General features: G+C 48.8%; 3 protein-coding genes, 1 non-coding gene and 3 pseudogenes across 8 annotated transcripts; 3 read left to right on the forward strand and 4 right to left on the reverse strand.

The window, feature by feature from the left end:
- Positions 1-20,982: 20,982 nt before the first annotated feature.
- On the reverse strand, positions 20,983-25,571 carry LOC129480138 (histone H2A.Z-like; annotated as a pseudogene).
- Positions 25,572-46,904: 21,333 nt separating this feature from the next.
- Positions 46,905-51,084, reverse strand: LOC129480976 (uncharacterized). Its single transcript, XM_055275640.1, has 2 exons — positions 50,481-51,084; positions 46,905-47,141 (listed from the first exon to the last, which is right to left on the reverse strand). The coding sequence occupies exon 1, from the start codon at positions 50,846-50,848 to the stop codon at positions 50,495-50,497; it is 354 nt and encodes a 117-aa protein (XP_055131615.1). The 5' UTR covers positions 50,849-51,084; the 3' UTR covers positions 46,905-47,141; positions 50,481-50,494.
- On the forward strand, positions 49,991-187,447 carry DLG5 (discs large MAGUK scaffold protein 5). Of its 5 annotated transcripts, none has more exons than XM_055275587.2 (32): positions 49,991-50,541; positions 106,369-106,437; positions 118,705-118,867; positions 121,233-121,376; positions 122,067-122,250; positions 131,899-132,158; positions 133,412-133,724; positions 139,896-140,080; positions 141,778-141,903; positions 144,954-145,086; positions 145,476-145,603; positions 146,296-146,471; positions 146,838-146,941; positions 151,516-151,608; positions 153,914-154,933; positions 156,005-156,128; positions 156,558-156,702; positions 158,134-158,246; positions 158,926-159,015; positions 159,322-159,472; positions 164,833-164,995; positions 165,153-165,286; positions 165,975-166,115; positions 167,484-167,667; positions 168,959-169,107; positions 169,975-170,145; positions 171,029-171,225; positions 180,663-180,806; positions 181,070-181,197; positions 182,301-182,410; positions 183,142-183,251; positions 185,683-187,447. In XM_055275587.2, the coding sequence occupies exons 1-32, from the start codon at positions 50,238-50,240 to the stop codon at positions 185,784-185,786; spliced, it is 5,760 nt and encodes a 1,919-aa protein (XP_055131562.1). In that variant the 5' UTR covers positions 49,991-50,237; the 3' UTR covers positions 185,787-187,447. The 5 variants fall into 5 exon arrangements, with proteins under 5 accessions (XP_055131562.1, XP_055131563.1, XP_055131567.1 ...); XM_055275588.2 differs by having other exon boundaries at positions 50,159-50,541; positions 121,245-121,376; XM_055275590.2 differs by lacking the exon at positions 49,991-50,541 and adding an exon at positions 101,796-101,909.
- Positions 183,864-184,825, reverse strand: LOC129480973 (small ribosomal subunit protein uS5-like). Its single transcript, XM_055275638.2, has one exon. The coding sequence runs from the start codon at positions 184,808-184,810 to the stop codon at positions 183,929-183,931; it is 882 nt and encodes a 293-aa protein (XP_055131613.1). The 5' UTR covers positions 184,811-184,825; the 3' UTR covers positions 183,864-183,928.
- Positions 187,448-195,320: 7,873 nt separating the features above from the next.
- On the forward strand, positions 195,321-198,590 carry LOC129480972 (inosine-5'-monophosphate dehydrogenase 1-like; annotated as a pseudogene).
- A 2,532-nt stretch (positions 198,591-201,122) lies between these two features.
- LOC129481361 (U6 spliceosomal RNA) lies at positions 201,123-201,227 on the forward strand. Its single transcript, XR_008657371.1, has one exon. It is a non-coding gene; the product is annotated as a U6 spliceosomal RNA (small nuclear RNA).
- Positions 201,228-206,245: 5,018 nt separating this feature from the next.
- LOC129480975 (histone H2B type 1-K-like) lies at positions 206,246-206,905 on the reverse strand (annotated as a pseudogene).
- Positions 206,906-223,291: the final 16,386 nt, after the last annotated feature.

Here is a 223,291-nt window from a genome sequence, read left to right on the forward strand (position 1 = left end):
GGCCGAGGCGAGTGGATCACCTGAGGTCAGGAGTTGGAGACCAGCCTGGCCAACATGGTGAAACCCCGTCTCTACTAAAAATAGAAAAATTAGCTGGGTGTGGTGGCACACGCCTGTAATCCCAGCTACTGGGGAGACTGAGGTAGGAGAATCGCTTGAACCAGGGAGGCGGAGGTTGCAGTGAGCCGAGATCACACCATTGCATTCCAGCCTGGGAGACAGAGCGAGACTCCATCTCAAAAAAAAAAAAAAAAAAAAAAAAAAAGGATGTTAATACATCTGAAAGGAATTCCACAGAAGCAGGTGAAGCAAAGAGGCTCAGATTCAATGTGCAGAAGTGTGTCCAGCACACTCTGGGGTGAAAGCTGCAGATCAAAGGATTGTGCTCCTGTGGGCACATCAGGCCCCACCAGGGTAGAGAAAGGTCCCTCTGTGGCTGCAGCCGTCTGGTTCCAACCCCTCCCGCAGGGCCTCATGACGCTAATTTGGCCTCCTTACCTTAGGCTTGGATTCTGGGGAGTGTGCCCTGAGCGAGGACACAAGCCTGCAGTCACTGGGAAAGGTTACCACCATCCTTTCCCCACCCTATTGGCAGTGTTAGCATGTGAACATTTGAATCCATTAATATTTGCTACACTTCTGCTCTGTGCCAGGCAGCACACTAGGCCCTCGGGGAAGGTCCCTGCATGAATGGAGCTTACCATCTGGTCAGGGTCATCTTGTTAAGAGCCTGAGTTCTACAATCAGAGTGTCAGGATTTAAATCTCAACTCCTCCTTTCTTTTATTTATTTATTTAATTTTAAATAGCGACGGGTCTTGCTTTATGTTCCCAGCCCAGCTGGTCTCGAACACCTCACCTCAAACAATCCTTTCAAAGTGCTGGGATTACAGGCATGAGCCACCGTGCCCAGTCCCAATTCCCCCTTTCCATCTGGTGAATATGAACAAATTACTTAACCTCTCCTTGCCTCACTTTACTCATTTATAAGATAGGAATTCTGTTTAGTAGTGTTTGACTCATTGGGTCATTGTAAGTTTTAAACGTGATTACACATAAAAAGGTCTTAGTACAGTGCCTGGCACATAATACACATTAATTGTTTGCAATTATTAATACAGTGACATTTTTTACTGAAAAACATTGTCTGTGAATTCACAACTAAAAACCAATCCTCTGGCTCTTTTTATTTGACCCCAAGTGGAGCTTGGTGGACTTGGGATCCAGCCTCCCTAGACATAACTACCCAGCTGTCTGCTCAATCAGTAGGTTGTGGGAAGTATTTTACATGGGGGAGGAGAAGGGTTAGGGACGGGGATGGATGTTGGCCACTGCATGGTTGAGGGCTTGAACACTTTAATGCAGGCCATAAAGTAAGTATGATCTCATTTTAGAGTCACAGGTAGTAAGACCAGAATAATTCAGACAGGCAGGTTTTTTGTAGAGGTACGGATGTTGATAACAGCTATGTATTTAGATTATATAAGAAGGTATCCCATAAGGGGGAACTTAACATTTTTCTCTCTCTTTAAAAGAATATATTAGGGCCGGGTGCAGTGGCTCACGCCTTTAATCCCAACACTTTGGGAGGCTGAGGCTGGTGGATCATTTGAGGTCAGGAGTTTAAGACCAGCCTGGCCAACATGGTGAAACCCCATCTCTACTAAAAATACAAAAATTAGCTGGATAGTAGTGGTGCACACCTGTAATCCCAGCTACTCAGGAGGCTGAGGCAGGAGAATCACTTGATCCCGGGAGGCAGAGGTTGTGATGAGCCAAGATCACACCACTGTACTTCAGTCTGGGTGACAGAGTGAGACCCTGTTAAAAAAAAAAACAAAAAAAAAAGAATGGAAAAGAAACTGGGTATGACAAGGACAGAGGTAGGAAGTGACTCTATGTTTTTTGTTTGTTTGTTTTCCCAGACAGGTTCATGCTCTGTCGCCCAGGCTGGGGTAGAGTGGCGTGATGATCTCGGGTCACTGCAACCTCTTCACCTCCCAGGCTCAAGCAGTCCTTCCCATCTCAGCCTCCAGAGCAAGTAGGACTACAGGCACATTGCCCAGCTAATTTTCCTTTCTTTCTTTTTTTTTTTTTTTTTTTTGTAGAGATGGGGTTTCACCATGTTGCCCAGGCTTCACTCTGTTCTGTTGTACCTTTTTAATTTTGTACCTTCTGAAGGTCTTGCCAATTTTTTTTTTTAAATCAATACCTAGCAGCCTGGGCAACATGGCAAAACCCTATCTCTATAAAAATTACAAAAAAATTAGCTGGGCGTCATGGCTCACATCTGTGGTCCCAGCTACTCAGGAGGCTGAGGTGGGAGGATCAGTTGAGTCCAGGAGGTGGAGGCTGCAGTGAGCCAAGATCACACCACTGCGTTCCAGCCTGGGCAACAGAGCGAGACCCTGTCTCAAAAAAATAAATCAACAGCTGATGGTAAAGAAATCCAGTCATCTTGGAGCAGACCCTGTCCCAGAAAGTACTTGAGTGTTCTGAAGGTAGTTGAGTGGTCCCTTCCAGTGATAGCGACGTAAAGCTAGTAGGCACCAGTCACCAGTTAGGACAAGGTGACCAAAAAATGCAAGTCAACAAGCCTGAAATACATAGGATTTTCTTTTCTGACATGAAAAGTCCACAGTAGGCATTCCAAGACTGATATGACAGTTCACCAAGTTGTCAGGGAGGGACCCAGGCCCCTCCCAGCCTTCCACTACACCACCCCTCCACCATTCCTCATGGTTCAACCTGGCTGCTGAGGTTCCAGGCATTCTAGCCAGGAGAAGGGGAAAGAGACATAGCACTTCCCTTTAAGGAAAGTTCCCAAAAGTTACTTGACACTTCTGTTTACATCCCATGAGCCAGAACTTACATAGCCAAACCCAGCTCCAGAGAGGCTGGAAAATGTTTGGACTCTGGGTGGCCATGTGCCTAGCTAAAAATAGACGCCTCTGTTAGCAAAGAAAGGGGGAGGGCCACAGGAAGTGGAGAATGATCGTATCTCTGCCTCTGATGGGCAGGACCTTTCTTTTTTTTCTTTTTTGGCTTGGCAAAGGTCAGACTATCCCCCTAATCCCTCAGAAAAAAGGGACTGAGACCCTGATCCCTTCATTCTCCCTTTTCCTTTCCCCTTCTTGCAAATTTCGTGCTTGAGTTACAGTGGGGTTTTTTTTGGGTTTTTTTTTTTTAAATATATAAACTGACATTTAAATTAGATCACATTCCCTTTACAGGCTGTTTAAAATGTTTCAGGGCTGATGGAAAATGTGACTGTCAAACATTCATTCAACAAATAACACTTTTTTGACCACTACTATATCCTGGCCCCAATACCAGGTCCTGGGTTTAGAGTGATGAACAATACTGCTATGGCTCTTTTCCTTGTGGAATTAATCTAGTCACAGCACTGTCCAGCAGTACTGTAGTATATAGTAATATAGATGACAGTAATTATGTAAGTCATATGTAATTTGTTTGCTTTTTTTTTTTTTGAGATGGAGTCTTACTCTGTTGCCCAGACTGGAGTGCAATGGCGCAATCTCGGCTCACTGCAACCTCCACCTCCCGGGTTCAAGCAATTTTCCTGTCTCACCCAAGTAGCTGGCAGTACAGGCACACACCACTATGCCCAGCTAATTTTTTTATATTTTTAGTAAAGATGGTGTTTCACCATATTGGTCAGGCTGGTCTTGAACACCTGACCTCACGTGATCCACTCATTTCGGCCTCCCAAAGTGCTGGGATTACAGGTGTGAGCCACCATTCCCGGCCCATATGTAATTTTAAATCTAGTATTGGCCAGGTATGGTAGCTCATGTCTGTAATCCCAACACTTTGGGAGGCTGAGGCAGGAGTACTGCTTGAATCCAGGAGTTTGAGACCATCCTGAGCAACATGTCAAAACCCTGTCTTTACAAAGAATAAAAGACATTATCCAGGCATGGTGGCGCGCACTTGTAATCCCAGCTACTTGGGAGGCTGAGGTGGGAGGATCACCTGAACCTGGGGAGAAGAAATGAGAAATTAATTTTAACAATACATTTTATTTAACCCAACGTACCCAAAATGTCATTTCAGCATGTAATCAATATAAAAATGACTGAGATATTTTCCATTCTTATTTTCATACTAAGTTTTCTAATTCCAGTGTCTATTTTACACTTAGCACATAGCGAATTTCACATGCTCAGTAGCCACATAGCCCAAGGGTTGGCCATTCAGCTCCTCCATTTACTCTCCAAGAACTTTCCAGTAAATGCTTCCTGGGGCTTACGTTAACCAGAAATGATTTTCTATTTCCTGCTAGCCTGGCCCCAAACCTGAGACCTGTATGAAGGTGGATAGTCCACGCTCAGAAAAGAGAAGCAGGATGGTAGTCATGGAAGTTGGAATCTGCCAAGGAGTATGGAACAACTCACCAGCCAAATGAACTCGTCGTAAAAATAAGGATCTAATTTTTTTAAAAAAGAAAAGGCCAAGTGCAGTGGCTCACACCCCTAATCCCAACATCCCAGCACTTTGGGAGGCCGAGGCGGGTGGATCACTTGAAGTCAGGAGTTCGAGATCAGCCTGGCCAACATGGTAAAACCCCATCTCTACTAAAGATACAAAAATTAGCCAGGCGTGGTGGCGTGTGCCTGTAGTCCCAGCTACTCGGGAGACTGAAGCACGAGAATCACTTGAACCTGCGAGGCAGAGGCTGCAGTGAGCCAAAATAGCGCCATTGCACTCCAGCCTGGGTGACTGAACAAGACCCTGTCTCAGGGGAAAAAAAAAAAAAAAGAAAAAGGGAAGGGAAAGAAGGTGAAGAGAACCCAGTGTAGACAGACCCGAGTCTCATCACCTTCTCAGGAAGCTTTTTGGGTTGCCCAGGCCTTAAGTAGGCCTGTGCTTCCAAACTTCATTTCTGGGAGGAGTGCCAGTGGACTGGGGAAGTCGGAGGCTAGAAGAAGCATGTTCTTGCACCTTGCAGTCTGTTCCACCAACGAGGAACGGGCCTGACCCAAGTGGCCTGCAGTAAAGCTCTGAGTAAGGGAGCATGGTATAATCACCTGACACTGGTGTTACAGGTAAATCACGATCTCTCCCCACAGACAACATGATCTTCCTCATGTACAAGATAAGCTCCTTATTCAGTAAGACAGCACTCAGGGAAGTATGAATTTGCAGACCTGGTGATAAATCCACTGGTCTGGCAGAAATGGACCTGGACTGGGATAGCCATGACTCCAGTTCTAGCCACCTTTCTGCCTGCCATTAGCAGCATTGCCTTCAGCAGGCTGCCTCCCGTCTGCGTCTGTTTCCCAGTCTGTATAATGGAAATTTTTTTTTTTTTTTTGAGACAGAGCCTGGCTCTGTCCCCCAGGCTGGAGTGCAGTGGCACCATCTCGGCTCACTGCAAGCTCCGCCTCCCAGGTTCACAGCATTCTCCTGCCTCAGCCTCCCGAGTAGCTGGGACTACAGGTGCCCGCCACCACGCCCTGCTAATTTTCTTGTATTTTTAGTAGAGACAAGGTTTCACTATGTTGGCCAGGATGGTCTCGAACTCCTGACCTCGTGATCCGCCCACCTCGGCCTCCCGAAGTGCTAGGATTACAGGCTTGAGCCACCGCGCCTGGCCTGTGTAATGGAAATTAAACTCAGCCATGTATGTCTGCTTCCAAGCATCCATGAGGTATCTAGAAGCTGGAAAGCTTTGTACATCGCTTAGGCAGAACACGCAGAGGGAGCTGGTCACTGCTGATGGAGTCTCAAATCCTGGCTAGCTCCTTCCATACCTCACCCTCCTACCTTTCAGGAATTGTCCTGAGACCTGAAGCTGAGCCCCGAGAGGGTGTCTGGGACCCCTACACCCGGCCCTGGTGTCAGTGTGTGCCACAGCTTACCCTGCTGTTCTCTAGGCCCCTTCCCTAATACTGAAACTACTGTCTAACCTGGGTGTTTTTTTTTTTCTTTTTTGGGGGGGTGGGAAGAAGGAGGACAGTTTTGCTCTTGCCCAGGCTGGAGTACAATGGCATGATCTCAGCTCACTGCAACCTCTGCCTCCTGGGTTCAAATGATCCTCCTGCCTCAGCCTCCCAAATAGCTGAGATTACAGGCACGCACCACCATGCCCAGCTAATTTTTGTATTTTTATTAGAAATAGGGTTTCACCATGTTGGCCAGGCTGGTCTCGAACTCCTGACCTCAGGTGATCCACCCATCTTGGCATCCCAAAGTATTGGAATTACAGGCATGAGCCACTGCGCCCAGCCATGGATGTTTTGTTTTGCTAATTGTCTGCCTTTCCCCGGTCGAATGTAAGCTCCATGAGGACAGGGGTTTTGTTTTTTAATTCACTGCTGTATCCCCAATGCTTAGCACACAGTGCCTGGCACATCGTAGCCACTTTAAACACATCGGTCAAATAAATGAATATATGAAGGAGTGGATTCCATCTTAAATTCCCTTTAGAATTTGACGTCAAGGAGGAGTGAGGGCCTTGGAGCCCAGCAGGCCTGAAGTGGAATCCCTGCTTGGTTACTGCATAGCTCCAAGTTACCCCCATCCTGATCAGGGTTAAGATGTCCTCCTGGCTGCAGGGTCTCCCTGTTTAAGGACTGCACAAGCGTAACTGCCTCTTGTCCTCCCACCACTTCACAAAAGGCTCAATTCCAATTTTGCCCAAAGAGGGCCCCTCACAGGGCCAGACCAAGGGCATCGGGCTCTGACCACCATCTCCCACCTCCCCACATTTGCTGCCTTCAGGCCTGGGCCCCAACCCTGGCCCCAAACACAAGAGCCAGAGCCAAACGCGTCTAGCATGTACCACCACGGGTGATTTATTTAAGGGTCTCCAAATAATCGCTTAAGTGTCACCATGGCAACCTGAAGAGTTGCCATGGAGATTGGAGCAGGAAACGTCCCCATGGAGACCCCTGGGAGACGCTGTAGGAAATCATTACCAGGTGGAGGGAGCTTGGGAAGGGGGAGCTGGACAAATAAGGGAGCCCCACGGTTTGTGTGCTGCCACAAGAAGGGGGGTTGAAGGGGCAAAGTGGGAAGGACCAGCTTAGAAAAGCAGGCAAGTTAATGATCTCCAACTCTAGGGTCCCATGTGATAAATAACTTCCATTATATCCATAGAAGAGATCTGACAGAAAAGCGTCTGGTGGTAATGGTGGCCCCCAGGACGGGGTTGGAGGAAAGAGGTTTCTTTTTCACTTTATACTCCTTTGTACTATTTGACTTTCTTTTATCATAGGCACGTAAATAGTAATTATTCCAAAATTAAATAAGTTATTTACTTACTATGTTAAATATTTTATATTTAAAACAACCCCATAGGGTAGGTAACATCTCCATTATATGGATGAGGAAACTGCTGTTCAGAAAGGTTCAGAAAGTGGCCCACAAGGCCGGGAGTGGCAGCTCATGCCTGTAATCCCAGCACTTTGGAAGGCCAAGGCGGGAGGACCACTGGAGCCCAAGAGTTCAAGATAAGCCTGAGCAACAGAGTGAGACCCTGTCTCTACAAAAATATTTAAAAATTAGCTGGAGGTGGTGCACACCTATCATCCCGACTACTCGGGAAGCTGAGCTGGGATGATTGCTTGAGCCCAGGAGGTCAAGGCTGCAGTGAACCATAATCTCAACACTGCACTTCAGCCTGGGTGACAGAGTATGACCCTGTCTCGAAAGAAGAAAGGAAAGAAAGGGAAGAAAAGGAAGGAAGGAAGGGAGGGAGGGAGAGAGGGAGGCAGGGGAAGGGAAAGAGGGAGAGAGGGAGGGAGAGAGGGAGGGAGGGAGGGAGGGAGGGAGGGAGAGAGGGAGGGAGGGCAGTCATGGCGACAGTCTAGAATCAAACCCAGAGCTCCTTGTCCCCTATGCAAGCCTGGATTCTCTGGTCTCAACCCAGTTCTGCCACTAACATGCCAGGCACCTTTAGGTAACCCACATCCCTCTGGGCCTCAGTTTCCTCACCTGTCAGATAGTTTAGCAGTTTGGACTGGATGAAGATGAAGGTCTCTCTAGCTTGACATCCTGAGTTCACGAAGGGTTCCCCTCACCACCATGGAGAATCACAGCTGTGGGTGGGGGGGTGGGGAGTAGGGAGTGTGGTGACAGGGAGGAAAGGGGCGTGACAGCAAACTTCACGGACCTTGAGCAACCTCTAGATTCTCCCTTTGCAGAGAGTATAAGAGAAGCAGGGAAGGTGAGCTACCAGGAAAGTGCGCATCAAAACCACAATGGAGCCAGGCGAGGTGGCTCCCGCCTGTTATCCCATCACTTTGGGAGGCTGAGGCAGGGGGATCACTTGACCCCAGGAGTTTGAGGTTACAGTGAGCTAAGATTGTGCCACTGCGACAGATGGAGACCCTCTTTAAAAAAATTTTTTTTTTTTTTTTGAGACAGATTCTCACACTGTCACCAGGCTGGAGTGCAGTGGCGCGATCTCAGCTCTTCGCAACCTCTGCCTCCCAGGTTCAAGGGATTCTCCTGCCTCAGCCTCCCGAGTAGCTGGGACTACAGGCGTGCACCACCACGCCCAGCTAATTTTTGTATTTTTAGTGAAGTTGGGTTTTCATCATGTTGGCCAGGATGGTCTCGATCTCTTGACCTCGTGATCCACCTGCCTCGGCCTCCCAAAGTGCTGGGATTAGAGCTGTGAGCCACCAAGCCTGGCCTAAAATTTTTTTTAAAACACTTTTTTCAAATAAAAAAATTAGCTGGGTGTAGTGGTGTGCACCTGTAGTCTCAGCTACTTGGGAAGCTGAAGTGGGAGAATAACTTGAAGCGGAGAGAGGTAGAGATTGCAGTAAGCCAAGACTGCACTCCAGTCTGGGTGACAGAGTAAGACCCTGTCTCAAAAAATAAAAAATAAAAATTTCAGTCTGGACAACATGGTGAAACCCTGTCTCTATTAAAATAACAAAAATTAGCCAGGCGTGGTGGTGCACACCTGTAGTTCCAACTACTTGGGAGGCTGAGGTAGGAGGATCAGTGCCTGGGAGGTCAAGGCTGCAGTGAGCCGAGATCGTGCCACTGCACTCCAACCTGGGCAACAGAGAGCCTGTCTCAAAAAACAGAATAGAAAAAAAAAATTTTTTTTGAAAAACACATGGCTGATGCCGGGCTCGGTGGCTCACACTTGTAATCCCAGTGAGTCAAGATTGCATCATTGCACTCCATCCTGGATGACAAGAGTGAAATTCCGTCTCAAAAACAAAACAAAAAAAACACCCACACACAATGAGATACCTCCTCACGGCCACTGGGATAGCTGGAATAAAAAGATGAACAATTACAAGTATTTGCAAGGATGTGGAGAAATCAGAACCCTCCTACACTGCTGGTAGGAATGTCAAATGGGGCAGCCACTTTGAGACACAGTTTGGCAGTTCCTCAAAATATTAAACATATGGACAACACATGACCCGGCCATTCCTCTCTTAGCTAGTAGACACCCAAGACAAATGAAAATACACCTCCACATGAAAGCTGGCACGAAAATGTCCATAGCAGCATTATCTGTAGTACCCAAAAGCGGAATCTCCCCAAAAGTCTATCAGATGATGAATGGATAAACAAAATGTGATCTGTCCATACAATGAAATATTATTCAATCATAGAAAGGAATGAAGTTCTGATACATGCTACAACATGGATGAACCCTGAAAACATACTATGTGAACGAAGCCAGTCACAGAAGACCATGCAGGATCACATAGTAAATGATTCCATTTATATGGAATGTCCAGAATAGGGAAATTGAAAGCAACAGAGAGTAGATTATTGGTTGCCTGGGGTTGGGGGAGAGGAGAAATGGGGGTGAGAGAACAGCTAAGGCAGTGCTCTCCAACCTTTTTGGCACCAGGGACTGGTTTCATGAAAGACAATTTTTCCACAGACTGCTGGAGGATGGGAGATAGTTTCGGGATGATTCAAGTGCATAACATTTTATTGTGCACTTCATTTATATTATTATTACATTGTAATATATAATGAAATAATTATACAACTCACCATAATGTAGAATCAGTGGGAGCCCTCAGCTTGTTTTCCTGCAACTAGACGGTCCCATCTAGGGGGTGTGGGAGACAGGGATACCCTAAGTGTGTTGCTTATGCCCAGTCTACTCCATAATCTCGTTTTGGTTCACTGCGGAAAACCCTGCTTCACAAGGATAGGATGTTGGAAACGGAAGCAGGCTTTTCAGTGCTTTTCTGGAAATCTCAGGACATTCTGCCTTGACTTTAATCCAGAACGTACAGAGACTTGAAGGTGTCTCAAACATACTTTCAAGGCAGCTGTGAAACTGAAGTACATCGATTCACTTGCCACCATAAAGCCTGCCACCAGATTCAGCTTAATTTTCCCTTGCCACTCACTGATGGGGATTTGATATGGGTCTGCAAGCAATTGATTTATGATGGTCTCTGTGCAGGCAAACTTCTCTGCTAACGTTCATCTGTATTTGCAGCCACTCCCCAGGGCAAGCATCACCACCTCAGCTTCACCTCAGATCATCAGGCATTAGATTTTCATAAGGGGCACAACCTAGATCCCTCGCATGTACAGTTCACAATAGCGTTCACGGTTCTATGAGACTTGAATGCCACTGCTGATCTGACAGGAGGTGGAGCTCAGGTGGTTATACGAGCAATGGGGAGTGACTGTAAACACAGATGAAGCTTCACTCACTTGCCCACTGCTCACCTTCTGCTGTGCGGCCAGGTTCCTAACAGGCTGGGCTGTAGACCATTACTCCTAACCAGTCTGTGGCCCAGGGGTTGGGGACCCCTGAGCTAAGGAGTTTCTTTTTAGGGCGATTAAAATGTTCTAAAATTGACTGTGGTGATAGATATACAATTATGCAAATATGCTAAAAGCTAGTGAATTGTACAATTTAAATGGGTGAATCGTATAATATGTGAATTATGTCTCAATAAAGATGTTTAAAAATGAGAGAGGGATGGCACTGACCCAGGGCCACATAACCACTGAGTAGCCACCCCAAGTGCCCTGCCCCTGCCTATCCTTTTACTTTTCTGCTCTTGTTAAGGGGGACCAGAAGACTCTCCGTGGGGCAGCCTTGAAGATTGATTCTAAAATGAATGGGGGCTGGGCGCAGTGGCTCCCAGCACTTTGGGAGGCTGAGGCGGGCGGTTCACGGGTCAGGAGCTCAAGATCAGTCTGGCCAATATGGTTGAAACCGCGTCTCTACTAAAAATACACAAAAATTAGCCAGGTATGGTGGCACACACCTGTAGTCCCAGCTACTCAGGAGACTGAGGCACTTGAACCCGGGAGGCAGCAGTCGCAGTGAGTCGAGATTGCACCGCTGCACTCACTCCAGCCTGGGTGACAGAGCAAGACTCCATCTCAAAAAATAAAAATAAATAAATAAATAAAAATATAAAATAAAATAAAATGAATGGGTAGTCAGGCATGGTGGTGGGCACATGTAGTCATAGCTACTCGAGCGGCTGGGGTGGGAGCATTGGTGAAGCCCAGAAGCTCAAGGCCACAGAGAGCCATGATCACACCACAGCACTTTAGTCTGGGCAACAGAGTGAGACCCTGTCTCTCAAAAAAAAATTAAAAATAAAAATGAACTGGTGCCAGGTGGTAGGGGCCCTCCCCACGATTCCTTTCTGCCAGAGCAGCGTTCTTTAACAGACTGGGCTGCCTCATGATTTCACTTAGGGAAAGGGGTGCCCTGCCAGAGGAAAAGAAATGCAAAGGTTTGAAAGCCACTGACAGAGAAAGGGTTAAAAAATGATGGCAAAGGGATTCAGAACCTAGGCTTTGTCTTTGTATTAAGCATGTCTTTATTCCGATGCTTTGACATCTTGGGGCTTTGCTGACCCTAGAGAAACTGCCCCTCCCATGGCTAGAGATGGTAAGGGACTCACTTGTGAGCATGCCTTTTGTATACAAACCAAGCAATCCAGAGTCCATTTTCCAACTATTCCCTTTACAGGGCCCTTCCAGGGTTCTCACACTCCAGGCCGCTATTCCCCAGCCCTTACACCCCACGGACAAGCCCGCTGAAATTATTCACAGTAGCCAATTCTAGGCCTGCTTCCTACCCTGCCTCGACCTTTCCTTCCCTCAGAAACACAGCAAATGCTCCTGCCTACATTTTCCCCTCCCTGACTCTGCCTTCTGACCACCCTGGGGCCTCCACTCCTGGCCCTGCCTGGTATGACCTGCCCTCCCCACTTGGGAACTGTGAGTAACAACTATTCTTTCAATAGCAATCAGATCTTGATCTCTTGGCCTCACCATATGTGAATATAAATAAGATCTACATTTGAAAGCCAGCTACATGCTCCCTAGGCTTCAAACTTGCAAACTCTAGGCCCAGAGCAGCAGCTCATGCCTGTAATCCTGGCAGTTTGGGAGGCCCAGGTGGGAGGAGAACTTGAGCCTAGGAGTTTGAGACCAGCCTGGGCAACCCAAGGAGACCCCATCTCTACAAAAAAAAATTTTTTTAATTAACAGGGTGTAAGGCCAGGCACGATGGCTTACACCTGTAATCCCAGCTACTCAGGAGGCTGAGGCAGGAGAATTGCTTGAATCTGAGAAACAGGGGCTGCAGTGAGCCAAGATCATACCACTACACTCCAGCCTGGACAACAGAGTGAGACTCTGCCTCAAAAAAAAAGAAAAAAAAATTAACAGGATGTGGTGGTGCATGCCTATGGTCCCAGCTACTTAGAAGGCTGAGGTGGGAGGATGTCTTGAGTCTGGAAAGCCGAGGCTGCAGCGAGTCACGATGGTGCCACTGTACTCCAGCCTGAGCAATAGGCAAGACCCTGTCTCAAAAAAAAAAAAAAAAAAGATTAAAAAAAAATTTGCAAACCCCTCACCTCTGTGCTTCGCTTTTCTCACCAGTAAGGCTGGGTTGCCAGCCATGCCTGCCTCAGGGCTGTCATGTATAATAGTGTAGGCTGTACCTTGTGCAAGGGAGCCATGCCAAGGACCTGAGTGGGGTCTCCAATGGGCTCCCTGCTCTGCTCTCCAAGCTGGAGTTTTGCCAGGGAGAATGTGCGTCTTTTCCTCATTTGTAAAGAGGCCCAAATGGGACAGAAGTGGCCTTGCCCACCTCATGAGGCTGCAGTCAGAACAAAAGCAGTAGAGTCCTGGTGCAGCACTTGGCACTCCAGAAATGGTGTCATCAGGGTCTCCATAGGGAGCAGGGGGCACCTTGAGATACTGCAACAGCTCCTAGGAAGGCTTCCCTTCTCTTTTGTCTGGGGTAGTGGGTGGCTGTATGTATATTTCAAGTCAATTTTATTAAAGGATCAAAAGAAGGTGACCCGAGCTGGTACCCAGGCTACAAATGAATAGATAGTTGCACACCCATGTCCATAGCCACATTATTCACAATAGCCAAAAAGCAGAAGCAGCGCAAGTGTCCATCAAAACAAAATGTGGCCTATACATATAGTGGAATATGATTCAGCCCTGAAAAGGAAGGAAATTCTGACACATGCTACAGCATGGATGGGCCTTGAAGACATTATGCTAAATGAAATAAGCCAGTCACAAAAGGACACCTACTGTGTGATTCCACTTATATGACATACCTAGGGCAGTCGTATTTGTAAAAACAAAATAGAATGGTGGTTGCTATAGGTAGGGGGTGGGGGAAACGGGGAGTTATTGTTTAAAGGTGCTGAGTTTCAGTTTCATAAGATGAAAACAGTAAAACAGTTCTGGAGATTGGTTGTACAACAATGTGAATGTACTTAATTTCACTGAAATATACACTTAAAAACAGTGAAGATAGTACATTTTATGTTACATATATTTTACCACACTTTTTTGTAAAGGCATAGCCAAGTCATACTTCCCAGAAAAACCATGCATATGGGAGTAATTACTGTCCCTGCTCTTGTCCTATAGAAAAACGGTTCAGAGACCGAGCACAGTGGCTCACTCCTGTAATCCAGGAGGCTGGGAGGCTGAGGCTGGTGGATCACTTGAGGTCAGGAGTTCAAGACCAGCCTGGCCAACATGGTGAAACCCTGTCTCTACTAAAAATACAAAAATTAGCAGGTGTGGTGGCGGGTGCCTGTAATCCCAGCTACTGAGGCAGGAAAATCACTTGAACCCAGGAGGCGGAAGTTGCAGTCAGTTGAGATTGTGCCACTACACTCCAGCCTCGGCAACACAGAGAGACTCCATCTGCAAAAAAGAAAAATGGCTCAGACAACAGTAAGCCGTCTTTAAAGTGTTTCTCAAATAGTAAGTTTCCATCACTCTGCTGGACTTCCTTGGGACTGGCCCAGGCTGTGCACTCTTTCTGTCGCCTTGTGGGACACTTGCTCCTGTGCCAACACCAGCTATTATCACTTCATTATATGCACACGTATATATCTATGCATGGGCATTTATCAATTTGACAAAAGAAAATGTTATCTATTTTATTTTCTTTATTTATTAATTTATTTTGAGAGAAGGCCTTGCTCTGTCACCCAGGCTGGAGTGCAGTGATGCAATCTCAGCTCACCACCATCCTCCACCTCCGGGGCTCAAGCCATTCTCCTACCTCAGCCTCCTAAGTAGCTGGGACTACAGGCATGTGCCACCATGCCTGGCTAATTTTTGAATTTTTAGTAGAGACGGGTTTTGCCATGTTGCCCAGGCTGGTGTTGAATTCTTGGGCTCAAGTGATCTGCCCGCCTCAACCTCCCAAACTGCTGGGATTACAGACATGAGCCACCATGTCTGGCCCTATCTATTTTAATTTTTACTTCTTTGTTTACTCCTGAGGTTCAAATTTTCTTGGCTATTTTTCTTTTTTCATGAGTTGCCTGTCCTTAAGGCTAAGAGAGCAACCAGGAGAAAAAGTGTGTTCACTTAGCGTTCTCAGTCCCACAGGTGTGTCAGACCTCATTGCCCTGTTTTTAATAACTTGCATTGTTTTGGGCACCAAGTGTATTAATCAGAGTTCCTGGTAACAAGAAATAGAAACCAAATCTGGTTAATGAAGTGGAAAAGCTTTGTTTTGTCATGTTTTTGGAAACATATCAGGCAGCTCACAGAATCATCAGGAAGGCTGGAAACCCAGGATGAGAAAACGAGCAAAAACCAAGGGTTACTGGCAGCAGAGTCCAGCTGGATCCCACCCAAGGCATGGTCTGGTTAGGACACTGGGTTCCATGCCAAGGGACCCGATGCTGCCTCTGCCCCCACTGCCCAAATAACATTCTCCCATTTTCCTTAGCAGGAGCATCCAGTGAGCCACACTGACCACCACAGAGCAAGAACGGGGACAGTGAATATTTATCATTCCTGTCCTGGGGAACAAGAAGCAAGGAGAGGCCTTCACACAGTGGAGGAAGGGGGATTTAGATGCTGGGCTGTCCAAAAGATGCTGACCGCCAAGTTTATGAACTACTTAACAGGGTACAAAGCATCTTCCTGTCCATAAATAGAGCTATCAGTGGCCACCACGTGTTGGATGTTGCTACTTAGAAGGCACTCAGCTGAGCATATGATATGCTACATCATTAGCTCTTCTAATGATCCTCCAAGATTGGTATCACTCTCTCTGTTTTGTAAATAAGAAAACCAAGCCCAGAGTGATTCCATCACTTTCCCCAGGCACACAGTAAATGTCAGAGCCAAAATGCAAACCCTGCTCCATCTGACTCTAAAATCACACCCTGGCCGGGTGTAGTGGCTCACGCCTGTAATCCCAGCACTTTGGGAGGCCGAGGCAGGTGATCACAAGGTCAGGAGTTCAAGACCAGCCTGCCCAATATGGTGAAACCCCGTCTCTACTAAAAATACAAAAATTAGCCGGGCGTGGTGGCGGTCGCTTGTAATCCCAGCTACTTGGGAGGCCGAGGCAGGAGAATCGCTTGAACTTGGGAAGTGGAGGTTGCAGTGAGCCGAGATCGCGCCACTGCACTCTAGCCTGGGTGACAGAGCAAAACTTGGTCTCAAAAAATAAATAAATAAAAATCACACCCCACAGGGCCTCCCAGGTGGTTGGTTTGACAATCACAACATCCCACCACCACTCACCCCCCAGGAGTGGCCAGAGGCTACCTAATGAGTGAGTGGCAGAATACAGCCCCGCTAGATTCATTCGCTTTGGATTATCTTCAAGACACCAGGAGAGCTCCAAATACAAGGGCTCTCCTGATTGCCATAAGGAAGAGACTTTGGTGATGTGTTTTCTGCATGTTCCCTGTTTTAGCCAGCATGTCAAGAAAATGTGAAAAATGTGTATTTAAAAATATATTTTAGGCCAGGCGAGGTGGCTCATGCCTGTAATCCCAGCACTTTGGGTACTTCATTTGAGGTCAGGAGTTTGAAACCAGCCTGGTCAACATGGTGAAACCCTGTCTCTACTAAAAAAATACAAAAATTAGCTGGGCGTGGTGGCGTGCACCTGCAGTCCTAGCTACTGGGGAGGCTGAGGCAGGAGGATAGCTTGAACCTGGGAGGTGGAGGTTTCAGTGAGTCAAGATTGCACCACTGCATTCCAGCGTGATCGACAGAGCAAAACTCCCTTTCAAAAAAAAAAAGGTATTTTAAGGCCTCTGGTTCTAGGTCTGATGGAGGTGTCTGATGGAGTAGTGGGTATCATATTTATCTTTCCCTGGCCTCTGCTGTGAATGAATATAAAGCCCGGACAAAATATAGTAAACAACTCTTTGCAGATATGCAACATCAACAGTACAGGGCTATGGTCACTAAGAGAGTTTACCCCCACTTTCACGCTGAAGACATTTTCTTGACTATGGGAAACAGTGTCCAAGGAGAGACTAGCAGTGTTACCAGCTGGGGAAAACAGATGAGAGTGCAAGGCTGCTGAGGCAACAGGGATTTCGGAGCGAGGAAGGAGACACAGAGCAGAAACCCAAAAATTCTGCATAAAAATCCTTCTTGAGGACACAAGGAAGCTTTTTGAGGGATAAAAATATTCTATATTTTGATTGTGGTGATGGTTACACATGTGTTTACATTCATCAAAAGCCATTAAACTGTGCTCTTGAGTGAGTTGTATTGTAAGTATATCAATATGTTAATTGCATTTTGTATTTATTTATTTTGAAACAGGATTTCGCTCTGTCACCCAGGCTGGAGCACAGTGGAGCGATCACAGCTCACTGCAGACTTGTCCCCTGGGGCTCAAGGGATCCTCCCACCTCAGCCTTCTGAGAAGCTGGGACTACAGGTGCAAACCACCATGGCCAGCTAATTTTTTAATTTTTGTGGAGATGGGTTCTCCCAGTGTTGCCCAGACTGGTCTCAAATTCCTGGGCTCAAGTGATCCTCCTGCCTCAACCTCCCAAAGTGCTGGGATTACAGGTGTGAGCCACCACACCTGGTCGGTTTTTATTTTTGAAGAATGCCTTGTCAAGCCCACCCATCATCACCAACACTCTGAATGAACATTAAAAAAAAATTGCCCTAGACCATTTCCTAGTAATTTTACTAAGGCAGCGATAGTTACAATAGGCTAAAACACGATGAGATTGGCATTGCTCATCTTAAATCCCAACGTACTGTATTTTAAATCAATAAAGTTATTGAATTTTATTTTGTTTATTGAGTTGGGGTCTCCCTCTATTGCCCAGGCCGGAAAATAGCGGTGCGATCACATCTCACTGCAACCTTGACCTCCCAGACTCATGCAATCCTCCCACCTCCGCATCCTGGGTAGCTGGGACTACAGGTATGCATCACCAAGCCCCACTAATTTGTTAATTTTTTAATAGAAATGCAGTCTCACTATGTTGCCCAGGCTGGTCTCAAACTCCTGGGCTCAAATGATCCTCCATCCTCAGCCTCCCAAAGTGCTGGGATTACAAACATGAGCTTCCACACCTAGCCAAAGTTGATTATTTTATTTTTTTGAGTCAGAATCTCACTCTGTCGCCCAGGCTGGAGTGCAGTGGCATACTATCGGCTCACTGCAACCTCTGCCTCCTGGGTTCAAGTGATTCTCCTGCCTCAGCCTCCCAAGTAACTGGGATTACAGGCGCAGACCAATACGCCTGGCTAATTTTTGTATTTTTGTAGAGAGAGGGTTTTCACCATGTTGGTCAGGCTGGTCTCGAACTCCTGGCCTCAATTGATCCACCTGCTTCAGTCTTCCAAAGTGCTGAGATTACAGGCATGAGCCACCGCACCCAGCCGGAAGTTGATTATTTTAAAATTCTCCTTCTTGAGGCTTCGCTGACTCCTAAACTCCCATACACAGGGCAAGACTGGCAGATGGAGTAGAGAATAGCCTCTGCAGCTAAACACTGAGTTGAAGTTTCAGAGGCTTTTCAGGGCTAGGAGAGTTGGAGTTTGGCCCCAGCCAGAGTAGAGAGACTTGGCGAAGACCTGAGGTTTTCACTTGAGATCCTAGAAAGATCATACACACGTGAGTGGGCCATGAGTTAGCAATGGGAATGGAGACAACTGTGCCCTCTTGGAAGCTGGAAAACAAATGAATGAGTGGCAACTAATTTAGCAGATCCAAGAGAGTTGAGTCCTAAACTGAATAAGAGAAGAAGCTAAAAGCAACAAGATTTATTCTGTGGAATTTCCAAAAGGCTCAGGAATTGGCACCAGAATTAGAAGTGAAGGTGGGGCTTAAGAACAAGAGAACTGTTTGAAAATTCAAGAAATTATATACCCCAAATGCCCTCCCCATATCCTGCCATCCAGAAAATTGGTGGGAGACTAAAGTTTATTCCCAGGAGATGGCTGGGCATGGTGGCTCACACCTGTAATCCCAGCACTTTGGGAGTCTGAGGCGGGCGAATCACTTGAGAACAGGAGTTCGAGACCAGCCTGGCTAACATGGAGAAACTCTATCTCTACAAAAAATACTAAAATGAGTCCGGCACGGTGGCATGTGCCTGTAGTCCCAGCTACTCAGGAAGCTGAAGCACAAGAATCTCTTGAACCCGGGAGGCGGAAGTTGCAGTCAGCCGAGATCATTCCACTGTACTCCAGCCTGGGTGATAGAGCGAGATTCCATCTCTAAATAAATAAATAAATAAATAAATAAAGTTTATTCCTGGAAGAAAGTAAACTGCATGGTCTCTAGAGGATGCTGGACTCAGCTAGTAAGAGGGATCTGTACTTCAAGCAGGGGATTAAGCAAACATTTATAGCTGTAGTGTGAAACCCCAGCCTTCTTCATTCACTGAGCTCCCAGGGCTTCGTAACTCCAGGCGATCAGTGGAAGAGTGTATTTTGGAGAATCTGACTAGCTAAAAAAAAAAAAAAAAAGACCTAAAGATACTGATAACAATGAATGGCTCAGCCAGATCACCCTGCAATGAAGTTCATAGTCAAAAAGTTCTCCCCATGTGCTCAGACTTTTCAATCAGCTTTTTAGTGCCCCTACTCAGATAACCAACAGTCATCAGATGTCTGACCAAAGTCTCTAACATGAAAGGCAGAGATGAAAATAAATGGAAAAACCTACTTGGAGAAAACTATTTTACGCAGGGAAAAGAGAACTTTTAAAAATATGGCAAAAACCCTATCATTATTATTTCTTAGCGAGATCTTAAAAATATGCATCAGGCTGGGCACGGTGGCTCACGCCTGTGATCTCAGCAATTTGGAAGGCCGAGGTGGGTGGATCATTTGAGGTCAGGAGTTCGAGACTAGCCTGGCCAACATGGTGAAACCCTGCCTCTACTAAAAATACAAAAATTAGCTGGGCATGGTGGCGGGCACCTGTAGTCCCAGCTACATGGGAGGCCAAGGCAGGAGAAGCTCTTGAACCTGGGAGGCGAAGGTTGCAATGAGCAGAGATCGCACCACTGCACTCCAGCCTGGGCAACAGAGCGAGACTCCGTCTCAAACAAACAAACAAACAAACACAAACATGCATTTCTGAAACAAGAACACAATACTGTCAAAGACAGACATAATACTTATATGGATATTCTTCCCTCTTTCTGAGACAGAGTCTTGCTATGTTGCCCAGACTGGAGTGCAGTGGTTATTCATAGGCATAATCCCACTACTGATCAACTGATCAGCATGGGAGTTTTGACCTGCTCTGTTTCTTTTTTTTTTTTTTTAGTTTGGGATATGACCTGTATTGAGCTTATGCACCAGAGTGGAAATAATGCCTGTACAAAACCAAATGTTTGTTACTATAACTTCTGCATCACTGTTAAAATCCAGTTTTTTTTGTTTTGTTTTGTTTTTTTTGAGACGGAGTCTTGCTCTGTCACCCAGGCTGGAGTGCAGTGGCGCGATCTCGGCTCGCTGCAAGCTCCGCCTCCCGAGTTCACACCATTCTCCTGCCTCAGCCTCTCCGAGTAGCTGGGACTACAGGCGCCTGCAAACACGCCCGGCTAATTTTTTTGTATTTTTAGTAGAGACCAGGTTTCACCGTGGTCTCGATCTCCTGACCTCATGATCCGCCCGCCTGGGCCTCCCAAAGTGCTGGGATTACAAGCGTGAGCCACCGCGCCCGGCCAAAAATCCAGTTTTTAAAAAACTCAGTCAAAACCCACTACTTTGGAATCAATAGCTTTTTTGAAGCCATAGTAACACATAAATATGGTTAAGACTAGAATGCAGAAATTGGTTGGTTGGAAAGGTAATTAAACTTCCAACTTGCTTAGATACAATTACAAAAAGACAAAATTGTATCTAAGCAATTTTGTATCACCTCTGGGGGCGGTGGCTTACGCCTGTAATCCCAGCATTTTGGGAGGCCAAGGCAGGCAGATCACCTGAGGTCAGGAGTTCGAGGCCAGCCTGGCCAACATGATGAAACCCATCTCCACAAAAAATACAAAAGTTAGCCGGGCATGGTGGTGGGCGCCTGTAAACCCAGATACTTAGGAGGCTGAGCCATGAGAATCGCTTCAACCCAGGAGATGGTTGCAGTGAGCCAAGATCACGCCATTGCACTCCAGCCTGGGCAACAAGAGCAAAACTCCGTCTAAAAAAAAAAGATGAAATTGTGTTTTTCACAGAGATACAGCCCACTGGAATCACCACGCTGGACAGCTGGTAGAGTACTTAGAGTCTCGAGATAATAAGGAATCCAGGCAGCCTTTAGACAGCCTGCTGTTGTCCTTTCTTCCCCATCAGAGATCTGTGAGTGTGTGGAATGACACCACCACCAGCAATTGTAGCCTTGATGACAGAATCCAATTCTTCATCTCCACAAACAGCAAGTTGCAAGTGACGAAGGGTAATATGCTTTACCTTGAAGTCTTTTGATGCCTTTGCTGCCAGAGCAGGTAGCTCTATGGTGAGTTACTCCGGGATGGCTATGCTATGCACTGCGGCAGTTGCACCCACATGCCCGTGACTGGTCGTCCTAGATCTCAGGTGTCGATGAATATGTCCCACTGGGAACTGCAGGCCGGCTCTCTGCGAGTGGGAAACCGCCTTTGTCGTTTTTTCCAGAGTCCTTCCCAGCCTTATTGCCAGTCGTTTTGAATTCTGCTGAAGCTCAAACAAGCAAGACAGAGAAAGGGCTAATCAAACACCCAGCAAGATCCCACCACCTATTTCTTCAATGCAATGCAATTTAAACTGCCAACCTGCTCCTTTTCTGATCTGGGCCAGTTCACCCCTCCTTAGGCAACCTGGTGGTCATCGCTCCCGGGAGGTCATCATATCGATGCCGAACTTAGTACCCAATCGGCATAGCATGCTACAGCCCAGAACTCCTGGGCTCAAGTGATCTTCCTGCCCCAGCGTCCCCAGGAACTGGCACTGCAGGTGCGAACCACTATGCCCAGCAAGAACATAATTTATATAGACATTCCATATGCAAATATATAAACCTGAGACAAAAACACAATACTGTTGGGGTTTTGGTTGTTTTTGTTTGTTTTTGAGACAGCGTCTCACTCTGTCACCTAGACTGGAGTACAGTGGTGCGAATATGGCTTACTGCAGCCTTGACCTCCTGGAATCAAGCAACCCTCCTGCTTCAGCCTCCCATGTAGCTGGGGCTACAGGCACATGCCATCACACTCAGCTAATTTTTTTATTTTTTTTATAGAGACGGGGTCTCACTTTGCTGCCCAGGCTGGTTTTGAACTCCTGATCTCAGTCCTCCACCTCAGCCTCCCAAAGTGCTGGAATTACAGGTATAAGCCACCATGCCTGGCCACTATTGTTTTTTTTGTTTAGGGGAACATTCAAAGGACAAAAAGGAGCTCTTTAAACTTAAAAGTATAATGTGAGAAATCAAAAACTCAGTAGAAGGATTGGAATATAAAATTGAGGAAATCTTACAAAAGTATAGTCACAGAAAATAGGAGAGAATAGATAAGAAAATTAGAGGCCTAATACAGGAATTCCACTTTCTGAATAATAGGAATTCCATTAAAAAAATAAACAAGAAAACAACAGAGAAAAAGGAGTGGAGGAAATGATCAAAGAAACACCCAGGCTGGGCACAGTGGCTCACATCTGTAATTCCAGCAGTTTGGGAGGCCGAGGTGGGTGGATCACAAGGTCAGGAGTTTGAGACCAGCCTGGCCAACATAGTGAAACCTCGTCTGTACTAAAAATACAAAAAATTAGCCAGGTGTGGTGACAGGCACCTGTAATCCCAGCTCCTCAGGAGGCTGAGGCAGGAGAATCAGTTGAACCTGGGAGGTGGAGGTTGCAGTAAGCCAAGATCGCACCACTGCACTCCAGCCTGGGCGACAGAGCAAGACTCCATCTCAATAAAATAAAATAAAATACCCAAAGGAAATTTTCAAAAACGGAGACATACATTTCCAGTTTAAAAGGGCCCAAGATGTTCTTGGTCCAATGGATGAAAAGAGACCAACATCAAGACAAATCATTATAATTCAGAACACCGAAGACAAAGAGAAGATCCCGCAAGTTTCCAAAGGGAAAGGGGAGCAGGTCAGGAATTAGAGTGGCTTGAATGTCTCAATAGATGCACTGGAAGTTAGAAGACGAGCAAGCAATGCTTTCAAACTTCCAAAGGAAAATCATCTCCAATGTAATTCTTTTTTTTTTGAGACAAAGTCTCACTCTGTTGCCCAGGCTGGAGTGTAGTGGCACGATCTCAGCTCACTGCAACCTCCATCTTCTGACTTCAAGCAAGTCTCCTGCCTCAGTCTCCCATGTAGCTGGGATTATAGGCATGAGCCACCAGACCTGGCTAATTTTTTGTATTTTTAGTAGAGACAGGGTTTCACCAAGTCTTAAACTCCTGACCTCAAGTGATCCACCCACCTTCTGCTCCCAAAGTTCTGGGATTATAGGTGTGAGCCATGGAACCCAGCCATTCAACTTAAAATTTTATACCTAACCAAACTATCTTTTTTTTTTTTTTTTTTTTGAGACGGAGTCTCGCTCTTTCACCCAGGCTGGAGTGCAGTGGTGCGATCTCAGCTCACTGCAGGCTCCGCCCCCCCAGGGTTCACGCCATTCTCCTGCCTCAGCCTCCCGCGTAGCTGGGACTACAGGTGCCCGCCACCTCGCCCGGCTAATTTTTTTTTGTATTTTTAGTAGAGACGGGGTTTCACCATGTTAGCCAGGATGGTCTCGATCTCCTGACCTCGTGATCCGCCCGCCTCGGCCTCCCAAAGTGCTGGGATTACAGGCATGAGCCACCGCACCCGGCCAAGACAAACTATCTTTTTTTTTTTTTTTTTTTGAGATGGAGTCTTGCTCTGTCACCCAGGCTGGAGTGCAGTGGCGCAGTCTTGGCTCACTGCAAGCTCTGCCCACCTGGTTCACGCCATTCTCCTGCCTCAGCCTCCCGAGTAGCTGGGACTACAGAACCAAACTATCAATCAAGGTTGAAGACAGAAAAAGACATTTGAGTCATTTAAGGTTCAGAAAAAAATGTTTATATACCAGGAGGCTCCTGGATGATAAGGTAGTAAACCAAGAAAAAGACAAGGGGAAACAGGAATCTGACATGTGATAGATAAAAAGAATCCCCCAGGATGTTGGTAAAAAGAGACTGCAAGATGACAACAATGCAACAGTCCTATAGGACAACCAGCCTAGACCAGATAAGGTCAGAAATGTCTAAGAGAGATTTCTTCTTTTCTTTTTTTTGAGATGGAGTTTTGCTCTTGTCATCCAGGCTGGAGTATAATGTTGCGATCCCGGCTCACTGCAACCTCTGCCTCCCGGGTTCAAGCAATTCTCCTGCCTCAGCCTCCCGAGTAGCTGGGATTACAGGCACCTGCCACCACGCCCAGATGATTTTTTGTATTTTTAGTAGAGATGGGGTTTTACCATGCTGGCCAGGCTGGTCTCAAACTCCTGACCTCAGGCGATCTGCCCATGTTGTCCTCCCAAAGTGCTGGTATTACAGGCACGAGCCACCATGCCCAGCCATGTCTAAGAGAGATTTCTTCAAGAAAATAAAATTGATATAGAATATCAGCTGAAAGTATTAAGGGAAGATTATAACAACTGAAAGAGCTTGGCATTAAACACATAGGAAACTAAGTAAACGAAGGGGGGGTGGAGATAATTATTAGCTCTGGGGAAAATAAAAAATTGTGCATAGTCCATCACGTGGTAATAGTGTTTACATGGTGGTATTAATGTAAACACTGGCTATTGCTCTAACCAAATTATTGTATGACTATAGTGGAAAGATGGAGGCCAGGAAGGGCTCATGAGTTGTTCGAGTATGGAAGACAATAAATAGTGCCTAAAACTGAAAAATCATGATGTAGTAATAAAATAATATTATTGAGGGAAATGGAGACAAATGTCAAAAGAATGAGCTATAAAAATTGAAGATGGCCAGGCATGCTGGCTCACACCTGTAATCCCAGCACTTTGGGAGGACGAGGTGGATGGATCACTTGAGGTCAGGAGTTCAAGACTAGCCTGGCCAACATGGAGAAACTCCATCTCTACTAAAAATACAAAAATTAGCCAGGTATGGTGGCATACGCCTGTAGTCCCAGCTACTCGGGAGGCCGAGGCAGGAGGAGAATCTCTCGAATCCGGGAGGTGGAGTTGCAGTGAGCCGAGATCACGTCATTGCACTCCAGCCTGGGCAACAGAGCGACACTCTGTCTCCAAAAAAAAAAAAAAAAATTGAAGGTGATTATCTCTGCTAAGGGGAAGGGAGAGGGCTCTTTTTCATGAGTCTTGCACCATCCTTTGACTTTTTAAACTATATAAATGAATAACTTAAATAAAAATTAAAACTTTGACCCAATTTCTATCTCCAAACATACAAGCTGAGGCAAGCAAACACACAAAGCAATGTACAGACAAAGCATCCGAAACCTGAAAAGGAAAGTTAAGTTGTACACAGGGAAGGAGAGCATATATGTAGGTAAGAGGAACAGCAGGACTTCCGGAAATAGGCCGAAGATATTAATGATACGTCCTTAGACTCATCCAGGAAACCATCATATTTAACATGACCTGGAACTTGACCTTCCAGGATGCAGTCTGTTCTCCCAGGGATGGGAGGTGGGAGCTTCCCTAGGGAAAGTAATGTGGGATGGAAGTTTCTAAAAGCCAAAGCAGCCATCACTCTCTCCTCACTTCCTGTTCCTCTTCATCCATTCTCTGCTCCATCCTCCACCAGCCCCTCAGGACTCAAGCTTAGAGATACTGACCTGTGCTCATGTTTGCGAAGATCAAACTGACTGAGGGGTTTAGGACGCATTTAAGAGCCAGCAGACAAATCTATCTTTACTTTTACCCCTGCATCCTCTCTCCCCAGCCATGTTTGTGGTATCTGGGCAGACAGCTCAGCCAACCCACCTGCACAGCTTCCCCAGACATTCCACACCCAGACAGTGGTGCCAGGAGTAAAGCGGCAGAGAAAGGGAAGGTATTAGGGGAGAATTAAGGTGAGGAAGTGACTCAGCCCTGCATAAGCCTTCAGGCATCCGGAGGAGTTCTCAGGAGGCAGTGGCGGCTGGGCCGCATTTCAAGCTGGCCTGTGAGTGAGGCTGAAATGTGACTCGCTCTGCCCCGCCAGGCACTGAGTGTGGTGGGGGGAAGGCTGGCTAGGGCTGTCTGTGCTCCTGTCCCCAGCCCAGACTCCCAGAACATCCCTGGTGGGCTGGTTGGGTTTGGGATCACTGGATTTTGCATGGCAATGGGTTTCTTTCTTCTGGGTTTGTTTGCCTTGCATAGGGTGGAACCAGGTAGAGAGGTGACTACTGCAGGAGCGGCCTCTCCCTTGAAAGAAGCTGCTCACCTCGAGGACAGAGGGCAGTGGGCTTTGGGGGCCTGGCAGGGGAAAGCAAGCATGTAGGGGGGACCACTGCTTCGTAGAGAACATGCTGCCTTTCAGTCAGACAATTCAAATTCAGGTTCTTGACCTTGGACAAGATACCAGCCTCTCAGAGATTGTTTATTCATGGAACAAACCCTGGAAAACAAAATTACCTCGACTGTTCGTCAAATACGTTCACTCTGTAACCACCTCTAATATGCCAGGGTCTGGGTTCAGTTTAGAAATAATTTTTAAAAGTAAGCCATCTCACTCCATTAAGATGGCTACTATCTGGCTGGGCGCGGTGGCTCATGCCTGTAATCCCAGCAATTTGGGAGGCCAAGGGGGGAGGATTGCTTGAGCTCAGGAGTTCAAGACCAGCGTGGGCAACATGGCTAAACCCCGCCTCTACAAAAAAATATTTAAAATTAGGCAGGCGTGGTGCCATGCACCTGTAGTCCCAGCTACTTGGGGGCACTGAGGCAGGAGGGTTGCTTGAATCGGGAGGTAGAGGCTGTAGTGAGCCGAGATTGTGCCACTGCATTCCAGCCTGCGGGACAAAATGAGGCCCTGTCTCAAAAAAAAAAAAAAAAAAAAAAAAGAGATGGTTACAATGAAAAATTTAAAAATATATTTAAAAATAGGCTGGGCACAGTGGCTCGCACCTGTAATCTCAGCACTTTGGGAGACCAAACTGGGAGGGTCATTTGAGGCCAGGAGTTGGAGACCAGCCTGGACAACATAGCCAGAACCTGTCTCTACATAAAATTTAAAAATTAGCCAGGCATGGTCACACATGCCTATAGTCCCAGCTACTGGGGAGGCTGAGATAGTAAGATCCTTGAGCCCAGGAGTTCAATCCTGTAGTAAGCTATGATCATGCCACTGCACTGCACTCCAGCCTGGGCAACAGAGCAAGACTCTGTCTCTGTAAGTAAATAAATACATATTTTAAACATAAATAAAAACCGGAAAATAACCAGCCTTAGCAAGGATATGGAGAAACTGAAATTTTTTTTTTTTTTTTGAGACAGAGTCTCGCTTTGTCACCCAGGCTGGAGTGCAGTGGCGTGATCTCGGCTCACTGCAAGCTCTGCCTCCCGGGTTCATGCCATTCTCCTGCCTCAGCCGCCCTAGTAGCTGGGACTACAGGTGCCCACCACCACGCCCAGCTAGTTTTTTTGTATTTTTAGTAGAGACGGGGTTTCACTGTGTTAGCCAGGATGGTCTCGATCTCCTGACCTCGTGATCTGCCCGCCTCAGCCTCCCAAAGTGTTGGGATTACAGGCGTGAGCCACTGCGCCCGGCCGAGAAACTGAAATTTTTGTGCACTCTGGGTGGAAATGTACAATCACGCATCTGCTGTGGAAAACAGTATGGCAGTCCCTCAGAAAATTAAGCATAGACCAGGCATGGTGGCTCACACCTATAGTCTCAGCACTTTGGGAGGCCAAAGCAAGAGGATCACTTGAGGTAAGGAGTTCAAGACCAGCTTGGGCAACACAGAGAGGTCCCCATCTCTACAAAAAAAAATTTAATTAGCTGGGGATTGTGGTGTGCACCTGTGGTGCCAGCTACTTGAGAAACTAAGGCAGGAGGATCACTTGAGCCAGGTTGAGGCTGCAGTGAGCTGTGATCACACCACTGCACTCCAGCCTGGATAACAGAGCGAGACCCTGTCTCCAAAAAAAAAAAAAAAAAAAAATTCAGCATAAGCTGAATGTGGTGGCTCATGCCTGTAATCTCAGCGCTTTGGGAGGCAGAGGTAGAAGCATACCTTGAGCCCAGGAGTTCAAGGTTGCAGTGAACTATGATCACATTACTGCACTCCAGCCTGGATGACAGAATGAGACCTTGTCTCATAAATAAATAAAACATAAAATTACTATATGATCCAGGCCGGGCACAGTGGCTCACACCTGTAATCCCAGCACTTTGGGAGGCCGAGGCTGGTGGATCACCTGAGTTCAGGAGTTCAAGACCAGCCTGGCCAACATGGTGAAACCCCGTCTCTACTAAAAATACAAAAATTAGCGCCGGGCACGGTGGCTCACGCCTATAATCCCAGCACTTTGGGAGGCCGAGGCGGGTGGATCACGAGGTCAGGAGATCGAGACCATCCTGGCTAACACGGTGAAACCCCGTCTCTACTAAAAATACAAAAAATTAGCCGGGCAAGGTGGCAGGCGCCTGTAGTCCCAGCTACGCGGGAGGCTGAGGCAGGAGAATGGCGTGAACCCCAGGGGGTGGAGCCTGCAGTGAGCCGAGATCGCACCACTGCACTCCAGCCTGAGTGAAAGAGCGAGACTCCTTCTCAAAAAAAAAAAAAAATTAGCCAAGTATAGTAGTGAGTGCCTGTAGTCCCAGCTACTCAGGAGGCTGATGCAGGTGAATTGCTTGAACCCAGGAGGAGGAGGTTGCAGTGAACCGAGATGGCACCACTTCTCTCCACCCTGGGCAACAGAGTAAGACTCCATCTCAAAAAAAAAAAAAAAGTTGCCATATGATCCAGCAGAATATTTGCCTAAAATAACTAATTATACTCACCATATGGGCACCACAGTTTCCTAGATGAACAGAGAGTATATCTAGTAATATTTAAAAACACGGCATTGACAGGCAAGGTGGCTCACGCCTGTAATCCTAGCACTTTGGGAGGCTGAGGTGGGCGGATCACCTGAGGTCAGGAGTTTGAGACCAGCCTGGCCAACCTGGTGAAACCCTGTCTCTACCAAAAATACAAAATTATCTGGGCATGGTGACACATGCCTGTAATTCCAGCTACTTGGGAGGCTGAAGCAGGAGAATTGCTTGAACTGGGAAGCAGAGGTTGCAATGAGCGGAGAACGCGCCATTACACTCCAGCCTGGGCAACAAGAGCAAAACTCTGTCTCAAAAAATAAAATAACATAAAATAAAATAAATAAAGACGTGGCATTGCTAAATACCTATTTTACTCTCCATTTCGACTTGTGAGATATGTATCTGTAAGTGTGTGTGGTGAGGGCATTAGGCAGACCTACCCAGAAGTGCTTTCCTGAGCAAGGATATCCATAGCAGAGATTGTTCATTGTCCTGCAAATCCATTCTCCCTTCTTCCTTAATCATGAAACTCCCAGCTTTTAGCTGGGCACACAGCCAGCAAGAACAAGGACTACATTTCCCAGTATCACTTGCAGATCTTTCTTTCTGTGAGATTAAGCTCTGGCCACTGGAATATATGCAGTGCCTGTGTGACTTTCTGAAAGTGCATTCAAAGGAAAGGGACAAAAATTTCTTTTTGTCTTTCCTACTTCTTGTTGGGTAGGATATAGATGTGATGGCTGGAGCTCAAGCAGCTCAAGCCATTTGCAGAGACAGTGGAACAAGAGCAAAGGAAGCTACCTCGTGGAGCACTGTCAATCTGGATAGCTGAATTCAGATCTTCATTTATGTGGGAGGGAAATGTATTTCTGTTTTGTTTAATCTGCTGTTATTTGGGGATTTCTGTTACTCACAGAAAAAAATAATTTTTTATTTTGGGGTTTTGTTTTGTTTGTTTTTGTTTTTTTGAGACAGAGTCTTGCTCTGTCGCCCAGGCTGAAGTGCAGTGGCGTGACCTTGGCTTACTGCAATCTTTGCCTCCTAGGTCAAGTGATTCTCCTGCCTCAGTCTCCCTAGTAGCTGGGATTACAGGCGCCCGCCACCACGCCTGGCTAATTTTTGTATTTTTGTAGAGACAGGATTTTGCAATGTTGGTCAGGCTTGTCTCAAACTCTTGACCTTAGGTGATCTGCCCACCTCAGCCTCCTAAAGTGCAGGATTACAGGCATAAGCCACCGCACCCAGCCAGAATAAAATAATTTTAACTGTCTATCACAGTAGCCAATAAACCTTGGGCTTACTCCCATCGGTGGTCTCTATACACCATTTTTCTTCTCCTCTTTTTTTTTTTTTGAGATAGGGACTCAGTCTCTTGCCCAGGCTGGCATACAGGGGTATGATCATAGCTCACTACAGCCTCTAATTCCTGGACTCAGGTGATCCTCCTTCCTTAGCCTCCCTCCCAGAGTGCTAGTGTGTGAGCCACCATACCTGACCTTTTTTTTTTTTTTTTTTTTTTTTTTGAGATGGAGTCTCGCTCTGTCTCCCAGGCTGGAGTGCAGTGGCGCAATCTCGGCTTACTGCAAGCTCTGCCTCCCGGGTTCACGCCATTCTCCTGCCTCAGCCTCTCCAAGTAGCTGGGACTACAGGCGCCCACCACCACACCCGGCTAATTTTTTGTATTTTTAGTAGAGACGGGGTTTCATCGTGGTCTCGATCTCCTGACCTCGTGATCCACCCGCCTCGGCCTCCCAAAGTGCTGGGATTACAAGCATGAGCCACTGCGCCTGGCCTTTTTTTTTTTTTTTTTCGATATGGAGTCTCACTCTGTCACCCAGGCTGGAGTGCAGTGGCGCAATCTCAGCTCACTGTAAGCTCCGCCTTGTGGGTTCACGCCATTCTCCTGCTTCAGCCTCCCAAGTAACTGGGACTACAGGCGCACACCACCACACTCAGCTAATTTTTCTGTAGTTTTAGTAGAGACAGGGTTTCATCATGTTAGCCAGGATGGTCTCGATCTCCTGACCTTATGATCCGCCCACCTTGGGCTCCCAAAGTGCTGGGATTACAGGCGTGAGCTACCGCACTCGGCCACACCTAACCATTTTTATCCTCCCCTTTCCCCAAACTCTTACCCTGATGAAACTAAGAGAGTTCAATTGGTATTACCTGTTAGGAGAGACTACCCTAGTGCTACTGAGTAAGGTGAACTGCAAACGAGACAGTCTAGAAGCAGATGCATTTCAGAAAACAGGCATTAGCTGGGAAAGTTGAAAATCACATACTCCATGACCCAGCACTTCCTCTTAAATATATTAAATAGATGTGTGCATTAGGAGTCACATACAGCAGCATTGTTTGTAATTGCCAAAGACTTGACACAATCCAAATGACCATCAACAGGAGAATGGCTAAGTAAATTGTGGTATGTTGATACAATAGAAACGGCCATGCAGCAGTGAGAATGTATAACTACCGCCACAAGCATCGACACAGGCAAAAGTCCAAAAAATATGCACAAGGACAGCAAGCCACAGAAGAAAATGTGTGGTCATAAATTCAAAACAAGGCAACGTCTTGCCTTGTGACATAGACATTCACAGTCAAACAATAAAGAAAAGTAAGAAAATGGCCAGAGGCGGCCAGGCGCGGTGGCTCACGCTTGTAATCCCAGCACTTTGGGAGGCCGGGGCGGGCGGATCACGAGGTCAGGAGATTGAGACCACAGTGAAACCCCGTCTCTACTAAAATACAAAAAATTAGCCGGGCGTGTTGGCTGGCGCCTGTAGTCCCAGCTACTCGGAGAGGCTGAGGCAGGAGAATGGCGTGAACCCGGGAGGCGGAGCTTGCAGTGAGCCGAGATTGCGCCACTGCACTCCGAGATTGCGCCACTGCACTCCAACCTGGGCGACAGAGAGAGACTCCGTCTCAAAAAAAAAAAAAAGAAAATGGCCAGAGGCAGTGGTAACGCCTGTAATCCCAACACTTTGGGAGGCCAAGGCAGGCAGATCGCTTGAGGTCAGGAGTTCGAGACCAGAGGCAGTCTGGCCAACATGGTGAAACTCCATCTCTACAAAAAATACAAAAATTAGCTGGGCGTGGTGGCAGGTGCCTGTAATCCCAGCTACTCGGGAGGCCGAGGCAGGAGGATCGTTTGAACCCGGGAGGCGTAGGTTGCAGTGAGCCGAGATTGCACCACTGCACTCCAGCCTGGGCAACAGAGCGAGACTCTATCTCAAAAAAAAAAAAAAAAAAATTAAGAAAAGTAAGAAAATGAGCCAGGCACAGTGGCTCACGCCTGTAATCCCAGCACTTTGGGAGGCCGAGGTGGGCGGATCACCTGAGGTCGGGAGTTTAAGACCAGCCTGACCAACATGGAGAAACCCCATCTCTACTAAAAATACAAAATTAGCCAAGCGTGGTGGCACATGCCTGTAATCCCAGCTACTTGGGAGGTTGAGGCAGGAGAATCCCTTGAACCGGGGAGGCAGAGGTTGTGGTGAGCCAAGATCGTGCCATTGCAGTCCAGCCTGGGCGACAGAGCGAGAGACTGTCTCAAAAAAAAAAAGAAAAGTAAGAAAATGATTCCCCTCAGAATCAGATTAGAAGTTACATGAGGGCAAGAGGCGGGGAATGATGATGTCATGGAGGGGGCCAGGAAAGGCTTCTGAGGTTCTGGCAAGTTTCTATTTCTTATCCTGGGGGCCAGCACATGGGGGTGACTATATGGGTGTTTGCTTTGGAACTGTTCTTCAAGCTATACACATACATTTTCTGCTCTCTTGTGCCTGTAAGAGAGATGGAGGGAGGAAGAGTGAAGACACTGTTTTGACAGTGGACGGGGAAAGAATGAATGCCTTTTTACCTCTTCTTTCCCTGTCAGCATTCATGACTCATTCCACCACTATTTAACACTTACTCCATTCTGCTTGAATTACTGTTAGCTGTTAACACGTCTGTCTCCCTCTGTCATTAATTTATTCATTCAGCTGACAATTACTAAAAGTCCCCAAGGTGTCTGCAGGAGAAAGGGGCGACTGAAGAGAGTTAACCAATAAAAGGAAACAAACCTGGCCTCTTTCCTCCAGCAGCTCAGTCTTAGGGTGGGGGACGGGAGAGACAGATTTCTCTGGAGCTCTGTGGCAATTTGGCCCTGTGCCCTCAGGGCCTGGGCTCTAACAGAGGTGGAAGTGTGGGATCCACCTGAGAACCGGGACTCCTTTCCTGCAGCCCTGTATCCTTCACTACCTGGCGCAACCATGGAGACAGCTGCTGTGTGTTAGGGCCTGGGTAAGTCAGTGTGAGTCTCTGCAAGCTTCAAATGCAAGTTTAAATTGAAAGCCTCGTTGACTATCCCCGGGAAGGGATTTCAGAGAGTCCTGGTTCACTGTCCTTATAAAATTCACCTAGGATGCTAGTTAAAAATTCACGTTTTGCCGGGAGCAGTGGCTCACGCCTGTAATCCCAGCACTTTGGGAGGCCAAGGTGGGTGGATCACCTGACATCAGGAGTTCAAGACCAGCCTGGCCAACGTGGTGAAACCCTGTCTCTACTAAAAACACAAAAATTACGGCCGGGCACAGTGGCTCATGCCTGTAATCCCAGCACTTTGGGAGGCCGAGGCAAGCAGATCACGAGGTCAGGAGTTCCAGACCAGCCTGGCAAACATGGCGAAACCACATCTCTATTAAAAATATAAAAATTAGCCAGTGTGGTGGCATGCACCTGTAATCCCAGCTACTCAGGAGGCCAAGGCAGGAGAATTGCTTAAACCTGGGAGATGGAGGTTGCAGTGAGCCAAATTTGCACCACTGTACTCCAGCCTGGGCAACATAGGAAGACTCCATCTCAAAAAAAATAAAAATAAATTTAAAAAATACAAAAATTAGCTGGGAATGGTGGCAGCCGCCTGTAATCCCAGATACTCAGGAGGCTGAGGCAGGAGAATTGCTTGAACCTGGGGTGGGGTGGGGCGGAGGCTGCAGTGAGCCGAGATCAAGCCATTGCACTCCAGCCTGGGTGACAAGAGTGAAACTCTGTCTCAAAAAAAAAAAAATTAGGTTTGGCCTGGTGTAGTGGCTCACACCTGTAATCCCAGCATTTTGGGAGGCCGAGGCAAGAGGATCACTTGAGCCCAGGGGTTTGAGGCCAGCCTGGACAACAAAGCAAGATCCCGCCTCTACAAACATTTTTAAAAAATTAGCCCCATGTGGTGGTGCGTGCCTGTCGTCCTAGCTACTCAGGAAGGTAAAGTGGGAGGATTCCTTGAGCCCAGGCATTTGAGGCTGCAGTGAGCTATTACTGCACCACTGCACTCCAGCCTGAGTGACAGAGCAAGACCTTGTCTCAAAAAAAAAAAAAAGTTTCTCAGGCTCTTGTCCTAGGTCGAAGCCCGGGAATCTGGATGTAAAACTAGCTCTTCCAGTGTTATGTGTGTTGTCTGGTGATATGTGCGTCCTGCTCTTTTCCGAGTGTAAACTATATTTCACCATCTGGGAAGCCCTGAAGTGACTGGGTTGGGGGTTAGCAGAGTGGCCTCCTCATTCCCAGGAAAGTGCTAGGTCTGAGGTGGAGAAGGCCTTATTCCTATCTCTCAGTATCTCTCTTGGGGGTCAGTGAATGTTTGTGGAAGCCCAATGAACTAAGAATAAATGAGAAAGAACCCAACATTTATCTGAAATATAAATGAATCCTGCTCCCAACTCTGGAACATACAAAATACTGTTCTATTAGTATTTGATTTTTTTGATATTGTTTAGAGAGAGGACCTGGCTGTGTCACCTAGGCTGGAGTGCAGTGGCACAATCACAGCACACTGCAGCCTCGAACTCTTGGGCTCAAGTGATCCTTGCACCTCAGCCTCTCTGTAGGATTACAGGTGTGTGCCGCCATGCCTCGCTAATTTTATTTTATTTTATTTTTTTGTAGAGATGGGGTCTCACTATGTTACCCAGCCTTGTCTCCAACTCCTGGCTTCAAGTGATCCTCCTGCCTCGGCCTCCCAAAGTGCTGGGATTATAAACATGAGCCACTACGCTTGACCATGTCCTATTCATACTTGTGTTCATTTGAAAACATTCTGAAGTGGTACCATAAGGTGTTTGAGAGCTCATCTCTGGATGTGAATCCCTGTTCTTTGACTTGCTATTTGTGTGACTTTGGGCACATCATATGATGGCTCTGTGACTCAGTTTCCCCATTTGTTAAATGGACATGCTAATAATGGTACATATATGTATCAGAGGGCTGTTCCGAGGACTGAGTTTATATATGAAACGTAGTTAATATCGTATATGGCACACTACTACTAGAATGGTAAATACTGTGATTTGTGATCCCCTTTGCTTTTGTCTTGCAGTGAGAAGGTGGAGCCAGGCTTGGGTGGAGACAAACCCAGGAAGGGAGAAGGGACTTTTCTAGAGCCAGCCAGCCTTCCTGAATAAAAGAGGCTCAGAAAACCTGGGTGGGGCTCATGCTCCCTGAAACCAAGGAAGAAAAACCTCCCTATGGAGGGCAGAGCTCCGTATGCAGGCCACAACTGGCCTTTCCTGGTTGGGAAGCTTCTGTGGCACCTGGTAACTCACTCCTGTGTGCATTTTTCCTCCTTTAGCCTCCGCAGTTTCACCATACATTGAAGCCAGACCCCGCAGAGTTGCTGAAAAGGCTCCTGTGCTTGCTTTCCTGGGCAGTCAGGAGGGAGGAAATCAGAGAGCAAGACTGGGTCATTAAAAACCTCTGGAGGAGAGGACCTCGGGTAAGTCAGCATTTTCCTGCTTGGATTCAGGGTCCTCCCCTGAAAAAATGAAGGAACTGGACATGTAGATGTGCCCAGTTATGCTCAGAACAAAAGGGAGGTGGGTTATGTGGCAGCTGAACTGAGATCAGAGGTGACCCAGGGAGTGGGGATGTATCGGGGACTCCCCTGCAATTCAAGGCATTTTCCTCCCAAAAGATTTATGTCCAAAATTATGGTCCCATTTCACAGATAAGAAAATCAAGTCATAAAACAATTAGGCAACTAGGAGGTATGGAAATAAACGAAGCCCACTCAAATGAAAATGAGCAAAGGTTATTTATTCAAAGCTTGCTATAGCAAGGGAGTCAGCTACCATCACTTGCCTTTGTCAGAGGACTCAAAGGTGGGCAGGGGAGTGGGGAAGCTTTGTGGTGGGAAAAGGGGAGGCTTTGGGTGTGCCCTGATTGGAGGCTGTTGACATCGGGAAGCTGTAGGTGGGCTTACTAGAAGCAGGACATCCTATGTGACTGGTTAGGGGAGCACATCTGGCTTCCTCCAGTTGGTCCTAAATTGCACACTGGGGCAAAAATTAGGATGTTGTTGGTCAAGTTCTGGCCATTTTGGGCTGACTGCTGCAGAGGTTGTTTGGCTTCCTGGACTTGGTTGCCAGTGGTGGGTCGGCTTTCTGAATTGGTTGCTACAGGTTGTGGGTTGGAGTTCTATTTTTAAATACAGTCTGGCCATTGCCCATTTGTACGTTCAGTCTCAGAGGTCTTCATGGCCCTGCACCCAAGCAGCTATCTCTGCTGTGGCCTGCTGCTCTGCAACACCTCGTATGACCGTGTTTGCTTAAACGAGGCTTCCCATGGAGGAGCTTTTCCTCCAAGGAACTCCTCCAGTAAAGCTGCATAGAGCTGGATGGCTCCCAGCTGGAAACTGAAGGCCAGTGTTCCATCTGGCAGCTGTTTCTCCAGCTGCTGCTTCTACACAAAGGAGGTTTGCATAAAGGGGGTCAGCCTTGCCCACACCTGTGGGGAGTTGTTTTAAGGTGGTTGATGTCATCACTTTCCAGCTTCATGATCCTGAGCAGGCTGACTTGCCTCTCTGAGCCTCAGTGTGGAATGGTGGTACTGCTATGGCTACATGGAGAAAAGGAAGAGCAATAGAGAAGGTGTGGGTGAAAGGGACTCTGAATGCCGTGGAAGAGTTGGTGCCCAAGTGGGTTTCTGTTTTACCCACACCAGTATTCCCAAGCTACACCCATCTCTTCTAGCCAGCTGTTTCTGGCTTCGGGGCATTCTCATCACCTCCAAGAGTCTGATTGGGCCCATGGGCCCCCTTTGCATCTGGTTTCCACATGTCTGCACCCACCGGCAGGGCAGGCAGGGCCACTGTTGATTTCTGGCTTATTCCCCCAAGAGCTGGCTTTCCTTCCTTGGAAGGCAGGGGCAGTTGTTTGTTTGTTTGTTTTGTTTTGTTTTGTTTTGTTTTGAGACGGAGTTTCGCTCTTGTTGCCCAGGCTGGAGTGCAGTGGCACAATCTCAGCTCACTGCAACCTCCACCTCCCGGGTTCAAGTGATTCTCCTGTCTCAGCCTCCCGAGTAGCTGGGATTACAGGCATGCACTACCACGCCTGGCTAATTTTGTATTTTTAGTAGAGACGGGGTTTCACCATGTTGGTCAGGCTGGTCTGGAACTCCTGACCTCAGGTGATCTGCCCGCCTTCCAAAGTGCTGGGATTACAGGCGTGAGCCACTGCGCCCGGCCTGGTAGGGGCACTTTTGATGCATGTGCAAAAGCTCTTCTGGGACTTCTCAGCCACTCCTGAGATTTTCTTCCCCTGCAAGATGGGAACTACACACAACTAGAAAGGCTGGGAGGGGTAGCAATGCACAGCTTCAGATCCCTCATCTGTATGATGGAGCTGCTTATGATGCTTACTGCCTATGGATGTGGTGAAGAGTAACTGGGGCCTGTGGGCAAAGCACTCAGTACAGTGCCTGGAACAAACTTGGTGCTCAGGAAATGGGGACTGCTTCAATATGCTTTGTGGCTGGGGTTGTATTCACCCTAGAGATACTGGTCCTCTCAGACCTGAGTCCCTGGTCTAGACTGAAAATGGAAGTGTTCTTATGGAGAGTTCCTGAGGACAATTACAAATACGCAAAACAAGTAATCTCCTCTGCCTCCCTAATTCCTTCTTTCAACAAGTAGGTGAGGTTTTTGTTTGTTTGTTTTTATTTTTTGAGACAGGGTCTTGCTCTGTCACCTGGGCTGGAGTGCAGTGGCACAATCATAGCTCACTGCAGCCTCGACCTCCTGGGCTCAAGTGATTCTCCTATCTCAGACTCCCAAGTAGCTGGGACCACGCCTGGCAAAATTTCATTTTACTTTTTGTAGAGACAGGGTCTCCCTATGTTGCCCAGGCTGGTCTCAAACTCCTGGGATCAAGTGATCATCGCTCCTTGGCCCCCCAAAGTGTTGCAATTACAGGCATGAGCCACCACGCCCTGCCTCAACAAATAGTTTTGAGCCCCTATTGTGGATCAAGCTAGATACTGGGGATATAGAGGTGAACTGAACAGGTGTTCTGTGGAGCTTACAGTCTAGTAGAAAGCAGTCAGCAAACACAGAGTCACATAAAAGTAGTATAAAATGTGGCCAGGCATGGTGGCTCATGCCTGTAATCCCAGCACTTCGGGAGGCTGAGGCGGGCAGATCACCTGAGGTCAGGAGTTTGAGACCAGCCTGGCCAACATGGTGAAACCCCATCTCTACTAAAAAAAAAAATACAAAAAATTAGCTGGGTGCTCCTGTAATCCCAGCTACTCGGGAGGCTGAGGCAGGAGAATCGCCTGAACCCAGGAGGCAGAGGTTGCAGTGAGCCAAGATCGTGCCACTGCACTCCAGCCTGGGCAACAAGAGCAAAACTCAGTCTCAAAAAAAGAAAAAAGGTATAAAATGTGATGAATGCCAGGAAGGAAAATGACTGCTCATAGAATCCAATTTTGGTCATTTGTGGGGTAGGTGGGAACAAGGTGGGGATATGCAGAAATAACCTTTAAACTGAGACCTAAAGGACAGAAAGATGCAAGCTCCCCTTGGCATACTTTCCCTTGCCTTGGTTTTTTCAATTCTCAGGTATTTCTGAAGCATCTACTCCAGGCCTTCCTCTGTCACAGGCACTGTGAGGGATGTGAGAAAAATAACAGCACAAGGTCCCTGTCCCTAGTATGTCTGGGAGGCAAAGACATCCCAGGCCAAACTTATGAATGATGCAAGGCAATAGATAACAGCAAAAGAGGAAGAGGCAATTCAAAGCATAGCACATCAGGACTTCTGGGAGGGAAAGGCAAGGTCAGCAGGAGTTTCCTGGCCCTAGAGAATGAGAGGAGTTTGGACAGGCAAAGAGGAAGCAGAAGTGGGCCCTGGGGGAGAAGGGGCACATTGTATTGGTGGAGGACAGAGAGGGTCAGTCACTGGAATATTGGGCCAAGCAAGAGGAGATGAGTTAGAAGACAGCAAGCTTTGGATGCCGTGCAGGCAATGGGGAGCTAGTGAAGATTCTTGAGGAATTGAGGGAGTGGTATGTTGTTCTGAAGAGGTGACTCCCACAATGCATGAGGCATTGTGCATTGGAAGACTAGGCTGACCAGGAGATAATCTGCTTGGCCCACTGGGGTTCACCGAGAAGGCTGTTCAGGCCTCAGGTTAAACTGTCAATCTTTTGGGAGAAGTAACCAGGATGATGTTATCACAGAGTGTCAGATCCTTTCCAGCTGTGACTTCAAACTGGTTCCTCTAAAAGAGACACATTGTAGGAGTGTTTTAACAGGAAGGAGGGATGACGGCTGAGGAGCTAGGGCATAGGCCTCACAGGGTTGCTGCAAAGAATTGAGGTGACAAACTTGAATTCCCACTCCAGTTTTGACAATAATTGACGTGTGGTTTTGGGCAAGCAACTTCTTCGTTCTCTATTTGCAAAGTGAGGTTAGGTAGCCCTAGGGCTTAGCCAAGAACTTGGCACACAGTAAGCACTTAATAAATAGTATTTTTATTTATTTCATCGTTAATAATTCATTAGTCCTTTCTAAGGATTAATCTGAGGTTCTCAAATGCTTTGAATCTCTCATCTCAGAATCTTGCCTTGTCCTTGGTATCTGGGCAAGATTCATGACTAGGTCTGGGCCTCTCTCAGATTGCTTGTTTTGTTTTGTTTTGAGACAGAGTCTCGCTCTTTCGCCAGGCTAGAGTGCTGTGGCGTGATCTCGGCTCACTGCAACCTCCAACTCCCTGGTTCAAGGGATTCTCCTGCCTCTGCCTCCCGAGTAGCTGGGATTACAGGCATGCGCCACCGCGCCCAGCTAATTTTTGTATTTTTGGTAGAGATGGGGTTTCACTATATTGGCCGAGATGGTCTCGATCTCCTGACCTCGTGATCCGCCTGCTTCGGCCTCCCAAAGTGCTGGGATTACAGGTATGAGCCACCATGCTCAGCCAGATTCCCTGTTTTAAAATCCTGTGATATTTGCCTCTGGGCCATTTCTGAACTAAGAACAAAAGCAGTCTGGAAGAAAAATGTCTTCATGATTTGAGAAGCTACCAAGAGCCAAGTTGAAGGTAATTTTTAACAAACAGGCATAGTTCATTTCATAGATATAGCATTCCTAAAAAGGTGTGTGCAATATGGCATTTTCCTAAATAGAATTCCATTTTCAGCATCCTGGAGGAGTTCATTCTTTTAAGAAACTGCAAGGAATCCTTTTAAATGTTGCATCTCAGATGTTGGGCCACATGCAATTTCCCATGTGGGACAGGAAACCTGTCCTAGAGAGAACTGCTCCTCTGCTCACACACATCCATGTGTTCAGACTCACACTTGTGCAGTTTGCACTCACAGACACCCACAGGCACCTGGAAATGGTTCCTCTCCTGCTCACAGTGCCCTCACACTCGTCAATGTGAGTGCATGGATACTCGTGTGCACACGCATGCACTAACATGCACAGACACATGTACACATGCTCTTATTGGCAGCCTTGTGTACTTCCAAGGAGCTGCACACACAGGGCAGAGCGCCAGGATCTGTTTCTCCAGGGAACAGCTGTAGCTTATCCATTAGAACATAAAATCCAAGGCCAGAGTGGGGCCTCTGCTCACTTAGCCTGCAGAGAAAGCCTTGTATCCAGTATCTTTATTTGAAAATGTTCCCTCCAATCACTAGTGGAATAATGGATTCTGCCATAGATAACTTCTCCAAAAGCAAAGGCTGGTGGAAGGGTAGGTTTCCATTCTTCCTATCACAGGGTGTTTTTGAGTGCCTAGGGCAGTGTCCCAGGCAGTATCTAGGCAGGTAAGTACAGAGGGTACAATAGTGAACAAGTCGATGTCCTTTCTGCTCCCACAGAGCTCATAGCTCATTGGGGATTGTTGGTCTTCTAATGCCATAACAAAATCCCGCCAACTTAGAGCCTTAGAACAGCACCCATTTAAGGCTGGGCACGGTGGCTCATGCCTGTAATCGCAGCACTTTGGGAGGCCGAGGCGGGCGGATCACGAGGTCAGGAGATCGAGACCATCCTGGCTAACATGGTGAAACCCCATCTCTACTAAAAATACAAAAAGTTAGCCAGGCGTGGTGGTGGGCGCCTGTAATCCCAGCTATTCAGGAGGCTGAGGCAGGAGAATGGCATGAACCCGGGAGGTGGAGCTTGCCGTGAGCCAAGATCGCGCCACTGCACTCCAGCCTAGGTGACAGAGCAAGGCTCTGTCTCAAAAAAAAAAAAAAAAAAAAAAAAAAAAAAAAAAACAGAATAGCACCCATTTAGTATTTCACAGCTCTGTAGATCACAGGTCCAAGTCAGCTTGGCAGGTTTCTCTGCTCAGGCTTTTATAAGGCTGATATAAAGGTGGTAGCCGCTGGGATCTTCTCCGGGCCTTTGGGAAGAATCCACTTCCAAGGTCATTCAGTTGTTGCCAGAATCCAGTTCCTTGTGATTGTAAGAGTGAGGTTCCTGGCTCCTTGCTGGCTGTCAGCTGGGGACCACTCTTAGCTCCTTGCATGTGGGCCCCTCCATCTCAGAGCCAACAGAGACTGGTCTATCACGCTTGGAATCTCTCTGACTTCCTTTTCTACTGCCTCCAGGTGGAGGAAATTCTCTGCTTTTAAGAGCTCACATGATCAGATTAGATTGTGCCTGCCTGGATACTCAAGGATACTCTCCCTATTTTATTTTATGTATTTATTTTTTCCTTTTTTTCCTCTCTCTTCTCTTTTTTTTTTTTTTGAGATGGAGTTTCACTCTTGTTGCCCAGGCTGGAGAGCAATGGCGTGATCTTGGCGCATTGCAACCTCTGCCTCCTAGGTTCAAGCGATTCTCCTGCCTCAGCCTCCCAAGTAGCTGGGATTACAGGCATGCACCACCATACTCGGATAATTTTGTATTTTTAGTAGAGACGGGGGTTTCTCCATGTTGGCCACGCTGGTCTCAAACTCCTGACCTCCGGTGATCCACCCACCTCGGCCTCCCAAAATGCTGGGATTACAAGTGTGAGCCACCGTGCCCAGCCTACTCGCCCTTTTTTTATTTGATTTCTATTTTTATTTTTTTGGAGACAGAGTCTCACTCTGTCACCCAGGCTGGAGTGCAGTGGTGCAATCTCAGCTCACTGCAACCTCTACCTCCCGGGTTCAAGCAATTCTCCTGCCTCAGCCTCCCAAGTAGCTGGGATTACAGGCACGTGCCACCACGCCCAGCTAATTTTTGTATTTTTAGTAGAGATGGGGTTTCACCATGTTGGCCAGGGTGGTCTTGAACTCCTGACCTCAGGTGATCCACCTGCTTCAGCCTCCCAAAGTGCTGGGATTACAGATGTGAGCCACTGTGCCCGACCTACTCTCCCTATCTTAAAGTCCAGAACTTTAATCACATCTGTGAAGTCCCTGTAGCCATATAACAAACATCTTCACAGCTTCCAGGGACTGGAGCATGGTTGTCTTTTAGGAGCTTGGAAGGGGAGATATTCTGTTTATCACAGGAATATAGAAAAGAAACGTAATTTTTTTTTTTTTAAGACAGAGTCTTACTCTGTCACCTGGGCTGGAGTGCAGTGGCACGATCTCTTCTCACTGCAACCTCTGCCTCTCAGGTTCAAGCGATTCTCCTGCCTCAGCCTCCTGAGTAGCTGGGATTACGCTGATAAGCCGGGCGCAGTGGCTCACACCTGTAACCCTAGCACTTTGGGAGGCTGAGGTGGGCGGATCACCTGACGTCAGGAGTTTGAGACTAGCCTGGCCAACATGGTGAAAACCCATCTGTACTAAAAATACAAAAATTAGCCGAGCGTGGTGGTGGGCATCTGTAATCTCAGGTACTTGGAAGGCTGAGGCAGGAGCCAGGAGAATCGCTTGAACCCAGGAGGCGGAGGTTGCAGTGAGCTGAGATCGCGCCATTGCACTCCAGCCTGGGGAACAAGAGCGAGACTCTATCTCAAAAAAAAAAAAAAAAAAAAACCCCGAACAAAAACAAACAAAAAAATACACACTGATAAACCTTAATAAAGGGAGTAAAAAGTTGCAATGAGAGCATGTAGCAGAGACACCAAACCCTTTCCAAGGAGGTTGGTAAGGCATGCATGGCTTCCTAAAGGTTAACATCTAAGCTGAAATGTGAAGAATGGGCTCAGAGTCAAAGAGTTAATACTCCCAGACAGCACTGTGCTTGCAGAAAGCTTGAGGGGGCTGTGCCCTCAGGGCTATATTTGCCTTGGTGCCATCAGTTTAGGTCTGAATTTCTGAGCAGGGGCATCTCTTTTCTTTTTTATTACCCAAAGAAAATATTTTAGAGGCAGAGTCTCACTATGTTACCCCATTTGGCCTCGAACTTGGGTTCAAGTAATCCTCCTCCTCAGTCACTTGAGCAGCTGGGAAGAGCAGTGGGGCCTGGTAGGCCAAGTTTATCAGCAGGACAAAGCAGGACAGGGTGGAGCTCCTGGTGCTTAGCGCCCCAGCAGTGGCCACTCTGCAGTGGGCAGAGTTCATGGTCCCTGCATTAAGTTCCCAACCTGCCACCCATTTCCTGTGGCACCAGGGAGAATTTGTGACCTTCTCTCATTTTGCTTCTGATGCTTCTCCTGTTTTATTTTTTATAGACACTGGTCTCACTATGTTGCTCAGGCTGGTCTCAAACTTCTGGGCTCAAGCAATCCTGCCTCGGCTTTCCAAAGTGCTGGGATTATAGGTGTGAGCCACGGCGCCCAGCCACTTCTCCTTTTTGAGGTGCTTTCCTTCCCCATCTTCCCATTTTTAGTTGATATTATTTTGAAGTAGGGCCTCAATGCAAAACTCTTTAGTTTGTTCATTCATTCATATGTTCACCTATTAATTAAAAATACTATCTATTGAGCACCTACCACATGTCTGGTACAGTGCTGTGGAGATACAGCAGATAACAAGGTACTGGGGGCCCCTGCCTCGCTGTCTGAAGACAAGCTAAATGGAAATCTTTCAGCTAGAGTCCACAACCATTCATTCAGGAAACTAAAAACATCTGTTCAAAACCTGTTGCTACATGCTGTGGAGTCTTTCCTCTCAGAGGGAAGCCAAAAGAACAGTGGTACTTACCACGGATTGAGCGCTAGCTACTTTGATACTGTTATTGACATCCCCATTTCACACAGGAGGAAAGCGAGGCAGATGGAGGTTTACCCAACATTGCTCAGCTCATAAGTTGCCAAGCCAGCATTTCAATCAGGCATTCTGACCTACAGGAGTTGCCTGCTCTAACATTAGGGAGTTTATATGCCTGCCAGACACCAGGCATTGTGGAGGGCTTTGTATAAGTCCTATCATTTAATTCTCCTAATAACCCTACCAAAGGGTGATACTTATTGCCACTTTAGAGATGCAGAAATTGAGGCTCCGGGAAGTACAGTACCTAGCCCCAGGACACATAGCCAGTGAGTGTCAGAGCTGGGCACTGAGCTCATTTCTGTCCAGCTCCTCTGCAGAAGGGAGGGACAGAAGAGGATTGAAGAGTCAACCTTAGAGAGAAAGGAGCCAGGGAGGAGGGAGAGGAAGGTGGGAGAACAAGATGTCCCCAGTGGATGAAACCCAGCAGAGTTGACAGTAGAGGAGGTGTGAAGGATAAGGCCTGGAGGTGGCATCAGGATGGGAGACAACAGTTTTCTATGGGGAGTTGTGCTGAGAAGCCTGATTATAGGTGGGGCATGGTGGCTCATGTCTGTAATCCCAGCACTTTGGGAGACCAAGGCAGGAGGATAGCTTGAGGCCAGGAGTTTGAGCCTAGCCTGGGCAACATAACGAGACTCTGTCTCTACAAAAATAAAAATAACAGAATACCTAGGTGTGATGATGGTATCTGCAGTCTCAGCTACTTGGGAGGCTGAGGTGGGAGGATCACTTGAGGAGTTGGAGGCTGTAGTGAGGTATGATGGTGCCACTGCACTTCAGTCTGGTAGACAGAGTAAGAATCTATCTCTAAAAATAAATAAATAGGGCGGGGCACAGTGGCTCACGCCTGTAATCCAACACTTTGGGAGGCCCAAGAGGTGGATCTCTTGAGGCTACGAGTTCAAGACCAGTTTGGCCAACATGGTGAAACCACATCTCTACTAAAAATACAAAAATTAAGGCCGGGCATGGGGGCTCATGCCTGTAATCCCAGCACTTTGGGAGGCCAAGGAGGGCAGATCACCTGAGGTCGGGAGTTCAAGACCAGCCTGACCAACATGGAGAAACCCCATCTCTACTAAAATTACAAAATTAGCCGGGTGTGGTGGCACATGCCTGTAATCCCAGCCACTCAGGAGGCTGTAGCAGGAGAATCGTTTGAACCTGGAAGGTGGAGGTTGCGGTGAGTCGAGATCATGCCATTGCACTCCAGCCTGGGCAACAAGAGTGAAACTCTGTCTCAAAAAAAAAAAAAAAAAAAAAAAATTAGCAAGGTGTGGTCATACACACCTGTAATCCCAGCTACTCAGGAGGCTGAGGCAGGAGAATCACTTGAGCATGGGAGGCAGAGGTTGCAGTGAGCCCACTGCATTCCAGCCTGGGCAACAGAGCAAGACTCTGTCTCCAATAAATAAATAAAATAAATAAACAGGGTGGGCGCGGTGGCTCATGCCTGTAATCCCAGCACTTTGGGAGGCCGAGGATGGCAGATCACCTGAGGTCGGGAGTTCGAGACCAGCCTGACCAACATGGAGAAACCCCGTCTCTAGTAAAATTACAAAATTAGCCGGGTGTGGTGGCACATGCCTGTAATCCCAACTACTCAGGAGGCTGAAGCAGGAGAATCGCTTGAACCTGGAAGGTGGAGGTTGCCGTGAGCTGAGATCACACCATTGCACTCCAGCCTGGGCAACAAGAGTGAAACTCCATCTCAAAAAAAAAAAAAAAAATTAGCCAGGTGTGGTCGTATGCACCTGTAATCCCAGCTACTCAGGAGGCTGAGGCAGGAGAATCACTTGAGCACGGGAGGCAGAGGTTGCAGTCAGCCCACTGCATTCCAGCCTGGGCAATAGAGCAAGACTCTGTCTCCAATAAATAAATAAAATAAATAAATAGGCTGGGCATGGTGGCTCACGCCTGTAATCCCAGCACTTTGGGAGGCCAAGGTGGGTGGATCACCTGAGGTCAGGAGTTCGAGACCAGCCTGGCCAACATGGCGAAACCCCATCTCTACTAAAAATACAAAAATTATCCGGGCTTCGTGGCATGCACTTGTAGTCCCAGCTACTCGGGAGGCTGAGGCAGGAGAATCGCTTGAACCCTGGAAGTGGAGGTTGCAGTGAGCCAAAATCACGCCACTGCACTCCAGCCTGGGCAAGAGTGAGACTCTGTCTCCAGAAAAACAAATAAAATAAATTTAAAAAAGCGAACAAACACAAGAATTTTTTTTTTTTTTTTAAAAAAAGCTGATTGTAAAGCACCAACCAAGCAGTGAGCAGTCTATGAGATGTGGAGGTCCCAAAGTCAAGCAATGATTGTTTCCAAAGGAAACGTGAAAGGAAAGGGAGGACCCTTGAGAATGGGGAGACTCAAGCCTGTTTTTGACAAATGAGAAGGGACCCAAACCAAAGCAGAAGCAGACTGTGTGTGAGTGCGGGTGTTGGGGGGAGGAGAGGGATACACAGATTATATCCAGAGCATGGAAGGGTTCTCCTCAAGATGAGGAGCTCTCTTTTTCTAAGACCAGAATAAAGTAGGAAAGGTGGGTAAATCTACAGAGATGTCCTTAGGCAGTAGAAGAGTGAAGTGATTGGGTGATTTGTAAAATAGGGACCCAGTCTTTGTCCTTCTCACCTCCTCACTGTGCTGAGGCGAGTTTGAGTTTCTTAGGACTGCCATAACCAATGACCACAAACTGGGTGGCTTAAAACAAGAACCACTGACTCCACTGCAGTTGTTTTATTGGCTCACACTTCTCAAGGTCAGAAGTCTGAAATCCAGGTGTTGGAGGGTTGGTTTCTTCTGGAGGCTCTCAGGGAGAATCTGTGCCGGCGTCCCCCCTAGCTTCCGGTGGTGGCCGGCCATTCTTCACATTCCTCAGCTTGCAGCCGCATCACTTCAGTCTCTGATCCATCTTCACATGGCATTTTCTCTGTGTCTCTGCATCCAAATTTCCCTATTCTAATAAGAACACCAGTTATTGGATGAGGACCTGCCCTAATCCAGTATGACCTCATTTGAACTTGATTACAACATCTGCAAAGACCCTATTTCTAAATAAGTCACATTCACAAGTACTGGGAGTTAGGACTAGAACATATCTTTTGGGGGAACACAATTCAACCCACTACAAGGGTGTGCCCCAGAAGGTATAAAATGCTGCAGAAGTACAAGGTCACACCAAGGTCATTGCTAAAGGAATCCTAAAATTGGTCTGGGTGGTGACTCATATCTGTAATTCTAGAAATTTGGGGGACTGAGGCGGGAGGATAATTTGAGCCCAGGAGTTCACAACCTGCCTGGGCAATGTGGCAAGACCCTGTGTCTACAAAATATTAAAAAAATTAGCCAGGTGTGGTGGCAAGCACCTATGGTCCCAGCTACTCGGGAGGCTGAGGCAGGATAGTTGCTTGAGCCCAAGAAATTGAGGCTGCAGTGAGCTGTGTTTGCCCCATTGCAATCCAGCCTGGGCGACAGAGTGAGACTCTGTCCCAGAAAATAAGTTTGTTTGTTTGTTTTTGAGACAGAGTCTTGCTCTGTCACCCAGGCTGGAGTGCAGTGGTGCAATCTCAGCTCACTGCAACCTTCACCTCCTGGGTTCAAGAAATTCTCATGCCTCAGCCTCCCGAACAGCTGGGATTGCAGTCATGCACCATCATGCCTGGCTAAATTTTTGTATTTTTGTTAGAGACGGGGTTTTACCATGTTGGCCAGGCTGGTCTCCAACTCCTGAGCTCAGGCAATCCGCCTACCTCAGCCTCCCAAAGTGCTGGGATTACAGGCATGAGCCACTTCGCCTGGCCAAAAAATATGCTTCTAACCATAAGCCAAATTAGTCTCCAACTTTTCCTCTTTTCCGCTTCCTCCACTTTCATCTTCCTTCCTCCACTTAGCTTTCTAGTTAATCCAGCTAAGAACACAGATGCCAGATGAAAGGTGCCTGAAAGGTGACTGCCTTGCTGATGATTTAAGCTCTGGGGTTGCCCTAAGGGAAGTGGCGGCCAGAAAGAAGAACTATATCTCAGGAGCAGGAGTGGGAGGGAAGAGCCAGGGAGCCTGTCTGGAACCCTGATACTGTTGCAATGGCCAGCCTTCCACTCCCCTAAAACCTTGCTTAGCCATAGAGGGTCAGACTACCAGAGCAGGCAGGTATCTTTAAATAGTTCAGTTCTGCCATATTGGGGTCCATCTGGAGGCCTTAAAGAACTTGGTAACTCTATGGACCCCATCCCAGAAAAATATATAAATGTTCACAAAAAAGTTGAGATCATGTCGAAAGCTTCATTGACATCCTTGAGCTTATTCATGAAGCCAAGGCTAAGAACCCCTGATCTAATACATTCTCCCTCCACCATTTCTCCTGAGGACAAAACAGATCAGCAAGGGTTATTGCTTTGTTCCACCTTGTGCAGCTGCTTAGAGGGGAGTCCAAGTCCAAAGTGCAAATTCTGATACTCCTGTTCTTTCTACCATATAGTGAGTTCATTTCCATAAATAAAAACTTCTCCCCTTGAAGAAGCAGACTAAGAAGACATTGCTTTTTGAGGGAAGAGAGAAGGCATGTGGCTGGGACTGGCAGTGTGGGTAGACAAAGTGACTCCCACCCCCAGCGAGATCCACTCATTCCAACGCAGATATTTGAAATGGACCTTGGTTGCCACCCTACAGAGGAGCACTGCAGGGTCACTGAGCGCAGTAAGGGTTCCAGCTTTGAAGGACCTTGTCCTGCAGTCAGGGAGGTAAGCAGTATGTGTCCACAAACGGCTGTCGTAGAAGAGAAGACATTCTTGGGCTTCAAGCGGGACTGCAGATTCTTTCCAGGTCATCAAAGGAAGCAAGGTAGTCCGCTGATTTGTCTCCCTCAGAGACATTTAGGGGGAGAGCGCTTCACTTGCCAGAGAGACCAAGGACTGCACCGCAGACGCCCATCTTTCTCTTCCTCATCCTACGACACACCCTTCCTCCTGCCAACATCCCAACTCCTTTACACTCTGGGGACCAGCTCTTCTCAAATGCTGGCGCGGGAAACAGCCTATATACCGCAGTTGAGGCGATTTTACTGGGAAATTCTCTACTTAGGAGCTCCTTGGAGAGGGAAAGCCTCACGGATTCGGCGGAGGTCTTAATCTGGAGATATCCAAATTTAGGGGAAACCCTCTCCACCACTTGTCTCCAGGCTTTATTTTGGAGTTCTCAGATTAGGACCCACTGGACTGGGGGCAAGATTTGTATGAGGGGGTCTCCAGCAGCTTGTGGGCTGGCCGCGTGCCAGGCCTGACTCCGTGTCCACCACCCCCGGCAGCGCCTGGGCCTCGGGGGACCGGTAACCAGCAGGCGCCGCGTCCCCGCCTAGCGGGCGGGCCGGGGGCGGGGACCCCTCCCCTCCCCTCTGCCCGTCCCCTCCTCCGCTGCTGCCGCCTCCCGGAGGGACGGCCTGGGGAGGGGAGAGAGGAGGGACGGGCCGGCGGCGGCGGGGCTGTGGCCACGGCGGAGCGGGTGGCGGCCGCGGGGCCCCGGTGAGCCGGGCCGGGGTGCACGGGGACCGAGGCGGCCTCCGAGCCGGGCCAGAGCCGTCGGGGGCCCGGGGAACACGGCCCAGGAGACTTTCTCCCGGGAGTTGTAGTCTCGCTCTGGGGGCGGCGCGCGGCCCGGCTTTCGGGGCGAGTTTTCTCGCGGGGCGGGCGGCGCGCGCGGAGGCTGAGGGGGAGGGGGAGCATGCCCGGCTGGAGCCCGGCCTCGGGGCGCGCCCCGGCCGCCGTCCCCACCTCCGCCTCCTCCTTCTCCTCCTCCGTCTCCTCCTCCTCCTTTTCCAGTCCCGCCGCCGCGGCAGCCAACATGGCTGCGCTCCGGAGCCCGGGAGGCGGCCGCTGCTGAGCGCCGCCTGCCGCCCCGGGCCCCTAGCCCGCCCAGGCCCCGGCCCCAGCCCCGGCCCATGGCTACCGCCGCCTCGCGGCTCCCGGCGCGCTAGAGCTGCTGCCGAGGCGCTCGCCTGCCCGCCCGCCGGCCTCGGGGGGACCGGGAGGCGTCCAGCGGGGCGGGGCGGCGCGGCCCGCCACCATGGAGCCCCAGCGCCGGGAGCTGCTCGCCCAGTGTCAGCAGAGCCTGGCCCAGGCCATGACGGAGGTGGAAGCCGTGCTCGGGCTGCTGGAGGCCGCGGGAGCGCTCAGTCCCGGCGAGCGGCGGCAGCTGGACGAGGAGGCGGGAGGCGCCAAGGCGGAGCTGCTGCTCAAGCTGCTCCTGGCCAAGGAGCGGGACCACTTCCAGGACCTGCGGGCGGCGCTGGAGAAGACGCAGCCTCACCTGCTGCCCATTCTCTACCTGAACGGCGTCGTCGGGCCGCCGCAGCCCGCAGAAGGCGCGGGTGAGTGGCAGACCCTCGGCCCCCGCCTCTGGGACGCGCTCTCCGCCTCTCTCTCCTGCTGGCCGAGGGGGACCTCGCCGGGGCCGCCGCTCCACCTGGCGATGGCCTCGGTTGACTCGCTTCTCTGGCCCAGTTGGGGAGGCGGCGGTGCGCGGACCCCGAAGTCCCGCCGCCTCCTCCAGTCCCGCCGTGCGCTGTGAACAATGCCCCCCCGCTGAAGGCCTTCACTCTCAGGTGCCTCGGCGGCAGGGTCCCCGGCGGCCACCAGGTCCAGTAGCGGGTAGGGGGTACCTCGGAGGATGCCCATCAGTCCCTTTTCTGAGGCTCCTCACCATCCGCTAGTCGTTTGGGACCCTCTGCTAGCCTTTAACCAAGGGTACCGCCTAAAAGAATGGGACCTGGGCCAGGACCCCTACTCTTAAATTTTGGTCCCTGCCCTCCTGTGCCGGGGCCACCGCTGCCTTTTCATTTTCTGGCTGTCCCAGCTCCCTTTCCTCTGTTCAGAGCCCAGTCTCGCCCAGACTTGTGGCTGATTGTGCACAGTGCCTGCCTGGGTTTCTTTGGAAACTGTGGGCCCGGAAAAGTTGGGGAAGTTGCATTGCCCATGGGAAAATCCTAGTAGTGGCTGCTGGGGCTAAGTTCTCTCCCTGAGAGCACCGAGCTGCTTAAGGAGGAAGGCTGGTGACTGGTTCCCTTGAGGGTGCCTTTTGGAACCCTGTGTCTTTGGTCTTGGGGATGACTGATTTGTAAGTGTGTGTCTGGGTGCAAGAACGGATACTGGCGGGAGTTTGTGACAAGTGGTAGGCTTGTCCTGGCCTGGCCTCGGAGTGTGGAAGCCAACCTTTTAGACAAGGCAGGTGGAGGAAGAAGACATGGCACTGAGGGAGGAGGAGAACTAGCATTTATTGGGCATCTACTATTGTGGCAGGCGCTCTGCTTTATCACGTTCAATTGTCGTTGCCACTGTGTGAGCTTTCTGTTATTCTTTGCCAGAGAGAAAACTCTGGCTTGGAGTGGTTAAAATGCTCAGAAAGTATTGAGCCCAGGAATTTTGAATTATAACCTATTTTTGGATTTAACTTGTTCAGAGCCAGGAAACAAAGTGCCATCTTTCTAGGTCTTGTCCTTGTTTTAACAGTGAATCGATAGGTATAGTAAAAATAAATAAAGATATATGTATGAAAGAAAAACAAGTGAACCGAGAGGGCTGAGGAACTGCCCTTAGCAACTTGATGGTCAAAGGCTGATGGAACCCATTTATTTGGCTGTTAAAAGCCCCACTTATTAAGGGAATGATTTTATAAGGCATTCCTGGTAACAGCTCTCTTATATTGGCCATCTTAACCTCACTTTTTATAGCTGCAGGAAACTGACAGAGAGACTAAACTGCTGGCCACACAGCAGGTCATTTCATTGGTGGCCCTCCTGTCTCCACTTTGAGCTTCTGACTTGCATCTCTGTCCCTCAAACCTGCGTTCCTTCCCCCCAGTTGTGGTCATGTCAGAGTTGCTGGGCAAACCTAGTCCTTTCCTGGGATAGTGCTTTGGGAGATGCTAGGAAGGGACTGTCAGATGTGGCCATGAGGATAAGGACAGAGGGGATCTCAACAAAGTAATTTTTTTCTTTTTAATTGTATCTATGTATCTATCTAATCTATCTCTCAATGAAGAAGTTAAGATCTGTTTCCGAAAGTCTTTCCTAAAACACAGAACTTAGTACAGACTAGAAGTCTGCGTTGGGAAGCATGTGAATCAACGCTCACCTTAATCTCTGAAAATTGATTGATGGATCAATTGCCATTAATTAGGTCTCACCCTTTCCGTGCCTGGTGGAGAATGTGGGGCCTCATGGGGCTGAAGTTCTAGGAGCTAGTTTTGACCTCTAAGGAAGGCAGAGATTAGGGTTTGGATTTTATCCCCTAGGGCATTGATTTCAGACTCCAGTTTTACCACAATGCAGAGTTCTGTGACTTTGGAGAGGATCATGAAATCCTTAGAAAAATACTTTTCAAGGAGAAGTTAAGTTCATTTTATTTAATGCATTAGAAAAAAGTTGGCTGGGTATGGTGGCTCATGCCTGTAATCCCAGCACTTTGGGAGGCCGAGGCAGGCAGATCACTTAAGGCCAGGAGTTTGAGACCAGCCTGGCCAACATGGTGAAACCCCGTCTCTACTAAAAATACAAAAATCAGCTGGGCATGGTTGTGGGCACCTGTAGTCCCAGCTACTTGGGAAGCTGAGGCAGGAGAATCACTTGAATCTGGGAGGTGGAGGTTGCAGTGAGCTGACATGGTGCCACTGCATTCCAGCCTGGGTGACAGATCAAGACTCCTTCTCAAAAAAAAGAAAAAAGTTAGGACAGTATTTGGTATGGCAAGATGCCACCTGAAGCCCCTGGGGGAGAGGATGACACGGTGTGTCAGCAAACTGGTGTGTTGGGGGCTTTTTTTTTTTTTTTGAGACAGGGTCTCACTGTGTCACCCAGGCTGGAGTGCAGTGGCACAATCTCGGCTTACTGCAGCCTCCGCCTCCCGGTTTCAAGCCATTCTCCTGCCTCAGCCCCCCAAGTAGCTGGGACCACAGGCACATGCCACCACACCAGCTAATTTTTGTATATTTTGTAGCAATGGGTTTCTCCATGTTGTCCAGGATGGTCTCGAACTCCTGAGCTCAAGCGATCTGCTTGTCTCAGCCTCCCAAAAGTGTTGGGATTACAGGCGTGAGCCACTGCCCCAGTGGTGGGGAGGCTCCTTTGTGAAGGGTGAATTGCTGTGTTGTAGGTCTCCAGTTTTTTGCTTTTTTTTCTTTTAGCCAGAAAGTGTTCCTTATGGTCAAAGCTCAGTGCATAAGAGAGCAGCTCTGGCTGAAGGAATGGAAGTCTTCTTCCTTGAGGAGCTATAGTCAGGAAAACCCAGCACTTGGTCCTGCCTCCTTCCACTCCTGAGTGATTTCCACTCCGTGCTCTGGGTGTGAATTGGCCTCAGTTTGAGGCCATTGTGGAGCCTGAGAGAGGAACTAGCTGGCTCCCTGGGATCCTTAGCGTCAAGGGGTGGCTGCTTTGGCACCGTCTCTCTGTTGGAGGTGATGCCATCACCCACCTAGGAGCTTCCTTGATGGATTCCACACCCTGTGTGGGCTCCTGATCCAGAATGCCCATCCCCCACTGGCACTTGGGTGCTGAGGGATCTGCATCGGCAGCAGCCTACCACGTGGGGCCTGGAACTGGAAGGAAACTGGGGAGGACATGGGCCTGGGTGTTGGTGGGCCGGTGAGCAAACCCAACCCATCGGGGCAACTCTTGCTGAGTTAGATCCCCAGATATTTAAACCCACCACGCTCAGGCCTGGGGGTGTGGAGTGGCTAGGAGACACACAGTGTTGTGGTTTTTTTGTTGGAGGTGTGGCTCTTATTCCAGTATTGACAGGGCATTGTCATTCAGGATTTTGTGTCCTATCTTCATGTCTCATTAACTCTGTGGCAGCCCCAGGGAGATAAGTGGTGTCTTATGATCTTCCTGTCATTGGGTTCCAGGGCCCTGTCTTAAGGAAGAAGCTGCAGGGCAGAAAGGTGCCCGAGTCAAGGCCAAGCCCAGTGCCCCTGATTCCTTGTCTAGGGGTGGTTTTTCCTGTTCCTGGTTAGGCCTTCCCACTACAATTTCAGGACATTTCCAGTCACTGGGGGACTCTGAAATTATGTAGCTTTCTCTTGTCCCAGATTTGATACATGGATCTGTAGGGAACAAGAGAACACCTTTCGCCCCAGCTGGTGGTAGGTAGACGACAGAATTGTTTACTTCTGAGTGGCTCAGTTGGGTCTCTTGTTTTTCCCAGTAACTGAGTCTAGCTTGGTCACTTGGAGCCCCATGCAGTCCTTTGTTTTTTCCCTTTGATTCAGGGAAACACCTGGGTTTTTTCCCTTGAGGATTCTCAACTCCCTGCCCCTGGGGTGAGTCTCAGTATCTTCATCTGTAAGATGGGGCTAATGGTGCTGCACTGCCTGCCTCTGTCACCGCGAGCATTGAAGTGCCTGGCTCAGGTGGGAGTGGGGTATAGACAGGGGCTGGGGTGCACAGGATGTAATTCTAGTCCGTAGCTTGGGGCCTTGTTGGGGGAGTGGGACACTCATGAGAGTGACATTATGAGACAGATCAACTGATACAGATGCACAAACAGGCTTTTTCTTTTATAAAACAACTCGGTATGCTACGTACTTTCCCCAGATACTCTCATTCACCTCTAGTGGCTCTCATTACCATCTAAATATGGGACTCCTCAAGTCATTCCCACCAGGCCTCTCTTGGGAGGCAGAAATGGCAGAACTTGGTGAGTGCCCGCTGGACCTTTCGAGTGCTCAGTGCCTAATGTTTCCTTCTCATTCCCACTCCCCACACCTCCCGTGCCTCCTCTTTACTTTACTAGTGAACTGGCTGACTTGCTTCATCAAACTTAAGAGAATGGAGCCAGCAGCATCTGCTGGAGAAGCTGAGGAGAGCTTCGTGAATGTGCTGGGACTTGGTGTTGAAGCGAAGCTCTGAATGCATGGAGGGATGGAGGGAGGACTTGTGGGCCGTAGATGCTGGGCCACAGAGGCTGAGCCGTAGAGAGGAGCCATGTGTTTACCCAGTCTGAGCAGAGCAGGGGATTGGCCTTGGCTCTGGGTGGAAGGGAACTGGGGATGCAGAGGTAATCTGGAGGACCTTGATAGCTAGGCTGAGTGGGGGGTTTGAATTTAGGCATTGTACACTGTCAGAAGTTAGAGCTGGAAGTTTGTTTTTATTTCCCCAAGGGAATAACCCTGCCAGGCTTTTCCACTGGGAGTAGTGCAGTTGGGTGCCGATTGTCAGGTGTGGGTTATTTATTATTCAGTGGAGGTTGCCTGGGCCTTTTGTTCTCTCTCTACTTCCTTCGGGTACCAGCCACCTTTTCTTTATCCCCTCTGCCCTGGAGGGTCAGCAGGGCAAGGGACATAAGTTAAAAGCTCCAGCTGTTGTAGTTTTTCTTTTGGTTCTTTTGTTTATTTACTTATTTTTTAGAGACAGTGGAGTGCAGTGGTGCAATCATAGCTCACTGCAGCCTCAAACTCCTTGGCTCAAGCCATCCTCCTGCCTCAGCCTCCTTAGTAGCTGAGATTATAGGCACATGCCCCCCTGTGTGGCTAATTTAGGTTGTTTTAATTGTGTTATTTGAGAGGAAGTGGCAGAGGCTTTTGAAATTAATGGTTGAGAAGAAGTTTCTAAGTGAAGGGCAGATTTTATCTGTGTATCATTTCAGGGTACCTTTGTTGCAAAATGACAGAAACTTAGATCATCTTAGGTAGAAAAAGAGAAATGTATTGACTTAGAATATTCCACAACCTTTGGATGGATGGTGGAAACTGGCCTTTGGGACGTTTGACCTCTTGGATCGATGCTGTGGGCTTTTCCCATGGGTCTGAACATGACCTCAGGCCCCTCTGTTCATGTTCACAGCCCCTGACCAGGGAAGAAAGGGAGCTCTATCCAATCAGCCCAGGCAGACAAACCTCATGGTAGGATTCTGATTGGTCTGGCCAGTGTTATGTGTCCACATGAGGCCCGGTCACTGTGGCCAGGGCTAGAGGACTAAGACTGGCTCAGCTTTGGCACTGTGCCCAGCAGTGGAACCACAGGGTAAGGTGATGGGCAACTGTGATTGGCAGCCCGTTCCAACGCTATGTGGGTTTTTAGAGTGAGGCAGAGCAGTTGTCTAAAGGAAGACAAGCAGCAGTGATGTCACGCAGGTAAAAGAGCAGATGAATGTACACTCCGATCATTGCCACCTTTGTGTGATAATACAGTTAGCACAGGCGGTCATTGCTGGAGTGGGATGGTGGGTCTAGGTAGTAATGATCAGACCTTACAAGGTTTTAGACCTTGGGCAAGGTTTTTAACCCATCCGAGCTTATCTCCTCTACAAAGTAATTAAAACACTAACTACTTCACTGTGCTATTTGACAATCCACGGTAGGAAAAATGGAAGAGCATTTTGTTACCCTGAGCAATATAGCACAACAGTGGCAGTAGTAGACAGCAACTAGCCTTAGAGCCAGAAAACTGGGAATCTTCTCCTGTTTCTGAGGGTTCTGTGGGAGCTCCTTGTATACTATGCCAAGCAAGTGTCAGAGCTGTCCTCCCTGAGCCGAATTTGCTGTTATAGTCCTCATGCCCAGAATAGAGCCTAGTACAAGATAGGTGTTCAATAACTTTTCGTTGAACGAATTAATAGTCAGCTGTGTGTACAGTGAATGATGTATCCTTGTCCAGATCCTCTTCAGATACACATGCAGATTCCTAAGTGGTGACCTCATGGTGGCAGAGGCTGTGGGAGAGGAGGAAGGCTTGAGCAAGCCCCAGAGGTACACACGGATATCACCACCCATGGTATGTCTGTGATGGAAGCAGGTGGTGTGACATTGATGTCTGAAGTCCCCAAGGTTGCCCATAAGGTACTGGTGGTGTGGAGCTGGCTGCCAGGAGCCATGTGGAGCACCCACACTGTCTGTTGTAAGAGTAGAGAGTCATTCCCTTTCTACACATAGAATTTGAATGTCAACTTGATGTCCTCAAAAGAATACTGAGGAACTTTTCTTTAAAAAAAAAAAAAAAAAAAAAAAAAAAAGCCCTGAACTAGAGATCTGCTCTTAACTGCAAAATCTTGACCTTGGCAGAGCCTTTTAGCTTCCTGGTGCTTGTTTTTTGTTTTTGTTTTTTTTTCCCAGTTCAACAGTCAAAACAGAAGAGGTTGAGCATTGACGGGGGACTTGCTCATTCCTGTGGGGTTTTGAGCACTTCCCAGGTGGCATTTGGTCCAAGGAGGTTGGGTGATTGGGTTGGACTTGATTTTTGGGCCCCGTCCAGCTCTACATCAGGATTGCTGTTAATCTGATTTAATGTTAGTGTTGAGTGGTTTTTGATACTCTGGCTTTCCATTTCCTGAAAAAGTAAGCAGAGTAGGATAAATATTTTGTCTGTTTTTTTTTTTTTTTTTTTTTTTGAGATGGAGCCTTGCTCTGTCGCCCAGGCTGGAGTGCAGTGGCGCAATCTCAGCTCAGTGCAACCTCTGCCTCCCAGGTTCAAGTGATTCTCTTGTCTCAGCCTCCCGAGTAGCTGGGATTACAGGTGTGCGCCACCACCCCCAGCTGATTTTTATATTTTTAGTACAGACGGGATTTTGCCATCTTGGCCAGGCTGGTCTCGAATTCCTGATCTCAGGTGATCCACCTGCCTCAGCCTCCCAGAGTGCTGGGATTACAGGCATGAGCCACTGCTCCCGGCTGTTGTCTCAGTTTTTTTTTGTCCCACCTCATTCCAACCACCTGTATGTTCTGCCCCATGCGAGGGGGCTCTACAGTCGTTTCCTGAAACCCTGGCAAGATGTGAGCCACAGAGGTAGCAAACGTAGAGAAAGAGGGCTGAGCTGCATGTTGGCCTGGTCAGTAGGGATGCTATTTGTGTTCACCAGGGAAGAATTTTAAATGGGATTGCGCTAGGGGGAAATTGGATTGCGCTGGGGGGAAATTGGATTTTTTTTCGCCTTTTACCTGGGATAGACTGCATACCTCTGAACTGTGTATCTCTATTGATCGTTTTGAGACTGTGTTCCACAAAAGTGCTACAGAAACATTTTAAACCAAACAGAGATGTTTGGAGTGTCCCATGTTGGCAGTCTATCCCTCTAATTCCTAGTTGACTATTCACCTTGACGTTCATTTCACACTAAGGCTCATAACCCATTTGCTTTGAGGATTTAAAGAAAATTGTGATAATAATTTACATAACATGAAATTTACCATTTGAACCTTTTTTTTTTTTTTTTGATACGGAGTCTCACTCTGTTGCCCAGGCTGGAGTGCAGTGGCGCGATCTCGGCTCACTGCAACCTCAGCCTCCCGAGTTGCAGCAATTCTTCTGCCTCAGCCTCCCGAGTAGCTGGGACTGCAGGCATGCGCCACCACGCCTGGCTGATTTTTTTGTATTTTTAATAGAGACAAGGTTTCCCCATGTTGGCCAGGCTGGTCTTGAACTCCTGACCTCAAATGATCCACCTGCCTTGGCCTCTCAAAGTGCTGGGATTACAGGCGTGAGCCACCACACCTGGCCTTGAACCATTTTTTATTGTGGAAAAATATATATAACATTTACTATTTTAATAACTTTTGAAGTGTACAAGTTCAGTAGCGTTTTTTTTTTTTTTTTTTTTTGAGACGGAGTTTTGCTCTTGTTGCCCAGGCTGGAGTGCAATGGCGTGATCTCGGCTCACACCACAACCTCCGCCTCCTGGGTTCTCCTGCCTCAGTCACCTGGGTAGCTGGGATTACAGGCGTCCGCCACCACGCCTGGCTGATTTTTGTATTTTTAGTAGAGACAGGGTTTCACCACGTTGGCCAGGCTGGTCTCGAATTCCCTACCTCAGGTGATCCACCCGCCTCGGCCTCCCAGAGTGCTGGGATTACAGGCGTGAGCCACCGTGCTTGGCCCGCATTAAGTATTTTTACACTGTTGTGCAACACCATCCATCTCTAGAAGTTTTTCATCTTGCAAAATCGAAAGTCTGTACCTATTGAATAATAACTCTACATGGCCCCCTAGACCTTGACAGTCACCATTATATGAATACTTCCTGTCTGTCTGTTTCTTTCTTGCTTGCTTGTTTTCTTGCTGTCTTTCTCTCTCTCTTTCTTCTTCTTCTTCTTTTTTTTTTTTTTTGGAGATGGGGTCTCACTCTGTTGCTCAGGCTGGAATGCATGGAGTGCAGTGGTACAGTCATGGCTTACTGCAGCCTCGACCTCCCATGCTCAATCGATCCTCCCACCTCAGCCTCCTGAGTAGCAGGGACTATAGTATAGGCACCTGCCACCACACCCAGCTCCTTTTTGTATTTTTTTTTTTTTTTTAGATAGAGTCTCGCTCTGTTGCCCAGGTTGCAGTGCAGTGGCGTGATCTCGGCTCACTGCAAGCTCCGCCTCCCGGGTTCACGCCATTCTCCCACCCCAGCCTCCTGAATAGCTGGGACTACAGGCACCTGCCACCATGCCTGACTAATTTTTTGTTTTTGTATTTTTTTTTTTTTTTTTTTTTTTAAGAGACGGGGCTTTGCCATGTTGCCCAGGCTGGTCTTGAACTCCTGGATTCAAGCCATCTGGCCGCCTTGGCGTCTCAATTTGTCTGTTTCTAAGAATTTGATTACTTTAGATATCTTTTATAAGTGAAGTCAATACAGATTTGTCTTTTTGTGACTGGCTTACTTCTCTAAGCATAAAGTCATCAAGGTTCATCCATATTTTAGTATGTGTCAAAATTCCTTTTTTAGGTCAAATAATATTCCTATATATATATATTCTATATTTTATTTGTTTCTTTACCTGTTGATGGACACACTTGGGTTGTTTTCACCTTTTGGCCATTGTGAATAATGCTGCTATGACACCATGGGTGTACAAATATCTCTTCGAGTCCCTGCTTTCTCTTCTTTTGGGTTTATACCCAGAAGTGAACTTGCTGGGTCATATGGTAATTCTGTGTTCAATTTTTTGAGAAGGTACCATACTGTTTACTCTGAGTTTTAATTAAGGAAATCCATACTCTTCACAGCACCCTGACATGGGGGTGGATAGCATTTTCTTTCGTTTTTTCTTCTAAAAATTGTTTTTGCCCAGGCGTGGTGGCTCATGCCTGTAATCCCAGCACTTTGGGAGGCTGAGGTGGGTGGATCACCTGAGGCCAGGAGTTCGAGACTAGCCTGGCCAACATGATGAAACCCCTTCTCTACTAAAAATACAAAAAATTAGCTGGGCCTGGTGGTGTGTGCCTGTAATCCCAGCTACTTGGGAGACTGAGGCAGGAGAATTGCTTGAACCCATGAGGCAGAGGCTGCAGTTAGCTGAGATTGTGCCATTGCACTCCAGCCTGGGCAACAAGAGCGAAACTCTGTCTCACACAAAAAAAAAAAAAAAAAAAAAAATTTTTTTTTCTTTCTTCAGATATGGTTTGGAAAGTCTTAGGACAGTTCAGTAGTTATCTGTGACTCTTTTCTTTTTTGAGACAGGGTCTTGCTCTGTTGTTTGGGCTGAGTGCAGTGGCATGATTATGGCTTACTGCAGCCTCAATCTCCTGGGCTCAAGCAATCCTCCTGCCTCAGCCTCCTGAGTAGTTGGTATTACAGGCATGTGCCACCATGCCCAGCTAATTTTTTTTTTATTTTTAGTAGAGACAAGCTCTCACAATATTGCCCATGCTGGTCTCGAACTCCTGGCCTCAAACAATCCATTATTGAATGAGCCACCACACCTGTCCTACATGTGACTCTTTGGAGGCCAGACGTTAACCAAACAATCCCAGTGGCATTCATATCTGGCAGCCAAGGAATGCTCACACATTTTCTTTGTGTTTTCGGTACTTACATCTTCATCCCTAAAGGCCTTGAAGTATGTTCGTTATTTTTGCTCTGTGGATACTTCCTCCTTATCCCGTTCAGGATTGGTTTGGTTTTTCAGTCTCAAATCCGGGATAACAAGGCTATTGAGACTTTCTTTCAAAAGGCCTAGATCAGCATTTCCCAAAGAAACATCTTCTAACTGCTAGTTTGCTGGGATGTTAGTGTTGCTATGCCCTAAAAGGGTTCTGTGGTCAAATGCATCCAGGCAGTGCTAGGTTCTTTTCTGCAGGCCCCTTGAGAGGGCTAAGCCAGTGTGCTTTGGGGCTTCACTAGAGTGGCTTTATTAGGCAGTGTTTCCCAAACTGATTTAACCGCAGAGTCCTTTATCATGGAGCATCTGGAGACATCAGTGTTCTGAGGAATGCATTTTTGGGAAATTAAAACATTAATATATGAAACTGGAGCATCAACGTATACCATCATTTTTTTACGTTTCCCCTAGCACTCTCATTCAGAGCACCAAAACACTAAACTTTCCAATTTTTTTTTTTTTTTTTTTTGAGACGGCGTCTCACTCTGTCGCTCAGGCTGGAGTGCAGTGGTGCAGTCTTGGTTCACTGCAACCTTCGTCCCCCGGGTTCAAGCAATTCTCCTGCTTCAGCCTCCCAAGTAGCTGGGATTACAGGTGCCTGCCACTGCGCCCAGCTAATTTTTAGTAGAGATGGGGTTTCACCATCTTGGCCAGGCTGGTCTTGAACTTGTGTTTTTATCTTGTATTTTTAGTAGAGATGGGGTTTCACTATCTTGGCCAGGCTAGTCTTGAACTCCTGACCTCGTGATCCACCTGCCTCAGCCTCCCAAAGTGGTGGGATTACAGGTGTGAGCCACTGGGCCCAGCCCCTAGTCTTTTAAATTCTGATACCAGCTGAAATAGTCACATGTGATTCTGGGGCCAGTAGTCATTGTTTTATAGATGTGTGTTTTCTCTGGTCCTGTTTCCCCTATGGAGTTCGCCAAGAATGAAGTCTGGTTTTGTGATCATTGTTCTTTGAGTTGCTCTAGAGACTAGAAATGAGTGAAGAGAACTGGGCTTTGGGCCACAGTTGGGGTTTCTGGGAGAGTCTTGGAAGGGTTTGTGGAGAGCCATCCTGGTGGTTTGGCGGCTGCAGGTCTGGGACTGGTTAAGTTTTGGGCAAGTCTTTGCTGAGCCCCTGGGAGGTGCTGGACTAGGAGGCAGGGAAGGTGGTCTCTGCTTTCAGAGTGTTATGTTACTCCTGGGAGGAGAAGGACATGGATGAGTGACCCAGGGGGCATTCTTGGTGGGTTTGGAGCCAGGGAGCAAGGCTGCGGGACTAGAGACATCTGAAGGTCATGAGTCCACTCTTGGGGACCCCCACAGACTGGGGTTTAAATCTTGGCTCTTTACTCCTAAGCTGTGTGACTTCAAGTCGCTTAACCTCCTGGGCCTGCTTTCTCTTCCCCATCTGTAGAAGAGGGGCTAATAGTATTCACCCAGGGCTTTGGTGAGGCTGGAGATGATTTAGGTGAGACAGGAGCAAGCTGCTGCTGCCGCCTCTGGAGCTACTGGGGGTAGCTTGTCCCTGAGTAGAGAACAAACTCCCAGCCTGTGCATGGAATCAGGAGGCATCCCAGGGCATAGGCCATACTTGGAGTTCAAATGAGAGATGCCCAAGGCAGAGGCCTGCAGTGGACGAGGAGGCCCATGCTTCTCTGGGCTGCTCAAAACACACCTTCACAATTCTTTGGTCCTGAAGCCCACATTTTTAAGGAGGGCATTGCTGTGACCTGTGAGGAGTTCATTTCCAAAAGGACCTTGAAGAGCTTGTTTTTGAGGAAAGGACACTTAGAGGGACTTAGATGCTGCCCGTTTTCAGATGGTGCAGGGCACGTGATAAGACCTGATTCTCTTTGATCCCAGAAAGCTGAACATGGGCTGATTGCCAGAAGTTACTTGGAGGTAGAATTGAGTTCATTTTAAGGAATAACCATTCTCTCTCCCTGTCTTTCTTCCTTTTAAAATTCTATTAAAGACTTTCAAGAGCCAGGCATGGTAGCTTATACGTGTAATCCTGGCGCTTTAGGAGGTCAAGACAGGAGGATCCCTTGAGCCCAGGAGTTTGAGACCAGCCTGGTCAACACGGCAAAACCCCATGTCTACAAAAATAAAAAAAAAAATTAGCTGAGCAAGGGGACACTGCTGTAGCCCCAGCTATTCGGGAGGCTGAGGCAGGAGGATTGGTTGAACCCAAGAGTTTGAGGTTGCAGTGAGCTATGAGTGTACCACTGCACTCCAGCCTGGGAGACAGAACCAGACCCTAGCTCTAAAAAAGTAAAAAATGAAAAAGACACTCACACATGTGGAAGAACAGAGAGGATAATGTAATGATCACCCATCTCTCCCAACCAAATCCCAGGCAGCATGTCATTTTTCTTATAAATACTTAAAGATGTGTCTCTAAGAGATGAGGCATTAATAATAGTTTCTTAATGTTACCAAGTTGCCTGGGTGATGCTCACTTTTGTTTGTCTCAAAGATGTCATTTTATTGGTGGCTTATTAAAATCAGGATTTTAGCAAGGGCCACCCACTGCATTTAGTTGATGTTGTCTTTGAAGTCTGTTTTATAATCCCTGGCAGCTCCCCTTGCCCAGGCCGGTTGTTTCAGGAAGAACTTTTAAAAATGATTGGTGCTATCCAGCTCTGGAATGGACTGTTCTAGGTGGCTACTTGCAATCCTAAAACTGTTTAGCCATGGTTTCCCCACAGGGCTGTTACAAACAATTAAAAGAAATAACACGTACAAAGTGTAAATGTCTTTTATGACCTAAGTTTTTTATTTTTATTTTTTTTAGCCATGAGATCTTTTTTGTTAACTGGACTCTTAGGTGAAAGCCAGATCTGTAAAATAGACAAGAGAGGCACTGATGGGGATTATAGGCTTGGAGCTTGTCCCTTGAGCTTGTGGCCTTCTTGAGGCTCCTCCACAGGGTTCCCTGGGGTTCTCCACATTTCACAGAACGCAGTTTGAAAACCACTGGTCTGCTTGCTTTTGGTTTAAGATGCTCCCCATGTGGGAGAGGGAAGCACCATCTGAAAGCCTCACCTTGCTTTGCGTGAACTGAGCTGGGGTGGTGAGTCACCACTGGAGCCAGAGGCTGCGGATGGTGTTTTCACTGGGTACTCTTGTCTTCACCTGCTTCCTTTGTAGGTTTCCTCTTGGGATGAACTGTGCTTTTAAAAAAGACAAATAGCCACTCTGTGGTGAGTAAAAACCACTCTCTGTTAACCAGGACAGTGATGTGGGGAGGAGCAGAGTGAAAATCCCATCAGAAGGTCAATTGCAGTGAGAAGTGGTTACTTTTTTTTTGAAAAATTATTCTTGTGGGCATGCTGGCATGTTCCTGTAGTCTTAGCTACTTGGGAGGCTGAGGAGGGAGGATCGCTTGAGCCCAAGAGTTCTGGGCTGTAATGCGCTATGCTAATCGGGTGGCCAGTTTGGCATCAATATGGTGACCTCCTGGGAGCGGGGGACCACCAGGTTGCCTAAGGAGGTCAGAAATGGAGCATGTCAAAACTCTCATGCTGATCAGTGGTGGGGTCATGCCTGTGAATAGCTACTGCACTCCAGCCTGGGCAACATAGTGAGACCCCACCCCATCTCTATAAATAAATTGATTGATAGATATAAATAGAAAAATTATCTTTTTTTTTTTTTTTTTTGAGAGACAGGGTCTTACTCTGTTGCCTATGCTGTCATGACCGATGGCATGATCCTAGCTCAGTGTAATCTTGAACTCCTGGGCTCAGGCGATCCTCCTGCCTCAGCCTCCCTGAGTAGCTAGGACAACAGGTACCCACCATCATGCTGAGCTAATTAAAAAAAAATTTCATAGAGATGGGGTCTCGCTGTGTTGCCCAGGCTGGTCTTGAACTCCTGGCCTTAAGTGATCCTCCCTCCTCAGCCTCCCAAAGTGTTGGGATCACAGGCATGAGCTGCCACACCCAGCCTGTTTACTTATTTATTTTAAGAAAAATGTTATCACTAGTTTGCCTTACCCCTCTATTGCATGATAGAACTGTTCGTTTTTATGCGTAAACAAGCTCCTGCTAACATGCAGCCTGCCGTGGGGGCTGCAGGGCTGCCCATGTGGAAAGCGGTGCCATTAGAGATGGCCACCTCTGACTCAGAGCTGCTGCCCTGGTAGCCACCTCAAGCCAGGGTATGTTTTCCCTGCCCACAGGATTTTTATAGATGTGGCATGCCTCTCAAACCTCTTCCTCAGAGTCCACGCTAGTTTGCTTGTCTGAATGGTATCTCCCTGGCTCTAAGATGGCCCCTGAGTCCCCAAATTAAATCTGCACATCATTTGACCATTGCCAATCTGCTATCCAAATGTAGTAAAGATCTTTCCAGCCAATATTGAGGAAGGTGATAGCAAAACAAAGGAAACAAAATCTAATTCTATTTACATATTTTAACGTAAGAAGTAATACTTTAAAATACTTTAATTCTGGCTGGGCGTGGTAGCTCACACCTATAATTCCAGCACTTTGGGAGGCAGGCAGATTGCTTGAGCCCAGGAGTTTGAGACCAGCCTGAGCAACATAGGGAGACCCCATCTCTACAAAAAATACAAAAATTAGCCGGGCGTGGTGGTGCATGCCTGTGGTCCCAGTTACTTGGGATGCTGAGGTGGGAGGATCCTTTGAACCTGAGAGGTAGAGAGGTTGCATGAGCTGAGATTGGGCCACTGCACTCCAACCTGGGTGGCCAGTAAGGCCAGGCTGGGGTCCCTTCCAAGACTTCTTTACCAGGAGCAGGCTGTGTGGGAAGTCTCAGATTCGTGGCTGGTTTTTTCTGACCTTCTCCTGGCTTTGTGGGCACCAGCCTTTGCAGTGAGGGTGAGCAAGTGACACAGCATCCTAGTTTCTGGACTTGGGCTACAGCCTTTCATTCCTGATCAATGAAAAAAGTCTTTTATCAGCCTCTGCAATTGATATTTATCTTTTACAGATGGGCGTACTCTGCCAGTAGAGTTTGGTAGCCTGCTCAGGGCCATCAGCTGCTGAGAGGCTAGGCAAGCCCTGGAGTCCTTGTCAGCTTCTTGATAATGACTGCATATACTCGGTACTGCAGGCCACCCTGTGACCCCATTTCTGTGGTCTGAGCCTTGCCTACCTCTCCTCTCCTTGTCACAGCATTTGTCCATTCATTCAGCAGATGTGTTATGAGCATCTGTCACACTGGGGGCTTTCTGGATGCAGACGTAGGACGTGATATCTAAATTGAGTGCTGAGTCAGGGAATGGGTCCGATGCTGGCAGGAGACCCATGACTCCTTTATGTGACACAGCGGAAACTCTGGGTGCTGGCTGCCGTGGCTTCTTCTTGCTTAGTCACAGGGCAGAGTTCAGGCAGGAAAATGAGGCCACCCGGCCTCTTGTCCCAGGGAAAAAAGCCTTTTATAAAGATAAGAGGATAAGGCCCCATGGACACTGAGTTGGGACCCACCCTGATAGCCAACCTCAGTAGGAGCTGGATCCACGAAAAAGCAGGAAAGTAAACAAAACTAAAATATGCTGGTTTTGAGTCCTTCTCCTGAAAAACACAGAGCTAAACCCATGGCGGTTTAGAGTTTAGGGGCTGTGGATGTGAGTGTATATACACCTATGTATTCCCCCACTCATTTTCACTAGAAAATGGCAAACCACCTTTCTGTATCTTGTCGCATTTCCCCCGATTTTGTGAGCCCAGGGAGAGAGAACAAAACAGTGACCAGCTGTCCTTGTTGCTGTGGGAAGTTGTGAAATTTCATGTAGTCTTGATCTTTTATCCTCAGCCTCCCTCAAATTTTTTTTTTAAATACTTTTAAGTTCTGGGGTACACGTGCAGAACACGCAGGCTTGTTACATAGGTATACACGTGCTATGGTGGTTTGCTGCACCCATCAACCTGTCATCTACATTAGGTGTTTCTCCTATTGCTATCCCTCTCCTAGACCCCCACCCCTGACAGGCCCCGGTGTGTGATGTTCCCCTCCCTGTGTCTATGTGTTCAACTCCCACTTATTGTTCAACTCCCACTTAGGAGTGAGAACATGCGGTGTTTGATTTTCTGTAATCTCCCTTATCTTAAGGCTTCTCATGAGAACTCAGTGGAGCTGGCCACAGTGTCTTCTCCTTGCATGAGATAACACAAGCTTTAGGGTGGAGCCCAGATTCCGACAAGAGTTTATCTGTCCATCTCTCCAGCAAGTACCTGGTTACTGCTCTTTACCAGGCTCGGCTAAGTGCCGAGCATGCAAAGATGAAAAGATACCTACCATGAACAATATTCCAACCTGGATTTGTTCTTTTAGCTGAAACATATATATCCTGCTGTTGTGTTTCAAAGGTTTTCCTTTTTAATTGCTCTATTGTGGAGCTTTTGGAAATACCAGAAAATAATCGGCCTGGCTTACTGACTGCCTCCTTCTCACCTTCCATTTTGTGCTTTATAGCACATGGCAAGTGTTTTTGTGTCTAAAAATCCATCAGATTCTCAGAAGGGCAACAAAGAATATGGCTTCTGCCCCCTGACCCCCCAGGAGTTTATTGTCTCTTTGGAATACTTGAACGAGTGGGTATCTAGTAGTACAGATCATGCCGGACAGGTGAGGCTGCTTGAAGTTTCGGTGCCTAAGGAAGGAGGGTGTATGGTGAGCTGGGCATAGGCAGGCGGCTGGAAGGAGGGAGGCAGGCCTGGCGAGGGGACAGCACACAGCAGGACTTGGGAGAGAATCCATTCTGTGACTGGCGGGTCTGTCTGGTAATTCGGGGCTTCTGATTGGAGCATTCGCTCAGCAGGTGCTGGAAAAATGAGGCCAGGCCAGCCAGCCTCTGCTGTCCTTCCAGTCATTTTCTCTTGGCTGGTTCTCTTGTGAGGCTTCTGGGGCTGGAGAGAGGAATGGGTTGGGTTGGCATGGGGTGGGAAGCTGATGGGTGGTCTGTGATGTGTGAAGGAGGACCCGGTGGCCGCAGGTGGGTAGGTGAGGATGTAGACTGGCTGGCCTTCCCAGGATCCCCTGAGGTGTCTGACTGGCTTTCTGTGAGTTGCTAGGAGGATTGGAAAGCCAATGTTTTCCCCAGTTTCAAGTCTGAGAGTTATAGTGGGGATGTTTGGAAATAGAGTTGGTGTGTCCTCTGGGGAGTGTGGGACATGCTACTGTGTTGTGGCTGTCTCTTTGGGGAGGAGAAGAGCATGGCTAAGCAGGGGGCTGAGGGTACCACTGCTTTCCAGGCCTCGTGTCCTCACCTCTCCAGTGGGATCTGTGACTCTCTCGCCCTCACGTGGCTCGTGTGAAAGGTAGGTGGCTGCTGCAGGTTCATGGCCACACATGGGTGGTTGTATGCTGTGTAGGTGGTAGGCGTTGTGTTGCATAGGATACTTTGTTTATTATTTTTGTATTTATTTTCTCATTTGATCTCACCAGCAACCCTTTAGGGTTCCTTACCTGACCTTACAAGTGAGGAAGCAGGTGGGGAAGGCCGGGTTACTTGGGAGTCAGTTTAGGAGAGTAATTAAGAGCCTGTACCTGAGCCAGGATACTGGGTTTGAATCCTGAATTTGCCACTTACTGTGACCCTGGCCAAATTGCTTTCTCTCTCTGTGCCTTAGTTTCCTCATCTGTGGAATGGGGATAATAATAGGACCTTGTATTGTGAGGATTAAATAAGTTATTAAGTGTTGAGAGCAGTGCGTGGCACATGGTAAGTACTGTGTAAGCATAAGCTGCTATATTTATGTATGTATTTGAGACAGGGTATCACTCTGTTTCCCAGGCTGGAGTGCAGTGACACGGTCTCAGCTCATTGCCACCTCCACCTCACAGGCTCAATTGATTATCCTACCTTAGCCTCCTGAGTAGCTGCAACTATAGGTGTGTACCACTGTGCCTGGCTACTTTTTCTATTTTTTATAGAGACTGGGTTTCGCCATGTTGCCCGGGCTGGTCTTGAACTTCTGGGCTCAAGTGATCTGCCTGCCTTGTCCTCCCAAAGTGCTGAGATTACAGGCATGAGTCACCGCACCGGCCTGGTTATTTTTATTCCTATGATTGTCCCAGTCCCGTGGCTATTTAAGTGGCATATGGGGGCAGGAGCCCAGCCATGACATCCAGGGTGGGTTGGTTGGTTTGTTTCTCCCTACTCTACCCCCAACTCAGGGTGTGGTCCACAGACCAGTGCTGGTTTGCAATCTCCTGGTTCCTGGTCTGTGATGAAGTAAGCAAGCACAGAGATTGAGTGTTTGGCAACCTTTAGAGCAACTTGACCTTGCTGGTACTCATTGAACAGGTATAGACTGCTTCAGTGTTGTCAGATCACGTGGTGAGTGGTGTGTAGTGTGAGCTGCAGGTAAGTCATCAATAGAAGGATGATGTGATTGCAAATAAAAAAGTGGAGCTCTGGGCCAGGCGCGGTGGCTCATGCCTGTAATCCCAGCATTCTGGGAGCCTGAGTCAGGTGGATAACCTGAGGTCAGGAGTTCAAGGCCTACCTGGCCAACACAGTGAAACCCCATGTCTACTAAAAAATATAAAAATTAGCTGGGCATGGTGGTACGTGCCTGTACTCCCAGCTGCTCGGGAGGCTGAGACAGGAGAGTCGCTTGAACTGGGGAGGTGGATGGTGGAGTGAGCCAAGATCGCGCCACTGCACTCCAGCTTGGGCAACAGAGTGAGACTCCATCTCAAAAAAAAAAAAAAAAAAAAAAAAAAAGTGGAGCGTAGCACCGTTGCTGCCCATCCTGAACAGTCGACCTCCTCGGGAGGAGCCTCAGCCAGTGGGAGAAGGTGGGATTGATGGCATTTTATAGGCCAGTGCATGACATTTGTGTTCCAGTAGTCCCTGACGATTCAAGAAAGTGAGGCCTCACAGTGGAGACTTACAATGAGCAGTTGTTTCCATTTCACACCAGTGATGCTTACTGTGCAAATGCTTTTCCTGCCATTCCCTTAGCAGGTACGGTTCAGTCAGGTTTGGTAAGAATCCATACTGGAACACAACCTTGAGCTTGATCCTGTTTCACCTCTTAGACTGGTGGGAACTAGAAAGCTGGATGCTGTCTATCAGCAGTGGGTGTGGGGATGCAGGAACTCTTGCCCTTGCAGGTGCAGCTGTCCTGGAGCCTCTGGCAGGGTACCAGCAAAGCCCCGACCCAGAAGCCCCTCCCGTGGGTGTCAATTCCCCAGGTTCTCATGCAGGTCCTAAGGGGAAGGTCCAGGGTGTTCACTGCAGTGTTGTTTGTGGTGGTGAGGTAGAGCTGGATGTCCATTCCTGCAGAGCAAATGGGTATAATGGGTGGGTATGAGTCTGTAGTTCCTTGCAGCAATTCCAAGTGACTGGTGAGAAGCACACGTGGCAGGCAGCATGATGCATTTAAATGCACAGTGCTCAGTGAAAACATAAGAAATAGAGCATGGATGGTGCAGTGCTATTATGTAGATTGCTGATATAGAACAATACCCGTCTTGCAAGAACACGAACAGATAAACACAAGAGAATGGTTGACTGTGGGTGAGAGAAGGGAAATGGGAATAAAAGGAAATAAATAAGACGAGAGAGAGAAGAGGAAATAAATACATCTCTTTCCTATCCTAGTGCTGTCTTTGAGGGGAGGATCTTGGCTGTGCTCCATCACTCAGCTCTGTGGCACCTCGTGCCTTGGCTGAGCTGGCAACCTCAGGCAGGTCGTTTACCCAGAAATGGTCTTGGTAAAGAGTTACCCATGCTGTTACGTAGCTGTTAAAGTCACCAGGTGGGGAGGGACAACTTCAGGTCATGTGATAGTTAACACAGCAGGGACAAGGGTGTTTTTAATGTAGGGACAAGGATGATTAGCTAGGTGATTGTGGAAGGAAGAGGTGTGCAAACACTTGATTTAAAGATGGCATTGTGAATATGCATCAGCAGTGCTTGCAAAAACCCATGTTCTCATCTTGGCCATAGTGGAAAAAGTATGAATGGTCTAGAAAAACAACCACTCCGTTCCACGTGTTTATTGAGCTTATGATACTGCATAAGACAGGAAGATGGGCTGGGTGAGGTGACTCATGCCTGTAATCCCAGCACTTTCGGAAGCCAAGGTGGGAGGATCAGTTGAGCCCAGGAGTTTGAGACCAGCCTGGGCAACACAGTGAGAACTCATCTCTATGAAAATATTTTAAAAAATGACAAGGAGCCAGGAGATTTTTTTTTTTTTTTTTTGAGATGAAGTCTCGCTCTTGTCGCCCAGGCTGGAGTGCAGTGGCACGATCTCGGTTCACTGCAACTGCTGCCTCCTGGGTTCAAGTGATTCTCCTTCCTCAGCCTCCCGAGTAGCTGGGATTACAGGCATCTGCCACCACACCCGGCTAATTTTTGTATTTTTAGTAGAGATGGGGTTTCACCATGTTGGTCAGGCTGGTCTCAAACTCCTGACCTCAGGCAATCCACCCCCCTCAGCCTCTCAAAGTGTTGAGATTACAGGCATGAGCCACCACGCCCGGCCAGAGCCAAGAGATTTTACCTTCAGGAAAGTAAAACTCTGCTCAGGATTAGGAGCAACATTTTTTTTTTTTTTGGAAGAACAGGATGTTTAATTTGACTTACAGTTCCACATGGCTGGGAGGTCTCATAATCATGGCGGAGGGCAAAAGGCACTTCTTACATGGTGGCAGCAAGAGAGAATGAGAGGAGCAACATGTTCTTTTTCTTTTTGTTGAGATGGGGGTGTTGCCATGTTGCCCAGGCTGAAGTGCAGTGGCCATTCATAGGCGTGATCATTGTGCACTACAGCCTCAAACTCCTGGACTCAAGTTATCCTCCCACCGCAGGCTCCTGAGTAGCTGAGATACAGGTGCACACCACCACACTTGACTTAGAGCAGCCTTTTAATTGCCAGAAACCACTGTTAAGGAATTGTGAGAGCTCTTGTTTTCTGGGAATATTCAAGTAGAACCTCAGCCATGTCAGGGAAGGAGTTCTATCATCTTCATGGTGTATGTAGATGCCATCTGCAATCCTTCCTGCACTAATTGAAGTGGGCTCCAAGTTTTAGGTCTGATGCTGTAACAGGCAGAATATCCCTTATCCAAAATACTTAGGACCAGAAGTATTTCAGATTTTGGATTATTTTTGGATTTTGGAATATTCCCATATACATAATGAGATATCTTGGGGATGGGACCGAAGTCTAAACATGAAATTCATTTATGTTTCATATATACCTTCTACATATAGCTTAAAAGTGATTTTTTTTTTTTTTTTTGAGATGGAGTTTCAAAACAGAGTCTCACTCTGTTGCCCAGGCTGAAGTGCAGTGTCACGATCTCGGCTCGCTGCAACCTCTGCCTCCCAGGTTTAAGCAATTCTCCTGCCTCAGCTTCCCCAGTAGCTGGGATTACAGGTGCCCACCACCATGCCCGGCTAATATTTGTATTTTTAATTTTATTTTTATTTTTTATTATTTGTTTTTGAGAGTCTCACTCTATCACCCAGGCTGGAGTGCAGTGGTTCAATCTCAGCTCACTGCAACCTCTGCCTCCCTGGGTTCAAGCAGTCCTGCCTCAGCCTCCTGAGTAGCTGGGACTACAGGCACATGCCACCACGCCCGGCTAATTTTTGTATTTTTAGTAGAGATGGGGTTTCTCCATGTTGGCCAGGCTGGCCTCAAACTCCTGACCTCAAGCAATCCGCCTGCCTCGGCCTCCCAAAGTGCTGGGATTACAGGCATGAGCCGCTGTGCCCGGCTGCTTAATGGTGATTTTATACACTATTTTAAATAATTGTGTGTATGAAACAAAGTGTATGTACATTGAACCGTCAGAATGCAAAGGTATTACTATCCCATGTTGATGCTCTAAAAGTTTGGGATTCTGGAGCATTTTGGATTTTTGAATGAGGGATGCTCAATGGCTCGTTTTTTTTTGTTTGTTTTTTGTTTTTTGTTTTTTGAGACGGAGTCTCGCTTTGTCATCCGGACTGGAATGCAGTGGTACGATCTCAGCTCACTGCAAGCTCCGCCTCCCGGGTTCACACCATTCTCCTGCCTCAGCCTCCTGAGTAGCTGGGACTACAGGTGCATGCCACCACGCCTGGCTAATTTTTTGTATTTTTAGTAGAGACGGGGTTTCACCGTGTTAGCCAGGATGGTCTCGATCTCCTGATCTCGTGATCCGCACACCTCGGCCTCCCAAAGTGCTGGGATTACAGGCGTGAGCCACTGCGCCCAGCCCTCAATGGCTCGTTTTTAATGGGAGCACAGTCTTGCCCGATTGAGATTTATGTCACCAGTTCTCCTTGATTGGAGATGTAGAGATTTCCCATTTTTTCTGTACTCACAATGCTGCGGTGCATCTCCTCATGCCATAGATCTTTGTATGCTTCTTTATTTTCTCAGGATGAATTCCTAGAAGTGGTGCTGTTGGGTCAAAGGGTGTGGACTTTGAACGGCTGTTGATACAAATTGCTAGGCTGAAACAGCAGTCCTGGGTTCACGTTTGGGGTTCCCCAGGTGCAGTCTTTGGATTGGCTTTTTCAGAGTCACTGGGGAAGCTTCTGAAAGATTAAACCTCTCGGCCTCACCCTAGATCTGTAAATCAGAACCTGGATGTGGGCTGGTCCCCAGGGGATCCTTTTACTCTGTGGTGTTTGGGAAATAGGCGTGGCATCTCCTCAGTGTCCAAGCCTGTCCTGGAAGGGATAGAGAGAGACTACACCTGTCTGTTCCCTCTAAGGGAGAGCTGTGGTGTGAATGCAGCTCGGTGGCAGTGAGTGAGAGGAGCTCAGTTTAGGGACTTGGCTCTGGGTGTCACTTTGTTCCTCTGTAAAGTGGGAGTGGCCTTGGGGAGTCTAATGTGCTAATACCAGCATACGAGTGAGTATTTGTCTTACTAATGTCATAAGATGAGAAGGATCTCATAGTTGGCTTTCTGGCTGGTCCAGGCCAGATCTGGGAAGAGTGTGCAGGAAGAAGTGGGTCAGGACGGAGAGCTCGTCTTTCCAGCCCTTCCCCAGGGGGACCTTAGGCTGCTCCACCGTTGGAGCGGGGTGCTGTTGGCTCAGGCCCACTGTGGGTCCTGGCGTCCTTATGTCCAGGTCAGCAAAGAGGAGCTGCTTTTGCCCGTGGTTGCTGCATCCTGTGCCTAGAAGTGAGAGTGCCAGGAGGCTGGGGTGTGGGCTTCCCAGCCAATGTCCGCAGTGCGGGAAAGAGGCCCCAAGGTGCCTCCCCGCCCATCAGCGTGGGCCGCAGAAGTCACGGATGCTGCCTTTCTGATGCGATGCAGCAGTCTTTCCTCAGAGGGCCATAGCTGCACTGTGTGGATGTGCTACTTCCTGACACCAGAGTTAGTCCAGATGGGTTTGCTCAGGTGCATCCAGCCAAGGGGTAACTCTTTGCCAGGTGTAACCTCCAGGATGCTACTGTAGATGGGCTGTTTACCAGTTGTCCCTGTAAAGGTCAGGTCTGCCCTGATGGCCCTGTTTCTTGGTCCGTAAGTCAGAAGGAACATCATTTATTTACTTCTTCAAGTAAACATACTGTGCTATAGTAGAGTCAGGATGAATGATCCACATTAGGGAGCAGACGGCAGCACAGCTGACTTGGGGACTGGTAAGTTGTGCCTTGCTGTGGGCTCTTGGGAAACACATCCAAGGAAGGGGATTGTTTTTCTTTTTTCTTTTCTTTTTCTTTTTTTCTTTTTTTTTGAGAGAGAGTTTCACTCTGTCACCCAGGCTGGAGTGCAATGGCGTGATCTCGGCTCACTGCAACCTTCGTCTTCTGGGTTCAAGCCATTCTCCTGCCTCAGCCTCTCAAGTAGCTGGAACTATAGGTGTGTGCCACCATGCCCGGCTTGCTTGCTTGCTTGCTTGCTTATTTATTTATTTATTTATTTGAGACAGAGTCTTGCTCTGTCACCCAGGCTAGAGTACAGTAGCACGATCTTGGCTCACTGCAACCTCCGCCTCCCGGGTTCAAGCAATCCTCCTGCCTCAGCCTCCTGAGTAGCTGGGATTACAGGCTCATGCCACCACATCTGGATAATTTTTATATTTTTAGTAGAGATGGGGTTTTACCATGTTGGTCAGGCTGGTCTCAAACTCCTGACCTCGTGATCTGCCCGCCTCAGCCTCCCAAAGTGCTGGGATTACAGGTGTGAGCCACTGTGCCCAGGCTTTATTTTTGTATTTTTAGTAGAGATGGAGTTTCACCACGTTGGCCAGGCTGGTCTCGAACTCCTGACCTCAAGTGATCCGCCCGCTTTGGCCTCCCAAAGTGTTAGGATTACAGGCGTGAGCCACCATGCCCAGCCAAAGGGGATTGTTTTTCTCTTATGGAAGGGGGTGAAGGTCTGTCTCCTGAAGGAGATAACTTGAGAGCAGAACTTTCTGGGCTTAGTAGAAGTTCATTAGATGATAGGTAGGTGCGTTCCAGGCAGGAGAAGCAGAAGTGTGAGGATATGCAGTAATGTAGGACACAGCCAGGTGTGCCAGGTGACCATGGGCACCGTGGTGACTGGACAGTGGCTGGGTCAGGGATGGGTTGCAGGAGATGAGCTGGAGAGGAGGTGGAGGCTGTGCCAAGGACCCAGCCTTGTGGCCTCCCAGATCTGGCCTCCAAATCTGCTTCTGCTTCTGAGCTGTGACGCTTAGGTAAGTTGCCTAGTGTCTTGGAGCCTCAGCTTCCTCACCTGTAAGATGCAAGTAATAAGACGAACTTTAGAGGGAGTTATTAAATGATATATAATATATATACAGTATAGAGCAGAGAACTCGACACATAGTCAGATGTTCACCAAGTGTTTATCTCTTCCCTTTAAAGTCTGGGATAAGGCTTTTTGACTTTAGGCCAGAGGGAGCCGTAGAAGGTTGTGGAGGACGAAATTGATAAGATTATATCCATTTGCTGTTATGTTTGGGTGTTGGTGTTGTGTGGAGGATACTGGTCCAAGATAAGGATGAGTGAGGAGTGAGAAGAGCCTTCCTCTTTCATGGTCTCTTGCTGGATTTCTCGTCAGCCATAACCAATGGGCGGCAGGGATGGCTTGCCAGGGCTCCGAGCTGAAGTTTTGGAGGAAGAGGCCAGAGTTTAAAATGTGTCCCTGGTGAGCCAGCTACCCCTGAGCAAACCTATAGGATTGGACACTTGCTGAGCACAAGTCTGGTCATGAGAAAGTGGGATGAGTGTTAGGAGAGGGGCAGAAAGCTGGGCCCGAGCCTGTGGGACTGTGCGTTGTAGTGTAGCCATAGAAAGCATTTGTTGACCACTCGTGTGTGCCCCGGGAGGTCGCAAGGATCATCTCATCCCACCCTCATCCCAGCAACTCTAAGATGAAGGCCACTACTCTCCTCATTTTACAGATGAGGGAACTGAGGCACAGAGAGAGTAAGTCACTTGCCCAGAGTCCCAAGCCAGTGAGTCGGGATTTTGCCCTTGGCTGTTGGAATCCTGAGGGCACGCCCACTGTGCTGGGGTGGAGAATTGCAGCAGGCTTTGGGGAGTTTTCTGCTACCAGTTCCTGCTGGCAGATTTCCATTGCCCACAAGGAAGAACGCTGCAGCAGGGTGTGTTGGTCTGTGGTGAGGTGGCTGCCTCTGGAGGTACTGAGCCCCCCCAGTCTGGGAGGGCCTGGATGGCTGCCTGGCCTGGATGCTGCCACAGCAGAGTCAGTGCCATCCTTACTAGGGAGACAGGTTACATGCTACCCTAGCCCTTGCCAACTTCAAGGCTGACGGGACCTCAGAAACGGGATCTGCAGGGCACAGATGTGGGAGAATTCAGAGGAAAGCCATCTTCAGATTGTGCCATGAGTTGCCTGAGTACGTGGAGAGTGGCAGGTCTGGGGTGCTACCTGCTGTTTTCCAGCACTGGCTAGTTGATAACAGCTGTCATGGGCTGCAAATCTCTTTGCCGCATCTGGGTAGGAGGAAAATCCTGGGATTGCTGCCCCGTCCCGGCGTGGGTGACTTTGGGTGAGTGCCCTCCCTTTCTGGGTCTTTGCATCTAGCATTTGGTGACCTTGCACAGCACGGAGCTTCCTCCACTTCCTCACCGCCTGCCTGGCCCTCTCAGGCATGCACAGGCCTGTCAGGAGCCAGGCCATGGAGGGGGCAGGGGCCCACTTCCTCAGGAGCACTCAGGGCAAGCCCTGACCTGAAGGGATAGACGCGGGGCCCAGCCGCGTGACTTGTGTGCCGTCAGGAGCTGCTCCTGCGCTGGTGCCAGGTGGTGTCATCCGGGGTTCGGATTAAAAGATAACTCTATTGGCAGGAGGAGGCAGGCCTTTTCTGCCTTTAATAGCCAAGCCCACAGCCTGCACCATGCAGCATCTCCCAGCCCCTGCTCCCATGTGCCTCTGCCTCTCCTTTTGCTCCCTGTGTGCCCGGGAGGCTGGCAGGGGACTGATCCTCAGATTGTGCTGCTACCACTGTCTCCCCTACCTTTTCCCCAGCTCCCCTCTGTGGAGAGGTTTTTAAATCCTAACAAGCACTTCAGGATTTGCTTCCCTTTTTCTCCCTCCTCCCAGAAAAGCGAAGTCCCAGGGAACTGCAGAGTCCACGTATGGTAGAGGGTGGAGATGTGGAAACAGAATCCAGGTCTTTGGGGAGGCCAGGTTGATGGGGACATGCAGGGCTGGTTTGGCCTAAGCATGGTGGCCGGGTGAGCCATGTGCCACTTGGTCACCTGCGCTGATGGAGAAGACCGTTCTGGCTCCTGGGAGGAAGGTGCTTGTGGTAGCAGGAGCTACCCTGAGGCCAAAGCTTCCTTGAAGCCATGCTGGTCTTGAGTAGTCCTTGGTGGTCCCACACTCCTGAATGGGCAATCACAGGACTTCGGAGGGTCTCTGGGGAGCCTCAGGGGCTGTACTGTCTATGGGAAAGGAGATAGACCCTGCCTGGAAATTCTACCACTCTCCAGTGACACAGAGGCAAGGGGACCAGAATATTTGGATAGAATATTTTCAAACTTCTTCATCATGTCTCCTATGTTTGTATAGGCCCTCATTTTGGGAACCACATCCTTTTTTTTTTTTTTCTTTAATTCTACCACTAAGAAATTATATGATAGATTTTTTTTTCTTTTTCCACTCTTTTCTTTTGTTTCTTTCCTATCTCCCCCTCTCCCCTTTTCTCCCTTTCCCCCTCTCCCTCTCTTTCTCTTTCTCTCTTTGTAGAAATAGGGTCTCACTATGTTGCCCAGGCTGGTCTCAAACTCCTGGGCTTAGGTGATTGACCCACTTCAGTCTCCCAAAGTGCTGGGATTACAGGCATGAGTCAACCAGATTTTTTCTTTAAGTGTTGTTTTTATCTGTTTGCCTAAAGATTAGTTTATTAAGAGGAAAGATTCTTTCTTTAAGTGTTGTTTTTATCTGTTTGCCTAAACATTAGTTTATTAAGAGGAAAGATTCTCTTAGGATATTTTCCCTTTTGGGGTACATAAAACATGGCAGCAGTAGCACAACATTACTCACTTCTTTTTAAATCAATTTTTAAATAGCAAAAATTTATTTATTTATTTATTTATTTATTTATTTATTTTTGGAGATGGAGTCCCTCTCTGTTGCCCAGACTGGAGTGCAGTGGTGCAGTCTCCACTCACTGCAACCTTCGCCTCCCAGGTTCAAGCTATTCTCCTGCCTCAGCCTCCTGAGTAGCTGGGATTACAGCCATGCACCACCACATCCAGCTAATTTTTGTATTTTTAGTAGAGATGGGGTTTCACCATGTTGGACAGACTGGTCTTGAACTCCTGACCTCAGGTGATCTGCCCACCTCAGCCTCCCAAAGTGTTGGAATTACAGGTGTGAGCCACCATTCCTGGCTTTTTAATTTGTTGATGCATATTTTTTTTTTTTTCCTGCAGTAGGCAACAAATATTTTATAGAATTATTTGGGCAGTGGGATTATTTTTCTTCAAATTGTCTGTTTTAAACGTTTTAATGATACTCTTTTTCTCTGACATTTTGTTTTGAAAATGCTCAGATCCATCAAAGAATGGAAGGGAAAGTACGATAAGCACTTGTTTAGTCTTCACCTAGACTCACCAGTGGTTAACAGCTTACCATATTTGCTTTTTTTTTTTTGAGATGGAATTTCACTCTTGTGGCCCAGGCTGGAGTGCAATGGCGTGATCTCGGCTCACTGCAACCTCTGCCTCCTGGTTTTAAGCGATTCTCCTGCCTCAGCTTCTCGTCACCATGCCCGGCTAATTTTTTTTGTATTTTTAGTAGAAACGGGGTTTCACCATATTAGCTGGGCTGGTCTCAAACTCCTGACCTCAGTGATCCACCCCCCATTGGCCTCCCAAAGTGCTGGGATTACAGGCGTGAGCTACGGCGCCCGGCCCATATTTGCTTTTTTACTTTCTCACTCTGCAGATATATCCACATGAAACTTGTTTTCCTGATTCATTTGGAAAAAAGTTGTGGACATAAGGACAGTTTACCCCTAAACCTTGAAGTATGCACAAACCAGGACATGTTCCTACATGACACACCACCATTATTAGACCCAAGAACCTCAGCAATGATGCAATTATATTCTCTAGTCTATAGTTCTTCTTAAATCTCTCTAATTGTCCTATACCTGCCTTTTATAGATTTTTAAAAAATCTAGTCTCTAAAGAAACATGTTGCAACTGGTTGTTATGCTAATGTTATGCTAGCCAAATAAAATCTGGATCATCCATGGTTGACAGATCTTTGTTAGATCATTGTTATGATATAGACATTTACACTCACTACTATTTTTTTTTTTTTTGAGATACAGTCTCCTGGAGTGCTGTGGCGGGATCTTGGCTCACTACAAACTTTGCCTCTCGGGTTCAAGCGATTCTTGTGCCTCAGCCTCCTGAGTAGCTGGGATTACAGGCGTGCATCACCACGCCTGGCTAATTTTTGTATTTTTAGTAGAGATGGGGTTTCACCGTGTTGGCCAGGTTGGTCTTCAACTCCTGACCTCAAGTGATCCGCCTGCCTTGGCCTCCCAAAGTGTTGGGATTACAGGCGTGAGCCACCACGCTCGGCCTACACTGGCTACTGATATCCACAGGATAGCCTTAGAGTTCTTGAAACTTGGGAGGGGACTGGGAGATCTGGGGACATCTGCTATCCTCTTTTTACAGAATCTGTAGTCTGAACAGCTGAGGGACTTTTCCAGTGTCCCTGAATTGAGGTTTGCTTCTGAATTTCTTCACTTACGAAATCTGACACCTTCAAGTCTGGACATTTTAAACTGTTCTGCCAAATTCTTTTCCATACCCAGGGCTCAAATGTACCATTGCCAGGAGTGTTACAGGTTATTTGACATAAAACAGAGAAAAACCAGTAGCATCTTTTACGAAGCTCAGAAACTTTTTCTCTCCTTTCCCCTTTTGATGTGGGGTCACTGGCCTCCTTAGCTCTGAACACCTTCAGAACATCAGCCAGGGCCACTGCAGACCAAAGCACAGCCAGGGGAGAAGGGAAATCCTGGGGAGGAAGGAGAAGGGGCGTGAGTAGTGAAACGGCGTTGGCGGGGACAGGGTGGAGGAAGAGATAGACGACGGGCCAGGGCAGTGCTGCCCTGCGGGTGAGGGTCTGTCAGCTGAGTGAGTGCTGTGAGCCTCCCATGGGAAGCAGCCTGGGGCTACAGAGTGAGCCCTGATGGACTTGGTCAGACTGGGGTTAAGTCCAGCGGTGTGACCTGCTCATCACTTTTCTTCCCTGAACCCAGGTCCACCTCTCATAAGGTTGTATCGAAGTTCCAAGAAAAAAAGCAGAGCGAGTGCTTTGAAAGGACATAGGAAGGAAGGTGGCCCTGCCCCTCAAGACCGCTGTGCTGAGGTCTTGGCCAACCCCTTGCCCTTGGAACAGAGACTGTACAAGACCTCTGGAGTGGATAGTGCCAGCTAGGGGAGGGCAGAGTGAGGAAAGGCCTTGTTCCCCAGGAGGAAGAGAGGTGCTGAGCTAGCAGCGAGGGTTTCTTGGAGGAGGTGAGATTTGAATTTTTCTGGATGGGCAGAGGTGGAGAAGGGGTACACTGGGAATCAGGGAGCAGAAAAGGTTGGGCTGCTTTGGGCAGTAGAACTCCTTGCCCATCCAGGTAATCCTAAACTAGACCAGCAGAGAGAGGGCTGCTTCCGTCCTCTGTTTAAAAGAAAGGGTTACTTGGGATTCTGAGCTGTTCTTCCTACCCCATCAAAAAAAAAAAAAAAAAAAAAAAAGCTTTATTCTTTGCTGACAATAAAGCATGCACATTCATGTAGAAAATTTAATTAATGAAGAAAAAGAAAAGCGCACAAAATCCCAGAGGCAACCCTATTAACGTTGTGCCGGGGAAAAATAGAACTTTTCTTGTCTGGCAAGTGTGCTAGGTGTTATCTCATTTTAGCCTCACAAAAATCCTGGGAGGTGGGTACTTTGCTTACCCCTGTTTTAGGGGCAAGGAGAGTGAGGCGCAGACAGAGGCACAGAGTGGTTAAGGAACTTGCCCTGAGTCACACAGCTAGTCAGTGGGTGAGCTGGGATTCCCAGGAAGGCAGTTGGGCTCCAGAGCTCACACAGGTAGCCCCTCTGCAATCCTGACCCCCCTTATAGATACCTTGCTGTTTTTGTATGTGCACATGCAGCCTCTCACACACACAGGCTAGGGTTCAGATTCTGAGTAGGCGATAGAGATCCAAAACCACCAGGCAGTAGACACGCACCATCTTCCACCCATAGCTTCCTATGTGAGGCCTTCCATTGGTGACTTGGAGTTTGGGAACAGAGGTTTTGTCCATTAGCTCTGGTTGCCTGAGGGACAGAAAAATCAGCCCACCTGTGGGAAGGCCCCACGCGGGCCATGTGCGGGGTAGGGAGACAGTAGGGAGTGGAGAAGAGGACTCAGCTCTGGGAAGGGTTCAGGCCCAGGGAGTACAGGGTCAAAAACTGCTGTCCCTTCCCCCATCCCCCGTTGATCCAGTTTCCTCCAGGGAGAATTAGAAAACCAGGTAATGGTGTCTGCAATGACTTTAGTCCACAGGCTGTTGGCTATGTTTTGGTTACTTTTTGCTGGTCCATTTGAACTACTTTGGACTTATGTCATTCTGCCCCCAAGCATGGGACCGTCCACAGCAGATGCTTCCCTATGGCATTCAAGGACTGACTGTGGACTTGGCAAGTCACAGCCCAGCACTGCTGCCCACTGAGACACAAGATTGGCGGGTGCTGCTGTCTGGGGCGGGCAGGGACTCCTGGAGCCCGTTGCCGTGCCTCCAACCCCTTGGTCTGGCAGGGCCACTGGAGGACAGACACTATCGATGGCCTCTCTCGACCTTGTTTTCTCTTCAGTAAAGTGGGGCTGAGATGTCTGTTCTCATGGCCTAACAGGGTTATGGAGGAATAAATGGGCTGGTGGATAAGGAAAATGTGGTGGCATTACTGGGGGGGGGTCCCCAGTGAATACCTTTGTCCCCTGACAGTCCTGCTTAAGTATGCATTGTGTATTAGGTCTTCAGTGCACTTTCACCTCCTTCTGTCTCTCATTCCTTGCTGAGACACTGGTAGGCAAGGTGAGGTTTATTTATCCTGCAATCAAGAATGGAAGAAACTGAGCTTCAGAGAGGGGCTGCTGTGGTGGTCAAATGGCTAGCACGCCAATGCCAATGCCAGAGGCAGGGCTGGGACCAGGCTTGGCTCCCAGCCTGGGGGTGCCCTGTCCCTGCACACACAGCATACTGGCCTTGCCATTCTCCCAGTGACCCAGTACCCACTGCGTTTAGTCTGAGAGGAGAGCAGGAAGCCAGTGTTCCAGATTCAGCTTTGTTTGTCCTTGGCTGCGTGGCTGCCTCTCTGGTTGTTCATTTATTCAGCAATCCTTTATTTTCATTTTAAAAACTCGATTACCCTTTAAAATGGACAAATACTGTATATATTTATCATGTACATGTATTGTTTTGAAATTCAGCAATCCTTTGTTGGGTGCCTCCTGGCTCCCTGGCCCTGTGAGGGAAGCTAGGGCAGCAGAGATGAAGGTACCACCCTGGCCTCCAGTAACTCACTGTCTGGTGTGCAAGGTGGCTTATAAACAGTCAGTGGCAATACAGTGCACAGGTGCAGTGTCCAAGGGGAGCAGGCTGGGGCTCTGGGAACACAGAGGCCTCAGTTTCCCCATCTGTCAAATGAGGCACTGGAGTACTTTATTTTTGGGGTCCCTTCTGTTGTTGACATTCTGTAACTCTTCCTGATAACTGTGCTCTCTTACAAGTAAGAATACATCTAGTATCAACCAAAATTTTATGATGAAAGTGCTCCCAAGTCAGATGCAGAGAGAGGAGGCTGTTGCATTCCATGCATGTACCTTTTCACAAACAAGTCCTCACTTTCTGATGGGCCACCTACATTTGTTTTGCATGGCCAGGCAGTGTTTTTCTCACAGGTTGCTTGGCTAATGGCTGTGTGCCCGTGCCAACAGGCTGCTTATGGGTCACGAGGTAGGGAGGGATTGAGGGCACGTGTCAGATGTGCTACTGCGATCAGAGCCAGGACTGGGTGCGATTCCATTAGCTGGGGCATCCCAGGAAGCTGCGCCATCCCTGGTTCCTAATGCCTTGTTTGGCCTGTGGGTGTGTCCGTCCTCCTGAGTCTGGCACTTGTGGGGACCATAAATGCAGATGATGAGGGCAGGGTGCTGTGATCCCTGGGGGCCTGTGTCTCTGAGCCAACCTACAGAAAGAGGCAGGGTCGAGTCTGAGAGGGGCAGGGCTGGGGACAGCCAGATCCCTGAGGGTTCCCCCTTTCTGGGCCTTGTGCTAGGGGACTCGTTCAAAGTTATACAGCCAGCAAGCAGCAGAGCCGGATGGCTCTGGAGTCAGTGTTCCCGCATGCAGAATGTGAGCTTTTCAGCACACCAGTCCTCAGCCACCTGCTCTGGGAGAAAGTGTTTGAGACGAAGTGCTGAGGGGCTGCATTTTCAGTAGGATCCAGGGACCATTTTTTGTGATGTCCTGTGGGAGTGATGTATAGCGGGTTGGGAGGGAATGTGGCTTTTGGGAATGAGCTGAGCTGAATTGTTGCTTTCTTCTCGTGTGTGTGTGTGTGTGTGTGTGTGTGTGTGTGTGTGTGTGTGTGTCGGGGAACAGAGGTGAGCTCACCAGCCTATGAATAATGAGCTGTGTGAGGTGACAGCTGCTCACAGAACAAAGAGACATGGAGACTCACCACCTTCCTTCCTTTGTTAAGTCCTTGCTGTGTCCCAGTCACTGTTGCAGCCTGTGAGATGCAGAGATAAACCAAAGCCTCATCCTTGAGAAGTCCTCAGCAGGACCACATCTGCAGTTTGCAGTTTGCAGGCCCAGCGCAAAATGAAAATTGGGAGCTCCTTGCAGCACATAAATCACTGAGGATTTCATGATGGCAACAGCAGAGTGTGAAGCCAACTGTGGGCCTTGTGAGACTGCGCAAGGTCACACATCCATGAAACCACCCTGACCCCAGCCTCATAGGTGAAGCTAGGCCTAGTAGACATCAACTAGAACCATAGGGAGGCATGCATAGGGAGATAGGGGAGCAGGTCATTCCTGGGTAGGGGGATCTGGGAAACTCCTCAGAGAGGTCTCATTTGATCTAGGCCTGAGGGGTCGGCTGGGATGTTGGTAGAGGCAGTAGTGATGGTGGAATCAGAAAACTGAATGGGAACACCTGGGAATGGGCTGGGTGTGATGAGCAAGTGGCACTATAGTCTGGCCAGAGGCGTGGGTGGTAGAAGGGGGAGCCTTGGGAGGGTGTGGACAGGTTAGGCTGGGCCCATGGAGACCCTCCAGTGCCAGCTTCCAGGCAGGTTTTATTCTGAGGCTGGAGAGCTGGGGACTCCTGGAAGCTCAGAGATGGTACAGGGCTGGGCTCTGGGAAGCTCCCTCTGGAGGTGGCACTCGCTGATATTCCAGTAGCTCAGAATAACTACTCCAGTGCTACCTTGAGACATCCAAGTGTAAAGCATAATTGTTTACAGGCATGTGCCGCTATGCCCGGCTAATTTTGTATTTTTAGTAGAGATGGGGTTTCTCCATGTTGGTCAGGCTGGTCTTGAACTTCCGACCTCAGGTGATCTGCATGCCTCGGCCTCCCAAAGTGTTGGGATTACAGGCGTGAACCACCATGCCCGGCCATAAAGTGTAATTATTGACCTCATCCTCTGTGTGCCATTATAGAGGAGGAATCAGAGGTCCAGAGAGGTATTATGTACCTTGCCCGTGGTGGTAAATGGCAAAGCTGGAACCCTAGAGACCCAAGGTGAATCATGGGGTGGATGAGATAGTTGAGCTATGAGAGGTGTGGCCACATCGTGGCAGTGGAGAGGAAGTGATGAGCACAAGAGGCTTGGAGGTAGGACAGGTAGACCTTGGCTGCTGATGTGCTCAAGAGCTCCCTCCAGCTGAAGACATCCTGCTGCAGCTCAGCATCAGTGCTGGCAGGGGCATCCCTCTTTGAGAAGCTGCTTGCCGTTCTCATTGGTAAATCCTGCTAGCTTTTGTCTATAGGTTTTTTGCTCCAATTTGCCTCTAAGTTTCCCCTTTTCCTCATCACCACCTTCTGGGCATGTTGTATTTTTTTTCTTCTTGCAACTCTTGGTTCTTCCCTGCCTTCCACATTTGTTGTGGCTTTGTGCTGAGTACAGTGGTTCAGGTATGGTCAGAGCAGCTGGGGTAGATGGAACTGACTTCAGTATATCTCAGTGGATGCTCTTGGCTTTGGGATCTTCTGCACTTTTGGGATGCTCACCATCTCTGGCTCCCACCCATATCACCCCTCCCTGTCATTGTGTCCACCGCACCATGTCTCCACACATTTCCAAATACTTCCTAGGATGGTTGTCAACCACTGGTTCAATTCTCAGGTTACTCCTGGGACAGGTTCTAGCCTCCTCCTTGTAACACCTTTTCTTTTCTTGCCCTCCAATGTCAGAGGGTGCAGTGCTTAGCATAAAGATACAGAGGCAGATGAAGTAGCCTGTGACCCTGCCTGACCCCTTCTTGGGTCTAGAACCTGCATTCTGTCCATTCTCCCAGCCTAGCAGGTGACCTGCTGGAGCTCAGTAACTCAACACCGCCTTGCTAATTGTCTGTTGAGATCACAGTGAGCTCTTGTCACCGCCCATCCAGCAGGACCACAGTCCCCGACTGGGCTGACTGGTTTAGCCACTGTTGTGGACACTCATGGGAAACAAGTGGCCTTTGTCGTGAGCTGGTGGACAGAGTGCGCTGTCAGCACGCGTGAGGGCTGGAAACCCAGAGTTTCTGGGGAAGGCTGCACCCAGGGCAGCCAGCTCAGAGCTGGGAGGCCCAGAACAGACCTCATTTTCTCTGATAATGGGGAGCACAGAGTTGCAGAGACTTTTTTTTTTTCTAGTGACTTGTGTCAACAGACTCCATTGGTTCTGCTTGGCAGAGGCCTGGGAGGTTACTTGTGGGCTTGTGAGGCGTGGAAGGTTACCTGTGGGCTTGTGAGGCCTGGGAGGTTACTTGTGGGCTTGTGAGGCCTGGGAGGTTACCTGTGGGCTTGTGAGGCCTGGGAGGTTACCTGTGGGCTTCACAGCCAGGTGTTCATCTTATCCACTGGCATGCAAACACCTAGGGGGAAGGGAGACGTTTGGAGATTTGAATGTTTCAGTTTGGGCAGTTCTTTTTCAGTTATCTTGATGGGGGTGTCTTCGTCACTACCCCTCAAACACAGAAACAACCCACATATAAAAGACCACACAAGACCACACATCTTAAAAGAGCTTGGAAAATACTAGTTGACTTGGTTTAATGCATAAAGCTTGAGAAGAACATGTACGTATTAACGGGGGTTGGGATGGTCCTTATGGGTGTCCTTGCCCGAGGATTCCATTTGCTTGGCACACGGTGTTGGTGCACAGGTGGATTTGGGCGCATTCCTATCTGTCTTTTGAGACTATCTTAAGAGGCTCCAGTGAATGGACTTATAATGAAAAAGCGAGTGGCCCTTTAAAATGATTCCAGAAGAGTCAGTACCATTGCCTAAAACTAGGTCGCAAAGCTCCGCCTGATGAATATTAACACATTTAACCCCTTCTTACCTAATCCTATTCATATGGGAATTCTGCTGTCCTCTGTCATCATGGTTTTTTGCACATTCTTTGCTACCATTTTCCTCTCCAGGACCTTGTAGGTCACCCGAGGGAAGAGGTGCTGACACTGACTGGGCTGTCCACGCAGGGGCTGCAGGAAAGGTGGGGAGCAGAGCCAGCCAAGGTCTTTCCTCTGAGGCTGCTGCCCAGGAGGAGGCGAGGCACATAGGTTCCTGCCGCACTTTGCCTCCTAGTAATTCATTCTGCTCTCCCTGCACTTTGCATTTGCTCTGTTCTCTGGTGCTCCCCACAGCCCTCCCCGCCCGCCTCTCTCATCTTTGATGTAGTCACCATGGACAAAAAGCTCTCAAAATGAAAGAACAAGTTGTGGGCTCAGAATGTTTGCCCCCGAGGAAAACTTGCATGTTTGCACAAAATCCTGTCTGACAGTTTCCATTTAAACTAAGAAGTTGGGAGCCCAGCAGGCCCTAGGAAATATGAAAATTGCCGCTTTGTTGGGCTGCATGATGATGGCAGCTTGGTGTGGAACTCTTTCTGCCATGAGAGATCTGAGTTTTTCAGATGAAAATCGCCGGCTGGCTGTAGGCACGGCTGCTGCTGCCATGAGAACACACAAAGGCGTGTGGCTCTGGAGCCTGTTTGTCTGTCCCTCAAGGTCTCTTCTTTGTTTTTCTGAAATGTGATGAAATGGAACGTGACTTTAAAAATAGATATTTTCTGGAGATGGCCTGGCTGGGATCTCTGGCCTCAGCAGCCTTACTTCTGCCCCATGAGTCTCTTATCTCATCTCAGCTGATGGGACATTGGCAAGGGCAGCTCATATTTTTTTTGTCGTTTTTATTCTTAGTAGTCTTTCCAAATATATTGCTTTTGATCACTTCTTTCTTTCCACACAGGCTACAGATTCAATAGAATCTCTTAACCGTGTTAGCTTTTTTCTCTTTAATATTAATTTTTTTTCTGACTACCAAAGCAACAGTGCTTATTTAAAAAATAAAAGAAAGAAGAAGTTTCAAAAACTACAGATGATAGCAAGTCAGTGTTCCCCTGAAGTGTCTGCTGGGGGTCTGAGGCTGGGAAAGAAGGCACAGTGGGCTCAGACAGTGTTCATCCTGGTGGGGTAGGACTGCAGCTGCTGAGTGGGCCCAGGACGGATGGCAGAGAGGACTGAGGACTCAGGCAGCTCAGGAGCAGTTATAGGCAAAGGGCTGGGAGGTGGGTGCATCTGGTCATTGACTTTCTAGCTGAATGATCTTGGGTTAGTTCCTTGATCTTGGAGAGCCTTGGTGTTCTTGTCTGTAAAATGGGGCTAACAGCAATACGTTTGTCCCGGGGGCTGAAGTTTTAAGTGAGATAGTGTATGTGGGTGATGTCTGTATTGGAAGGGGCTGCACAGAGCATGGGTAAATGGTTGCAACTGTATTAGTTTGCTAAGGCTGCCATACAGAGTATCATAGACCAGGAGGCTTAAACAACAGACATGGATTATCTCACAGTTCTAGAGGCTGGAAGTCCAAGGTCAAGGCGTCAGATGGGCAAGTTTCTTCTGAAGCTTCTTTCCTTAGCTTGCAGATGGCCATGTTCTCCGTGCAGTTCTTCATGCAGTTCTCCTTTTGTGCATGTCTGTGTCCTGATCTCTTGTTATAAGGATGCCAGTCATTTTGGATTAGGGCCCACCCTCATGGCCTCATTTTAACTTTGTTACATCTTTAAAGACCTTATCTTCCAATACAGTCATATTTTGAGGAACTGCAGAAGGGGTTAGGGCTTTAACATACGGATTTTAGGGGAATACACTTCAGTCCATAAGAGCAACATTACTGGCAGGGCGCGGCGGCTCACGCCTATAATCCCAGCACTTTGGGAGGCTGAAGCAGGCAGATCACTTGAGGTCAGGAGTTCAAGACCAGACTGACCAATATAGTGACACCCCATCTCTACTAAAAATACAAAAAATTAGCCATGCCTGGTGGTGTGTGCCTGTAATCCCAGCTACTCGGGAGATTGAGGCGAACCTGGGAGGTGGAGGTTGCAGTGAGCTGAGATCTAGCCTGGGTGACAGAGACTCCGTCTCCAAAAAAAAAAGCAACATTACTACTCTTACACAGTTCTCTAGTGACAACGGTACCCTAAGGGGGCAAGCATTTCTGGCTAAGGGTCAGTGGCAGTGTTCAGGAAGCTCAGAGGGCAGGAAGCCCGGGATGTGTGTGCAGACCCTGGTGGTATACCCCAACTGAGCCACTCACCAGACACTCTGAGCAGCATCTTAAAAGCCTGGAATGCTGGAGGTGCTGATTCCTGGGCATAGGAAGGGGTCCTGAGACATTTTTGGTTTTTATTTTTATTTTTTTCCAGCATTTTTAAAGAGCAGCTTGGATGGTTCTGATGAATAGCCAGGCTGGGAGCCATTGACCAGAAGCTCCGTTGACCAACTGCCCCTCCCTGTTGGCTCTCACAGCCTGCACAGGGTGTCCAGGTGCTTATCTGGGGGGTCCTTTCTTTACCTAGGGATTCCAGTGCTTTTGCCTTTGCTGGAAGGCACTTCCTTCATCCCCTTCCTCCTCTCATCCTGCTCATCAGAGTTTTCAGCTTGTTTCACTCCTGGCACTGGCACCAGCTTGCTGTGTGACCTGGCTCAGTCACGCCCCCTCTGAACACCTGTAGGATGTCAGGGCTGGACAGTAGAGAGGATGCCCCTTAAACTATGAGAGGGCTGAAGTCTGACTAGAAAATGCAGATTCAACTCTTACTCTTCACACTTTCACTAAGCATTTGCCTTGCTCAGGGGGCAGGGAGAACAGAGCAGGCATAGTGGTGCAGGCTGGAGGGTCCTAGTCCATTGAGATGAGACTGCCTGCAGAGCTCCCTGCAAATGGCCGGAGGGTCAGGAGCTGCAGGAGGCTGGAATCTTTGGGGGCTGGCACACTTTGATTCCATTTGCTGTACTCCAGGGTCATGGATGTGGATTTTCATTTTTTTCTCTTTGCACAAGATAGTGAATGAAATATTTTCCCTTGTTACTCAAAATCAACTTTTCTGAGGGTTGCCCATGTGTGAAAGATAATCTACATCCTTTTATGCATTTGAAATGCTTTTGTGATCTCCTCTTCCATTTTCTGTGGTGACTTGGGGCAATTTGAAGGCATTGTGTGTCCAGATTTTGCTTGGAGTGTTTTAGAGGGAGCTCCTCTTTCTGCATTTAAACAAAGAGTAGCATGGGCCTGTTTTCTGAGCGTAGGTATCTAAGAATGGGTTCATGCTCTAGCTGAGGGCCCATGTGAGCACTTGAATGTACTGAGATGACAGGTGTGGAATGGGTCATGATAAAAGCTTGCTGTAGGGTTTTAGGGCGAAGAATGGTTGTGCTGTTTTATCTTTATTTGCGGGGGAATAGGGGGTGACAGCCTGAGTGTATTAGTACCCAAAGTCTCATTTAAAAGCTCTTCACTTCTGCTCTGGGTGTGACAAAGGTGAGCGTTGGATACCTCAGTGGATGTCTGCAGGTAAACATTTCTGTGAAACATTGGAAAGAGTCCCAGCAGTTTCAGGAATGGCCTTCTGAAGGCCACCGTTTCCAAAATGCACACCGAGTACTGTGAAAATGAGGGTGAACCCTCCTGGACGGTGTTACTTTATCAGGCAGGAAGCATGTTTGGAACGTCTGAGGGCCCATCGTGGGATTGGAGGATCATCTGCTTTGGGCAGGGCCTCCCAGAGCGCCTCTGATAGCCAAACTCTCAGACTTTCTGTTTCTCGGGGCCTCAAAAGAAGTCGATGGAAAAAAGATAATTGCCCTTTTATTTTTCCCCGAGCGCTCTTTGAATCACAGTCATTTAAAGGATGTCAGAGACACAGATTAGATTGCAGAGTTTAATTCCAATGAGTAATTAATTACAGGAAGCCTGCTAAGCACCGACCACCATGAACCATGTCTCTGGAGGTGGACCGGCCTGTAGAAACCATGTGCTCCAGGGATGAGGTACTCTTGCCTTTTGCCCAAGGCAGACGTTGCTGATCCATTGTGGAGGCCTTTCCCAGTGAGCTGAGGTATAGCTTTAGGCACAGTACTCAGGCAGGCGGCGTGATGCATGGCTGCTCTTTCAAGATGCACCTTGTGCCTTTTCTGGTCTTATCCAAGCCCTTCAATTCTCAGATGGAGAAACAGGGCCAATCAGTTGCCTGCTTAATTGACTCCATGCATGGTATCTTTGGCCTCCAAATACCAGATCAGATGTTTCTTTGCTTCTGAGTCCTCCCTGGCATTTGGTGTGGCAGACCAGCCCCTCCAGGCTCCCTCCACCGCACTGCCTTCTAGGATGTGTCATTCTCTTTCTCCTTCTACCCCTGCTCCAAGTGATCTTTCTATGTCTCTTCCAGAAACTCTCATTTTTTTCTCCTGTCTTCACAGGAAGTATTTCCCCAGATTCTGAACTGTATACGCTTAGAACAATGTTACTTCAGGCCGGGCGTGGTGGCTCACGCCTGTAATCCCAGAACTTTGGGAAGCTGAGGTGGGTGGATCCCCTGAGGTCAGGAGTTTGAGACCAGCCTGGCCTACATGGCAAAACATTGTCTCTCCTAAAAATACAAAAATTAGCCGCTCCTAGTGGCAGGCACCTGTAATCCCAGTTACTTGGGAGGCTGAGTCAGGAGAATTGCTTGAACCCAGAAGGTGGAGGTTGCAGTGAACTGAGATCACACCACTGCACTCCAGCCTGGGCAACAGAGGGAGACTCTGTCTTGGGGGAAAAACAAAAAACAAAAAACAAAACAAACAACAAAAAAACAAACAACAACAACAAAAAAACAATGTTACCAATGTTACTTCATAGTCACTGTTTAGGGGGTCCATAGATCCAGCCCTCTCCTCTGTTTTTTCTTTTTCTTTCCCAATGACATTGTTCAAATTGAGTCTTATGTTTTTTTCTAACCCAAGGGCTTTACATTACCAATTAGTGACTCTGGGCTTGTCACTCACATTCTGCAGGCTCAATGGTGTGACTCTAGAGTGGACTGTGTTAGCCTGAAGCTTTCTCCGTGGTGCCACATTCCAGTTTCTGAGTGTCAGCAGGCTGTGTTCACAGGGATTTTCTTTAGTGCATTCTACCTGATGGATTTCAACGATCTCATTCCTCCTTCTTCAATCCTCTGCCTCTGTTAACTGTGTCACCTTCTGGGATGCCCCAACCACAAACCTCAGCACCATCCTCCATTCTTCCCTACCCGTGGTCTTGGGCCCTCTCCCTACCCGTACCCCATGACCAGTAGTTAAGGGCAGCTCTTGTGGGAACATCCTAACTGTTCTGTCTGCTTCCAGGCTCTCCCTGCTTCCATCCTTCCAGTTCACAGTTGCTGGAGACAGGTTCCTGAAGCTTATACCTGCTTGCTTATTCCTGTGTTCAAAAACCCCGGGCATTCTTGAACTACAAGGCCCAGAAGCTGGAGCTTTCACCCATAGTAATGAAAGTCAGCGTAGAATTGTGTGAAACTAGGTGAGGTGTGGTCCACCCTGAGGGCCCAGAGATTTTGGACACCTCTAATGGAGAGAAATGGAGGTGAAGCTCTTGGGTGTTTTTTTTTTTTTTTTTTTTTGAGACATTGTTTCGCTGGAGTGCACCCAGGCTGGAGTGCAGTGGAGTGATCTCGGCTCACTGCAACCTCTGCTTCCTAGGTTCTCGTGCCTCACACTCCTGGGTAGCTGGCATTACAGGCATGTACCACCACACTAGGTTGATTTTATTTCTTTATTTATTTTTAGTAGAGACGAGATTTCACCATGTTGGCTAGGCTGGTCTCCAACTCCTGGCCTCAAGTGATCCACCTGCCTCAGCCTCCCAGAGTGCTGGGATTACAGGCGTGAGCCACTGCACCTGGCCTTCTTGCTTTTTAATTCCTTTTCCTTTTGTATGCATGTTTGTTGTTTTTGTTGTTTGTGTTTTGAATAAGAGTAGAAGGAAGAAGGAGTTTCTGGAAGAGAAGTCTGACAGTGGAGAGCAGAGAGAAGCATGAAGGAAGACTGGGAAAGATTTGCAGTGAAGTCAGGGACAGAGATAGACCTGAGCCTCCTGAGAAGGTGAAAAATGGATCATTTATTAGCAGTTACGAAGCGCTTTCAGCATCCAGTATTTCATTTGCTCTGCACGACAGCCTGTGAAATACTGACTGTATAAAGACTTTTAGTCTCAGTGTGCAAATGACACCGAGGCTCAGAAAAAGTATTTGCTCCTGGTCACTGATTAGGAGGTGGCCAAAGCAGAGGGAGCCCATGTCCATCCAGCTCCTGATCCTGTGCCCTTTCCACAGTATGGGGTCACTTTGTGCCTCCCGCCCTATGGCAGGGGTCCTGACGAATTCAAACTCAGCAGGAATATTGTGGTGGGCAAGGGGTTCTCCATGACCTCAGAGCCCTAGTTGCTGCTACTACAGACCCAGGCTGAGTTGCCTTGGTGGTCAGTGATTCTCAATGCAGCCCACAGAGTAGATGAGGAGGGCAGTGTAGATGACACTGAAGAAAGAGGGGGCAGAAACAGCACCCGTTTGCTGATGTCTTAGATAAGACCTTTCCTTTGTAGTTGCCCTCTTTGGCCTTTGTGGACAGAATGTCCCCGACCTGTGAAGCCTGGGATGCCATGTCCTTGCCTAATGCCCAGCTTATGCCATGTGACTTGGGCAGTTCCCAGAGCCATCATTTTCTCTGGCTGATGACTCAGCTTACCTTGAACTGAGATTAATGGAACATGCCATTATGGGATGGTGTGGCACTAAGGGACAGTGGGGGAGGGACACCTTTACAGTTCTTTTGCATTTGGTCTAAGCATCAGAATCATAAACAGCTTCCTGAAACTCCATTGGCCCACTCCATTTCCTGCTGCCTTCTAAAGACCCAGGATGGAGATACTTATCTAGCTTGTTTCAGAGACAGTACTGGTCTCTTCTGAGGGGGACCAGAGAAGTCCATGGCCAGAGGAGTGACAAGGCCAGAGAGGTTGAAGCCAGGACTAGAGGACAAGGCTGGCAGCTGAGCTGTGACAGAGGTGACTGGAACCCTTCTTTCTCATGCTTCCCTTTTTTCCTTCTGTTGGAAAGATGGCCTTGGCCACAGTGCTGAATGCTGGCCACGAGATAGCACGCCTGCTTGGAGAAGAGCTACTGACCTGCCAGTAGTGATTACTAGGTACCTCCTGTTCCCTGAGTGTTGACATTGGGCGAGGGATGCCTGCTTGCATCTTTTTCTATCCAGTGGGACAAGGAACTAGTGAGTATCACTTTTTCTGATCTTGTCAGAAAGGAGGAGGTCTGGTCAGAAGTTCAAGACTAGCCTGGCCAACATGGTGAAATCCCATCTCTACTAAAAATACAAAAATGAGCCAGGCGTAGAGGCACATGCCTGTAACCCCAGCTACACAGGAAGCTGAGGCAGGAGAATCACTTGAACCCGGGAGATGAAGGTTGCAGTGAGCTGAGATCACAACACTGCACTTCAGCCTGGGTGACAGAGCGAGACTTTGTCTCAAAAAAAAAAAAAAAAAAAAAGAAGGAGGTCTAGGGTTAGTGGATGAGAGTCCTGCTTGAGTTGAGACCCTCTGCTTACTAGCTTTGTGGCCTTGGGCAAGTTACTTGGCTTCTCTGAGCCTACATTTCTTCATCTAGAAGGTGAGTTGATAGTGACCCATCTTGTAGGATTGTTAGGAGAATTAAATGAAATAATCCATACAAATAGTGCCTTTCCTGCAACAAGTACTCAATAAATGTTACCTGATATGAGTAGAGTGTAACAACAAAAACATGAGTTGTGCCATGTAGGATGCCTAGTATACATTGAAGGGTCTCCCTAATGCTCTGCCTCATTTCCATCAGCCTCCTTGATAACTGGGGAAGTTCAGGGGTAGGTGGAGTGCAGATTTCAGCTTCATCAGGAGTCGGGAGGATGGTGTGTCTGTCTTACCTTCACCATTAAGAAACATGGGCATATCTGAACACCTCTCTAAGACCTGGCCACATGCAGTTGTGTTCAGTTTGTTTGTTTGTTTGCTTGTTTATTTTTATTTATTTTTTGAGACGGAGTCTTGCTCTGTTGCCCAGGTTGGAGTGCAGTGGTGCAATCTCGGCTCACTGCAACCTCTGCCTCCTGGGTTCAAGCAATTCTCCTGCTCCAGCCTCCTGAGTAGCTGGGATTACAGGCATGCACCACCATGGCCGGCTAATTTTTGTATTTTTAGTAGAGGCGGGGTTTCACCATGTTGACCAGGCTGGTCCTGAAACCCTGACCTCAGGTGATCTGCCCGTCTTGGCCTCCCAAAGTGCTAGGATTACAGGTGTGAGCTACCGCACCTGGCTGTGTTCAGTTTCTTTACTTGTGTGGTCAACTCTCCCATCTCACTACCCACTTCTCCTCTGTCTTCTTGGTTGATTTCTCTTCTCATCCCTTAGCCCCTGCATGCTCAGATTCATTCCTTGGACCTCTCCACTGCCCTTCCTGTCTGTACTCCTCCCTTGGGTGATTTTATCAAGGCTCATCACTTCAAATACAAAGCATATGCTGACAATTCTCAGATTACATCTCTAGCCATGACTTTGTCACTGAACTTGAGGCCTGTACATCCATCTGCCTGCCTGACATCTCCCTTGTTTGTCTGTAGGCACCTCACGCATGACCAGGCCCCGCGGGAACTCGTGGTTCCTCAACTCCCTCCCCCATCTGTTTCTCCTGCAGGCTTCCCCCTTTCAGCAAGGACCAACATCATCCTTCCAGTTTCCAGGCCAAGAACCCTGGAGTCGTCCTTGACTTTTCTTTCTTTCCTATTCCACATTGGGCCTGTGAGCAGATCCTTTCAGCTCTGCTCCAAGCCAAATGTGGAATAGGAAAGAAAGAAGAGCTCCAAAATATCCCTCAAATCCAGCTACTTCTCACCGATGCCATTCTTGTCACCCTGGTCCAGACCCCCAGCATTGCTTCCCTGGACTTGCGAGTTTGCTGTCTGACTTGTTTCTGTGCTTCCCCGCTTATGGACAACACTCAGAAAATCATCTAATGAGCCTAAGTAGATGTAAGTCAGATCATGGCTTTCCTCTACTCAGAATCTTCCAGAGGTTTCCCATCTCACTCTGAGTAAAGCCCTGCATCCTCTGTGTGGCCCATAAGGTTCTGCCTGGAGCTGTCCTGTTGCCCCTGTGACCTCATCTGCCCCTGTGACCAGTACTGTCTCTGGTGCAAGTCCCTCCACCCACAGCAGACAGATCTCCCTGCATGGGGTGGCCCCAGGGCCCTTTGCACTTGCTATTCCTTCCTCTGGCACTCCACGCTTCCTCTAGGTCTCTGAGGAAAGATGACCTGCCCAGAGAGACCCCTGCCACCACTGTACAATAGCCACATCTCCTCTCTACCCCCACCACCTACCATTTAACTCTGCTACATTTTTCTTCATAGCATTTACTACCCAATACAGTTTATGTTTGTTAATTTCTCCCCCACCCCTGTCACCCTGTTCATGTGAGCTCCATGAGGGCAGGGATTTGTCCATCTTGCTTCCTGCTGCATCCCAGTACTTCACCCAGCATTAACCCAGCGTTTAGTGAATGAGTGGGCCTTGTGTTTCCGGGTACAGACATGCCCATCAATGAGTAGCATCTTTTACAGGGCCCTGACTGATGTCTGTGTGTAGGTGGTGGAAGCCAGGACTGGATGAGTGGAGGTGCAAGCCTGGTGTGATTCCAGGCACACCGTGAGCACTCTGGTTTGTTCTTTGTGAACCAGAGAACCAGAAATCATAAGGGATGCTGGGGATGGCTTGGAATTGCCATGGCCACATGGAATGGTGGGAGGGGAGAGGAATCCTCCTTATCCACAGGCATAGATAGGGCTGTATTCAGGTATTGAGAGGCGACACTCATGGCTGGGGTGAGGGGGAAGCATTAGCTCCTGAGGGAGATGGTGATGGGAGGTACACAGAGTATTCAGTGCAGAGCTTCTAACCAGCAAAACATTCCAGAAGTCAAGGGAAGGCTGCGTGACTGTCCTCCAGGTCCCATCCATAGCATCTGCTGTCTGTGTACACTGCAGAGGCCACCCCATGCCCTGCCTTCCTTAGGAGCCTGCGAGACGGTAACAGTAACGAGAGCTGGTGTTTGTGGATCGCTTGCTGTGCGCCTGGCTCTGTTCTAAGGGCTTTCCCTCTCTTTGCTCATTCTGTTCTCATCACCTACTATTCTTCCTATTTTATAAATGAGGAAATGCACAGAAAGTAGAAGCAACTTATTTGAGGTCACACAGCTGGTGAGTGGCAGGCCTGAGCCAGCCGGTCTGACGCAGAGCCTGCCTTGCTACAGTTGCCCTGGGAGTGGGGAGGGCAGTGAACTCTGCAAGGTATGTGCTCCATCCTGTGTGGGAGGGAGGCAGCCTCTTCTCCATTTACTGACTAGTGGAAATTGAGCACCGGGCCAGAGCAGGAGGGAGCCGGGGGTGCCCGGTGCCTTTCAGAGAGCTGCTTCCTGCCTGTTGTGACTTCTGGGGCTTATCAGAAGTTTATTCCGGGGCAGACATGGTCCCTGGGGGATGTCCGGCTGGAGCATAATGGAGGCTTGGCTGCCCCTTGGGTGCCCGTGCTGCTCAGATTTCCTGTCTGGGTTTGGTGTGACATGTGCTGTCAGGATAGCGGGGCAGAGGCACTGCGGCCGGCCCTGCTCCACTCCTTCAGCTATGCTCCTTGCCTTGCGGGTGCTGTCAGGCTTGGCTATGTTCGTTGTCCCCCCTCCACCCCCACCTTCCAGGGCATAGCACGATGACCCGTCCTCCTCCTTCATCAGACCCTCTTTGGGCCTCCTTCTGTGCCTTTTAGGTGCAGAACTGTCTTAGTCTGGCCGGGAGTGACAGCAGGGAGCAGGGCTTGGTTTTGGTGATGGAAAGCAGGAACCGAGAGGTGGTCCCACCTGGTGTCCGGTTTGATGGTCTTAGGTCCTCCCACTGCCTTCCCTCCCTCCCTGCTCCCATCCCCAACCTGCAGCCCGGCAGCTCTGAAGGGAGGCAGAACAAAGAGGGTGGCTTTCATCAGACACAGGCTTTGTGCTCATCCCAAAGCCTCCAGGAGCCTTTGCTTCGCTGATGAAGACAAGCAGGCTATCCAACTGTGGACTCTTTTCATCCTTCGAAATTCAACAAACTTCCATCTTTCCTTTATGTGCCAGTTTTTTTTTTTTTTTTAAATCCCTGTCACTTGCCACTTAAAAGAGGAAAAAAAAAAAAAAACATAAAGAAAAAGACCAAAACCAGTCCAGTAGTTAGCGAGTGAAGGGTCTTGCGTGGTACTGAATGATTAATTCTGGGTGCACATGTCTTGTTTTCCCTCTCTTTTCATATTTTTGCCTTGGGGCATTTTGGGTGGGGAAGGGAGGGGAGTCACAGATGGCAAAATTGATGTGAGAGTTTTCGCAGGTTCAGGCAATTTAGTTCATTATTTTATAAATGGCCTCAAAAGTCCAGTGGGAAGGGGTTAGGGAATGTGTTAAGGAATGGACACAAAAGCCAGGTGTGGTGGTGCACACCTGTAATCCCAGTACTTTGGGAGGCTGAGGCGAGTGGATTGCTTGAGCCTAGAAGTTTGAGACCAGCCTGGGCAACAAAGAGAGACCCTGTCTCTAGTTATTTTAAAATATAAAGTTAAAAAAAAAAAAAGAATGGACAGAGAGCTCGGCAGCCATCATCTTCCTTCCTGCCACCCCACACAGATCTCACTGCATACCTGAGATGAAATCTCCAATCATCTGGGCAATGCCCCCTCCCCTTTACTTTTTTTTTTTTTTCTCCTTCCTTCCTTCCTTCCTTCCTTCCTTCCTTCCTTCCTTCCTTCCTTCCTCCTTCCTTCCTTCCTCTTAGAAAAAAAAGATGGGATCGGCTGGGTGTGGTGGCTTATATCTGTAATTCCAGCATTTTGGGGTGGATCACCTAAAGTCAGGAGTTCGAGACCAGCCTGGCCAATGTGGTGAAACCCCATCTTTACTAAAAAATACAAAATAGCCAGGCATAGTGGTGCGTGCCTGTAGTCCCAGCTACTCAGGAGGCTGAGGCTCGAGAATAACTTGAACCTGGGAGGTAGACGTTACAGTGAGCTAAGGTTGTGCCACTGCACTCCAGCCTGGGCAACAGAGTGAGACTCTCTTTCAAAAAAAAAAAAAAAAAAAAGATGGGGTCTTGCTATATTGCCCAGGCTGGTCTTGAACTCCTGACCTAAGTGATCCTCCTGCTTCAACCTCCCAAAGTACTGGGATTACAGGCATAAGCCACCTCACCTGGCCACCTTTACCTTTTAAAGATAGGTGAGCAGTTCTTATAACGACCAGAAATAGGGGGAATCCACATCATTATGATTTTTTTTTAGCACAGTGATGCTGCTTATTCCAAAACTTGGTGGAGAATACTATAGCATTATCTCAGATGAGGAAAACAAATATTACGTCTTAACTTACAAACCAAGAGCAGGATTTTCCCACCCTCGGGTGGCATATAAGGCGCATGAGCAGGACTTCCTTGATGACATGCCAGTTGCTCCATTCTAGGGCCATGGTCACCCTATACCTCCCTGAAATACTGGGCCTTGTCCGCTTCCAAGTTTGGGTTTCAGTGTCTGCAGCCTTGGGCCATGCTTTTAAAGGGTAGGAGGCTGAGCCCCTAGGGAGGGGCTAGGGCTGCGCTGTGTAGTTTTTTTCTTTTTTTCTTTTTTTTCCCTGCCACCTTTCTTCCCTCCTGAGAACTGAGCATGGTTCTGCAAGCAGGCTTCCTAGTAGCCCCATAGTAGGATCTGAGCCCTCTGTCCCCTCAGCATCCCAGGAGGTCTTTAAAACAGAGAAGATGGGCTCTGCCAAAGGTGATAGCACTCCGCAACTTTCACGCTGTCACCTCCTTCCTCATCTCTGCAGTTCACAGAGTTGAGTGGCTCTTGAGTGCAGGCTTGCCCACACCCTGCGACTCCCCTCTGCAGCCAGCACAGGCATGAGTATGGGATGGGGGCCATGAAGCCACAGCTCCTTCTTTCTTCCCACTTGGGTGGAAGTGGCTCAGCTCAGAATGCCTGTTGAGTGTTGTCTCGGTGTGGGGAGGTGGGCAGGGAGGAGATGAGCCCATTCCCAGGGAATAGAGGCTGGGAGGCCCTGGCCCAAGCCAGCCCTGCTCTGAGATTTCTTACCCTTCCAGAGAAATGGGTTCTGCCTATTGTCTCCTGCAAGCTGATCGGGCTTCTCATGTGCTTATCCAAGGCCACCACCTTCCAGGGCCAGCTCCAGGCCCCTGCATCCATGAAGTCCTCTCTGACTGCTCTTCCCTGTGGAGCCAGGCAGCAGTATTGTGTGTAGGATTTGAGAGCACAGGTGCTAGGGTAGACTGCCTGGGTTTCTATCCTGTTTGCACTCTTAGTAGCCCTAGCACAACCTTCAGCAAATTAATTTTTCTAACTCTTAGTTTTTTCCTCTGTGAATTGGGACTAATAATGACAACCTCTGGGTTGTTATGGAAATTAATGGAGGCAATACATGCAAAGTGCTTAGCATAGTCCCAGCGCTTAGTAGTGCTTAGTACCTATTAGCTGCTATTATTTTTCTTGAGAGTGCCTTATACAGTGCAGCAGTTTGCTTGTGGATTGTGTGACTTGTCATTCGATTACAGCTTTCCATGTAGGTAATTGAGGAATTGAACAGCAGAGTTGGAAGGGCCCTCTGCAGGTCTGGACTGACCATAATAACAGCAGCTAACACTTAGAGTACCGGCTATGCGAGGTAGTGTTTCAATCACTTTTCACAGACAGGCAGAATATCCCTTATCTGAAATCCTTGGAACCAGAAGTGTTTTTGGGGTTTGGATTTCTCCAGATTCTGGAATATTTGCATATACATAATGAGATATCTTGGGGATGGGACCCAAGTCTAGATGTGAAATGTATTCGCGTTTCATATATACCTTATATACACATAGCCTGAAGATAATTTTGTTTTTCCTTTGAGGAAGCAGAATAAACTGTATCCTGTGCCTGTGTTTTGACTGGCCCATCACATGAGGTCAGGTGTGGAATTTTCTGCTGTGGTGTCATGTTGGTGCTCAGAAAGTTTCAGATTTTGGAGATTTTTGGGTTTCAGATTTTTGGATTAGGGATACTCAACCTGCATTAAATCAGTTTATCCTCGAACAGCTCTAAGAGATAAGCACTTCTATCATCCCATTTTACTGATAAGTGTGGAAGTACAGAGAGGCAGAGTGACTTCCTTAACAGCACACAGCTAATAAGGGGCTGGGCTGGGAGTTGACTCCAGGCAGGTTGGCCCCAGCTGTGTTGCAATCATTACTGTTTGGCTCAGAGAGAAGGGCCTTCTTCTGAAGGCTACTCACAGCAGATGAGTAACCTCCAGGCTCTTGAGCCCCTGGCTTGCCATTCTTTCTCCCGAACCTGGCCCAGTGCCATGCTAGGCGGGGGGCACGTGTTGGAAACCTGGCTGACACGTGCGAGTCTGGGAGCGATTGGACACCTTCGGTCATTCTGCTGTAGGCTGTGGTTCCTCAGTGTGAGCTGGAGGAGGGTGGCAGGATGTGGCAGGTGCCCTGAAAGTGACTGTTCTCCTGGGGCCCAGGCAGCACTTCCTGCTCTGTCTTCAGGGACCCCAGTGCTCCAGAGAGTAGCAGCTTGCTTTCTCCCTCTCCTTTCCCTGGGGATTGAGGTAGGGGGTGCTGGCCTCCCCGTGACCGTGAGCTGTCAGCTCTCTGCCTTTCTGCCGGGGCTCTTCTGGAGGACAGGGAGAACTCTGTGCTGGTTCAAGGCTGGAACAAGTTCCTTCAGCCACTGCGGGCTTCACGAAGAGGAAGCGTGAGTCACCAGGGCCTTTACAAGCTCCAGGTGAATGGAAGGGGTGTGTTGGGGGCGTGCTTCCATCCCTTTTGGGCCCCATGAGCTATGGGAGGGGGCCTGGGAGGGCTGGGGCATTCCATTATTGTTCGGGTGATTTTTACTGGAATTTCTTTTGAAGTGGTCTTCTTGACCCAATGGCACTGAGTCACAGGGTAAACAGAATTAGCAGGGGCTGAGCCCTTGGAAAGGACACAGACAGTGCCCGTGGGCCAATCCCAGAGAGTCACCAGGCTGGCTTCCTCCCAATGGCTTCCTTCCACCTCTCCCAGGGTTTTGGCTGCAGCTTCCATGTGCATCCCACCTGCGGACTCCAGCTCTGGGCCAGTGTGTAGAGCATGTGCCCTGGGGGCTTGTGAGAAATGCATTCTGAAACCCCACCCTCATCTGCTGAATAAGAGCTTATGTTGCCCAGGTAATTCCTTTGATAGTAAAGAATCTCCTTATATCACGCTCTGGCCCACATGTCCACGTCTAAACTTGGCCTCAAGCTCCCCTTTTCTGGAAATCATCCAACTTTCCCTGGGTCTCATCAGCACCTCTGCACGGTACTTGGTAGCTTGCACGAGTTTGTGGCTGGTGCCCTCCTCTTGTGTGTGTGTGTGTGTCACGCGCACACACACACATCAGGTGGCTGATCCTACAGTCCCCCTTAGCCCTGGGCACTCTGTGAGGTAGAGAATGTCCCTCCACACTGTTTCTCCTTCCACAGCAGCCCATCCTAGGTTTCAGGGCAGGTTGGGTGGAGGTGCCTTCAGGAGAACCTGGGGAAATTGTCTCCTCCTGGATTGGGCCGTGACAGAGGATGAGGAGCACCAAAGTGTGCTCGGCCTAGATGGGACTTCTGTTGACTCCAAATTTGATGGCGAAACCCCAGAGGTAGATGATGCCGACACCTGCCCCTCAGCCCCATGGAAGCAACCGGCCTTGAAAGGACACTGTGTGGCTTTGGGGGACAGTGGCTTGTTTTGCCTTTTCCTGACAGTCCTGACCACACAGGCCTTTAGGACAACAATAACCGCAGAGACAAAGCATGACCAAGACAATGTCGTCTTTGGGCCTTTTTTCCCCCTTAATGACGTCCAAGGCTCTGGGAACATTGTAAAAACTGGGTCCTGTCCAATTTTAACCACTCCCCCCACTAGCTCCTAGGAGCCCTGCCAGCTCCCTGGGATGGGGGTGGGAGTGATGCCCAGAGATGCACACAAAGATGTCACGCTGCCCTGGTTAGGCCCCAGCGGCCAGTCAGGACTGCAGGGACAGGGAAGAGGAACAGAACGTGTCACTTGGCCCGCGGACTCCCCCAGCCAGGGAGGTAGGTGGGCAGAGAGAGGGAAGGGCATCTGCCAAGCTTAATTAACAGTGGAAACTTGCCACGGGGGAGGAGAGAGACGATTTGAAGAGGAGGGGAAGTTTACTGGAAGATGGGGCACTGCCGATGCCAATAGTAAGAAAGAGGGGAGCGTTCCAGCAGAGGCATCCGGAGCACAGGCTGCCAGTGTCGTAAGCTGGGATGGGTTGAGCATAGAGATTTCTGGAGGTGAGAGTGGGGGAATTTATTTGTGCCTGCTTTCCTGAGTAGACGTCTTCCAAAAACAATCCACCAACATGCCAGCAGCTAGCCTTCCTTGCCCCCATAAAGAAAAAATACTATTTAAAAAATGGTAGTTGAGTTTAGAAAATAGACATTGTGTTGGGTTCTTGTTCTTTGAAGATATCAATGGATTGCCTGAATTGCATTTGACTTTATTTCACAGATATTGAAGCAACACCTAATGTGTATGATGTAGAAAGAGAGATGGGTTAAAAAAACGTGTGATGCAGGCCAGACATGGTGGCTCATGCCTGTAATCCTAGCACTTTGGGAGGCTGAGGCCTGGTGGATCCCAAGGTCAGGAGTTCAAGACCGACCTGGCCAACATAGCAAAACCCCGTCTCTACTAAAAATAGAAAAAATTAGGCAGGCGTGGTGGGCGCCTGTAATCCCAGCTACTCAGGAGGCTGGGGCAGGAGAATCGCTTGAACCCAAGAGGTGGAGGTTGCAGTGAGCCAAGATCATGCCATTGCACTCCAGCCTGGGTGACAGTGCAAGACTGTGTCTCAAAAAAAAAAAAAAAAAAAAGGTGTGATGCTTATTGTTTTGTTGAGACAAAAATGCAGAGATATTGAATGTACAGCAAAACTAATAGTGTGGGTTGGACTTCAGATATGGGAGGTGGAGCATGGGTTATTCATTATTAGCAGGATCATAGAATTTCAAGGCTGACTGGGTTTTCTGGTTTCATCTCCCTTCAGATGTGCAGACTTCCCCATGACATCCATGCCTCTGAGTGCTGGGTCTCCCTCACTCTCTCACCCCCTCACCCTCAGGCTTTTCACACCTGGCAGTGCTGACTGTGGCCATCCAGACCTGTTTAGAGATGCAGCTTTCTCCAGCATCCACCCGCTGCTCCTGGTTTGGCTGCTGGAGGCCATCAAGAACAAATCTAATCCCTTCTGACAGTCGTATTGAGAGACAAGACACCTACCCATTCCCCAGTCATCCTCTTCAGCCCATGCTCAATGCCTTCAGATTCTTCAGAGAGTCTCTGAAAATGTGATAATGAGGCTACTGGTCATTGCCGGTCATGCCTGTCCTAGTGCTTGCCATTACCAAAGTTGCTTTTTGCTTGCTTTCTCTTTTTTCTCTCCCCCTTCATCTCTTTTTCTGATGGACACGCTTGCTAGCTCACCTGCCTGCAGTCTATCTCTCTGCCCTCCTGCATGGTCCTCGCCTCCCCAGCAAAGTCTCCCTGCTTTCCCTTCAAGGTCTCTCCTGTCCCCCAGGGGCCTCCCACCTACTGTGCATCTCCCTCCCCCGCCCCGCTCCCCCATTTACCCCCATTTCTTCATTTCTCCTCTTTCCCGTCCAAAGATGCATGTAGGGTGGCTAGTCAAGAATTGCAGTGGAAGAGTGTTTTTTTTTTTTTTGAGACAGGATCTCACTTTGTTGCCCAGGCTGAAGTGCAGTGACATGATCATGGCTCACTGCAGCCTTGACTTCCCTGGGCTCAGGTGATCCTCCCACTTCAGACTCCCAGGTAGCTGGGACTACAGGTGCGTGCCACCATGCCTAGCTAATTTTTTGTATTTTTTGTAGAGATGGAGTTTCACCATGTTGCCCAGGCTGGTCTCAAACTCCTGAGCTGAAGCAATCTGCCCACCTTGGCCTCCCAAAGCACTGGGATTATAGGTGTGAGCCACCGCACCCTGCTGGGAGCTCCTTAAATTTGGTCCCCACATTTCTGGTTGTGGAGCCCAGGATCTCATTAGTTCTTGGCAGCTTTCTGATGCCAGAGCCCTAAGGCTTGTTCAAAGCTCTTATTGCAAAAATTCCATCTCCAGCTCACCCACTTGGCCTGGTACATACCGCTCTTCATTGTATAGTTCTTTTGGCTCCAAGAACAAAACACTGGATTCGTCCTTGTTTTATCTGACCTGCCATCTCTGTGTGTTATGCTTTGTCCACTCCCAATTTAGTCTCTGAGTCAGTTTGCCCTCCCTTTTAATTTTATGTCATCCATAGTCTTGAAGAGCAAAATGTACCTTCTGTTTCCGTTAATCATGGAAATTGCTGAAATGGGATGGGGGATGGGGGAGGGACCTTATAAGCCATCTGGTTGAACTTCATTTTGCAGACCAGGAAACAGAGTTCCAGAAAACAAAAGCTACTTGCTCAGCACGACCCAGCTATGGGTACCTACATAGAGCTAGGTTCAGAAACTGGGCTTCCTGGTGCTGGGAGGGTAACATCTGGTTTTGAAGATATTTGAATTCAAACCAAACCACAGTGGTTGTGTGTCCACAACCAGGAATTAACATTAAGTGTGGACAAAAAAAAGTGCTACCCTCTGGCTTTGGCGATGGTATAATTGCTCATCATTTTAGGAGTAACTTTTAATAAGGGGGCAGATACTAACTAAATTATTAAGAACTGAGCTTGAATACAGTTAGAACCTAAAGAGCAGAACAGTCAGAGAAAGAACAGATAGTTCAGTTGTTGTTTAATTTCTGCTCTGTTACCCTCTGCATGGAAGCCAGAATCACATTGATAGAAATCTGGAGGAAACCCCCACACCCCATGTTTACCTGGGGCATGTCACTCCCTTGCTAAGCCTTTCCCCAGATGTCCCAACAAGAAGCCAGCTGACTGACTCCAAGTTCCTCTCTGTCCGCCTGCCCAGAGCAGGAGGGGCCGATAAAGTGAGGTGGGAGGCCTGGCAGAAACACCGAAGTCCAGATCTGTTGAGCACGCCTCCTCTGCTTGGCCCCTGGATGTGGATTTCTAGTGCCTGGTGCATGTGGCTTTCATGGCCTGGCATTGACTGATGATCAGCTGGTCTGACAGTGGCTTGGGGTGAACACAAGTGACCCCTTGGGGTTGGTAACACTGTCTCCCCTCTTTCCCCAGGTTCTACCTACAGCGTCCTGTCCACCATGCCCTCAGACTCAGAAAGCAGCAGCTCCCTCAGCAGTGTGGGTGAGTACCACCTTCTGGGGAGGACACTGGGTGGGCCAGGGGTCTGGGTGGAAGCCAGGGCAGCTGGGGTTCATGGGAGAGGAAGCTGGTTCTCCCTTGTCAGATTACTCACAGGATCATCCTTCTGTTGATTTCATTTACATTTTCTCCCATCAGCAAAAACCCAGTTCTGATGTTAGAAGGAGGTGGGGAGGTGAGTGCTGAGAAGCACATGTTTTGCCATTGTTTACTTTGTCAGGGCACAGGACTTCTAGGGGAGCCTGTTGTCCCACCATCTCCACCCCAACCCCAAAGGCCTTGTAGTAACTCAGTGACCACTGCCCAGGAGACTCACCCCTTTTGGAGTTTCCTTGGGGATAGGCATGGCCAGTCCATGCTGAATTGGGTGTGTTTCTCTGAACATGGGTTTCAGAAAGCCCATAAAATGAGGCCAGCCCTTCTCTGAAGTCCAGCAGGAAGACCGCAGTGGTCTCTCAGCCTTCCCACACCTCTGTGACCCATTCCCTCTGTTTAGCACCTCTGGTGGGGTTTCTCATGGCCTGATCTGACCATGATGGATGCAGACACCTTCAGTGGTGAGTCCTGGCATCTTTTGAGCCTGAAGGACTCACAGAGGTCATCTACTCCAATTATTTTCTTTTCCCCCTGCAGAGAGATGGGGAAATTGACATTCTGGGAGGGGAAGTCACATGCCTGAGATTCTAGAACTAGTCAGGACAGCTCTTCCGTATGTCAGCTCACATCTTGAACACCTCCAGTGTGCCAGAGGTGGGCTTGGGCCGTAGTGGCAAATTAGGCAGATGTGGGCCCCGCACTCCTGGATGTTAGGGTCTTTTGGTGGGAAACAGTTAAATAAGTAGTTACAGTAAGGGAAGGCAGTGCGATGAGAGGGAAGACAGTGACCAGCGGGGGAGTTCCATCTTAGTTTTCTAGGGCTGCTATAACAAAGTGCTGCAGACCAGGTGGCTTACACAGCAGAAATTGATTGTCTCACAGTTCTGGAGGACAGAAGCCCAAGATCAAAGTGTCAGCGAGGCCAACGCAGGCTGAAGGCGCTAGGGAGAGATCTGTCCCGGGCCTCTCTCCTCGCTTCTGGTGGCTTGCTGGTAATCCTTGGGGCTCCTTGGTTTGCTGACATCACACTGATCTCTGCCTTTGTGTTCACATGATGTTCTCCCTCCCTGTGTGTCTGTCTCCAAATTTCCCCTTTTAATAAGGACACTGGTCAGATTGGCCTAGGAGCCTGCCTTACGGCAGCAAGACCTCATCTTAAATTGATCATCTGTAAAGACTATTTCACCATCAGCAATAACTGCTGTGGGCTGAGCAGCATCCCTCTCGGGACTCCCCTTTTAGAATGCAAATGCGCCTCGGAAAGATAACGCTTTCACCTTTCCAAATAAGGTTCACATTCACATTTACTGGATTGGGACTTTAGCATCTTTTGAGGGGGCCACCATTCCACCCATAAAAACACAGTTCCTCCCATAACCCCCATCCTGTTTAGGGCTCAGGGCGGGCCCTTCTGGGACTGCAATTCAAAGCTCCCAACGGTATCCTATTACTTTGTTCTGCCTGCTTTTGGTGTCCGGAGACATATCAATGGAATGATGGGATTGTTGGAATTTGGAATGTGGGACTCACCCTTCAGGAAGTGCATGGAGTGGGGCAGTCAGGATCATTAGATGGGGAAGGTGAGGCTTTTTAAGGTGGACTGGGTAAGCCCTGAGCATACTCCTCTGACCTGTCTAGTTTTTCACTCTTCATCAATATCTGTCTAACAGATAGCAATCAGCAAACTCATTCCCATCGGCATTTCAAGGGTTAAATGGTTACCTTTCCTAGGCACATGTGCATTCTAAAAGGGGATTCCAGAGAGGGGTATTGCCTAACCCATAGCAATTACTGCTGATGGTGGAATTCCCAGCCTGAGTAGGAAGATATTTCTTGGGCAGCTGGACCCCAGCATACTCTGGAAGAAGCGTCATGGCCGTGACCCACCAGTTGGTTCTGCACTCACCTGAAGCTGACTCAGTCCTTGCGATGGAGCTGTCAGCAGTATCCCTGTGCTCTTCCTGGGCATCACAGGCAGGCAGAGGGCAGTGCTCTGATGTGTTTCTCGGAGCAGGATGGGTCTGTGCTGTCTGTGTCTGGATATTTAATGCTGAAATAACTGGTTGCATCCCTTCTGGGCAAAGCCTCTCGAGTTCACAGGGAACCGAGTTTTGCTTCTCTTGCTCTTCTGCTTGAGGTTGCCATTGTCCTTTGGGTGCAGGCAGCAGGGAACACCCACTCATACCACCTTAACCAATCAGGAAATGTATGAGCTCCCATATGAGGCTATGCTGAGGTCAGCCAGTACATGGGGATGCAGCTGTGCCCTCCTCTGTGCAGTGTCTTCACACAGTCTCATGGCGGGGTGTCTGTAGCAGCAGCTCCAGCCATCACATCCAGACCTGACAGTGTCCAGGTCTGCAGTGTCCAGTATGGGTGCCACTAACCACAGGTGGCTACTTAAATTTAAATGAATTAAAATGAAATTTAAATTTCTAGTTTCTCAGGCAAATCCACCACATTCCAAGTGCTCTGTAGCCATCTGCAGTGAGTGGCAGAAGAAGAAGGCGGGGTTCTTATGAGCAAAGGAACCTGTTCCAGAGTCCATCAGTATGGCCTCCTCTCATTGACCACAGTTGGCTGCTTGTCTGTGCCGAAACCAGTGGCTCACAAAGCCTGGTCACTGGACCACTGGGGCACTCATTAGAGATGCAGATTTGAGCCTCCTCCCATCCCTGCTGCATCAGAAATGCTGAGGGTTTCTACAGCTTAATAGCCCTCCAGTTTGAGATGGGCTGGCCCAACCTCATCCCTGAGAAGGGAACCGGAATGTCTGTACCAGGCTTGCACCAGTCCCTCGGGGTGGAGTGCCTGGTGGGGCTGGCCCTGGCTGGGAGCACTCTAGCACCTGCCAGGGAGTTCCTGCTGGCTCAGCCACACCTGATGAGAGGCAGAAGTCTTTGCAAGCACACACTGCCCTGGCAGAAGGGGCCACTGGTAAGGTCATATGGTGATCTTAGGAACCTGAGGAAAGGCAAGAGCAAGATCCTTATAATAAGAACATCACTTCCACTTTCCCATTTACATCTCCCTAAATGGAAACGGCTGGGAAAACAATGGCAGGTTGTGTTCAGCATGAGAAGAAATTGGAGGCTTCAGCCTTCGGCGTGTAGACAGCGTTCTCTCAGGCGGTCTGTCCGGTCTCAGATCTCCAGCCTGGCCCTACTCACAACTCGCCACACCTTTACCAACAGCCTTAAAGGCGGCAGGTCTTTGTGCCAAGGCCTCCTCAGGCGGTTTTCATGGGTTTTCATCAGCTAAGCACACACAGCTTCCCCGAGGCCCTCCCCCGCCTCCTGCACCTGTTGTTGTGACCGGCCCCCGACCCTACCCGGTGGATCTGCCTGGGGACTGCACACTTGTTTCAGGCAATCAATACTTTTTTCCTCCCCATTCATCCTGACCTAATTTCTCAGTAGCCTTTTATTTCTCATCTTGGAAAACTGGGGAGATTTTAAGGAGAAGAAGAGACATTCTTGGGCAGCACTTGTAAAGCAAGCCTTAAATTCCATGAAGATTGAAATAGCAGGAGATTTTTTATTAAATGGAGAGGTCTCCAGGCTTATTGGCAGGAGAAAGAGCTGGAGGGCTTCCCTCGTATCTCAGGGAAGATTCCTTGAAAGTGTTTCTTCTGGTTGACAGGGGAAGGTGGGGTGAGCCATCAGGGAAGTGGGGGCTGCCCACTGACGCCCTGTGACCTCTGATCCTTCATTGCTGGCCCACACTTTTGGATCAGGGTAACCCTTTGCAAAGCCAATTTATCAGAGATGGGAATGCCTCCTCCTTGTGGGGCAGGTGTTTGGTACTCATAGGGATCACGGTGAATGTGGCCCCGAATGTTATCACACTGCCAGGGAGACAGGCACTGTCTGGCACGACTGGCTATTCTGCTCTGTGTAGAGCAGAAAGAAAGAAGTAACTCAAGGGAAGAAGCAGTTAGTTCTAATGAGGGGAATCAGAGAAAGCTTCCTGGAGGAAGTAGCCCTTGAATTGGGCCTTCCAGGAAAGGTGCTCTGGACTCAGACGCAGCTGGGAAGTAGTTGTCCATGGCTGCTTATGGTGGTTTGGGTTCTGAAAACCAGACCCTGAGTCAAGGGTTCGAAAGCAAGTCTTTGATCTGGCTGGAGATCTGGGGCCTGGGCTTGCAGCATTGGAATCTAACCTCCTTTCACTCCAAGCTGGGGAAACACTGATCTGGAGTCACGTACTCATTGACTAAGAGGGGTGCCCTCCTTAGGCCTTCATTGTTGAGGACATCAACGGGGGATTCCTTTAAAGGCAGTGGCTGCTGGATAGCCAGTAAAACAAGGGAGAAATAAGTCCACTCTGGTCAGCAAATGCAACTTTCGTCTGGAACAGAGGTTCTCAAACCCTACCAGGCATCGGAATCACCCGGAGGGCATTTACGACACAGAGAGCTGCAGGGACTTACTCCCAGGGTTTCTGATTCAGTGGGTCCAGGTAGGACCTGAAATTTTGCCTAGCAGGTTCTCTAGTGAAGCTTAGGTGCTTTAAGAGGCACTCGTTCACCCCAGGCAGGGCCTGGGTCTTTCCTGGATGTCTCTGGGTGTCCTGAGTTGTAGGTGAGGATGATGTGGTGCTCTGATGACTGTGGCTCTAGGTGTCCTGAGTTGTAGGTGAGGATGATGTGGTGCTCTGATGACTGTGCTCTGCCACTGCTTTGCCTCTCCCAGGCAGCCAGGGCCTGGAGGTGGCCAGGAGGTTTACCTGGACATCTCTCTGGCTCCTGGAAGCACAGGCATACAAGGCCTGGAAGCAAAGGTGAGACCTGCCCAGCTGTAAGACCAAGGAGGTGCCTCCAGGGTCAGTGGGAGCATGACAGTGAGGGAGGCCAGGACAAAGGGCGGTGGCTGAGAAATCCACCCATCCGCCAGTCCATTTGCTGAGCCTCGGTGGTGGTGACTGCAGCAGCCAGGGCAACTGAAGGAGCTGAGGATTCCTGTGATGGGGACACTCCCTTCTGCCCTCCTTCTTACACCTAGGTCAGAGGGGGGCGCTTATGGCTGGACACTGAGATGAGTTGTGCTGGGACAGCTCTGAGCCCCTTCCTTCTGTCCTGCTTCCTTCTCTCCTCTTCCAGCTTCCTCGCAGGCCAGGGCTGCGTCTTTCTGTTGCCTCCTTTACAAAATGGGGGTGAAAAGAGCAGCCCAGGGCTGGCTGCTCTTTGTCCACCATTCAGAGCCTGCTCCTGGTCTGGTGTCTTCCTGTTTTGGGCCATTTTAGTCCAAACCAAGTCCCTTACCTCTGAAATCTGATCCTGAACACCAAAAGGAAAAGGACAATCTGCCTCCTTCTCCAGTGGTTGCCAGACTTGGGTAAGGAAAGCCTGAGGTCACGGGAGAGTTGACAGCTTTGCATTTGAGTCCAGAAGAACAACTGCACAAGGTTAGAACTGCATTGGAAGCTTTTGTTGGCAGCTACTTTGGAGGCTTTTGTTGACAACCCAGCTTTATGTTAGTTTTTGTTTTGCCTGTTTTTAAAAAGTTTACTGTAAATAACCACAGTGACAGCAGAGGAGGTTGGTCCTCATCTCTTTACTTGTCAGCATCACTCTTAGGATGATGGCTTCATTCAGGGGATCACAGTTTGATTTTCTTAAAAAAAAATGTTTAGCCTAGGTGTGGTTGCTCAAACCTATAATCCCAGCACTTTGGGAGGCCAAGGCAGTAGGATTGCTTGAGCCCAGGAGTTTGAGACCAGCCTGGGCAACGTAGTGGGGCCCTGTCGCTACAATAAGTAAAAACAAATACTTAGCCAGGCATGGTAGCACACCCCTATAGTCCCAGCTGCTTGGGAGACTGAGGTGGGAGGATTGCTTGAGCCCAGGAGGTCGAGGTTGCAGTGAGCCTTGATTGTGCCACTGCACTCCAGCCTGGGTGACAGAGCAAGACCCTGTCTCAAAAAAAAAAAAAAAAGTTTTTTTTTTTTGTTAAGGTTATGTTCATTGAGATATACTTTACATACAGTAAAATGTATCTTTTTTTAAGTATACAGTTCAAGTTTTGACAAATAGTCATGCAACCATTGCTACTTTTAAGATGCAGAACACTGTGTTCTGTATCTTAAAAATTCCCTCTGCACCTTTGCAGTCTGCCCTTTCCCCACCCTCAGTCCCTGGCAGCCACTCATCTCTTTTCTGTCCCTGTAGTGTTGCCCTTCCCACAATGTCGTATGAATGGTTGTGTAGTATGTAACTTTTAGAGTCGGGCTTCTTTTGCTTAACGCAGGGCATTCCAGCTTGCCCCACACCCTGTGTGCGTCGCAGTTGTATCGGTCATTCATCCCTTTTAATTGCTGAGTAATACTCCATCATAAGGACATAACACAGTTGTTTATTCATTCCCTAGCTGCTCTAAAGAGCTGTGTGCTGGTTTTTGTGTGAACATAAATTCTCATTTCTCCTGGGTAAAATACCTAAGAATGGGATTGCTGGGTGGTATGGCAATTGGGTGTTTAGCTTTATAAGAAACTGTCAAACTGTTTTCTGAAGTGGCTGCATGACTTTGTATTCTCATCAGCAGTGTTTGAGAATTCCAGTTTTGAGAATCCAGCTGTATCCTTGCCAGCATTTGGTGGCATTGCTTTTTATTTTAGCCATTCTGATGGGCATATGGTGGTAAAGGAACTTCATGGTTGTCTTCAAATGCTTGCAAGTCTATTGTATACAAGAAATCCAGTTGTTCCCTGTAGCCCTTGGGGGTTAGATCAAGGGTCAGTGGAGGGAATGTCCAGGGACAGATTAACTCAGTAGAGGGCATAATTTTAGGGAGAGAGATAAGATGAGCTCTGCTGGGAAGTAGTGAGCTCCTTCGCTGTAGAATTTGGTCTTGGTAGCTATTTGAGGGATCCTGACAACCATTTGGATGGTAGGACTGCATCATTTTCAGAATATCTGTCAACCCCTAGATGCAAGTAAAAAGACAAAAACCTCAGTTGAATGGGGACTGAGAGGATTTTCTGCAACCCTTGCTGTTCTTTTGGAACTTCTGGGCGTAGCACATCTTGAGATTGGTCGTGAGGTCGCCTGTGGCCCTCCTTGGCCCTCCCCATCCCCCAATTACAAAAGGCTGGAGGCATTGGCTGTACTTTCTGCTGGGTCAGAGAGACTGCTGTGTGATGGATCTCGGGTCTGGTTGATCTTACTTTCTGTATGTGTCCTGTTTGCTCAAGCCTTTGGGCCAGGAGAAGTGGAACAGGAATCCTTCCCTATTAGGAGGCATTGTTGTAGAGTGGTTGAGGTGTTGGCTCTGGCGTCAGAGCTGAATGTGCATGGGAATCCCATTTTCCTAGCCATATAGTCTTTCTGACATGTTTCTCAAAGAGCGATCCTAGCACAACCCCAGTAGGGAGCTGTGGAGATTAATGAGTTGAAGGTGGAGTGTCTTTAGCACAGAACCCAGTGCTTGGGCAGTGCTTGGCACATGTCATTGCTACTTTATCTGTGTGGCCAGCCACCCCCAGGTCCTCATGGCTGTAGACTGAGACGTCTGGAGACAGAGATGGGATGTGTTGGGATGGCTCTGAGCCCCTCCTTCTGTCCTGCCGCCTCCTCTCGTCTCTCCAGCTTCCTCGAAAGCCAGGGCTGCATCTTTATGTTGCCTCGTTTACACAATGGGGATGAAAATTCAAAATTTCTTGTCTCCCCAAAGGCAGGTTACTGGGCCTGGTGGTGCTTTTCTGTTGTGAAACTGGACATTTGATGTTTCTCTGCTATTTCTTGAACTTGACTATAGCGTGGAATAGCCATTCTGAAAGTGTGGCCTGATGTCCCTGAGGTCCTTTCAGAGGGCTCGTGAGGTGAGACTGTTTTCATAATGATACTAGGTTGTCACTGATCTTTTATGCTCCCATCCTCACATGGGTTTAGAGTCTAGTTTTCTAAAGGTTCCATCCTTGGTGTGTGATATTACACAGAGATGAGACTCCAGCTGTCTCTGTGAAGCTGGATGTTAAACAGCCTGTGTAACAAAATGCAAAGCAATGATGCTGTTCCTGCCGCATTGCTTTGTTTTGTAATGGAAAGGGTGGTTAATGTCTCATAAAAAATCTTATGTGAATATATAATGGAGTTTTGATTTAAAAAAAAATAAATATTTAAAAATTCTTCTTGGTTTTAATTTCTAATCTTGTAAATTTTATTAGACATAGCGTCTGTGAACAAAAGCTCTTTGGAGTGCCAGATAAGTACAGAGGTCCTAAGATCCAAAAATGTGCAAGCTTTGAGGTTAATGCCTCGGGTTCTAGGACCATTTAGAGGTTCATATTCCATATTCCATAGCTCTGTGACCCGGACACACTATTTAACCTTGGTAAGGTTGTGTTTCCTGATGTGCAAAATGAGGATAACAGTGATATCTACCTTATGAGGATCGAATGGGATAATGTATGAAAAGCATTTCAAAAACTGCCACGCATGGCTGGCTGTGGTGCCTCACGCCTGTAATCCCAGCACTTTGGGAGGCCGAGGTGGGTGGGTGGATCACCTGAGGTCAGGAGTTTGAGACCAGCCTGGCCAACATGGTGAAACTCCGTCTCTACTAAATACAAAAAATTAGCCGGGCATGGTGGCGCATGCCTGTAATCCCAGCTACTTGGCAGGCTGAGGCAGGAGAATCGCTTGAACCCAGGAGGTGGAGGTTGCGGTGAGCCGAGATCGCACCACTGCACTCCAGCCTGGACAACAAGAGTGAAACTCTGTCTCAAAAAAACAAAACAAAACAAAAATAAAAACCTGCCAGGCTTGCATTGCGTGCTACTGACGGTTGTTATTTGGGAGGCAGTGAGGCGTGAGGGTGAAGCGCATGTGCTTCGAATCCAGACTGCCTGGGCACTTGAGTCAATTACCTAACCTTGGTGGGCCTCAGTTTATCACCTGTGAAATGGGGACGATGTTATCAGTACACACTTGTGAGGTTGTTGTGAAGGTGAAATCAATGCCTGGAACATAACCTCCCCCTGGACTTGGTTAGAGGTTGAGTAGCAGGCACGTTCGAAGGAAGCTCCACTTGTTGGAGAGTCAGGTAGGTTATGGTCAGTCAGATGACTCAGCACCATCACCCACCTGACCCACAAAACTGCTGGGAGCAGCAGTGAAGCTGAGGGTCTCTTGGTGGAAAGGTGTGGGAAGGCTTCTGAAGCTGTAGAGGAGACCCCTTTGGGGAGAGGAGATGCTGACCCCTGGCCTCACCTCCAAAGAATATTTTGACCCCAAAGGTGTGGCCTGGAGCACAGAAATCCTGGTTGCCATGGTGCTGGTGGCTTTTAAACACAGTCTGTGTTGCTTAATGACAGGGACACATTCTGAGAAATGCGTTGTCATTTGGTAATTTAGTCGTTGTGTAAACATGAGTGTGCTTACACAAACTTAGATGGTATCTACTCCATACCTAGGCTACACGATATGGCCTGTTGCTCCTGGGCTGCAAACCTGTGCAGCATGGTACTGTACTGGCTACGGTAGGCAGTTGTAACACAATGGTAAGTATTTGTGTGTCTATACATAGGAAAGAAAAGCTGCAGCAACAGTACAGAATAAAAGATAAAAAATGGTCCACCTGTACAGGGCACTTACATGAATGGAGCTTGCAGGACCTGAAGTTACCCTGGGTGAGTCAGTGAGTGAGTGAGTGGGGAGAGAATGTAAGGGCCTAGAACATGACTGTACACTGCTGTAGGCTTTGTAAACACTGTACACTTAGGCTATATTAGACTTATAGAAAATATTTTTCTTTCTTCAATAGTAAAGTATAGCTTACTGTAACTTTTTAACTTTATAAACTTTATATTTTTTTAACTTTTTGACTGTTTTGTAATAACACTTAGCTTAAAACACAAACACATTGGGCCAGGTGTGGTGGCTCACGCCTGTAATCCGAGCACTTTGGGAGGCCAAGGCAGGCAGATCCCTTGAGCTCAGAAGTTTGAGACCAGCCTGGGCAACATGGTGAAACCCTGTCTCTAACAAAAAATACAAAAAAATTAGCTGGGTGTGATGGCATATGCCTGTAGTCCCAGCTACTTAGGAGGCTGAGGTGGGAGGATCGCTTGAGCCCAGGAGGCAGAGGTTACAGTGAGCTGAGATTGCACCACTGTACTCCAGCCTGGGTGACAACAAGACCCTGTCTCAAACAAACAAACAAACAAACAAAAAAAGAATACACACAAACAATTGTACAGCTGAATATTTTCTTTCTTTATATCCTTATTCTACAGGCTTTTTCTATTTTAAAACTGTTTAATTTTTTTGTACTTTTAAAACTTTTTTTGTTAAAAACTAAGACACAAATATATTCATATATCAGCCTAGGGCTACAGAGGGTCAGGATCAGCAAGACGTCATTAGGTGACAGGAATTTTTCATCTCCATGGTAATCTTTTAATTTATTTTTTTAGAGAGAAGTTCTTGCTCTGTCACCCAGGCTGGAATACAGTGGTGTGATCTCGGCTCACTGCAGCCTTGACCTCCTGGGCTCAGGCGATCCTCCCACCTCAGCCTCCCAAGTAGCTGTGACTCTAGGCACGTGCCACCACACCCAGCTAATTTTTTTGTATTTTTTGTTAGCGACGGGGTTTCGCCGTGTTGCCCAGGCTGGTCTCAAACTCCTGAGCTCAAGGGATCTGTGTGCCTTGGCCTCCCAGAGTGCTCGGATTACAGGTGTGAGCCACCACTCTTGGCTAATTTTTGTATTTTTTGTAGAGATGTGATTTAATCTTTTTTCTTTTAATACATATTTCTTTTGTTTCTAACTCTATTATAATCTTATGGGACCATGTCCTACATGTGGTCCATCATTGACTGAAACGTCGTTATGTGGCACATGACTGTCGTGCGTTTCAGGGGGTGCTGGAGTCAGGTGGTTGGGGTTCCACAACCTGAAAAGACTGAAAAGCACAGCACTGGGAGTTGAGGATCCTCCTCCCACTGTGGTCTGGCTTGTCATGCCTGGCCCTGAGCTCCCTATCCTCCCTGGCCCTTCTGGAAGGCCCCAAGCCACTGCTTTTGTCTTGGGGGACTCTTGGTTTGCATGAACATTTGGCCAACAAGGATCGGTGGGACAGGGGTGGTCAGGATAGCACAGAGAGTCAGAAGACCTATCATGTCCTATGCCCTTTGTGCGTTGTGTGTCCAGTGTGGAACAAACACTGTGTCCCCTGACACGAGTCAGCCTGCCAGATCCCATCCATAAATTGGATGCTTGCTGTGAGCTCCTCTGACCCCACCAAGGGTCTCTAAGGGTTGGTTGAGATACCAGGTAGACATATTGACAGGGTTCAATATAAAAGCAGCATGGATTAGTCTCTTCTCCTGGGATGAGGTGCTTTCTTCCTAGAAATGGATTTCGATCTTGTCAGAGGTGGTGGTGGCAGTGGTGGCTCTTGCCTGCTAGGAGCATAAGGTGTGGGGCTCCCTGTAGGACACTCAGTCCTAGGGTGGGTGATGAGGGCTGGTGAGGGTTAAGTAGCCTGGAGGCATCAGGACCAACTTGAATTGCGTCACACTGACCTCAGCTGGGAGCCAGCAGCCCTCCTCTTAGCCTGCACGCCCGGGCTGGTTGGGCAGGTCTGTCAGGCGGGTGGACGGCTTGCAAAAAGGGAGCCATGCAGTGTCCAGCCCTGGTCGAGGAGGGCGGGGACACGGCCCTTGGGCCCCAGCTGCCCTGGTCCTTAGTAGCGTCACTGGATTTCAGGTGCGCCTTCCTCCTCGAGCCATGCCATCCACTCTCCTCAGGGCACAGGTTGGTCTGTCCTGCTCCATGTGCCGGGCTTAGTGGTGGGTAACAGCCGGTATTTCTGAACCAGGGGATGATGGAAGGATCACGGCCAAAATAGTCGCATCCTGGAGGTGTGAAAGCCAGGTTGGGGAGAGAGTGTGCGTCTTTAGGGTCCTTGCTGGGGCGGTTACTGGGGGTTATTGAGTGCTTGGATGCTGGAGCCAGATGCCCTGCACTCATTTTCAGTTCTACCTGCTACCCTCTGTGGCTCAGTGTTCTCATCTGTGAAAGGGGAGTGCTAAGAGGACCCACTTTTTGGGGTGTCACGAATAGCTAACACAAGCCAACAGCTCAGAACAGCACCGGGAGCCTCGTGAATGCCAGATGAACGCAAGTTCACTTTATTATTCCCCTTCCACAGGCACTACCGGGAAGGCGCCGTCCCCGCCACCACTCCTCACTGACCGGCAAGTGAACGAGAAGGTGGAGAACCTCTCCATTCAGCTGCGGCTGATGACCCGGGAGAGGAACGAGCTCCGCAAGCGCCTGGCCTTTGCTACGCACGGCACGGCCTTCGACAAGAGGTAGTAATCGCGCCGTCTCCCCTGCCCAGGCCCCATGGTTGGGGTTACTACCCTGATGCTGGTGCTGTCACTCGCAGACATCCCTAGCTTCTGGGGGTCCAGGCTGCGCTGCCTGAGTGTCCCCTTCCCCCCACCTCATGTCCAGAAATGCTTCCCAGGGGCAGGACCCGTAGGCTTGTGGGGCAGGTCCCCATCCCACATGTGGCAAGGCCTGTGATAGTGGTGTGCTTGTGTGCAAAGTTGGCTCGTGTGTGTGTGTGTCCCTACCACTGTCTCTTGTGTGTGTGTTTGTGTGTGTGTGTGTCCCTACCACTGTCTCCTAGACCTGCCTAAGTTGAGTAAAGCTTTATGTGGTTGGTAAACATATTAATTGTTCCCTGCCACGCATGTGTTTTATTTGTTTTTTGAGACTGGGTTTTGCTCTGTTGCCTGGGCTAGAATGCAGTGGCACAATCATGGTTCAATGTAGTTTTGACCTCCCCGGCTCAAGTGAACCTCCCACCTCAGCCTTCCGGGTAGCTAGGACTATAGGTGTGTGCCACCAAGCCCAACTAATTTTTTTTTTTTTTTTAATTTTTTTGTAGCAGCAGGGTCTTTCTTTGTTACCTAGGCTGGTCTTGAGCTTCTAGGCTCCAGTGATCCTCTTGCCTTGGCCTCCCGGAGTGCTGGAATCACAGGCGTGAGCCACAGTGTCTGGCCCCATATGATGTGTTTTAAACAGAGCACATTCTACCTGGTGTCTTTGTTGCTTTGAAGAAAATTTTTGCTGCTTTTGTTGTGATTTAGAGGTAGATACAAGGGAATGGTGGCCCATAGGGTGGGGCAGAGAGAGTCTTTATCTACCTGCATGATCTAAGAGGACTTTCTGGGAAGGAGGAGGGCCAGAGAGTGGTTTATCCTTTAGCTCCCATGCTGGTAGAGGTCTGGAGGGGAGAGGGGCTTGGTGTAAACACTTCAATTTCACCTCTTTCCTTCAGGAGCAAGGGTCTGTGCCTCTGGGATTAGGCTAGGGCTGCAGAGCCTGATCCCTCCCTGAGCTTGTATTCATGAGGATATGCCCCTCAGTCAGTTGGCCCGAAGGCAGGATAAGTGAAGACGTGGATGTGCTAGCACATGAGAGTTGGCACACTATGGCCCACCGGCCCACTGCCTGTTTTATAAATGAAGTTTTATTGGAACACAGCCATGCTCATTGGTTACAAAGTGTCTATGACTGCTTTCCTGCTACAAAGGCGGGAATTGAGTGGTTGCAACAGAAACTATGTAGTGTGCAAAGCCTAAAGTATTTACTGTGTGGCCTTTTGCAAAAAAAGTTTGCTGACCTCTGCTCTAGAAAAAGGGTCCTCAAACTTGAGCATGCACTAGAATCATCCACAGAGCTTGTTAATGCACAGATCATTGCCTCTTTTTCCGTCCCTTCAGAACACTTGACTCAGGAGGGCTGGGGCTGGGGCTAGGCCTGAGAATGTCTATTTGTGACAAGTTCCCAGGTGATATTGTGCTGCAGGTCTGGGAACCCCCTCTGAGATCACTGCTCATGGCCAGTGTTCTTAACCTTGGTTGCACATTGGAATCCCCTGGGCAGTTTTTAAAAAATCCTCACGTTTGGGTCTTACCCTCAGATATGCTAATGTAATTGATCTGGGCATTGGTATTTTAATGTGTACCAAGATTGAGAGTCACTGTTCTAAAGAGAGGGGAAATTTCTTTTCTTTAATATTTTATTTTTATTTATTTATTAATTATTTTTGAGACAGGATCCTCTCTGTTGCCCAGGCTGGAGTGCAGTGGGCAACAGTATCCTCACTGCATCCTCAACCTCCTGGGCTCAAGTGATCCTCCCACCTTAGCCTCCTGAGTAGCTGGGACTACAGGCACATGCCACCACGCCAGGCTAATTTTTGTATTTTTTTCTAGAGGTGGGGTTTCACCATGTTGCTCAGGCTGGTCTCAAACCCCTGGCTTCAAGTGATCCACCTGCCTCGGCCTCCCAAAGTGCTGGGATTACAGGTGCGAGCCACCATGCCGAGCCTACAGAGAAGAGACATTTCATCACAGGTTTCTGGTGGACTCAGACCTGTTGTACAGACTCCTGGGAGTTCCTACAGAACAAGTTGGCACCTTCTCAGCTCTCTAGGCCCATGCAGGGAGCTCAGGCAACCACGGCTCCCTCCATCCTGGGGATTCTGATTCTGTGGGTCTGAGTGAGGCCAGGGTATCTGAGTTTAACAAACACCCAGGTGTGTGTGGTGCATAGAAGACCAGTATTGGAGAACCACTGGGCTGGCCTAATCCAGGACCTGGCTTCCCCATCCATGTGAATCCTGGGGCCTGTGTTCATGGGGCCATTCGCTCTCTGGGCCAGGCCCTACCACAGGCTGAATCCTGACTATGAGAGGCTGAAGATCCAGTGCGTGCGAGCCATGTCGGACCTGCAGAGCCTGCAGAACCAGCACACCAACGCCTTGAAGAGGTGTGAGGAGGTGGCCAAGGAGACTGACTTCTACCAGTGAGTGAGGCCTGCTTGGCCAGGGCCCCCAACACCCACAGACAGCTGCCTTTGCCCTTCTTTTCTCTGGACTTAGTAGCCAGGGGTTCTGGTTCTAGTCCCATCCCTGTGCAAGCAGCAAGCAGTCTGCCTACAGCAAGTAGATTTGTGCCTTTGGGCCCCAGTTTTCCTAAGTGTAAAACAAGGCTATTAATCCTTCACATCTTATTGCCAGCTTCAGAGACCTGGCAGACAGGAAAGTGATTCAGAACATGCAGCAGGGGTCAGGCAGGCCCCTGGGTCTCTGTCCAGGGGCCCTACTGCAGCTTCTTCCTGTAGGATAGGCCCAAGGGGTGTTTCCCTTTGGTCTCCCAGCACCCCCCTGAGGGTCTTTGCCTGTCCACCTGCTGATATCTGCCCAGGCCCCAGTATTTGGAGGCACTAAGTCTGTACCAGAGGGGCCTGTCTCCCTTCCCTGGAGATACATGTGCCCTTTTTGGTGTCAGGTTTGTAAGTGGTAATTTGGATGTTTCTCGAATTGGGCTGTTAGCAGGTTTTGGCTTGCCTCTGAGTGCTGCAGACCTAGCTGCCATTGGCTCCTGTCCGCTGTATCTACAGGAAGTGTTGGGACCTGAGGCTGGTGATGCCCTGGGGTGGGGCGGGGTGTGAGGGGCTGGCTAGGGCTCACTGAATATGTACCGGGTGTTTCAGCACACTCCACAGCCGGCTCCTGAGTGACCAGACTCGGCTGAAGGATGACGTGGACATGCTGAGGCGGGAGAATGGGCAGCTGCTGCGGGAGCGAAACCTGCTGCAGCAGTCGTGGGAGGACATGAAGCGGCTCCATGAGGAGGACCAGAAGGAGATCGGTGACCTCCGTGCCCAGCAGCAGCAGGTAGGCCCAGCCCCTGGAGACTGGCCATTTCTCCCAAGTAGTCCTCATTCCTTTTAATGGAGAATAGTATTGAGAAGTAAATGCTGGGCCGGGCATGTTGGCTCGCATCTGTGATCCCAGCGCTTTGGAAGACCAAGGTGAGAAATTGCTTGAGATGAGCCTGGGCAACATGGCAAGACCCTATCTCTACAAAAAAAAAAAAAAAAAAAAAAAAAAATTAGCTGGACATGGTGGCACACCTGTAGTCCTAGCTACTCAGGAGGTTGAGGCAGGAGGATCATTGGAGCCCAGGAATCTGAGGTTATAGTGAGCTATGATCACGCCACTGCACCCCAGCCTGGGCTATGGAGTGAGATTCTGTCTCTAAAAAAAAAAAAAAAAAAAAAAAAAAAAAAAAAAAAAAAACAGCCAACCAAGTGCTGGATGTGCTTGTAGCTTGAGTTAGCACTGTTTCCCGGCCCTCTCAGTGGAAAGAAGTAGGGAGTAGCTAAGTGTACACATACACACAGGCACATATACATACACATATGTATATCTTTATTTCTATATCAGACATGTAGATTGAAAGCCATGAGTTCACATTGACACTTTCAGTTCTAATCCAAGACCACAGGTTCATTTTGGTTTCCACTTCTTTTATTTTTGTAACTTCCTTTAAAAACATCAGTGACAAGCCTGGGCGTGGTAGCTCACACCTGTAATCCCAGCCCTTTGGGAGGCTGAGGCAGGCAGATCACGAGGTCAGGAGATCGAGACCATCTAACATGGTGAAACCCTGTCTCTACTAAAAATACGAAAATTAGCCGGGTATGGTGGCATGTGCTTGTAGTCCCAGCTACTCGGGAGGCTGAGGCAAGAGAATGGCGTGAACCCAGGAGGCGGAGCGTGCAGTGAGCCAGGATTGCGCCACTGCATTCCAGCCTTGGTGACAGAGCGAGACTCCTCCTCAAACAAACAAAAAAACAGTGAAAAATGTGATTCCTATTCTTTTTTTTTTTTTTTTGAGACGGAGTCTCGCTCTGTCGCCCAGGCTGGAGTGCAGTGATGTGATTTTGGCTCACTGCAACCTCTGCGTCCTGGGTTTAAGCGATTCTCCTGCCTCAGCCTCCTTAGTAGCTGGGACTACAGGCACATGCCACCATACCTGGCTAATTTTTGTATTTTTAGTAGAGACAGGGTTTCACCATGTTGGCCAGGATGGTCTCGATCTCCTGACCTCATGATCCACCCACCTTGGCCTCCCAAAGTGCTAGGATTACAGGTGTGAGCCATCATGCCCAGTTGATTCCTGTTATTCTTAATTTGTTTACTTGGTCAATCCCCCATGTGTAGCTGCCTCCCATACCCTCTGCAGTCCCCCATCCTGTTCCCATCCCCTCCTGACCCTTTGTGGGCTCTTCCACCGCATGTCTTCTCTCTGTCAGGCCTGGTCTCCTCATGCCATGCCAGGACCCACTCCTCATTCTATGCCAGCTATGATATCCCCTCTGGGGCGACCTGCCCCAGTGTAGGTCCTTGTCTTGCTCTGCTTTGCCTAATGGCTTTAAGGTTTAATTGTTTAGATCAAAGGAGTATTCCATATTCCAATGAAACCGTATTCTGTTGAAAAACTTGCTTCTGTTGAAAAACTTGCTGTTTATTTTCCTTTCTCCGATATTGACTGAGGTTTTATGTGGAGTAACCAGGGCAGGCTCAGCAAGGGACCCTAAGATGGATATACTTGGAGCTATTAGAGGTATTTTTTGTGTGCCCTCTGATTAGGGGAATCGGTTGTGTGAGGTCAGGCCCAGTGACTGGGGCAGAGGTTGGTATTTAGCCCATAGGTCTTGACTGAGCCTTGGTAATGGAAAGCCAGCAGCAGGAAGGCTGTCCCTTCTCGCACCTGCTGCACGGCTCAGAGAAGCTGTGACAACACCCTTCCCACACTTTATAGGTTCAGGAGGTGGGGGTGGTCCTCTTAGAGCATTTCTCTAAGGATGAAATGAGAGAGTAGAAAGTGCCGTGCTAGCTCTGGTCAGTACTGCCCACAACCCATTCCCCCTGCAGGGACCCTTCTTTGTGCATGTCAGTGGAGCTTCGTAGAGCAAACAGATTTAAAGACTGTAGGTTTTCAGTTTCTAAAGAGGCAAAAATATTTTTAACCTCAGAAGAAATCCTTTGGAGGAATCTTGCATGTGAAGCAGGTAAGGATGGCAGTACTGTGTAGAAACAAAGCTCCCAGGAAGCTGCCCGAGGGGATGGCCCTCTAAGGGTTCGAGCCCCTTATCTGCCCTGGGGCGCGTGGTAACTTCCCCCACCTGAGGGCAGGCGGCCCCTCCCGGCCTTCACCTGCACCCTGCCGTGTGCTTTGTTTTCTTGCTGTTTTGCCTGCTGGCAGTTTGTTCTTCTTGGTCTACACTTGGCTGAGGTAACCTTTTGCTTTGGGGTTTAGTTTGGATTCTATACTTCCTTGAAAGAGTCATCATTTCAGAGGTGTATGTGGCTCCACCTCGGTCCAAGGGAAGCCCCACAGCCTTGCTAGAAAGTGTGAGGTTGGCACATCTCAGTGCAGCAGAATTGGCCTATATGGCTGTCATGAAGACACTGCCTAGAAGGCACTGGCGCCACATGCCCGTGTGTATGAGGTGCTCAGTCAATGTTGTGGTCGTTAATGATATTATTCTAATCCTGTCACGTCTGGGTTTAAATCTGCCTCATCCAGGATGTGTAGAAATTGGAACCTGCATACATTGTGGATGGGAATAAATGATACAGCCACTGTGAAAGGCAGCTGAGTGATTCCTCAAAAAACTGTTTTAAACAGAGCTAACAGGTGACCTCCCAGCGACACTCCTAGGTGTGCACCCAGGAGAACTGAAAATATACATTCACACAGAAACTTGAGGTGTGAATATTCATAGCAGCCCCAAACCGGTAACAACCCAAAGGTCCACTGACTGATGAATGGATAAATAAAATGTGATCTATCCATTCAATGGAATATTATTCAGCATAACAAGGAATGCAGTACTGATCCATGCTATAATGTGGATGAACTTCAAAAACATGACAGCCAATGAAAGAAACCAGCCACAAAAGACCGCAAACTATGATTCCAGGTACAAGAAATGTCCACAACAGGGAAATCTATGTAGACACAAAGCAGATTTGTGGTTGTCTTGGGCTTGGGGTTTGGGAAGTGACTGCTGATGGGTACTGGTTTGTTTTTGGGGTGATAAAAATGTTCTGGAATTAGATAGTGGTAGTGGCTGCACAACTTTGTGGATTCATAACCTTGTGAATATATTAAACACTGAATTGCACACTTTGTGTGGTATGTAAATTATAACTCAGAGAGGGAAAAAAAAAAAAAGACTCAGAATTTCACCTTGTCATAAAAAGAGAAATCCAGGCTGGGTACAGTGGCTCACGCCTGTAATCCCAGCACTTTGGAAGGAGCAGGAGGATCCCTTGATTCCAGGAGTCCAAGATCAGCCTGGGCAACATAGACTGTCTCTACAAGAAATTGTTTAATTGAAAAAATTGTTTTTTAGAAAGAGCACTCTGCCCTCAAGAAGCGTAAAGTTTCCTTGCCTCCCATTCTCTGACTTTCTTGAGCACCTGCTCAGCTTTACAGACATTCAGACTGAGGCGTCCCTCCCACCCCTGTCCCCCTCTCCCTTTCCTGTCTGTCTCACAGGGGAGGGTCTTCCTCCCCCACCCTGCAGCCCATTCCCTGCTCTCTTTTTCCTACCGCTGTGGGTCCTTGGCAGCAGGGGCGGGGGGTAGGGATGCATCCTGGTCATTGGGGTCCCCCAGGTCAGTTCAGCTGGACCAGTGCCTCTCAGCAAACGCCACCTCCAGACCCCACCAGGAGAAGAGGCCTGGCTGCCACAGGGAGCAGGGCTGGGAGCATCTCAGAGCTGCTGGGCAGCCAGCCCCGCATCCTGGCATCCTGGGCCCTCTTGCCTTCGTCAGGCGTGGGGTGGATGCCTGGCTGTGGGATGCCCAGGTGGCAGTAGGCCAGCAGCAGAGGAAGCGGGGATATGGGGATGGCCACAGGCTTGTTCCCCGCTGGGCCCGAGGGCAAAGGTCAACCTCTCTGGACAAGGGCAGTTTTGTTGCCGGGTTCCTCCCACGCCTTGTAAACTTGAAGAGGCCCTTGCAGGGTAAATGGTGCTGTTTGACTTGCATGTTTGCTTGAGGGATTTGTGGGGCTTCCTGGCCCTCTGCATGATTTATCTCAGAGGAAATGAGGCAGCCCTGGGGGAGGGGGCGCCGTGGTTGAGAGCAGCACACAGGTGTTTTGTCTGTATGTGTGTTTTGCTGGGGAGGGCCTCTGCCTGGCATCCCCATCTCTGGGTTTGGGCAGTCCGAGTGCGCCTTCTTGGATTCTTCTAGGCTGTATCAAGAATGCCCAGAAGACCCTGACAAGGCTTGGTTGGGGAATCTAAGTAGAGAGTGTTTCTGCATTTTTTTTTCTTTACTAAAATAGTGCGTATTCTTCAGTTAAAATAGAAAAAAAATCTTCAACCAATGTGGGCAGCCACCCACCTCCTCAGACCCAGCCTAGCTTTGTGGAAATGACCATCCTGTGTGTAAACTCTTGGGATGGATGTGTATTCTTGTAGATTTTTTTTTTAATGTCACATTTAATACCCATATACTTTTATTTTTTATTCCCTGAAACCTACTTTAAAAAAAATATCCTACAATATATCATGGGTTTCCTTACATTTTCTGTGAATTTGCACATCCAAAAGGGTCCTTGCTTGTTTTGTTGTCTGTCAGGTGTTAATCGAATTCTGGGAGCGTCTTGGTGGTCAACATCTTCCCGTGTTTACAAACCATGTTTCAGTGGACACACATGTCTTTGTGCTCTTTTGCACACACGTTTTGAAGTTTGAGCCTTACAGGTAGAATTCCTGGGACCAGGGCAGTGCACATGTTCTCCTAGGTCTTGCCAATCTATTTGGGAAACCTCTCAGACCCCGAGAGTCTTCTCTCTCCTCTTCCTTGCCCTTTCCCCTGTCTTTAAAATACACTTTCTCTTGTAATTCATGAAAGTCGATTTTCTTGTCCCAGGTATCCTGAATGAATGCCCTTTGATGGGCCTGGAGGAAGGAAGCAGGAGAGGGGTTTCCTGGTGGCTGAAGGGCATCCCTTACAGAGAAGCCCACAGAGGAGTGTTCTGACCAGTGTAGGGTACAGGTAGGAGGGTTGGTCTCTTCCTGGCCTCCCTGCTGGGAACAGCTCAGACTATGGCTGTCTTTGTGCCTCCCCTGTGCAACTTCCACCCGTTTTTCCTAAGCCCGTTGAACTCATAGGCCAACTGTCCTGTGCTCAGGCTGGAGGGGCATCATCTCTAAAGACTGCTGCCTGCCTGAGTGAGAAGTTCACTCTCAGGCCAGGCTCAGGGGCTGACACCTGTAATCTTAGCAATTTGGGAAGCCAAAGTGGATGTATCACTTGAGTCTAGGAGTTCAAGACCAGCCTGGGCAACATAGTGAGACCCCCATCTCTACAAAAAATAAAAAATTAGCCAGGTGTGGTGGGGTGTGTCTGTGATCCCAGCTACTTGGGAGGCTGAGGCAGGAGGATCACTTGAGCCTGGGAGGTTGAGGTTGCAGTGAACTATGATCACTTTAATTTTAGAATTCTGGGCCAAATTTAAATGTTCTCTCTTCATTAGCTTTTGCTGGGAAGCTAAACATTTGACTAGTTAAGTGTGTGTGTGTGTGTGCACTCGTATGTGCACGTGCATGTGGAAATACCTACCAAGAACATAATCCTCTAATGGTGAGAGGGAAAAATTCTAGACCAATAGATTTAGTTTTTTGGATTCTCTGGAGTTAACCGTGACCTGGTTCCCCAGCTTTGTTCAGAGGCTGTTGGTTACATAGCACAGGCCTGGCGCTGAGTCCTGTTTGTAGAGAAAGGGTGAGAGGTGTTTGGGGGCTTGCGAGCCTCTTAGAGTATCTGGATGCTGCCCTGTGGGAACAAGTTATTCTGTTTGACTCCAAGGCTAGAGTGAGAACCGGAGGTTAGGAGTTGCAGGGAGGCGGAGTAGCTCGTGGTGAGCACGACCCTATCCCAAGGAGCTTTCACTTGTGGAGCGGGCCAAGGGTGGCGGTCATCGTGGTGGAAGCAAGCAATATGGGGCCTGATCTCTCTCTCGGTCTTCTGACCCGAGTATCCTACCATGTTATGAAGGCTGGGGGGAGCAGCAGAAAGGACCTCGAGGTCTGCGCTGGGATTTCCCTGACCCACCGTGTCGCACTGGGAATTCGTGGCCCACTCTCATGGCTCTTGCTGGCAGCCTGATTCACACGGCCCTGAAACGTCCCTGGATTGTCACACAGGCCCGGATCCAGGCCCCTCAAGGTTAGCCGTTCAGGGGACTGCAAAGAGGCCGAACCATGGTATAGACTCCTGATTCTGCCGTGCACTGGTGGAGGTGGGTTCTGCGGGCTACCGCCCAGAACCGGGCTTTGTGTCATTTCAAGGCTGCCTTTAGAATGAGTTTGTTTCTGAGCTGGGAAGGCGGGAAGCTGCTGCAGGAGAGTGTTGGCTCGTCTCCCCGCGGCTGCCACCTTGTGGGGAACTCAGGCAATGGCAGCCTCCTTTGTTCCCCAGCAAACCAGACTCATTTGGAGCCAATGGGGTTCTCACTTGGCCTGGGGGGATGTTTAGAGAGTAAAACATTTGAGGTAATTTTTTTTTTTTGAGACACAGTATTGCTCTGTCACCCAGGCTGCGGTGCAGTGGCACAATCTTGGCTCACTGCACGTTCAAGTAATTCTCCTGCCTCAGCCTCCTCAGTAGCAGGGATTCCAGGTGCCTGCCACCACGCCCGGCTAATTTTTGTATTTTTAGTAGAGGCAGGGTTTCACCATGTTAGCCAGGCTGGTCTCGAACTTCCAACCTTGTGATCTGCCCGCCTTGGCCTCCCAAAGTGCTGGGATTACAGGCGTGAGCCTCTGCGCCTGGCCTGAAGTAATTTTTAATTGGCATTTTTGAGGTATTGTTCACCAATCAGGGCAATCCAGTTTAGATGCTGGACCTTTCCAGACATGGGTAGAAGGCGTTGGTTGACTAGATGTCAGGAGTGTCCTTCATTGACAGCCCATTCTTTTTTTTTGAGACAAAGTCTCACGCTTGTCACCCAGGTTGGAGTGCCATGGCGCGATCTCGGCTCACTGCAACCTCCGCCACCTGGGTTCAAGTGATTCTCCTGCCTCAGCCTCCCAAGTAGCTGGGATTACAGGTGCCTGCCACCACACCCAGCTAATTTTTGTACATTTAGTAGAGACAAGGTTTCACCATGTTGGTCAGGCTGGTCTCAAACTCCTGACCCCAGGTGATCTGCCTACCTCGGCTTCCCAAAGTGCTGGGATTACAGGCGTGAGCCACTGTGCCTGGCCAGGTTTTTTTTTTTTTTTTTAAAGAAAAATTTTAGATGTAGAGTGGGCACTGTCAGTGAGGTTCTGTTTCTCAGTGTGCATTCCTGTTTTGCAACAGTGATGCCATTTTACAAAACAGTGAAGATTTTGACTGCCTGAGATACCTGTGTACTGCTTTTTAAAATAAGTTATATATTTTTGGTATACTAGTAAGATTTCCCTTGAAAGAAAATGTTCTGCTTTAAAAATAAATAAAGGAAAAAGAACGAGCCTGAAATGAACCAATCCTCCCTCCCTCTCTCCCTCCCTTCCCTCTCTTCCCTCTTTCTCTCTCTCTCTTTCTCTTTCTCCTCCCCTTCCTTCCTTCCCTTCTTCCCTCCATTTCTCCCTGTTCCTTGACTTCCTCTTTAAGAGTCTACAGTCCTAGAATCTAATGCTTAGGTCTTAGAGGGGGGAGCTTACTTTCTTGTTGCTATGAGTCTGACTTTTAAATTAAGCCCTCTTTTGCTTTTTGTGTTTTTTGTGTTTATTGAGAGCTGACCCTAACTCCAAAGGGAATATTCCATTGTCCCAGGTTCTGGTTCTCTAGGCTGCAAACACTTGATAACCCAGGCTCCCACTGAATGAGCCAGGGGATTCCTCAGCTGTTGGAGCTGGAAGGGCCAGACGAGCTTTCCTGGTCTAGCCTTGGCATTTGAGGAATCCGGAAGCTGAAACCCAGAGAGGTGGAGTGACTCACCCCAGGGCTCAGATCCCATGAGGTGCTTAGCCGAAGCCAGCAGCCCCCCTGGCGACCTCTTAACTCATCTTCTTGGTTTGTTTTTTTCTCTATAACAGCACCCCAAATGAACTTTAGTGCCTGTCATTTAGAGTAGAATGCTGTCTAGCTTAAAACCCTCCACAGCTTCCTGTCTCACTCAGGAGACAGTCTTCACTGTGAGGCCTGCGGCCATGGCCACCCCCATGCCCATGCCCACTTCTCCAGGTCCCCTTTGAAGCCACCTCCCCCTGTGCATTGGGCTCCTGCGACTCCACCCTGCCCCTCTCTTTGTCCCTAGAACACGCTGCAGGCCCTGCCTCTGGGCCTTTGCCCCTGCCCTCCCCTCTGCCCGGTGTGCTCTCGCTGCTCTTCTTCATTTGCCTCTGAATTCTGAAGTCACCTTCTTCAACAAGCATCTTCAGCCTTAGCCTCCCTCACAGCCCTCCACTCTGCTGCTCAGATGGCTCTCTCCAGCCCATTATTCTGTTTTATTTTTTATTTTCTTGATAGTTCTTACCTTGCTCTGAAGTTACTTTATTTGGCCTATCTGTGTGTCCACACCCTCCAAATTAGGATAAAAGGCCCACAGGGCACAGCCTCTTTCTGTCCTGTCTGGCATCACCAGCCCCTAGAACAGTGCTAGACACATTAGCTACTTGCATGGGATGCAGGGGGACCCTACACCATTGAGGGTCACCCTAGGGCTTTTGAGAGTCTTTAGGTCCGATTTACATAACCTGATTCTGGGCTATATGACTTTCTGGGAGGACTCACAAGATTCAGTATGTAATTATACTCAATGGCTGACATTTATTACAACAAAAGTACACAGAGCAAAGTCGGCAAAGGGGGAAAGGTGTGTAAGGCAAAGTCCAGGAGAAACTGGACCTGAGTTTCCAGGAGTCCTCTCCTGGTGGAGTTTCACCGGATGCACTTAATTCCTCCAGCATGGAATCACAGCAACACACAAGAAGCGCTGGCCTCCACGGAGGCCCATTAGAGACTCAGTGCCCAAGTGTCTTACTGGGGGGCTGGTCATGTAGGAACCCCTGCCTAGCATGTACCCAGATTCTGGACTCCCAGAAGAAAGCAGGTTTCAGCATAAGCCACTTTGTTTGTACAGGCTCAGTACCAGAGCTGCTTATATCACTGGAAGAAAAGTTTTACATCAGCCTAGAGAACTGTTTACTCTTCAGGTTCCTAGACACCATTCAGTAGGGTCAACCTTGCAAGCAGGCCTTTCTAAGCATATAGAAATCTCAGGTCAGCTGTGTTAACTGTTCTGCACAATACTTAGTAAATACTTGTGACTGAGTGAATCTAAATGAATCAGCCCAGTGTGACTGCAGGGCCTGGAGAATTGGACCTCAAGACTCTCAAAAGCCTTAGGGTGACCCCCGCCCCTTGCAATCAGTCTCACCCTCAGATAGACAAAAATGAGAGTGGGATCCCAGGTCTCCACCACCTCCCCCAGACCCTTGGTAAGTGAAACTGTCTGGTCTCCAGGTGTTGAAGCACAACGGGTCATCCGAGATTCTCAACAAGCTGTATGACACGGCCATGGACAAGTTGGAGGTGGTCAGGAAGGACTATGACGCCCTTCGGAAGAGGTACAGTGAGAAAGTCGCCATCCACAACGCAGACCTGAGCCGCCTGGAGCAACTGGGGGAGGAGAACCAGCGGTTGCTGAAGCAGACAGAGATGCTGACCCAGCAGAGGGACACGGCCATCCAGCTGCAGCACCAGTGTGCCCTCTCCCTGAGGAGGTAGGGCTAGGGCCACGACGGGCCGGGGGCAAATGGGTCCTATAAGGTTCCCAGCCACTGCCAGGGGATGAGAACAGCATGAGTTATTGTGCTTTTTCAATCAAAAAATGCTTCTGACCAGGAAACATTTTTTTTTGATGCTGAATCTGTCTTGGGAATCGTGGCTCTCTCCTGCCATCTGAACATCCCTGTTTACCTTCGGGTTCACGGACACCATTCAGTGGTTAGCCTTGCAAGTGGGCCTTTCTGAGCGTGTAGAAATCTCAGGTCTGCCGTGTTAACTGCTCTGCACAATACTTAATAAATACTGGTGTGTTCTGAGCATCCTGTTTCTTTGGTCGCTGCCATGCTCCTCTCCCCTCTGTGGCAGTCACCCACCTAGCAAATAGGAAAGTTAATTATCTGGGGCATGTGTCTTCTGTCATCTTTAGAGATGTGATATATGCCCTCAAACTGTTTTGCAGAGGATGTGCCTGTGAATCACCAGTTCTCTGGGGCATGTATCAGTTTCACATGAAAAGTGCTCTTTGGGGATAAATAGGTTTGAGCATTGCCAGGTTGAACCCAGACAGATGTCTCTGCTGCAGGACTTCTCAGAGCCCCCTCAGTGTGGTGGTGTGCAGTAGACAGACTCTCCAAGAGGGGGCCAAGATGCAGAGTTTCCCAAACATAAGTCATCAGATAATATACTTTTTTAGGGGTAATGGAGCTCCATGCAGAACCAGTGTCTATGGAGCACACTGAGAATGGCTGGTCTGGAGCTGTGGGCTCTGATTTGCAGGCTGCCTGTGTGGGAGATGCCCCCCGGCCTGGAAGGACCGAGCTGTGCTCTTCGAGCGAACTTGATGACCTTGTCACAGGGCTGTACTGTTCGTAACTGTGAAATGAGGCGGTTTGACTAAATGATCGTTAAGGCCTCTTTATGCTGTTATCCTGGCATTGTTTTGTTTTTATTATTTTAAAAAATTAATGTGGCTTGACTGTGGGAGAAATATGCTGTTGTTTCTAGTGGAGTGGAGGGCATGATGTCCTCAGTTCAACTCCTGGCATTTGTAAAGGGCTGAGAAAAATTCCAGGTCCGGGGGCACTGGTACTCCGTGACTTTTCTCTCTTGGGGGTGGAGAGAGTGACTTCACTTGAAACTTCACGCTTGACTGTCCAGCACAGTAGAGCTGGCTGGAGGCAGCAGCACAGCCGGCCACTGACCGGGCAGGGCCCCCGCCCCTCCCACGTCTCGCCGCCTCTCTCGCCAGGTTTGAGGCGATCCACCATGAGCTGAACAAGGCCACGGCGCAGAACAAGGACCTGCAGTGGGAGATGGAGCTGCTGCAGTCAGAGCTGACCGAGCTGAGAACCACGCAGGTGAAGACAGCAAAGGAGTCGGAGAAATACAGGGAGGAGCGGGACGCTGTGTACAGCGAGTACAAGCTCATCATGAGTGAGCGTGACCAGGTCATCTCTGAGCTGGACAAGCTGCAGACCGAAGTGGAGCTGGCCGAGTCCAAGCTCAAGAGCAGCACATCTGAGAAGAAGGCGGCCAGTGAGGAGATGGAGGCGCTGCGGCAGGTAGGTGGGTGGGCCAGTGGCTGGCTTCCAGCCTCTCCTACGGCATCCCGGGAAGAGGGGCTGCAGAGTGCATGGTGTCCGGATTAGAAGCCTCCTGAGTTGGAGTAAAGGGCTTCTCATTGGAGGCCTAAGTGCAAGCTGGGTTATCAGACACTGCCAGGGTAACTCCTGAGCTCATGCTTAATGCCCAGCTCTAGTCTCGATTACAGGGGACAAGGGGGGAGGGCGAGCCAGACACAGTCGTGGATGCCCAGAGCTTACACACCAGGAAGAGTCAGATGACACACACCAGCACTCTCACACCCAAACCCACTGCTCCGTAATTGCAGATCAGTCCCATGCTGAAAGTCAGTGATATCTCAAGGACTTGCTTATTATGAAGCAAGATACCAAGGCCAAGTTCCCAAAGCCATAGATACGTTAGGCCTCTTGTGTCTGGAAGAGCACCCTCAGGGGCCCTTTTTCACCAGCAGTGTGCATCTGCTCAAATCTGCTCTTGAAAAAGTATTTCAGGCTCCTGCTGGGAAGATGTGCTAGTAGGCTGAGCCCAACATTCTTCTCCTAAAGCCTTGCTCTCTGGGGGCCACACCTCCAGGGTTGGGGGGCTGGAATGTTTGGTAGCGTTGGATTGGGCCACCTAGCTCAACTCCTGGGTGGCCAGTGTGGATTTTCTGTCTCCTTCCTACCTGTCAATCTCTCCTCATCATGGAGCTCCTTGCCCTAGGTCTAGCTGAGCCCTGCTGGGGCTTGGATGGGCCCATGGAGATTCCCTTCAGTCTATGTTGTGTGTGGCTCTGATTAGAGCTTCTGGACTTGATCACAACAGATTTTTTTCCTATCAGAATAGTTCTCAGATATTCACATCCCTCTATTCTTCTGCCTTTCTGTACAGGTCAGTTAGAATGCAGCTTTCAAAGGTGGTTTATGAGAAGCAAAAAGCAAGGCGTTTAAAGGTCAGGCAGATTGGCAGGGCTGGTATGCATTGGATCATTACTACCAGGTCCTGCTGTACCAAGTGTGAGGCAGGTGATGCCCAAGGGGTGACCAGCATGTCTTTCAACCGACAGCAACTCCTCGTCAGGCCTGGGCAGTGGTAGGGGATGTGGGGAATGCATGAGACACAGGCCCCTTGCTGGGAGATGGCCCTCCTCAGTCATGTGGTCTCGAACCTCTCTAGGCCTCCCTTTCTTCCTTCCTTCCTTCCTTCCTTCCTTCCTTCCTTCCTTCCTTTCTTTCTTTCTTTCTTTCTTCCTTTCTTCCTCCCTTCCCTTCCCTTCCCTTCCCTTCCCTTCCCTTCCCTTCCCTTCCCTTCCCTTTCCTTCCTTCCTTCTTTCCTTCTTTCCTTCCTTTCTTTCGAGACTGAGTCTCGTTGTGTTGCCCAGCCTGAAGTGCAGTAGCACAATCTCGGCTCACTGCAACCTCTACCTCCTGGGTTCAAGCAATTCTCGTGCCTCAGCCTCCCAGGTAGCTGGGATTACAGGCATGTGCCACCACGCCCGGCTAATTTTTTGTATTTTTAGTAGAGACATGGCTTTGCCATGTTGGCCAGGCTGGTCTCGAACTCCTGGACTCAAGCGATCCTTCTGCCTCGGCCTCCCAAAGTACTGGGATTACAAGCATAATTCACCGCCTGGTGAGCCACTATGCCTGGCCTCTGGGCCTCAGTTTCTATTTTTAATTTATTTTTTATTTTTTTATTGAAACAGCCTCTCTGTTCCCCAGGCTGGAGTGCAGTGGCACAGTCATAGCTCACTGTAATCTCGACCTCTTGGGCTCAAGTGATCCTCCCACCTCAGCCCCCCAAGTAGCTGGGACTATAGGTGGGCACCAGCTCACCCAGCTAATTCTTAATTTTTTTGTAGTGATGCGGTCTCACTATGTTGCCCAGGCTGGTCTCAAACTCCTGGGCTCAAGTGATCCTCCTGCCTCGGCCTCCCAAGGTGCTGGGATTACGGGCATGAGCCCCTGCACCCAGCCAGCCTCAGTTTCTTCATTTGCACAATGGAATGGTGGTTGTGATGAACAAATGATTCAATATAGAAAATACATCATTGTGCCTGCACAAATCAACAGTGAGTTGAGATGGACATTCATTATTATGCCCATCTGAATCTTACTACTCTGTTAGGATTAGGGTGAACCTCATTAAACTGTTTCTGTGGGTAAAAATGGGCCAACCATGTAATGGGAATTTCATACAAGGAACCACCAAGACTTCTCCAGACCCTTGAGGCAAAAGCCAGTGTGAAGAGAAGTATTTACTGCAATGAAATTTTTGAAAAGTCTATTAGAATAAATTTTTAATAAGTAAAGATAATGCATTAGAACTTGGTAATCATCCTAGAAAAACCATGAACTCATGTTCACATCCTGGTATCTGAGCACATAATTGTTGGGGGAAAATGTCAATATCAAATAAGGAAAACAAAATGATGAAGAAGGAAACTTGGAAAATGACCGAGTCCGTAACTGCTCTGAAATGTCACTGAATGTCAGGCACACGCCTGGGGAATGACAGCGAGCCCGTGTGGATGGAGTTTTGAGATTTTCTTTTTTCTTTCTTTTTTTTTTTTTTTTTGAGATGCCGTTTCCCTCTTTTGCCCAGGCTGGAGTGAAGTGGCACTATCTCGGCTCACTAAACCTCCACCTGCCAGGTTCCAGTGATCCTCCTGCCTCAGCCTCCCGAGTAGCTGGGATTATAGACAGCTGCCAGTACGCCCAGCTAATTTTTGTATTTTTAGTAGAGACGGGGTTTTGCCCTGTTGGCCAGGCTGGTCTCGAATTCCTGACCTCAGGTGATCCACCCACTTTGGCCTCCCAAAGTGCTAGGATTACAGGCCTGAGCCACTGCGCCTGGCCAAGTTTTGAGATCTTCGAAGTTAATCGTGAAGACTGTTTGTAGAAATGTAGAAAGCACAGAGATGCACAAAGAACACCTGAGTTCCCTGTGGTGCTGGCGTCCAGCAATGAGACCTCCAGGCCTGACGTCTTTGTGGCAGCCACCGCCTTCCCAGCACTCAGGCGAGCCCTTCAGCCTGGAGCCCGCCTCCATCCTCCGCAGGGGGTGTTGGCTGGGCATCAAATGCACCTGTTGGCGGAGGCAGGGATCTTTTCCAGGCCCCGTTCTGAGTCAGCAGGCAGGAGAGAGCCCTCGCTGCTGCCCTGTCAGCTCTGAGAGCTGAAATCTTCAGCTCCTTCTCAAGTTGGTCTGGCTTCATGGATAAAAGAGCACTCCACCGGCAAGAGCAGGCCAGGAGGGGTGGGCAGTGAGGCACCCTGGGGATTGGCCCCACCACCCCACTGGCTGCTGTCTGTCAGGGATCAGCTGTGGGGGGCCTTCTGGCAGGTCTAGCTCCCTCACCGCAGAGCCATCTTCATCCTGCTCAGCCCGAGGGCTGGGCTTCAGTTTCTGGCGTCGTGCTTGCATGCTCCTGTCTTCTGTCTACACCTCTTGCTCCATTTTCCCCTTTCCTTCTCCATGCCCTCTCTCCCTTCTGTGTTCTTCTGAGTGGGCTGAGGCAAAGAGGGAGCAAAGAGGTAGCACGGGGAGGCCGGGGGCCTGTCAGGGTCTTTGCCGGGTTGGCTGTGCCCTCTCCTCCCTCGCCTCCTTCTTCCCAGCTCCCAGAGGGGAGATATCCTTGGGAGCTCCCCCAAGGCCGCCCTCCTGCCTCAGGCCAGGAGCTGACCTTGTTCGGGGAAGGCTCATTGCTCCCAGCAGGAGGAGAACTGCCTGGGGAGTTGAGGTTGGCACCACTGGAAGCCGTAGGCCACTGCTGCCTGTTGCAGAAATCTCCCAGGTTCCAACGCACTTTCCCAGATGGGCCCTGCTCACCGAGCCCTGTCTGTAGAAGGGCAGCCCCCCACACTCCTGCCATCTGCTGCCGTGAATGCAGTTACACGTCTAGCTACAGGTCCTGCTTGAGGAGCTGAGCTCAGCTGTGGTGGACAGACTGGACAGTGCCAGGGGACAAGGCAAGGCAGCAGTGGCCTTTCCAGAACTTAGAGGCAGGGCTGTTATAGCAAGAGAAGCTGCCCAGGAAGCAGAGGGAGGTGCCCTCACCCGAGAGCCGTCTACTCAGGGGCACCCCTCCACACTCGGGCCCCATCCTCCCCTGGGACCCTCGAGTGTGCTCTGGCCCTCTGGGGCTGGGTTGCAGCCCACAGACCTTTCTCACCGGCCTCATGCCTGGGTCTGGCAAGTGTTTTGTGAAGACCAGCCCATCTCTTCCCACGCCTTTGTTCACCCAGCACAGAAAGAAAGAGACTGCAGGTGGTGCTTTTAGAGCAGACTCAGACTGACATCTGATGCCGAGGCAGCCTGGGGTAGAGGAGCCGGTACTGATCACGAGTCAGCTCTGCAGGATGGGGGAGCCCTGGCGAGTCACTTCTAGATCCAGCAGTTCCTCACTAGTGTAATCAGAATCAATCAGTTGTTCACTTCGGTCCTCTGGGCTTCCAAATTTTACCATTTTTTTAAGGTACCTCATTTCCCTCTCCCCCCTCACTAAAACTAAGTATAGTACTTCTTGTATTCCTTATAAGGAAGCAGTATTTTGGGGATGAATTCATTTTGGAGACCAGCAATGGCGCGGGGCCCAGGGGAAGGAAGGGAGCTGTGGGCTGGAGGAGCTGCCCACCTCCTGCACTGCCTCTCGTCCTGTCTGCACCTGGGGCTTCCCTCCTAGATGCTCATCCAGAGCACCATGGAGAAACCTTTCAGGGAATCCATGTGGTAACATGTCAGTTCTAAAACTATCCATAAATATATTGTAAAACAGCAAGTATAATGTAAATTTTTAAAAGTATCGTTTATCATAAATTCTTGACTAAGTTAATACACTTTTAATTTTTTATTATTTTTTTTTTTAGACCGAGTCTCCCTCTGTTGCTCAGGCTGGAGTGCAGTGGCACCATCTGGGCCCCCTGTGACCTCAGTCTCCCAAGTTCAAGCGATTCTCCTGCCCCAGTCTCGCATGTAGCTGGGCCACAGAAACGTGCCACCATGTCCGGCTAGTTTTTGTAGTTTTAGTAGAGATGGGGTTTTACCATGTTGGTCAGGCTGGTCTCAAACTCCTGATCTCATGTGATCTGCCTGCCTCGGCCTCCCAAAGTGCTGGGATTACAGGTGTGAGCCACTGTACCCTGCCCCCAAATAATTCTTTTTAAAATGAAAATTTAAGAAAGATTTTTGTTTTTGAAAATAGCAAACTAAACAAACATGGCATACCATGTAAAGCTGAAAAAAAAATCAAAACTGAAATGATTTGAATGACTCCCAGGAACTGTGAGGTCTGAGCAAAGCCTGCCACTGCACTGTCACCCCCAAGTTTTGATGGTCCTTTTTGTGCAAATTGTTTTTCAGCTCCTCTGCCTCTGTTTTGAGAGGTGAGGGGAATTATCAACTGACTCCAGGTGTTTTCTTGTCAACTTCATTCTCTTCTCTTGTTTTCTATGTCTGAGATCTTTCTGAACACGTTTTTTGTAGAGGCTGCTGTCTCCTGCTGTCTGGAGAATGATCTTTAGAGGGAACGGAAGCTTTCTTCCTGTGCGTGTGTGTCTTCCTGTGTCCTAGCACTTGGGGGTGGAGAGTCTCGGGGCAGGGACACCAGTGTCATCAGCGCCTCTGCTGTCGTGCTTATCTTTTGCGTGTTTGGAAAGCCTCGAGCAGGGGGAGGAGTTATTCTTGCAGTAAACACTTGCTTTGTCATCCGTCATTTCCCTGTGTTTCCTAAGGATTATAGAGGTGTGGAGGGGGCTTTTCATATGAGTGCTACTAAGAGTTTGACTTGAAATTTTAGTGGAGCATACAACTCTCTAGGGATGCAAATGCTTCAGATTTCAGCTTTTTAAATGAACTGAGATATACAGCACTTCACCAGCAGGAATACCGGTGTATTTTTGTCTTTAAAAATAACTCAGTATGCCAGATTATAAAAACCAGGATCACAGACACGGTGGGGGCTAGAGGGTGCTGGGTAATAGGACTGTGGCTGTGGGGTATAGTCACGGGGGGTATGGGTGGAGGGGGTGTGCTGTGATGGGCTCCGTGTTTCCCTCCGTCCAGCTCGCTAGAGCCTCAGCCTTGACCCCCCGCACTGGTGCGGGGGACTCCTGGTCCATGAGGCTCAGCAACCTCTCCCTCTCCCTGCCCCTTGCTCCTGCTCCCACCAGATCAAAGACACGGTGACAATGGATGCTGGGAGAGCCAACAAGGAGGTTGAAATCCTTCGAAAGCAGTGCAAGGCTCTGTGCCAGGAGCTGAAGGAAGCCCTCCAGGAGGCGGATGTGGCCAAGTGCCGGCGGGACTGGGCCTTCCAGGAGCGAGACAAGATCGTAGCAGAGCGCGACAGCATCCGGTACGGGATGCCCTCGAGCTGGCGTGGGCTCGCATCTCCCCAGGATGCGGGGACCTGCTACGGTCTGTTGGGAGGGTCAGAATTGTTTGCTGTATGTCCAGGTAAGGTGGGAGGGACCTGGGCCCCTCCTTTCTCACCCCTAGTTGATGCCCTAGCCTTGCCTCTTAGTTTTAGAATTTTCCATTGTTTCTCCCTCCCATCTCACTCAGCCCTAGGTGTCCCAAGTGTATACTATGTCCATGTGAGACCCCTGTGAAGGGGCATGAGGCAGACCTCTTTTATTTGAGGGCTTCTGATGAGAAGAGCACATCCGAAATGTGTCCTTTCAGCAGTATTCACCGGGCGCCTATTGTGTGCCAGGGTGTTAGATCTCTGGAGCAAGGAGACCTTGGGAGAGGCTTGGTCAGGCAGGGTGGTGAGGGAGGAAGATGTGTAACTGAGCTCCAGGGCTGTGGGGGGCATGCAGGGCTCCCTGGGCTGTAGGGAGGTCTCCCCAGAGAGCATGGCATTCGAGCTAGAACTGGAAGCATGAGTGGGGTTTTTCTAGGTGGAAAAGGGGGAAGGGCATTGCAGCTGGAGGGGACCTGTGGAGTGTGCTCAGGGCAGGGACGTGGGCAAGTCATGGGGAGGGCAGGCTGGTGAGATTCCCAGGGGCAGGTGTAGAGGCCTTGAAAGGGAAGCCAAGCAGTGTGGGCTTGATCCTTCTCTGGGGAGGAACCAGGAGAGGCTATGGTGGTGGTGATGTTTGGGTTGGGGAGAGATAATGTCTTGCTATTTGGGAAGTTTCCAAAAGATTCCTTGTGGTTGGTCAGGGGAGAGACCAATGCCTATAGGGGCTGGTCAGGAGATGAGGATGGCTAGGTGGTGAGGCCCTGCCAATGGAGAGCACAGTTAGGTGCCCAGTGCAAGGGGAGGGAGGCCCAGGGGCTGCTCCCTATCTGCTTCTGCTCGGACCCCTTCCATGGGTGTCTCCAGGGGGCAGTCCTCAGCCGGGCTCTGACTGAGGTTGGGGGAGATTTGAGGCCATGGAGAGGTAGGAACAAGTCCTCTGGGTATATCCATTTCTGGAGGTGGCACAGAGCCCAGGCCCCTCCACAGGCAGGTCATCTGTTTCCACCTCCTTGGGGTCCTCTTTCATAGAGTCTTGCCAAGCTTGTACTTTGCACCTGCACAGAGCTAAGACAGACAGAGATGCATGAGGACTGGCTGCTATCCGAAGGGGCTCACATCCTAGTTGTAGGGTACAGGGATAGCTCTAGAAAGCTCTGCGTGTGGGTAGATATGAGACATGTGGTAGTGCTGGAGCACAGGCCTGCAAGGCAGATGGGGGATGCTTCATGCAGAGGAGAGCCACCCCCCAGCCCCCATGTTGGCATTAGAACAGTGAGTGTGTGCAGAGGGTGGTCCTTAACCCCAGGCACACTGAGGGTGAAACAGGGCATTGGGAACCTGACACTTGTTGCCAGGTGACTGTGGGGGTGTCTCTTCCCTGCCTAGGTCCTCCATGTTCCCTCTGTCGTGCACTGGAGCTGGCCTAGGTGGTCTTACCCCTAGATTCCCAAGCGCTCCTGTGCATCTGGGGATGGGACAGGTGCCGGCAGGTATTTGGAGTGAGGTGACCAGGCCATCCGCTGCAGACCAGGAACCCCCTTCCCTGTGCCTCTTGAGGTGACCTTGTCCTCTGCTCCTTCCACCAGGACACTGTGTGACAACCTGAGGCGGGAGCGGGACCGTGCGGTGAGCGAGCTGGCCGAGGCCCTGCGCAGCCTGGATGACACCCGCAAGCAGAAGAATGATGTCAGCCGCGAGCTGAAGGAGCTCAAGTAGGCTCGGGCGGGCACCCGCTGGAGTGGGCATGCATCTGGGAGCCCGGGACCCCTCTCCCTTCCGGGCAAGGCAATGCTGAGTGCATTGGCCAGGGCCTCATCCTTCTATGTTGACCTGGCTGTTTGTCCCTTCACCTCACTCTGCCTTACTCTGTCAGTGTGTAGAATGGGTTCGAATGTCATCTCCATGTTGGGTTAATTAGAAATTCTTAGGCCAAAAATTCTTAGACACAGGGCAGGCACCATGTGCCAAGGCACTAGGAAGGGAGGGCCATGTTCCCAAGCAGTCCATTTGGGGCAGGCATACATGGTTATCCATTCATTCATTCCCTTACTCACTCACTCACTCACTGAGATTTTTCAAGTACCTGCTCTGTATGGGCCAGCCTCCATTAGAGGCACTGGAGAAATGGCACTGACAAGCATACCAAGTCCCTTTCCTCATGGGCTCACAGTGCACAGGAAGAGACACAGACCAAGGTCAGGTCCATCTAAGAGACAAGTACGTAAATGAGTAAAATGACGACAGATTGTGATTTAGAGTTTTAAAGGCAATTGCAACCCCCATCCAGCAGTTCTGCCTGTGTTATTTGGACTCCCATTTGGAAGACTGTTTGGGGTGTCAGACATCCTCCCCTCAGTTACAGCAGCCTCCCAAGGTGTCATTTAAACACTCAGTGGCCTTTAGTAGTGCATTGAAATACAAAGATCAGGGTTTAAGCATAGAAACTGGCAGAGCCCAATAGGCCGTGGTCTAAAACCCAAATCTAGTTGGAAAGCAGTGGCTCTCCGTCCATTGTGTGACATTTCCCTAGCTGTTAGTGTGGTGAGGGGGCAGTGAGAAGCTCGTGTGTGAGTACAAGTGTGCAAGCCTTGCACACTCAAGTGATGCAAGCCTTGCACACTCAAGTGATGCACTTCAGAAGGGAGTGACAACAGCTTCTCTTCTTTCCCATTCAGTAAAACTCCTAATGAGACAAAGCGCTCTATTTATTCTATAAAAACCCAGACTCTCTGGAGCTTGGGTGCTCTCAGGAATATTTTAGGAGTTAAGAGGCAAGGCAAGACTCTTCACAGGAGCCATCTTGGGTCTAGCAATGTGATGGAATCAAGGGGTTATCTTCGAAGGGAAAGCCTAGAACCTCTGAGCTGTGAACATGGGACATGTTGCCTCTTGTTTGGGCCAGAGTTGCCTGAAGCTTGTGCATTCAGCTTGTGTGTTCATTCAGCATGTTTGCATTTGTGCCTCCTGTCTGCTAAGTTCTCTAACTGGCAGGATGCTGGTGAGGGGGTCTGTGTTGCTGCCTGGGAAGCCTCAGGCACTCCCTGGTAATGCCAGATGAGACAGGTAAAGTGAGCATTGAATGCTGAGCTCAGCTGCACTGGCCTGGGGAGGGGCTGGGGCAGCATTGGAAGGCATTGGAGCTCTGCCCTGGAGGCTGAGTGGCATTCTAGAGCTGGCTAGTGAGAGCACAGCCTAGGCAAAGGTGCGGCCCTGAAGCCTGTTTGCTGGAGCAGGAAACACAAGTAGGTCAGGAGCCCAGTGGGCAGCGTTCATGAGCTGGCAAGGCAGCCTGGGCCCAGATTTCAGGAAGGGTGTCACAGGCAAGTTACCTGAGGATATAACGAGGCTTCTGAGTCTGTCTTTCACATCTTCATTACTAGGTCTTTCTCAGAGCTAACATTTATAATTTTGATGAAGTCAAATCTATCAAATTTTTTTTTTTGAGATGCCCAGGCTGGAGTGCAGTGGTATAGTCTTTGCTCACTGCAACCTCTGCTTCCCGGATTTAAGTGATTCTTGTGCCTCAGCCTCCTGAGTAGCTGAGATTACAGGTGCATGTTACCACACCTGGCTAATTTTTGTATTTTTAGTAGAGATGGGGTTTCACCATGTTGGCCAGGCTGGTCTTGAACTCCTGACCTCAAGTGATCCGCCTACCTCTGCCTCCTGAAGTGCTGGGATTACAGGCGTGAGCCTCCGCGCCTGGCCACCAGTGAACATTTTTTAAAATTGTAACAATGGCATTAAAGGAAATGTTAAGAACTACATCTTCATCCTAACATAACTATTTAAGTGGTATTTCTGTTGCTGCTTCTGTCAGTTTGCATTTTAATTTGTGATATAGTTGGCATTAACTTTTATCCGAGGTTAAGCGGTTTAGGTTGAGATTCATTTCTTTGGCTATGGATGTGCAGGCGCTCCAGCATCATTAGTTGGAGGCTGTCCTTCCTCTGTTAACTTATGCACCTTTGGTGACTTGGGGCATTCCTAGGTTCCTTATTCTGTTCTACAGACCTGTGTGTCTGTCTCCCTGACAGCAGCACACAGTCTTGATTGCTGTAGCTGTATACTAAGTCTTAAATTGGGTAGAGAGTTTCCTCCCACTTTAGTCATTTTCAAAATAGTTTTAGTGATTCTGATGCCTTTTTGTATACATTTTAGAATAGCCGTCTATATCTAGAAAAATCTTGTTGGCATTTTGATTTTATTTTTTAAATTAAATTTTATTCTTTTTTGAGATGGAGTTTCACTCTGTCGCCAGGCTGGAGTGCAGTGGTGTGACCTCCACTCCCTGCAGCCTCTGTCTCCCTGATTCAAGTAATTCTCCTGCCTCCCGAGTAGCTGAGGTTACAGGCACATGCCACCACGCCCGGCTAATTTTTGTATTTTTAGTAGTGACGAGGTTTCACCATGTCGGTCAGGCTGGTCTCAAACTCCTGACTTCAGGTGATCTGCCTGTCTCGGCCTCCCAAAGTGCTGGGATTACAGGCATGAACCACCGTGCCCGGCTGGCATTTTGATTTTAATTGTGTTAAACCTCTAGATAAATTTGGGGAGAATTTGTCTTTTTTAAAAAACCACTGTGAAAACTCACAGACATCCCAGAAGCCTTGACCTGACTCTCTTGAGTTATTGGGAAACAAGGGGGAAAGGAGCCCATTTTAGCTCTTTCAAACGGCCTGCCTCGTGAGGTTCAGAGCCATTACGTGGTGGGATGTTTCACCTCCCAAGGGGCTGTCACCATGGCTCTCTCTGTTCACAGGGAACAGATGGAATCCCAGTTGGAAAAGGAGGCCCGGTTCCGGCAGCTGATGGCCCACAGCTCCCACGACTCGGCCATTGACACGGATTCCATGGAGTGGGAAACGGAAGTTGTAGAGTTTGAGAGGGAGACGGTAAGCTGCCTCTAATGGTTCTTCTCTCCTTCTCTGATGGATGAGGGAGGAGAGGGCGACCCTCTTGCAGTATTTCACCACTCCAAGTTTGGAGGTTCTCCTTTTCCTCCCAGGCGTGTGAAGGCATCCTTTCCCAGCAGCTGTCCAGGCTGGGTTGCATCCGGGGAAGGGCAGGGTCCTTGGAGTACGCTGACAGGGATGTCTGTCTGCAGTGGCTAGAAGGGGCAGGTTGCAGATACTCATAGGTATCCATCCTGGGGATGGAGTGTCTTATCAGATGAGGTGAAGGGACAGTCCCCCACATTGGAGTGAGCAGCTTGGGGGCTTAAGAGCCAAATGTCTCTGTCACTGCTTTGTGAAATGCGTTGCTGTTGCTGCTGTTTTTGCAGGAGGATATTGACTTGAAGGCACTGGGGTTTGATATGGCAGAAGGTGTGAATGAGCCTTGTTTCCCGGGGGACTGTGGCATATTTGTCACTAAAGTGGACAAAGGAAGCATTGCTGATGGCCGCTTAAGGTAAGAGCTGAGGCCCAGGCTCTGGAGGCAAGGTGGGGCCCTTCTCCCCCGTGCAGAGGACCCGAAGAGAGCCAGGTAGCACTTAGGTGAACGTTTCCTAGCCTTAGACTCACACACAGCCTGTCCAAGGCATGCAGTCTCAGCAGCTAATAATGCTCCAAAAAGAAACAGTGCTTCTCAGTTGCCTCTGAATCTGATTATTCTTTAGTTACCAGGTACTGTCTTTTGCTCCTTTGGGTGGGAAAGTGCTCAGGGGGTATGCGTGAGAGCCCAGGATGTACATGGCATGCTCATTCAGGGAAATAGTCATGATGATAAAATAGCTAACACTATTACAGTGCTGACAATTTGCTGAGTACTGGTTTAAGCACTTTATAGAAATTAATTGATTAATCTTTACAACCCTACAAGGTAGGTGTGATTATCGCCCCCATTTTACATATGAGGGCACTGAGGCCTGGAGGGGCTAGGTTATACAACTAGTAAGTGGTAGGGCCAGGATTTGAACCCAGGCTGTCTAACCTCAGCATCTGCAAATTTCACCACTGTGCGCTCCTGCAAGAGGAGATTTTCTGAGCGTGTATGTGAGGCACCCACTCCTTGGCAGTCAGCCCCCTGAGTGAGAGTGGTGGGCAGCTAGCCGCTGGTCCCACAGCCTGTGTGGGTGCTGAACTGGCTGTGCCCCTTCTCAGGGTCAACGACTGGCTGCTGAGAATCAATGATGTGGACCTCATCAACAAGGACAAGAAGCAGGCCATCAAGGCGCTCCTCAATGGGGAGGGGGCCATCAACATGGTCGTGCGGCGGAGGAAGTCTCTGGGTGGGAAGGTGGTCACGCCGCTGCACATCAACCTCAGTGGACAGAAAGGTATCGGGCCTGTGGACATGGCAGAGTGCCTCAGGTGGCTGGGGACCTTTTTTGTGGACAGAGGCCGGGGGTGCCCTTTAGAGCACCTCATTCACAGGGATGAGGGGCCAGTGCCATTTAAATGTAGCCCATGTACTTTCCTGGCAGGAGGTGGTCTGGGCCCTGAGTCTTGCTTTCTGAGTGTTTGATTCACCAGGGTAGATGTAACTGAGCCCCCGATTGGTGGGACTGGGGCAGGGTGCAGGGGTAGACAGGGCGCAGCCTGCTGACATCTTCTGTAAGAAGATGGTAACAAAGATGAGGTAGGGTGACCCAGGGCTGGGCAGCGAGGCCAGGGACTACCCAGTGACCTCCTGTGGCTTTCAGACAGTGGCATCAGTCTGGAGAATGGAGTGTATGCTGCTGCCGTGCTGCCCGGAAGCCCTGCCGCTAAAGAAGGGTCCCTTGCTGTGGGAGACAGGATCGTTGCAGTAAGTCTCAAGGCTGGAGCCAGGGTCATCTGCCGTGCATAGACAGATTACGTTTGGGAGGTTTGAGCAAGAAGTAATGAGCAAAGTTTTTATATTTTCCTTGTCCTGGGCATTGTACTATGTGAACATTTAAAAATAGGCTTCTTGATGGTATGTTTCTATTTACTGTAGAAAATTAGGAAATAAAAGGTCTAGGAGGGGAGTAAGAATCAATTGCATTGCTACCACCTGTAGATAACCTTTCTTCATCTCTCTCTGTCACTTAGGCTGGAGTGCAGTGATGCAGTCCCAGCTCACTGCAACCTCCAAAGGCCTAAGAGGGAAATAAGAACCACTTGCTTTGGTACCACCTGTAGAAAACCTTTATTAACTTTTTTTTTTGATATGGAGTCTTGCTCTGTCACCCAGGTTAGAATGCAGTGGCACAATCCCGGCTCACTGCAACCTCTGACTCTCGCGTTCAAGTGATTCTGCTGCCTCAGCCTCCTGAGTAGCTGGGATTACAGGGCGTGCGCCACCATGCCTGGCTAATTTTTGTACTTTTAGTAGAGATGGGGTTTCACCATGTTGGCCAGGCTGGTCTTGAACTCCTGACCTCAGGTGATCTGCCCGCCTTGGCTTCCCAAAGTTCTGGGATTACAGGCATGATCCATAGCACCTAGCTTTATTAACATTTTAAATGTAGTTCTCTACATTTAACATTCGCATGAATGTTTATCAAGGACAATTAAAAAAATTGACATCATTGTGTTGTGACTTTTAAACACCACCCCTTTTTTTTAACTAAATGTAATACTTATTTTTAAATTTTTTTGTTGTTTTAACTAATGTAATACTTATTTTTAAATTTTTTTTAACTAAATGTAATACTTATTTTTAAATTTTTTTGTTTTTTTAACTAAATGTAATACTTATTTTTAAATTTTTTTGTTTTTTTAACTAATGTAATACTTATTTTTAAATTTTTTTGTTACCAAAGCAAGTCCTGTTTGTTGTAAAATAGCCAAGCGATACAAAAATATGTAAAGTGAAAAGTGGCAGTCCCTTTCTTCCCCCTTTAATCCTGCTCCTAGAGATTGTCCCTGCCCCCATTTAGAAGATAAGCACCCAGCCCAAACCATATGTGCCCCTACAAATCTAAATATACCTAGATAGATTTCTTGGTTTTGTTTTGCTATTTATGTACCGTAATGGGATCTGCAATTTGCATCCTACCTTGGATATCTTTCCAAGTGTAGCCTGGCTAATGTTACCCACCTTATGGTATTCTGTTGTTTGATTATATATAGTTTAAATTATCCCCCTATTGATGGACGTAGAAGTTGTTTTCAGGGTCTGCAATTGCAAACAGTCCTGCATTGAACTTTACCTGTGTGCACAGACCCTCTGGAGACACGTAATGGTATCTCTGAGACTAAGCAACAAATGCCGTGAGATTGCTGAGTCATAGGACATGCAAATTTAATACTTCTGACCTTTTAAAATTGAAAATGCCAGTGGGGCACGGTGGCTCACTCCCGTAATCATGGCACTTTGGGAGGCCGAGGCAGGTGGATCACCTGAGATAGGGAGTTCGAGACCAGCCTGGGCAACATGGTGAAACCCTGTCTTTACTAAAAATACAAAAATTAGCCGGGCTTGATGATGGGTGCCTGTCATCCCAGCTACTCGGGAGGCTGAGGCAGGAGAATCACTTGAACCTAGGAGGCAAAGGTTGCAGTGAGCCAAGATCACGCCACTGCACTCTAGCCTGGGTGACAGAGCAAGATTCTTGTCTCTAATAAATAAAAAACAAAAACTGAAAATGCCATACACTTTTTCATGCATACATACAAAATTCCAATAGTACAAAAGGCAAATAGCGACAACAACTCTTCCTCTGGCTAGACCTCTTGTGTACTGCTTCCCACCCCGATGGCAATCACTGTTAACAATTTATTATATTATGTCCCAGACACTTTCGAAACATCTCACACATTTTTGGGGGGTTGAAATAACCCAGATGGGATTATAATATACTCAGTTGCTCATCTTGCTTTTTGTTTTTATTTTTATTATTATTTTTTAAGATGGAGTATCACTCTGTCACCCAGGCTGGAGTACAATGGTGTGATCTTGGCTCACTGTAGCCTCCGCCTCCCAGGTTCAAGTAACTATCCTGCCTCAGCCTCCCGAGTAGCTGGGATTACAGGCATGCGCCACCACACCCAGCTAATTTTTGTATTTTTAGCAGAGACGGGGTTTCGCCATTTTGGCCAGCCTGGTCTCGAGCTCCTGACGTCAGGTGATCTACCTGCCTTGGCCTCTCAACGTGCTGGGATTACAGATGTGAGCCACCACGCCCAGCCAGATTTTAGCAGCGTGTCCTGGAGGTCCCTCCATATTCATATCTTTTTGTTTTTATTTTTGTTTGAGATAGTCTCGCTCTATTGCCCAGGCTGGAGTGCAGTGGCATGATCTTGGCTCACTGCAACCTCTGCCTCCCAGGTCCAAGTGATTCTCCTGCCTCAGCCACCTGAGCAGCTGGGATTACAGACATGGGCCATCACGCCTGGCTAGTTTTTTTGTATTTTTAGTAGAGATGGGGGTTTCACCATGTTGCCCAGGCTGGTCTTAAACTCCTGACCTCAAATGATCTGCCCTCAGCCTCCCGAAGTGCTGGGATTACAGGTGTGAGCCATCATGCCCAGCCCACATTCACATCTTTAGATCTGCCCCAAGGCATATAACCGCGTGTCATTCCTTAGTGGCAGCAGCCTAAGTCGTTGACCATTCCCTCCCGAGGGATAGTCCGGGCATCTCTGCCTTTACTTACATCTGTGTCGTGCTGCAGGGCCACTGGCGTGCCACTTCATAGGGACCCAGGAGTGTGCCCTGGGGTACATTCCTGGGGGTGGGGTTTGCTGGGTCAGAAGGCATGAATGTTTAACATCCAGTGAGATCTTCTCCCTTTGCTCCAAAAAGATCATGGCTTTTTCAGTCCTCCCTGCAGTGTGTGGGGGAACTCATTGCCTCACATCTTTGCCAATGTTTTTCAGATTTTTTGGGGAGCCAGAGTGTAAAAGCTATATGGCCACTATGAAAATTTTTAAAATGTAGATTTGTTATAAGGAAAAAACCACAAATTAATTTACTACTTCAAGATAATCACTGCAGATATTTTAAAAAGAAAACTTGACTTTGGCCAGGCATGGTGGCTCACGCCTGTAATCCTAGCACTTTGGGAGGCCGAGGCGGGTGGATTGCCTGAGTTCAGGGGTTTGAGACCAGCCTGGGCAACACGGTGAAACCCTGTCTCTACTAAAATACAAAAAAATTAGCCGGGCATGGAGGCATACGTCTGTAATCCCAGCTACTCGGGAGGCTGAGATAGGAGAATTGCTTGAACCTGGGAGGCGGAGGTTGCAGCGAGCCAAGATCATGCCTCTGCACTTCAGCCTGAGGGGCAGAGCGAGACTCCATCTCAAAAAAAAAAAAAAGAAAACTTGACTTTGAAATGATTATAGATTCATAGGAAGCTGCAGAGATAGTACAGGGGAGTCCTATGTACTCTTCTCCCTGCTTCCCCTCATGGTTGCACCTTGCATGAGTATAATATCAAAGCTAGCATATTGACATTGGTACTGTGTGTGTGTGTGTGTGTGTGGTTGTGTGTGGTTAAACACATGTTGTTCTGTGTAGCCACCACCATAATGAAGATGCGTAGCTGTTCATCAGCACTGAGGTCTCCCTCCCACTGCCCATTTGTAGTAACTCCCCCTGCTCCCTCCCATCCCTGCCCCCGGCAGCTCCCTCCCATCCCTGCCCCCGGCAGCTGATTTTTTCTCCATCTCTGTGATGTCCTTTTGAGAATGTTACAGACATGGAATCATATAGTTTGTGACCTTTGGAGCTGGGCTGTTTCGATTCCGCACCATGCCTGCAAGATCCACCCAAAAGGCTGCGTGTGCTGACTGCTTGTTCCTTATCATTGCTGAGCAGTGTTCTGCAATGTGGGTGTATCACAGTTTAGTCATTCACTGGTTGCACATACACTTCTTAAGAAGGTCTGCACATAGCTGTGAGGGATGTGGGCAGAGATTCTGGGAGCAGGGTTGAGTGGTTCTTTGTGAACACTCACAGGGCCCCACTTCACATGGTACTTTCTCTACAAGGCCTTTCCTATCCATGGTCTTGTTTTTAGTCCCCCGCTCTCCTGAGCCACATGCATGCATTTATCTTCCATTTCCTCTGTGGAGGCAAGGAGCTGGGAAGTTCTGAGCCAAGGTCCCGCACCACATGGCAGGGCACAGCAGTGCCAAGATGTTCCCTCCGGGTCCTTGGTGTTCTGATCCCAGAAGGACATGCTCCTCCCCTAGCCTGCTGTGAAGGCTTTTGTGTTCCTCTACCTCAGAATCCCCTTAGCTGGACTCCTTGGGCCTCACCAGGAAGACCTCTATCCTTTGCCAACTCCTGACTTTGGCACCTTGCATTTAGTGACTGTCTAGCACAGGAGGTTAGGTAGGCGGAGACCCTGACTGGTAGGCCTGAGGCCGCTCTGCCTGTGGCCTGACATGCTCTCTGTCCTGCTCTAGATCAATGGCATTGCACTGGACAACAAGTCTCTGAATGAATGTGAATCTCTGCTGCGGAGCTGCCAGGACTCCCTGACCCTGTCCCTCCTGAAGGTAAGGGCTGGACCTGGCTCTGCTCTCACGGTCAGGAGTATGGGCAGAGCCCCGGCTCCACATAGCCATGCTACTCCTCAGTGTCACAGGATCCTTGAGAACAGAGTGGGGATTTACCGAGTGCAGGGGGGGCAGGAACCCTGACTGGACGCTGGTCTGAAATCAAAAAACAGCAGTCAAGGCCATGTTGGGCACAGTTGGGTACATTTGAATCTGGACCCGATAATTGGATGATCTTAGGGAATTGTTGCCAGTTTTCCTAGGTATGATGATGGCATTGGGGTTGTTATACAGGAGAATGGACTTATTTCGGGGAGGTACAAGCTAAAGTTGTTAGAAGTGATGTGTCATGGCCGGGCATGGTGGCTCATGCCTATAATCCCAACACTTTGGGAGGCCAAGGCAGTCGAATCACTTGAGCCCAGCAACACAGCAAGACCTTGCCTCTACAGAAAATACAAAAAGCCTGGGAGGTCGAGGTGGCAGTGAGCTGTGATCGTGCCACTGCACTCCAGTCGAGGTGACAAAGTGAGACCCTATCTCAAAAATGAAAGGAAGAGGCTGGGTGTGATGGCTCATGCCTGTAATCCCAGCACTTTGGGAGGTGGGTGGATCACCTGAGGTCGGGAGTTCGAGACCAGCCTGACCAACATGGAGAAACCCCGTCTCTACTAAAAATACAAAAATAGCCGGACGTGGTGGCGCATTCCTGTAATCCCAGCTACTCAGGAGCCTGAGGCAGGAGAATCGCTTGAACCCAGGAGGCAGAGGTTGTAGTGAGCTGAGATCACACCTTTGCACTCCAGCCTGGGCAACAGGAGCGAAACTCTGTCTCAAAAAAAAAAAGGAAGGGAGGGAAAAAAAGGAAGGGAAGTGACATGTCATGATTATTTGTAACTTGCTTTCCAATGTTCTGTAGTATCATTATAGATATAGGCAAAAAAGACAATTTAGTGAAATATTTTTGAATCTAGATGGTACATTTATGGACATTTATTATACTTTTCTACATATTTGAAAAGTTTAATGATAGGAAGTTAGAAAAAATAGGCCCAATTCAGAAAACATCTCTTAATGAAATGGCTGGGCCTATTTTTTCTAACTTTCTATTAAGAGATGTTTTCTAAATTAACTGTTTTCAAATTAATTGACTTTTTTGGAAGCGGTTTTGTGTTTTCAGAAAAGTTGGGCTGATACAGAATTCTTAGTACTGTCTCAACCACCCCACTACCACCATCCCCACTCCTGTCCCCAAGTTTCCCCAATTTTGGCATTTTGCGTTAGTGTAGTTAGTACATGCGTTACAATTAGTGAGCCAATGTGGATGCATTAGTATTAACTATAATGCATAGTTTACATTAAGGTTCAGTCTTGGTGGTGTATTTTCTGTGAGTTTTGATGCAGGTAATGACATGTACCACCATTGTAATATCATACAGAGTAGCTTCACTGCTCTAAAAATTCCCTATGCTCCCCATATTTATGCAAGCCCCTGGCAACAACTGATCCTTTTACTGCCTCCATGCTTTTGTGTTTTCTAGAATGCTATAGAGTTGGAATCACAGAGTGTATAGAATGGCTTCTTCATTTGCTAATATAATATACACTTAAGGTTCCTCCACGTTGTTTCAGTTCTTTTTAGTGCTAATTAATATTCCGTTGTGTGGGTGTACCACAAGAGATATATTTTTAACAATGAATTTTTACTTTTATGTTTAATATTTTAAAAAAAATTCAAGACATTATTCAGGTAATTTCCTTTTTTTTGAGACAGAGTCTCGCTGTGTCGCCCAGACTGGAGTGCAGTGGCGTGATCTTAGTTCACTGCAACCTCCACCTCCTGGGTTCAAGTGATTCTTCTGCCTCAGCCTCCCAAGTAGCTGGGACTACAGGTGCATGCCACCGTGCCTGGCTTATTTTTGTAATTTTTGTAGAGACGAGGTTTCACCATATTGGTCAGGCTGGTCTCGAACTCCTGACCTCGTGACCTGCCTGCCTCAGCCTACCAAAGCGCTGGGATTACAGGCATGAGCCACCGTGCCTGGCCCAAGTGATTTCAGAAAGTGTTCAAAGTTAAGAAAACTTTGACTCTTCTTTGAGTTCAAAGTGACCAGGGCCATGAGAAAACTTCTCCATTAGGGAGAAGCATATGTGTTTGTGTGTGTGTGCATCTCTGTCTGTCTCTTTTTTAAGGGGCAGGTGGCCCATTCCTGACCATTGCTTTACCTCTGGGGACGGTTTTCAGTGGCAGCTCCAAGTCCTGCCATCTCATTCTCTCTCTCACTCCTCTGCAATCCCTGCCTAGGTGTTCCCTCAGAGCTCCTCGTGGAGTGGCCAGAACATTTTTGAAAATATCAAAGACTCTGATAAGATGCTGAGTTTTCGAGCCCATGGCCCGGAGGTCCAGGCTCATAACAAACGGAACTTGATACAGCACAATAACTCCACGCAGACAGACATCTTCTACACGGACAGGCTGGAAGACAGGAAGGAGCCAGGCCCCCCAGGAGGCAGCAGCTCCTTTCTGCACAAGCCATTCCCTGGGGGACCCTTGCAGGTCTGCCCCCAGGCCTGTCCCAGTGCCTCTGAGCGTAGCCTGAGCTCCTTCCGCTCAGATGCCTCTGGGGACCGTGGCTTTGGGCTGGTGGACGTGCGTGGCCGGCGGCCACTGCTGCCCTTTGAGACTGAGGCGGGCCCCTGTGGGGTTGGGGAGGCCTCCTTGGACAAGGCAGACTCTGAAGGCTCCAACAGCGGCGGAACCTGGCCCAAGGCCATGCTCAGCTCCACGGCAGTGCCTGAGAAGCTCTCTGTTTATAAAAAGCCAAAGCAAAGAAAGTCCATCTTTGACCCTAACACTTTCAAACGTCCCCAGACACCCCCCAAAATAGACTACCTGCTTCCAGGTCCTGGGCCTGCTCACTCCCCTCAGCTCTCCAAGAGGGCGGGGCCTCTGACACCCCCAAAACCTCCCAGAAGGAGTGACTCCATTAAGTTCCAGCACAGGCTGGAGACTAGCTCTGAGTCAGAAGCCACTCTGGTGGGCAGCTCCCCATCCACTAGTCCCCCAAGCGCCCTGCCCCCCGACGTGGACCCCGGGGAGCCCATGCACGCATCACCCCCTCGCAAGGCCAGGGTCCGCATTGCTTCCAGCTACTACCCTGAAGGAGATGGGGACTCCTCCCACCTGCCGGCCAAGAAATCCTGTGATGAGGACCTCACCTCCCAGAAGGTGGACGAGCTGGGGCAGAAGCGTCGCCGGCCAAAATCTGCTCCCAGTTTTCGGCCTAAGCTTGCTCCAGTAGTGATTCCTGCTCAGTTCCTGGAGGTATAGCTGAGCCCCAGGGTGTGGGGAGGGGAGGCCTAGAGGGAGGCAGTTGGCCGAAGGAGGGCTGCTAAGTGGCCCTGCACCAGTGTCCCAGGCTCCTGTTTAGCCTGGTGCCTTTGCCTTTGCTGTTGGACTCAAGTGGGAAGTGGCCCAGCTAGGAGGTAGGTAAGTGGCGTGGAAGTGCATAGTAGTGGGAGTGTGACGCAGGAGGGGAACACCTTATTGGGCATAGCATTTGGTTTGCTTTTTTAATAAGAAGCTTTTGAACTTACACAATAAAACCTAGGGCATAGACTTGCCCTAGGCATAGACTTGAAGGGCTAGGGAGACGAGGTGGCACGTGTGAGGCTGAGTGGGCAGCAGGACGGCCTGACTGTGTGTGCTGTCATAGTTTCCAGAAGGGTGAGATTGCTGGGAACTGTGGAAAGCATCTCAGGCAGCAGTCCACACTGCTCACTGGGGACAAAGAGCTTCGCACAGCCCTGCACATTGGGCAGAGTTGTACGTGCCTGATGCATGTGTGCATTCTCACCTTTTACGTGATCTCTATGTGAAAGATTCATTCTCTGTGGTTTTCTTCTGAAGTAAAGCTGCTTCCTTGCAGATGTGTAAGGCAACATGAATGGGCAGCACTTCTCTCCAGCTGTCCGCTTCTGTGCCCCAGTGGGAGGAGCTGGTTCCTGGGGGGCAGAAACTGGCTTGCAGAGCTGGCCAAGCGTTCCACTGTTTTTTTTTTTTTCCCCCAGGACAGAGTCTCACTCTGTCACCCAGGCTGGAGTACAGTGGTGCAGTCTTGGCTCACTGTAACTTCTGCCCCCCGAGTTCAAGCGATTCTCCTGCCTCAGCCTCCCAAGTAGCTGGGATTACAGGCACCCACTACCATGCGCAGCTAATTTTTGTATTTTTAGTAGAGACGGGGTTTCGCCATGTTGGCCAGGGTGGTTTCGAACTCCTGATCTCAGGTGATCTGCCCGCCTCGGCCTCCCAGAGTGCTGGGATTATAGATGTGAGCCACTGTGCCTGGCCACGCTCCACTCTTTCTAGCAGACACTCTTGCCCTTGCATCTGCAGGAACAGAAGTGTGTCCCAGCCAGTGGAGAACTCTCCCCGGAGCTCCAGGAGTGGGCACCTTACTCGCCTGGGCATTCCAGCCGGCACAGCAACCCCCCGCTATACCCTAGCAGGCCATCTGTGGGTGAGTCAGCCAGCCAGGGGCTGGGGCTGAGGGTCGGTGTAAACTCGGGATGCCTAGTCTCCAGGGAGAGGGGAGGCAGCATTTCAGAGAGCTGCCATGTGTTTTCAGCCCTGAGGTCCAGAGAACTGAGAAGTGCTGCCCTGTCTGGGATGGTTTGTCTTATAGCCATGACATGTCTCAGCTTGTCAAAATGCTTTCTCCCCATAGCAACCTGGGAAATAGGAAGCATAAAAGAGACTTCCCCCCTTTTTACAAATGGAGACAGGCCAGGAGCCACAGCCACATTGTGAATTGGTGGTTAAAACTCATCTCCCAAGTCCTTTTCCCAAAAGACTGCAGCTGCGTCCTGGGATACAGGGAAAAGGCTTGTATAAGTCCTGGGCTGGCCGGGTCCTTTGGGCCGACTTTTCTCACCAAGCCCATTTCTAGGCACTGTTCCCCGGAGTTTGACCCCCAGCACCACCATGAGCTCCATCCTGCGGAACCCCATCTACACTGTGCGCAGCCACAGGGTCGGCCCCTGCAGCTCTCCACCTGCGGCCCGAGATGCTGGCTCCCAGGGTTTGCATCCCAGGTATGTGAAGGCACCCTACGCTTCTCTGTACCCCAGCTGCCCAAGCCTGCCTGGACATGGAACCACGGCGCATAAAGAGGCTCATTGGTGGAGAAGCTTCCTTGCCTGCCTGGGAGGGGACTGACTATAGCAGCAAAGGGAAAGGGAGCCTTAGGGCTACTTTCTGAATTCATCAGCACAAGGTTTCAAAAGGTACTGGAAGGACACGATAGTGATAGCAGCTGATGTTTGAGTGCTTATGCCCCAGCCACTGTGCTCAGACCTTTATGAATATCATTTCACTGAATCAACAGCACCCTCATGGGCTAAGTCCTATTACTGTCTCTGTCTTGAAGATGAGGAAACTGGTACTTCATAAGAGGGTGGGCTGGCTCCAGGCCACTCTTACTCATTCATTTGACAGATATTTTTTGAGCACCTACTACATGCCTTGGTCTATCCTAATTATAAGAGGACACAATGCTGAACTAAACAAATTAGCTTCTAGCTCATGTGGTGTGGTTTTTCAAATGTGGGAGGCAGACAGAAAAAAAATGAACGAAGTGATATCAGATGGTGCCGAGAGGCTATGAAGGCAGTCAAACAGGGTGACAGGCTGGGCTGTGACTTGGAAGAGGGTGGCAAGTTAGAGTGGGTGGTCAGGAAGGGCCCTGCGGCAGAGGGGATGCTGCTGTGACCAGAAGGATGAAAGAGGCCAGCTGCACAAGACCTGGGCTGGAGCCTCCAGGGAGAAGGGCCATCGGTGCCAAGGCCAGGGCACCCAGGCACAGTGGTGGGAGCTTGGGAAAGGAACAGCGAATCAAGAAGAGGTTTGAGGTCACAGGGCACAAACCCTGTGGGACCTGCAGCTGTGATAAAGAGTTTGGATTTTATTCTAAGGACAGTGGAGACCAATGGAGAGTTTAAGCAGGGAAGAGATGTCACCTCATTACATAGCCGGAAAAAGATGCTCTTGAGGCCTGGCCTCAGGGCAGCCTGATGTGGGCGATCCCTGCTCTGCCTCCAGTCTCTTAGGCACGCTGTCCCGAGTGAGGCACATAGGTCCCCTCCCCAAAGTCCTCTGTGCCCATCTTGTCTCTCCTTACCCACTTCCTGGGAGGACAGGTTCCCCCTCCCCAGGACCACCCAGGTTGCAAAGCCTCTGTTTTTTATCACTTCCTCCTAGTGAGCCTAATCCTGACCCTATGGCTGGAGTGGGTATGATACTGGCCGCCCCATGTGTGTGGCCTTTTCTACTGCTTGAAGGCCCTTGGTGGATGCCACCTCCAGGAGTGGCTGAGGGCAGCCTGCTATCCTCGGCTGATAATCAGTGGCTCCTGGGCCTCCCTTCTGCCCGCTTGGGAAGCCTTGGCTGGTCTGTGTGTTTCTCCCCAGTGGCCACATCTGTTCCTGGTTCTCCTCCCGAACTCCTCACCTCTTGTTTTTACGCAGTGTCCAGCACCAGGGACGCCTGAGCCTGGACCTGAGCCACAGGACCTGCAGCGACTACTCCGAGATGAGAGCCACCCATGGGTCCAACTCACTGCCCTCCAGCGCCCGCCTCGGTAACTGCACCACTCGGACTTTGTGCTGCAGAGGGTGCCAAGCTTTTCATCTCTGCCTGCATCCTAATGTCCAGATCTGCGGGTGGGCTCCCCACACAAGCTCCTGTCACCTCCTGGGACTGAGCTCATTTCTCTACTGAGAAGGGCTGCTTCCTTCATGGGCCAGCCATGCCCATGCTGCTGTCAGAGCCATTGCTTTCGCCTTCCGCTTTCTGCGGGGGCCTTATGGTCATTCAGGTGACCCCTCAGCTAGGAGCCTTGCTCTGTGTCCCTGAGGTTGTTGGCCTCATTCTGGAATGTTTTGGATGGCTCTTCATACATTTTTTTATGGAAAGTGAACCCCAGAGGAGAGTCGGACAGAGGTAGCTCATGGAGATCTTGGGGAACTCTGGCGCTGGGGAGAAAAGATAGAGCAGCCGCCATGTCTCTTAGGCTGCTGTTCATGGCTGCAAGTGAGACTTGTGCGCTCCTGTTCTGGAGCAGTCTGGGCCTGCACAGTTTATTGAGATAAATGCTAAACGTCTGCTTTTCTTGAGTGTTCCACATCAAGGCTCCCTCGGGAATAAACAGCAGGGCGCAGCTTTGCATTTATCATCCTGACTGGTAGCCTGGTGGATAGGGAGGACAGGGTGGTGTTTAACCATGAGGCCTGAAGTTTTGTTCCCTTATGGAACAATAGGTTCTTCGACTAACTTGCAGTTCAAGGCGGAACGCATTAAAATCCCATCAACACCAAGATATCCGCGGAATGTCGTGGGCTCCGACAGAGGTAAGGACTTCTTGACACTCCCATCTCTCCTGCTTTTCCTGCGGTCTGACTCCTCATGGTGGAGTCTTCTGGGCTTAGCTGAGAACTTCATAGTCATCTCAGTCAGTCAGTAAAAATTCACTGAGCCCAGCAGTAGGCCTGGTGATGCGGGGGGTAGGGGGCAACGCAGAGCCTAGCATCTGAGCTCCAGACTATGTGATGCAGTGGGGATAGAGCTGTGTGTCTGGATCGCATCTGCCTCTTGGTCTTGGCTGTTGGGGAAGTGAGATGGGAGTTCACACCGGCATTACCCACTCCTCTCTGCAGGTTCAGTGTCACATTCTGAATGCAGCACTCCTCCACAGTCACCCCTGAACATCGACACCCTGTCCTCTTGTAGCCAGTCCCAGACCTCAGCCTCCACATTGCCCAGAATCGCTGTCAACCCCGCGTCCCTCGGGGAGCGGAGAAAGGACAGGTGAGCGTGGCCGGTCATCAGTGGCGTGGGTAAACCAGTGGACAGTGTGCATCCCGGCAGCGGGCCTGGGCTCTGCAGGGAAGGGGCTTAGTAGAAGCAGCAGGAGTAGTTTGGTTGTCCCAGCATTTGCTGGTGTCACCAGTAAGTGCCATGGGGCACTGGATGCAGGGAGGTGGGGCGTGTGTGGATGGCGAGGCAGGGAGCCAAGTGTGCTCACAGTAGATGATGCTGGAAACAACCTGACGGTGATTGTGCCATCATGGCACCATTTACACTTTCCTGGGCCCTTGTTCAAGCACTTTACATGTGGCTAAGTCACGAGATCCTTACAGGGACCCTGCCAGTGTCATTATTGTTATCCCCGTTTCACAGTTTAGGAAACTGGATCCAGACGTTGGAGTGACAGACCTGTGGCCAGTGGTTAGCGGCTGGCACCGGGACTCATTCTTACCCTTTGCTTTTTCCCTCTCATTTGAAGCTTTCTGTTGTGAAATAAAATATACACAGGAAGAAAGCATAAATGTGCAGCCTAGCTTTTTACTGGTACTGGTTCATTTTAGAATGCAGGTCCATCTTAGGTTTCAGGTTGACCGTAGGCTTGCTGTCTGTCCAGAGGCACCTCCTCCATGGAATCCATCACCCCTGCACACTGTGCACACATATCCCTCTTTGTTGTTCCCCTAGATGGAACTTACTAGATTGTGTTTATATTTAACAGCTACTGTCTAGATTGTAGATCTTAAAGAGCTCTGATAAACTTACCTTTATTTAATCACCAAAAGAAAAACAGATACTCTCTTTCATTTGAATCCAGAAAGCTGAGGCCTCTGTAGCTGTGAGCCTCAGCAGGGGTGGGCCCTATGTTAAGAAAATATATTTTTTTTTGAGATAGAGTGTTGCTCTTTTCGCCCAGGCTGGAGTACAGTGGTGCAATCTTGGCTCACTGCAATCTCTACTTCCCAAGTTCAAGGCGATTCTTGTGCCTCAGCCTCCTGAGTAGCTGAGATTACAGGCGCCCACCACCACCCCTGGCTAGTATTTGTATTTTTAGTAGAGATGGGGTTTCACCATGTTGGTCAAGCTGGTCTTGAACTCCTGACCTCAGGTGATCTGTGCGCCTCGGCCTCCCACAGTGTTGGGATTACAGACGTGAGCCACTGCGCCCAGCCAGAGAAAATCTTATATTTGACTTGAAAATCTGAACTTAAAAGGCAACAAACCAGAGAACCTGAGGGGTAACGGAAGGACACCAAAACACAGAGGCCTGGCCCCAATAGGGGAATCGGGTATAACTCAGAGGAAATGCTGATGGAGCTCTTACCATGTGGCACGCGAGGGAGCATGCTGGCCTGTTTTACTCAGCCCCGGCCCTGGCCACGGAGAGGACGGGACCTTCCCCAAGTGAAGTGGGTTTTTCAGTCGTGGAAAGGGCCTTGCCACCCACTGCCAAGCATTCCCTTAGCTCCCCACAGGGCACGGAGAGCCAGGACCTGCTCCAGGAAGGAGAAAAATGTGAGTGACTCCTGCCCTCATGGTGGTTAGGATCCGATTGGAGATGAAATTTGACATGTGTGACCTGACTGAGCAACAGCTTTCTTTTTAAAAATAGCCCCGTTTCCCAGATTCTGAAGTATAGTATTTTATACTTATTATGGAAAATCGGGGACATAGAAAAGTAGAAAGAAGGCTGAGTGCTGTGGTTCACGCCTGTAATCCCAGCACTTTGGGAGGCCGAGGCAGGTGGATCACTGGAGGTCAGGAGTTCGAGACCAGCCTGGCCAACATGGCGAAACCCCATCTCTACTAAAAATACAAAAATTAGCCAGGCATGGTGGCGGGCACCTGTAGTCCCTGCTACTCAGGAGGCTGAGGCAGGAGAATTGCTTGAACCGGGGAGGCAGAGGTTGCAGTGAGCTGAGATTGTGCCAGTGCACTCCAGCCTGGGTGACAGAGCGAGACTCCGTCTCAAAAAATAAAAAACAGAAAAGTAGAAAGAGGAAAAAAGTCGCAGATAATTTCTTCAACAAGAGATTCAATTGCCATTACCCTTTGGAAATATATATATACATTACATGCTTCATTATTTATGTACATAATCACATCTCCCTTAATGTTATGTTTTTAGCTATTTGTAATAGTTTATAACCTCTTTTGAGAAGCAGCTATTGTTTAGAGAAAACTTCTATGCATATTACAAACAATTCAAATCATTCAGAAGACTATAAAGTAAAAATTATCTCTGGCTGAGCACGGTAGCTTATGCCTGTAATCCCAGCACTTTGGGTGGCTGAGACGGGCGTATCACCTGAGGTCAGGAGTTGGAGACCAGCCTGGCCAACATGGTGAAACCCTGTCTCTACTAAAAATACAAAAATTAGCTGGGCATGGTGGCGCACACCTGTAATCCCAGCTACTTGAGAGGCTGAGGCAGGAGAATCGTTGGAACCCGGGAGGTGGAGGTTGCAGTGAGCTGAGATCATGCCACTGCACTCCAGCCTGGGTGACAGAGCAAGAATCTGCCTCCAAAAAAAAAAAGAAAGAAAAAAAAAGATTAGCTTGGATCCCCTCACCTGGAGACACCATTGTTAACACTTGGTAATGTCCTGCATAAGAAGCCTCCTTGTGCAAAACCTAGGCAATACCATTCAGGACATAGGCGTGGGCAAGGACTTCATGTCTAAAACACCAAAAGCAATGGCAACAAAAGCCAAAATCGACAAATGGGATCTCATTAAACTAAAGAGCTTCTGCACAGCAAAAGAAACTATCATCAGAGTGAACACGCAACCTACACAATGGGAGAAAATTTTTGCAACCTACTCATCTGACAAAGGGCTAATATCCAGAATCTACAATGAACTCAAACAAATTTACAAGAAAAAAACAAACAACCCCATCAAAAAGTGGGCAGAGGACATGAACAGACACTTCTCAAAAGAAGACATTTATGCAGCCAAAAAACACATGAAGAAATGCTCCTCATCACTGGCCATCAGAGAAATGCAAATCAAAACCACAGTGAGATACCATCTCACACCAGTTAGAATGGCCATCATTAAAAAATCAGGAAACAACAGGTGCTGGAGAGGATATGGAGAAATAGGAACACTTTTACACTGTTGGTGGGACTGTAAACTAGTTCAACCATTGTGGAAGTCAGTGTGGCGATTCCTCAGGGATCTAGAACTAGAAATACCATTTGACCCAGCCATCCCATTACTGGGTATATACCCAAAGGACTATAAATCATGCTGCTATAAAGACACATGCACACGTATGTTTATTGCGGCACTATTCACAATAGCAAAGAGTTGGAACCAACCCAAATGTCCAACAACGATAGACTGGATTAAGAAAATGTGGCACATATACACCATGGAATACTATGCAGCCATAAAAAATGATGAGTTCGTGTCCTTTGTAGAGACATGGATGAAACTGGAAAACATCGTTCTCAGTAAACTATCGCAAGGACAAAAAACCAAACACCGCATGTTCTCACTCATAGGTGGGAATTGAACAATGAGAACTCATGGACACAGGAAGGGGAACATCACGCTCCGGGGACTGTTGTGGGGTGGGGGGAGGGGGGAGGGACAGCATTAGGAGATACACCTAATGCTAAATGACGAGTTAATGGGTGCAGGAAATCAACATGGCACATGGATACATATGTAACAAACCTGCACATTGTGCACATGTACCCTAAAACCCTAAAGTATAATAAAAAAAAATAAAAATAAAAAAATAAATGAATCAATCAATAAAATAAACTCAGGGAGTGCTCACTGAAAAAAAAAAAAAAAAAAAAAAAAAAAAAAAAAAAAAAGAAGCCTCCTTGTGCATAAATCCACGCATACTTTTGTTTGCAGATGCAGATAAATATAAGTGAAATGATGCCGATTCGGCCTCCCCACCCTGTGGTGTGTCCCTTACGTCTTTGCATGTCACTGGAACCTGGGAACCTGGTTCAGATCATCATTCTGTTGGGTGGCTATTGCTGTGACTTAGTTGCTTGCTCCTTTATTGTGATACACGTGTTGTACGGAGGTGGACCTCTTTCTGCTCTGGGCCTCTGTTTCATCATCTAAGGCTGGGGCAGGAGGGTGATGTGGGGGTGGCTGTGTGCTGAGGGCTCTGCAGTTCTCAACAGCACGGGGCTGTAATCTGTGTTGAATCGGAAGGGACCGTGGGTGTAGGCTGGGGTGGATCTGTCTGAGCTGGAGGGTCAAGGGAGGACTTCCAGAGTGGGCAAGTTTGGGAAGTGGGGACACTTTGGAGGGTGGGAGACAGCAGGGACAACTCAAGAAGAATTTTAGTCTCCCCTTCCCAAGAGGGTTGGGCCATAGGGCCACAGGCTGAGACTGCCAAGTGGGAAGCTGCTCTGCCTCCAGGTGGCCGGGGTGGGGTGGTTTAGGTACCTCCCCGCTAGAATCTATCCCGACCATGTGCTGTAGAGGGGACCTGGACTGGCCCCCTCAGCCTTTGGTTATATGGTTTTATCCTGTGAGGAAAATCTCAGGTGTCCATACCTTGGAGGAACGAAGTCCTGGGTGGCGTGAAGTCCCAACGGGAGGCTCCGCATCACTCGACTGTCTTTTCTGTTATGTTCCGGGTGTCTCTGATTGTCTTTCTCCTCTGAGCATCCCTTATCTTCTTTCTAACCTTTGTCACCTTCCAGATGTCTCTGCCACCACAGATCTCTTCTGAGGCTGCCCGTGGCCACCAGGCCCAGGTCTTCCACCATGCGGTTGGCCTGCCCAGAGGCTCCCTGCCGAGCCCCTGCCCCGGCGCCCTTGGGTGCACTGGACAGCCCCAGGGCAGCAAGTGCATGGCTGCAGCCTTGCTCCCAGCCTTCTCCCTTTACAAAGGCTTGGGTCTGCAGCAGCTTAATTTCTGTGACCAGTTTGCATCACTCTGTGTAGCCAGTAAACATAAAACTGGATTATTTTCTGTTGCCCCCCTTAGGATGGAATGTCATCCCAGGAGCCATCTCTTCCTCGGAGGGCATCTCGAGACCCCCCGGAGTTTGTAATTGCATATTGTGGGGCAGCTGCTCTCCTGTAATGAAAATCCGCGTGTATCAGTGTTTATAGTTCACACGGGCCGTTCTCTGTGTCTTTGGCCTGGGTTGTTGCGTGTCTGGGTGTGCTGTGCTCGTGTTGCGTGAGGCTGTGGGAATGTGATCCTTTGTCACGCGGGTGGGCCCACCGTGTCCCCATGTAGCTGTGTCACAATGGGAGCATCCAGGCTCGGGGCCCTTTCTGCACTGTCTGATCATATGCCTGATCAGAGAGCTCAGGCTCTCCCCAACCCTTTTGTTTGACCCTGAGTCCCCGAAACTTTTGACTTTTCCATAGGCCTTATGTGGAGGAGCCACGCCACGTGAAGGTGCAGAAGGGCTCAGAGCCGCTGGGCATCTCCATCGTGAGTGGAGAGAAGGGCGGCATCTACGTTTCCAAGGTGACCGTGGGGAGCATCGCTCACCAGGCCGGCCTCGAGTACGGGGATCAGTTACTGGAGGTGAGAGGGAGCTGCCCTCCTGCATGGCGCCCATGGAAACCTGCACTTCTTCCCCCTCTCCTCCTCCTAGGGAACAGCAGTGCTCCCAAGTCCCCAGGGCCTCCTCCCTGTCCACAGCCCTGACCCCCTCACTGAGCCCATCCTGGTGTTTCCCCAGTTCAACGGCATAAACCTGCGGAGCGCCACGGAGCAGCAGGCGCGGCTCATCATTGGGCAGCAGTGTGATACCATCACCATCCTGGCCCAGTACAACCCCCATGTGCACCAGCTCAGCAGCCACTCCCGGTCCAGGTGAGCGCGGGCCTCCCCGGGCCGTCTGGGCTGGGGGTGGAGAGGTGGGTGCGGCAGCACTTCGCTCATTGCAGGGAGACCCAGGGTGCTAGCTGTAAGTTCTGGGGATCTTACTGCTGCTAAAGAGAGAGTTGACCAGCCCTGGATTTTGGAAAAGGGGCATATATAGAGAGGCCATCTCCTCCTGAAATGGGGTGTGGAAACAGATGGCTGTGGTCCCCCTGACCAGCAGGGGCCCGTGGTAGCCAGGAGCTGTGGCCCCGGGGGTGGATTCTCGCTCAAAGTGTTTGGCTCCCTGTCCAGGAGCAGACGCTGTACACCTGTCTGTATCTGCCCCTGAGCTGTGGGTCGAAGGGCAGAAAAGAAGGGGAGGCACGCCCTGCAGTGCTGCGCCACAAGCTCAGCAGGAGAGATGGGATGCACAGGCATAGGAAAAGGGACAGGACGCTCACAGCTTCTGAGGCCAGATGCCTTTGGAGAGGGCCCCTGAGCTGAGGACAGGTGGAGGGGAGAGGACAGGTGGATATCATGGGTCCAGGCTTCTAATGTGTCTGCTCTGCTTAGGGCACAGGGTGCAGGGCTGTGTGACCCGGTCCCCATTTATAGCTCAGACCTAGTTGCCACAGGAGCAGGGGTGGCTCTTGGTGACTTCGTACTGCTCCTTATCCCTCCTGTCCTCCGTCTCCAGCTCACACCTGGACCCTGCCGGTACCCACTCCACTCTCCAGGGCAGTGGCACCACCACCCCGGAGCATCCCTGTGTCATCGACCCACTGATGGAGCAGGATGAGGGGCCTAGCACCCCCCCAGCCAAGCAGAGCAGCTCCAGGTCAGCAGATGTTGCTGTGAGCCTTCCCTGTGTCCACTTCGGCTGGGTGGGGCTGAGCACATTCTCCAAGTGGCATGGGCACTGAGCAGCTGGCCTCATGTGCTGCAAGCCACACACCAGGTCTTCAGGAGTTGGGCCGGGAGCACGGCATTCCTTTTTTCCCTCCCTGCTCTCTCTTTTCCTTTCTCTTTTTCTCCTGTTTTCTATTGACTTGTTCTTTCCCGTGCATCTTCTCTTTCTCTTCTCCTTTTCTTATTCACTTGCTTTCTGAGTCTGTCTTCGGACACATTCCCACAGTCATCACCCAGCCAAGCCCTGGGCTCTGGCCACCCACGACAGTGCTTCCCCTAATGAGGTGGCAGACCAGTGCTGGGCATGTGCAGCACAGTCAGGGTGCCAGGAGGGCACTGCTGGCCGCCGCAGAGCAGGCAGGAAGATCACTGGCAGGGGAGGTGGCAGGGGAGGTGGCAGCTGGATTAAAGTGTTCAGGACAGGCAAGAGCCAAGGGTGGGCATAAAGAGAAGTCCAGGCCGAGGGAGCAGCAGAACTCAGGAGGAGGAAGGAACTCTATGGGAGCTGCACAGCATCCAGCCTGGCCTGGGGCTGCAGGGAGGGCCATCCAGGCCAGGGTGTGACATGATCACTCTGCCGTCCTGGAGGAGCTGTGTCTCCAGAACTGAGAGGCCTTCACCAAGCCCTGGGCAGCATCTCACAGAATGAGGCCAGCTCTGCATTCTCTATACCAGAGTCTGTCACATTGGAACTTACCTGCTGCCAGGTTTTCCTCCCGTGCTGGCATCTCCCCTGAAGCCCCCTTTATCTGTTTCCATCGCTGTCCCATCTCACTCCCTCCATGTGTTCAGCAGCTTACTTTCAGCTTTCCTCCCTTGATTGTAAGTGCCTTGATGGCAAGGGGCCCCTCTTCACGAGTTAGCAGTTGCTGGTCTATAGAAGCTGCTTCGTAGACATTTGCTGAATGCATTTCTGTGCTCTGGACAATGAGGCCAACTTTACCTTTCCTTAGGAGGTACTAAGTTAGGAAAATGAGTGTGATCCACATGGGAGGGAGGCCATCCTGATCTCTAAGGCATGAGATTGATAGCTGGGCCTGGGAGCAGGGGCACTGATTTACGGTTTTGACTGCCACCCCAACTGGCTTTGGACCTGGGGTCTTGCCTTCATCTCCAGTGCACCTTAGCATCCTGCCCTGAATGCCGAGCCAGTAGAACTAGAGGCCACCTCTCAGCTCCCTGTGGTTCTGAGACCCCAAGAAGCAGGCAGAAAGCAGTTAGGGCATTGGCCACTGCTTTGTCTTTTTGTGCCTCCTCCTTGTGCACAGTTGAGGAACTTTGTTTTTTTTCCTGAAAGGATTGTGGGAGATGCCAACAAGAAGACCCTGGAGCCACGCGTTGTCTTCATCAAAAAGTCCCAGCTGGAGCTTGGGGTGCACTTATGTGGTGGGAACCTGCATGGGGTGTTTGTGGCCGAGGTGGAGGATGACAGTCCTGCCAAGGGTCCTGACGGCCTCGTGCCAGGGGACCTCATCCTGGAGGTGAGTTCTGAGCTGCTGAGCAGGCCAGGCCTCCATCTACCTGCACAGTGGGCTTGCTGCCATCTCAAGTGGCACCAAAGACGGAGGAGTACAGCCTCTCATCTGGTGAGCCAATGAGGGCTGACTTTTGTTGTTGTTGAGGCAGAGTCTTGCTCTGTCACCCAGGCTGGAGTGCACTGGAACAATCTCAGCTCGCTGCAACCTTCATTTCCTAGGTTCAAGCGATTCTCCTGCCTCAGCCTCCTGAGTAGCTGAGATTATAGGCGTGCGCCAACACGCCCAGCTAATTTTTTTTTGTATTTTTAGTAGAGATGGGGTTTCATCACGTTGGCCAGGCTGGTCTCAAACTCCTGACCTCAGGTGATCCACCCGCCTTGGCCTCCCAAAGTACAGGGATTACAGACGTGAGCTACTGTGTCTGGCCAGGGTTGATTTTTAATCCCTGTAAACCCAGAATCCTGCCAAGCCCCTCTGAGGAGGTCCCTGTGAAGCCAGGCAGGCCATAGAGGGAACCCGAGGGCAGAGCCTTGGCTCAGGCCCTGGGCACCAGGAGGTGCTCGCCCTCAGGTGGTGTAGCTGCAGGACTCTGTTCTGATGACAGAGGATGGTCTTTCTCTGTGGTCTCCTGCCTCATGGGGGAGATGGTTTGTGAGAATATAAAGGCACAAGTTGGGCTGGGTTTGGTGGCTCACACCTGTGAATTTTAGGAGGCCAAGGTGGGAGAATTACTTGAGCCCAAGAGTTCAAGACCAGCCTGGGCAACATAGCGAGACTCTATCTTTACAGAAAACAAAACAAAAAAATTAGCCAGGCGTGGTGGAGTGTGCCTGTTGTCCCAGCTATTCTGGAGGCTGGGGTGGGAGGATCACTTGAGCCTAGGAGGTCTAGGCTACTGTGAGCTGTGATTGCACCACTGCACTCAGTCTGTGTGACAGAGGGAGACCCTGTTTCAGAAAATAAATAAAAAAAGCACAGGCAGCATCAGCAAGAGGAAGGTCCCTATTCTGAAAAGCCCAGACTTGCCGGTCACCAGAGCAGGGTTTCTCCTGGATAAGCTATCAAGGGCAGGGCAGCCACTTGGCAGAGGACCTGGTGTCCAGGGAGCATGCACGGGACCTGGAGGCTGGGGAGACCATGAAGACTCAGCCCTTCCTGCAGAGGGGAGGCAGCCAGAGTCTCAGTTAAGGAGGGATGTTGAATTTCTGCCGTATGGTCAGCACTGGCCCCTCTCGGGTGCCCAAGCTGCCCCCTGGCTTCTGCCTTCTGATGCATCCACCCCCATCCCTGGCAGTATGGCAGCCTGGACGTTCGGAACAAGACAGTGGAGGAAGTCTACGTGGAGATGCTGAAGCCCAGGGATGGCATCCGCCTGAAGGTGCAGTACCGCCCCGAGGAGTTCACGAAGGCCAAGGGCCTGCCTGGTGACAGCTTCTACATCAGGTACCAGTGGCTGGGGAATTGGTGGGAGATTTGGGGCCAGAGGAGAGGCTTTCGCTGGAGACCCTCTTCCTGGTGAATGGCTCTCTGTTTCTTGCCCCCCAAGGCTGGGGCCATGGTCATCATTCCTTGACACTCAATCTGCACGCTTATTTATGGTGAGATGATTGTGACTTAGAACAACCCTTTAGGGCTTAAAGAACCAGATGGGCTCCCTCTTTAGGGCTTGAGGCCTGGAGAATTTGGAGGCGGTCAAGCCCCGTTTTCGTGTGTGCTGTGCTCCTCTTTTTCTGGTGTCTCCCAAGCCAGGTTTGCAGATCCCTCTGCAGTGTGTGTGGACTTCCAGGCATCTTCAGTGCCCTTACTACTGTATGAAATGCTGTGGGCATTTAGGGATGGCAGCAGGCTTTCTAGGAGGAGCTCAGAGCTTTCTTCACATTTCCTAAGATCCAAGATCACAGAAAGCATAAGAACACTGATGCGGTACAACTCCCTGTCTCTAGGGTAGAAGATGACATATTTCCATCCTAGAGAGATCCCAGTCTGTAGGAACCAGGGGCCGGGCCTGGGCTTTGAGGAGGGAGGCAACTGGGAAAGGGCACCTGGAAAGGGAAGTTATGGCCTCAGATCATGGTGACTTCTTTGATGGGGATGCGCCCTCAGTGTTAGGGGAGCAAAAGCAGTCTTTGCCCCTTTATGTAAAACACAGGGCTCCCCACTTTGAGAATCACCACCCTCGGCGATTCCTGATCAAGTATGGAGACAGCCCAAAGCAGAATGGCAGCCTTAGGGGCCTGGCCACAGAAGGCACCTGGTTCGTCCTTGGTGGCCAGAGCCGCCTGATCGTTTTCCTTCTGTGCTGTGGTCCAGGGCCCTGTACGACCGGCTGGCAGATGTGGAGCATGAGTTGAGCTTTAAGAAGGATGACATCCTCTACGTGGATGACACCTTGCCCCAGGGCACGTTCGGGTCCTGGATGGCTTGGCAGCTAGACGAGAATGCCCAGAAGATCCAGCGGGGGCAGATTCCCAGCAAATATGTGTAAGTGTTCTTCGGGCCTGGGGCGGGGTGGGGCAGGGGTCGCCGAGGGCCACCAGCCATGGAGCTGTCCCATGGGAGGGGGCTGGGGCCAGGGCTGCTGGAGGAGGGATTCTGCTTCTTATCTTAGCTTCTGCTCTCTACATTTTGCCAAAAGTGCTGGTCTAAAAAGCTGCTCCTAGTGTGAGTCAGTGCTGTATAGAGCACAGTGGTGGGTCAGAAGGCATAACTTGTTTTAGAAAAATGGATTTATGGAGATACTCATGCCTTGCTGCTCCCTCAAAGTGTACCATTCAGTGGTTTTCAACATATTCATAGGTGTGTGCAGCCGCCACTACAATTAATTTTAGAGCATTTCCATCACCTCAAACAAACCCCAGACCCATTAGCTGTCAGCCCCTTATCCCACTGTCCTCCCACCCAGCCCTCAGCCCTAGGCAGCCACTACTTTACTTTTGGTACCCATGGGTCTCCCTGTCTGGACTCCTGTGTGGATGGGATTGCATAGTGTGGCCTTTCATCTGGCTCCTGTCACTGTGTTTTTGAGGCAGCCTGCATCCCTGCATCATTTCCCTTCTATGGCAGGAAGCGTAACTTGTCATGTCACCAATTGAAGGCTGTCCTAGCAGTTCCTTTTGACACTGAGCTGAATATGCTGTAGTAGAAAAAATCGCCTGCTCTGAGAGCTTGCCCTGGTGCTGGTGTTTGTGTCACCCCCGCAGCATGTACTGAGGGTTCCCAGGGGCGTGGGAGGAGATGTAACCTTGAGACCTGCCAAGCAGTGTGGGGGGAGCCCGGTGCCTGGCCCACCCTTGCTTTTCTCACCAGGAAGGGCAGGGCAGCAGGGTCTCAATAGCCCTGCCCAGCATTGTCCCCTGTGCCACAGGATGGACCAAGAATTCTCCAGGAGGCTCAGCATGTCTGAAGTCAAAGATGACAATAGCGCCACAAAGACGCTGTCAGCGGCTGCACGCCGGTCCTTTTTTCGGAGGAAACACAAGCACAAACGCAGCGGGTCCAAGGATGGGAAAGACCTGCTCGCCTTGGATGCCTTTTCCAATGACTCCATTCCACTCTTTGAAGGCAAGTGGCTGAGCTCATTTTCCAGTGAGCTCTCCAGATGGGGTTTGCTGTGGATCCAGGAGCTCCACAACAGGGACTTAAAGAAAAGAGAGTCTTCCTTTGCTTTTGTGCACAAGTCTGAAGGTGTGTGTTTGGCTTGGTCGGGGGGTGCTGCCATCTTCAGAGCCACATCTATGGGGTGTGGCTTCCATCTGCCCGGTCACCACCTGTCAGTGCAGCTGCAGCCATCACGTCCCTGTTTCAGGCAGCAGGAGGAAGGAAGGGGTGGTAAGGCAGAAGTGTGCCTCAGCTGAGCGTGCCTCTTTCAGCAGCTATCTGGAAGCCCTAACCTGTGACTTAAACTTACATCTCATTGTCCACTTGCATGTGCAAGAGAGGTCAAAAAGGCATGTTTTGGCTGGGCACAGTGGCTCACACGTTTAATCCCAGCACTTTGGGAGGCTGAGGTGGGTGGATCACCTGAGGTCAGGAGTTCAAGACCAGCCTGGCCAACATGGTGAAACCCTGTCTCTACTAAAAATACAAAAATTAGCCAGGTGTGGTGGCATGCACTTGTAATCCCAGCTACTTGGGAGGCTGAGGCAGGAGAATCGCTTGAACCCAGGAGGTGGAGGTGCAGTGAGCCAAGATTGCACCACTGTACTCCAGGGGTGACAGAGCAAGATCTTGTCTCAAAAAATAATTAAAACAAAAAGAAAAGGCATGTTTTAGCTGGGTGCATTGCTGGCCTCAGTAAGAGGTTCAGTTACTAAGGAAGAATGGAGGGATAGCTATTGGGTAGGCAAGAAGCAATCTCTGCTGAGTGCCTTGCTTGCCATTTGTTTTTAGGTTCTTACAGGCTGCTTGGTAGTGACCAAGAGCTGTCGGTTTCTACAGAACTTCGGCATTTCTGGCCTTAGTCCTGTGTTGATTAACAAGTCTTATATAATCCTTCTGGGGCAAGATGCTAGTCCAGGGCTGGAGTTGAGTGATAGGAGATGTCAGACATCCCCTGGTAGACAGCCCTTGTGGAAATGATGCATTTGTGCTTTAAAGCAAGAGGCCCTTAGGAACGTGGCTCCCAGGGCCCTGGTGTGTGTCTACTGTCCTAGAATGTGCCCTCCCTGGCAATCAGGTATGGGGGTGGCAGTGAGCAACAGAGTGTAGGGCAGCTGGCTGCCTCCCTCCCTCTCTTCCCTTTTTACAATGAAGACCTTAGGCCTAGGGAGTTCAGTGGATCACACTGTAGTTCATGGCCCACGGTCACTATCAGCTGGGACAAGGGTTGGCAAACTATTGGCCGTGGACCGAGTCTGGACCACTGCCTATTTTTAAATGGTCTGTGAGCTGAGCATGGGTTTTTACAGTTTTTAAAATGTAAGATGTTAAAAAGTCTATTAGCCCTTTGCTGATAACAATTGCTTAATTTTGCCTTTTTGCCTTCAAAGCCTAAAATATTTACTATCTTGCCCCTTACAGAAAAAGTTTAGGCCAGGCATGGTGGCGCACACCTGTAATCCCAGCACTTTGGGAGGCCAAGGTGGGTGGATCACTTGAGGCAGGGAGTTCAAGACCAGCCTGGCCAACATGGTGAAACCCCATCTCTACTAAAAAATACAAAAATTAGCCTGGTGTGGTGGCTCATGCCTGTAGTTCCAGCTACCGAAGAGGCTGAGGCAAGAAGATTGCTTCAGCCTGGGAGGTCAAGAGCTGCAGTGAGCTGTGATCATGCCACTGCACTCTAGCCCAGGCAACAGAGTAAGACCCTGTCTCAAAAAAAAAAAAAAAAAAAAAAAAAAAAACATTGCCAACCTGTTAATCAAGTCAAGGTTTCTCTCTTATTTTGCTTTTTGGTTTTTTTCCTTCACTCTCTTTGGCCTCCACTCTTGTGCCCTCTGCTCCTTTCTCCATAGGCGCCATCTCCATTATGTTTGGCATTTGTCCAGTGGTGCTAGCATCTTTGAAAAATAGCCCTTTGTCTGTTCTTCCTTTTAGCTCTTCAGGTGTTTTTCAGTATATATCTTGAAGTTGTCGTTAGGTACACACACCTTTTGCATTGTTACACCTTCCTGGTAAATTAACCTTTTTATCGTTATAAAATGCCCTTCTTGATCTCCAGGAATGTTTCTTGCTGAAAGTCTATTTTATGTGATATTTTTATTGACATTACCAGTTTTCTTTTGGTTATCTTTGGCACAGTTTATCTTTTTCTTTTACTTCAAACTTTTCTGTCACTTTATATTTAAATATCCCTTATAAGCAGCATGTGGGACTTTTTAAATCCACTGTGGCAATCTGTCTTTTTAAAAATTTTATCCAAGTGTAACATACGTACAGCAATGCACACATTCATTTACAGAAAAGTGAGCAGTGTGAGGAATTTCCACAATCTGAACACCCCTGTGGCAGTCTTGTTACATCGAGAGTATTTACCCCATTACATAGACATTTCCCATCTTACTGTTTGTTTTCTATTCATTCTACCTCGTTTATGTTTGTCCCTTCTTTCTTGCTTTTTAAAAATGAATCATGTGTTTGTTTTATTCTGCCCCTCTATCATCTACTATTATCCTCTCACATCTACTAGTGTTTAGTTGTTTCTATTTTATTCTTTTGGGGGTTAAAATAGACCTCACAGCGTGCACCTTTGACTTACTGCTAAGAGAAACCATTGCTTTGACCACTTCCCTGATAATTCTAAGACATCAAACCACTAACTCCATTTATCTATTTTCTAACTTTGATACTATTCTCATTTTATTTTATTATTATTTTATTTTTTGAGGCAGAATCTCGCTCTGTCACCCAGGCTGGAGCGCAGTGGTACGATCTCGGCTCGCTGCAACCTCCACCTCCCAGGTTCAAGCGATTTTCCTGCCTCAGCCTGCCGAGTAGCTGGGATTACAGGTGCCTGTCACCACATCTGGCTAATTTTTGTATTTTTAGTAGAGACGGTGTTTCACCATGTTGGCCAGGCTGGTCTTGAAACTCCTGACCTCAAGTGAGCCGCCCACCTTGGCCTCCCAAAGTGTAAGGCACTGCGCCTGGGATTACAGGCGCAAGGCACTGCGCCCGGCCATACTTTTCTTGTTTTAATTCTACAGATACTTTAACTCTGACTCAGTCTATCCATTTGCACATCAGTTATTCATCGGTTTTTGCCTTTTACATTTCCATTGCTCTTTATTCCTTCCTGCAGTTTTGTGCTTCTGATTTTGTTTTCTTTCTGCTAAACAACTTGCAGAAATGTTTTTCTTGTAGTGCAGGTTTTTTGGTGACACATCCTGTCAGTGTTTGTGCCTGAAAGTGTCCATTTTAATATCGTTTTTGGAGATTCTCACTGGATATAGAATTTTAGATTGGTGGATGTTTTACTTGGGTGCTTTAGAGATATCATTCCTGGTCCCTGGCTCTCTTTGTGTAGTAGTCCTGTGGCCGCTGTACCCAGTTACGACAGACTGTGTGGCTTCAAACACACAGGTTTATCCTCCCACAGTTCTGGAGGCCGGAAGTCCACACTCAGGACCACTGGGTCAGTCAAATTGTTGGCCAACCTTCGCTCCCTCGGGGCTTGAGGAGAGAGCCTGTTCCTTGCCCCTCCCAGCTTCTGGTGGCTGCCGCCAAGCCTTTGCTGTGGCCACATCACTGTCATCTTCAAATCTTATCTGCTCCGTCTTCACGTCACCTCATCCTCCACGTGGGTCTCTCTCTCAACTCCCTCTGCCTCTCAGAGGACCCATGGGGTTTTATTTAGGACCCACCCAGATACTCCAGGAAAAGCCCTTCCTGCCAAGGCCTTTAACTGAATCATCGCTTCTTTCGTTGCATAAGGTGTAATGCTCATGGGATCTGGGGCTTAGGACGTGAATCAGTCTTTGGGGGACACTTGTCAGCCTGCCACACTCATTGCTGGTGAGAAGTCATCTTTCCAGGCTCAGTGCTGAAGGCAGTGCCACCACCCGTCCACCACCATGTGTGGGTAGGGTTTTCTCTGCCTTCCTTTCTCAGAAAGAAACTTCTTAATTTCTTACCATACCATGCTTTCCCCATGTGGTTTTCTTTGTGTTTATCCTGCTCAGAAGGTTCTTAGCACTTTATACATCTGTAGCTTGGTGGTGTGGTCGGTTTTGGAGATTCCTGGCCGCAGTTTCTTTCATATCATATTGCTTCTGTGCTGACCTCGCCTCTCCTCGGGGTTTTCGTTCTTCAATGATACCCTGTCTGTCTCCTGTCTTCTGGGCTCTTTTTCCCCTGTATTTTCCACTTCTTTCTTTCTCTCCATGATTCAGCCAGACTGGGTGTTTTCTACTCTTTTTTCCTGTTCATTATTCCACTCTTCTGTTGCATCCATTATGTTCTTACTTCAGAAATTGTATTTTATTTATCATTCTAGAGTTTCCACTTGATTCTTTTTTACCAGGCTTTAATTCTCTGCTGAGACTTTCCCTCTTGTCACCTGTCCTCTTAAATACTTGAATCATATGTTTGTAAAGACTGAGTTTGGTAACTGTCATGTGTGGTCATCCCTGAGTCTCTTTCTGTGGTCTTTGTTTTCTTGGTCCTATCCCATGATATGCCTGGTTATTGTTTATTGAGATGTCAGAAGTTATGTTTAGGGGATTTTCGGGGCTCTGAGTGATGTTGCCAGCCTCCAGAGAGGGTCTGCCCTCTGCTCTGGAGATAGCCGCTGCTCGCAGATCACCTCGATCCAGCCACAGACTCAGCTGACCTCAGGCTGGGTTGCAGCTTTTGTGCAGCTGGTGGTTAACCTGACCCTAGGGGGTGGCCCACCAGTGGTCCCATCCTGGGGTGTTCCCTAGGGCCGCTCTTCCCTAGGGAGCCTTGACTTCCAGTTTCTCACTCTTCAGCACTGGGAGGCCATGGAACACTGCTCAGTGTCTTAGTGACTTTCTTAGATGCTTAGCTTCTTGCTTTTCACAGCTTAAGAATTTGGCAAATGGCGTTAAGGGAAAACCTGTGATAGCAGACTTAGTTCTTTGCCTTTCCCTTCTTCTGGACTCATGACCCACCAGGTCCTGGCAGCCCTGAACTCCGTTTTGATCTCACCTGCTTTGGAGATTTTCAGAAACTTTTCGTGGGTTCTCAGTCCTTAGCGGCCCTGTGCCTGGGTGCTCAGCCCCCAGCAGCGGCCCTGTGCCTGGATTCTCAGTCCTCAGCAGCGGCCCTGTGCCTGGGTGCTCAGCCCCCAGCAGCGGCCCTGTGCCTGGGTGCTCAGCCCCCAGCAGCGGCCCTGTGCCTGGATTCTCAGCCCTCAGCAGCGGCCCTGTGCCTGGGTGCTCAGCCCCCAGCAGCGGCCCTGTGCCTGGGTGCTCAGCCCCCAGCAGCGGCCCTGTGCCTGGGTGCTCAGCCCCCAGCAGCGGCCCTGTGCCTGGATTCTCAGTCCTCAGCAGCGGCCCTGTGCCTGGGTGCTCGGCCCCCAGCAGCGGCCCTGTGCCTGGGTGCTCGGCCCCCAGCAGCGGCCCTGTGCCTGGGTGCTCGGCCCCCAGCAGCGGCCCTGTGCCTGGGTGCTCAGCCCTCAGCAGCGGCCCTGTGCCTGGGTTCTCAGTCCTTATCAGCGGCCCTCTGCCTGGGTTCTCTGCCCCTCACTCTCACTTTAGAAGTCTCCAGTTGCTCTGAAGGGGGAAAGGCCTGTAGAATGTCAGCTTCTAATACTCCAGTTTCCTTCTCTCCAGGATCTTGGCATCTCAAATCCTGTCTTGTCTCTGCCACTCTACGATGCCTTCAAAAAGATATTTCTCATTTTTTACCCAGATTTTCTAGTTGTTCTCCAAGGGATGCTGCAAACTGTTCCATTATACCTGGGAGTGGTAATCCCTGTGTAGTAGTTTAAAAGTTATCCCAGGTAATTCTAATGCACAGTGGGTTTTGAATTCCTGCTTTAGTTTGTTGCTTCCAACTGTTGCATAGCCTCCCTGGTACCCCCCACCCTGCTGATTGTGCACCCACCTGCAATGGTCTTCTAAGTGGACTCAACTCTCCACCACCCAGAGGACACTGCATGTCTTTATGCTTGCTCCTTTAGGGGCTTGTGTGGGAGTGTCTCAGGAATATATGGAGGACTGGTTTTCCTTTTATCTTAGTCTGCTAGGGCTGCCGTAACCAAATACCACAGGCCGGGCACGGTAGCTCACACCTGTAATCCCAGCACTTTGGGAGGCTGAGGCAAGAGGATCGCTTGAAGGCCAGGAGTTTGAGACCAGCCTGGGCAACATGGCAAGACTCCCATCTCTACAAAAACTTTAAAAAACTAATCAAGTGTGATGGCGTGTGCCTGTAGTCCCAGCTACTCAGGAGGCTGAGGCTGGAGGATCACCTAAGCCCAGGAGTTCAGTGCTGCAGTGAGCTATGATTGTGCCACTCCACTTCAGCCTGGCAACAAAGCAAGAGCATATCTCAAAAACAAAAACAAACCAAAAAACCAATACCACCGACTAGGTGACTTAAATAACAATTCATTTTCTCACAGTTCTTGAGGTTGGAAATCTGAGACCTGGGTGCCAGTGTGGTTGGTTCTGGTGAGGGCTGTCATCCTGCCTTGTACGCGGTTGCCTCCTTGCTGTGTCCTCACATGTTGGAGACAGAGATCTCTGGTGTCTCTTCCTCTTAAAAAGCCACAGTTCTATCAGATTAGGGCCTTGCACTTCTGACCTCATTTAACTTACCTCCTGAAGACTCCGTCTCCAAATGTAGTTACACTGGGGCTTAGGGCTTCAACATATAAATGTTGAGGGGACACAGTTCAGTCCACAGCACCTTTTAAAGAAAGTCATTGCAGTATGGTCTAAGGTTGGAACCCCCAAGACCATGCCTTTGCTGTGTTCTGATTAGCCGTGACCTTGGATAGGCTGTTTTTCTTCTCCAGTTGGAGTCAGTGACTCATAAGATGCTGTCTGGTCTTACAATTCTGTAATTGTGAGGACATCTGACAAAGAAGATTGTCAGGGAAGAACAGGAATCTCCTAAATTGGTACCCCACAGTGTGGAATGTTAATAGTCATTAAGGGAGAATATGTTTTTTTTTTAACCATTAACATTTTAATGTATTTCTTACCAGTTTTTTACTTAATACAACAAAACTGGGATTACACTGCATTATACTGTTTTCATCCAGATATTTCCACTGTCATATTGTTAGCATCTTCCCATCTCAGTAATATTCTTCCAAACCATTCTTTTAAGCCCTATATTGAATTCCGCCCTACAGCGACTGTGCCATAATTTGAGAATATGATTCTTATACCAGTAAATGGAGGGAATGGTGACGTAGTGTCCATCAGCAGGCAAGTGGATAAGTTGATGCAAAGTAAGTGTTCATGGGATGCCCAAAAGGAGCAGAGAGGCCCACGACGAATCACCAGGGATGCCTCCCAGAAACACAGCCCCGGACAAGGAGTGAGTTATAAAGTATCCACAGGCACACTTAAACAATATATATTCTAGGTTTTCTTTAGCATATAAAAATCAGCTTATAAGAAGAACTAGGATACACTTCCAGCTCATAATAGTGGTTACCTTCAAGAAGGCCAGTGGGGACTGGGGTTGGGGAAGGGGTATCAGAGAGCAGTGCTGGCCTTATCCGTGAGGTTCAGATTTGTTACAGAAAGGATTTGTTTATGTAAACTCCTCTTGGAGGAAGTTCTTTGCCCCGTGACCCCTCCTCAGAGCCTTCACTCAGAACCACATGGGGTTCCAAGGTGGTGAATGTGACCACCAAACCCTCCTCCAGTTTTAAACAACAGAGCTGCTGGTCACCAAGTTAGGAAGTGCTGTGTAAAAGACTCTGTGGATGTATGTGGATAATGTTCAGTTTTATTATTTATTTATTTATTTTTATTGAGATCTAGTCTTGCTCTGTTGCCCAGGCTGGAGTACAGTGGTGCAGTCTCGGCTCACTGCAACCTCCGCCTCCTGGGTTCAAGTGATTGTTGTGGTTCAGCCTCCCGAGTAGCTGGGATTACAGGTGTGCGCGAGCACACCGGGCTAATTTTTGTATATTTGGTAGAGACGGGGTCTTGCCTTATTGGCCAGGCTGGTCTCAAACTCCTGACCTCAAGCAATCTACCTGCCTCAGCCTCCCAAAGTGCTGGGATTACAGACGTGAGCCACCATGCCCAGCAGTGATCACTTCTAAAAAACACACACACAGGGACAGGGCAAGAGAAGAGGAGAGACTTTACTTACTCCCCCTGAGTTTGCCCACAGGTTGGTCTTCATGGAGCCCGCTGCTGCAGCTGGCACTGTGCTTGTGTTCTCCTGAGCCTTCTGCCTCCTGGTCCCCTTGCCTGCTCTGCAGTCACTCCTTGCTCTGTGTATGCGTACAGATCCCTCCAGGCCGAGCCTCTCATGGACCCTTCCTCCCAAGCCTGCTGTCATCTTGTGCTCTGCCCTCCCCATCACCTCCATACTCACCCTCTTGCCCTGCTCTTTCCGGAGACATCGCTCTCATCCCACTTCCTTCCTGGGCCTGCCCAAGTGGTCTCTTCACCCTGTCATCCAGCCACAGTGTCTACTGAAGCCTGCCGCTCCTGGAATTGCCAGGCAGCTCTTGCGTGCTGTCTTGCTGTTCATGTGTTGCTCTGTTGTGACTCTACCTAAAGTGTGTGCTTTTTAATGGCAGGAACTCTGTGTTCTATTCTTTATTATGTTTCTGAGATTCCAGCACAGCGACTTATACCAGGGAGACGCCAGGAAGATCTTGCTGGGTTTTAGACCGTATTTCCCTGCAAGGACTTTATTCATTTGGTGCAAGGGGAGGTTTACTGCATGTATCAACTAGGATATTGGTTTGACTGCTTTAACTGAAACCAAATAACAGTGGCTTAAGCATAATGGGCAGTTTATTTCTCTGTCATGTACAAGTCTGAGCTGTGGTTGATGTGGGAGAGGCAATTGCGTTCTGAGGATCATCCAGGACCCAGGTCCCTTCCATCTTGTGCCTCTGCCATTTCTTAAGGGTTATCCTCAACTGCATGGCCAGAGCTGGCTCACAGCATTCACCCGTTCTAGCCGTGCAGATGGGGGAGGCCTCACCTCTGTCACTGGGCACGTCTGGGTTACACTGACCATACCTTCCTGGGGAGTGGAAGCTCTACCTGCCAAACCCCAGAGGCTGCCTTGCCAGAGAACAGAGGAGAATAGAGATGGGGCAGGGGAAGCAGGCGTCGACCCACAAGGAAAAATCAGAGCAGAAGGAAGCTCTGGGATGAGTGGTTGAGACCAGCTGCCTCTGGTGTTCACAGAGGGCATGAGGGGTGCTCATGCTGGACTCCAGGGGTGATGATGCCCGGTAGTGCCAGGGACATGAGATTTTCAGTGCTGAAGCTGGGGGAGTCCCAGGCAAACAAGAGTGGGCAAGGTCAGGGAGTGGGGTTCCCCAGCCCCACTCAGGTCCTCCGCTCCAAGCTGGGTCCGTGACGCTGCTGCTCTCTCTCCCTCAGATTCGGTGAGCCTGGCCTATCAGCAGGTCCAGAAGGTGGACTGCACCGCTCTGAGGCCTGTCCTGATTCTGGGGCCTTTGCTGGACGTGGTGAAGGAGATGCTGGTGAATGAGGCGCCTGGCAAGTTCTGCAGATGTCCCCTTGGTAAGGGGCAGGGGGCACCCTCTGTGCCTACTGGGCTCTTTGTCTCCATGTCCCTGTCCACCTGCCTGCCCAGCTGTGCACAGTGGGCAGCAGCACCGGGGGGCGGATTTCACAGTGTTCCAGAAGCCTCCTGACATGGGTCAGATTCATGCACAACAGGACTGGGTTACTGACAGCTGCTGAGCAGTGTTCTTCCCCTGCTCCCTCTGCTGGGGTTCAGCAGGGCCTGGGGCTCCCTGATTTCCTGTGTCTGTGCTTTGCAGAGGTGATGAAGGCCTCCCAGCAGGCCATTGAGCGGGGTGTCAAAGATTGCCTGTTTGTCGACTATAAGCGGAGAAGCGGTCATTTCGATGTGACCACTGTGGCGTCAATAAAGGAGATCACAGAAAAGGTACCCAGGGCTGCAGTCTGAGGATTAGGCATCCAGTATTAGACCCCCTGTGCACAGGTCTAGGCCCCTGGTCCATGATCCTCTGCCCCAGCGGCTTAGACCTTCAGTGAGCCCACCGTGTTGTGTTAGTCTGAGTTCACCTGTGCCTGGGCTTGCCCTCATGGCTGCTGTGTGTTTCTGCAAGCACATCCCTTGGCGGGGGTGGAGGAGTTCTCCTGTGTGTGTGCCGCCCCGTCTCCCTCTCTGGCGGGTGGGGGGAGTCTCATCTCTGATGAGAGTATTGAGCTCTGCGAAAAGGCCTCTCACAGGGCATCCCAGAACGGGGTCCCCAAAATGCATGTGCCGAACAATTTCACATGCACCTTCTGGGGACAGGAACGTGCCTTCTCTCCGGGTCCCTGCCCCTAAAAGGGCTATGTCTCTTGGTGCCTTTGAACATCCTAGGCAGCACGAGGGCGGGGACGTCTGTGGGGAGTGCTGGCGGGGCAAACACTCGGAGTCCGAGGACACAGCCGCTCCTTGGGCTCCATTTCTCCAGGCTGCTCAGCTCGCTCGCTGGGCTTTGCTTTCCTTCTCTGTTAGATGACGGTGTTGGCTTCTCACTGCTGAAAGTGGGCAAACTGTATGGGGGGAACGCCCCGGTGGAGCATCTAGGGGTTGGGAGTACACGGGCCTGCACTCCACCTGGAGGCCTGGGACGACAGACACAGCAGACGTACTTCAGTCCCAGCCACACAAAGGCTCACCAGACTCTGGCTCTTCATTCGCTCAGTCTGGCAAAAATAAGGCTTCAGAGGCTAGGGCGGGGCAGGGCTTTCAGAAGGTCCCTGTATCTGGTCAAAGGCGGGAAAGGAAGTTTGGAGTTGGGCTGGCCAACCCCCCCAGCCCCCTAAGCCCTGGCTCCCAGCCTTGGCCTTCCTCACAGTGAGTGAGGTTTGTTGGGAGTTTCGTGGGTATGGTTTCCCCATGGTGCACCATGTGGCTTTATTGCCTTGTTTGTGGGTAGAGCCCTGTGAGGTGAGGTGGGTACTGCTGGTGGCAGGATAGGGGGCTGGCTGCCCCTCACTGCCCACCAGGGCTCACTCTGCACCCCCTACCCCCAGAACCGACACTGCCTCCTGGACATTGCTCCGCACGCTATTGAGCGGCTCCACCACATGCACATCTACCCCATTGTCATCTTCATCCACTACAAGAGCGCCAAGCACATCAAGTAGGTGACTGGCCCCCTGGGCTCCGCTGGGGCCTTGTCACAGGTGGGGCTGGGAGCCCAAGTAGGGAGCAGGGTGTGTTGGGGTGGGGGGTTGAGGAATGAGAGATGGGCCTATGGGTCTTGAAATAGGCAGTACGTGTAGAAAATGACCCTTACCTCTTGGCCCTGTCCCCTACTCAGAGGTGGTGTCAGCCAAGCACAGCCCCTTCCCCGTGCCCCTCCGCCATTTGGGTGCTGCCACTGTTTTTTGGGCATGGCCAGCTTGGTCTGCACAGCTCCCGTCTCCTGCCCCAGCCCCCTTTCCTCTCTACATGCTGCTTAGGAGCAGGGGAGCCGGTGGCCTGGGCACAGTCCCACTCAGCCCCGAGCTGGCTCATGACTCAGGAGCCGTTGCCTTCACTGAGCTTCGGCTCCTGTGCTGGTTGGGCCAAGGGCTCGCCAAGGCCCTGCTCCATTTTGCCTTTCTGTGCTGCTGAGCTTCTGGGACCTGCACTGGGGGCTGCTGGTGCATCTGTTCCAAGTGCGTGTGCTGAGGGGCCCTCCTTCCCCCATCTGCCCAGAGCTCCCCCAACAGCCTGCAGGCTATTGCTGTGCTTTATGTGGGGAGCACATGGGGCCTCCCCGCACAGCCTACCCCTGCCTCGATGGGGCCCCTGTTAGCCTGGACAGAGGAAGGAAAGAGGGCCTGAAGTAGGCTCAGTGCTCAACCTGGTGTCTGGCTGTCCCCACAGGGAGCAGAGAGACCCCATCTACCTGAGGGACAAGGTGACTCAGAGGCATTCCAAAGAGCAGTTTGAGGCGGCGCAGAAGGTTGAGCAGGAGTACAGCAGGTACTTCACAGGTAGGTGTGCATGGGCCTGGAGCAGGGAGCAGGCAGCAGGGAAGGAAGCAGAGGCTTCCCAAGGCAGTTTTCTTAGCTATGGAGAAGCCCGCGCTTTCTACATGCTCCCAAGTGCTGTCATGAGCACATTACTGACAAGTCAGGTGTTCAGATTGCAGTCCCTGGCCAATGTCAGGATTCTTACAGGTTGAATGTTAAGCTCACCGATCTTGGCCTCAGGTCCTGCCTGGCTTGCCTGCTCATTTTCACATGTGCGGTGGTGGGTCTGTCTCATAGCACAGGTGCTGTTTAGTGCAGCCAGTGTCCCCAGGCAGGGCAGGGACTGGAGCAGCCCCCAGTGTGCCAGCAGTGTGGGCAGTGGAGGCTAGGGGCCCACCTGTCCCTGGCACCCTCCAGGGCAGTCCCATTTTGCAGTGGGATTTGGCAAACCACCCCCCACCCCCAAAACAAACAAACAAACAAACAAAAAAACAATGCTGTCCCCTTACCATCTCTGGTCTTCAAAGTGAAACAAACTCAGTGAAGTGTGGTTCTATTTTACCTTCCGGTCTTCAGCCTCTTTGGGAAAGTCTGTCATTTGCAAGGCATTAGCATTTGCAGTCACAGAGGATGGGACAGGGATTCTTTTTTTTTTTTTTTTCACGCTTAATTCACTTTATTTTTCTTATATAAAAACCCTATGTTGTAGCCACAGCTGGAGCCTGGGTCCGCTGCACGGAGACTCTGGTGTGGGTCTTGACGAGGTGGTCAGTGAATTCTTGATAGGGAGACTTGGTAAATACAGTCTCCTTCCAGAGGTCGGGGGTCAGGTAGCTGTAGGTCTTAGAAATGGCATCAAAGGTGGCCTTGGCGAAGTTGCCCAGGGTGGCAGTGCAGCCCCGGGCTGAGGTATAGCAGTCATAGATACCAGCCATCATGAGCAGCTTCTTAGGCACAGGTGCAGAGACGATGCCAGTGCCCCTGGGTGCAGGGATGAGGCGCACCAGCACAGAGCCACAGCGGCCTGTCGCCTTGCAAGGGACGGTGTGGGGCTTGCCGATCTTGTTCCCCCAGTAGCCTCTGTGCACGGGGACAATGGAGAGCTTGGCCAGGATGGTGGCCCCACGGATGGCGGTGGCCACCTCCTTGGAGCACTTAACACCCAGACCGACGTGGCCATTGTAGTCCCCGATAGCAACAAACGCCTTGAACCTGGTGTGCTGGCCGGCACGGGTCTGCTTCTGCACTGGCGTAATCTTCAAAACCTCATCCTTGAGAGAGGCCCCCAGGAAAAAGTCAATGATCTCTGATTCCTTAATGGGCAGGGAAAAGAGATAGATCTCCTCCAGGGACTTGATCTTCATGTCCTTGACCAAGCGGCCCAACTTGGTGACGGGCATCCACTCCTTATCCTCGGCCTTGCCTCTGCAAGCTCCGTGGCCTCGGCCCCGGCCCCGTCCACGGCCGCGACCCCGGCCCCGGATGCCACTGCCGAAACCTCCGCGGAAGCCACCACGGTTCCCCAACCCAGGGCCACCAGGGCCTCCGGGTCCCCCCGTTGCACCGGCATCATCCGCCATTTGGTGTTTTCTCGGAAGAGAAGTGGGACAGGGATTCTAATTGCATTGTGGAGAGTGTTATGATCTAGTCCAGGGACCTGGGCTTGGTGCCCGTGTGTGTGTAGGTATGTGCATGTGCAGGTGTGCATGCCTGTGTGTGTGTGTGTGTGTGTGTGAACTTTCATTTCCAATTCCTCACAGACTGGTATTTAGCCAAATACACTGACAATTCCTAGAGAGATGAAAATTTAAAACTCTAAATCTTGCAAAAGGTGAGCTCTGTTTTTTTCGTGTTAGATTCAACAGACATAAAATTACGATGTCCCATTTCCATAGCAGTTTCTAAACACTCACTGTCAATTTCTGAGCGTGCCTTGTTGAGGTGGGGGCTTGGTTTGTGTCCAGGTGCTGTTATGTGGAGCACACTGGAGTACCCCTGGCCTGGTGTCTATAGACCCCTGTGTCAAACTCCTATAGTACAGGGCTGGCCCAAGTTGGAGTCATCATATTGCTGTGACTCTCCTCTTGGCCATGAGCTATCTGGCTCCTTAAACTCGTAGTTTCCTGCAGAATCCTGCTAATGATTAGACCACCACCACATGTCCTCTAAACTTCTTTCTGATGCCCTGGGATTCCCCCAACCATCGCAAACCCAACCCAGGGTGTTAACTGCAGTGGGGTGGGCAGTTTACATATGAATGATCAACTCAAGAGGGGCAATTTTCTTTCCCAATTTCTTTCTGGTGAAGGAGTCAGGTGGGGATGGAGCAGAGTGCCAAGGAGCACAAAGCAGACAGCCACATAGTAGAAAGAGTGCAAGCTGTACTGCCTTGCCTCAAACCTGGGGTCTTACTCCGAGCTGAATGACATGTGTCTGGGGGGCTCTTTTGCAGGGGTCATCCAGGGAGGAGCCCTGTCAAGCATTTGCACTCAGATCTTGGCAATGGTCAATCAAGAACAAAATAAAGTCCTGTGGATTCCAGCCTGCCCACTCTAGGAGAATGCTGTGCTGTGGATGACTGCAGCTGGCCACCTGAGGGGACGCCGGGCTCAGCTCTTTTCTAGCGACTGAAAGTAGAAGTCTGTCTGTCTATGAACATGCAGGGGAAGGATCCGGAACCAGGACCCAGAAGCACCTCCTTTGTAGACAGAGGGCCATGGCTGCGTGCGATCCAGGCCCAGGCCCACACACTCTGCCCCTGTCACACGTGTGCTTTAACACAAAACAGATAACACTAAAGACGGGTTCAGCACCCACCTTTCTTTAGCCAGCTGATCAGAGATGCTGCAAAGAGAACCTTTCGGATCACTCGTTTACAAGCCTTTTCTAAGTATTTGGTGGTTTATGTTTACTTGAACGGCTCCATGTTGCCGGTGCCCAGCCCCTGCCCCCTCTGTCAACCCCCTGTCGCTTTGGTGTTGGTTTCGTTCCCGTCTTCAGCAAAACGACCTTGGAACCTCAGTGGGGGCTGCTTTGCTTTGGGAGGTTCTTGTTGGTGGGACCAGAGCTTTGACAAACCTCCTGCTCCTTGGTGGCACCTCTCCTGGAAGGACGTCACAACTCCAGGTGCTCAGACTGCCTGTGGCAGCAGAACCAGTGCCTTTGGCATTTTCCTCCCGCACTGGGGAAGGTGACTTTGGCATTCTTACAAACTCGTCTCTCGGCCTTTCTCTCCTGCCTTCCACAGCCTCTCGTTTCTCCTCCATCTGTGCTTATTACTTGAGCAGTGTGTCTGCTCCATGAGAGCGGCGTGGGCAGGGCTGCGGTGGGGTCCAGGTGGTGGTCAGCTGTGCTGATGCCTGCCATTGGGTCCTCCTTAGGCTCTGTAAGTCATGACAGCCTTCATCAGTGCAATGTTTGCAGGGTAATTCTTAAACTTTTTAGAGGGTGGCAGGTACATCAGTTCTTTTTGATATGAAAACATTCATGTTTCAAACATTGAATTGAGAGCTTTTAGAGGAAGCATAATGGTTATTGTTGTCACTATCAACAGTCTAAAAAGAAAAACTGAGGTCTTTTTAATCTTGGTTACAGCACTCACGGCATGCACCTTACTCAATGTGGGTGTCTTCGTTTGGGGGCTTTTTTTTTTTTTTTTTTTTTTGCACTTCTGAGGCTGGATATGTCTGGCTGAAGATTTGATGTGGTTCCTCCTTAAGCTGTGCGTCCTGTTAATAATAGGTACTGTACTGGGCTCTGTGTAAGTGTCATTGGGGTAGGACCTATATTTTAATACTGTTCCTAACATTTCATTTTACTAGTGAGAAATCCTTGATTTCATTTTATTCTTTGTAATTCTAGACACTAGATTGTAGTTTAGTCATAACTGATGTTTTTTAAAAAGGGATATATTTTCTTGCACAGTTGTTCAAAAAAGAGACAAGTTTCAGTCCTCAATGCTGTCCTTTGTTTTACAGGTACAAGTTTTCTAGCTCAGACAAACTATGAAAAACTGTAGACTATTCTCAAGGTATTAACTCGCAGACCCTCTGGGGGTAGGGGCTGTTTTCTAAGTTGCAGGCAGAGTGGGACTGAGATGGTACAGTGTGCACAGACAGGTACTGAGCTGACAGACTGGGATTTTCTGTACTAAAATGTTACTTTGTATCAAAAGTTAAACAAGTTTTAGTACAACAAATAAAGGTCAATTTCTGTAAGGTTGTGTTTGAAGATGCGAGTTTTTAATCTTTTCCTAGTCGGTCAGCTTTCCTGTATTTCTAAACTTGAGACAGCTTCTCCTCTGCAGCGCATAGCTGGAGTGGGCTGATGTGTAGGTTCTTTCTGGCTCACATGACAATTCGCAGTCCCTGCTACCAGCTGCATCAGCCTCTCTCTCACTCCTTCCTCCCCTTCCCTGCCACCCATCTGTCCAGTGTGGCATGAGCTGGTGACTGCAGCCAGGCTGCCCATCTGTGTGAGACCCAGAGCCTGCCCTCTGGCCCTCACATTCAATGCTGCAGGCTTGGGAGAAGCAAAAGGGAGTGAGCTGAGTGCTCTGGGCAGCATTCTCAGTCAGGGCCCTGTCTGGGGCCCCCGGCTGGGAATGGCCCCACCTGCTTGGGGGCTGCTTTGTGGTACCTGACAGCATCACACTGGGAGATCACCCAGCATTGCTGGACTCTCAGAACAGTCCACGTGGGCCTGAACTCCGTGTTGCAGGGTGATGAGGAAGTTGGGAGGCTGGGCCTTTAGCTGCAGGAAGCTAGGTTGAGGCCTGGGGCAGAGCAGAGCCCTCCTTCTCTGATCCTTTTTCTTGGAGGGGCTGGGGGCAGAATGTTCTCCAGAAGCCTCACTCACACTGCACTGGTGGCCAGGCTGGTGGGGGCAGACTGGTGTGGATGCCTCCCTCATCATTTCCTGCTGGGTAAAGTTCCACCGTGGCCCTGCAGTCTTGATCTCACCTGTGGCTACGGGGTGTCACAGAGCTGTGTGGGGCTCTGGTAGTTGGAGTGGGCCCTTGTGTCCGTAGGGACAGGGCCTGTCTGTGCCTCCTTGACAGCCCACACCCCGCGCCATCCTCAGAGTGGGCAGCAGCGCCATCGATATATATATTTTTTGAGACGGAGTTTTGCTCTCGTTGCCCAGTCTGGAGTGCAGTGGCGTGCTCTCGGCTCACTACAGCCTCTACCTGCTGGGTTCAGGTGATTCTCCTGCCTTAGCCTCCTGAGTAGCTGGGATTACAGGCATGCGCCACCACACCTGGCTAATTTTGTATTTTTAGTAGAGACGGGGTTTCTCCATGTTGGTCAGGCCGGTCTCAAACTCCTGACCTCAGGTGATCCGCCCTCCTCGGCCTCCCAAAGTGCTGGGATTACAGGCATGAGCCACCGCTCCCAGCCTAACGCGATCGATTTTAAGTCACTGGCTGGGCAGATGGGGGTGTAAGGGTTGGGGCGATGGCTGCTGGTTTTAGCGCCGGTTTCTTTCCCAGAGCTCAGATGTGATGCCAAACCTTCACGGTTGCACTTCTGCCATTGTGATTTTATTTTCTTCTTTAGATTTTTCTGTAATTTCCAGATTTTCTACAGGTACCTTGGTTTTCTTTTATAATTACAAGGGAGGAAAAATCCTATGTCTTTTTCAGGTGGAAGGCAGTTAAATCACTGAGATCGCTCTTTCTGGACACACTGGGGCCTTGCAGGGCAGCCCTGAGACATGCTGTCAAGCAGCCCTGAGAGGATTTATACCCTGGTGCGTTAGAGGCTTATTTACCCCTCATGGAGACCGTGTTGGGGGGCGGGGTTGTGGGCACAGCCAAATGGGCCTCCTGCCGGAGGGGGTGTCTGTCTCACACTGGCTCAGATCATTCTGGAAAGGCAGAGCAGATTTTCAACTCCAGCCATGAGGCCAAGAAATTGAATACGAGATGACCTCTGCAGCCCCTTCCCATGCTAACAGCTATGATTCTGTGATACAGGTGGGCAACAGGACTCAAATGGAGCTTGACTTTGCTCCTGGCCTAGCAGATGCTGCGGGAAACCCCAGCTTCAAGGCAGAAGGAGACCTCATGTTTAGGCGCAGACCCTGAGCAGCTCTGGAGTAGAGGCCGAGCACTGGCCAGAAGCCTCAGGCCTTTCTTTCCAGCCGAAACAAAGCTTTGAGGCTCAACAGCAGTGGGCTAACCAGAGGCTTGGGGAGCCAAGCTGCCACCTCCTGTGGGGTTGATGAGACACAGGACCACAAGGGTCATGATGTCAAGGATGAAGAGAAATGTGAAGTACAGGAAGGGATGCAGAGTGAACATAAACCACAGACAAGGGTGCACGTGCTGGCGTGGGAACGGTGGACCTCTCAGCGGATGGGGGCTCTAGGGCGGGTGGGCCTTCTGTACTGCCTCCTCCTGCTACTTTTCTGGCCTGTGGGTTCCCTCAGCCTTCTCTTGTCTGTCCATACTCTTTCATTTGCTCTCCCTTTGTAGAATATAGTCTCTGGCCTCCTAATGGTTCCCCTTTAGTTCTCCCTATTACTATGTGTTTTTATCTTTTTTTCCCCCAACTGTGAAAGATGTCATACATAGAGAAGAGCACATCCAATGTAAGTGTATAGTTTTGTTGTTAAGTAGAGATGGGATCTTGCTATGTTGCCCAGGCTGGTCTTGAACTCCTGGGCTCAAACAATCCTCCCACCTTATCCTCCCCAAGTGCTGGGATTACAGGCATGAGCCACTGTGTCTGGCCATAAATGTATAGTTGAAAGAGTGAAATGGATAGTGTTTCCCTCTTTAAGGAACAGAACACTACCTTAGAAGCACTCATATGTCTTCACCCAGTTGAATGCCCCACCCTCTCCACCAAAGTAAGTGCTAGCCTGACCTGTAATTAATAATTTCCTTGCTCTTCACATATTGTTCAGTTTTAAAAACATTGAGCATCAAGCGCGGATTAGCTGTGTGGGGAAAGCACAGTGTTTCCAATGTTGAATGAAGTCTGCTGGAGAACGTAATGTGATCTCAAGGTCAGAGTGGACATCAGCTTCCCCAAGAATTTACAAGGGGCCCTTCTGGGGAAGCCAGGGAGCAGGAAGGCTTGAATGAGTCCTGGGAGTAGCAGGGCTGCCACCATCAGGGCCTGTGGCCACACTATCCGTGAACCAGACCCTGATCATCTGGCAAGAATGTGGATGGAGGGTGCTGGCTGCTGAGCTGTTTTTGTAGTCCCCACAGCTGACCTTTCGATTTCGGGAGGACGTCAAAGCCGAGCACTGCTGTGGGATGGAGTGAGGATCTGCAGCTGATCTGGAGGGCAGGAAGCTTCTCCATCATGTCAAGGTAAGCCAAGTAGAAAGAATGTGGATGGGATCACCTGGGCGACCTGTCCTCAGCTGAGCTGCGGGAAGCCCACAGGGATCTTGGTGGTGACGGCTCCTGATGTGTCTGTCCTGAATCCTTGCTCCAGACCAGAATCACTGCCCTCAGGGTCTGGTGCCAGCTCTCATCTTGACACCTCTCCTCTATTTTGCTGAGAATCTCCTGGGAATGTTGACTTCTTCTTTTGATTTTCCTATCCTCCTCTCCTTCGATGCATCTGCTTCCTGTGAGGAAACACTTGAGGAGAAAGGCTTAGCCTCGGATCTGAATTCTTAATCCACAGGAGGGTCACTGGGTTTATCTTCTCCTATGCATCATCTTGAACAGGGGTGGATGAAGTAAAAACTAGCAAAGTCTGGCCGGGCACGGTGGCTCACGCCTGTAATCCCAGCACTTTGGGAGGCTGAGGCGGGCGGATCAAGAGGTCAGGAGATTGAGACTATGCTGATTAATACAGTTGTAACCCTGTCTCTACTAAAAATCCAAAAATTTAGCCAGGTGTGGTGGCAGGCGCCTGTAGTCCCAGCTACTCAGAAGGCTGAGGCAGGAGAATGGCGTGAACCCGGGAGGCGGAGCTTGCAGTGAGCCAAGATCATGCACTGCACTCCATCCAGCCTGGGCAACAGAGCGAGACTCCATCTCAAAAACAAAAACAAAAAACAAAGAAACTAGCAAAGTCTGTGTTCATCCTTGTGTGTGGATCGGTATGTATGGGTTGGGAGGCTGGAGGCTGGGGTGGACACGCAGACCCAGAGAGCCAAAACAGCAAGGGCTGTGAGCACCTGCTGCAGGCTGCTTCCTTCTTTCTGGGGCTTCATTTATTTATGTGTTGGGGATCCTGGACAGTTCCCTCATTTTTCTCCCCTCCCCTCCCCTCTCCCCTTTTTCTTTCTTTCTTTTTTTTTTTTTTTTGAGACAGGATCTTATTCTGTCACCCAGGCTGGAGCGCAGAGGTGCAATCATAGCTCACTGTAGCCTCCAACTCCTGGGCTCAAGCGATCCTCCCACCTCAGCCTCCCAAGTAGCTAGGACTACAGGTACACGCCACCAAGCCCAGCCAATTTTTAAATTTTTTGTAGAAATGGGTCTCACTGTGTTGTCCAGGCTGGTCTCAAACTCCTGGCCTCATGATTCTCCCTCCTTGGCCTCCCAAAGTGTTGGGATCTGGCCAGCTCCCTCATTTTTTGGTTGCTCCAGTGTCATTTTGTCATTTTACTCTTGTTTTGTGGCGATTCACTCAACTTTTCATCCTTCAGTCCCTTCTCTTGAGTTTTTCAGTTTTGCTAACATGTTTTTAATTTCCAAGAACTCTTTTATATCTTCCTGTGCTTGTTTCATGAATACAATATCTTATCTGAGGATAGTATTTTTTTCTTTATCCCACATAATTCCAATTCCTCTAAGTTTTGTTTTTTTTGTGTGTGTGTTGGTCTTGGTTTTGCACATTAGAGGTTTTAACTTCAGGTGTCAGGTAATTACTGGGTGTCGACTAACGATGAAACCTGGGAAATGTAAAAGTCCAGATCAAATGGGTGAGAGTGTGGTCTTTTGAGTTTCACTGTAGGATGGTCTGGCTGGGCTGTTCACTGGGGAAGCACAGCAGTGCTCTCTTTAGGTCTTCAGAGATTTGCCAGATTACCCCAAGGGGCCTTTCCTATGTGATGGGAAGGATCGGCCTGGCCGCATCTTGGAGCCCAGTAGGGGAAGAAGGCTAGGACTCTTTGTACTCAGCATTCAGCATGACAGCATATGGTCACTTCATCCTTTTGTTTTCAGTGTGGTGCCCATTCTCTGGATCCGTGCTGGCATCCCCTAGTTCCAAACCTCTCTTATACTCTCTAGAGAGTAACCACCTAGCTTCGGCCATGTTGAGGAAAAGGCTGTAGCTCTGTAGCTTGAAAACTGGGAATCGGTTTCTCACCCAGCTTTTACCCATTCCATACTTAAGCCTCCCCTCCACCCCAACTTCCATGGCGTAACAACGCCACAGTTCTGTGTATTTAAAGATTCTTAGCATTTTCTTCTGCTGGTTTTGGGTGTGGTATTCTCAGGTCTGCTAAGGAATTTGCCACTGGTCTCTCTGCTTTTCAACTTCTAAAATGATTTTGTGGTTGTTGCCCCTCTGCTTTCTCTGTATTTCTGAATTAATGTCCTTTTATAAGAAATTCTTTTACTATATTTACTGTTTTGTAGTAGGATTTTAATAGAGGAGCAAAATTATGTATCAATCTGTGATTTCTTAACCCCAAAGTAAGGTTTTTCTTTGCTATTACTTTGCTGTCATTTATTGGAGTCTTGAATGGCCTAAAATGTATACCTTATTCCTTCTAACAGCAGCATCCCCTTTTAATTTTTGGGGTGTTGGCCAGGCTTTAATTAGAGAGGAAGAACCAGTGTTTTTCATATATATACAAATTTGTTAAAGGAATTGGCTTACAAGATTGTGGGTGCTGGCTAAGCAAGTCCAGAACCAGGGAGGTCATGGGCACAGACCACAACTGTTGTCTATGGGCAGTCAGGACGGAAGAGAATGAATAGAATGGAACTCCGCAGGCACAAGTACAGCAGACGCCACTGCCCATGGGTGGAATTTCTTTTTTCAGGGAAGCTTCAGCTTTTAAGGCCTTTTTAGGCTTCTGATTTTAAAGCTTTTCAACTGATTGAATTGGGCTCACCCAGATCTTTCAGGATACTCTTTTTTTTTTTTTTTTTTTTTGAGACGGAGTCTCGCTCTGTCGTGCAGGCTGGAGTGCAGAGATTTGGCTCACTGCAAGCTCCGCCTCCCGGGTTCATGCCATTCTCCTGCCTCAGCCTCCCAAGTATCTGGGACAACAGACACCTGCCACCATGCCCGGCTATTTTTTTGTATTTTTCCACAGAGATGGGTTTCACCGTGTTAGCCAGGATGGTCTCGGTCTCCTGACCTCATGATCCACCCATTTCAGCCTCCCAAAGTGCTGGGATTACAGGCGTTAGCCACCGCACCCAGCCCAGGATACTCTTAATATCCATCACGTCTGCAAAATACCTTCACAGCAGCACCTAGCTTAAATAACTAGGGACTGTCACTGAGCCAGCTTGACATGTACACACACACACATACACACATATCATCACAGTGGGTTTACCAGTAAATTTCTTCACTAGTTTCCCATAACTGGGCATTTGGATTACATTCTTGTTACTGTTATTTGTGTTTATAGACTTATTTAACATTATACTTACAGAAGCTTCTGTGGGGAGTTTTTAGTTTATAGATAAGGATATCAGGACCGTCAGTTACAGTAAACTGCCTAAGCTGTTCTCTTATGCTGTGTACCGTTAAGAGTAAAATAAAATTTGTTTTTTTCTGAATTGCTGTCACAAATGTGATGTGCTCTGAGGAAGCTTAGGAACATCTAAGCTACTTTAATGTACTGTCACTTAAGTCATTTAAAGATGGGCAGAGGTGCTGAGAACTAAGTAAATATGACAATAAGAAGTGGGAATGGCGGGGCCTTAGGTGCCCACTTGCAGACTAGAGTGCCGTGTGGGGCCAAGCTGTGCCCAGAGCACATGTAGGGTGTGTGGCCGGTATCTGACACACATCTTAGAACACAGAGTGGAACAGAACAGAAACAAAAAGCTGCTTCACCTTCAGCAACAATACATGCCGGTGTTGCTTTTTCGAAGAAATAAAAAGTGATAAATCTAAAATTACATGATATTTTGCTGTAAATAACAGCTCATTTTTATTAAGGTTATCTGCTAATAATAGAATGAAGATAAAATACATTTAACCTTTGTATTTTACAAGTTTAAGTTTTTCTTGATGTTTGGTAACCAGTTTTTGCATTTTTGTGTTTGAGATATATTAAATATTTACTTTTGTTAGTATATTGTATAATTTCTAAATAGTTCCTCTTGTTCTTAAAAACCAATGTACTTTTTCAAATTGCATTTTTCATAACACCCTAAATACTTATTACTTAGTAAAAATACTAAGTATTTTTAAGGGCTACAAGATTTGGACTCAGCAGGTGATTCCAGGAGGCTGCTGCTTGAGGGAATCTTCATTTGTGATGAACACAATTGTTTGTTTGAAACCAAAAATCTCAAGAGTCGAATCTGAAAGATGTGTGTCCATGTACATATTCTTGAAGATCAGAAGGCAGGTTCCTTATTTCAGGTTAAAGCACAGATAATTGGCCCTTAGAAATGGAACCAATCAAAATGTCTACAAATGCAGAAGACCATGAGAGGGAATCCTACCAGGAGAACATCTTTGGGTCCCCTCAGGCTCCTCACTCCAGTTACCCCAACAATTGGAGAAGAAAGGCCCAGGTATTGGGGAACAATGCCAAAGCAATGCTTGATCCTGGCTGGAGTCAGTTCTTCTGACCTGTACCACTGGGCTTGATTTTCCTGTGTGGTGTAATAGATGGATTATATGGTGCTGTCAATGTTGCTAGTATTAAGAGGTTAGAGTTACCACTAATAACCCAACTCCCGGGTCAGCAAAATCCTGTGCAATACCTACGCTGCCTGGGAAGGGAGCTCAGGATGACAAGCCAACTGCGGATGACGTTGTATCAATATCCAAATATGTTCCTGATGATACATTCTTCTGTGCTGTTGTGGGATCTGCAGAAGATCATTGCCAATGCTGATCAGGTTCAGAGAGATTTAAAGCCTTCATGCTGTCTATTCACAAGTGGGAATTGACTCAGTCTCTTAATCACAGCTCTGCCGCACCTGTTGATTAGGTCAGTGTGCAGCCTTGGGCTGATCTGTCATAATGGCATCATTATGACATCATTCTAGAGCCCAGGGACAAAACTAGCTGAGCAGTCAAGATGGTGGCCGCACATGCCCAGGTGACAAAAGCCAACACAGACCAGTGTATGGATGGGACAATTGTAATCCCTGTAGGCAGCAGCAGAGATCTAGCCATTCCTGGCCTCAGTGAAAGAGGTTAAAAAGGCCCTTGGAAAGTTTGACCTGTGCCCAGATGCCCTCGTGGTACCCCACGAGGATTAAACTCTCATCCAAGAGGTTTCCTAGTCATTCCACAGCCGCCAGTTGGTGGAACAAGAAACGCACAACATCATGTGCTGGGCTCAAAGCCCTGGAAAGGAGAGCAGGAACTATAATCACGATACTTTTTGTGCTTGTCTCTGCATCAGCCTGCATGGTCAAGCATGTGGGCATCCCCTAGGGGATACAGTGCCCTCAAGCTTATTAGATAGCTAGATACAACAACAGCCATTCTGTGGGGGATGAATTCAGGGATGAAAAACAGAGGCCCACAGTGGGCATGGTGCATGTCCCCACAGTGGGAAGCCAGCCCATCTGTGGGAACTGCTGGCAGAAAACACTCCTGTTCCAAAACTGCGGGCCTCAGATGACCCCCAGGACCAGGTGGAGGCCTGACTTCTTGATTGCATGAAGGATCTCGCAGGCCACACCTCTGAGCCGGGTTGACACAGGTGAATAAAGGACTGGATGATTTCAGTGGGTGGGACTGAATACCTCCTTGGCTTGGAAGACCGCTCTCTGGAAGGATTTGGTGATCAGGCCTTCCAGGGGCATTTTTTTTTTTTTTTTCCAAAAGTAGAAGGGATATAAAAACATTTACACTGAGAGTCCCTGTCCCCGGCCTGTCCGGCCCGCAGCGACAGTGTGCCTGCGGCAGGTGGCCACTCTGTTGTTTATGTCAGGTCGCGGGGTGTCGCGGCAGCCTGGCAGACTACCTGATCAGCAGTGGCACCAGCTACGTGCCCGAGGACGGGGTCACCGTGCAGCAGCTCTTCGCCAGCACCAACGGCCTCTTACCTACAACGACTTCCTGATTCTCCCAGGATTCATAGACTTCATAGCTGATGATGAGGTGGACTTGACCTCAGCCCTGACCCACAAGGGCTGAAGACACCGCTGATTTCCTCCCCTGTGGACACTGACAGAGGATGACATGGCAATCAGGATGGCTCTGATGGGAGGTATTGGTTTCATTCACCACAACTGCACCCCAGAGTTCCAGGCCAACGAGGTGCAGAAGGTCAAGAAGTTTGAACAGGGCTGCATCACGGACCCCGTTGTGCTGAGCCCCTTGCACAGCGTGGGTGATGTGCTGGAGGCCAAGATGCTGCATGGCTTCTCTGGTATCCCCCTCACTGAGACGGGCACCATGGGCAGCAAGTTGGTGGGCATCGTCACCTCCTGAGACGTCAACTTTCTTGCTGAGAAGGACCACACCACCTTCCTCAGTGAGGTGATGACGCCAAGGATGGAACTGGTGGTGGCTGACGTTGAAAGGCGTGACGTTGAAAGAGGCAAATGAGATCCTGCAGCATAGCAAGAAAGGGAAGCTGCCTATCGTCAGTGATCACAATGAGCTGGTGGCCATCATTGTCCACACTGACCTGAAGAAGAATCGAGACTACCCTCTGGCCTCCAAGGATTCCCACAAACAGCTGCTGTGCGGGGCAGCTGTAGACATCCATGAGGATGACAAATACCACCTGGACCTGCTCACCTAGGCGGGCGTCAACGTCATAGTCTTGGATTCGTCCCAAGGGAACTCAGTGTATCAGATCACCATGATGCATTACATCAAACAGAAGTACCCCCACCTCCAGGTGATTGGGGGGGAACGTGGTGGCAGCAGCCCAGGCCAAGAACCTGATTGACGCTGGTGTGGACGGGCTGCACGTGGGCATGGGCTACGGCTCCATCTGCATCACCCAGGAAGTGATGGCCTCCAGTTTGCCCCAGGGCACTGCTGTGTACAAGGTGGCCAAGTATGCCCAGTGCTTTGGTGTGCCCATCATAGTCGATGGCAGCATCCAGACCTTGGGGCACGTGGTCAAGGCCCTGGCCCTTGGAGCCTCCACGGTGATGATGGGCTCCTGCTGGCCACCACCATGGAGGCACCCGGTGAGTACTTCTTCTTAGAAATGGTGCAACTCAAGAAGTACCAGGGCATGGGCTCACTGGATGCCATGGAGAAGAGCAGCAGCAGCCAGAAACGATACTTCAGCGAGGGGGATAAGGTGAAGATCACACAGGGTGTCTCGGGCTCCATCCAGGACAAAGGGTCCATTCAGAAGTTCATGCCCTATCTCATAGCGGGCATCCAGCACAGCTGCCAGGTTATCGGGGCCCACACAGCCTTTCTGTCCTTTGGTCCATGATGTACTCAGGGGAGCTCAAGTTTGAGAAGCGGACCATAGCGGCCCAGATCAAGGGTGGTGTCTATGGCCTGCACTCTTACGAGAAGCAGCTGTACTGAGGACAGCGGTGGAGGCCAAGGTGGTGAAGGGGGTGCACTCCAGTGTCCACCTTGGGGCACAGTCTCTCTCCATCACTGAGTGGTACACAGATTTGCACCACGGGTTTCCCAGCTCCTTTCCAGGGAGAGAGGAGGGGAGGTCCTGAGGGGTCTGCGGCCCCTTGCTTGGCATCCCCTGCAGAGTCAGGACTGCTCCCTGGGCCAGGCTGCCCTGGGAGCCCCCCTGCTGAGCCAGCTGGGTTCTCAGGCCCTGCACCTGCCTCAGGTCTTTCTTGCTGCAGCCTGCTGCAGCCTCCTTCAGCCTGGCTCCCACCCCAGGGGCAGGCAACCCCTCCTGGCTTCTCTAGGGCACCTCCCTGCCCCCAGCCCCCCAGGAAATGGTGCTCTCCTGGCCTTGCCTCTGGCCCTTCCAGGGTCCTGTCCCTTCAGCCATGTGGCACTTCTGAGCTCCTGACCTAGGCCAAGGGGAGGTCTCGGCCACCTTCCCCGGCCCTGGGCTACCCTTGGGTCCTGCTCCTCAGGCTACTCCCCTGTCCCTGGCCCTGGGGAGGAGGCTGCCCTGGTCGTGGCCACCTGCCTGTCATTCCTGACTCACCACCGTCCCCAGGTGTACCATTTCTGCCCTCTCCCTCAGCTGCAGTTGAAGGCTTTAACTTTGCACACTTTGGGATCACAGTTGCGTCAATGTGTATTAAATAATCAGAATAAATCAAGCAGGTTTCAACGCCTCCAAATATATATCTATATCTATACAGATATAGATATATATAGGTATCAGTCTCGTGCCACTCTTCATCCCAAAAAGTAACACTATTTTTATCCATTTCTAAATCCCTACTGCTGCTTTCTGCGGATACCAGCTAAATCAAATGTGAATTCGTGTTCCCTCCTTCACACCCAGAAGGTAGCATACATAAATGTTCAGTATCTTAATTTTTTTACACATAACACAGAAAACAGGTGTCGTGACCCTATTGCAGTCACTGCTGTGGTGGCAAATGGACTCGTTAGAGGAAGGGAGTCCGAAAATGCAGAACTGCCAGGCGAGGAGCCTAGAGGCAGGAGAATGCAAGTCCATGTCAGTAGGGCGAAGGGTTCAAAGTGCATCCCGGGGAGCCTACTTCCCTGGCAAAGGTGCTACCAAAACGCTAACCAGTCCTCGAGAAAGACAGAGAAGACTGGGAGAGGGGTGTGTGTGTATGGGGTGGGGGTCGGGGAGCCCTGGGGCTATGTGAGCTCTTAGCAGAAGAGTTGCAGCCCCTGTCCTGGGAATCACATGTAGTGATTCCTGAGTGTAGAACAGCCATTGTGTATCCTGGGGTCACAGGGACTAGAGATCTTCTCCTGAAATTGGACAAGGAACAGTGCCTGTCTGGGCTCACCCTCTTGATGCTTATATAATATTTTGAGCTTGAAGTGTTGGATGAGACCTTGAGACCTGAAGGGAAGGGAGGAGCTTGGAGAGAGGGACACCAAGTACTTCAAACGTCCTGGGAAGTGAAGAAAGAAATGTATATTGGCCGCCACCAAGAAGAAGATGGCAGGGAGGTTTCCCCTGAGGACTAGGAGTCGTTGGTGGTCATCTAGTACTGTGGGTGGAGATGCTGCCTTCGGGATTCACTATGGGTGATGGCTGGAAGGGACCGGAAAGATAAAACGGCTGGACCTCTGTGGTCTTGTGCAGTGTGCACCACCATGGGAATGGGCTCTAATATTTGCAAAACACCTACTATGTGCCAGACATTATACTGGGTGACTTTCCTATGCTTTTATATGTTTGCCCAGGGTTAAGGTCCTTTATTCTTTTTTTTTTTAATGGTCAGTATTTCATTGTGGCATTCTTTTATTCAAATTAAAGTTAAACTTATTTTTATGAGGTCAGTGTGATTACACGTCTAATATAAAGAGCAACAAACCTTGTTATTTTAAAACCACAGAAAATTATTTTGATATATTGAGCCAAACATGCAAAACTTGACTTAAAATTGCATATTTGATGCATTTAAGATAAATTCTAAATGAAAATCTAAATCATGCTTTTATTGTAAATATTAATATAGGCACATGGAAAACATCCAAGCAGTATAAGCAATGCATGAAGTAAAAGGTCTGAGTCCATTGACAGTGTAAAGGGTCTGGCTATTACTACCCTAACTGTGATCACACTTCACTTCTGTAATAATTATAGACCACCCAAATGAGAATGAGCAACAGCTACTTATTCTCAGCTTGGTATATACCCAGAGAGTCAGCCATGGTCACTTGCCATTGCAGACACTCAAAGGCAGTCGGGAGTGAGAAAGCTTTATGGTGGGAAAAGGGGAGGCTTCAGGTGAGCCCTGATCAAAGGCTGTTGGCATCTGGAGGCTGTGGGTGAGCTAACTAGAAGCAGGGTATCCTATGTGATTGGTTAGGGAAGCATATTTGGCCTTCTCTGGTTAGTCCTACTAAAGGATTTTCAAAGCAGAGGTGAGAATTAGGGAAGCTGGCAGGTATTGATCAAGTCCTGGCCATTTGGGACCAAAGGCTACAGGGGTTGTTTGGCTTCCTGGACTGGTTACTGCAGACTGTGGGTCAGAGTTCTGTTTTTGTATATGATCTGTCTGTGTATTCTAGTAGATCCCATAATGAAACCACCAGATATGAGTTACAGCATGAAGTAAGTAAGTACACAGTGTCAACTGGAATGTGTTCTTGCCAAAAATCTCCACCTGGGTCTTATCAAGGCTTTCAATTCAACTGCTGGTTTACAGGAAGTTTAGGGAATGAAGACACAATCAGGCAAATCTAAAATGAAGGATATTCTATAAGACAATGACCTGGTCTCTTCAATGCTATGGATTTAAAAAGAGCTGGGGAAGGAGGGCTGGTGGGAGGACTGTTTTAGATTAAAAGAATGTTGAGACTTGAATAACCAAATAAACATTGAAACTGGCCCAATTTTCTCATAAAACTGAAGCTTGGGCCAGGCGCGGTGGCTCATGCCTGTAATTGTAGCACTTTAGGAGGCCAAGGTGGGTGGATCACCTGAGGTCAGGAGTTTGAGACCAGCCTGGCCCACATGGCGAAACCCCGTCTCTACTGAAAATACAAAAATTAACTGGGCATGGTGGCATACACCTGTAATCCCAGCTACTTGGGAGGCTGAGGCAGGAGAATCACTTGAACCTAGGAGGTGGAGGTTGCAGTGAGCCAAGATGGTGCCACTTCACTCCAGCCTAGGTGAAAGAGTGAAACTCTTGTCTTAAAAAAAAAAGTGCTCACTTCGGCAGCACATATTCTAAAATTGGAACGATACAGAGAAGATTAGCATGGCCCCTGTAAGGATGACACTCAAATTGGTGAAGGGTTCCGTATTTAAAAAAACAAAAACAAAAATCTTGAAGCTTGGAAAACTTACATTTGTCTTATCTGAGTTCCTTTCTCAGGAAACCAACCATCAGGCCTCCTGAATGATACCAGGAACTGAGACTTTCCAGATCATTGCCACTGGACAATGAGGTGCACCTGCTCCTTTTTGACCAACTTCTTATCCCTGCCTCATTCCTGTTTTCCCACATGTGGTTACAATGAGATGCTGGACCCCCTTATACTACTGCCTGCTGCCTATTGACCAACTTCTCATCCCTGCCCCTCTTGTTTTCCCTCCCCACTATATAAACCCTTAACTTTAGTTGGTGGGAAGGGACATATTTGAGGCTGGTCTCCCTTCTCTGGCTGACATCACTCAAATAAATTCTTCTTCCCTGGCAATACTTGTTGTCACAGTGATTGGCTTTCTGTGTGGTGAGCAACAGGACCTAGACCAAGCCCCTGGTGATCAGCAACAACATTTGGAAAACAATTGAGATTTTCATATGGACTCAATTGTATGGTATTGGGGAATCACTTATTGTGTTAGGGTGTTAATGGCATCTTGTAGGGGAATATGTTGAGGCAATGTAAACTCAACACTTTAAAGATGCAGCATCTGAAGTAATTTCCTCTGAAATGGCTCAGTAAAAAAAATTTATAATGCAGTATGGCGAAATGTAGTTTTAGATCTAAGTGGTGAGTACATGGGTTTTCCTGACAGAAAAACAGACTAGTCTATGTTTGTACTTTTTATAGTCATGTTTAGAGAGGAGTCTATTGTGCTGTATCTTAAATTCTACTTAGTAACTACTGTTGCAGTTTAATGTCTATACGAGTAAAAAATAATCTTGTATTCTCCTTTCATATTTTTTCCTAAACATAATTATAATCCACCTACTAGATTTTTTCCCTACCCAATGCTATGAAAATTTTCCTATATCAGACCATGTGGATCTGCTGCATTCTTTTTTATGGCAACACACATAGTATTTATTTGGGAGAATGTACTCACTTATTGAGTATTGATAACTTCATTTTTTAGTCTTTCCACTGTTAAAAGCATTATATTACTCTAGTCTCAAAGAAACAGTGAAGGAGGCATTGAAGGAAATAGGCTGGTTGCTTGCCATGAGAGATAGAACCTAGGATGCTGACCAGGATGGTTGAGAAGGTGGTCAGCCCAGCCCAGAGCTGGTAATGGGAGGGGACTAGTGTCTGGAGAAGCAGCCAGGTGTGCTCATCCCTCAAGGGACACAGCATGGCCAAGGGAGGTGGGAGCCAGAGGAGAGGGGAAACTGACCATGACTAAGAGCCTCTCCTTAAACTCAGCCAGTTTCAGTGAAGGTCATGGTTTCTAAGGTTTAGCTGTGAGACATCCTCATTAGGTTTTTTAAAGGGAAGGTGAGGGTTAAAGAGAGTCGGCGGCTCTACAGCAATGCAGGTTCTATGTTCAGCATAAGACCTGCAGAGGTGGGGGACCATCTTAATGCCAGTGCTCACCGCTGCTTACAGGCTGGGGCAATTATAGCCCTGGGCGGGAGGGATCTTGGGGACCATGTTGCCTGGGAAAAGGTTGATAACATGTTCCCACAATGAGGTGGTTTGGCCCTTGTTCTGGCTGAATGTGATGTTCTTTGTACTTTTTTGCAGCAAAATGTAAGAAAGTCAGGTGGTTGGTCAGGCTGTTTCTCATGGCCCAAACCCCCATGGAATGTTTCACTTTAACCAAGATGTGTGAAATGCAGGAGTATGGGTGGGGGGTGTTTACAGAATGGTGCAGTTTGGACTAACAGTCCTTAGGGCAGGGGCAGCTGCCTTTCCAGCCACCTTATGTCTGCCTGGGCATGTGGACCCTTGGGGTTGTATCTGTGCTGACTGGCTAATGCCATGGCGAGAGGCCTGAGATAGCCAGCCTGGCCAATTCCACCTCCAGCAGGCTGGCAGGGTTGCTAATCTGGTTAGGGAAGGGCCAGATAGGGGGTGTGCATGGACCATACTGTGAACATATGCATGAGTGACTATGGCCCAGTCAGTGTCCTGCAGACAGAGAGGCATCTGTTCTGTTAGGACAATGACAACAAATACTTCAAATGTCATCTCACAAGGGGCCCTATCATCCCTTACCCTCATCCCTCAGGGCAGTTAGGAAGGGGAGATGACCCATTTCCAAAGTGGGGACCGTTGACTGTGAGAGAGGTAGACTTCTTAAACATCCTTTTAAGGGCTTATTTTCAAGAATTTTTTTTTTTTTTTTTTTTTTTTTTTTAAAGAATTCAACCAGAGGTGATTGCTAGAAATAGGCAAGTGGCCTGGTGGCATGGGTGCATTTTTCAAATGTTTTGTCAACAAAGCTGCAGGGTCCTGCTACTTTTGTGTGTAGATCAGAGCCCAAACCAGGATCTTTGCTTGGAGGAGAACCTCCAGAAAAGCCCCTCTTAGCTGTGTCCCTCTGCAAGATGAGTGGGCAGCCTTGCCCTGCGAGCTTGGACAAAACTAAAACTCCAAGCTCCCCAGAGACAGGGTGGTTCATGTGCATTCCTCCTCGGAGGCCAGCTTCCTCTGGATTTGTTCTTAGGCTTTTGCAGTCGAGGGCCACTGCAAAAAAAGTTATCCAGGGAGATGATATGGCAGCGAGGGCTCTGGCTGGCCCCGTAGATGAGCCTAGAAGACGAGATTAGAGCAGCTCAGTGTGCATGCATGACCTCAGTGGGGATCTGAACCATCAAGAAAACCATCCTATTTGTGGGCAAGAATGTCTGTTCTTGTTTGGGATCAGTGGGTCAGCAGCAACACCCTATGGCAGAAGCAGAAGCAATGGCAGCTTACAATTGCGGCTGGTTCTTAACTCTCGCCAAGAGAATGGAGAGGTTTGGCCTATCCCCAGGGGAAACAGGACTGAGCCACCTCTAGCAATTCTTGGGGCAACTCAAGGGGACTAGGATGTTCCCAGGAGAGACACTGGGCCTGCTGCTAATCTGGAAAGAAGGCCGAGAGTGAATTTAAATGAAATAGAAAATGCATCATCACCCTGACCACAAAAAGCAGCTCCTCTGCCCACACAGAGGTAGGATACAGGCGATCAGATTCCCCGCGTTCCTGAGGCTGTCCTTTGGAGGACAGATCACAGGTCGAGTTACAAAACTCATCCTACAGCAAATCCTGACGGCAAATCCAGAGACATTTTAGGGGGACAGTGTCACTGGCTTCAAATATCTGTGTGGGCGGAGGATTACCTAGGTGCCGAGGCAAGAGACTTAAGGCACAAACTGTTTCAGTATAATAAAGAAAATAGTTAGAATAGTCATAATACAAATTAGATATAGAGATGATCATGAACAATTATAATCATTATCAACATTATTAATCATTAGCTTTTAATACTACTCTTTGTTGCATTACTAATATAACCTAGGAATAACCGGTGGATATAGGGTCAGGTGCTTAAGGGACATTGTGAGAAGTGACCTAGAAGGCAAGAGGTGAGCCTTCTGTCACACCTGCATAAGGGCTGCTTGAGGGCTCGTTGGTCAAGTGGTAACGCCAGTGTCTGGGAAGGCACCGTTACTTAGCAGACCGTGAAAGGGAGTCTCCTTTCCTTAGAGGAGTCAGGGAACACTCTGCTCCACCAGCTTCTTGTGGAAGGCTGGATATTATCCAGGCCTGCCCACAGTTATCCGGAGGCCTAAACCCCTCCCTGTGGTGCTGTGCTTTAATGGTCATGCTCCTTGTCCACTTTCATGCTCCTCCAGTACTCCTGGTTCCTCTTTGAAGTTCGTAGTAGATAGCGGTAGAAGAAATAGTGAAAGTAAAGTCTTTGATCTTTCTTGTACGTGCGGACAAGAAAACGCTGTCGTATGCTGCCTTCTCTCTTTGCTTTGGCTACCTAAAAGGGAAGGGCCCGCCTATCCTGTAATCACGTGACTTGCTTCACCTTGTAAATCACTTAGAAGATTCACCCTCCTTACCCTGCCCCCTTGTCTTGTATGCAGTAAATATCAGCGAGCCCAGCTGTTCGGGGCCACTGCCGGTCTCTGCGTCTTGATGGTAGTGGTCCCCTGGGCCCAGCTGCTTTCTCCTTATCTCTTTGTCTTGTGCCTTTATTTATTACAATTTCTCTTCTCTGCACACGGGGAGAACACCCACTAAGCCCTGTAGGGCTGGACCCTACATATCTGGACGGCCATCAGAAGCAGGCCCAAGGAAAGACATTCCAGGAGGCAGATTTCTGATCAGCATGGAGAACAGCTTCCCTGCCACTGCACACATTCCGTGGTGCAAGCAGACCCTGGGCCGGGCAAGGCTGGTCCATGAATTGGCTGGGCCACAGTCCCTGCCACTGCTTCCCTGACCCCAGTCCAATTCCTTACTGGGTTTTCAGGTTGGAGCTCCACCTACACACGGAACTAATCTGGGGGAGTCACAAAGGGTCTCTGGTCTCCTTCCCCAAATGTCCCTTACTGGCTGTTTCGTGGTAGATAGCCCCATACCTTGGATGTGAGGTCCTTCCCCTACTCTTTTTGCCCTGCAGTCCTGCTGCCCCCACCCCAGGGCAAGATTGCTTCCTGGGAAGGGAACCCAGGAGAAGGCAGAGTTCAAGTTATCTTCATTGGCTCCTGGGAATGTACGTTTGGGTCCATGAAGACAAGTTCTTCTGGGAGGAGGCCGAGGACTCCACCTAGGATAGCTGATGAGCACCTTCTTAACCACGACAACTAAAAGGACTTCTTTTTTTTTTTTTTTTTTTTAAGAGAAAAGGCATACAAATTTATTAAGATACAGGGCTGAGGCCCACAGAATAATTACCCCAACCCCCCAGTGGGGTACAGAAGCTTATATACCCTTTGTCAGAGGCAAAAGAGGAGATGGGTAATGTAGACAATTCTTTGAGGAACAGTAAATGATTATTAGGGAGAAGGAATGGACCAAAGAGACAGAAATTAACTTGTAAATTATTCTCTTTGGAATCTGAATGAGATCAAGAGGCCAGCTTTATCTTGTGGAAAAGTCCATCTAGGTATGGTTGCATTCTTGTCTTCTGCAGTAGATAATGAGGTAACCGAAGGCAATTGTGCTTCTTTTGATAAGAAGCTTTCTTGGTCATATCAGGAAATTGCAGAGAAAGTCCCTCCTTGGCAAGTTTACTTAGCGCTGGTATACTTGGTGACAGCCTTGGTGCCCTCGGACATGGCGTGTTTGGCCAACTCCCCGGGCAGCAGCAGGCGCACGGCCGTCTGGATCTCCCTGGAGGTGATGGTCAAGCGCTTGTTGTAATGCGCCAGGCGGGAAGCCTCACCTGCGATGCGCTCGAAGATGTCGTTGACGAAGGAGTTCATGATTCCCATGGCCTTTAGAGGAGATGCCGGTGTCGGGGTGGACCTGCTTCAGCACCTTGTACATGTATACGGAGTAGCTCTCCTTGCGGCTGCGCTTGCGCTTCTTGCCGTCCTTCTTCTGCGCCTTAGTCACAGCTTTCTTTGAGCCCTTCTTGGGCGCGGGGGCAGACTTTGCTGGCTCCGGCATGTCGAAGGCGAACTATGAGTCTGAGGCGAGCAGGAGATCGAGAAAACGGGAAGTAATGTGTAAAAGGACTTCTTAATAAGGTCCTAATTACTTTTCATTTCTTAATGAGGCTACTCAAAAGCAGGAGAAACATGAGTGAAAAGGATTGGTGCATTTCTACCTGAGACTGCCTTCTTGAGAGCCTCAGAATGACAGCTGGTGGCCTGGCTTCCTTAAACTCCTGGTATGAAATCAGGGGGAGTTCTGACCTCACTTCGGGTGCGTGTACTGAGTAAACTGAAATTTCTTTCTGTATGAAGAGTGAAGGTATGGCTCTGAGCACAGAAATCCCTTCTGGGTCCCAGAAATGTCTTTTTCAAAGGGGTTGGTGTTAAAAGGGTTCTGGCTGTGCCTCTGTGACATGGACAGAGTCAGCCCGGTTCTTTGGGTCTCAATGTTCCCTTCTGTAAAGACAAAGCTTGGAGACTTTCCCTTGGGATGGGGGAAGGGAACACATGGAGACCCCCTAGGAGGGCAGTGAGCCTCACGTGGATTCTGTTTCTAGAGGAGCAAAGCTGCTTCCGGTTGCCTCCTGGGTGGGGGCTGCTTGCCCTGTGATGGGGCAGCTGGCCCTCAATGTGATGATGATGATACCTCTTGGGCCGGACTGGGATGGGTTGAGTTGGGCTCACAGGGAAAGTTGTCCAGAGGTTGAACTGTGTCTCAGAGTGTGGCCTGACCACAAAGAGTAGGGTCTGTCTGCAGCTGCTGCACCCCAACTGGGGCTGGGCCTTCCTCCTGGGTCCTGTACTCAGCTGGGGAGCATGGCAGAAGCACCAGCGCTCCCTTGCCTCTCCCCAGCACCTCATGGCATGAGGGCTGGGACCCCTGCTCCGCTGGCTAGGTCCACTGGGCCGAAGGAGGGTCTAGTTTTGACTCCTGGCCTTTTTCTTTTTTATCATATAGAAAATATTTTTAAGAAATAAAAACCTTTCTCTGCCCTGGTTATACTGCCCAGCAAAAAATTCTTCCTGCCTCTTGATATGCTTTGAGTCAAACATCTCTCTCTAAAAAACTCACAGCAGTGTGGCCTGAGCTTCAACTTTTAATTCTCATTGAAATTTGAATTTAAATCACAGAGATAGTATATGGTTGTTGTGTTCAAACAACACAGAAGAATACAGAGACTCTGGAAGGAAGTTCTGCTATCGCCTCCACCCCTCTCCTCCCCACTCTCCTCCCTTCTCTTTCTGGCCTGAGTATCAGGCGACATTGCTTTGAGAGGCCACAGTATGCAGTCTGGGTTGGAGGGCCAAGCCAACGACAGGAGGAGCATCACCTCAGAGAGACTCAGTGGCAGGCAAAGTGCGATAACCACAGAAGAGACAGGTCTGTGGTGACCTCCCAGGCCAGGGCAGCAGGTACCAGCCAGGCCTGTGCCTCTGCCATCCACACATTGACAAGGAAGAGCCAGCACTGCCCATCTGCACTTCAGCTCCCGTGGGCTTTCTCTTTCTGGCCTCAAAGGGAAGAAGGCGTCCTCAGCTCAGTCGTAGCAAAGCCCATGACTACACATGTGGAAACCTCTGGATCAGGCTCAGGAGGGAAGCTGCATGACCCCGTGGCTGGCGGCATTCAGCAGAGGCCACTTTTGCAGGAAAGAGCAGGAAGGCAACATAAGCTGAAGGGCAGGGACGTGTGAGCCATGAGATAGGTGGCTGCTGTCAGCGAGTCCCTTCCAGGGTCTCCTAGGGGGCTGCCAGCCCTGTGGGCTGTATGGGGATCATTCAGAGGTGCCCCATCTCAGGTCTCTCTCGTCTCCTCCCCACCACTGCATGAGTTAAACATGGACATTCAGAGCTGTGGTGTACGGGATATACTGCGTCGGGGAGCAAGTGTCACTCCCTTGTCTCTGGACCGACGCTGCTAGGCTGCCCTGGTTAAGCAGCATCCATTTAACTTCTTTAGGGAGCACTGACAGTGTGCCAAGCTCTCTTCTGAGTGCTCAGAATACAGGTTATTGAATCAGACATGGGCCTTGCCCTTGAGATCCTGACAGCAATCTGGTGGCACTGATGCTAGCGGGATGAGCTCTCACCTTCACTCACACAGCAGGCGGCAACACAGCCTCTGCAGGGAGTGTGGAGTATGCACTTTGTTTAGTGATGAGCTCCTAGAGTCCTAAAACACAGAGTCCTTTATTTATGTCTTTGGCCCCACTGCCCCAGCCTTTCACTGTGCCCACCATCTCTGGGCTTTTCAGCTTCCTGGTAATTCAAGAGACCCTCATTGGTTGTTTTTGAGCACAGGTAGCTTTTCCCCTCTGAATGGCCCTTTGAAAGGTAATCCCAACACCCGCCTTCACCAGTCCCGTACAGAAGCCATGTTTCTAATAAACAATCAAGTGGCAATTATCCACTCAAGGATCATCTGTCTTGGGAATTAGTTTTTGTTGTGGTGGTTGTTTCAACTGACTTCTCAGATACTTTTTCTCCAACGTGGTTGGTGAGTTATCAGAGAAGTGGGACTCATTTTACTATTGCCAATACTCGCTGCAAGAAAGAGAGAAGCAAAATAGTGAAGTGGAAAGAGCAGGAGTCAGGAGCCCGAGGACTTGTACCCTAGTCTTGATTCTGACGTGAGCTGGCTCACAGGCTTTCATCGTGAGCATCATTCCCATCACCTGTGAGCTTGAGGTTGCAAACCAGCATGTATTATTTGTGGGAGCACGTGGTGTATTTTAAGTATAAACAATGCATGGGAACTTAGGGACTGCTCTCAAGGAGGCAAGGAATAGGATACAGGAAGGGAAAACAGTCCTTCGGTTCTAATTCTGCTGCGTGAGAGGAACAGTTTTTATCACAGAGCGGGGTAACTTGTAGCTGGAAGGAGCAGGAAGAACATGTAGGCCAAGGGGTAGATTGTTTAAATGGATTAATTCTTGGACTGTGCACTCAGCTTTAGCAGGGCTGTATCTGTGGGACTCCTGTGAGGCCTGGCTTGTGGATGGGTCCGGTAGACATTTGTGATTTGCTTATGCAAGGTCACCGAGGGATAGTATAGGCTTAGAGACAATTTTTTGAGTTCCCAAAATAAAAGGATAGTGTATATTTGAACTTCAAAACCCCTGAGAGTCCTAGACATTGGTTAATCCTCCCAGCTCAGCCTCTTGAGTAGCTGGAACTACTCAAGTATCATGTCACACCATGCCTGGCTAATTAAAAAAAAATTTTTTTTTTGCAGAGATAGGGTTTTGTTATGTTGCCCAGGCTAGTCTTAAGCTCCTGGCCTCAAGCAGTCCTCCCGCCTCAATCTCCCAAGGTGCTGTGTTGCTCTTAGATAATCCCAAATTTATGTATCTGTGTGAGGGGTTTCTTAGTTCCAACAACCGATAGGCAAGGCCAAAGGTTTCTGTCACTTTTCCCTGTGTGGGCATTCAAAGCCATGTTTCCTAAAACAGCCCCGTCCTACCATACCCTTCCACCTTCAAGGCAGCTACAGCAGGCACTTATGCTTCATTCTCCAGAGTTCTGTCCCCTTGGCGTTCTGACTCCTGGGGGTTTCCATTACCTTCCTGTGAGCTCAGCTGTGCATTAAAATTATGTTTTATAAATTGCACCCAACATTTTCTAGGCATTTTGTTGCAGAAAGCCCTTCAGGTTGTCTTGTCTACCCTGGTGCCAGAAGAGAAGCCTCATGAACATCAGCAGCATCTGACTTTTTACAAAGGAATCTGAGCTAGGAGAGTAAAATAGTAGGATTTGCTAGAGCTACATACACAGTGTAAGGATGCTCAGTCTCCAAATTGTTCAGTTTGTGGAAATAGCTTCTAATAAACAAAAGGATCCTACTTTGTATCCATGGTCCTTTTTTTGTTTCTCATTGAGAATAGCTTTAAGTGTTTGAGCAAGTTTCCATCTTGCATCGGGGAAGGTAGGATTCTTTGGGGTGAGAACTTTTCAGCAGTCAGGATGAGAAGCTTACCTTGGTTGATCCTGGGTAATTGCAAGTGACAGACAAAGCCTCTCAGACTTCCCCCCCTCATCTCAGGCTGGATGCTGGTGAGCTTATTCAGCACTGGATACAGCAAGTCCTGTTCCACTGACCAACCAGCTCTCTTGCCACATGGGCCATCTGTCCATTAATATGGGGTGTGACCATTTATGGAAATGACTACAAACCCTCATCCTACTCACAGCCTCAACATCTTTTGTATCTTGGTGGCCAAGTAGGAATAAGTAGCAAAATTAATTTGATTGTGACTGTATTCTTTATTCTGGTCCTCCCTGTCTTCACTTTATTCATGTAAGTAAAGAAAACTCCTAGTAAAGGCAAAACAAACAAAAAACAGGCAGCCAAGGAGTTTGAGAGTAATGTAGTTTCAGAAACAGCATCTTCAGACATGTATGATCTCCCATGATTTGCGGGTATAGCACAAACAGTTTTTTCTTAAAAGTATGGGAGACACACTGATGTCAAATTATTGAGAGGAAGATCAAACCCTGCAGATTTCAAATTTCCTTTGATAGTGGCTGTTTTACTCTGACATCCCTAAAATTAACATATGTCACATTTAAAAATGTATCATACATATTCACGTAAGCTTAAGAAAGGTATCATGAAACAAGGAAATTGAAACACACTTCAGTGATAGAAGTTAAAGAAACATGCGTGAGGTCAACTCTGTAAGATTCTGCAAAAAACAGCTCTAGGCAGTTCACTGCTATGTAAACAAGAAGTTGGAAGTTGGGGGTTCAGCTTCACTTGAAAATCGTGGAGTTGTCACCCATTCCTCTCTCAACCCTGTACCCTTATCCTCCACATCGACTCTTGTTTCCCTTTCTTTAGTTTCTGACACTGGCTTCTTGGCTTCAGCCATTCTCAACAGAGGGAACAGCATGAGAAAAGTCAGTTGAGCTTCCCCCTGAGGTTACATCTCCTCCACCTCCTAGGAAACATCCTCCCTATTTTTTTGTAGCTGCCGTTTTTGGAAGGCAGCTTCCTCTACCCTCCTCCACTTACTCATGCAAACTGCTCAGCCATCTCAGGTTCAGATCCAGTTCTGCCTCCTCCAGGATCCAGGAGTTTCCCTCCAATTTCATGAACGGCATCACGTTTATTGTCTGTATAACTCATTTTACTCAGGGGGCAGAGGACAGTTGTAACCTCTGTGGACATTGTTCTCTTCAGACAAGCCTGCCATTTGGAGAGGGACACAGTGGATGGGGGATACCACATGGTGAGTCAGCTGAGTCTAATACTCTTTGGAAACCAACAGGTGACGGATGCCACAGCCAACTCTTCCCCCACATTTAGGTCGCTCATTCTTGTACACAATAGACCCTGCCTTACTTCACTCATTTCACTTCCATCTCTTCTCTCTTGAGATCCTAAATTTAATTCACTGAAGGGAGGGACCACTTCATCTTTTACATCCCTTTGACATGCAACACACGGCTGGTTTTTCCAGAGGTTACCACCCAAATTCCTATGGCATGAATGAATAAATGGGTGCTTCTGATTACCAAATCAGTCTCCAGCCCTGAATTTCCTAAGACCATCTCAAAATTCATAGTTCTCCCATCATCTCTAGTCTGAAATATCTAAAATCCTCTACTTCTATTTTCTCCTTCAAATCTGGCCCTCTTAACCTTCTCATATCTCTTAATGATACAGTTATTCTTTAATACTCAGCAGAAACCTCAATCATCTTGGAATCCTTCTCTTCTTGGTCTCTAAAAATCACCAAAATCCATTGAGTTAGGTGTTTCCTTTTCATTCACACAGCTACAACCTGGGTTTCATCAACAGCCTAAGTTTAGGCCCTTATCACCCAAGCCTGGACTTTTGTAAGTGCCTCCTGCTTCATTGCCTTGAACAGTAAAACCAGGCTAATCTTCCTAAAACATTGTTTTCTTCAAGTCAATGAACTGCATTTAAAAAAAAAACATCCATGGCTCCTCTAACTAGTGAAATATAATTCAGATGTCAGTCTACACTCAAGGCCCACCCCCACCACCCCCAACTGACTTTAGCTGACTTTCCAGCCTTCCTCTTTCCACCTGGACTTTGCAATGTTTCCGTAATTGGACTGGTTTGCTCACGGGCTCCCCAAGCAGGCCTCTGGCAATATTAAATGTCTTTGTTCATCTTGCCACACGGCCCTTTTTATTTGGTCTTTCCAAATTCTGCCCAGTCTTCAAGGCTCAGTCAAGGGTGAGTCCCATCTCTTTGATGCCTTCGCCAGCCACTTGCAAAGACCACAGGCTATTTGCCCTTGAAGTTCTTGAAGTTTCAACTTCAGGGCCTCACACCCCCAAGCCTTGGACCTTATTATATATTTGTAACTATATATATATATATATATATATATTTTTTTTTTTTTTTTTTCTAAAGAAGTTCTTTCAATATTATGAACTTCAACCCCACATAAACGTGCACCCACCCTTCTGATCATCTGCAGCTCTCAGCTGCAGTTTAACTGATCTGCAGGGTTAGAGCTACTTATAGTGTCTTATTCAGTAAGCCTGGAAACATGCTCGGAGCTCACACTGAGTCTCCTATTTCTCTGATTTCCATTTGGATCAAATCCCCAATAGTATGTTGAATGCGTATTTTGAATATATATTTCCATTCATGTAGACTTCAGAGCTCCTGGATGCAGAGGTGGGGAAGATCTTGCCCTTGGCATCAGGGCACATGTTTTTGGAAGGATTAAATATGAGCATCTCTAAAGGGAGGAGGGCAACCTACCCTAGGAAAAGTACAAAGTATTGTAGGGGGTTGAAGAAGAGATGACACTAGGTTTGGCATTTTACCCATGGTATCCCAACATCCCAGCAAGGTATGCAGGGCATGCAAGAGAACTGCAGCTGCCTTTTCCTGGTGCCTGGCTTATTCTCCACACCCTTGGCCCCCCAGCACAGCTAATGAGGCATTCCTTGTGCTCCTAGTTTTGCCACCCGAGCTCCTTTCTGGCTTCCCCAGAAATCTGTGGTCTAAAAAGATGTCAAAGTGCCTCCTAGTCTAATTTTCCAACATGCAATGCTTTTAGAAGAACACTTACAACTTTCACTTTGTGTGTGTTTGAACATTTTTTAACAACAAAGTCTTGCCCTGTCACCCTAGACTAGACTGCAGTGGCACAATCATAGCACACTGCAACATCAACCTCCCGGGCTCAAACTCAAAACCTCCTGCTGCCTCAGCCTCCTGAGTAGGGACTACAGGCATGTGCCACCACGCCTGGTTATTATTATTATTATTTTAAATTTTGTAGAGATGAAATTTCACTATGTTATCCAGCCTGGTTTCAAACTCCTGGCCTCCAGTCATCCTCCTGCCTCAGCTCCCAGAGTGCAGACAGGCATATGAGCCACTGCTCCAAGTCCTTGTTTTTGTTTTTAAATCCCCATCTGTACCCATGAATTGAGTTTGTAAAGTCAACAAAAGCAAAAACTTAAATCTTTAGTTTGCCCTGGTGGACAGAGAAAGGGGAGAGAATGTGAGGGAAGAACCTGCAACTGTGCGATCCTGAAGCCAAGCTTCATTAGCTTTGCAGCCTTGTTCTTCCTTCTAACCTTAATAAACTGTTGTCTTCTTCGATTTGGTGTCCCTCACTAGCCTCCCTCTGGGGAAAGACTTCCCTTTGCTATGAATGCTGAATCCCTGGTTTAGGGATTCTTCATTATGAAGTATGAGAAGGGACTGTGGTTTGCTGCCTTTGCTCAGAAGTCAGGAAAGAAATTTTTTTTCTGAAAAATGGACACTAATGCTTCCTTCTACTAGTCAAAGAGTCTAATGTCACTCATCTGCTCCCTTCTCTGTTTTGGCTGCCCAGCTCAGAGCTACATTTTGTGTACAGTTACTCCCGTGTTTGGAGGCAATTTCTTTGGAATTATATTTCTCTATTCCCTCTCCACTACTTTTTGGTTTCCCTATTTTATTCTGTGTTAACAAGCTTTGGTCCGACTGTATCTTGATATATTAACATAGGTCAGTGTGAATCCCCATTTTGTCATTGCCCTGGTCATTTCTACCCCCTTGCTGAGAATCCTGGCCAACACCCAGCAGGAGACCTATGGTGACATGGCCTTCTCCCCTTCAGGACAGAGCAGAAGGACTTTCTCCCCAGCAGTGGCCTCTGATGGCAGCTCTCCCAGGCCTGGCAACAGCTGTGAGGCTTCTTCAGACCCAGTTTCTGAAAGATAGCTTCAGGTCTTCAAACAGACCTGCATTTATTGGACTTCTGTTAGGGCCTGGTTCCCTAAGCCCTGAAGGGACTACCCTTCTCCCTTTCTCCTCATCTTCGAGCCTCTCTTCAACCTCAGGGCCAGGAGCAGCACCCCTGCAGGCTTCTTCGGTAGCTCTTTTTGCAGGTTTCCTCTCTTCACTGGATCCAGTCACACTGGCCACTGAGTCTGAGAGTCTGGTCCTGGCTCAGGAGGTCTGGTTGCCCTGGCAACATGGGTGGGGTTGAGCCTCCCAACTGCCCATGACAGTTATTCAGGAACTTTCAGTTGGTGCTCACCTGCTTGCTGAGGTTGACAGGGCGGTCGGTGACTGTTTAACTGTATTTTACAGAAGCGAGGCAAGGCTTGGTCAGAGTCTTCTAGGCTGGGACTAAAACCCAAGTGTCCTCTCTCTGATCTATTTGTGATCTTCCACATCCCACTCTGTGTCATCAATGGCTCCAATGTCACCTCCAGCCCTATAATGGAAATGCTAGGCTTGGGGGCATTTCAGGATCCCTATCAGATGGTCAAACATGGCCTGATTCTGATCCAGGGGAGAAATCTAATGCCAAACTTCACCTAGGGCAAGTTTTCCAAAGTGTGGTCACAGGACACCTGAATCAGAATCATCTAGAATATTTTTTTAAATGCTGAGTCCCAGGCCCCAGTCCTTACCAAATCTCCTGGAGATGGGCCTGGAAAGAATGAAACTAGGCCCCTGTTTCTCACCATACACAAAAATAAAATAAAAATGGATTAGAGACTTAAATCCAAGACCAGAAACTACAAAGCTACTAGAAGAAAACATTGGGAAAATGCTCCAGGACATTGGTCTGAGCAAAGATTTTTTCTGTAAGACATGAAAAGCAGAAGCAACCAAAGCAAAAATGATTTTTTTTTTTTCAATGGAGTTTCACTCTTGTTGCCCAGGCTGGAGTGCAATGGCATGACCTCGGCTCACTTCAACCTTTGCCTCCTGGGTTCAAGTGATTTCTCCTGCCTCAGCCTCCAAAGTAGCTGGGATTACAGGCATCCGCCATTATACATGGCTAATTTTTGTATTTTTAGTAGAGACGGGGTTTCACCATGTTGGCCAGGCTGGTCTCGAACTCCTGACCTCAGGTGATCCACCTACCTCAGCCTCCCAAAGTGCTGGGATTACAGGCATGAACCACAGTACTTGGACCTTTTTTTTTTTTTTTTTTTTTTTTTTGTGAGACAGAGCCTCACTCTGTCACCCAGGCCCGCGTGTAGTGGTGCAATCTCAGGTTACTGCAACTTCTGCCTCCCCGGTTCAAGTGATTCTCGTGCCTCAGCCTCCCAAGTAGCTGGGATTAAGGTGTGCACCACCATACCTGGCTAATTTTTGTGTTTTTAGTAGAGATGGGATTTTGCTATATTGGCCAGGCTGGTCTTAAACTCCTGGCCTCATGTGATCTGCCCACCTCAGCCTCCCAAAGTGCTGGGATTACAGGTGTGAGCCACCATGCGTGGCCCCCAAAATGATACTTTGGATTACATCAAACTAAAAAAGCTTCTGCACAGCAAAGAAAACAATCAAAAAAGTGAAGAGGGAACCTGTAGAATGGAAGAAAGCATGTGCAAACGATCTTAGACCTTTCCTCTTCACCTCATAGACAGTAGATTGGTGGTTACCAGAGGCTGGGAAGGGGAGGAAGGAGGGGGAATAAATAAATAAACATCTTCATTACCACTAAACTGTACATTTAAAAATGGTAAAGATGGTAAATTCTATATGTATATTTTATCTCAGTTAAAAATACCCAAATAAAAGGTAATCTTAAAAAAAGTTACAGTCTTCTGTATCACTGTAGGAAGATTATAGTTAATAACAATATATAGTTTCAAATAGCTAGCAGGAGGATATTGAATATTTCCAACATAAAGAAATGATAAGTGAGATGATGGATATGCTAATCCCCCTGATCTAATCATGATAACATTTCTATCAAAACATCACTATAAACCCCAATGAAGATGTACAATTATTATTTGTACATATATTTATACATATCTTTGTACTAGTCAAAGAGTCTAATGTCACTCATCTGCTCCCTTCCCTGCTTTGGCTGCGCAGCTCAGAGCTACATTTTGTGTACAGTTACTCTAGCGTTTGGAAGCAATTTTTTTTTTTTTTGATGGAGTTTCGCTGGTCACCCAGGCTGGGGTGCAATGGTGCGATCTCAGCTCACTGCAACCTCTGCCTCCTGGGTTCAAGCAATTCTCCTGCCTCAGCCTCCAAAGAGGCTGGGATTACAGGCATCTGCCACCACACCTGAATATTTTTTGATAGTCAATCAAAAAATGAAATGAATAAAGCTTCTATGAACATTCAAAATAATGCAAATTAAAAGGAAATGATCACCCTGGAAAAAAGTTTTAAAAATTAAAAGGCTTAGGTTGGGCACAGTGGCTCATGCCTATAATCCCAGCAATTTGGGAGGCCGAGGCGGGTGGATCATTTGAGGTCAGGAGTTCAAGACCAGCCTGGCCAACATGATGAAAACTTGTCTCTATTAAAAATACAAAAATTAGCTGGGTGTAGTGGCGCATGCCTGTAATCCCATCTAGTGGGAGGCTGAGGCAGGGGAATCGCTTCAACCTGGGAGGCAGAGGTTGCAGTGAGTGGAGATCGTGCCACTGCACTCCAGCCTGGGTGAGACAGCGAGACCCTGTCTCAATTTAAAAAAAAATTAAAAGGCTTTGCTCTGTAAAAGACTTTTGCTCTTTACAAAGATGAAAAGGCGAGCTACAGACTAGAAGAAAATAATTGGAAATTACTGACAAAGTACTCATATCTTTAATACATAAAGAATTCTCAAGCTCAACGTCATTAGCCGTCAGAACAATAAAAATTAAGAACAAAACAAGGTAACACTACCTGGGGAGTCTAAGGCAGTTAGAATTTGCAAGGCAGAGTACTATAGAGAAGAAAATTATACAAAAAAAGAGCTCAAGAAATCTGCATATGGGTGTGCTTGAATCTTTGGCTGAATATGAATCTGTGCAATCATAGAGTAATACTCAAGAAGGCTGGACAAGAACTACCAAGGAAAGAAAAATTTCCAGGGAGCTCTAACCCAAACAGTTCCCAGAACTCACACAAAACTGGGAATTGTTTTAATCCCTACAAGCCAGAGTGGAGAGACACTGTTGAATATATGGAGGGCTTAGGAGAAACTCCGGAAGGGTAATCACAGTATGGCTGAAATAGCCCTAGAGTACAGGATAATCTAGGCCTGCCCTAAACAGGTTTTAAAATGTCTTAAATACCTGCTAGAACAAATCCAAACACTCTTTAAAGCAATGCAACGCAATATGGTACTGCCAAATATAATATACAAATGCTATGCCTCCAATTAAAAATTACTAGGCATATGAGGTAGCAAGAAAGCGTTACCCCGTACCAGGAGAAAACTTAGTTATTAGAAAAAAAATTACATAGATGATGGGTGGCATGACAAGAGCCAGCTTGAAGGGACACTCAATGACCAAGTTTAGGACAATTTAAACAAGAAAATATAATGATAATAGTGAATTATAACACATAGAATAAAATAAATATCCATGAGTCCACACTGATATAAATAAATAGAGGAGAAAGGATTCCTCTTCCTCTCATTAAAAGTCCAATGAACAAAAGTAGAATAAATTATGGAACTAAAAAATTGTCATTTGGGGAACACCATGGTAATAATTATTGCTGGCAAGAATCTTTAACCCTTTTGCCATTTGCTCAAGAATATTCACCGGCCGGGCGCGGTGGCTCACGCCTGTAATCCCAGCACTTTGGGAGGCCGAGGCGGGCGGATCACGAGGTCAGGAGATCGAGACCATCCTGGCTAACACAGTGAAACCCCATCTCTACTAAAAATACAAAAAATTAGCCAGGTGCGGTGGCAGGCGCCTGTAGTCCCAGCTACTCGGGAGGCTGAGGCAGGAGAATGGCATGAACCCACAAAGTGGAGCTTGCAGTGAGCCGAGATTGCGCCACTGCACTCCAGCCTGGTCGACAGAGAGAGACTCCGTCTCAAGAAAAAAAAAAAAAAGAATATTCACCAGCAGCGCTTCTGGCTGCAGTGTTTACCCTGAGATAACTTTACCATGAAATATCTCACTTTTATTATTATTATTTTTTTTTTTATTTTAACTTTTTTTTGAGACGGAGTCTTTGCTCTGTCGCCCAGGCTGTAGTGCAATGGTGTGATCTCGGCTCACTGCAACCCCCCCCTCCCGGGTTCAAGTGATTCTCCTGCCTCAGCCTCCCAAGTAGCTGGGATTACAGGCATGTGCCAACATGCCCGGCTAATATTTTGTATTTTTAATAGAGACGGGGCTTCACCATGTTGGCCAGGCTGGTCTTGAACTCCTGACCTCATCAGCCCACCTCAGCCTCCCAAAGTGCTGGGATTACAGGCGTGTGCCATGGCTCCTGACCACACTTTTGTTATTTTTACATCGCTCTAGTGTATCGACTTTGGAAACAAAAGACATCATCCTGGGTATGGTGGCTCACGCTTGTAATCCCAGCACTTTGGGAGGCCAAGGCGGGCAGATCACGAGGTCAGGAGATCGAGACCATCCTGGCTAACACGGTGAAACCTTGTGTCTACTAAAATACAAAAAAAATTAGCTGGGCATGGTGGTAGGTGCCTGTAGTCCCAGCTGCTTGGGAGGCTGAGGCAGGAGAATGGCATGAACCCGGGAGGCGGAACTTGCAGTGAGCCGAGACTGCGCCACTGCACTGCAGCCTGGGTGACAGAGCGGGACTCCATCTCAAAAAAAAAAAAAAAAAAGATATCATCCTATTTATAGCATTCTGCTTTTAGTAGTGATATTTCCATTGACAAAATATAGTAATTCTCAATTGCTAAAAATGTCAAATCCTAGAAAATGTAGCTTTTTTTTTTTTTTTTTTTGAGATGGAGCCTCGCTCTTGTTGCCCATACAGGAGTCCAATGGCGTGATCTCTGCTTACTGCAACCTCCGCCTCCTGGGTTCAAGTGATTCTCCTGCCTCAACCTCCTGAGTAGCTGAGATTACAGGTACCAACCACCACACCCAGCTAATTTTTGTATTTTTAATAGAGACAGGGTTTCACTATGTTGGCCAGGCTGGTCTTAAACTCCTGACCTCAGGCGATCTGCCCACCTCCGCCTCCCGGGTTCAAGTGATTCTCCTGCCTCAACCTGAGTAGCTGAGGTTACAGGCACCCGCCACCACGCCCAGCTAATTTTTGTATTTTTAATAGAGACAGGGTTTCACTATATTGGCCAGGCTGGTCTTGAACTCCTGACCTTAGGTGATCTGCCCACCTCGGCCTCCCAAAGTGCTGGGATTACAGGCGTGAGCCACCGCACCCGGCAAATGTAGCATTTCTTTCTTTTTTTTAAAAATTATACTTTAAATTCTAGGGTACATGTGCACAACGTGCAGGTTTGTTACATAGGAATACATGTGCCATGTTGGTTTGCTGCACCCATTAACTCATCATTTACATTAGGTATTTCTCCTAATGCTATCCCTCCCCCTGCCCCCCACCCTTTATCTGAAATATATGATTCTCATGATTTAGATGATTCTGATGTTAGTTCTGTTTAGAATTAACTCCAAGAACAAATTTTCTATTTTCTATTTTCTTTTTTTTTTTGAGATGGAGTCTCACTCTGTCACCCAGGCTGCAGTGCAGTGGAGCCATCTCAGCTCACTGCAACCTTTGCCTCTCAGGTTCAAGCGATTCTCTTGCCTCAGCCTGTCGAGTAGCTGGGATTACAGGTGCCCGCCACCATGCTCAGCTAATTTTTGTATTTTTAGTAGAGACTGGGTTTCACCGTGTCTTGAACTCCTAACCTCAGGTGATCCACCTGCCTCAGCCTCTCAAAGTGCTGGGATTACACTCCTGACCTCAGGTGATCCACCTGCTTCAGCCTTTCAAAGTGCTGGGATTACAGGCGGGAGCCACCGTGCCCAACAGTATTTTATTTTTACGTTGAAAATCAGTCAGATTTGCTCCAAACTCAAGGGGTGTGTTTAGGTAAAATTAAATGAGCACTGGCAACGAGCTGCACTTTTAATTTTCTAAACAGAAAAAGGGTTAATAGATGCTAAAATTAGTGGGCAAAAATAGAATGAAAAGGAAGAGATTTGATTGGTCTCAAAATATGTCTCCAGAAGATACTAATTATAAAGGGGAAATAGTAACTTTACAGTTAATAAATGTGACAAGCATCACCTTAACCAATTGCTAAAAATTAACGAGTCATAAGACATATTGGCATCTTGTACCTCTTGATAAGATGCACTGAGAAGGGCACAACATGGTTTCTGTAGTGTTCATGCCAAAATTGCATAACTACAACCTAATGATGAGAACATATCAGACATAAGCAAGTTGACAAACATTGTGCAAGATAATGTTTTGCAAAGAAGTGTCAAAATTATGAGCTGTCTCAAATTGGAAGATACTAGGGACATGCAACAACTAAATGCAATGTGGAGGCCTTGATTGGATCCTGGGCCAGAAAAATAACATTAAATTCAGAGGCATTGGTGAAATTTGAATGAGGCCTATAGATTCATTATAGTATTGAATCTATGTTAACTTCCTGATTTAATGTGTTGCTGTACAGTTTTTCATGATAGCCTCTAATGATTCTTTGTATTTCTGAGATATCAATTGTTATGTCTCCTTTTTCATTTCTGATTTTATTTGGGTCTTTTTTTCTTAGTCCGTCTAAAGGCTTGTCAATTTTGTTTATCTTTTCAGAAAAACAACTTTTCATTTTGTTGATGTGCATTTTTTAGTCTCAATTTCATTTATTTCTGCTCTGATCCTAGTTATGTCTTTCCTTCTACTAATTTTGGGTGTGGTTTGTTCTTGCTTTTCTTGTTCCTTGAGGTGCATTGCTAGGTTGTTTATTTGAAGTCTTTCTACTTTTTTGACATAGGCACTTATTGCTAAATACTTTCCTCTTAGTACTGCATTTACCGTATCCCATAGATTTTGGTATGTTGTATTTCCATTTTCATTTGTTTCAAAAATATTTTGAATTTTCTTCTTAATATTCTTTCATTGACCCAGTGGTCATTCAGAAGCATGTTGTTTAATTTCCATGGGTATGTGTGTTCTCTGAAGTTCCTCTTGTTACTGTTCCATTGTGATCAGGAAAGATACTTGATATGATTTCCATTTTTAGAGTTTGTTCAGACTTGTGTTTTGGCCTGAGATATGATCTATTCTGAAGAATATTCCACGTGCTGATCAAAAGAATGTGTATCCTGCAGCAGCCGATGAAATGTTCTATAAATGTCAGCTAGGCCCTAGTATGTGGTTTCATTTATTTTTATTTATTTATTTATTTATTTTTGAGATGGAGTTTTGCTCTTGTCACCCAGGCTGGAGTGCAATGGCACGATCTCATTTCACTGCAACCTCTGCTTCCCAGATTCAAGTGATTCTCCTGCCTCAGCCTCCCAAGTAGCTGGGATTACAGGCACCCACAACCATGCCTAGCTAATTTTTGTATTTATAGTAGAGACGGGGTTTCACCATGTTGGTCAGGCTGGCTAGTATGTAGTTTCAGTCCACTATTTCCACTATTTTTCTTTTTTTTTTTTTGAGGCAGAGTCTTGCTCTGTCACCCAGGCTGGAGTGCAGTGGCCAGATCTCAGTTCACTCCAACCTCTGCCTCCCGGGTTCAAGTAATTCTCCTGCCTCAGCCTCCCAAGTAGCTGGGATTACAGACACGTGCCACCACGCCTGGCTAATTTCTTTGTATTTTTAGTAGAGATGGGGTTTCACCATGTTGGCCAGGTTGGTCTTGAACTCCTGACCTCAGGTGATTGCCCACCTGGGCCTCCCAGAGTGCTGGGATTACAGGTGTGAGCCACCATGCCTGGCTTAACTCTACTATTTTTTTTGTTGATTTTCTGTCTGGATAACCTATCTGTTACTGAGAGTGGGGTGTTAAAGTCTCTTACTATTATTGTATTGCAGTCTATCTCTCCCTTTAGATTTATTAACATTTGCTTTACTTGGGAGTTCCAATGTTAGATGCATAGCTATTTATAGTTGTGATATGCTCCTGAAGAATTGACCCCTTTATTATTATATAGTAACCTTCTTTGTCTTTTTTTTACAGTCTTTGATTTGTAGTCTATTTTACCTGATATAATTATAGCTACACCTAGCCTTTTCTGGTTTCCACTTGCATGTTATATATTTTTCCACCCCTTCCGTTTCAGTCTGTGTGTGTCTTTGTAGGTGAAATGGGTTTCTTGAAGGTAGCATATAGTTGGGTCATGTTTCTTTATCCAT

Source organism: Symphalangus syndactylus, chromosome 4 (genome assembly GCF_028878055.3).
Source record: "Symphalangus syndactylus isolate Jambi chromosome 4, NHGRI_mSymSyn1-v2.1_pri, whole genome shotgun sequence".
Classification (NCBI taxonomy): Eukaryota; Metazoa; Chordata; class Mammalia; order Primates; family Hylobatidae; genus Symphalangus; species Symphalangus syndactylus.

Bases quoted from the DNA above. Each gene is read 5' to 3' on its own strand.
- LOC129480976 (XM_055275640.1), bottom strand. From the start codon at position 50,848: ATGGGCATCCTCCGAGGTACCCCCTACCCGCTACTGGACCTGGTGGCC.
- DLG5 (XM_055275587.2), top strand. From the start codon at position 50,238: ATGGAGCCCCAGCGCCGGGAGCTGCTCGCCCAGTGTCAGCAGAGCCTG. The intron at 154,934-156,004 runs GTATAGCTGAGC...TTGCATCTGCAG, and splicing joins TTCCTGCTCAGTTCCTGGAG to GAACAGAAGTGTGTCCCAGC. The intron at 171,226-180,662 runs GCAAGTGGCTGA...TCTCTCCCTCAG, and splicing joins CTCCATTCCACTCTTTGAAG to ATTCGGTGAGCCTGGCCTAT.
- LOC129480973 (XM_055275638.2), bottom strand. From the start codon at position 184,810: ATGGCGGATGATGCCGGTGCAACGGGGGGACCCGGAGGCCCTGGTGGC.